Source organism: Spea bombifrons, chromosome 7, assembly GCF_027358695.1.
Source record: "Spea bombifrons isolate aSpeBom1 chromosome 7, aSpeBom1.2.pri, whole genome shotgun sequence".
Lineage (NCBI taxonomy): Eukaryota > Metazoa > Chordata > Amphibia > Anura > Pelobatidae > Spea > Spea bombifrons.
The window spans coordinates 42,010,103-42,259,576 of NC_071093.1; the positions used below are offsets into that span (position 1 = coordinate 42,010,103).

The 249,474-nt window shown below is 44.4% G+C and overlaps 20 protein-coding genes across 26 annotated transcripts; 10 read left to right on the forward strand and 10 right to left on the reverse strand.

Annotated features, from left to right (window-relative positions):
• Positions 1-2,496: 2,496 nt before the first annotated feature.
• On the reverse strand, positions 2,497-5,696 carry NME3 (NME/NM23 nucleoside diphosphate kinase 3). The gene is made up of 5 exons (XM_053470788.1): positions 5,584-5,696; positions 4,590-4,720; positions 3,211-3,312; positions 2,846-2,958; positions 2,497-2,683 (listed from the first exon to the last, which is right to left on the reverse strand). Exons 1-5 carry the CDS (start codon positions 5,627-5,629, stop codon positions 2,566-2,568), a joined length of 510 nt encoding a protein of 169 aa, XP_053326763.1. The 5' UTR covers positions 5,630-5,696; the 3' UTR covers positions 2,497-2,565.
• A 1,169-nt stretch (positions 5,697-6,865) lies between these two features.
• On the reverse strand, positions 6,866-9,182 carry MRPS34 (mitochondrial ribosomal protein S34). Its single transcript, XM_053470902.1, has 4 exons — positions 8,992-9,182; positions 8,032-8,235; positions 7,841-7,883; positions 6,866-7,536 (listed from the first exon to the last, which is right to left on the reverse strand). The coding sequence occupies exons 1-4, from the start codon at positions 9,103-9,105 to the stop codon at positions 7,250-7,252; spliced, it is 648 nt and encodes a 215-aa protein (XP_053326877.1). The 5' UTR covers positions 9,106-9,182; the 3' UTR covers positions 6,866-7,249.
• A 958-nt stretch (positions 9,183-10,140) lies between these two features.
• Positions 10,141-13,886, forward strand: EME2 (essential meiotic structure-specific endonuclease subunit 2). Its single transcript, XM_053471542.1, has 8 exons — positions 10,141-10,679; positions 11,068-11,204; positions 11,372-11,464; positions 11,733-11,857; positions 11,933-12,038; positions 12,476-12,591; positions 12,837-13,026; positions 13,264-13,886. The coding sequence occupies exons 1-8, from the start codon at positions 10,193-10,195 to the stop codon at positions 13,492-13,494; spliced, it is 1,485 nt and encodes a 494-aa protein (XP_053327517.1). The 5' UTR covers positions 10,141-10,192; the 3' UTR covers positions 13,495-13,886.
• Positions 13,887-16,174: 2,288 nt separating this feature from the next.
• On the reverse strand, positions 16,175-20,063 carry SPSB3 (splA/ryanodine receptor domain and SOCS box containing 3). 3 transcript variants are annotated; one of them, XM_053471389.1, is made up of 7 exons: positions 19,981-20,063; positions 19,210-19,356; positions 18,876-19,050; positions 18,612-18,799; positions 18,204-18,306; positions 17,397-17,522; positions 16,175-17,039 (listed from the first exon to the last, which is right to left on the reverse strand). In XM_053471389.1, exons 2-7 carry the CDS (start codon positions 19,336-19,338, stop codon positions 16,678-16,680), a joined length of 1,083 nt encoding a protein of 360 aa, XP_053327364.1. In that variant the 5' UTR covers positions 19,339-19,356; positions 19,981-20,063; the 3' UTR covers positions 16,175-16,677. The 3 variants fall into 3 exon arrangements, with proteins under 3 accessions (XP_053327364.1, XP_053327361.1, XP_053327362.1); XM_053471386.1 differs by having other exon boundaries at positions 18,876-19,080; XM_053471387.1 differs by lacking the exon at positions 19,981-20,063 and adding an exon at positions 19,823-19,960 and having other exon boundaries at positions 18,876-19,080.
• A 254-nt stretch (positions 20,064-20,317) lies between these two features.
• On the forward strand, positions 20,318-24,042 carry NUBP2 (NUBP iron-sulfur cluster assembly factor 2, cytosolic). Its single transcript, XM_053471390.1, has 7 exons — positions 20,318-20,406; positions 21,105-21,223; positions 21,422-21,620; positions 21,878-22,032; positions 22,274-22,384; positions 22,926-22,995; positions 23,150-24,042. The coding sequence occupies exons 1-7, from the start codon at positions 20,370-20,372 to the stop codon at positions 23,290-23,292; spliced, it is 834 nt and encodes a 277-aa protein (XP_053327365.1). The 5' UTR covers positions 20,318-20,369; the 3' UTR covers positions 23,293-24,042.
• A 439-nt stretch (positions 24,043-24,481) lies between these two features.
• Positions 24,482-28,345, reverse strand: BRD9 (bromodomain containing 9). Its single transcript, XM_053471066.1, has 2 exons — positions 28,253-28,345; positions 24,482-27,292 (listed from the first exon to the last, which is right to left on the reverse strand). The coding sequence occupies exon 2, from the start codon at positions 27,287-27,289 to the stop codon at positions 25,424-25,426; it is 1,866 nt and encodes a 621-aa protein (XP_053327041.1). The 5' UTR covers positions 27,290-27,292; positions 28,253-28,345; the 3' UTR covers positions 24,482-25,423.
• A 2,220-nt stretch (positions 28,346-30,565) lies between these two features.
• On the forward strand, positions 30,566-35,099 carry LOC128502256 (zinc finger protein 432-like). The gene is made up of 6 exons (XM_053472014.1): positions 30,566-30,585; positions 30,829-31,687; positions 32,309-32,435; positions 32,542-32,652; positions 32,865-32,975; positions 33,610-35,099. The coding sequence occupies exons 1-6, from the start codon at positions 30,566-30,568 to the stop codon at positions 35,097-35,099; spliced, it is 2,718 nt and encodes a 905-aa protein (XP_053327989.1).
• Positions 35,100-40,247: 5,148 nt separating this feature from the next.
• LOC128501770 (forkhead box protein J1.2-like) lies at positions 40,248-45,108 on the forward strand. Its single transcript, XM_053471376.1, has 3 exons — positions 40,248-40,341; positions 42,546-43,039; positions 43,786-45,108. The coding sequence occupies exons 2-3, from the start codon at positions 42,578-42,580 to the stop codon at positions 44,437-44,439; spliced, it is 1,116 nt and encodes a 371-aa protein (XP_053327351.1). The 5' UTR covers positions 40,248-40,341; positions 42,546-42,577; the 3' UTR covers positions 44,440-45,108.
• A 5,912-nt stretch (positions 45,109-51,020) lies between these two features.
• On the reverse strand, positions 51,021-56,754 carry NAA60 (N-alpha-acetyltransferase 60, NatF catalytic subunit). Its single transcript, XM_053471180.1, has 8 exons — positions 56,596-56,754; positions 55,628-55,711; positions 54,759-54,874; positions 54,482-54,611; positions 54,268-54,364; positions 52,156-52,390; positions 51,617-51,779; positions 51,021-51,307 (listed from the first exon to the last, which is right to left on the reverse strand). Exons 3-7 carry the CDS (start codon positions 54,866-54,868, stop codon positions 51,623-51,625), a joined length of 729 nt encoding a protein of 242 aa, XP_053327155.1. The 5' UTR covers positions 54,869-54,874; positions 55,628-55,711; positions 56,596-56,754; the 3' UTR covers positions 51,021-51,307; positions 51,617-51,622.
• Positions 56,755-57,838: 1,084 nt separating this feature from the next.
• On the reverse strand, positions 57,839-62,618 carry INTS15 (integrator complex subunit 15). 2 transcript variants are annotated; one of them, XM_053471112.1, is made up of 7 exons: positions 62,502-62,618; positions 62,020-62,218; positions 60,716-60,937; positions 60,053-60,218; positions 59,153-59,638; positions 58,898-58,937; positions 57,839-58,575 (listed from the first exon to the last, which is right to left on the reverse strand). In XM_053471112.1, exons 2-7 carry the CDS (start codon positions 62,209-62,211, stop codon positions 58,347-58,349), a joined length of 1,335 nt encoding a protein of 444 aa, XP_053327087.1. In that variant the 5' UTR covers positions 62,212-62,218; positions 62,502-62,618; the 3' UTR covers positions 57,839-58,346. The 2 variants fall into 2 exon arrangements, with proteins under 2 accessions (XP_053327087.1, XP_053327088.1); XM_053471113.1 differs by having other exon boundaries at positions 62,531-62,597.
• A 3,996-nt stretch (positions 62,619-66,614) lies between these two features.
• Positions 66,615-73,203, forward strand: DNASE1 (deoxyribonuclease 1). The gene is made up of 9 exons (XM_053471184.1): positions 66,615-66,702; positions 69,053-69,192; positions 69,951-70,039; positions 70,132-70,218; positions 70,901-71,016; positions 71,281-71,393; positions 71,716-71,870; positions 72,166-72,262; positions 72,594-73,203. Exons 2-9 carry the CDS (start codon positions 69,055-69,057, stop codon positions 72,642-72,644), a joined length of 846 nt encoding a protein of 281 aa, XP_053327159.1. The 5' UTR covers positions 66,615-66,702; positions 69,053-69,054; the 3' UTR covers positions 72,645-73,203.
• A 428-nt stretch (positions 73,204-73,631) lies between these two features.
• Positions 73,632-78,228, reverse strand: ECI1 (enoyl-CoA delta isomerase 1). Its single transcript, XM_053471185.1, has 7 exons — positions 78,090-78,228; positions 77,011-77,112; positions 76,314-76,441; positions 75,204-75,350; positions 74,928-75,049; positions 74,395-74,573; positions 73,632-74,116 (listed from the first exon to the last, which is right to left on the reverse strand). The coding sequence occupies exons 1-7, from the start codon at positions 78,139-78,141 to the stop codon at positions 73,950-73,952; spliced, it is 897 nt and encodes a 298-aa protein (XP_053327160.1). The 5' UTR covers positions 78,142-78,228; the 3' UTR covers positions 73,632-73,949.
• A 3,195-nt stretch (positions 78,229-81,423) lies between these two features.
• On the reverse strand, positions 81,424-88,604 carry DNAJA3 (DnaJ heat shock protein family (Hsp40) member A3). 2 transcript variants are annotated; one of them, XM_053471459.1, is made up of 12 exons: positions 88,411-88,604; positions 86,969-87,081; positions 86,084-86,167; positions 85,799-86,005; positions 85,342-85,494; positions 85,110-85,257; positions 84,786-84,850; positions 84,092-84,220; positions 83,741-83,856; positions 83,556-83,653; positions 82,991-83,111; positions 81,424-81,865 (listed from the first exon to the last, which is right to left on the reverse strand). In XM_053471459.1, the coding sequence occupies exons 1-11, from the start codon at positions 88,553-88,555 to the stop codon at positions 83,002-83,004; spliced, it is 1,368 nt and encodes a 455-aa protein (XP_053327434.1). In that variant the 5' UTR covers positions 88,556-88,604; the 3' UTR covers positions 81,424-81,865; positions 82,991-83,001. The 2 variants fall into 2 exon arrangements, with proteins under 2 accessions (XP_053327434.1, XP_053327436.1); XM_053471461.1 differs by lacking the exon at positions 82,991-83,111.
• Positions 88,605-90,973: 2,369 nt separating this feature from the next.
• On the forward strand, positions 90,974-139,051 carry CORO7 (coronin 7). Its single transcript, XM_053470656.1, has 28 exons — positions 90,974-91,178; positions 92,896-92,992; positions 93,512-93,586; positions 94,529-94,599; positions 95,109-95,286; positions 95,973-96,049; positions 97,425-97,475; positions 104,520-104,606; positions 104,807-104,889; positions 130,364-130,418; positions 130,723-130,780; positions 131,215-131,360; positions 131,746-131,841; positions 132,001-132,117; positions 132,419-132,515; positions 132,695-132,870; positions 133,147-133,252; positions 133,906-133,992; positions 134,095-134,237; positions 134,333-134,437; positions 134,520-134,605; positions 134,686-134,827; positions 135,226-135,315; positions 136,054-136,170; positions 136,426-136,561; positions 137,035-137,126; positions 137,449-137,535; positions 138,379-139,051. Exons 1-28 carry the CDS (start codon positions 91,119-91,121, stop codon positions 138,382-138,384), a joined length of 2,721 nt encoding a protein of 906 aa, XP_053326631.1. The 5' UTR covers positions 90,974-91,118; the 3' UTR covers positions 138,385-139,051.
• Positions 111,026-121,064, reverse strand: VASN (vasorin). Its single transcript, XM_053470657.1, has 2 exons — positions 120,840-121,064; positions 111,026-113,794 (listed from the first exon to the last, which is right to left on the reverse strand). The coding sequence occupies exon 2, from the start codon at positions 113,782-113,784 to the stop codon at positions 111,799-111,801; it is 1,986 nt and encodes a 661-aa protein (XP_053326632.1). The 5' UTR covers positions 113,785-113,794; positions 120,840-121,064; the 3' UTR covers positions 111,026-111,798.
• Positions 139,052-140,159: 1,108 nt separating the features above from the next.
• Positions 140,160-144,050, forward strand: PAM16 (presequence translocase associated motor 16). The gene is made up of 5 exons (XM_053470658.1): positions 140,160-140,286; positions 141,320-141,404; positions 142,126-142,265; positions 143,051-143,116; positions 143,651-144,050. The coding sequence occupies exons 1-5, from the start codon at positions 140,284-140,286 to the stop codon at positions 143,735-143,737; spliced, it is 381 nt and encodes a 126-aa protein (XP_053326633.1). The 5' UTR covers positions 140,160-140,283; the 3' UTR covers positions 143,738-144,050.
• Positions 144,051-146,122: 2,072 nt separating this feature from the next.
• GLIS2 (GLIS family zinc finger 2) lies at positions 146,123-162,334 on the reverse strand. The gene is made up of 7 exons (XM_053471456.1): positions 161,761-162,334; positions 150,836-151,049; positions 150,450-150,598; positions 149,717-149,890; positions 149,093-149,226; positions 148,786-148,904; positions 146,123-148,606 (listed from the first exon to the last, which is right to left on the reverse strand). The coding sequence occupies exons 2-7, from the start codon at positions 151,011-151,013 to the stop codon at positions 147,873-147,875; spliced, it is 1,488 nt and encodes a 495-aa protein (XP_053327431.1). The 5' UTR covers positions 151,014-151,049; positions 161,761-162,334; the 3' UTR covers positions 146,123-147,872.
• Positions 162,335-168,228: 5,894 nt separating this feature from the next.
• TFAP4 (transcription factor AP-4) lies at positions 168,229-176,539 on the forward strand. Of its 2 annotated transcripts, XM_053471428.1 has the most exons (7): positions 168,233-168,492; positions 172,813-172,978; positions 173,505-173,603; positions 173,691-173,861; positions 174,132-174,272; positions 174,692-174,853; positions 175,679-176,539. In XM_053471428.1, exons 1-7 carry the CDS (start codon positions 168,404-168,406, stop codon positions 175,850-175,852), a joined length of 1,002 nt encoding a protein of 333 aa, XP_053327403.1. In that variant the 5' UTR covers positions 168,233-168,403; the 3' UTR covers positions 175,853-176,539. The 2 variants fall into 2 exon arrangements, with proteins under 2 accessions (XP_053327404.1, XP_053327403.1); XM_053471429.1 differs by lacking the exon at positions 174,132-174,272 and having other exon boundaries at positions 168,229-168,492.
• A 6,308-nt stretch (positions 176,540-182,847) lies between these two features.
• Positions 182,848-204,133, forward strand: SRL (sarcalumenin). 2 transcript variants are annotated; one of them, XM_053470630.1, is made up of 8 exons: positions 182,848-182,915; positions 194,505-196,058; positions 196,776-196,874; positions 198,303-198,398; positions 199,654-199,689; positions 200,470-200,586; positions 201,027-201,260; positions 201,417-204,133. In XM_053470630.1, exons 1-8 carry the CDS (start codon positions 182,855-182,857, stop codon positions 202,226-202,228), a joined length of 3,009 nt encoding a protein of 1,002 aa, XP_053326605.1. In that variant the 5' UTR covers positions 182,848-182,854; the 3' UTR covers positions 202,229-204,133. The 2 variants fall into 2 exon arrangements, with proteins under 2 accessions (XP_053326605.1, XP_053326606.1); XM_053470631.1 differs by lacking the exon at positions 199,654-199,689.
• Positions 204,134-209,697: 5,564 nt separating this feature from the next.
• On the forward strand, positions 209,698-242,266 carry ADCY9 (adenylate cyclase 9). Its single transcript, XM_053471332.1, has 11 exons — positions 209,698-209,925; positions 210,093-212,244; positions 235,349-235,539; positions 236,942-237,043; positions 237,263-237,483; positions 237,922-238,024; positions 238,540-238,748; positions 239,052-239,211; positions 239,366-239,514; positions 239,601-239,642; positions 240,217-242,266. Exons 2-11 carry the CDS (start codon positions 210,561-210,563, stop codon positions 241,289-241,291), a joined length of 3,936 nt encoding a protein of 1,311 aa, XP_053327307.1. The 5' UTR covers positions 209,698-209,925; positions 210,093-210,560; the 3' UTR covers positions 241,292-242,266.
• Positions 242,267-249,474: the final 7,208 nt, after the last annotated feature.

The window sequence follows — 249,474 nt, forward strand, 5'->3', positions numbered from 1 at the left end:
GAAAATGTAAGCTTATACTATGCATTCGATAGGTCGTCATTAACTATTAAATAATTACTTATGATAAGAGGAGGGCTGGCTTTGCGCTTGCAGGTTGCTGTGTTTACCGGCTGTGGAGGGGTTAAACATTTAATACAGGAAACTTTTGTCCTATTTTTCATCGTTCGCCGCAAAATCAAAACGGATTTTTTTTTTTTAACGCATGAGCTTTGCAGTACAAAGGCTACTAAACCATAAAGAACCTTCGAAATCCTTACATTTATTCACGTGGTTCCTGCTAAAGAAAAGGCAGCAAAGGCTTTTAAATAACCTGCATTATAAGCTTGTTAAATGGGAAAGAACAGATTTAATCTAGAAATACTATTTTACCTAAAAAATAAAAAAAAATGCATGTTTAATCCTTAACTCCTGTTCTGCCGCAGCAGCCTTGGACCGACGCGTTTGCAGCCCCCCCGGGAGGTCAGGAGTTATAATAAAAGCACATTCTTACAGGCCAAAAACAATGGAAATAGCTTGGCTCTAATGGCTTATTCTTCCTATGGCAGTTAAGTATGTAAAGACTCCCTGTGTGTGTCACAAGGGCTTATTCCGTGGGCAGTATTTGGAAAGAACCCTTTTCTGGGGCAACGTTCTAAGCGTAGAACCCATCCGCGGGAACGTCCCATTGGTTACCATGGAGATTGCTCCACTTCGAGAACTTTGCCCCAAAGCGGACCTTCTTTACAAATACCGCCCAGCGTCTCTTCAAAGCTTGTAAACTCCGCGGTGTGTCGTACGTCTTTCTGGTTTTAACGGTGGCATTATGTAAAGACAGCTGTGTGAATAATACCCTCTCTGCTTTCTCTCTCCCCCCTTGTGACATGAACACTATGTAATTGTTATGTACGTAATAAATGTATTACAAGGAGCTGTGGGTTGTTCTTGGTTAAAGTACGGCATTGGATGTAAAGGAGTGAGCGGTCGGCGACACACGTGTACTCGCGTGACATACTATTAGGGTGTACAAGTTTTTTACGCATTTCTAGGGATGGTATTTAAACTAAATATCTTTCTTAAATTATATATATATATATTTACTCTACCGTTCAAAAGTTTGAATCAAAGTCACTAAGAAATTTCTTGTTTTTGAAAGAAAAGCAATTTTTGTCCATTAAAATGGAATGGCGCAGAAATCCAGCGCAGACGGGGTTAATGTTGCAAATGGCTATTGTAGATGGAAACGGCTGATTTTTAATGGAATCCCTCCATAGGCGTACAGAGGCCCTTTATCACTCCCATCACTCCTGTGTTCCAATGGCCCTTTATCACTCCCATCACTCCTGTGTTCCAATGGCCCTTTGTCACCCCCATCACTCCTGTGTTCCAATGGCCCTTTATCACCCCCATCACTCCTGTGTTCCAACGGCCCTTTCTCACTCCCGTGTTTGTGTGATGATGGTGATGAGGAGGAAAATAAATGAATTAATTAAGGTAGAATGCACGCAGCGCTGGTTTTAGGGACACTGGCATATTTTTTTCTCTACGTATAGCTGCAAAGCAGTGGCCGCGTCAGGGCCGCTTTGCTAAAGGTAGCTCTATTGGGACCCAAATCCCTTCCCCCACCTTATCTGCGTACCTGGGAACTTTGCCAGCGTGGGCTACCTGTGCTCTCCCTCTTCTGGGGGGGGTTGGATTTCATGAGGATGTGAGGCTACCTGTGAATGCAGGGCTGGCACCAGTCCCAAGCGGGCCAAACACCGCTCCCTTGCCCAAAAGCGGAGGAAAGTAACCCAGGAGAGCTCCCAGTCACAAATACACTCTACTTAACACAAGAATCTTGAAGCTAAAAGAAAGTCTCAGTGCGATCATTTGTTTTTATTAGAAAAATGCATAAGGCTCCAGAGAACAGCAATTTCCTAATTTCACCCCTTTAATTCCTTCATATCCAACTGTATTCCTACGAGTAAGAATCTAACAAAAAGGTGCATCCGCTGGGACTGATGCGTATTTCCGCGAGTATCGATGGACCCCACACGCTGCCAGGAACATCTCACACGCTTACTTGTTTTATCACTGATCATTATTCTAACCTGTACTGTACTTGCACTGAAAGGGTTAAAGCAGCACAAAAGACTAGAAAGAGAAAAAATATATATATTCTGCTTCCTAATCGGTTGGGTCCGGATTATCATTAACATTTTGGGACGGTTTTTTTTTTTTTTAAAGACTAATCTAGGGCAAGGTTTTAAATGTGGAGCAGTTGTCATGGAAACTAATAGAACGTTCCCATGGCTCCTCCAGATTAATAGCTTTCCACCAGAATTGCCTTTTTTATGTCGATCCCAGTGGGCTACGATCAGAATAAGCGGAAACGTTGTTTGCTTGGAATGAGTCGGATACGGGGTAAATTGGATCTGCCCCCTCCTGGACGGCGTAAGTGCTTTTACCCTTAACTGTGTATACATCTCATAGGTCCCCAATACCCCCCACACCATGTAAACTAAGTGCCTTAAGAGCTCTAATGGAGCGAATTTAATTCCTACAGTGACGTCCCAGCAGTCCCATTGCTTTACGGCGGCTCGTCCATCACTCGTAAATCCAGCTCTCTTCATTGTGCTGCCAGCAGACGAGCTCCTCCGGCCGGAACCATAGAGAGATTTCACGCTGGGCGCTGTCTGCAGAATCACTGCCGTGTATCACATTCCTGGACGGAAAAAAAAGCCTGGTTATGATAAAAGCTGCAGGGGTTAAATGGTAAAAGTCAAACGAATAGCAAGGCTCCGTGTACGACGAGTAGGAAATGTCCATTTTAAATAAAGCTTATCTACCTTTCGCGTCATTACGACGAGCAGTTTTAAAGCCTCACCTGCTGACGTCCACACAGAAATCCCCGCGGATGGTGCCCGGAAGGGAGTCCGCAGGGTTGGTCTCTCCCAACATGATGCGGGCCGTCTTTACCACGTCCAGTCCCTGCCAAACCTAAAAGCAAATTTTTTTATTGGTTACACAAGGCCTTTACAGGCGTGTTCATCCTCTCCAAAACGGCGGCCATAGTCCCATTAACATAATGGCAGATGGGAGATACATGGCTGACTTCCTCTGCGCTGCCGCCCCCTGGTGGCCATTTGTGGTAACAATCGTTTGAACGAAGCCCGGACTCCTCAAGCTTCAGTTCCAATCGTCTGCGTGAGACGTACGATATTAGGGGGGGTAAACAAAGGTCGCAATTACCATAGCAACTACAGGCCCAGATCCCATGTACTTGACAAGGCGGCTGTAGAAAGGTCTGTCCCGTAGTGCGATGTAATGTTCTTTCAGCAGTCCCTCCGAGGCCTGTGCACAGGGAATAAAAAAAACTTTATTAATAGAGAAGATACAGACAATGTGATGTAATATAAGTACCCTCTGGGGGTCTAAAACGGCTGTACAATGAATACATGCCCAACCCACATTGGCAAACAGTCCTTTAGCATAACCCCCCGCGCTGCATGCAGTAATATACACCACCTCCCCCCAGCGCTGTATACAGTAATATACACCACCTCCCCCCAGCGCTATATACAGTAATATACCCCCCAGTGCTGCATTCCGGGGTATACACGCCCCCCCCTCAGTGCTGTATACAGTAATGTAGGTTGGCATTAACAAAAACCCGGTTTTATATCATTTTGTTCCAATAAACTCCCTTTATCTGCAGACCTGGAGGCCGCCATTGTTGTCAGTCATGTGATATTTTGGGTGACTTTCCCTCCTCAAACACCACACTGAGCTGAGGCTTTATGGCAATGCTAATGAAGTCCCTTCCTCCATAGACTTCCTTTAGTCAGAGTGTCCAGCTGGGTGATTGATACAGAGCAATTCAATCGTTTACCTCAGGCAGTATGATAGATAAGGAGTCGGGGTGTTTGTCTAGTTTTATGGTCTTTTTACAGCAAGAGCAGTAAAAATATAGAATCCCCTCCTAAAGCACTAAAAGTATTGCAATACAATACAGAGACAGAGCGACTAAAACTACTACTAATAAAGCGGTGTTGGTAGATTGAGGGGCTTTTGTGTTATTTATTAACCCCCCGGTTACTATCTGCCCGGGCACATATTATTTCTGCAGCCATAACAATGAGATCCATGAACAAAGGCCTGTTACCTGATCGTAACCCTTCCAGCTGCAGCAGAGCCGGTTTAATCCGCCGCCGACTTAAAAAGGAGGATTTTAGGATTCGCTTCCTAACAAAACCACTAAAACCTTTTACGCGGGAAACAGCTTTTGTGTGAAATTACATTAAGCTCTCAGTCATTAGGCGGCTTTCAGCGGTGGGCGCTCCGTAAGCACCTGGTCCTTCCTCTTCCCCGCAGACCAGACCCATTCGGTCGTTGGTCCTGATTCAGGAGCCATATGCCTATCCCATGCATGTCTAAATCCCCTCACTGTGTTTGCCTCTACCACGTCTGCTGGGAGGCTGTTCCACATATCTACTACCCCTTACATGACATCTAAGCATCTGACGCCCTAGTTTAAGAGGACCACCTGCGTATAAATATTCTACGGAGCAACAGCTGGGACAAAACACAGCAGTCTGAGGATCGTTTGCCTTAAAGGGACGGTCACCGACCTGCATCATCTTCATGGCGACCAGGCGGAATCCCTTCCTCTCGAAGCGACGGATGATCTCGCCAACCAGAGGCCGCTGATACCCATCGGGCTTGATGGCCAGGAAGGTCCGCTCGTTAACGCCGGTCCAGGCTGGGGCAAGAATAAAGAGAGACACGTAAAGGACACGGCGACAAAGAGACATCCTCAAAACTCAGGGATGGGATGCCTGGCCGGTCACTGAAAGAGGTTATGGGGCCAAATGGTGAAAGTGAAGACGTCACCATAGCAACCAAAGGAACATTTGGTTACCAATGAACAGCAACAATTCCGAAACTCAGATGGTCCCTGCGATCCGCAAGCCAGCGGAGAACGAGAAGGGACGGGGACCCACAAACTATTTTACTGCATCAGCCTCTACCACTCCTGCTGGGATGCCGTGACATTGATCTACCACCCTCTCAGTAAAGTACAAAATATACTATACGAGCAAAGCATTTAATCTGCTGCTGTTTTTACATAAATTACTGCAACTTTTTAGGGCTGTAGAACCCTGAGATACCCCCATACCCGGCAAACATTCTGAGCTCCCCGAAAAGAGGGGCATCGGGGATGGGAAGAGGGGCATCAGGGGAGGAGAGAGAGGGGCATCAGGGATTTGAGGGCCCAAGGAGGGGTAGGTCCTCCTAAAACAGGCCACTCCGTTGGTATGGTGACCGATGATGAATGCGCGGGATATGGGTGAGGCATCTCGGTGCTCCCGGGAGGCGGTGGGGGGGATTATTCTATCCCAGTAAGTGTTCATAGGATGCCCCGTACTGCGGTGCCCCTGCCCGCGCTCTCTGTATTCACTATACTCCGGTATTAGGGGTCAGGGTACCCCAGCCTCCGCATTACCCCCCCCCGGGGTGTGTCTCTTTAAACGGCCGCTATAATCATCACGGATAGGGGACTCCCCCTCAGTGCGCCCTATCCGTATTGCGCCTATACTGGGGGTCCCCGCGGGGGGCTCTCACCTGTCGGAAAGATGTGGGCGAAGATGGTCAGCACCAGGCAGATCATGGCGAGGACAACGAGGGAGAGACGAGAACGCGCCCGCGGGCCAAGCCGGCAAGTGCGGGAGCGAGCACGCTGACAGCTGCCTCTTAAAGGAGCCGCGTTCTCTTTGTAACAGCCTGGCTACATTGTCACAATACTTAACCCCCTGACCAACACAACTCCCATCACCCTCAGAAAAAGACTGCAAACACTCCCATCACACTCAGCCAGCCATCGGATGATGAGGATTGTAGTGTTGATATTAACCAATTAATGGCCGTTTGGATATTGTCCTTTTAAACTTTTCTTATTAATAAGATTAAAAAAGCAGCTTTATAATAGATTTTTTTTCAGATTTTATTGGAATTTAACGGAAAAAATGTGTTTCTATAAATGAACAGTTACTATCATTTATTAATAGCACCAGCATATGCCACAGCGCTGTACAGTATTACAGACTATGCTGGTTGCAGGAATATTACTTCTTTTTTATTGATATACCTGTATTTTGCCGTTTATACAACACCGCCCATTTAATATCTGACGGCAGATAATAAAAATTCGGCCCGTCTAGTCTGCCTAATTTCTGAATACTTTCCATAGTCTCCGGCCTTATCATACATCTAGGATAGCCTTATGCCTATCCCATGCATGCTTAAACCACTAAACCGCTGCCACCTCTACTGGAAGGCTATTCCGTATTGGTTCTTATCTATTTTATATAGCGCCAACATATTCCACATCACTGTACAACTTAATAGAATTGCTAAGAGGACATACAGCACAAAAGCCGGGCTCTGATAGTGTGAGTTTATAGCCTGAATCGGGGTGACGGAAGGCGACCTCTCCCAGAACTTCCGCCCGCATGCTTTTGCCCCTCATACCCCGTGGTCGTGCCCCTCGTTAATGTGATATTTATTACAGATCGCGGGGTTTCCCTCTGAGTGTAAAGATAATAGCTGCCTGTCTGGGCTGTTATAATACCGAGGCTCTCTCTCCAGCAGATCCGGGGATTAGCCACATCCGCGCATGTTTAGTGGTATAAGCCATCTGGGGATTACGCTAATACAATTGGAGTAAAGCGTATGCGGGAGAGACGGTACATGTAGAAGGGGGGGAAAAAAAAAACCATTAGATTTAACATCGCATTTATAGAGAAACAGGTGAGTCCTTTACAGAAGCTTTCAAACACAGTATCGTTACCCAGAGCGGGATCAGGGAGGGCGCCAGTTCCCGAAATAAAAAAGTATAGCAAACCAATTATACAAAAATCCATAAATCGATTGAGCTTTAATACTGTACAAAACTAACAAACGTACAATAATCTGACCCAATGTTAACCAAAAAGAAAGCCCTGCTTTTACTGGTAAGACTCCCATCATGTCAGGCAGCGGATGAGGGTGATGGGGGTTGTAGTCAGGAATAAACCAGAGATGCCCACCCTAGTGCTGGGGAATCAGAGTGGGAGTATTATAATCGGGGAAAATAAACCATTTCAACCTTTTTGTGTAAAGATTAGGTTTCCATTATGTTATGAAGAATAAACATATAGCGCAACGCTCAGATTCTTCTGCCTGTTAACAGGATCCCAAAATATACGGAAATGTAATCTATAGGTCCGCGGGTCATCTGCCGCTCCATGCGTCACACTGCGGTCCCCTCGCTGGCTTGTCTCTCTTTTTCAAAGTGGTCTTTGCCAAAAAAGCGGTACTTCTGGAGGTCAATCACCAGCTCGGTCAAAGGTTTCCCTTCCTTCTGCCACTTCGCCAATATCATGGCCCTTAGGAGAGGCGGGTAGGGGACGTAACGCACGGGATCCGGCTCTGGCAGGGGGGTAAACGTCTTAAAGGCGCTCTCTTCGTGGCGTGGGACAAGGCGCCAGTCGTGATACATAACTTTGGGGATCTCCTGCACTTCGGTCTCGGGTTTACCTAGCAGAAAATACGATACTTAGATATATATATATAGGAGAATAAGCTCCATTATCATTTCATTGATGTAGAACATGTTATATATTATTATTACACATATTGAGCAACACCCAATTAAAGATATATGTATACCTCTGCTCAATAAGTGGTTAGGCCAGGATTCAGTGTGTTTCCAAATGTTTTATATTATGGGGGGGGTGCAGTATGGCTGTTCTTGAACAAATACTTTTTCTCACTTGTGATTTAGAAGCATAGAATCTGCCGGCGGATCAGATATATTATTATCAGTTATTGCCAGTCTTACCTCTAAACGTTAAGTAACCCCAAGCTTTTCCATGATCCATGTCCTGCAAGCCAAAAGAAGATGTTAGGTTTTGACTTTAATGCATGCAGCTCAGTGTTCTTGGTCCATTGTACAGCGCTGCAGCATACGACGGTGCTATAAACATCAATACACAATACATAGCCGGCCATTACGGCCTCCTCTCGTCTCACCTCGGCTGTGTAGTCCACCTTCACCTTGGTGATAGTCCAGTAGCAGGGCTCCGTGTACACCTCCAGCCAGGACTTCCTGGTCACCATTCGTCCAACGCCAAAGGACCTCATGCCAGCAAGCAACGTGAACAGACGCTTTTCATTCCTCACGTCGTCCCACGCAAGAACCGGCAGCCGCTTTCCGGTGAACGGACGGATCATGTTCTAGAGCAGAAGGGACCGTCAATGACCTGGACAGAATACCTATACAGTGCAAATGCTGATGCAAAGCCGTGAGTGAGTGAGTGAATGAGTGAGTGAGTGAGTGAGTGAGTGTGGCAATTAGCAGGAACATTGAACTGTTCCACATATGCCATTTGGACCAAAATTCCATACTATAGAAATATATATAGTGAGTACAAATCTGACCCCAATTCCGGAAGGATATTGATTTCCTAGATATACAAGGAAGATGGTAGTAGATAAACGGAGCAGTCTCCCAGCAGACATGGTGGAGGCTAATACAGAGGGACTTTTAACAGGCATGGGATAGACATAAAGCTATACTCGCTATAGGATCTGACCAAGGACTGATAGGGGTTTGAAACCCTTACATCAGGAACATTGGGCAGGCTAGATGGGCGAATGTTTCTTATCTGCTGTCAAGTTCTATGTCTCTGTGTAACTCCTGTTTAAATTCGCAGACTGTGTAAGCATCTACCACTTCTGCTGGGAGGCTGTTCCACTTTTGTACGATCCTGTCTTAGGGTCTGTAATATGTGTTAATAATGGGGGCTATACAATGACTTTACATGAGATGTGGTAAAGCATGTTTCTATTATACTTTAATGGTTTAGAGGCTACGTCCCTATTGCCTCTGCAGCCCCCATTAACAAGAGCCCCTCCATCCGTATGTATACAATCAGTCTACAAATGCGGACAGCCCTGCAGAGCACGGATATATAAGGGGGCGACCCAGACCTCATAGTCCAGAGCATAGCGCTGGGAATCCCGGGGCCGGTTCTTCAGTTCCCTGTAAGCCCGGATCTTCCTGGCCATCTCGGCGATCAGCCCCAGCTTCTTTTTCCTGGCCATGGTCCCCTGTAATCCCCCGAACACCGAGCCAAAGAGAACACGTGAGGGTGACCCCGAAATGACCACAGAGCGTCGCGCTCTGGTGACGTCAGGCGAGCTGTCAAGCGTGTCACGTGATCAGCATCCGTAGCAACCATGCAAACTTTATTTGCGCGGGACTATTTCGTATTCCCAAACTCTTTATTGTCTTTACTTTATGACATACATGTCTTACTTTTTTTTACATAACGTTATTGAGGCTTTTATTCTAGGACCAATGCTTCCCACACCAAATATGTCAGCTATGCCCCCTCCCAGCGCCCTACAGCATGCTGCTGCCAGTAGTGTGACGCAATCAAGTCGCGACGCGTTGGGAGAATGTAACCGGAAGAGACTTGTTTGAGTTGTGAAAATGCATGGATCCAGCTATTATTTGGGAGTTTTTACACATTTTTCCACAATGAAGGCCTGGCTGTTATCCAAGTGCTATATGGGGTAGCAATGAGCTGGTAGTTGGTATTTAAGGTGTCAGGTCACTGAGGTTCCTACATAGTCATGGTACTGATTGTTTAAATCAGATCACCAAGGGTTAATATGACTATGGCTTCTCTATGGGTTAAAAAAAGATTCAGAACTGAATGCTGCTTCCGTTATATATTGACGCTCTGCGTATTTATATACAGGGTTTGATGGTGTTTAATGGTTTTCGGTGATTTGCACTTTAAATTAATTATGAAATTTACAGAATAAAATATTAGGTCCAAGACAGAAAAAAATTGCCTTTTTCATAATTTTTCTCATTTAATTTTATCTTTTAAAACTGTTCAATACACTAGTGTAGTCGGAGGTATGTACTTGCCATTAAAACCTGTAGGATGCTATATTAATACGGTGCCTGAAGCATTAAGAGAGACGGTTTGTTCTGATGACGTTTGCAGAGATCATAGACAAGTATAATTTATATCTTAACTAGCATGATTAATTATAATTATTGGGTGAACTCTGGGTAAAGTAAAAAACTTGATGTGTTTGATAGATCACTCTATTTCCAGTAGTTTAATTTATATTTAAGTCGCCATCATGTCAGCTTCTTATAAATGGGTTTAGTATGGAAGGAGAACAGAAAAAGAGCATAGCCAGCAGTGGCGCTGGTTTATCCCCAAATAAACTTGCCAAAAGGGCCACTACTTGGGAAATATCTGATTCGGAAAATGAGGAGGAATCAGGAATCCCCCAACAAGAAGAAAAGAAGAGCCTTGTTATCGAGATCGAAACCACAGAGTTCCCAACTGATGTAAAAGAGAGCAGTCCCCGTGTTGTTGAAAATGCATCAGCCTTGGTTGTGCCAGAGCCAGGTGGTACAACACCCAGTCCTATAAAAAGGATGAGGAAGAAGAAGACCCCGGAAGAGCTGGTGGTGGAAAAAGTCCAAGCTGAGGAGAGGCAAAGAGAGCGAGAACTGAAAAAGCAAGAGAAGGAGAAAAGGAAGGCTCAGGAAAAGTTAGAAAAAGAGAGACGGAAAGAGGCTGCGTCCGCTCTGAAGATGCTGAGACCCGACCAGTGCGTGAAGTACATGACCGTGAGCATGGATGCGGGTGAGGAAGACGTCCTACCCAAATTATTTAATTAATGCTGAAAGCGTACCTTTCTCTCGAAAAACCACCTTGGGTTCCACCATTTAATTCCTGTAGTGTCTGTGGTCATAGATTGGCAATAAAGAAAATAGAAGAATATATATAATCATATTTACCCAAGAGATATCTTGGTTTTCAGAGGTATTGATGACCCGTTCTGGTTTAATTTAAAGGTCTTCTTAATTTTTTGTATTTCTCATTCTCATCTACTTCTGCAATTCTGTATTCATCCCAAAAATGTTACATTCAGTGAGTAGGCGGAACGGTATCTTTAACATTGCATACGGATGTTCTGGTGTTTAAAGTAAAGTAATTGAATGGTCTCTGTCTTCTTGTTATACTTGTTCAGGACTTCTCGAAGATGCTGGGTCAGAGGATGTACTGGAGGCCCTGAGATCTTCAGGGTATCAGTACTCGATTGAACCTCATTCTGTGCCAAAGAGTTTCACGTGGAGAAGAGATATGCCTGTGGACTGGACGTGTATCGTAAGTGGAAATCAAATCTGTAATCAGATAGAATTCTTCTTTTCTGATAATTCTAAACTTGAATGCCACGCTGTTTATACAACATCTAACGCTCAGTATTGTTACCAGTAGTTTTAAAGCACTTTATGTGGTCGCACCTTGTTGAACTTGTGCTTAATCTGTTGCAGGAGGGTCTGGAGTTGAGGCTTGGAGAAGAGGATGAAATGTTGGTTCTAGTCCAGTCCAAAGATTTCCTGGCCAGCGTCTCCTGCTTTGCTCAGGTATTACCTTATTGGCTGCGAACGACATTCATATGATGTGTAGAGCATGCGCGGTCTTTAATTTGGCAAAAAAAAGGTGTTTTAAGAGCTGTAAGAAGAACATTCAGGACTTGGATGGACTTGGGTTGATGGTGGAAGTTATTTAAAATAAAAAGTTGGAGGTCCAAGGATTCCAATATCTTTTAGAGATTATTCACTCTTTATCTAAAATCTAACCTTTCATGCTCTATTTTTATTTTTTTGTATTTCATTTCTATATGAAATTTAGGCTGTAAAGTACTCCAGCATCGGAGACCAGGATGAGGAAGCTCTTGGATCTCTTTTCGGAATCTCAAAGCGACACCAAGAAAAGAAAACCACCATGGTCGTTATCGGACTCCAAGAATACAGATGGTGGGCTTTAACAAAATGTATACTGTATGCTGATTCTCATAACCCGTGCCTGATGCCATTCCTGTGTATGCGCAGGTGCCAAAAGTTATCGAGGAGGATGGAAAGGCAGTCACTGGAGCAGAATGATAACATCTGTGAGAGCCAATCAGAGAGCAACGCAACCAAGAAACAAATACAGGAGGTAGAGGGGAAATTACAATTTTATATCATTAAATTCTTTTGGCCACAGAACCTCCAAGGTATCACTTATTTGATATATATATATAAAAGGACAAACATAATGGATGTGCAGTAAACATAATCATTTATAAAATTCTGCATCACGCCGTCGCTTCCATGAGCTGCCAGCCTTTTAAATACCAGTTAAAGGTCCGTGATTGGTCAGTTGACTTGCTTGCTCAGCTTTCTGATAGCAGATCCATCAATAATTGTATTTTTTGTTATTATAGTTATCGTTACGAGGTTCATTGCATAACCTGTTGCTTTAGAGTACGTTTTGGTCATTCTGAGCAGGAATGCTTTGGATTATTAGCTTGATGGAACCCGGTTTTCTCAATGGGACGCATTTGCTTGGGGTAGGTTTTCCCTCACCAGAGATGGTCGTTTTTGGGTCTCTAGGCCTTTGTGTTTCTGCAACTTTCATTTGAAATGGAGGTGTTGTGCCTGGACTCCTGGAAAGAACTGGGGAAGCACGTGTGCGCCGTGACAAAAAGTTTAGCTCAGCGACCTTTCCGGTGAGTGTAACGATGAAACTTGAATAATTGCTCGTCTTTGTCATTGAACCTTACTGTTTTTGACCCACCCATGTGATGCTTATTAAGGGCGCATAATGCTTAAATCCTTTTAAATGTCGTGGTATTGTAATAATTTACGAGGTTAAATATTGGAACACCCTTTCCAAGCCACTCTTTGTGATTTATGTGTTCAGAATTAACATGTGACGTCGTCTGTCTTCTCAACAATACTCTTTCCTCCGCAGGAAACACTGGGACGACCAGACCTTCTCATTCTGTACATCAGCAGGGAGCTGGAAGGGCTGGGGTCCCCGAGGGACCCTCACAGGGCTGCCTTTATCCTGGAGAAGACAAATCCAGCAGTTTAACAGAGTCAGCCCTGCAATGGCTGCTGCGGTGACAGAGGCCTATCCGTCTCCCCAGCTTCTAATGAAGGTCAGGTCATAAATGGGAAGTCAGGGATGGGATGGTAAAAGTCCATCAACTATTGGGACTTTGGAAGAAGTACTCTAGCTAGCCACAGATAATTTAATTAAACCCAGTCATACCCCAGAGTTTGTTCTCGCATACTTCTGCTGGCAGCATAACACCATCATCACTTGGTTAGATAACATTATAGATTATTTATTAATATAATTAATGTCTCATTGGCTTTGTTCTCATATGCCCTAGGCCTACGCCGAATGTGCCACAGAACGTGAGAAAATGGCCTTGCTCTCCAACCTGCACGTTCTACCAGAGCGTAATGCGGGGGACGCAGATGAGGCAGAAGGTTCAGATGCTCCTCACGGAGACCACCAGCCTCAAGGCAGAGAAAGACGCATCGGCCCTGACTTGTCCCGACGCATCTGGCTTTTCATGACATCACCAAATCCAGAGCAGGTGCTGGATTTGAACTCATAGTGTAGGATGATGTCATTCTGGACTTCCAAGGAGCTATGTTACAACCATGGACCCCCTGATTTCCCTCAAACACCTCTGGCTATGTTATTGCACAACAAACATTGTTCTGCCAGTAAGTCGCACTCCCGACATGCTGCTGTAAACCACTATGCATGTGTACGTTGGGTTAAAAAATTGGACTTAATATTCTCTTTGCGTTTGGGTGCAATAAAATACACAGGTACATTCATATATTAACATACCAAATAATTTATTGTTAATTGTGAACAACAAAACAATTGTACGGAAGGTAGCTGGTGTTTTTTATCTTTCTAGGTTCGGTTGCATGAAAATTCACTAATTGAAAATAGAGTTAACTGGAAAGCCTCAATTAAAGTGTGCGGTGAATCCAAGAGATTGTAGAATGATGAGAAAGTTAACGGATGAAGACTGAGTTGGATATGAATTTTGAGGACTATATTTGGGCAGTTACTGGTAATTTAACTATCCTATCATATAGGTCACTTTTAAGAAACCCTGCTATCCCCAAGAGTCAGGGTCCTAAACTGGTAGGGGGTAGTACAGTTGGTTAAGTACTATTTACACGGGATTGAGAACGAAGGAAACCTGTTTTTTTTGTTATTTGTGTGTTTTGGTCAAAATGGTGATTGCTAGGAGCAGACCAGCATTATAAGATGAACATACTAATGGGATATATATATATATCTTATCAGCCAGAATATCTCGATGGCGGCTGCTAGGGAAATGCACTATATGGCACAGTATAAAAGCTACTATGTCCGGATGTGATTAACCTCCGCAGCCTGCAGTTAACGGCAAATGCTAAAACCAGCTAATTTGGGGAATACAAATGAAACCAGACGTTTGTAAATACTGGATATATTTATATAGACTCACATTTTCTTTTATATATTCACATGGTTTTGCGCTGATTACATCATCCAGCAGAAAATTATTTTTTACAATATATAAAAAAAAAACAGCAGTGAATAGGTTAAAGACAATAGTACATGGATGGTAAGCGGTGGTTCCCTTCTACCTCGGTATAAAGAGGGGGGTTAGCTTGTGCGTGTCGGCTCGTAGCTGAAAGCCAGCTGAACAGCCAACGGTTTGCAGTGAAAATAATACGCTTGCTTAAAGAGCGGAGGCGCTATACTCACATAAAAAAAGACTATTTTACCCCTGGGAGGACAAGCAGCATCAAACAAACACTGTATGATTGAAAAAAAAGAATAAAATCAATGTTTATACAATGAGGATATATCCACAAAACGCCAGCTTGCTTTCCTTGCATTTAAAACTCCAATGTCCCAAATACCCAGGGACCACAAAGCCCATTTCGAGGTAATGAATTTAACCAAACCCCCATGTAATTTACTAAATTTGAGTTACATTTAGTGATCTCGTTCGGGGTCGAGCTTAGCTGCTATAGGTCAGTGCTGGTTAACCCTTTGCTTCATCATCGGAGCCATAGCTAAAAAAAAAACACAGCTAGTTCAACCTGGGCAGAGATCAGTATATAAACCCATGCAAGCCACAGTGACCTGGCCTTTTCACAGTAACCGTACACGATTCACACAAAAACGCTGGGGGGGAAATGCGCGTGAGGGAATTTATGTGAATAGATTTAAGCGAACATATATATATCCACAGAATGACAAGTGCATTTGTTGGTTCATCTAAAACCTACACTATACACAAACATACACAATGAGGTGTCGCTGTGCGGGTGGTGCATCATGGGGTGTGTAGTTCACCATTAAGCCGTAAGCCAAACTTTCTCCACCCCTAACACAACGCACTGATTAATGCGTGGCCCCTTTTAAATATAACTTTTTTTTTTTTTTTTTAAAGAAAGAATATACCCAATCAGTTTCTTTAGGTTATTACTGGAAGAAATGAGTTCCAGCAAAACATGAGTTCCAGCACAACAGTAAACATCAGATGCAGTGGATGTTGTTGCTGGAGCAAACCTACTTCCTTTTGTCTGTCTCTGGAGTTTGGTTTCATTCTATAACTTAACAATGAGTGCAAAACGGCGTAAGAATTTATTGCTATACAATTGCTGTTTAGCTCACCTCGCCCTAATGGGATTAAATCTATATAATAAATATGATTTGATTTAACCAAGAAGTGTCCATTCTGCAAACAATGTGAAAACCAGGGGGGGGGGGGGGCATTTTGATACTTCATTGAGTAGCTGGCCAAGAATTATGGGAGCTGTAGGCTTTATGCATTTGGATTAAATGTTTTCAAGCTGACCACAAAGCAGAGTTAAATAAATTGACACAGGTCTAGGAACTTTCTCTGTTTTCTGACCTCATCATTCATATAATGGACCTGCGCTCTGTCATGGAACATCCACCTAATTCCTCTGAATCCAAATGGATCGAGAGTGGGTACATTGTTATATTAATAGAAAGGTCCATCCAAACAGCACCAGTGAAAGGATGAGAACTCACACTTGGGTTGCTCATGCCACGGTATTCTGCAGTGTTAACCAACAGCCCCCTCTCACCAGTTCTGGAACTACAACCCCATAATGCCTCACTCTCCATGGACAACCAATGTGTTCTATGGTACTAGATAAGCATTAAGGAAGGGTGTAGTTCTGTATTAGCTGGAGCCACAGCTGTTGGCTTCATCTGTAACAAAGCATGCGTTTATACATTCACAGATGTACTCTTTCAACCTGGGGTAATCAGGGAGGGATAATCCCCCCCCCCAAACGCACACATTTTTAATAGTTAATAAGCCGTTAAAATATATTTCACATAATTGCACACCGCCCGAGGGGCGCGTTTTAGATTTTTGGAGATCCCTCTAGACAATATTTTTAATTGGAGTCAGTAAGTGTAATGATTTGAATGTCAGATGCTCAACCGTCTGTCCCTTCTAAGGCAATCGGGTCACTGTGACCCCAGTCAAAAACACACATCACGGTAAAGGACAAGTGCCTAATGTTTATAGCACCATGTTTCCCAGTTATAACATAACTACGTCATGAGATCCCGACTCCTGTGCTTCCTTTCTGCCCTTAACGTCTTGATTTTTCTTCTTGCTTGTGGGAAAGTAGAATATCCCTTCTTTTGTCCTTCCAAAAGTTCATTGTGGGATGCGATGGCCATGTGGAGAGAAAGAAGCATCAGGATCGGGTAGCCCTCAACTCCCAGAATAACCCACTTAAATCCTACGACAACGCTTGCGCTGACAATCCTCCATGCCTGGCAGGCAGCTGCTGTCCGAATCGCTGCTGCACGACGTGGCGGCCGGGGAGTCTTCGTTGCTCTGTTGAGCTGGATTTGTGCCCATCTGAAGCACCCATCCCAATTTGTTGCCCAGCAGTTGTTTAAGACCAGGAGGTAGCGGCAGGGCTTCCAAAGAGTCCACGCAGTCGGGAAGGAGTTGGCGCAGGCGCGCACAGCAAAGGTACTGCAGAGAGGTGCGGCAGCAACAAGACCGTATCACCTTCATGCTGCTTTTAGCCGCAGTGGAGCAAACCATCGGAAACAGCTTCTTGTTTCTTAGCTGTGTGGCGGCAACACCTAGAGAGGAAGAGTTAATAAGGATTATGCTTTCTATTCAGATATTTTATGGTGGATAAGATGAAAAGTTTTAGACTGTTTTAAAGTAAAGAACCAAATAGTTTTATAATGCTAGGCATTTGCAAGACAGTACTGGACAACAGGACCCAACCTAAACATGGATGTGTCTGGTTACAGAGCATTAACCTTGTGTTTTACAAATACCCTAAAGGGCAACAGGAATTACTTTGTGGCGCTAGAACTGATGCTGAACTCCCCTGATCGAGATGCCAACACAGGATGGGAGAAGCACAACTGATAAAGAGTCATGAAGTTCTTATGGAACGGCATAGCCTAGAAAAAAGAATCGCCCCTTACCAATGCACTTCCTGTTTTTGTAGAAGGTGAGCACTCCATGCCATGTATCTAGATGCACCCCAATGATCGATCCTTGGCCAAAGCGTGATGAAAAGCTGCTTTTGTCACCCTTATGCTGAAGTAAACCTGAAAAAAAAATAAAAAAAGATTCCTCTGAAATATCACGTGACTTAGACTCGTTAGATGGAATTCCAGCCTGCAGCTGCCCTAGGTAACAATACAGCCACAAACCCCTTACCGGGCCCATTTTAGGTATCGTCCAACCCTCCTTCGTAGGTAAGTTAACATAAATACAAAACCAGAGCTGAGGGTGTTTTTCCAGCATATACGAAACAAAGGTGCAGCACACAAAAGGACTTACTCTCCATTGTGTACTAAAGAGCAATAGTTCTGATGCACCTACAGCAGCGCCATTGTCTGCCCTATCATTCAGCTGGCCAGTTGGTGGGGGTGTAAGCTCTGCCACGATGTATTATTCTAGGTTCTAGATCAGTCTATATAGCATAGTTTTTTTTCTAGTAGCGTTTTCTTTATGACAAGAGAGGCCTGATAAAAGACTAAGGTTAGTTTGAAGATTTTTCCTCTTCATAATATGGTGAAAGTTTAGAAAGGTACAGTAAAGCATAAACAGGTAAACGAGATACACTAACATGTCATTGCTAGACAAAACAGTAAGGTAAAAAACTAGAGAGAGAGAGATAAACTATGTTGACTGACTAAACAATACATTTTTCTCAATTGGAAGAGACCAGTTAGTGTGGATAATTTAAATGCAAGTGATGTCGGCAAGAAAAATTGCCAGCTTACCTGTATAGGAGAGCCCCCAGCTTTCTCCATCTTTACCCAGAAGGCTGCAGAAAGTATGACGATATTTATCCAAGTTTACATCTGAAGTGCCAATGCCAACCATCTAAAGAAAAGCAGACATGTCAGAGACCAGCTAGCACCATAACCCGCGCATTATACAAACCAAGACTTTTTCCTCCCCTTCATTGGCACTCCATTCAATGCACCAGCTCACTGCATCTCTCTGCTGGAATACATATCCCATCTCTAATAGACACGGGACACAAATGTGTTCCAACATGGGGAGGCAACAAACTGTTACGCAAAAACGTTATAATCAACAAGGTGTCAGACACGATCTGAGGCTCTTGTCCTGTAAACCCCAGAACTAATCATGTAATTATTTCTCACTAGGAGGGGTTCCCATACCATATCTGTGCCATACACTGGGGATGTCATCTTGATCTCCCAAAAATGTTGACCCTCGGAGAGCACTTTGTTTCCTCGTATGGCAGCAGTGCCGCAGCTATACTCCACATGGAAGCTAACTTTACGGTCGTCGCAGCTCAAGACAGTAGCTGTAGATTTGCTGCAGTCGTCCCATACCCAGTCAAAGTCTACAGGGATAAAATAAGACAACTATGAGGGGGGGGCAGTTTCAAGAGCAAAGTATGTTTATATTAGAGTACTCACAATCATCCTCCTCGCCGCACTGACAGCTCTTGATCTGGTGGAAGGTGTGCAAACTCGAGCAGTAGGCATCATTCTGGCTGTCACAATCACAGTACGATTCGCCAGTTACAGGTACGGCGCTGGCTATAGAGGGCGGCAAGTGAAGCACCTCGCTGTCCGAATCGCTGTTACTGTGCTGCGGGGAGAGACATCTTTCAGAAGGAACCTTAACAAAAAACATTAAAGTGCCAGCCAACTAAATAAAGTGTATGTCAGTATAATATATATATATATATATATATATATAAATAAATTACCATTTAAAAGCTATAATTATTCTATTTCTACAACTCACCTGGCCATCTGAATCATAACCCCACGCATCTTCACCTGCTGGCAAGACCGGTGCCCGGCCCTCCTGGTCTCTGCGTACACCGCTTAACACGAAGCGCCAGGCACGGCTGTTGCGCGGGCGACGTGCCATGTTTTGCGACACAGGAAGCTAGGAAAAAAGTAAACATTTTAGCTCAATAAGCGCGAGACGCTCACAATCACATCTGGCCGTCTCCCCGGTTACACAGCCGCCGTTCAACGGGGCAGCCGGGTGTCCTGTACGGTCTCCCCGACAAAGAGCGCATTTTAAGGTAGTTTATTAGTTAAAAATCAACACAGGTGGAAAACAATTACAACAGAAGCTGGCGAGACAGAAGCCCCTCAAACGGTCACTGAAGGCAAGAAACAAAAGGCTTTCTTAGATTATTTTTTTGCAGTTAAGGGCCACTTTAGAGGCCAGCGGGGGTCTCAGCAATGTTCTATACCTTACACCACAGGTTACTTTAAGGTTACCCCAAAAACGGAAATATCACCCCAATACCGCCCCCCTCAGCATATTATGGAGTCCTGGGGGCCAAGCAGCAGTGACTCCCACTCCGTGTTTACATTCCACTCCTTAAAAACCCACGGCCTACCCCTCAGCTGTGCTCCTGGCCCCTCCCCTCCTCATGGGCCTATCATTTCAGGTCCAGTGGCCCCCAGGAGCCGATCTTTCGTCCAGCTGCCCGCTTTCACGTCCCTCAGGACTGATTCCCGTGACCCCTTACAGCCATTTCCTGCTGCCCCTACCTACCCTTTCCGGACCCGCAGACGTCAATACTAACCCGTAAACCAGTTCTGCCCTCCGCCAAGCAGCAACGCAAGCCCTACTGCGTAGTTGGCTAGAAGGAATAGTCAATCAGGAAACTATTCACTTCTATTCGACCACAACCATGTCCGTCAAATACTGAGGCGGGACTATTATGGAAACTCTGATTGGCTAGATTCGGCAATTTTTTTTTAGCTCAGGCTAATCCTGTCTTGTTTGCGACTCCTGGGTGGCAGAGACTTGACGTAGAGCCACAACACCTGATTGGTCCGTGTAGTTACGCGTACTAAGCTTTGTGACTATTGGTCTGATTGGTAAATACGTATCTTACATTATTGGCAATGATTGGATAACAGTGTTGTCATTCGCGGTGTATGCGGAAGTTGGTGGGCAGCATGGACACAGCGCAGGGTGAGTTATTTAACCAGGTGCAAGTGCTCTTTGCTGACTAGTGAATTTCTATACATAACACAGTACATTGTGCCTATACGGCTTGGGATATACGATAAAATAAAAGCTTGTTCAAAGGCCCTTAAAATGCAACAAACCTATCTTCCTTCACAAAACTGAATGGGTTAACCGGCCTCTTTATATTTAAATATTATTTTTGCATACGTATCTCTAATTTTATGTGCTTAAAAAACTATTAACACACATAATTTCTTTTAAATATATATATATATGTACACACACAAATACATAATACATTAGGGAAAGGGGACATGTCATGTCATATTTGTTATATATATATATATATACACTTTATTATTTTTAATTTTTTGTAACTTAGGTGCAGAACCCTCTTTCCTTAATGTATCGGTTTGTCTTCGTTCGTCAATTCTAGTTTTGTAGGACCCTTTGGATGTAGGGACTGTAAGAAGCGACGCAGGAATTGTAGGTGTCATATAGATACCTGGGAACGCTCCTGGCGCAAACTAGTCTAGCATATGTGTGTTTGTGTGTATGTATATGTGTGTGTATATATATATATATATATAATATATATATATATAATATATCTCAGAGGCCTAATTACAAAAACTTTCTGGAAAATACCTTTCTCCCCGTTTCCTGGGGGTTTTCATATTATTGTATTACTGTCGTTTTAGATGGTGAGAATCTTGCCAACGTCCGGCATATTATTTTGGTTCTGTCAGGCAAAGGGGGTGTTGGTAAGAGCACCGTATCTACCCAGATTGCCCTGGCCCTGCGCCATGCTGGGAAAAAGGTGGGTAAAACGCTAACCTCAAATAAGCACTTAATGGCCTAGGCCAAGGGTGACAGATTATTTGGATGTTTGTACAATATACTTCTTGTTTTAGATGTTTATTTCTAAAAAAAATATTTATCTTGGACTTCCAATTAAAATCCCAGCCTTCCAGTCCCATAGCTTCTGCTAAAGAGTAATCCCTTGTTGCCATTTCAGGTTGGTATTCTAGATGTGGACCTGTGCGGCCCCAGTATTCCCCGTATGCTGAACGCTCAGGGCCAAGATGTTCATCAGTGTGACAGTGGCTGGGTACCGGTATACGTGGACCAGGAGAAGACCATCTCGCTCATGTCGATCGGCTTCTTGCTGGAGCGGCCAGATGATGCAGTGGTTTGGAGAGGACCCAAGAAGAATGGTATGAGGCGGATTAGCCTGAGGTTGTATGGTGGGGATAACTAACATGGATTTGGACATGGGGCTCAAACTGAAAGTTGGCTTTCCACCTACATATGACTGGAAATGAGTGAGCAAGAAGAAGAGTCAAGAAGAAGTGTGTAATGAAGCTTTGCTTGGTGTAGATATGTCCGGCATCTTCTCGCATGTAGCAGGAAACTATATATCAGAATGATTGTAATAACGTAACGTGGTCATCTTTATCTGCTCATCCAACAGCTATGATAAAGCAGTTCATCAGCGACGTGGCGTGGGGCGAGTTGGATTTTCTTATTGTGGACACTCCGCCGGGGACGTCGGATGAGCACATCTCTACGGTGGAAGCACTACGCGCCTTCAAGCCCATGGGGGCCATTCTGGTCACCACTCCACAGGTGTCTCCCTTAATGCAGCCAGTACACTGCAATATATATATTTCATATATAACTTGACATAGCCATAGGCCCACAAAACAAAGATATACAGATTGGGCCGTAGAATAAGACAAGACCGTAATCAATTTATTTTAATTTATATTAATGCATTCATATATGTGGATGAAGGATCTTTTATAGGCAGCATGTTCTACGTGGTATTGTGTAGTTGGTGCTGATCAGATGGAATATGTCCTTGCAGGCTGTATCCGTGGGGGATGTGAGGAGAGAACTGACATTCTGTAAAAAGACGGGACTGGCTGTCATCGGGATTGTGGAAAACATGAGTGGCTTTGTGTGCCCGCACTGCACGGTAACCTCACTTCACTGCTTTATATGCCATTTGCTTCCTTTTTTACGCACGGTGTCACATTTTAGAGTATTTGTAGAGTTTATAAACCCTTTAGGGAAATAGCTTTTGGGGGGGGGCAACCAGTTCAATATCACTGGACTGGAGTGTAACTTCCTTGGTCGATGTTGTTGTAAATGTGATCCCCCGTAAGATAGGAGATAAGCGAAAAACAAAACAGGAGCATCGAATGGTAAAGTGTAATACTCACATAATGTTTTTGAGTGTTTCTCTTTACTAATTGATGCTTGAGAGCTCCTTTTTTGCACCTTTTTGGAGGAGATGTGAAGGTTTCTGAACGGCAATGCCCCACGGCATACAGGAGGTATGTGCTTCAGCACTGGGGAGGGCTCCGTTTGTCCTATTTCTCTGAAAATAGATCAGATCACAGCGGGATGATTAAGGCTTCCAATGTAAGGGGGTCTCTATGGTGTGATACGTCTGCCCCTTTTCTGCAAATTCCAGTATATTTTGAAGTAATGGTGCTATCGCTGTGTTACCCTAGGAATGCACAAACATATTTTCCAAAGGCGGCGGTGAGGAGCTGGCACGGCACGCTGGAGTCCCCTTTCTAGGTGATTAAAACTTTTTACTATGATGGAAAATTCCAAGTTTGCATCATTTACTTGAACGCTGTGCGTGTCTATGAGCCACCTGTTACAGTGTAAGCTTCTCGAACAAACGCTGTGTGGCAGCTCTTCTAATTATAAGGTCTTTTTAACTCTTTAGGATGTGTCCCACTCGATCCTCTTCTATGCCAGAGTTTGGAGCAGGGCAAGGACTTTCTGCAGGAGTTTCCCAAGAGTCCCGTGTACCCGGCTATCACCAGTATAGCCCAGCATATTCTGAGTAAGGCGTCCTTGAGCTGTTGACCAGATCCCTGGTGGAGCTGTCAAAGGACAACCTTAGATTTTGCTTCTGAAGACAGTCCATGAATGTTGAATATTAAAGACAAGACGCTTTTATACAGTAAGATACCTGCTAGAGTAGTGTTTGCCTCAGTAACTTTCCTCCGAGGACGTTCACTTTTAGATCAGACCATCGGAATCTACCACGAGTGCAGGTGCTTGTGATCTGCCCGTATCAACAACATTGCCTCCCCCTCCATCATTGCTACGGACGCTGTGAATTGACCTATATCAGTGTTTATTATTAAAGTTAATGGGACGCCCTAAAACAATCCCCACTGCCGCAATCCCAAGACCTTCCACGCGCGGTGCAGAGAAGTCCTGATCGCGCGTGACATTGTGCTTCTACGTTTTCCATGTGAAAAGGTGATAGGGGTGCGGCCGCGCTCTAGACCACTTTAGGAGATGAAAACTGCATCTCTTCCGACCGCAGGAGAAGTCAATACAAACCTGTTAGCAGGTTTCAGCTTTTGACTGTTGGAACCAGATTCAACTTCTGATACCGTCAAAGCCTTATTGCTTGATTAAATCTAACACAATACCAAAAACTGTGGGCTTTTCTTTCATAAATTCCAAGGGTTCTTTAAAACTAGAAATAATGTTTCCACGGGAATAGTCTGTGTGTTGGGGGGGGGTGTCGGCCGAGATGAATATTGCCATTTAGTGAATTGAGCTCCTGCTACTCAGAGTAAAACCATACCAACTCATGTTTTATTACTTTTGCAAGAAAAAAAAAAGTGTGTGTGATATGTATTTCTGCAGCAGTTTATTCTCACTCAGACAGAAGTAAATTATACTATAACTAAAGGCCGAGAAGCAGACGCAGCTCGTCCACATGCAGATAGTAATGTCCTTACTACCTCTTATTGTGGATGACAGCAGTATAATACCTAATGCTAATGCTGCGTCTTGTTTCTAGATGGTTAAATCGTTGGGTTACTTGTACAGTTTAAAAAAAAAAACAATTGATTTCAAAACTCAGTCGGCGGGTTAATGCCTCCTTACCTGGCCACCGCCAATGAATCTTGCTTGCCTTTTCTCCTTTTTTATTTTGCCAACACGAAAAAGCAGTAGAATCACAAAATCTAACTAGAGATCCCATCTCAAAACGGAGACATCCCCGCATGTTACTAACATTTCACGATATACAAGGTTTTCTTTCAAACTTTTTGTTTAATTCGTATGTCTACGATGTAGAAAACATGAAAAGGTACATGACATTCTGTTCCAAGCAGATCTACTAATCCACTCTGTCCGTTCCCCTTCCTACCCATGGATACTGACAAAAAGCGGACCCTCCAATAAAGTTCTAATAAAACACTGGAATCTGTCATTTAAAACAGGCGGTGTCAAAAATTATTACAGTGCCTCATCTGCCTTCTTACTTATTGTGTTGATCACAGTTGGCGATGTTCCTGGAACACGGCCACCTCTTCAGCTTCCTTGTCACTGTATCACAAAAAAAGGGTATCTTTCCATGGCATTCACCGACCTATCTACAGCTGGGGGAAATAGTTTATTTTCAACAACTTGTCCACTAGAGCTTACAATTGAACTAACAATGCCCCTATACAATATGTCCCCCTATAAGGCCATATTCCACGGATCTTGATAAATCTAAGAACTTCCCTTAAAAAAAAGTGCAAAAATCTGGATTCCTTGATATTCAGCGTGAAGGTATACCGGAATGCTTGCATTTCAGAAAGAAGATCCATACCATATGTTTAGGAAGGGTTTCAAAGATAATTATTGGCCGGATTAGCAGATCTGTCTGTCTGGTGTAATAATGATCCTGAGAATGTTAACTCAATAACCACACAATATTGTCCAAATGAATGTGACAAGCTTTTACTTAATAATGGCCATTGTTAATAAAGGAAAATTGGACTAATTACAACACTCCTAACCTATATAGGGATAATTATAAATATAGGTGTTTTAAAGATAATATATCTTTACAATGAATAAATGTCAGACTAGTAGAAAAATGCCTTAAATATTTTCTACTGCTCGGGACTACACAGAAATGGTATATTAATGAGATTTGGGGTAACAGACACAAAACAAGAACATCTTACAAAAATATTTACACAATTTAATTGGTGCTGTCAGGGTCTGGAGACTCAAGGAATTCGTACGGGTCAGGAATGTCTTGCTGTTCCCCAATGCCGAGGCGAGGGCTGCCGAGATGGTGATGGTGATCTCGGTCCGAGCTGTTAGACAAGGAGCTTATATTCGACGATAGCCGAGATCCGACCCTGTCAGCGTGGACGTCGTGGAAGTCGTGCAACAGTTTAGTGTGGTCATCTAAACCTAGATGACCATCATCATGGTCGAGTTCCTTCTTGACTTTACCCAAAGAATTCAGCATGGACATGTCAAGGGACACATCAGAGTATGACTTTATGGCTATAAAATCAAGAGCTGAGCTGTTACAGTCCCTCAGCGGCTCTCCCATCATCATGTGTTTAGAGGAAGGGTCTGGGCAATGAGGATGTAATCGGGGCTCCTCTTTGATCATTAACAGAGGCACTTTTAGATCTTCAGGGAGGTTCATCTGCATGTTCCTCCTCTGTTTAATCTGATAAATGGCTTTGGAATGATCTCCCCCAGTCATCTGATCAAGCATGTCGTTCACCATCTTTTTGGCATAACTGCTGCAGTCTTTTACAAACTCTTGTAGGCTCAGCGCGCACTGTATCCCCGTGTCGTCGCCATAACCGGCATACATCAGTTCCATCTCATCGGGTTTGAGATCCGTGAACAGGGTGTTATTCTGTAAGGACAGGGACGTGCTGGTGCTGTTCAGAAAGGTGACCTTGTGTCTGCGATCATCTTTGAACCCCAGCGTTGTAAAACTAGGTAACAGCTTGCTTGACAACGAGCCCAGGTCCACCGGATGAGTTTCCTCCTCTTCACCGTCCAGATCGGAGTTGACGACAGTGTAGAGTAACGAGCCGTCCGGATTCTTTTTTAGGTAGCCTATTCGGGAGTTTGGTAAGAGTCTGTTGATTTTGTCATGGGCTTCATCAGCCGCGTGTTCAACGAGAGCCAATACGTGTTCTTCCGCGGTGCTGTCCGTCAGACTGCAGGCGTTCCCTTCCGGCTCGAAAATACAGGGGATAATCTCCTTGGGAGGCTTTTTGTGTTTTTTTGTAGTCTCTATCGGAATAGGCACAATTATTTCCGGAGCAGGTTCGACGACCGGCGCCTCTTCCGCTCCCAAAATAGCGGCTTGCTTGCTCATCATCTTGAAGCCCGTGTGAAGCAGCTTCTTGGCCAACTTATAGTAGACCGTTTCCGGGCCGTTGTAGGTCATGGCGTTGTCGCACATCAGTTTAAAGTCGGCCTTGAACTCCGTGATCGATTTGTATTCGTTCATGTCAATCTTTTCTTTCATGGTGCTGAAATCCATCGGATGCTTTATGATCATGAAATAGCCGGGCGCAATCTGATCGGTAACAGGGAAGGCAAAGAATCCGTGCGGGTCCTTCTGCTGCAGCTGGCGGAGGAAATGTTCCAGAAGCTGCTGTATTGGGTTTTTTTCCGTCTCCGTTTGCTGCACCCTAGGCGCCGTCACCGGATGATGAACGGGTGAATCGGCTTCGACTTTTTTCACAGGTTCAAAATATTCTGTTTCGTCTTGGGAATCATAATGCTCCTTTTCCCGCTTCCGCTTCTTCTCTTCCTTCCGCCTCCTCCTTTCTTCGTCATCCAAGTACTTATCTTTCTCCTTTTCAGACTTTTTCTTCTTCTTTTTCTTCTTCTCTTTGTGGCGGTCGCGTTCGTGATCCGAACGATCGTCGTAGAAGCTGGAATCGTGCCCTGATCCTGACAGCTCGGTCACTTCACTGCCACCAACTTTAAGGACCAGCTTTAAGGGCTTTTCGAGCAGTGTGTCCGAATAGTCGGCATCGTAGGACCTCCATTCAGACTTATGCTTCTTGTGTTTCTTGCCCATGGCCTGGAAGAGCGTATGAATATCATTTTAATACCATTCTACAACATCTAGTTAGTTTTGCATTTTATATTTTTATTGAAATGTATCCAGCAAACATTCTAACGCACATGTTAGCCTTAAATATAACGCTACGCAATAATAGCGCACGCATAAAACAGTAAACAACAATCAGTAACGTATGTACCTTTGGTGCTTCTCAAAGGCAACACTCCCAGCCGCCCCCTCCGCATTAATGTAGTCTGCAGAGGTTATGCTGAGCTGGCACAGCCTCCATAGTGTAAGTGGGCAGGTTGGGGACCCCTGTAACCGGCCCGAAGAGCAGCAGCGTACCGGGGGGGCCTGATCACCCAAGAGGGCTATCTGATCACTTTAGGCCAGGATACGTCACTGATAATACCTAATCAATAGATTAATCTCCATGGAAACACTTTTGTGAGTTCCTGTGATCCGCACATAGCTTTACACACAAGAGTCAAAGCGTTTCCACTATATGCAACATAAACAGAGATCGTCATGATGTTACCATAGCGACTCGGGAGTTAAATCTCTTTATATCATTATTATTGATGTATCCAGGATACGGTATCCCGCCCTTATATAATAACTGCTGGTTATAAGATGGGGGTGTGTGTGTGTATATATATATATAACACAGTGTATGACAGATACACTGATGACAATAAACGGAAGAGGGGTTTTCAATAATAAAGTGTTGCTCAGTTTTCATCAGCACTTTCAACAAGTAATACCTGGTAACGCTGCATTTATTTATTTATTTTAGCATATATTATTTTAATTTGCAAATAATCGATTCTAATAATTTAAGCTATAACTTTAGACTGTGCGTGTAGATCAGTACCGAGTATTCCTGAAATTATACAGCCGGATAACAATACGCCGTCTACACACAATTACTAAAATATATTAAACATGGCTAAAGCAGCAATTAAGATAAAATCATACCTTATTATTGAAAGAAGCTGTTTGGAGTCAGGAAGGAGGATAGAGCGAGCGCTAACAAGAAGTGCGCTGATTGGATGAGCTAACGAAGGGGTTAGGGGAAAGGAATGCTGGGAGTTCTAGTTCTTTTCATGATCGGGTCTTTTGATTTTCAAAGTAATCGAACTACATTTCCCTACATGCCACAAAAAACGGACGCGTTCTGATGACGACATACAGGCCAGGCAACTGCGCAATAGGTCCCAATTAGCCCGCCCCTTGCCTTCTCCGGCCAATAGCTGCTGGGAGCGCTGCTTTGTTATTATAAAGGTTTAGTTACCTGTTTCAAAGCAGATATTTATGCGGGATGCCTTACTTTCCCTCCTATGAGGAGTCTTGTTATTAAAACAAATTATTTATAGGCGCTCACACAGTTGCACATGCCAACTGTCCTGGACTTATTGGGACAGTCCCCAAATATGCCCCCCCCCCATTTTCATGTTATGTTGATTATTATGTTAGAGAGGGTGATGCGGCTGTCTAGCAGCAAGTAAGGATCTCATGAGTTTCTTGTTTGGTGAGATTTGATATTATTTTATATACAACACCAGCAATTCCCGCAGCGCCTATTACAGTCCCTACATTCTAAGGGTCTGATCAGACTGCATTCCTCCCCTAATGCCACTTCTTTCATCCCCTGATACCCCTCTTTCCTACCCTGACCCCCCCTCTTTCCTCCCTTGATCCCCCTTTTCCCCTCCCCTGATACCCCTCTTTTCCAGGAGGTCAGAATGTTTGCTGGGTAGCCCTAAAAGCCCCGATAATGTGTATAGAGACAGCAGGAAATGGCTTTATAAATTAAACGGGGTAAATAAAATACATTCCTTCTTACACGTTCTTCTTAATGCCCCACCCAGTTACAGAAACAGCTGTCAATAGGTTACAGTCACGTTAAAACTTCTTAAAACCCCGCCCCTGAGCCACGCCTGTAGCCACACCCTTAGAACAAGGCATGGTTAAAGCAGCGGGAGGTGCGGGATCCGCTGATTACCGGGTGAAGATGTCCCTCCCGTATCTCTTGTATTATGACGCCAGTTATCACTTTCCTCTTCTAGGGGATTCTCCGTCTTCAACGTTAATAAATTTTATTATTATCCTCGATTTCTCAAAGACCCCGAAACATAAAAATGTGGGTGGGCTTCTTTTAAAATATCTACATGTTACATATGACTGTATTACAGCGTATATGTTATATATACCGCTAAACATTAACTTAACATAAATAACCCCTCTATTAATACAGCGACCCCCTCTTCTTTATTTCAGATTTCTTAAGTATTTACTCATTTACTTCTATCGGCGGCTCTTTGGCTCCGGGTAACCTTGATCTTTTAGACTTCGCCGGCAGATCGGCCCCATTCGTAATACATGATATGCGTATATGTTACAGATGATTCTTTAGGTGTGGGGAGGGAAATATTATTGATACAATGTAACAAAGCAGATCTGCTATAGATACAGCAGGGGATAAGGGGAGGGAAAGGATGCTTACAGAGCTCTGCTCTGATTGGCTACTGCATCACCCAGCAGATCCCTGGTACTTGTGGTTCATAAAGTTCTATAAAGATAGCAGTTATAGAGAAATAGAACCACATTTCCCAGAATCCCTCACATGCACAGTTATGATTGGAACCAGAAATCAGCCAATCGGGGTTGACTTTGCTTTCTGGACCTAGTGGTGGCTCCAAAAAAGGTATGGTCTGATCTCAGTTATTTTATATCACTTTAAATCCTCTGAAATTATGATTTTGGATGTTATATATTTCAAAGCACCCACATAAATATATATATATGTGTGTGTATGCCTTTAAATATTCAACATACACATCCCTGTACATACATGTTATTTGCATGTCTGGATTCACTCACCTGTAACAAAAGCATGCTTTAATCAATCATTCAATAAACCCTAATAGCCAGATGTGGAATCTGTGTTAATATAATGTATATCTATAGATCACTCTTATCCATATATATATATATATTTATATATATTTATTATATATTTATATAAATATATTTAAAAGGAAGGGAAACTTAAGAAAGAGGAACCCACCGAATTCCTGCCCCGTATATCCGGGGAAAAGAATACGAGATGATGTCTTCCTTTGTGTTTTTATATCACTAATATATTTAACTCCGTGAGGCGCTTGACATTCTTTGCACATCCTTCTTGATTTCAGAGAGAGACGCGCAGGGAGACTGTTAGCTCTATCAGTCACTTGGTTTTAAATGAAATAGAATTTTTTTTCATACTATTCTGTTGTTTTAAGCAAAATGACACATCACGATGACACGTACGTCTCTTTTTTGGTTGATAACCACAGAGCTGGAGAAATCCAAGCCATCGTGTAACCATGGCTTCTAAAAATGTATTGCTGGCATGCAAATTTTGACATCAGCTTATATTACCGGTAAATTATATATATATATATAAGGACAGTGGCACATGAAGGTACTCAGTCTGTATTAATAAATTTGGTGGAAGACATTGAGTTTTCAGTTAAACCCAAGATAATGTTGTACTTGTGTTGTTACAGGAGTAAGTCATGCAAGAACACCACCCGGCGGGCAATTAGTTCCAGAGGAGATATAATGCATGGCTTTCCTCAAAACCTCGACAACGTAAAGCCTTGGCTTCAGCAGATCGGACAGAATTTCGGAGACGTCGATTCGTTCGCTCAACAGGTTCCAGATGGAACGAGAACCGGCGGGTTCTTTCTTCTCCGCTCTGACCATTTTGACCCAGAAAGAGACGTCACTGATGATGGCAAATTAATTCTCGGAGCAGAAGCTTTGCCAACCGTATTCCCAAACATGGAGACCTCCGACGCCCAGGAAGATGATGCTCCTTTGGCGTCCGGCGGAGGTGAGGCAGAGATGTTTGAAGAATGTATCGGCTCAGACCAGGAAAGCGAACAGGACCGGTCCGACGGCAGTTACGTGGACGGTAGCCCGCTGATGCTTGTTACTGTAGAGGAGGAAGAATTTTGTCCAAACAATGATTATCACCCGAAAGACGCCAGCACCGAGAGGTCCATTCCCTACATTTCAACGAGACTACTCATGGTTGATGCTTCTACATCCATGGAGCCGGTTCCCGAGACCGAAGACAAATGCTGTCAGTGTCCTGAGTATGAACTGGATCCTGAAACCCATCCTTGGAATATTCACCACGACCAGCTCTACAGAACTCCTTATTTCACTCCATTGAAATATTCGGTTCCCCGCCAGGCGTCCACACAAAGACATTCTCTTCATGGCTGGCCCCTACAGAAAACCGACCCCATCATAGACTATGTGACCACGTACAGGAGATCCGTGTACAACGGTGCCGAGTACCCCCCCAATGACACAGACAAGAAGACCAAATTGGAACAAGAGCTTAAGTATGAGCTGGTATGAGTGATTTTTGCAAGGATTTATCATTTGCTAATTTTTTTGGGGGGTGGGGGGTGGCTGCAGGTTATTTAATATCATTCTCGTTGTGGAGGAGGGGTACTTTATTGATTGGTACTGGAAATACTGGCTTTAGTAATAATTAATACGTTTCTAACTAAATAGTAAATTCATAAATGCTATTGATATTTTATTTTTCATTTCCCAAAAAATGTACAAAATTGTAAAAGGAATCATATTATGCAGTAAATATTTGCTTTATTCTTAGGATTAATCCAGAATGAACCTGCCTTGTTCAGCACTGTGATTGAATGGTATTTATGAAGAGTGAAAAGTGATCTAATCACCCTAGCAACCAATGGATTGTTTCTGCTGATTGGACCATTCCGTTGGTTGCTATAGTGATAAGACCACTTACTGCTACTTTGTTGCAAAAAGTATCAATATTCCCTGTACCTACTACTGAAAATATTGTATTATTAATGTTCCAACCCCTTTTGCTCCTCTGATTAATTAAATTATAAAAGCAGAAGGAATGACGTGATATTTTTTTTATTAAAAAACAAGAATTGATCCTCAAAATAAAACGAGGAGCATTAACTGGAGAATCTGTTCTTTCAGAAACAATCCGAGTTTCATGAAGTCGCAGTTTACTTTTCCAAGGAGGAATGGGACGTCTTGAAGAAAGAACAGAAGGAGCTTTATAAAGATGTTATGATGGGGCATTACCAGATCCTCTGCTCTCTGGGTAAGGCCATTGCTTCCTAAGGAAAAAGAAATGGGGAAAAGACATCTGTTTGGAAATTGTATTTGAAATTCTTAATAATAGAAATCTTTAATATTTATATATACAGGTCTGGCTCTTATAAAACCTGAGGTTATATCCAAGATTGAACAAGGGCAAGATCCTTATGTATCTGATTGCTGGCACGACGAGGAGACGTCTCAAATAGTGAGCAATATGGGTGAGTAATAAGTACTTCATTTAGAATTCATAAAATAGAAAATCTCACCAGCCTTGCTCAATATATATATATAATTACACTACCGTTCAAAAGTTTGGGGTCACTTAGAAATGTACTTAAAATGTTTTTAAAAGAACAAAATAACGTGCATATTTAAATGCCTCCTGTATTTAACCTTTTACTGTTAAATTGTTCAATATGTAATTATACAGGACATGCTTATATGAAGCCCGCTGTTATTACAAAGGTTGAAAGCGGACAAGAGCCCTACACAACAAATCACTGGCAAATTGAGGACGGACCTCCTATAATTAACAGTATAAGTGAGTAATGGGTTAACAAGCGGTTTCTTTCTTCTCTTTCTACCTTAGTATGTTTCGCTAGGAACCTGAAAGGGGAGATGTGTGTATGTATGTATGTATATATATATATATATATATATATATATATATATATATATATAAATATATATATAAGTGAAAACACCACCCAGGTAGCATAAAACAACCAAGAGGAAGGATATTTCATTATGCATTGTCAGGGGCAAAGCCTTCATAATACAAACTGAAGACAGGGAGATGTGTATGGAAACATCACAAAATGTGTTTAGTAGAAGAATGATGCAGTGTATTTACACAATCTCACTTATAAAGACATAAATAGCTAATAATGGGTCATAAAGTCACATAAAAGTCTTTACAAAGTCCTGTCTCTAAATCAAAAGTGTCCCTCAGCAACTGTCTAAATGTAGAGAAGTGCGGAATATTTATTATACGAATGCAGCGGGAACAAGTTTGGACCTCACAGGTTCCCTGACAATCAGCAAATCAGCTTAGCCACAACATTTTAACCACAACAGCCTGTATGTGTGCGCTTTTCCTTTAATTTGTCTGAAATGAATACCACCGGGGCCTTTAGGCCTTTAGAAAGTTCAATCTTTTGTCCATCTTTCCCCAGATTGGATGACGTTACAAGGTTACGAGGGAAGCCTGTATGATTGCCCTAAGTTACAGCAAAGCTTGGCCTCTAACGCAAGCCTCATTCGTCATCACGCCGACCCCAGCATGGATGTCAGTCTGAGGTTTATCAAACGCGAAGACCAGTTCTCTCGCGAGCCCGACCTTTCCCAACAACCGAGGATTCGGCCCGCGAAGAGATCGTTTCCGTGCCCGGAATGCGGAAAGACCTTCTCCTCGGCCATTCAGAGTTTAAAGCACCAGAGGATGCATGAAGGCAGCGGACAGTTCGCTTGCTCGCAATGCGGCAAATGTTTCAAGTCAAAGTCTTACCTCACTATTCACGAAAGGACGCACACAGGTGAGAAGCCATTCCTGTGCTCGGAATGCGGGGAGGGATTCATCAGCATGTCGCATTTGGTTGTACACCACAGGACGCACGTAGGAGCGGCTCAGTTAGTCTGCCCGGAATGCGGGGAATCCTTCGCCCGGAAATCCGAGCTCGTCCGACACCGGAAGCTTCACACGGGAGGGAAACCGTATACGTGCCCTGAATGCGGCAAATGTTTCAAGCGGAAATCCGAGCTCATATCGCACGACAAGAGTCACGGTGGGGAGAAGCCATTCGCGTGTTCTCGGTGCCACAAAGTGTTCAGCAGAAGGTCGCACCTCATCGTCCATGAAAGGACACACACGGGAGAGAAGCCGTTCCTGTGTACGATCTGCGGGAAGGGTTTCATCAAGAATTCTGACGTGGTTCGACACTACAAAACCCACGCTGAGGATACACCTTATAAATGCCCGGAGTGTGGGATCGGATTTACTAAGAACGCGTGTCTATTAGAGCATCTCGATAAGCACCTGACCCCTGACAAAGAAGAGAAGTCATTCATATGTGCAGAATGCGGGGAAGGCTTCGCGAGTATGTCCGACCTATCGGCCCACGAGGCGGGCCACGCGGACAAATCCTACATTTGCTCGGAGTGCGGGAAATGCTTCAGTGACATCTCCAACTTGGTAACTCACCAAATGCACCATAAAGGGGAGAGAACCTTTGCGTGTTTGGAGTGCGGAAAATGTTTCACCAAAAACCTATACCTGGTGAGACATCAAAGGACTCACAGCGCCGACAAATCCTTCCTGTGCTCAGAATGCGGCAAATGTTTCACCAGCAAGTCTGATCTGGACATCCACGAGACCATCCACACCGTGGAAAAATCATTTGTGTGTTCCGAGTGCGGCAAGTGTTTCAGCCAAAAGGCTAACCTCGTCACGCATCAACGGAACCACAAGGGAAAGAAAGCGTTCGCCTGTTCGGAGTGCGGGAAATGTTTCACCAAAAGCCTGTATCTCTCGCGGCACCAGCGGATCCACACGGGGGACAAATCCTTCATATGCTCGGAATGCGGCAAATGCTTTACCAGTAAAGCCGACCTCGACATCCACGAGACCATTCACACAGCCGGTTTTCTCAGTCTGCACTCGGTTTGAAGATTCCCATCGTTCTAAAACTTGTTTATCAGAGAGGAAATATTTTAGAAGTCGCTCACGGAGGAGATCGGGGGCATCTGCAGATTCCCAAGTGAACAACAGTGCCGGGAAATGCTAGGAGTGATTGCAAAGCCCCCTCTTCTGCGTCCCTCTATAACGAAGCCATGGAATTCCCTCTCAGCACTTGTGACGTGTCATTGAGGGTCCCGAGGAGACCCTTTGTGACGGACGCACTTTGACCATTCATTGAAATGTCACGACCGGGGAACTTGCTGCCTGTTAATGCTTTGTATGATTTTAGCTAGGTTTTCATGGATACGTAAACTCGTTGAGCCCTCTTACCGGGGTTTGACCCAAAATTGGTGTCCAGAGAATTGAAACGTTTAGGACGTGATTTTTAGGACATCAGTTCCAACCAGCACAGATCTGACCTCTGTCTGTTCATATCTGCTACTTCACTTCTGTCTGGAAAACACTCGGAGGTTCAGCAATTGCCTGGATGCGCAGGTTTGTAAATACTATCTCCTGACGTGATTTTGTCTGCCACTGACCGACAGACCCATGTGCCTACTTACCAGGGAAGTCTCTGCTCATCATTCCATGTTCGGTGGTTGTGGAAGCAGTCCATGCTCCAAGGCATTGCTGTATTTACCTTCGGGGCCGCCCCAGTCACCTCCTCCTCCATGGTCAGCATCTCTAATCCAATAAAAGGCGCGGGATCTCCCACTGACATCAGGGGAACTCCCACCGACATCACGGGTCCGCCCCCTGACATCAGTGGACAGCCCTGGCCGCCTCCCACAAGGGAAGGCTCGGGTTGCCGGAGCCCAGAAGCCGCCAGGTATGGTGGGAAGGATTCTGGTCTATAATACAAACAGGTCTATGTGAAGCCCTCTGGATCCAGGCACAGTCAGGCCCAGGATTGTAGCTCCACTAGCGCATGGTGTATGGTTCTTTTTAAGGTGTTTTTTACTATAATATTGATAGGTTGCTATGTAAATAGTAACTGTATCAACTGTAAACTACTAGCCGTTTTCTTGGTTGAAAGGTGGAACCTAGAGAACAATATTTTGGTTATAACCATGCAAACCAAAATCACTAACTCATCCTAAACGTACACACACTCACACGAATACAAGGAGATGCCTATAGGTAACTAAGAAACCCCAATAACACAAGAACTGGTAACTATCGCCTCAGGCTAGGATTTCTAGGGCAACTATTAACCAGTCAACGGTAAAGCTCGTATATAGTAACTTTGTTGTTGTTGGGATCCCAGGACAACCATTGATCAGTAGGCCAATACTTCAGCCTTTATATCAGATCAGTTCTGCTGTCATTCTGCCGTCTATGGCGTAAATCACATTTTGGAAAATCATATTCATAACAAATAGTAATATTTCCCGTTCTGTATGACAAAAATCCTTATTGCTGGCTGACTCCTATAATAGGAAATAAGTAGCAAAATTCATATTTTTATTTTATTTTATTTTTTTTAAAGTATTTTAGGACTCTGTTTTTAAGATCGCAGAGTATTTTATTATACAGAAAAACTGCAGAACTTGGTCTTCCAAGTGTTTAGGTTATCCTGGTTTGCTAAACCTGCTTTAATTGTGAGCTGTATTAATAAAATATAAGCTTTATTCTTTTTATTATAATGAATCCAATATTCTCTTTATTTTATACTTTTTAATATGGATGATGTGCGATGTCATAATGTCTCTACACGTTCTGCCTAAACCAGTTCCGTTGGCAGCTATCCATAGATTAGAATCATCCCTAAATAAAAAACTTTGCATTGATCATGTGACTGTCTACATGTAATGTTAATGTGTTGTTAAAGGGCTTCGTTTTTCAAGGTAACATTAACATTACCCAGCATGGACTCGCCCTTCTCTCCTGATTTGACTCCTCAATTTAAATATCGTTTATGATTTATTTATGACAGAGGAGGCAAATTGAGTTTGGAATGCCCCTAGCAAGAGTCACCTTTAATGCCCCCCCCAACTCATATGCTGGAAGCTCATATCCTTTAGTTTGAATCGGATGTTATTGTCTTACCTCTCTTTTTTCCGTGCGGCTTCTTGCGTTATCACTGTGTTAAATATGTTCTGTTTTCTAGTAATAAGAATATTGATCCTCTGTTGGCACGTCTCCCATCAGAGAGTTCCCGGCAGCGTCACATCAACACCGATACATGGTATCCTCTTAGTCGCCGACCATGAATAAAAGTATATGATGACTTCCAACACAAGCATTACCAAACAATAACATTAAGACTGTTCATTATTCATTGCCCTTTTAAGAAATGGTTGCGGGTCACCACCCCAAAAACAAGACTATTTTACACATTAAAACGAGCCATTTTTAATTTCACTCTCGGACTGGACTTCCTCTGTCGTTTTCCATGAAGTGGAGTATTTTGAGCAGCGCTGGATTTCCAAGATCAACCATGGACATCAAAATAAGCACTTTGTTACTGTTGATCTAGAAGAACAAAAAAAACAAACGTATTTTTGATTGAAAAACAAAAACTGGATGGTGTCTTGGATGACTGATATCAGTTTTTTTAAATGTATATACTGTATATACTGTGTCTACTAACAAAACGTCTCAAGGCGGTGAATTTCTTATCTTTACTGCTCTTACTGAATAGAACCTTTTCCATTGATGAAGTCGAGTGAACTTTATTGACTTTGAAAGGATTTGTATATAGTTGTAATTTTTTTGGGTGCCTCGGATCTAGTAAGCACTAAACCCCCTGTTCTATCTAGACGATTAATTTGTTCTTTGACATATTTCAAGTATAATGTCTTTATTGTAACATAATAGGAAGTTATGATTTTTATACAATTAGCTAAAGACTAAATGAAAATTTCAAAAAAACTACTGTGTATAGTGTATTTTTTTATTTATGAAACAAAAATATCAAAATGTTGCGAATTTCTTCTAAAACATGCTTCCATCCTATCCTGCCAGAGCACAGGTGAAATTATTGTGTTAAGTAAAACCTCATGTGCTACATTGGAGTTTGAGCATGAATATAGATATCGTTAAAGAGTTGAAGAGTTTTGTGCGCCATCATAGTACTTCTACACTCGACCAATGTCACAAACCCAGTGATTATCCTACATGCTCCCAGTGAGATTTGTAATACTACAAAATGACCACAAGGTGTCACTGTGTCCCAGTAAATAACCAAGGGGTTTATAAGTTTCCAGTGTTCCTTCAAAGGGTTAAGTAGGGTTATTTACATATATTAGATTTTTTATATTTTTTTCATTGTTCAGAATTCCATAGAATAACGCAAAATGTGTAAGAGAATAGTCACAGGGTCTGTTATTTTAATTCTTGCCCATGTTATCTAAATAAATGTTGTAAATATAACCTGTGCTCCCCATGGGAATCCATAGTCTTTAGAATGGAAACAGAGGTTGTTTGCCTGACCCGTGACCCAACGCGTTTTCATTCACAGGGGTCACTAGTATAAAAAATGGTATGTGGCGATGTGAACGTGAGATCTGCTGTGATGTTACTACTACGTCTTTAAGTACAAATCTTCTGTAGTGACTCGCAAATGGTGGCCAAATAGCCAACATGAGTTGCCAGGAGATAAATATTCTGGATAAAGTCACCTGTACTTAAGCAGGGATTTCATCTATACCAAGTGAGTAAAGCACCAGTGCTCATCGGGGCTGAATGTGAAGGAGGCAGCCCCAGACATCAAGAATGGGGTAAAAACCACAAGACTCACAGTTCCCCGGAATCGTAATACCGTATTGCTAGAGTCACGGACGATCTTATATTTTTCCTTATTTTTAATGTGTTATTTATTGTACTCCCCCTGATGGCAGCCCTGTTAATATGGTCTTTGAGTCTCTCCCCACCAGCCCGCGTTCTAAATGGTATGGGATCCGTGCCATAAACCCCAAAGGTTGGTGAAAAAATGCATCGGCCCCTACATGAAACCTTCAGGAGAATTGCCCCGGTGTCAGAGCCCAAGCTTCAGCGATCATTTTACCATCTCAGGCTGTAGTATGGAGCCCTGGGCTGACCATCACTACTATCACTACCATCACTACTATCACTACCATCACTACTATCACTACTATCACTACCATCACTACTATCACTACCATCACTACTATCACTATAGAAATGAGAAATGTCTACAGAGACACCACGTAAATTTCTAGGAACTTCTCACCTATCATGTGCGTTAAAGTTTTTGGGGACATTCCCCAGATTAAGACGGATGTCTCCGGTTAAGGTGTTCTGAACAAGGGATGATTCCTGATTCATAACAGTTACATTTAAAAAAACAAGATCATTTTTCAAGTAGTATTTTTTGCTTGAAATAAATCCCATTAAAGACACTTAACCAGTTAATATCATTATACGGATGATTAGTTTGGATAGAAAAATATAAACGTTTAAGGGATTTAGCAAAGTACAGGGGGAAGTTTATTTGAGAAGAGAAATGTTAGAGCAAGAGGTCATAATCTATAACTAGAGGGTTAGGTGTAATGTAGGGAAGTTTGACTTTACTGAGAGGGTGATATATAAACTGAACAGCCTCCCAGCAGAAGTGGTAGAGGTTAATACAGCGAGGGTATTAAACATGCATGGGATAGACATGCGGTTCCTGAATCTAAGACGAGACCAACGACTGATTAAGGTTTGAGTCTTTAGAGCAGGGGAAACGGCTGCAAATTCTAATTTTGTATAATTTATCGGTGATGCTACAATATATGATTTTTTCATATATATTGCAGAAAAATACATAAAAATACATAGTTGTACATATAATGATTCGCAAGTTTGTGTTTGGTAAAGCTAACATTGTAACTGTATTTCAGATCTGCATCGATAGCCTGGGGTAGTTAACCCCCAATATACCCCCCCCCCCCGCCAGGAACCATCCAGAAACAGTCACATTCCACCTGCCCAGAAAGCATGTCTTCTCTGCTGCCCCAGGACAGGGGAGGAGTTTATTGACAATCCCTTAACAGTTGAGACTTGAGAATCTCTGCGTCCTCATTGGCTAAGGGTGAAAACGAACGCCAGGCAACCGGTAGCCAATCAGAGGCCAGAGATCTGTTTAAAGGGCTGAGGTCCCCAGAGAGGTAAGGTGACAGAGCTGATTCAGGAGGAACAGTGTTACAAAGTAATCCAGGGGCACAGATCACCGCCCCACACTGTATACTATATACCCTTCATCCGAGAGCCCCGTATAGCTCAGGTAAGATATATATATATGTATATAGATATGTATTTAATCCATACGTAATGTATCGCTGCGTCTTAGTCCGTCGGTTCTGGTTTTATCAGACCCTTTAAATGTATGGACTGTAAGAAACTCTGCGGAAATAGTTGGTGCTATAAAAAATAAAACATAATAATAAAATAAATAATAATAGTAATAATGTATGTAAAGTGGTATTATATATATATATAGGTATGTATATATGTATGAGTGATAAATACACAAATAATCAACAAAACCTAGTTGTGTGTCTTAAGTTCTATTTTTTATCTATTATAAGGAAGTTTTTACATTATATAACTTTTTTTCTGTAGTGAACGTATATGTGTTTTAGCTGCTACCATCATTGATACAAAACACGCATTATTTCAAATTATAGCAATGAAACGTCACTATTGTATATTTTGTATGGACAGTTATTTTTTTTATTGATTCTGAATGCATACATGATTCGGGTGCGTGTGGGAGATTAGATATGGTTACTCAGACATGTATGTAAACACACGTACATATATATATTTATAATCCATATATATATATATATATATATATATATATATATATATATATATATATATATATACCGTCTTATTTATGTATGCAGACACAGTGCAAACTCCCTTAAAGTGTGAGAATTCCAAACCGTATTGACATGGCAGCTGGTGTTGTGTATAGAGATTCTGGATACATATATAAATACATATATATATTCACATGAAGCGTTAAGGGTCACACAGATCTGATCAGGTGGATTCTGCCGTATAGAAACGGGCCAATGACTTTTTACTAGCCGTACACCTGTGTTGATTGCCCTGGTAGTCTGTGACATAGTAAGTGATCTCCTGGTAATGATCCCGGGGGATGTCGTCACATCAAGCCCTGCATAGGAACCGCTAGGAGATCATTCAGATAATGCATGTTATCGCCTGACAGCACAATATCAGGACAGGCTCGGCCAGTACTGATTTATATCTAATAGGGGATGTGACTGCACATTATCAGGACAGGCTCAGCCAGTACTGGTATAAATGTTATATAGGAGATCTGACTGCACAGTACCAGGAGAGGCTTAGGCAGCACTGGTTTGATATCTAGTGTAGGGGATGTGACTGCACATTATCAGGACAGGCTTAGACACTGCTGGGTTTGTGTCTAACGTAGGGATCTGACTGCACATTATCAGGACCGGCTCGACCAGTACTGATTTATATGTAATATAGGAGATCTAACTGCACATTATCAGGACCGGCTCGGCCAGTACTGATTTATATGTAATATAGGGGATGTGACTGCACATTATCATTACAGGCTTAGACGGTGCTGGTTTGTATTGCTTGTTATCAGGACAGGCTCATGTAGGTTAGTGATCTCTTCCAGGCAGTGAAAGGGTTACTCCGCGGATATAAGAACACTCCCAGGGTGACCCGATGGCAGGCGTTCTGGCAGCAGGAATATATGCTATTTGTTCTGAACACATTAGAACAAACAGTCTCCGGGGTGAGGTCCAGGGGGAGGTGACGGTGCCGTGACAAGCCCCGCTGGGGACAATAATCTTGCTATATTTACGGTCATTATGCAAGAAGCAGCTAAATGGGGAGCAAACGGCAAACAAGCGGCTGTAGAGCTGTGCAGAGCCTCGCGCTAATTGCAGGGCCTGGTAACCTCATAACGTTATAAATCATTTCATCCTCCAGCTACGGGCAGTTCATTCTTCTTATTAATTACATAATATCTATCAGAATAATGTTAACCCCTTAATGACAAAGCCCGTACATGTACAGGCTCAAAATGCATTGTTTTCAATGGGTTTAGGGACCGCCCATTGTCCTTAAGGGGTTAATATATGGTTTTCAGACAGCTAGATTTTAGTCATGTGCGTGTGTTCTCGCTCTGTTACCTTATCATACTGTCTTATGGTAAAAGATAGAATGGCTCAGTCTTAATCACTCACATGGACCATTTGACTCATGAAAGTCTATGGGGGAAAGGACTTCATTAAATAAACATGACTTTGTTAGCATTTCCATAAACTGAGTGTGATGTTTGAGCAGGGAAATGTCCCCCAAAATGTCACCTACAACAGTGACCTACAGATCCTCAAAAAAGGGAGTTTACTGGAATTAAATTAAGTAAAACCCATTGCCCTGAGATTATACTGACTTGCCCTTCTCTCCTCACAGGGCTAGTATCATCTTTCTACCAAGCCAGCACAATGCCAGTGCTCTCTGCTTCCCACCATCACCGAAATCCTGCGGAAGGACAATTTATTCGGGAAGATGACAGCCTCACCAACCTCCAGTGGCTAACAGACTTCTCCATTCTAAGTACAGACTTGTCCTCCATCGCCACAACCTACCCTCCTCCCCCGCGTACTTCCCATGGTCCATGCAGTCCTCCAGCTGGTGATACAGCCACATGCCAGTCTTCCCGTCCCGGCAAACAGAGGTCTGTCATTGGGTCCAGCTCTTGGCCCTCTTTGCCTTCTTCGTCACCAAGTCCTGCCCAGGAAGTGGACTATAGAACCAACCCAAATGTCAAGCCACCCTACTCCTACGCCAGCCTCATCTGCATGGCCATGGAAGCCAGCCAACAGCGAAAGCTCACCCTATCCGCCATATACAACTGGATTACACAAAACTTCTGTTATTACCGACATGCGGACCCCAGCTGGCAGGTAAGATAAACCCAACCAACCAAATACAGACCTTCATCTGTCTGCGAAACAGCAGGTCCTGATAACCTTCACCAACCTAAAGGGGCTAACAAAATATTATGGGACTCGTAGCCCGATAACCAGTGAATGTTGAAGATATCTAACAAAATAACAAAATCGGTTGAGGTGTAGACTTTGGTTAAGGGGGTTCTCATGAGTTGGAGATATGAGAGAAAATCTGGGTAGATATCTCCGTTTTTTTTGTATTCATACAGAATATCTCAGAGGGTTCCATTCCTACTTGTGGCCGCTTAAATATTTATTGGTAGCCTGTCTATAGTTTGACATATGCTCTCTACGGTGATCTCAAAGACAGCTGGATAATGGAGCACTTTGTCTGTACTGGAAATGGGATACCTGGGCCAGAGAAGATGGGGAGGGGGGGGAAGAGAAAGAAGAGAGAAGTCCTTATTCTATTCACTAACGAGCAGGTTACCCAGTGCTGGAAGTCTGTCTATGGACAGTATCCTGTAAGATATGATGTAATGCATTCTCCACTTAGTCCTGGAGTTGGAAATAAGTCTAGTGCTCACTTTGGTAGTCAGACTATGATTGAGATTTCATGTGATTGTTTTTGACTTGAGAAAGGGCCACATACAGGTTGGGGTCAGCTATGGATGGACTGGCTCTGGCACATATACCTAGTTATCTTTCCTTTACTGGTTTATTATCCGCATAACGCCATTGTTTATTATCCTTTGTTTCAGAATTCCATCCGCCATAACCTCTCCCTGAATAAATGCTTCATGAAGGTTCCTCGGGGAAAGGATGAACCTGGAAAGGGTGGATTCTGGCAGATGGATCCCCGTTACGCCGACATGTTTGTGAATGGGGTACTGAAGAAGCGACGGATGCCCACCTCTCACCATGATCCTCCAAGGAGCAGCAAAGTGGCATCCCACCACCCCTATCAGACAGTCAACTGCCCCAACAAGCACCACCTACAGCAGATCTCTTGTGGGTACAAACAGCCTCGCAGGCATGAGAAGCCAAGCCCCGTTTTACCAGCTCTAAGGGTCCAAGAACGACAAGGAGACACGCTCTTTGCATCTGAAGACCCTCTTTACGGCAGCAATTTTGACGACCTTGATCTTCAAACAGCCTTAATATCGATGTGGTGGGAGGGAGACAGCGCAGTTTCTGCTATGAACTCCTCTATGTCAGTCTCCCACGAGATGGAAGCAGCTCAGCAAGAGGCTCCAAGGATGGAAAGCTCTTGGTTTGTGCAGGCAGACAATCAGCCATCTTGGGAAGAAGTGAATGAAGAGCCAGTAGTAGAGCAATGGTACAGTGAAAGCGGCTACACTGAAGATGTACTCTACGAGTGCCCACCTTGGGAACGAGTCGATACTTTGCTATGACATGTAACTTACTAACAGCCTAGAGCTGTATGACATAAAACAAGATGGCTGACACAGGAGACAAAATGGCTGCAGACTTTTATTGACTATTACCCCTCACATGGGGAGATGTAGTATTTTGTGTGGGACTTTGCCATGGCACTTCACGTACAATGAACTCACATACGTGCAACATTAAACACCCATGGTGGTGGGCAAAATGGCGGGTGTTAGTTTGTTGCCATGGAGATGCGACATCACCGCCCTTCAGTTGCTTTGTGTTTTTTAACCATAGATCAACAAGCAAGGCTTTTTACTTATTTTAATGGATCTGATTATTTTCTTTGGGATGTTTTCTGTAATCACGGGCCTATATCCATGAACATTAAAGTTTAACGCTGCACTGAAAGCAATACTAAAGCTAATAATAATAATAATAAAAAAACACAAACGCCAACTTTAATATACCAAGGGAAACAAAAATGTTAAAAATATTTTTTTACAATTTATTTAAAACAGCAAAAAAAATATATAAATGACAATAATTAGTGAGGCACGGGGCCACGATGTGGAGGAGGGAGGGCGGCTTACACGATACGTCTTGGAGGACGTCGGAAAATGGTTTTGGACAATCTGCCTAAATTGTGGGTGATGTCTCTGGAGCAAAAAAATAAATAAATGAAACCAGACGGAAGTGTCTCCTAGTGTGATTTGAGGGCCAGAAAAGGTATATATTAATAAAAAAGATAAATAAATGGTATATATTAATAGCTAATAAAAAAGATAAATAAGTTCCATTTACCGGTACATAAAAAATAGGTTACTTTCTGATCTATCAACAGCTTAATTTGATTTATATGCTGTTTCTGTACACATTATTGGGGCTTTTAGGGCTGTAGAACCCTGCGATGCCCTCATACCCGGCAAACATTCTGCGCTCCTAGAAAAGAGGGGCATCAGGGGAGGAAATAGGGACTGTCACTCCTGAACAGAGACACGTTGGAGGTATGTAAATGCATCCTGCTGAGCAGTAATGATTTTGATGCAGCGTGGGTCTCCAGTTACAGGTGGGGGTCTGGTTACACTTTGTATACTCCTTGACTACAGGTGGGGTCCGTGTTGAGCGTGTCCTTTCTGCGCATGGACTGGCATTGTGGACTCAGGGCTGTTGGGTTATTGCGCGCTGCGAGTCTCCCAGTGTAATCCTAGAGACCTGCGTGATCATCACTTCTCTCAGCGGATGTCAGCTAATTATTTCCAGCAGGGTCTCAGTTACACCTGGGGTAATTAGACAGAGCCAGGCAACGATTTAATGCAGGAGGTAAAGAAATGGGGGGGGGGACCACGTGTGACCTCAGCGACCCCGGTTTAATTAAAATCCGAGGATGATCAGAGCTGTCATGCTTCGGACTGCGGGTTTTCTTTCTGCCACCCTGTAATCGGCGTGGGGGGTTATAATGCCTCGTCTGTCATCGTCTCCACGAAAGCCCCCCGCAGCCTCTGCACTCAGCTTGTGTATAAAGAGAACAAATGTGAGCAGGTTGCACCTGGATTTTGGCCGGCTGAGGGTGATGGGATTTTAAAAGCCCTTCCAAAAGCTGCATTGCGATTGCCCCCATTACGTCCATCTTCCATCTATCCATCGCTTCCTCCATTTTGTTCTTGATGTTGTGTTCTCTTCATTCTCATCATCATTTATCAAGACTTCCTTTGTACTCTTAGTTTTTTGGCTTCCTTAACCCTTTGAGAATCAGAGGGGTGACCGGCGCACGGGACGCCAGTGGGGTTCAGTCTCAGCTTAAGCAAAGTAGGCCTACCCCTCGTTCTCCACCAGTGATCCTTAAATCACGGGGGTAAAAGGACGCCCGGATCGGTGCTCGGCTACCTGTGCACATAGGGGGGGGGGTTGCCCCCAGAGCTTCTTTAGCCTGATCTCCCATCATCCTTTTCAGTTCCTCAGTGTTTTCCTCCTCTCTGATCTCCTATCCTACACTGATCATCTCCGTTTCCACTTCAAGCACGGAACCTTTTAGATTCTTCCTCCTCGTTACCGACACCGGCCTTTCAAGCCTTTACAAAACCCGCACCTCATAAAAAGACAATGCAGCGGGCGGTATAAATATTCCAAGACCAAATCTATTATTTACGTGAACAGTCACCTTCCGTGTCTGTCCCTATCAAGCATCTGTTTCTACCACGTCCCTCCTGTCTACCATTTAGGAGTCCGTTACCGCCCCCCCGTCCATTGACATCTTTTGTATGTAGAAGTCTGGCTCGTATTCTGTTCCATAAAGATGGCCGACGAATGGTCTATTCACCGAATTCCAGCTTCTCTCCGAGTTATGTCCACATCCGCCTCGACTAAAACACTAAAAGAGTCCTTCGGAATCCACCGGCCAGGTCCATGACACTGGTAGCCAAAAGCCACATAAGTGAACACTCCAGTTTATGCCAAAGAAAAATACATTGAAACAATCGGCAACTTGGAAATGAACCGCGTTCCACCAGGGGTTTGGTAAACTGACCTTCTAGAAGCTTTGGAAGGCCTTCAGGAAAGGGGCAAAGGCCACAGGTTGGGTCTCCAAAGGCTGTGGACGAGGTGGTGCGGTCGGCCATGACGTTGAAATAATTTTGTAATCCCTTCCTTGTGTTACATTTGATCGAACAAAGAAATGTAACCTTATCAGCCCGCTGTCCCGGTATCAGATATCTAGAGGTGTTAACTCCGCGCCTGCCAAGCCCACAATCAAGCTTTTTACATACTACATACATGCCTGCCCTGCATGTACCCCGGGATCTGATCATCTCCAAGAGGCGATCGTGATTGATCCTCCACCGCCTTCTACGGAGTGACCTCTAGGTTCACGGTGGGACAGTTTCGGTGGACGTTTGATTCGATGGCACAATGCAAGAGAATACCTTCTGACTCTATCATTATAACAAAGCAAATGTTTTTTTTTAAATCAGAGATCTGTTGCTTTCATTCCTCTGTTTCAATATCTGTAAATGGCTACCCCGTTTATTCCACCCCAAAGCTTTTAACGCTACAGATAATGTCATCTGTAAAGTCTATTATATAAACTTCATATGTATAGATCAGGTAAAAAAGTGGTGTCTCTACCCTTTTGTGTCATCACGGTGTGTTGCTTGCATCTGATGATGTCATAAATTGGGCCATTTTCGCACAGCCCTTTTTCTTGGTCTATACATTCTACTGCTACAACTATATTAAGTTCTACGTTAACACTGGTTCCCAATTTCCCTAACCAGTGTTACCTTTCACCAGATCAGCCTTTTAAACCGGACATCTATGATAAATTGCCGGAGTTAGAGAAGGGCAGCCCAGCCGTGGGCAGAATTCATACACCGGGGGGACCTAAACCCGTTCAGCGAACGGATTCGCCAAGATTTCCCCCTATTATGTAAGATTCAATGCGTCCCGTTACAGTTGGACAATCTGAAAAGCCTAATTATAGACTCAAAACAACGGGTCTTGCAGGTTTTTAACCCTTTTTTCATCGGCAAGAATTTTTTGACATGACCAGACCTGCCCGGCCCTGCCTAGTTGACCCGGCTTCCTCCATTTACTACCTCCCAGGGCAAAGTGACTGGCAGCGGCATAATGTGCTGCTGTCACCGGGGCATGTCCAGACACATCCCCGGTATCACTACCCGCATTCCATCACACACACTTAACCCCTTGCCCCCTGCGACTACACAGGGGGTGGCATTTTGCAGCCAGTTACAAGGAAAAAAAAAACATAAAAAAGCCACATTGCTTTCCTGGTAAAAGAAATCCTCAAAAACCACAAAACCTCCTATGCACGACAGGCTTAACATTAAACACCCCTTCTCAATAAATGCCAGGTCCATATGCTTGGTGGCATAGTTTTTTTTTCTGGTTTTTAGTCTAAAAACATACAACTGGTACTAAGACGATAGAAGATAAGGGACCGTTTGCCCCAAGTGTCCGGGGTATAGCAGGGCATCATCAGCTGCCCCTCATCTGGGACCGGTGCCAGATACCATACACCAAGGACTACCAACACCCATCTCTCCGTGCACCCAAAATAAATATACAGAATGTTGTGGGAGGGGTATAGCCTGGAAGTGGGTGGAGCATGCTACTGGTAAGCCCCTCCCACACTACCTCTAAAAAGCAGCATTACTCAGAATTGGCTACAGGGAACCCTATTTTTTTTTTAATCAGACATTGAGTCAGAAACATTAATATATATATATATAATAGTTTTTTATGCAAAATCAGACTCGTTTTACATCATTTCAGCATATCGCCCTTTCTTGGAGCCCGACATAAGCGTGAAAACCTGTATATTCTTACAGCACATCGTACGAAGCTAGAAGACTAAGGGAAACAAAAATCCACAGGGGATTAATGGTTACTCTGGCATAAATTTTATTATAATTTTACAACATATTTTTTTTTCATAAATAGAAAACACCCATATGATTTTACGACGACTCGTGTGATTATCTAAATGCAAAATTAAACGGTACTCAAGGACCGAAAAAAATAATAATAATCATCACAGGGTGTTACATATATGGTACACGCACGCACAAACACTCCATATATACTATCCATGAATACACGTATACATCGGGATTGTAGGACTCCAGCCTTCAAGGTAGTAGACACCCTAAGGGTTTAAAGGTAATTATTACTAGCTTGTTTAGTGCTACTTAATTAACATTAATTAAAACGACACAAGGAAAGTGGTCTTCGTGCACTGAGCCTGACCCCCTAAACACTCATGCTTATACATATTAATATGCATCATTATATACGTACGATTCAGTGCATGAATGAAAGTGGCCCTTTAACTAGGAGCCCCGCAGAACGCCTCGACGTTCTATATAACGCCCGGAGGCTTACAGGGAAGAGAAGGAAGCTTTGTATGACTTGTCAGCCATGTGAGCTGAAAAATATAAATCGGAATAACTTAAAAAATGGTAAAAATAATTACGCAAGCGATATATGGTATTCAACGCTATATTAAGGGTTTTTATTATTAATCTAGGACGTGACGCTCCCTCTGAACTTTTTTTTTTTTTAAATAAAAAGACTTGAGGGTAGGACTAGCCTTCTATTATACATATATATTATTATATATATTATATATGTTACAGTAAGAGGGCTCACTATGAAACAGGTGAAAATGTTACTATACGTATCACTCACGTGACATAGATACATATTCAATCACATACATGCGTATACCATATATCATCATATTCCATGTGGTCCCTTAAAAGGAACTATCGCCTAAAAAGAAACGACAACAAAAGCTTCATAAACACCGAAGTAATCATTAAAATAAAAAAAAGAAAAAGACATTTCTCAAGATTATTAAATGGGATCCAATGGAAAGTGCTAAATCTGGAACATTCTCCCCCATTTCTGATGAGCTGTTTTTCTTTTCTGAATTTACCATTTTACATCGGAATTCCTCCATTTTCTCTGATAGATCTGAGCCCATATTCTCTGTAATAATGTTACTTTTCTGATGAAAGCTTCAAACATCATCCTCGAGTGGATAAATCTCTAGTCTCCGAGAAACGATCAGCTTCCGGTTTAAGGATTTGTTCTTAAACTGCCCACATTTCTGATCACGGCCGCCTCCATGAAAGGCTTCAGCGCTATAATTCCAGACGATGATGTTTTATTGATGCTGGTTAGCAGTGGCCGAGTAGTTTAATGTGTTACTGTCCCTTTAACGCTACCTGACTGTACGCATATTTATATACAGCGGGGTCCCTCACCTATACATAAGCAGACAAAAGATACAACTTGCCACGTTTCTCTGACTTTCTACAAGAGACTCCATCACATGGCATGAAGTCCTCAGTTCCCAGACTTCTCTCCAACACGGCAGGCTTTCAGGACCTCCTTGCATAAGCAACGATCAATCAATCTACGAACATTGACTAAAACAGTTTTCCGATCCCAAAATCACAGGTTTTCTGAGGTGGAAGAGTCAGTGTTTCAGTCTTTCTTGAGGATCCATTTGCCTTCAAGCGAGGAGATCCGAATAATCTGCCACATTACGGAGAACTATTATGGGGAGAAAATGTCTCCGCCAGTCCTCAAGGGTCACAAATGCACAAGGCTGTATACCTATTCTGTATAACAACCAGCATACTGCCTAGAGATTCACAATGCATTGTATCACACAAAAAAAACGTATGTAATTCGTCCCTCTATTTATCCGCATAGTGGAATATATGGGAAGGAGATACCTCATCTAGCCCTCTACACTCACACATTTACAGAGTTATGGTTTTCACCCGATGTGACTTCGCTGCACGCCGATTCTACCCTCCAAGCTGTAAAAAGTCGCCTCACCGCCCCTCTGAAGGGGGGCCGAGGGCAAGTTATTAAGTCAGGCGCCAATAGGTGTCATGTTATTCTTCAACACAACCAGAAACTCTAAAGCACAAAAAACATACAGCCCTAGGGCTCCAAAATGAGGAAGAAATAGGTTGTGCTAATGGGAGAATATTATTAAATTAGATCCAAAGAGTGGGGGGGGGGCAGGCTACTGGAGAAAGTAGAAGTAAACAAGGGACATAACAATAGGTAGGAGGATACACCGTTTGACGTAGCAGGGTAACCCATGTAAAGTCATTGTTTTAAGTTCGGATGCACAGTGGACCCATAATGCGTCATGAACAGTAACCCCAACAGGCCTTAAAACAACTATACACATCCATGTCAGATCATAGAGGAGCCCCGTACGATGCGGGTCATAAGGCGGCACCGTCCTGCCGAGACATTGGCTCCGTGTCCTGTCTTGAGTTGGTGGAGAAGTAGATGGTGGAGGGCATCATTCATAGGTCAACTGCTGCTGTTTTGAGGCTCACGGATCTACAGAGAAAAAAACAGACAGTATTGACCTAAGACAGCCAGAAACGTAGAAAGCGCTCTGGACGGGCGTTTCAAGAGTTGTGATACAAACAATGACACCCCAAGGACTCGACAACTCAAAGAGTGTAAGTATATTGGCAGACAGAGATCAAGCTGCCCAAACAGGCTTTGAATAGGACTTTCCCCAGGGTTGAGCAGAAGCACATGTACAGAGATATCGCTAACTTCGGGAAGAGCATAAAGGACATCCCGGAATATATATCGCACTGGTTGGTGGAAACGTACGGCCAACTCCATTACTGCAGTTACCTGCGGTCACATCGTGCGGCTGTACTCAATCCCACTCTTGGCAGAGATGCCGGACCAGGGCAGCAGGCTGCGCAGGAGAGTGTGAGCTTGACGGTAGATCCTTTGCGGCAGAGAACAAGGACTGAGACCAGCCAGAGCAGAGCCCAAATGCTGCAGATAATCCGTGCGATAGAAGTTAAAGAAAAAATATATATATATATGGGCTGCTTGGAAGGAAGGAGAAAGATGGAAGAGAGAGAGATGCAGATATTTACAATCCGGTAGAGAAGGGAAGCCGCATGCATTATTATGGTAGAAAAATAATAATGGAAGTGTAAATTTGTTACAATACTAAATTGTTCTGAAACAATATTCTGAACAACTTTATATTATACGTTACCGATTGATATATGGACAAACTGTTTTAAACCATAGTATAAAGCAGATATAACTAGATGAAAAATATCATACAGAGAAGAATAAAGCGAGGAGGAAGATCTGAGAACATTTTGTTAGACAAACTGCAAGCGGCGCAGCGTATAACGTTCATTGAAGGATATAGGACTGTCCAAGGAGGGTGCCCTCCGTTGAGGTACAGCACGTAGGTGTAGGCGTCCTGCAGGACCCCGCGGATGGAGTAGTAGTAGGGCAGGTAGTGGTGCTGGTGGAAGTGGCGGTTCTCATAGAAGCGGATGGCGCTGCTGTTGGTGGTCAGGACATGCAGGTAGAGAGCCTTGCAATGATCCTGGGCTGTGCTGGAGATGTGGGTCTTCAAACTCTCCAACAGCAGAGAACCTGAACAGACACACAAAAGGGGAGTAAAAACCGACGCCAAGGACATATGAATATTAATAGTCTTTTTGCTGGTCACCACTGAAGAACTTAACCAAAAACACCTAACACGGTAATATGAATGTCTAAAAGTCAACTAAACCACGCTTATAAATAATTAAAACAAACCTTTAAAAAGGGTTTCAAATAAAAGAAACCTTGATTTGATAAGGGAATGATTATTTATACAGCAGTTCAGCCTCCAACCAAATCACAGCATATAATATTTAACGATGATTTACCACCAGTTACAAATACTCAAAGCGCTCATCCAGGCGTACCGTAACTTGGAGTACGCTATGGCCCTTGGTAGGGATCACTCATTAAGGAAAATAATCATTTGAAATGTACTTTGCTGGGACACAAACCAACGTTGCACATAATTAATGAAGCGATCAACATAGCTGGCAGATTTCATGTTCCTTTGTATATTTCCGATACACGCCGGGATTATTTTATACTATCTGGTCCCTGCAAAGCAGTAGGGCTTAGCGGCTGATCACTCAACCTGACTACAGAACCACATTTACAGACAGATCTGTAAATGAGCGTATCTTGGAATAGCTTCCATCAACCAAATGACGCCATAAACTTTCTCCTCCGCTTTGCACACAGCGATAAACGTTATTTCATTCTTGACCGTCTGCTCCGAGTAACGGTGAACTGATCGCACCAGCAGCAGCCTTCGATGAATCTAGTGACCGACGTGGTCCTGGCTCTCATCAGAATGATTTTTCATACTTTTTATTCTGCAACATTCATAATGTTGACTTGTTGATGTTTGAATTCCCTTTTCAATATAAAATTACTTAAAGGGGGAGTCCTTGAAAATAAAGCACGTGGGTTAACGTCGACAAAACCTGGTTTTACATAATTTTGCTCCAGTCAACTTTCTTCGTCCGCAGACCTGGAGGCCACCATTTTCTTTGCACAAACACTTCACTGAGCCTTTTCTTTACGGCTACGCTAACGAAGTCCATTCATCCATAGACTTTCATTAGTCAGAGTGCCCGGATATGTGATCAAGACTGAGCCATTCTACTGTTTCCCAACAGGCAGTGTGATAAGGAGTCAGGGTATTTGTCTAGTAGATTAGGGATCAGATAACAGAGCGAGAACTCATACAAATGGCTAATATGCAGCTTCCTGAAAACATTATATTATGGGGCAAAAACTAGAACAGCTTAAAAAAAGTGCATTATTTTTAAAAATATCTGATACTAGTAATAATTAAAAAAACTAATTTTAACTTATCAACTTAAAGTTTTTCGGTGTAATTATATCAGAGCTATTTGATTACAATTACAGCCAAGTCTATCAGCTCAGTGGGGTTCAATTGAACAACAAATTACCATTACCAACTCCCCCCTCCCCCCATGCATTTGTAATGCTGACTGAGCCAATAAGCAGCCACCTACGTGAATGAAGAATCATCCAAGTGTGGCTTTACTCAGGCATATCGATTTCAAAGGTTTGTCAGCTAGTTAAAGAAAAGTATCATGCCCATTTAAAAAGTGTTCCTTTGTCACGTGAGCAAAAATGCCATCAGCTGAAGAGGGGAAGGAGTGGAAACCACTGAAATCTGTCACCGCCATCGGTACCGGCAGCATCTGAGCCATTTCTTCAATCAATCGTATCAAGGTGTAGCCACGCGTGAAGTGGCTGCACAACATTTGGTTCCCGAAGTGCAACAAAAATAACAGAAGTCAGAAAGTCACTAATAAAATGCATCGTTTCAGCCCTTCATGGGCTTTTATTAGGATTTTTGGTCTATGCACTACATTTACACAACCCTAGTAAAAGGCTTCTGTAATCACGAGCAGCGACAAAGTTTTCCTCACCGATCCCTTGTTTGCGGAAGTCCTTCACTACTCCCAGGCTCAGGATGTATGCCACCTGCGTGTCCCCAGAGAAACCGGATGCCAAGATGTCCCCATCCTACCAAAAAGGAGGAAAAATAAAAAGGAGAGAGGGTAGAGAAGGCTTTCAGTCTTCAAATTACACAAAGATAAGCAATGCCACTAATTCATATCTCAGGCTATCATGCCTTCTGACCTCTTTGTGCACTTTGGTCCTGCTCTTTATTTCTGCCACAATCATGCCCACGATTTGCCCGTGGTAAGTGGCAGCCAGGGAAAAGAATTTCTTGTTGGATGTGATGTCCCTGTACCAGGAGTCCGGGTACCTGCAGGACACAAACACAGGGCTAATGATCAAATAATCGGAGGGTCCGTGTGTTCAGTATCTTCCAACAAGTCCATCAGCAGATGCTGGGATCCGTGTCCTCAAAGCGATGGCATCTCGGGAGACAGGTCACAAAAAAGATACTCACTCGATGGGAAACCAATCGGCACATAGCTCCTTCACTGTGTCTATGTCATCATGGCAGAGGAAACGTAGGACGGTTTCAGCGAGGGCAGTGGTGGTATCCTCCTCGCTCATTCACGCCTGCGAGGAACAGAAATACAGACTTTGAAACAACGTTATGACATGCAAAGGCAGGCAACCTCAGGCCAACAGGTACGTGTCCTGGGGTCGCAAGAAAACATCAGCAGATAATTTTACTCATCTCAACATCTCTGTTCCTCTCCTTTAGACCAGGGATTTTAAAATCCGCCCCTAACCTGATAAATGCACATAACACATGCGTGCCAATTAGCTATGTACTGGGCATTATCTGGTAAACGCAGTGTGTTTATGACCATAAATTACTGGGATCACTGCCTTGGGTGCAAAATATATGCTTTTCTTATATTGATCCCCCAGGCGCTTACAAATAAGTGGCAATTTATGCACAGCAGATCTAGATCAGACCTCTGCACCATTTATCAAGTCTCACATACTGCGCCTAGCGTCAATTAACACCCTCCGCTTTCCAGGTAGTACCGCTCGAGCTCAGCCTCCTGAATGTATGTACTGAAAGAGAAGATCAGCCTCCTGAATGTATTTACTGAAAGAGAAGATCAGCCTTGTGCATACTGACTCTCCGAAACATATTGTTGCAAAATGTAAACGCAGACGACTCTTCCTGTACCGAACGGTGCAAGACGAAAGCCACATCCTTTATCCTGTAGCCCAGAAAAGCTTCCTTACTGCTTTACATAAATACAAATTACGCTCCCTCGCACCCACAGATACCTCCATCCTTAATGTAGGTCCTACAGATACATATGAACCCGATAACACGTAACGCATCCTCACCTTGTATCCGGAGCAGGCTGGTCTCCGGTCAGCTTCTCCTGGCTGAACCCTGAGCTTCCACAACGGTTACAGACACTCCATAAGCTAAATGGATACAAAGAGTCAATTGCGTCCCCTCCAAAAAAAAACAAAAAAAACACATTATGGTAAATAACGTTAATCAATGATTTATAATCATATCCTTTTTTTTTTTTTCTTTTCAGAACGACCAGCATCACTTCCTAAAGAAGTGTGTCGCAGAACCACCATTATTTGGACAATGAGTCAAATAACGCCACTGTAACGCTAGAGCTTCTTTATATTATATTATAGAAGAAGTCCAAAGGCCCTTCGGGATAATACCCGCATATAACAAAGACAGGGTATACACGACACTAGCCTCTGGGTGGGCTTTTTTTCTGTCACCCCCGTGATCTAATGAGCTGACCACACGCAATGTCACGGCCACCACTGCCTAATGGGATACGGTTATGAAGATTACATACTCCTGGGCTGCATTACAATCACCGCATCCCAGAAAAAAAAGCACAAATAAACGGAACCTCCTGGTATCGTAGTTTGATGCGGACGCCGGACATTAAAAAATATTTCCACTGATAACAGGTTACGGGGTATAGGGCCACCATTATAAACTAGATTATGGGGTCCTAGGCCTGGCTATATCTCATACAATATTATAGGGTTAAAAGGTAGCAGTACAATCAGCAAAGATGCCTGCAATGGGGGGCTGTGACTGTGCCCCCGTTATACCGGATTTCTATGAACACTGGTCCTGAAGAACTGAGCTATGGGCCAGATACTAGCCAGGGTGGGTTCTGACCCTACTACAGAAAGCCCCTCGCTCTGGCCCAGCCTTACCGGGGGTCACTGTCTCCACAGACTGGGTGATTTTGCAAAGGTCACCGAACCAGCTCTATTCTGTAGGTTACGGACCCCCGGGCCCCTGTTGTGTTATATAAACCCGTTACCCTTTTACTGAAGCCTCGGCGTACGGAGCGGGGTCCCCGGCAGGGCTGTCCCAGCGTCACACTGCCCCCGTTACTTCCGCAGCTCCACTGCCCGTTGTTTTGCTGTCACCGCTACGGGAACTCGACAGGGTCAATCCCTGGCCGCGGGAGCGAGCGCCTTTTTTTTTTTCCATCATCGGGGCTCGGGCACGTTTGCGTCTCCATAACAACAGGAGGGAGCTGGGAGCGTCTACGCATGCGCTGCTGCGGCTGTGTGCGATCTGGTTGACATGATTTGGTTGGCAAATCTGTCGCCAGGGCTGGCATATGGTGTGGATGGCAACTAGGGGGCCATCAGTTGTGTCAGTATTAACTACCCGTCTTTTATTGAGGGTATTTTGTACCCCAAAACGTTTTTTTTTCATTTTTATATTAAGTTTCTTTAACTACGATTCTCTTTTTTGATTTTTCATGCATATTTGTTTTTTCAATGAGATAGAGCTTTCTTTTGATACCATTCCTAGATGTCGTGTATAGTCCAACATTTATTACGAATACATGAAACATTTCTTGTAATATTTACCTATGATAATTGTCCCTTAATAAAATTTTATACTTGGCCAAAATACCACAAAATATATTTTTGAATGGTTTGCCCGTTCCCTTTACCAAACTAAAAATGTTCAACTTTGATTTTGTGAGCCCTATGACCCATTTGGGACTGTTTAGCAGCAAAGGGGGGGCACAACATTTGTTTGTCACCTTTTTCTCCAACGCTTCTAAGTTTATTAGGAACGTTCGCACAGATTACACGCAACCGCAGAGAAACCGACCAAAACATGTATAGGTTTTTGCCTAATTTTTTAAATCTACGGGGCACGTTACATGACATGTTCACCCAGAACATAAAGAGTTAAACGATAATACACCATAAATGCAGTGTAGATTAAAAAAAGGGCATTTTTACAAGTATGCCAGCCTTTCACTTTTCCTTGTGTACCTGCTTTTCTGGGCCAACACTCCCATCACCCTTACCAGCCTGACTATGGCTTATGTGAGTTTTAATCATCGTTTTTATTATATTGTTTGTGATTTATTAATTTTATTTGCAGGTTGGGGGGGGTCACCTGTGGCATAATGTCTGATCCCCTGCATGATCAGTTTCCCGGTGTGCCAGCGTTCAGACCAGATATATATATTTTACCATTTACTTTTTTTTTTTTTTTTTTAAACAAAATAGCATAGCATTATTTCATGACGGCATGGAAAATCATGAAGGCTTTAACTGGTTAAAGAAAGACTCACATAAGAAAGAAAAAAAAAAAAAATTTATTTATCCAGTAATAGAGGGGTTGTGCTTTAATCTTAGCTCCAAATTGAGTTAACCCTTTGAATGACAGATTTTTTTTATTTTTTTTTCCTTGGATCACCACCAATAAGACCAGGAGAAGGGACTATCTTCCTCTGCATACAGCACATAACGGGACTCAGTAAAGGCAATGCTCATTCGTTAGGGAATCCGTTCCCTCCCCAGTACCGGCACTCAGATTCATAGAGGAGTGCAAACTGTTGTGTGAACGTGGGACTTCTAATGTCAACATGTACAGAATGGTGGGGTTATAGTTCATCACCACTTGAACTATATTGTGCCTGGCCTCCTTACTTATGTTGTCCCTACGCTATGGGTCTGTGGATCAGCACAGGGTAACAACACGGCTTCCCTCTGCTCCCCGCAATGCAAACGCGAGTCCAGCCTTAGAGCAGAGGATAACTCAACGCATCGGTCGAAAAGGGAAGGTCATTCCCGGCATGAAAGTCTGTACAGGGTGCCCTGGTAGGGCTGAATGGGCTGGTAGTGGGGCATGAGCTGGCAGTGGGGCATGAGCTGGCATGGCAGGGTAGCCCAGGGGCGGTGTGTGAATATGAGGGTAAAATCCTTGGGTCAAAGTGGGGTGAGCAGGAGGAGGCTGTACAGGACCGGAGATCACCAGTTGCAGGAGGCTGAAAAACAGACATACAGAGGAGTTAAGAGATTTCACTGATTTATAAACATATGGATGTGCTGAATTTACTAAAATTGCATACAAAAATGAAACATTCTGCAACATAAATGGCCAAACTAGCCTTATCAGACTAGAAAGGCACCTGTGGCTCCCTCATCACCAGACTGTGGCAATTCTCACTAAAAGTTTGGTGAGACCTCTGCATGTTGGACAATTCATGAAAACCAACAGCATACCAATTTCCAACAGCACACCGAAATAAGTGAGCGGTTATTGCCATTAGTTCCTTAGTTTAGGAAAGGACCCTCTGCACTACTCACTTGTTATGGGGAAGCCGGCCACAAAGCGTCCGCAGGTCATCTGCAAGGACAAGAAAAGTGTCTGTTACCGGGGGCCATGGCTACTGATAATGAATATACAGACTCACAGAGGATAGGAACGCACAGGAACAGCTAACATACTATAGCATCCTTTCATTCAGGACAGGAACAGGTTAAATATTTTGGAGAAAAACATGTTTAAATTGTTTAGTACTTCCCATTTGAATTAGTCAGCCTTCCTCATCGAGTACTCACCGCGTGCACAAAGCAAGGCCCCAGTAGCCATGGCCACTTGCAGGGCTTGCGCCAGCCGATCCAGGGCCAACTCCATTTCCTTCTCAGCGTTCAAAGGGTTAAGCTCTTCGCAAAGCTGTCCCAGCTCATCCACGAGAGGCACGAGCTGCTCAAATAAGAGAAGTCCCAGCCGCCCGTAAAGGCTCTTCTCGGTCAGGTGGGTCTGAAGAACCATGAGACCTTGTAGCACGCTCAGGTGGAGCTTGGAGTACAGGTTCTGAGTCTCAGTCATTGGTCCGCTTCCCGCCGCTTTCTGCTTGCGCCTGTAGGCCAGGGGGGCTATCACGCACCATCGTATAAGACCCATGAGAGGCGAGAAGTCCAGGAAGCCAAGAGGAAGGTTGGCAGTTATAGGGGTGTTAAGGAAAGTGATGAGGATAAGTCGAGGGTCCTCAAAAATCCAAGAGACGATCATTTCTAGGAGTTCGTGAGGGGGAAGCAGCTCCTCTATATGGAGAGAAGTATCATTTTAAGCATTTCATTTTGTTAGTTATGGCAGCTTCAAGCTATATTCAGTTTAATAGAACCTGTGGTGTTTTTCAGCAGTAAAGCCCTGAACAAAAAGCTTTACCACTGGTCAGCCTCATCATTACGAGAACAAACTGTAAATAACTGTACTAATAGCTAGGAAGTTCTGTATGTCCTGGGTGTGACACTACACCAGGAGAAATAAAAATGGATCTCCAGTTGTTGGACAACTTTTTTTTGTCTGCACCAAGTGCAGTGCGGAATCTAACAAAACAAATGAAAGTAAAGCAGAAATAACCTCTACTCAAGCCTCGGTGAAGGGACTTTTCAGCGGAGCAACATTATTCATTAACCCGCGGTGGAGAGGGTGAAACTGGAAGGTTGGTCACTCACCTGTGGACATATCATAAAGAGCTGCCACTGCGGTGATGAACTGGCAGCAGAAGCGAGGGCTGACATTGAAGATCTGTTTGAGTGTATGGATGGAGCCAGGGACCAGACCACAATAATCATCTACAAGTGTCTTGGCCAGACGTACACAGTACACTGCCGGGGTCCGCTGCCAGGGGTGAAACAGTTTACAAATTATACCATAGCTAATTAGAACTATTCCTAAGTAGCCATTACCTCTCGAAATTACACTGGTAGCCTTAATAATTCTTGACTTATTAGCACAGCGATAAACCGCATACATAGCGTGTAGGTGATGGCTTTTAATTGTGCTTTCCACAGCCCTCTGACATTGTGCTCTCAGAACGCTTATTATCATTAAACATTCTGATGGCTTTAAACATTCTTTGTCGTAACAGTTTGCAATGCTGAAGTTGTCTGGTTTCTAAAGGAGTCAAAACTCAAATCACTGAAGCTTATGTATAGAAAGCAGTTCTGATGCAAAGTTTTTAAAATAGTCTGATCACCATGGAAACCAGTGCAACAGCCCAAACTAGAGGCTCGTTCCATTAGCTGCTATGATAATGTTATGATATTTTAACCTAACAAAACCTTTATTGTGCCAAGGACTTTGCACCATAGTAGAAAATTAGAGGTGTTCTCTACCTGCAGCCAAGAGGCAGCACACTCCAGCACAGGCACCTTACACACAGCGACGGCCATGGACGTCAGCTTCCCCAGCAGTACCATCCGCTGGTCATCCGCTTTGTTGCCTTGCGGGCTGAAGAGTGAAGAGAAGATAACTTGCCGCACTGGCTCCTTGTTCTGGTCCTGAAAGTAGCTGCATAGTATCTCCAGCAGCTGGAGCTCCTGTATGGCACTAAGACGCTGTATAGAATAGAAGACAATGTTAGAAAAATGTTTATGTTATCGTAAATATTATTCCTGACAAAGACATAAGAAAGCAGAGAATGTCCAGTCTATGATATATGCACGAGTTCCCGCCAACACGTCTACTCTATGTTGTTCTATATATATATGTGCAAAGGGTCAAGTCTAGGCCATTCTTAATTATGCAGCTTAAAGAGGTGTAACTTGCTTGAAAAGTAACCAATCATAATAATGCATGCTATTAGAAGTAGATAAGATGCTATATAAACCATGTAATTCAAACATGTAATTAGACAACGCTTCGACTTTTGTGTGTTGTGTGCCTTGTCTCGATTATGCGCATGATCTAATTAAAGGAAACTCTTTCTGAGGAGAATTCGACCATTATTTCAACCAACAGACAACATTATTAGCCGGCTGATAATTAACTGAAAAAAATAGGGGGAGAACGCACAACGTCAAAATTAATTAAAATCATTCAAACCCGTATCAAAAAGGACTGAAAGAAAGGTAGAGAAGCTCTGTGTGATGTCTCTTTGCCCATCATTATTTCTCCCATGCATCTTAGTGCCTTACCCATCTTCTAGTTCCATTGAAAATCACCTGAATGGGGCTTATTAACTAAAGATAGAGTTTGCAGGAGAGTTGCAGTTTCATCTTACTCATGCTACATTTGGAAGAGCAAATCCCAGTGACCCTTGGCTTCTAGAAAATCTACCACACTTATTGAAACATGCATTATGCAGGGCCACCTCACAGATGTTTACCTGCCAGGAATGATCTTTTATAATGCATACCGAGTTAATTACGACCTCCACATTCCCCCATTTTACATGCAAGGTCCGGTGTCACTCATCACGTTTGTTACCCCGCTTTACCGCACAGAACTGCCGAACCTAGGGTCGGATGAGCCCTTTGTGCACCACAAACTGCATATTTAAAACGATTAAAACATTGATCACGTAGAAAGCAGCCATGATTTGCTAATATTGCTTCACATAAATAAAATCTGCTACAAACATTACAGGCTGTGAATCCCCGTGACAATCAGCACTGCAGATCTGTACCGTCAGCGTTACCTTGGGGTGAGAGCCGCGATCTTTCGGAACCTGAAACACAAATTCTTCTAGCAGCTCGATGGGCCCTTTCTCCACCAGCGGCACCGGGGCGTTCTGCAGCTGGCTGCTAAAGTAGATATCTAAGTGGTACAGGACTTCCTTGGCTGCACTGAGAGCGTCTCGGCGCAGGAGGGAATGGCGGATGTCACTCATCTCGTTCCTAAAATAAAAAATAAGTGTTGCTTATGACAGTCTTACAAATAACACATCCTGGTTTATTATTAATTATTATTATTGCTACACTTAAAGCACAATATGACACGTTATATTTACAATATACTTGTTAATATGAATTATTATTACTAAAAATATTAATAACGTGGCTATGAAGAGCCCATTGCCGTAAACCAGTATAAAGTAGAGGTTTCGGGAAATGTAGCACTTCGGAGTTACCCCAAAACCCCCACCCACCAAAAAAATAAAGCCCTGGCATCGCTTATCACCTCTTCCCCTCAGGGTCATCAGCTCTTACTTTAATAATAATAAAAAAACACAACCAGAACCGTGCACCGGCAAGGACGGCGGCCGCAAAGGCCCAATCCAGCCCTAAACGGCCACCATACTCACGGATGGGTGGTGCTAGAACCCACGCCTCGCTTCCGTACGGCCATTCTTTGACATGCCTTTTTTTTTACATTTATGATAAAACTTTATTGTCCTACACAACTTGACACAAGCGCTCACACGTAGCTGTTTGCTGCGGAGGGAGAGTGATGCTGTAAGGGATTTGGGGATTATTGCGAATACAAATTATTTAAATTACTAAGAAATTGAATAAAATTGGTTTTCAAAATTTAAAACTTTAACCCAAAATGTATTTACACCAAAAGGAATCCTGTATGATTGACACATGTATCAGGACCGTTTCTTGGGTGATGAATATTCGGTCACTGAAGGCATTTTTACCAAGGATTCCCGAAAAAAATAATATTTTGGCAACACAAAGTAACTGGGTGTTCTTATTAAATTGGCTAGTACGGTGCAGCAGAAAATACTGTCCCCCATCCTCTGCAATCTCTTCAGTGGCCCCTACCCCTGTATAAATCCTGTTGCATGGTACAGTATGGGGCCAAATACATTTGATTGTTGTAAATCTACGAGCCGTTGGTATGCCAGCAAGACCCCGTATGCTTAGTAAAAAAAAAAAATAATGTCATTAACGGGCTAGTAAGGACATCCTTAAAGTGCCCCCATCTGCACCAAGAACCTTAGGGGCCACTAAGACGCTCCTAATTGTATACTCATCCTCACTGTCAGCCCTAAAATCCTAACGTCACCCATCACTCTCAGAAACACCCAGCACTTTAGGAGGATGTGTAGCAGAGGTGTGACAAACCCATCAACGTGAGATTCCCTAGAACTGAAATACATATTTGCCCCAAGGTTCTAAAGCCAACGTAACAAGAAAACGCGTAACGATGATTCGGTGTTTTGATTTTGAGGCGATTATCTAATAAAATACACGTGACAAGTGACATCAGATAAATAGATAGCATGCCTTCGTGATGTTCGTAGGGCGCTATTTACTTATGATCATCTCCTTCCTCCTTCTGGGGGTTATATTACTGTATACAGCACTGGGGGAGGATATTACTGTATACAGCGCTGGGGATATATTACTGTATACAGCACTGGGGGTTATATTACTGTATACAGTGCTGGGGGGTTATATTACTGTATACAGCTCTGGGGGTTATATTACTGTATACAGTGCTGGGGTAATATTACTGTATACAGCGCTGGGGGTTATATTACTGTATACAGCACTGGGGTTATATTACTGTATTCAGCGCTGGGGGTTATATTACTGTATACAGCGCTGGGGGTTATATTACTGTATACAGCGCTGGGGATATATTACTGTATACAGCACTGGGGGTTATATTACTGTATACAGTGCTGGGGGGTTATATTACTGTATACAGCTCTGGGGGTTATATTACTGTATACAGTGCTGGGGTAATATTACTGTATACAGCGCTGGGGGTTATATTACTGTATACAGCACTGGGGGTATATTACTGTATACAGCGCTGGGGGTTATATTACTGTATACAGTGCTGGGGGTTATATTACTGTATACAGCGCTGGGGGTTATATTACTGTATAAAGCGCCGGGGGGTTATATTACTGTATACAGCGCTGGGGGGTTACATTACTGTATACAGCACTGGGGGTTATATTACTGTATACAGCACTGGGGGGTTATATTACTGTATACAGCGCTGGGGGGTTATATTACTGTATACAGCACTGGGGGTATATTACTGTATACAGCGCTGGGGGTTATATTACTGTATACAGCACTGGGGGTATATTACTGTATACAGCGCTGGGGGTTATATTACTGTATACAGCACTGGGGGTATATAACTGTATGTAATACTGTACTGTGTATTTTATTCCCTTTTGATCATGTGGTTATCGTGCTTAGTTAGCAGAAAACTATTTCCCTATCGACGTCTCAGTTTAGCACTAATTATAATACAAATTAAAATGACACCGGTTCCATGTTACAGGATATTTACCAAAGAATTCGAAAAACCTGAAAAGCCGGTTAAATGATTCCTTGAACGACAGACAGCATGGAAACATTATCAGAGCAGCGTCAAAGGGTGCGGAGCAATTTACTTCAGGAAACCAAAATCATTTAGAAAATCTTAGGGATTTTACAAAGTTCTTAAGGATTCTTTAAGGTCAACAATGTGATTATCAGGGCATGCTGTCTGTTTTCAGGCCAGGGGCACCTCCAACTATGGCCCTAAATTCCAGACACCCCTAAGGTACAAGAACCGTTGGCGTTCACTCGTTAAGGCTGTAAAGGGGGACCTTAGGCATGTCCCCATAAGGATTAACGCCCGTCCTCTCGCCTTGCCATAAGGTCCTCTTAAAACCATGGTGCTCTAAGACATGCCTAGTGGACCATTCTGCCTGGGGCCTGCATCTATGGTGCACCTCAAGGACTTTTCTCCAAACCTTGGTGCTGTCAAATATTGGGATCATAGGAATTGTAGTTTTTGGGGGGAAAAGAACATTTGGGATGCTACCAGTTGCTTACACTTAAGTTGAAGAATTCTGTACCTTGAGAACAGATCACACCATCCTATTTACAAAATGAAGCTTAAATTGTTTCAGTCCTTCCTGTATCCTTATTATTTTAATTGCGTGTTTTGCCATCGCTTCGTATGATGGGGAGATGGGCAGATTCTTGGTGATACAAAGTATCTCTGCCGAGTGCCATAAGGATGTGCAATGTATTTCTTAGCAATGTTTGGTTACATAGAATGGCTTGATCACATACAATAACAGTCTTAAGGGTTTAGTCACAAAGAAGCACATGCGGACATCTGCCCCAGGGCTCTTTAGGGCGTCATCATATACCTTTACAAGGCCCTATTACATCATTTTCTTTTCATTCACCGGTTTCTTTCCGCATGTCTAGCTGTCAGAAAAACAAGACAAAGGCATAATAACCATGTACTATAGAGCGATACAAAGAATGAATACGAGTGTCTGACTAGTTATTATACCTGCAGACTTGGAGCTCACCACTTGGTTAGTCCTGACTCGTTCTCCACAGATCCTAAGCTTTCTGGAGGTCGTTACTTTTTATTAAGACCATAACATAGAAACACAGAGTTTGTCGGAAGATAAGAACCATTCAGCCCTATCTAGTCTGCGGAGTAGAAGTCAAAAGCTTGTCCCCAAAGTTTACTTTTTTTGGACAATCACCGCTGTGCATCTTAAGGGTCCCCCGGTATCCCTGTTGACAGCTTTGTAAAGTCAGAAGACAGATCTGAACCCTCATATTACAATCCCACCTAAAAGAAGTCTACTTGTCTTATTACAATACCACGTCATAGAATGTTCCTTGTCTTATCGTGACACCATGTAATAGAATGTTCTTTCTGATTGATCCATTCCATTGGTTTCTATGGTGATAAGACCACTTTCTAAACGTGGCACCAGAATCACTTTTTTTTTATAATCTATGATCATATTCTACGTATGCTGCTATACACAACGAAGCAAGTCTGGCCATGAGGACGTCTGCCATCACAGCCGGCCAAAGGGGCAGAGGTGTCCTGGCCAAATCAGGTACTTAATAGCTACCGTAGCAAATACATGAATAAAAATCTTGTAGTGATTTGGGGGCTTTTGTGTATTTGGGGATGTTTTGTATTCCCCTGCGGGGAGACTACAAAGCCTATCATCCAAACCCAACCCCCTGGATGATGGAGTCTGCAGTGTAACAGCAGCAGTCATTGGCAGGTATTATATGTAATATTTGCTTACACTGGATTAGCGTATGGATTGTAGCCCTAATAAACCCTATTATAACCGGATCACGTCAATATCCCTGGAGTTTTCCTGCTCTTATCTTCGTGGACCTTGAGTTCTGTTTTTTTACAGAAAGACACCATTGTGCTTTGCCTTTATACTTTGACGAGGAACTGACTTTAGGACAAAGATAAAAAAAATTGGGAGGTGCAGAATTGGGTCACCTCTGGCTTCGTGGGAGGATCTGTCCTATATAACCCCGAGGATCTCAGGAAACAAGCCCAGAACCTGTTATTATCGGGTGGAACGGAGACGACTCACGGAACGAAGAGACAGCCTCACGGAACTCATCCAACACGGCAGGTAAGTGACGATGCCGGAGTAATTTACATCATCCCTGGCATCATACTTACTATAGAAAATATTTGTATTAAATATATTTGAACCAAACTACAATCTCCTACACCCTTATCTTCGGTTCTTGATTGAAGGTTGCGGAAGTATAAATGATGAGACTAACGGCAATGTATTCAGTCACGCGCCTGAACTGATTTTGATAGATCTTGGGGGTCCTATAACGAAGTCCTTTAACCCACAAACTACCATTGATTAGAAGGTCATTCTAGGTCATAAGGACAGACAGGCACCAAGAAGGCACCAAAAGCAGTATGATAAGGACGTTTGTCTAGTAGATTTAGCTAAGATGACAGAATAAACAAAAATATGTACGTTCAGCTTCTACGCAGCCGGCCTACACTTTGTAGTATATAGAAAATAATATTATTTTGAAACAGAAAAAAAAACATTCTGTTTTCATTTGATAATTGTAGCAAGAAGATCATCCTGTGAGTTCCCTGTAAAAGGACCATATTTTCATTTTAAATACATATTGGAGTCTGTTTTGCCGCACATGCTCAGTAGCACTTTCATTCTAGTAAATTTTCTGGTCATGTTTAGCCAACATACATGTATATGAGACTGGCTGCCCCTGCCCCATTGATTTAAGCGGGGAAGTTACAGAGCGTTGTACAGGAAGTATACTTAAGTATGCTTCCTCCTTAAACTTCCTGGTTTCAGTTAAGCAGCCCGGGCAGAAGTTAAATGTAACAGAAGTCTGATTGAATTAATTAAAGAATGCATGCAGCAATATACGCACACAATTGACTTAAAATATGCAATAAAATGTTAAAAACTTTATTTAAAAATGCATACACAATCTAACATGAGTCCAGGACACTTTCCAGTTAACGAGCGACGCAGCAGGCGGGGTATAAGTGGGAGGGGCATTCAATGGGCGGAGCCAACGGGACAGCAAAATGAGGTTTTGCCTAAGGTGGTAAAATCCTTGCACCAGCCCCGCATTGGAGCTTATTTACCAAAATGTAGATATGTAAAATGCTTAAATGTAAAGGAATCGTCAGGAACATTCCATTCATTTCCATGGTAACTGATCCACATTCAGGCCGGATATATAACACGGTATTCTATTTAACGGCGAGGATGTCAGAAACAATTAATTAAAGTGATTTAATTGGCTATAATTTGCTAATGAACATGTGCCGTAGTATGTATATGATGTTTACGTTACAGAGTATGGAATGTAGAGTGTTCATTTACCCAACAGCTCAATAACAACCGATAATTACAGGCCACGGCATATATGTAAATCCTTAAGAGACCGTGTCAGGTTGATGGAATGATTCATTCGCAATAATGTGTACAAATAACACACCCTCTTGTTTCGAGGGGATCTGGTTTTAGGCATCTGGTTATTCCCAGCTTGCATCATGCTTTGGAAATACAACACACCCATTCTTACAACCTAATAAACTTCCCTTCAGCTGGTAATAGATTCCCAACACATCCATTGTTATATGTAATTTGTATGTAATACGTCCAACATTCCGATACTTTGCTGTTTTTTGGTTGACTGTTGGGAATGTGTCGGCCAGGGCCAGGCTGGCAGTGACCAACGACAAGCCACCGCCTGATCGCCTAAGTGTGGCTGATGTCTGGATATGCGTGGCCGCACACTACATTTTATGCTCGGGTAGCATGTGGCCGGGCATTTCCAGCCGTTGGACACACTCTACAGCACCTCGATCTGCTGCCGGTGTAGTGCGTGGCGCTGTCCTCCAGGATCTGATCAAGCCCCTCCTGACAATTGAAACTTATGAGGTGGCTAAGGGTGCCCAGCATCAACATGACCTTTGAAGGTGGTCCTCTGTGTTGACAATAATGGCGGCCTCCAGGTCTGCAGATAAAGGGAGTCTCTTGAAGTTGAATTAGATAAAACCAGGTTTTTGTCAATGCAGACCAACATTACAGTATACAGAGCTGGGGGTTATTAATGTATACAGCACTTGGGGTAATATTACCGTATATAGCACTGGAGGTTATAATACTGTATACAGTGCTGGGGGTTATGCTCAATGAGAGAAATATTTTTTCCACGGGACGCCACCTTTCTATGAGTACCAAGGTGTTATGGAAAGGCCATGTCAGTCTGCCTCCTCACCCCTGGCTACAATGTAACCCTGTAACATGGGTAACTGTCCCATCCCAAACTAAGGGCAAACCATGCTTCCTCCAAAAACACATTTTTACATTGATATTTATTTAATAACTAATATAACAAAGCAATCAGAGATCATTGAGGCAAATAGGTTCTATCTGACCTGCCCCGGCGCCTGTGACGTGTGTCTCATTACAGGGATGTGGTGTTTTGCCATCGGGCTGACTCTGGCCCTGTCCCTGAGTGAGGTCTCGGGGCTGAAGATCGGAGCATTTAACATCCAAGCTTTCGGAGACTCGAAGATGAAAAATCCAGCGGTGGCTCCAGTTTTAATGAAGGTAAAATAATGGAATGTTGGATTATATTCCGAGAAGGAAGTGAAAAACCTTGTGACAACATTTTAACCACATCGCAGGACATACTACTACACATTATTACGCTATAAGTCTTTGGTTGGACAGTCCCCATATACCTCGGTCCCTTATTCTCCCCTTGATGCCCCTCTTTTTCTAGGAGCCCAGATGTTTGCTGGGTATGAGGGTATCACATGGTTCTACAGCCCTGAAATGGGTTTATAATTGGGGTCACAAAGGTATAGAAAGCATATTAGAAAACCCCCCAGTCCATAAGCGTCCCTCTTTGGCCATTTGAGATGGTTGGTTGAGCTGGGACCTCGGAGGCACATCCTAACCATACCTGGGAACTTTCTAAATGAGCCAACCCTGAGATCTTTTAAATATTAACCCTTTATTGCCCCATTTAGAAGAGTCCATGGAGTAACTCATCAAATGTGTCAAGCGACTCTAACAGCGGTCCTCATAGAAATCTTGACTTATCATTAATTTAGTCACCTGCATTCAAGCAGGGATATCAACTGTGATATACAGAGCAAAAACACTAATTAGGAGTCCTAGACATCATCGGATTATGAGTCAGCTACAGATTGTGTGACTCCGAGAGTTTGCCCCTTCACCCTGAGACAGATGCTAAACCCTGAGACTCAGCGCCAAACCCTGATAGTAACTGGTTGCAACTGTGTCTTTTGTTCATGAAATGCTTAGTAATAATGACACGTGACTCTACGCTTTACTTGCAGATATTGCCGCGTTATGATATTGTTTTAATTCAGGAAGTCAGAGACACGGATCTAAGTGCGGTTAAAATGCTGATGCAGAAGCTCAACAGGTCAGTTTGCCTGCGAAAAGGGCAGATGGACAGGGGTTGATAGGGGTGATTTACGAAGGTTCTGCTGATGCTTTGTCTTATTAATCCCTCAGCCTGGACTCAGGATCCGTGTTTTCCTACGTGATCAGCGACACGCTGGGGCGAGACAGTTACACGGAACAATACCTATTTATATACAGGTGAGCCACCATCATCAGGCTTCTCTTTTGTAGAAACACTAAAGATATGGACACCCATGGAATATTACCTGTGCATAATTGTGCATTACCATCCACGTGAAATTGTGCATGGCCATGCCAATTCCGCACAGACACATTGTTTCTAAAAATGGATCCGTGTTAACGATACGTTTTATTTACAATGTTAACATTACTTAAAACGGGGACATCTGGCCACTCTGGACTGGAACAAAGTTGCTGATAAAACTTTGTTATATGTGAAATAGCTCACTATTGTGCATAACGACACACCTGTGCATATATGGGCATATCGTATGTTCGTGCGCAATAGCGTATGTCAGTGAGTCTTTATATTCCTGCTGGGTCAGATACCCTATGGATTTATGGCCACCCATCTTCATGTTGGCAATTAACCCATAGGTTAATAATATAAACCTAATTTTATTGTTAAATACATGGACTTTTGGGTTTAAGGACTGTCCATTTTGTAACGGATTGAGATTTGAGGATGAATCGGATTTAGAATTAGAATCTACGGCAGAAATATTTAATTACAATATTTATATTAAAGTGCAGTGGGGGCTTCTTATTGTGTTGCCTCGCGTGCCTATTATCAATGTTACCGCTACTTACACGCTGGCCGATAACACTAAGTCATTTTACACCCGCTGTAACCTTATAGGAATGACAAAGTATCCGTGCGTGACTCCTATCACTACCATGATCACAACATGTACACAGATGAGGACACCTTCAGCCGGGAACCGTTCGTGGTCATGTTCCACGCTCCAGACACAGGTCAGATAGAATGAAATGAATACACTTTTTAAACGTGAAACCGTTTAGGGGCGGGAGAGTCTAAATGCGACTTATTACCTGCTCTTATCTTATACTTTACTGGGTGTTTTATCTGGATTTATGCTTTATGTTAAGGAAAGTCTGTGATGCAGATTTCAGTTAGCAGGACCGGGATTATAAAACAACCTTAATCGGTCTCTTTCATGTAGTCTAAATGCACAGCTTTTGCTGTCCGCTAACACGTTTCTGTCCCCCCCCCTCTAGCCATTGAAAACTTTGTGCTGGTCCCATTGCATTCTGCGCCAAAAGATGCCGTCCGTGAGATAGATGCGTTATACGACGTCTATGAAGATGTCTGGAACAAATGGGAGACAGACGTAGGTGGAACTTTAAGACCAAGGAGAACGCCTGGTGGAAATCGGTTCATAGCCGGGGAATAGTACAAGACGTTCACGGGATGGGCAAGCTAAGTGTGGAGGTTTGGTTGCCACCACTTGGCCTCTCCTGCCATGATTAATATATGATTTTTTTAAAGGGGGGTTAAAAGGTTTAGGAAATGAACAGCTGGAAATGTATTTATGTGCCGTTAATGTCTCAAATGTATAAAACTATCCAATAATTCTTAAACCTGGACATCTTTGGACCTTTTGTGCATCCTGAAAGCCCACAATGTGGTTTTTTTAATGTATTCCTTTGCAGAACATCATTTTCCTGGGAGATTTCAATGCTGCCTGCAACTACGTCACGTCCTCCGACTGGGAGCGTATCCGTCTCTGGACAGATGAGGCATTCTCCTGGCTAATTGAGGACTCCGTGGATACCACCGCGGGAGCCACTAACTGTGCATATGACAGGTCGGTACCGAGAAAGAGATAAATACGCCATATAAACGTTCAGTTTAAGTCTGGGATTTTATCCCTAAATTTGGCAAAGTGGTCTCCAAAAAATATGTAAAAATACCTTTTGTCCTCTCTACTTAATGTCATAGTCAGTCTATTCTAGTCTCATCATTCCCCTTGAACATATGTATCGGAAGAAGTGCTGCATAAATAAAAAATAATAATAAAGATAAAAGAAAATAATAATAATAATACTCACAGTTTGTGGACAATTTGAAGCCATACTGATTATTATTATTCTCTCCTACAGGATTGTCGTGAGTGGTTCGGAAATGCAGGAGGCCATAGTGCCGAACTCTGCCAAAGTATTCAACTTCCAGAAGAAGTACAAACTGACACAGGAGGAAGTGAGTATACTGGCGTAAAGATGGAAACATACGTGTAACAAGGGGTTAAAATGATCTAATATGACACAAGATGAGTTGTGGACATGAATAAAAATGCAACTTTTTATCGGGGTGACTTCTAAAACAGGTCAGGACTTTTATACATTATTTTTGGAAGGACGGCACTGTGGAAAGGGTTAATTTTTTTTAACCCATATCTGTAGTATTGGGCAGAATCTTCTGCTTCACAGCGTCTGGGGCCCGTTAGCTGCAGCCATGTTGTAGCCTCTAATTACCCAGGGGTAGCAGCCATGCCGTTTGACTAACACATGCAATCTCTCTCTGTCTCCAGGCTTTAGCCGTCAGTGATCATTACCCCGTGGAGGTGGAACTGAAGTCCTAGTCAGAGGGGGACGAGTAATTCGTCACACGCGAGAAGACAACATATAACCCGAAATAGAGATTCAGCTAAATTAACGCAGGAGCAGCTACCTTCACAGTATAAAGTGTATATAACGTTGTACGTCCATGCATTCTGCTACAGAATAACACTTGTACCTATGTATAATGTGCAAATAGGACTTTTATGATCATTTATGATCACTTTCTACTTTTCTTACCATATCATGAAACTCCATTTTAAAAAAAAATTAAGACAGAATCTCCAGCTGGGCTGGCTGTGACCCCAATTCATAAAACGATGAACATAAGATTTGAGGGTACGGAGGGATTATATTTCAGGTTCTGCCGTTTTAGGGCTAAAGCTTAACCCGTGCAGCACAGAAGCATTTATAAGATGAGTAAAAACAGCCAGAATACCATAGTCTGTCTCAATAAATACATTTCTATTTCTCGTCATGTGAAATAGGATTTTTACTCTGTGCTCCACCTATGTATATATCATGTAAGAGTATTTTTGTGTGTATATATTATATATAAATAAAACCTGGCAAGTGTGCATGTACTGTATATTCTGGCTAATGTCAGTAATTGTGCTATAGAGGAATTAGCCAGCTAACGCAGACCGTCTTAGATTCAGGAGCCGTATGTCTATCCCATGCATGTTTAAATTCCCTCACTGTATTAGCCTCTAACACTTCTGCTGGGAGGCTGTTCCATTTATCTGACATAAGGTGTGGTTTACTCTACAGAGAGGGTGGTAGTAATTTACTGAACGCGGGTTTGGTCTATCACACTTTTCCCTGGGATGTTCTGGCCAAATGGGGAAACCAGTTTGTCAAACTTTTAATAAAGAGATCAGCCACAGCACAGAATACCTGAACACTATTTAGAAAGCCTCATTTATAGGATGATGAGCAGAAAAACACCAAATAAACAATTTTGTTTTAAAAAAAAAGTAAACAATAGTTATCTGCACTGAAATCTCTGATTATTAGTGCTCAAGATTTTTTATTTCCACAAAATAATTTTCAGCTTATTCGTATAAAGAACCTATATTCAGGTATCTAAACAAAACCGCGTACCCAAAAATGACACATAGAAATACTGAGGATGAAGCTTTCCGCGGGTAACTTCCCTTAAGGCTTTAGGTTAATTTGTTTAATACAGTGACAAAATCAGAGAAGGTAATTTAAGCAATTTTCATAACTTTCACAGCGAGAGGTTTGCCTACTTTTGCTTCACTAAAGTTTATGGGTCTGCGAAGACCTACGGGCTTAATCCTCAACATCCGCATCCCCTTCGCGAATTACTGCTTCCTCTGTTTCAGTTTCTCCATGTAGATCTGCAAGGATTTTTGGATGGAGTCCTTAGTGACAAAACCAACAAAGTTTTTGATATCAGCTTCCCGTTGGCTTACAAGCTTGTCTATGGTCTGCTTGCGCATCATGGACTTGGTGATCTGACGGGCATGATCTGCGGGAATAAAAGGGAGAGGGAAATAACCATCTGAAATATTAGACTTATTGCAGTTTGTGACACTGCTGACCTTTAACCCCCTTGAGATCGAATGACTAACAATTGTGCTATAAATGTGGTCTAAAAGACTGTATCCGAGCATCAAACATTCCACTTTTTGCTGCAAATTAGATGTTCAGCACTGGTATAGGTTCTTAAGCCATAGAATACTAAGATCAGGCTATCCTCAACAGGACAATTAGATAATTACATCTTCAGGTACCTATAAATCTTACCTGGAACTGAGAGCCACTGAGTCATAACAGAAGACGCCGTGCTTAGTATTTTATCTTCTGGCACTAACTGATCTACAAGGCCAACCCTTAGAGCCTCAGGAGCCGGGTACATCTGTCCTAACTGGAGGGATTGCTCAGTCACTCGATGACCAACTAGGTTTGTCATGGTGTCTTTAAACCTGTAGAAGAAAAAAAAAATATTATATATCAGTAACCATACATTGATGGAATGGGTTATCATAATAACGTAACACATCATCAGAGGGTTTATCGGCAAGCTGGCTGCTGTAAAAAGTAGACCAAAGGCGTAAACGTTAACTGGTGTAAAAATTGAAATGCATCAAAAAGATGTAGAAATGTTTTTGATGCTAATAACATTAAAATAATTATGCAATAGTTCTATTGGTGTTGCAGAGCGGTGAATATAAATGAAATACATATGAAAGGCCTCTTGCTAGTACTAGGATTTAAGGATTGCGGTGCGTCCCAACAATGAAACATTGTCACAGCAGAAAAGCATTCACCCCCCCTACCAGAATGGGGCAACGATGCCCAGTTGGGTCTCATTGAGGCCGATGGCATATTTAGGATTGTCCACCATGATGCGGTAGTCACAACACATTGCCATAAGACATCCTCCGGCTGGACTCGACCCCTAAGAGAGACAGAATTACAAATATATCTAAAAACACAGCAAGGGACTTGGAGGAACGAGGTAAAATGAGGTGCCAAGTTGGTTAACGTTTTGATATGCTTTTCTCTATGCAACAAATTTACAAGGGGCAATGTTTAATACGGTGATCACTTGCATTGACAGCCGCGATTGTCACCATGTTGGATCCATACAGTTTCAACCACATCTCTTGCACTGCTCTCCAGAACGCCGCATAGTGTTCTGCGCTCTTTCCGCACATCTCGGTGATGTCCAGCCCCGCAGAGAAAATTTTAGGTACAGCCTGGAAGAACGAGAAAAGAATTGAAAATGTGTAACACCTGACGGTATTTCAAACGGCCACAGAGGGATGCTTTGCTTTACAGAGGGTTTTACTGTAACCTCGGGATGTATTGAGAGCTGTATGTAATTGGGTATTTAGAAAAATAAAAATGTATTTACACAATTTTATACCTACAGCTTTTATACACAAGTTTTTTTTTCTCTTCCAATAAAATGTTTGTGGGCAGAAGACTTTATCTCCCTAAATTAACTATGCATTATAAAGGGTCACCTGGGGAAAATATCTCTGAACGAAGTGCCGAGTTGGCCTCACGCAACTCAGTGAAGTAGAGTTCAAGAAATCTCAGTTAAATCTCAGCTATTGTGAAAACAGAAGCTCACTGCGGTCAGATCTTCATAACACAAAGTAAAGGTAGGGAGATGAAACTGCAACTCTCCAGACAGCTATCTCTTTAAGGAATAAAACCCATTATGGTGGCTTTTAGGGCTGTAGCACCCTGTTATGGACCCAGCAAACTTAGATAAAAGGAGAATCAGGGGAGGAAAGAAGGACACCAGGCCTTAAGTCCAAAAGAGGGACTGTCCCTCCTAGACTGGGGCATTTAAAAGGTATAAAGAAAAAAAATACATAACTTGGTATAGCTTTGTGCAAAAACAAACAAAAAAGCTGCGTAATGGAGAAGCTGTTCAACTGGCAAATTTCCCACACGCACACGAAAACTAACAAATTCTAACAGACATTTATGACTCTCCTCCTCAATTTTCATTGTGGAAAAGTGACCTAAAAGCTCCAGCTCAAAAATATGAACATCGGTAGGGTTTGGTAATATCTTTGCAACACATATATTTTAATAATCTATTATCAAACTGTTGTTCCACCCTACACAGCAATCTGATTATTATTTATCGATTTATATAGCAGTAAGATATCCCGCAGTGCGGTACAACAGGTGCATAGACATACAGAGGTCAGTATGACGCCCCGACAGCCACGGTCCATCTCCAGCTTCTCCAAGCCGATGGAGAATTCTGTCAGAAAGTCCAGGCTGAGACTGTTCACTGGAGGGTTTTTCATTTTCATGAGTGCCACTCCTGGGAAAAAAAACAAAGCTCTATTATAGGACACATATGACTTATCGGTATGAAAGGAGGTCAGCGGGTTGTGGTCTTTGATCACTAAAGCATGGCTTTTGTGAGCAACCCGATCCACGCTGAAGGGCCATAGTCCCCCATTCACTGCCGTCAAATGAATATAAGAGAAAAAGTTCTAATATATTGGACAAGGGCCGAGGATTCACATACTATCCTTGAGTTCTAAAACACATACCCTTTTATTCCACACCTGGGAAAAAAAAGTCTCATTAAACCATCCCTTTACAAAAGTAAAGCTGCAATTACATACATGCATTTTTTTTTAGTGCTTTTTATGATTTTTTTTTAATAAAATTGATTTCCAAGAAAAGAAAAAAAAAAATCATTATTAAATCACCTATTGGGACACTTCAATACAAGTATTACGCAATAATTACAGAAATCTTAAAAATCCCAAAAGATTTCACTATGGAAACAAATGGGATTCTTCATATATATGAATTGTGCTTCGTAACCACGTCCCACAGACTGAAATTCCCAGAAGGGCAGTTTTGTTTGCCCCCACTCACCCGTCGCTTCATCCAGTTCCACAAGAATCTTATCGTTACTGAAGTGCCGCCGGCTGCCAGAATCCTTCCATGATGCCCCCGTTAGGGCGCTGCGCACACACCCTGGGCACCAAAGAAACAGATACAGATCGTATTAACAGGAAGAACCGTTATCAATATTCATTAGGGCCACATTAGGTTACCGTCAGCTGAGAGATCAAGGTCAGACATGTATAAAGATACGGTTTTAGGGAAGAAGATCACGCATGGACACTCACATGGACCCCGTTTCGATTATCCTATTCCCCCGTAATCTGTATAATAATAACCGGAAGGTACTGCTAGAAAAACGTTTATATCCTACATAAAAGGATTAAAAACTTGTTTTTTGTACAATTTCTTCTTAATAGTAAGTTAGTCATTTATAATGTTGCAGTTTCCCGTTGTGTGTATTTATAAAACTCACAAATTAGTCCATCAAGTTAATTTCAGAATAATTGCAATAAAAAATCTAATTTACAAATATAGAATTTGGTGGCAGACTCGCCCCCGTCTAGTCTGCCTATTTTTTCTGATAAAGACCCAAACCTTAATCAGTTGTTGGTGTCGTCTTAGATTCAGGAGCCATATACCTATCCCATGCATGTTCAATACCCTCACTGTATTACCCTCTACCACTTATGCCTGGAGGCTGTTTCACTTATCTACTACCCCCTCAGTTAAGAAAAACTTCCTGACGTAACATCTACTCCTGTAATTTAACTTTTATTTATAACTAATGAACGCAAACATTTATAATACAAGCATAAGGACACAAGGAAAACATGACAAGCATTGTCTATGGCCGGTCCAAACAATAAGTCTTTATTGGGGGACTCTATGGTCGCACACTGGGACAGACAGTCTCCCCAGTCAGCCAGTGTGTGGGGCCTGTCGGAGGACACGTCTCTCTCCCCCCGCGGTTTGCCGGTCACTGAGTGGGAGGCGCGGGAAGACAGTCAAAGGAATAGGGGGAGGTGGGGGAAATTTGTCTCGCGCCGTTGGAGCGGGAAGGGAGCGCGCGGAGACTGGCGGTTCATTTTGGGCGGGAACCCACGCACCTGACAGGAGCCGGGCGGGAGCCGAACCCCTCAGCAAAGCCAGCGCCGCCATCTTGAGTGACCTTCACTTTTTTCTCCCCCTCACTCTGCGTCCAAAGCTCACAGGCTGGCTCCAAGCAGCAGGGAAGTCGCGTTTGTGATGTTTGAAGTGCGGCCCCTGGCGGGAGGAAAGAGGAACTGACTCGCAGCTGCCTCCCAATATCCCCGGCACGTCACGTGTTTGATTATCTTTCATTAAAAAAATCAGATAATAAAAACTTATCTGCAAAATATAGGTGAAGCGTAAACTACGAGCCAATTAGGACTTTAATGTATGTGAAATAGTATAGATTGCCAGAAATGCTCCTTCGCTTGCATCTGTATAAATACAGCGCAGTACACGGCCTGCGCATGGCAAAGTTAAGCCAAAGCTTGACAAAGTCCCCAGCGAAGGATAACACTCCAGTATTAAAGGAGAGCTCCCGCCATCATTTATTACTAGTGTCAGTTGATTGGCTCGGTCTTGCTCACCTAGTCGGACACTCTTGACTAATGAAAGTCTATGGAGGAAGGGACTTAATTAGCATTGCCCAAAAGCAAATGCTTGGTGTGGTGTTTGAGCCGGGAAACTCATCCAAAATATCACATGTCTGACAGCAATGGCAGCTGCCAGGTCTGCAGATACAACCAAAATGTGATAAAAACAGGTTTTTGGGGGTTATTGCTGTATACATCTCTGGAGCGATTATTACAGTATACGGCGCTGGAGGTATATCACTGTATACAGCACTGGGGGGGGGTATATTACTAGATACAGCGCTGGGGTATATTACTGTATACAGCACTTGAGGTTATTACTGTATACAGCGCTGGGGTTTATGCAAGCAGCCTCCACCTAATCAATTACAACATACCCCGCAGTTATCATATGTATTAAAGTGCGCGTGAAGGCTGGCGTATCCCTTTAATATGTGCGGAACGGGCGCCCCCTGGTGTTATTAATGTAGTAATTCTGAATGCAGTTGGAGGAAAGTGAATTGTGGGGCAGCAGTGCCATCTACTGGTAATCACAGTGAAAGGTTTTTCTAAAACACCTTCCATTCTGTTAAAGAATTCCAGCTCCTTGACTTCATTATTTATTATGACCACTCAACCCCAGTACGGTGCAACCCCAGTACGGTGCTTGGCTGGCCCTGTATAATGTATAGTTAAAGCAATGAGATTCCTTCGGTCCCCTTTTCTTGAGGTTTTACTAATTATTAATACAGTCCCGATATTGTTAGATCACTTTATGGTGTCTGACAAACACTACAGTATCTGTACTGTGAACCATGAGTCCAGTCATACCTTTAGTGACTAGACCCGCTGGCTTATCTCCAACAACAAGCTTGTTGTCACTGAACAGACTTCAAAGAAAATTCTGGAAATGTTTCATTCATGTCTATTCCAATTGATCTATTAGAACATTATTCTATTGGAGAAGAGCGGACAGATTGTAGTAAAAAGAGGGAAGATACTACCAGCAGGGCATGTAGCGGACGTACAGATCTGCTACAAATACCTTGGTATCCCACAGCCACATGGGAACCGTGATGAGGAGGCAAGGAAGGCATCAACATCCACGTTGAAAGGAAGAACAAGATCAGGGTCATCGCCACATACGCCATGCCAGTCATCAGATACCGTGCTGGCATAGTGAGCTGGCCAAACGAGAACATGGGGGCCGCCGACATGAAGATCCGTAAGCTCCTTACAATGTACAGAAGTTTCTACACCAAGTCTAACACCCAGAGACTATACACATCGACAAATAGCTGAGGTGGCTGGACTTAGACAGCACCGAGGCACTGATTATGGCACCAAGTTGGCGGAGTGATTCCAACAGATTCCAGGAACGACATCAGAACGCTCTGTCCAGAAGAGCCAAGAGTGCCGCGCTAGGAACAGCTAAGACACACAAACCTCAAACTCCCAGGCATCTTACGGATACACGCGTGTGAACATTGTGAAACACGGAGAGTAGGAATGTTTTATTAATTATTTCAAGGAATAAGTCATTTGACAAGGCTGTCCAAGCCCAAACTCTGAGAGCCAGGGACAAATTTTTCTTTTTTGCACTGCTTGGTGACACAAAATAAATTTTAAATAAATCTATAGCTTTGGCAGGATAACAGCCCTTGGCAGGTGGTTTGACAGACATAACAGCTAAATCCTCCAGGCTGCCTATTTTCATATTTTCTTCCCAGGTGGATTAACTGTGGCTTCAACCATCACTCTCAGCTAGACAGCAGTTGAGGGTAAGGAACACACCTTAACCTGTATGAAACATAACATCCACTCGTATAAAACACATTCTGCAGTCAGCGGACAATCGCTGCTTGTTGCATCTGTCAGAACCACAAAATGTCTAAAAGGGGATTGAACAAAGTTCAGTGTAATAAGAATTCTATTATGATTTTTATTGTATATTCTATTAAATAGAATTATATTCTAATTACATTTCACCATTATCATGAAAGTTTAGAATAAATAGTGTGTTAGTGAGAGGACAAGTGAACTGATACTAGAAGCTCTTAGATGGCTTAAACCAGAGGTTCTTAACCGTTTGGTGCCACACCTTCACATTTTAACAGCCCAAAGAGCGAGGCTTAGACAGGATGAGTTTGCGTAAAACAATTTATTTAGTTGAGTGGCTGCTCACACCTCCCCTGGAGTCGGGCCAAACATCCCTAGTGGAGACGTATCCCAAAGGTTAAGAACCCCAGGCTAACAAACAGAGGCAACTCTGAGACAACTACAACGGGAAATCACCTTTTCCGCTTTCAGAAATAAAACAAATAAAGCAGAGTAGCTGGGGGCTACTCAGAGCTCTTCAGCCATACACAAGTTGAGTATAATGACTGAACCTTCACCTATTCAGTAACGCTGTATGGTTAGGGGAGCTGCTGCCGACGGTGCACTGAACAGCGGAGCACTTTCTCTACTGCTTAGGCTTCATCCTCAAGAGGGCCGGTATATGACATTGAAACACTCTGGCTTAGTTCCATGGAAATCCTACGGAAGTCCGTTCAAATCTCTAAAGGATAAGTACCCCAACTACAGCTATAGGGTGATTAGCCACCCCAGTTCACCAAGTGAGTGAAGCAGAACAGGAACATCCCTACCCCCTGAATATGCCACGCTAGGCTTCTTAAGAAGAAAGAACATTATGTGATATATATATATATATATCCCTCCGTGTATAGATACTACTTCCATTGATGTCACTGCACTGGGATGTGTACAAAAGACAAATCAGGTGCAGCTAAACAGTTACAGAATTGTTTTCAATCCAGTAACATTTTCTTACAGGACAAACAATTATGCAGATATTTATTTGCCTGAATGCAAAAGCAGTAATTTGAGTATTACGATAAAATTGCTTTGTTCTCTGTTGCACCGTTCTTGGCTGCTCCTCATTAACACTTTTTGGAAATAAGTGAAGACTGAGACCGTTGTTTTTTCTTTTCTTTTTTAAGCTTGATAAAAAGAGACAATTGAAAAAAATTACAAGTGTCTGATTTGTCTCCATTCACATTGCAGTTAGAACAGGCGTTTCCTTCATGTGTAGTTGCAACTGGATCTGTTGGACGTGAAGATGTGGTGGCGTATTTAGTTATTTAGTTTGCTGGGGTCCATCAAGGCAAGTTCTAGTTTGGCTACATGGCTTCAGACTGGAGATGAGCATTGTCTCAAAGAAAGAGTCCAAAATATCTGCTCTGTGTATCCTCTAACCTAGTTGCTGGATGATCTCTTTCCTGAAAAGAAAAATAGCAGATACAGTGAAGTCGAAGCATCAGAAATAAAGTTGCGTTTATTTGGATTTGCCAAACAAGCTGAAAGGACAAGTAGCCCTGACAAGTCTCAACTATAGACCAAAGACTGTATAGAAGGTGTACTCAGACACAAGAGTATGCATGTGTAAAAAAAGTGTAAAGATTGTATTTAGATAAAACAGCACGACTTGGGAACCTCTCCATCCAAGCAAAGGAATTTTTCCAAAGAATTTGAACAAAAAAAAAACAAAACAAAAAAAAACACTTAATTCCAGACGGAGTTGGGCATCACCAGAACGTTAAGCCCTGGCCCAGATACAGGCAAGCTTCCGCTCCTCGAGGGGCCGTTTCTCTATGATGTTCACGGAATTCCCAAACACCCAGGCAATTGCTTTTCAGCAAATTAAGACATTTAGGCTTCTATACTAAGCAGTGCCTGACAAAAGCCCATATTATCTGAGCGTGTATGTAACACTGCAGCTGGGATCAAAGAGTCCCCGGACCTCAGGCAGGGAGACGTTACATCTCGTAACACACGTGTATACAAGTTTCCTGAAGCAGACCTCAAACGGAACACAATTTGATTCCCATCACTATATATGTCACGTTTAGTCCTTTTTTCACAACCAAAAAGTTGCTTTTGTGCAAAGAACCAACTAATAGTTTTTTTTCCGCTACGGAACTTGTTTGTTGTCACGGTTCTGGTCCTTCTGCTATCCCAACAGAGAATCTACCCGATTAAAGCTGCATAAACTGCATCATTAGCACATATCTAGTGTGCATTTTCCTTTGTAAGTACAATTTCTTTTATGTTTGCTGCCATTACTTACAAAGCCGCGTTAGCACTGATTATTTTGAGAGTAAAGTATCCATTTAAGGGGAATCCATCCCATTTTATCGTCTCTATGAGTACTATTTGATTGCTATTCTATTATTGTATGTATTTTACCTTCTAAACTGCTAGTTTTACACAAGCGCGTTAAATATCATTATCCCAACACACCGGCAATCTTTAGTTATCTGCTTGAGGTTTTGGGACCGGTTTTTAGCTTTGTCAAACCCGTACTTGTTCGAGGAGGGAAGCAGAGAAAAGCGGACTGTTCCTACCTCACCCGGGTTCAGGAACTAAACATTTTCTTTAGTCTGCTTAGGAATCCCTCCTTGTTCTGCCCTGCCTGTTCAGTATCAGGGTTCTCTTCCCCGGCTGCAGATGTGTGCTGGGCGCTGCCTAATGAGCACAAAACATACAGGCGTCAACAGCCGTTCAGCAACCAGCCTCCCACCGACAAAAAACATCATAACCTCAAAAAAAAAAAAAACCTGCTGAACGTACAGAAATCTCCATGAAGAATATCCACTGATAAAGGCATTCAGCTACAACACTCACAAGCTCTATCCTAGAGCCACAAATCTTTGCTACAATAGCCAAGGATATTCAGAAGTTCCGACGCACAGAAGCTGCCCCATTTGGCAGCAAGACATCGATTGTGAAATCAACCAATCAGGATGGAGAGATTAAAGAGCATTATTACAGAAATGGCACTAAAAGGACTACGTAAAACGTATTTTCTGAAGGTGTTTGCATATTAAATAGAAGTATAAAGTTACTTTTTCAGCTGGATTTATGTTGTTCCTATTCATTGGGCTGGATCAAACATCTGTGATTACCCACCTTTCGCTGTGTTTGTTATTCCATTCACTGTGCCTTCTACCTCCGTCTCATCCTCTGCAAAGCTCTGCATCAACGCACGCTGTCTGTCAGTTAAATGCCTGGGGGAAACGTGGTAAAGGAGGCATTGGGTCATTCCGCAAGAAGAACCATAGTTTCAGTGCTTCAGATTCAGGTGCGTTTCTTACCTGGGCACCTTGATCTTGATGTGGATATAGTGATCTCCAAACCCGTAGCTGTTCATTCGCGGGATGCCTTTGCCGCTGATTCGAATCCTCTGCTCCGGCTGGCTGCCGGCTGGAATCTGGAACCAACAGCGAGGGGAGAGAGTGAACCCTGAACAGTATTATATCAGCTATAGAACACTATGGAGCAGACGCTTCTGAATTAATCCGTTCTATTAAGTTATTAATCTACTCCTAACCAGCACAGCAAACGGCCATAGTTTTATTTATGGATTTTTGAGCTTGCATTTTAGTTTTGTGTTTTCCTTTTTTTACAGTGAAAAATTACATCTGATGGCTTAAATATGCACTTACAGAAATATTAATTGGTTCGTAAAGTCCTTGCGCACGGGCTGTGCCTCCCAACACAGCTTGCGCGATGGATATAAACAGGTCTGAGTGGATATCGGGCCCTTCCCTTCTAAATATGGGGCTTTTCTGCACCTGTAACAAAATGTGAAATTCATTTAGTTTATCATATCCAATATCCCCAAAACATCCCCTTACGAGCATCTATACGGCGATCGTACTGGTACCATTAAGATGGGGAGCTGGCGTGGGCTATAACGTCCGTGCCGATGTCCATACGGCTAAATCATACAATGAAGCAGGCAACTACGCTTTCTGTAAACCTTATGTGGTTACAGCCCAGCATACACTCCGTGCCACAAGGTACAATTCAAATATGTTTCTCTCATGCTGGCTTTGCTTAAAAAACTGAATTGCATTTTATAAACAGATCACCTTTTCCCGCATTAGGATACTTCGAGAGGAGCAGAACATTCGTGGAAATCTGATGCAAGATTCTGAAATCTACACGAGTCTACACGAGGTACAGTGTGCAGTTTGCCATTAACACACTGCCCTCTGCTGTACAGAACATGCCTGCGCAGCCACTTGGGAAAACCTTTCCCCGTCTTGTACAATATTATACAATATTATAAATAATCCTATGTGTAAGAAAGCACACATTAAAGATGAAAACTCACAAACAGGGTTCTCCACCTACCCGAAATGTTATGAATATTTCCTTCTTCCCCACTGGCATCCGCACTGTCTGCCCGTCTTCCACACCTGCCACAAAACAAAATCACATAACCAGCTCGTCCCACTGGATCTCATATTCCCGTCTCAAAAGCACCATAAGTATGTTTTGTCCCGGCTATTCCTATGCTCATCCCAAGCAATTTGAGCTTCTTTTCAGAGTTTTTGCATCTGCCACATTTTTCACTGCAGGACAGACACAGGGAAAGGTCACCGGAAAGCAAACAGAAGGGCGCAGAGGACAAGGTACATGTTGCACACGATGTTAGTTTCATTTAGAGGCACCAACCTGCAGGAACGGGCACGGTAACGGTTCTCTTCTGCTTGGTTTGACCAGTTCCTCGGCAAGAAAGGCAAGGATTGGTCATCAAGGATCCTCTCCCACCACAGCGACGGCAAGTTGAACGCATAACAAACGGGCCGGTGTTAATGGTCTCCTACAGAAACATAAATGAGAAGGATTAATAGATATAAAGCCAGAATTGCACATAGTGTACGCTCCGGACTGATCCCATTCTTACCATGCCAGTGCCGTTGCAGTAGTTGCAATGCTGCAGTTTGGTGCCTGGTTCATTGCCTTTACCGTCACACCTTTGACAGGTATCTGTGATATTTACAGAAATCTCCTTATTCACTCCCTTGGCTGCTTGAATGAAAGTCAAATCCATGATATACTGCATTAAAAGAAAAAAAAAAATGTGTAAATGGACAGTACACCAAGAAAAACAAAACTTTATGCTATAACGTGAAAGGTCTCTGTTTTCCTCAATAATCCATCAATTTCATTAAAACTCTTTCATCTGGCCAATGCCAGAAAGCAGTCTCCTGGGCAGAACCTCTGCTTGATCGTTGGGTAAGAGATCAACTAAATACTAAGCAGATAAATAAAACAAAGGGGTAACCTGCAATACACTTTAAACTACACAAGAACGGCATCAATACGTCCAGGCTTTATAAAATATGAGCTTAAGGTCCCACCTCCTGAGGCTGCTCAAACACAGAGTTGAAGTCGCCGAAAGGTGATCCGCCAGAAAACTCCCCAAAGATCCTGCGAAAGAGTTCTTCTGGATCGATGCTGGGTCCCCCTCTCCAGTACTGCTGTCCACCTCCGCCACCTCCCCCGGCACCAAAATCTGCCGTGCCGTACGTATCATACTGCTTGCGTTTCACCTCATCACTCAGGACCTGCGACAAACGCACACCCGATGATTAACAATAACTCAGACAAGTTGATCATTCCAGCAGCCAATAAGTTCTTCTTACCTCATATGCTTCTGCTAACTGGGAGAATTTCTCTTTGGCTTGAGGGTCATCTTTGTTGGTATCCGGATGATATTTCTTGGCCAGCTAGACAAGCAAATAGGAGAGGATTTAATACAAGACAAAAAAAAAAAAAAAAAATCGAAAAGTCTTTTACTATTAACATTCCAAACTACAACCTTTGTAGCTTACAGATATTTGTTAAACCATTTACTTGGCAGGTTTCACACTACAGACCCTTAAAAAAACATGAAACCTGATCACAATCCATTATAAACAAGCCACCCAAGATACAAATGTTAGTTTAATTAAAACTGCATCCAAATGCTTAAAGGTGACAATTCGGCCCCCGCATGCACTGCATCTCTTAGCGGAGTTTTAGCTAAATAAAGAACACATTGTGTGTTTAAATTCAGAGGGCTTCATCAGAATCCCCACTATGCATACCCTTTTACCAGCCCCTCCCCCCATCGCATTTTAACTGAATATGGCTAAACTATGGGTTTTTTTTTTTCTAAATAAAAGTCATAAATGTGTATTAAAGTACCTACTAAGCACTTCAATACACATCGATCTTTGCCGAGGCATTGCTGTCATGTAAAGCATGCAATGATTTTCTTGCAAAATAAAACCAATATGGAGTAGTGGAGAGCGTGTAAAATCATTGTGTCGTAATCACTCATTTCATTTGGTCACCTAGAAAAACCTACAAAGGACATTCCGGCTTTTACAGATAAAACAAAAAAATAAAACTGATGCAATAGGTCCCATGAGTAGGACAAGAGGTCGATTACCCCCCACAGGCAGTTACACGCGAGCACTTAGTTAGCGACCCTTTACAACAGATTTGATAAGAAACTTTAAGATGAAAAGTAACCGGAGGAATACCTGGTAATAGGCCTTTTTAATGTCCTTCTGGCTGGCGTTCCTTGGGACTCCGAGAACTTGGTAAAAATCTGTTTTGTTGTAAGATGATGAACTGGTGTGAAACTGGGATACGCCTGAGAAGAAAACACAGGAAGAAATAAGGGCAAGACTATCTATCAACATCTACCAAATATGCCACCCGATTCACTGACCGACCGACCGAAAGAAAATAAAGGCAAACTTTGTGGTGGCCACCTGAAGACGATGATATTACCAGAGACCGTCTGGCATTTCACCCCAATGACAAACCACACTTAGCTATCAGGTTCCTTCAGGTTTTCCCCGTGACATCTACACAGATGGAGACACTTCGCTATTTGCTGTCCAGTTGATGCTGCAAACCGTTTATAAACTTATAGCAGTGAGAAAGCTTGAGCGCTGCCTCTCACGTAATGACAGCGTGCACCCCAAACCATCACATCCCCGACAGCATGCGCGCCAGCTGGTCTTTCATTTATTTTTGCACAGAATCTGCCATTGTGGGCCAAAAGTTCCAGCTTTCAGTTGCTTGTCTGGGGAATATAGCCTGCTTGGCATTTAAATAAACTTTCCAGCCCTTCCTATGCTTTCTGGGGTTCGGATTGGATTTCTCACGGTCTGATCCATACACCCATTTGTTCTTTTAACAAAGTACAGCGCCACAGAATACGATGGCGCTATATATAAAAAATAATAATAAGGGCCAATAATGACAGCAAGCACTATAGCAGATATCAAAACAGCTTTCCCATCACACGAGTAGACTCGCTAACACTTAAAGAAAGGAGGGCAACTTCTCCTATATTCCAAGAGAACAGAAATCTATATAATGGAGAAAAACGCGTTGCCGATGATCCCAGCCGAGTACTTTTGTTACTCATTAAAGTTTGACTCGGGGAAGATGGTTTAGGTGTAACGTGAGGAAGTTTAATTTTACAATGGAATAGCCACCCAGCAGAGGGTAATACAGCGAGGGGATTTAAACATGCGCGGGATAGCCATACGGCTCCTGAATCTAAGACGAGACGAACGACTGGATCTGGGGGCAAATGCTATGTTTTAAGTTTAAGTCAGCACAGGGCAGCCTCATTAGAAGACAGACTGTAATGGATCCAACCGGCAATATAGTCAGATCCCACCTAAAAACCAGCAGCAGAAGGCGACAACCTTGCAATGTCTTCTCAAGAGCAATGTACCTACCCTCCTTCTCCCTCAGCATGCATTTTAATGTATTAGCCCGAGTTACCCTTAAAATGCCCCTGGCCACCAGCAGCAGGTGGCGAGTGTAAGAATATGTATGCAGAGAGGCAGAGGAGCCATGACTCCCTGCACGGGGTGCTGTATAAGCTGCACATGACTGGGATGACATTTCACAGGCTGCCCTCAGGTCAGGTACCGGGTGCAGACAGGCTCCACTCACTCACCCAGCGCAGGCCCTCGTCCTACCCCGCGCAGGGCCACTAGCAGAGCCCCCTCAGCACGTTGCCATCGTTTAACACCAGGGAGCAAGTGGCCCCGAGCCCCGGACACAGCGACCAAGAACCAGCGCGAGGAACAGCGAGCAGCCATCTTGCCTGATGTTAACCTGGACCTGCGCACGCGCCACTTCCCTGCCGGTGAGGAAAGTCATTGGGACACCGGAAGTACGCCACTACACTCTACCCAGCAGCCTCCGAGTTCCACACACCGAAACCCAATCGTCTTTCATCCTGTCAGTTGTATTACAGCGAAGTTCAAAACACTAGAGAACGCTGAGACTAGAGACTCACTAGAGCGTGATGCTTGGGATGCTCGATGGCCATTTTAACTAAGGGCAATGGTCTCTTCTGCCAGCAGTGTTTTAATTAAGGCATTTAGTAAAGCAGTGGGCACCAGTAATACTAAATGCTCGGATTAACGTGACAGTGTACTCAACATCATTTTTATTTTATTCCTCAGGAACATTATTCCTAATTATGTATAAAAATATTTTTTTACAATGTATTTGGTTAAATACAGAGATTCCTACTCATAGCTGTCAACTGTCCCAATATTTTAATAGGAACTTAACACATTTTGAAAACTTTAACACAGTGCCTGGTCAGGTATTCCACAGGCCTCCACAGCCATTGCCCTAGGTATGGGGCAGAAGAAGGCCCTAATCTCCTACTAATGATCTGATCATGTCTGTAGTGTTTGCATACAACTGGCTCATACTTTCAGTAAAATTGCATGTATATGCTTTATAATGGTTAGATCCATTTAAATGGAAACCAGGATACATACATGGGGCCCCTGCACACACCTTGCAGCGGGGCCCCTGAATCCTATATTACACGAAAGTGCGTGTGATATACAGAGGTCTGCGCTACTACATCTGCAGGTGCTTAGCGTGTAACCGTGTGGACGGATTAAGAGCTGGCATTCTGTCCCTTCGGAGACGAGCCCCGGGGCTCCGCAGATCTTCAGGAGAGCAGCAACCTCTGCCCCGGCAATGACAGCAGCAAAAGGCAAAAACGAAGGGACAGACAAACACCCCGGGCCCGGGAAAAGCAACAGGGCCGCTCCGCAATCTAAAACAAGAGGGTCAGACACTTTCATGTAATTTTAAGGATTTTTCTTTCTGGGAGAGTAGCAGATAAGTGGAACAGCCTCTCATCAGAAGTGGTAGAGGCTAATACAATGAGGGAATTTAAACGTCCTTGGGGTAGGCAAATGGCTCCTGAATCTAAGACGAGACCAACGGCTGATTAACGTCTAAGTCTTTACATCAAGACTTGATGGGGCCGAATGGTTCTTATCTTCTTTGGTACCCCCAAAAAAAGCCAAGAGCCGTTATGAACGGAGACTGGATGGACCCCCGAATCAGAAGCCGGACCATTCGCAATGCGAAATGTGCCTAGAAAGAAAAAAACATGTTTTGGGGGCCACTGGAATCATCTACAGAGAGGATAGAGGCAGAACTACTTAATGCCAGGAAAATAAATCTGGAAGGTGGCTTTGCTGTCGCCTGCGGCTACGCTGCTCTGAATGTGCCCGATCTTGTCTGACATTGGAAGCCGACCAGCATCAACCAATTAGTCTGACGTTAGTCGCTGAATGGGAGACCTCTGTTGCCGCAGGCACTTTTTTCCCTACTCCTGGAATGGTGGGGATGATGTTCCTTCATTAAAAATGGGTACATTTTATTGAGTCACCTGCATTCAAGCAGGGATATCACCAATAACATACGTGTGGCAAAAACACCAGTTGGGAGACTTTTATATGATCACAGCAGTGTAGAATAGGAAAGAGTCAGTTCTAGACTGTGTTACCCTGAGAATCTGCCCCTTCGCCAAGAGATTAGGGCAAAACCCCAAAGACTCAGGGGCAAACCCAGAGAGTTCCCAGCTACGATCATGGGTGAAGCGATTTTGGAGGCTTCATGTGTTCCTGTGATAGAACAGTTAGCGCTCCCTTACCCAAGTGTGTGGGACACAAGTCTTTGTTACCGTGATAGGTTTCTCCGCTTGCTCTTATGTCATCTGTCCTGTAGCAGTGATTGAAGACGTAAGATATGACATCATTCGCCAATCCTTCCAATGTAGCGGCATCTGTGGTGAATGGAACCGGCAATGGCTGCATGGATGCACTCGGCGATCCACCATTTCGCCAAATGATTCTTATCTGCCGGCAAATTCTACGCTTCTACGCGTAAGTTAGGCCCCATTGATTTTGACAAGAAGTATAAGCATAATTATATTTCTAAACTGAAACCTAAAAATATAATAATTTATATTATTGTTGTTTTTTTAAATGGTATTTTGTAATGAAATATGTATTCACTTAAAGCAAAATGTATGTTTATATATTATATAATAATTATAACAGTATCAAAATAATGAAAATTCTATCATTGCCAGCCATCCACAGCCGAGTGCAGAGCAATGGATAGTGCTGGGGAGGAACAGGCAAGAGCAATAGACGGCGGATGACATCGATGGGATGCTGTCTCAGGGGTAGGGAGGGGACTCTGGGGAAGGATAGAGTGAGAAAGGAAGCGAAAGGCAGGCGGCAAGATACAGATAGCTGGACAGATTGAAGGAGAAGCAGACAGACGGTCTCAGGGACAGACTAACAGCAGCTCAGGGACAGACAGAGTGCTGTCTGCATCATGAACCGCTTCAGGACATCCAAATTCAAGAACTGCATACCCAAGATCCCCAAAAAACAGGTAATGGAGGGCCAACAACTCCTTTAAGGTGGACTAGTTATGTGTGTGGCTTAACAAGGGTTAACATGTTCATGCACAGTGGCCTAGTGATGTACATAAAGGGTTAAGGTGTACATAAAGGGTTAAGGTGTGTTGTGGAAGGGGTTAACATGTTATGTCCAGGTGCAAGAGATGGGGAAACCTGATGTGCATGCACAGGAAAGAGTTCACTTGTGATGGTCAGGTACACTAGAGAGTTAACCGGGATTGCTAAGGAAATGAATTATCTGGAAAAGAAACTGGGCACCTAAGGGTTAATACGACCCATGTACATGTAAAGGATATGTTTAATAATTACAGGGAGGTGCGGAGAGGTACACCCAGGTCTTATGTTTCCACATGTACAGGGGGTGAACAGAGTCTGACATGTGAGTTAGGGAGGATCATGCTTCTTACATGTATGTGCAGGGGATGGGACACTAATAGGGACATGGCTAATGTATGGTTAATGCAGAGAGTTGATTTCTGTCCTAGAAAGCGTTAAAGTGATTGTTTCATTGGAGCTGTCATCTGTCAACCTTTGGACTAAATGCAGTATAAAGACCAGGCATTGGCGTGTTGGGAAGGAATGCTTTAGCTCTTTGATTGCCAGCGGCTGAGCAATGCAGCCATTTGGCAACTGAATAGTTAAAGAAAACCCTCTTTCCTCTCTGAAGATGGTGTATCTCTCATAATCCCTTTAATTGGGATAAAAACATGGTGGGCTTAACTCTTTCCGCCCCGGCTGTCAGATGCGCTTTGCTGGCAGGGGAAGCGGTGTTTGAAGAGCTTGCTGTGCTGATAGTTTCCGGTCTCTTGTTTGTTTGGAGATGTCACAAGATTCTTATTTCCTCCGTCTCTTCCTCTACCAGACACCACCTCGCAAGCCTTCGGGGCACAGATGCCGGGGATGCTATCCCCGAAAGAGGTCACGCGAGGCCTTTAATGATTAAAACCCAAATCACGTAGGACAGCCAGCCTCACTTCTCTTGTTGCACTACCACCCTTATCACTCTCAGCCAGCTTACACACACGTATGTCTTTACAGAATGCACACTCACTCTGGGCTTCAGCAGATCCCTTCAAATGAATTCCACGTTTATGCTTCATTTATTCTCCATGAGATTATTCCGTCTGTCCGGCCAGAAACCCCGTTCTTCTACCAGCTAAATGTAACTTTAGAAAATAATAATAATATATGATAATAAAATAATAATTAATATCTAATAATAAAATAATTAATATCTAATAATAATATAATAATAATAATAATATCAGTGATGGGGCGTAAACGCATCTTGGCCACTAAGCGTTTCTCTAAGCATCACAGAGGTGTAGATCGAGACTGAAACAAATAAACTACCTTGGCCCGTCTAATTGTTTATTTACATGATAATACATAACGTAGCAGCATGTATAGGGTTAATAGCCTTAATAACGCTTTGTTTAAAATCATCTGTAAAATACTCAAAAAGCTGGGAAGCCGCTTTTCCAGGAGCCGCGTGATGACCGGATGGCACACGTGATGACCGGATACACGCGTGACGCAGGTGTCCATTCTCAGGTCACAGAGAGAATGAAATGTGTTCAAAGTATCGTGACTCCTCTCCATCTTAAGTCAGAGACCCGCCTGATCCCCGACTTACGTCGGTTGCGTGTTTTTTTCTGTGCTTCTCTTACGGCGCCGTGTGTTTTTCAGGACTGGATCGGGGATATTGGCGCGGCCTCGTCTTCATCCAATGGGAACAATATCAAGTGCGGGCAGCGGCTGATCGCGTATAACACGGAGAGCGCAGGTCAGCAGCTTTGTTTCTTTCTAAAACTAAAAGTTAGTGTTTTTCTTGCAGCCTTCTTTAGAACTGCAATTTTTGAGAGTAACGGTGTAGTGGGTAAAGCTGCTGCTGACCGCTGGAATTCTGGTGCACGGCTTTAGTTACCTGTCTCGATCTCTGTGTGTGTGATTCTACCTTTCGTCTCTTGTGTCTCTCCCGCTCTGCCTCTACCCGAGAACCGTCCTTCTATCGCTTCCCAAAACAGATGGTGACAATTTGACATGTTGAGCACGTGTATCAGAATCTCAGTGGCAGTTTTCCAGCCTGATACTGTATTGTTAGACAAGCAGTACACAAATGTCTAAATTTACTGCCTCCGAAATAACACAGATGGTATGCCATACGGCGCGCTTGGTTTTAGGAAACACTCCAAGCTTGTGTCGGTGTGATTATGCCTTTCTTATTTTGGGTGGGGGTGGTATTTATTAACCCTTTTATCTCTGAATTGGGACTGATTGTGCCCACCCTGTATGTTTGTTTCAGGGGTCCTGGGAATCACCCCGCTGGAGGTCTGCAACGGAGAGAAGAGGTCATTTTCTCGGCTTCACTGTCACTCAGGTATCTTTTTGCTTCATGAGTACCCCATCCGGGGCTTATTCACAAACCCACTGGGCAACCGGGGCAGCTGGGGGCCATTTAGGACAGCCTATTTGGTACGTCCTCCATTTCTAGAGGTTTAAAATTCACCTGACATCAGTTTATTAAGTCCTTTGGGCTGCTGGCATGTTATCAACGGATACCCGAGCTGCCAAGAGCGACCCACCAGGGATCAGCGAACACAATGTGCCATTGGAACACAGGAGTGATGGGAGTGATAAAGGGCCACTGGAACACAGGAGTGATGGGAGTGATAAATGGCCACTGGAACACAGGAGTGATGGGAGTGATAAAGGGCCATTGGAACACAGGAGTGATGGGAGTGATAAAGGACCTCTGTACGCCTACGAAGATATTCCATAAAAATCAGCTGTTTTGCAGCTACGATAGTCAGTGACCCAAAATTTTAAACAGTAGTGTAAATACAATTACGGCGTCTGTACACCTGACCCCCCCAGCACATAAATACCTCTTCCCAGGGCAGATCATTATAATAATAATCATTATTGAACCCTGCGATTTCCATCCTTTGCATTCAATGTATAGATCCGTGTTTTGTGTCTTTGCCATGAAGTTTGTGTTTGTCGATCCGCTCGTGCCGGCTGTCAGTCTCACTTTAAGGGTCTTTATTCAAAGCTGTAAACGCTATCTGCTGACCGAACATTTACCTGTCTGTGTTCTTTTTTTATTGTCTTGTCACCTTCTTTCACACATTTTGCCTTTTAATCTTTATTTTATATTTTTCCATACCTTTTATTGATTTATTTTTTTAATCCCATCCTCCTTTTTCTTTGGGTCTCTTTAGAAAGCTGATGAGATTCCTTTAGGTCCTTCTTGCTCAGTCTCACTTTTAACCCCCCCCCCACCTCCCCTCATGCATTCTCCATCATTTCTCTCTCTCAGACTTGGTGTCCGATTTTGCTTTCTCTCCGTTTAACGACAACCTGCTGGTCACCGGATCCAACGATCAGACGGTGAGTATAACCCGCCCCGATTCTCCTCTGATCGCGAGGCTCACCCTGTGGATGATTACAATGTTACCAGGTCTCCTAATTAAAATTTTTTGTTTTTTCCAATAATTTCGTTGGTGTACACAAATAAATGAAAATGAATAAAATTCATGAAATACTGGCATAAAAAATATTGTTTTAATGATTGATGAGGAGTCTTACGTAGCCTTAGCAATATAGGTGAACGCAGCTTATATATTGCCGCTTAGCAACGGCTGATTATATATCCTGTTTTTGGACAAATTCAGCCATTTGAAGGGTTAATATTTGGAGCGCAGGGTCCACTCATTAAGAAAGTACGATATAAAGCTCCCAGATAAACCGCGTCCTCCCGGTCACCAAAGCTACCTTCCCGGAAGGCCTGCTGGTAAAGTGCCTTAATATAGGAATTGTAAATACGCTGGCGTGTAAAGAGTTAATATACCTCACGTGCGTATCCGCCGCGTTTTACCGGGTAACACTCTCTTCCGCAGGTGAAGCTGTGGGATGTCGCCAAGCCAGGGGACGAGGGTGGCCCCGCCGGTGTCCTGCCGGGGATCGGCGCACCAGTGCGGGCTCTGCAGTTCCACCCTGCGGCAGATGGCCTCCTTGTAACCGCGGCCGGGAAGACGGCGCAGATATGGGATATCTCCCGCGAGGCCAGCTTAGCAGGTAATACAGAGGATATTTTACCGTAAATAGCCAATATTAACACTGATAGCCAGGGTCGGGCAGACGGGCAGATTTTCCGAGGCCAGGCTCACCTTAGAGTGCCAGGAGTACCCCTAGGAAGCTTGCCCTGGGTCCCATTAAAAGGTGCTGCAGGTAATTAAAGGTGCTGTCCCACTTAGACAAAATAACGCTTTACTATGTAAAAAAAAATAACCCTTAGCAAATATGTCATTTTATCATTTACTTTGATGGTTTAACTGCATAAAAGAACATTTAAGAATGTTTTAAGTGCCTGCTTTTGTGTTACGTGCTAATTAAGTGATCCCAGCAAAGATTCTGAACGAGATAAATCTTTACGTGATTTAAAAAAATGATTTACGGGAAGGGTTCAGGAATTGAGCAGCATTAGGAATGATGTTTCTAAAGCTGCATTCAGTGACTAGAATTACGCTCAGCGGGGAAAGTAGAACAGCAGCCTTAAGAATGAGGTTTTCTGGCACTTTTATTTGCGAGCTGTAGTGACAGTCATGGCCACTGGGGGGAGCTGTTTGCAGGATAATGTGTGCCAAGGCTTCAGGCTGTGTTCTATCTATCTATCTATCTATCTATCTATCTATCTATCTATTATTATTAATAAACAGATGCTTTATATATATATATAACTCCAAACATGTTTCTGTTTCCAGCCCTGGATTTACATGGAGACCAGGTGCAGAGTGTTAGCTGGAGTCAGGATGGGTTCCTGTTGGGGACAACCTGTAAAGTGAGTAAATCTATATTCTTCCGCACACCCATTGGTCCACCTGGGATCATCTAAGGATCATGGAGATGTATGTGTCTGCAGACTCAAACCTTAATCAGTTGTTGGTCTCGTCTTAGATTCAGGCTCATATGCCTATCCCATGCATGTTTAAATTCCATCAATGTATTGTCCTCTACCACTTCTGCTGGGATGCTGTTCTACTTATCTACCACTCATTACTCATTACGCACAGAGGCTAAACAGACTCAAGTGGTTAGTTGGTTAGTAATTTAGGTTGAGAAAAGACCATCACGTTACCCCTTTTACCGATCCTTCCTGCTTTTGATTTAAACGGAGGCAAAAAAAAAAAACAAATTAAGCCATTTTTGAAAATGTTACCACTTAGGGGGGAAAATGCCTTCTAGGCTCCAAAAGAAAATCAGATTTCCCCTTGGATCAAGAAACTCTAAAATATTAATGTTTATTTGATCATTTATAGCCCTGTATGTTCTGCTTTTTTTTACCCTTTTTAGAAGGAATCCATTGTATTTAATAGAAATATATGCAGTGAATTCCGTACCTTTATTGCCCTGACTGTAAAGAATCCCTTCCTTTATTGTGTATGAAATCTCCGCTCTTCCCGTCTCTTGTTCTTTGAACGTTTCTGTTAATGGACAGGTCACCGGAGAGCTCTTTATATTTGGCCCTGTAAGTGCTGCTTGTTTCTCAGACGGGGGCCGTGACGCAAGAATAGGGGGTTAATTGACTCCTGTGCCAAAAATAGGGCATCGGATCGTGTATTCTTCCCAAGAACAGACAGTCTGCCTTCTAGAGTCAGACTTTAGCAAAATAATTCAGACATTGTCCAGCAGGTGGCGCAGTTTCCATACACAAATTTCCCATTTAACGCATGAGTCTATGTAGAGCAACCTTACTATATGACATCATCATCACATCATCATCATCATCATCACTTAGAGCTTCCAGTAGGTTACGTTACAATATGTATGTAAGCACTTATCCATTTTTCTTTTTATTGGTATATTTGGAACTTTCCTACTAATTCTTTACATTTTATGTATGAAAATACGTCAAATTCAGACCTTTGTGATATAATTTGTAAATTGCGAGGGTTTTCTTTGCAAAGAAAATGAAGCAAAAATAAGAATATGGGAGAGTCAGAGGTTTAGTTGTATCTTAAGGAAGTTTTACTTTACTGAGAGGGTGGTAGATGAGTGGAAAAGCCTCCCATCAGAAGTGGTAGAGGTTAGTACAGTGAGGGAATTTTAAGAATGCAAAAAAAACCCCAAAACAAATTAGGGGCTGATTTTTAGAGCTGGGAAATCTGTCTTCTTTTGTACTTCTTTTGTCTCATGATTACATTCCTGTGTTTCAGGACAAGAGGCTGAGGGTCTTTGATGTCCGGAAGAATACGGCAGCCTGCCAGGTAATGACTTGAAATGACATCCTGGGACAAGATGAGGCGTGCGAGGCCCTTATGGTGTGACATTAAAACCCCACCGGATACAGGGACAGGTTAGGACACGAGCACACGCAAGCATCCCGTGAACTTCCAGGACATGTTAGGAGACCAGGACCCTTAAAAAAAAAAAAAGGCAGGATCTTCAGATAATAATAGAGTTCAAAAGTTTGGGGTCACTTAGAAATGTCTTAGTTTTTTTTTTTTTTTAACAAATAACGTGGAATGGATCAGAAATCCAGCGCAGACGGGGTTAATGTTGAAAATGACTATTGTAGCTGGAAACAGCTGATTTTTAATGGAATCTCTTCTGTGTTCCAATGGCCCTTTATCACTCCCATCACTCCTGTGTTCCATTGGCCCTTTATCACTCCCATCACTCCTGTGTTCCATTGGCCCTTTATCACTCCCATCACTCCTGTGTTCCATTGGCCCTTTATCACTCCCGTAACTCCTGTGTTCCAATGGCCCTTTATCACTCCCATCACTCCAGTCTTCCATTGGCCCTTTATCACTCCCGTAACTCCTATGTTCCAATGGCACGTTGTGTTCGCTGATCCAAGTTTAAGTTTAAAAGGCTAATTGATGGTTGGAAACCCCTTTGCAATAATGTTACAGCCAGAAATGTCCTTGTTTTCCCCCAAACCTTTGAACAGTAGAATACATCATGGGAGGTTTTATGGGCGACTGAGATATTTATACAAAATTCTCTTTAATGGTTGAGATTTTTGTTTCGTAACAAGGTTCTTGCAGGGCATTTAATGATAACAAATCACAATGACTCACAGGGAAGGAAACACAACGTCTCCTATAAACATGCGGGAGGATAACGCAACCATAGAATGCCGCGCACGTTTAACCCTTGAGTCGTGGACCGTTGAGGAGCACTTTGGGCTGTACTCAGTAAAGGTTGAGATGGTCTTGGAATAAGCAAGGTATTTTTAAAGGGCCGAATGGATGTTTCTCGTGGAAGGCGTGTGTTTGGGGGATTCTACATTCAGATCTCCGGAGAGTTGGTATCCGTAGAGTAGCCGTCAGGTCATCTTCAGCTGTTGGTTCCCACATCCCAAAGGAAAGAAGGATGTGTTTAGCCTGGCCGAGCAAAATGGGAGTTGTAGTTTCTCAACAGCAGGACAGCTGACTATCTTTGGTGTAACTGGCAAGCTTGGCCGGCGCACTACATAACCCCGGCCACCAGGTGGCGCAGAGTGTTGGTGCTCGATGAATTCTTATAGTGTAAGGATAATTCCTCCCCTGGAGCTTTGTCCTTAAGGATTGCTCAGTTTTTACCTTTTACGTGGCGCTTTCAGGAAATACATTCGCTAAGAGGAATTCTATAGAGGTTATTCTATAGAGACTTTTCCCAGACGCTTTTATGAATCCTAGTATATATATTTCAGATGAAGAGCGAGGGGGAGAGAGGGCTTTCCTCTTAATCTGGAGTGGATCTGTCTGAGAGCTGAGAGCGTCGAATATTTCAGTAGTCAAATATTTTCTAGATTAGATCTATTGCTTCGGTAACAGAGATCCAGACCCTTGTGCGGTTCTAGGCTTGGAGGACCTCTAGAACTTTTTTTTATTGATCAAATTTTTTTTTTTTTAACTTTTATTCTTAAATGGTAATTAAAGGTGATTTATACTCAAAATACTAAAATTACAAACAGCCTAATATTTGACATCGAGTTATTTTAATTATAATAGCAACACAGCAGATCGGCCCCATTCGGCCCCCGTCTAGTCGCCCGTTTCTCCTGCTGTGAAGACTCAGTCGTTGGTCTCGTCTTAGATTCAGGAGCAATATGCCTATCCCATGCATGTTTAATTCCCTCACTGTATTACCCTCTACCACTTCTGCTGGGAGGCTGCTTCACATATTTTTATTACCTTTCTGAAGCAGAATTGCGCGAGGATACCGAGCGAACACACAGAGAGACTGGGTATAGATCTATATACAGACGCCTCACCCATCCGCTACCAGAGGACTGTACAACAAATCACTTTACGTTGCATTGAACAGTCCTTCGGTGCGTTAAAAAGTTAAGGCCCTCTTGTGCTGTTAGGAGATTTCTTGGAGGGCAGTGTGATTTAGGTGCAACATTTTAAAAAAGTGTTGTTATCACCATAGCAACCAGTGGAATGGTCCAGTCAGCAGGAACATTCCATAGGTTGCTATGGCAATAGGAACACTTTATTCGTCAACCCCATAGTCGGAGAAGGGATTGGTGGTTGGTTATCACTCATAGACCGTGCTCAGTATATATTAGCGCCTGTCCCATCGCTGCCCGTTGGGGGGTCTGTGGATGGGGGGGCAGTCTGGCAGGACCCTCGGGGGGCTGCTGTGCAGTACTGGAGCACCGCATGCTGCGGGAGGAGAAGCGGCAGCCTCCTTCTGGAGTGTGTGTGGGTGAGTTGGCCGCAGAAAACTCTTCCAGATGTTGCAGGGCGGTCCAGCATCCTTCAGCAGGGTGGATGGGGAGGGAGGAGAAGACATTCCTTCCTCGAGTATCATGCAATTCCTGCTCCCCCCAATCTCCTCGCTGTCCAAATACACTGAATTTCCTTTTTTTTCTTGCTGAAATGATCTGCAGACTTTAATACAGATTGGAGATCCTGGGGTGGGAGGCCTGGGGGTGATAATAGGAGCGCCAGCTGCCCTAGTAAAGGTTGCAGTGCTGATGGCTGCCCCCCCAGCAGGGACTCCGCTGCCCACCAGTAAGGGCTTGTGCAATCTGGAAAAAAATGGTTAACTGTTTCCGTTATAAAGCGCACGTGATCTGTATAATGTGGCCCAGATTATGTGATTTATTGGTTTGTAAATTTTATCCACTCCCTGCCCATCTTCTTGCTTTCTCTCCTTTTGCCCTCCACCATTGCCTTTTTACCCCTCGTCCATTCTACTCCCTGCTCTTCGTTATCATTCACAAGCCCCCCCCCGCTCTTATCATTCAGCTTATTGCCCCTGGACCATCTATTGCCGTCCCGCTCACCCGCTTCTCACCACGCTCTCCCTTACTATCACCCAAATTCCTCCTTGCCTCTCCCCCATTGGTCGGTTTTCTGTCCTCCATCACACCCCTTTCGCTCATCATGATCTGGAGTGGGCTTTACTGCATCCCTAAAAACAGGGTGCCCTAGGGGCATGCCTAGTCTCACTAGCGGGGAACCTGGCATAGTATGCGGCGTGGGAGCTGCTAGCAGGAGCGATGCTCTGCAGGTTAGAGTGTGCAGGGAGGCAGAGGGTGATATTCTGCCCCAGTGTGATGCTCTGCAGAGCAGTTTTGAAGGAAAGGATTTAATTGCAGGGAAATGCTGCTCCTTGGCATAAAGATGTAGCAGCACATGGCTTCCATTAGCCCTCAATCAAGCTTCTCATGAGAAAAGCCTCCCCCACCCCACATACACCCCCACACACGGCCACATCAGAAGCTCCAAACCGCCCCCCACACTAATATTTGGAATGGAATAGCCCACCCTCTCCTAATACAGATTCACCAGGACACGCATGAACCTTGTCCTAATACGCAGACACCGGGACACCTACCTCTCACCCCTCCTAATACACAGACACCAGGACACCTACCCCTCACCCCTCCTAATACACAGACACCGGGACACCTACCCCTCACCCCTCCTAATACACAGACACCGGGACACCTACCCCTCACCCCTCCTAATACACAGACACCGGGACACCCACCCCTCACCCCTCCTAATACACAGACACAAGGACACCTCCCCTCACCCCTCCTAATACAGAGACACCGGGACACCTACCCCTCACCCCTTCCTAATACACAGACACCAGGACACCCTCCCCTCACCCCCCTAATACACAGACACCAGGGAACCAACCCTTCACCCCTCCTAATACACAGACACCGGGGCACCTACCCCTCACCCCTCCCAATACAGGGACATCAGGACACCTACCCCTCACCCCTCCTAATACACAGACACCAGGACACCTACCCCTCACCCCTCCTAATACACAGCTACCAGGACACCCACCCCTCACCCCTCCTAATACACAGACACCAGGACACCCACCCCTCACCCCCCTAATACACAGACATCAGGGAACCTACCCCTCACCCCTCCTAATACACAGACACCGGGGAATCTACTTCTCCTTTAAATAAAACAATATCTCTGCACTATTGTGAGTGTATGAATGAGTTGTGTATCTGATATATATTTATATGACCCAGCGGTTTCATTTGGAATGATTCATCGCTCTTTTACTTTCCCGAAAAATAATTTCACAACTGCGCACCCGAGAAATGAAAACACGGTAACTCTGCCAGGGAGCCGACTAGTTACACACGAGAAACAAACGTCCGCCATTCTGAAAACAACACAAACATTGTGCAGGACACCGGCTGCGGCCAAGTACTGTATGTGTACTATACTATACTATATACTATACTATACAATGACAGCGCAACGTGCGACGGAACGCGGTATAAAGAACAGCACGATGCGACGGACACAGAATACAGCACAACACAGACCTACAACAGCACAGTGTGACGGAACACAAGTATGGAAAAGTACAGTGTTATAGAACACAGAACAACATGGTGTGACAGAATACAGGACAATGCAGTGTGACGGAACACTGAATAGATACAACACAGTGGGCAGAATATAGAACAATACACATTAACGCCTTCCCGTATTCCTTTAGCTCACCTTTCCTAGTCTCTCTCCTGCAATACTTTTATTAGTGTGGCTGCTCCATCCCTAACAGAAGCACTTTTACCTTTTACCTATTGTGTAATAAATCCCTCTAGATTGTAAGCTCTTTGATCAGGGCCCTCCTCACCTGTTGTCTCTGTAAGTCAATTTGTTATGTTACATACTACTTGTTGTGTCCTGTCCACCCATTGAACATCGCTATGGAATTTGATGGCGCTATATAAAACAATAAATAATAATAATAAGGAACCAACACAGGGCACTTGATAAAATCTTTTTTTTGTAAAGGGTTAACTTCCCGTAAAACTTGATGTAGCGGAATATGTATTCCAGGCCATCTAATTGCACCTACGTGTAATAAGGCACTCTGCTGACTCCTTATTAGTTTGTGGGGGGTGTATTTATTGAAGGGGGGGTCTGTGACAGTCACAGCTGTGACCCTGTTGGTGTTTCCCAAGGTTTTGATGTTGGCCCCCCGTGGAAAGGCTGGGATACGGTGTCTCTGTTACCATGACAGAGCTAACAATGGGGTCAGCTGCGGGAACGGAGACCGGGGTTACGTGCCATTTCTGGACTGTTCATATAGAAACCACCAACACCTCATTATCTGTAACTCCAAGCATCTGTGTGGATATAGTAATGTATGGAAAGCCAAGACCATCGGGACCTAAATGCCTGGGGGCCGCAATAAATGTTTAAAAAAAAAAAAGAAAGATGGGACGCAGGTCCTGTTTAGAAGTAGAATAATGATTTTTCCACACATTTTTTTCCTAAAACATAAGGGTTTATCAACTAAAACAAGTGATTTAAATAATCGAACCCGCTATGTGTTAGAAAGGACCAGGCCCGTCGGGTTTCTCCAAAAGGATGAGCTCCAGAGCTGGCCCTGCGTAATGTGCCGTTCAATCAGTGACGGGACTTCCAAAAATCATGATTTAACAATACAGGATACAGGGCCAGGCAGCGTTAGCTTACAGGGGCCAGCTTTTTATAACATATACCGAAATTTGGGAAAGAGTCCTGTAGCCCCTCCAGCCAACTCCTGCTTTAGGGAATAAACCCCAAAGTGTATTAAATGAACATATATATATATATATATATATATATAAAATATAAACTGTGTGTGTTTGTATAACATCCGCGTGAGCTGCTCAGACCACGTCCTCTGCATTTTACCTAATTGTCTAATGAGGGATACAGGTAGAAATGACATCCTTGGATAAGCTGCTGTGATGTCAGAAGTCACAAATCTAACGATCCATTATTCCAACCCAATATTTCAAAAGGGGCAAAGCCCGTGATCCCTCCTTTTGAAAGGAACCCTGATCCAGAAACGCCAGAAGATATGGGACATTCTAGTAATCTGTAATACGTGGGATCCCGATATCACTCATCCCATGCATTGTTTGGACCCAGGCAGCAGCGCGGACCCCGCATGTGTGCCGAGTTCTAATTATAGTCTGTGTGTTTTTTTTCTGTCCCCCTCTGGCTCCAGGAAATGTGTGGGATCGGAGGGTTTGGGGTTGTGGGAAGTTAAGATTGCTCTGAGATCCTGGCTAAATATAGAAACAGCGAGATCCCATTCCATTCAGCGCTCTGGGGAAGGGGTCATCATCCTGCGTACTCACACAGACTCCTAATATGATTTATATAGTATATATGGTATATAGAGGTATGGGGGAACATACGCAGGCAGCCAGGTTAGCCTTTATGTACTTTCAAAAGACCAACCCTGACAATGTGTAAATATATATGTGTGTGTGTGTATATATTATATTTATATATATATATATATATGTATATATATCTTTTAATATATCTTGTAATTATATATATATATGATATGTGTGTATGTGTTTATATATATAAATGTGTGTGTGTGTGTGTATATATATATATATATATATATATATATATATATATATATGGGTTGATCATCCTCTGACATATACGTACTCTGCCAAAAGCTGTTTATTTACATTTTAAATTAGCAATCACACACATGTATGAATGTATACACACACACTCATGTATCCGCCAATATTTATATGTTAACACGTACAGCTCACGCAAAGATGTAAATATTTTTACGCACACACGCCGCCCATGTGCAGATGTGTACAGATACACGCATGTAAAGCTTACTCAGCTGCTGAATATACTTCCAGACTTTAATCCATTAACAGGTTTGATCCCGCGGAGTCTGTTTATCTTTGCTGTTCATCCATTGCTTTGTGTGTCCAGAACCAGACCGTCCGAGAGCACAAGGAGCTGTCGCTTTTTTATTATTATTATTATTATTTTATTTTTCAGGACACACAAGGCCATGATAATAACAAGGACTCTCGGGTACAGTGGACGAGTTCCGGCAACCACCTGTTAACATCGGGATTTAACCAGGTATGTCCCCCGAGGGCCACGGCCTCACTTTGTTGATGGGTGAGATGTTAAAGGGACCACGCAGCTATCGTATGGATTTAAAACATATGACGGCCGGAGTGTCCCTTTAAGCTTATTTCTTCTATGTGCTATATTTTATGTTTTTTTTTTCCTCTCGCACGCTCATTTCTTCTCTGTTTTTACCCATTTTATTTTCTTAGGTCCGGGAGCGAGAGCTGCTGCTTTGGGATCTTCGGAACTTCAGCCGCCCATCGGCAACCTTCTCGCTGGATGCCTCCTCAGGGTAGGAAGCTGTTTTCTTTCCAAGATCCTTAGATATTTTTTTTGTAAATGTATTTCATGGCTTCGTATAGACATCCCGTGCACGAAAGCTTCAGGATAGCGTAATGCAGCCCCGCGTTACAGCAAACAGAAGCTTAAAGGTTATATGGGTTTTAAACCCAAAAGGCTTGCAGCATTTAAAAAAAACAAAATTCAAATAGCACCAGCCTCTTTGAGCATTTTTATTCCTAGACAACCAGTCAAACTATTTGTGTTATCACAGCCCTAAATCACTTGGAAAACATGATGGACTAAAGGGTTAATTCGGATAAAATGGGTAAACACTGGAGAGTAAACATTCAGTGCAACTCCAGGAGATAAGACTTCCAACTCCCATTACATGAAGAGGTTAATTTAACACTCTGACCCTCAAAGACATTAGGGGGTGGGGGAGAAGGGGCATGGGGTACTTGTATTCCTAAAACATAAATAATATCGGCTTTTATAGGTTTACTACACAGCAGTCCTGTCCCTTTAAACCATACACTCTATTAACCCTTTTAGTGCCAGACTGTTAATGCTATGCATAAATCTGAGACTTTTGCTACCTTGGCATTGATGGGAGTCATAGTCACTCTGTAAGACATTACAGTATAGTCTGCAAGTATCTTCACTAGTTTGTTAGGGCAGAGCATTGTGGGAGTTGTAGTTCACAGACAGTTCAGACACACGGTTAACCAATCTTTATGGCATGCTAAAATCTGGCAGAGAGAAGCCAGAGTCAAACCGCTATCCCTAACCGACCTTAACTAATATTTAAAGTATAAATACAGACTTAAATTACACGGCGGCATGAAAAGTACAACCTGCAAGCGCAGCAAAACCAGAATAATAAGTGCAAACGCAGCAAAACCAGACGGCGGAAAACCTGCGGATACATTTTACGACGGGCTGTGGGTTCTGTATCTTCAGAAACGTCGAATGCCGACCCGTGCTGGACCTGTAGAAACAGAAAAGTTACCGGGGAGCAATTCAAACGTTAAACTCTGCTAATGTTTTTAAGGTTAATTTAGTAGTTTTAGGGGTTTTTTTTTGTATTTTTATTAATGACACAGTGACTTGGCATTGAAAACATGTTAAAAAGTACTAAATAGGCTTTTTTTTCCCCCTGTTGTTTTTTATATACTGGGACCGCTATATATTGTTAGTTTGATCCATGCAAACCCAGGCTGTTCGGAGAGGTCGCGCAGGTAGAATGTTGGTACATTTTGTATCGCATTACTCTAGGCAAGAAGCCAAAGCAAAGATTAGAGCCGAAGGGAATGTGTTTCCCATTTTATTAATAGAGGAGGAGGTCAATTGGCCTGGGGTGCGTTTGATGGTCATTTAATATGAAATGTGTATTTTTGGGGGTCAAAGGTCAAATGGCCCCTGGCTACTCTTTCTTTGCAGCTTATTTAGGGTTTCTGTGGCCACACAGTGAGAAGTATTTACTGAAACACAGAACTTATTTACTCTGGTATTTGGGATAATAGTCATCTGTATGTAAGTAAACCACCAGGAATCTATGTTTATATGTGGGGTATGCCCTTTTGGTACAGCAGTTATAGGGCGAGGGGTCCTGTAATAGAGCAGTGATAGGTACGGGGCAGTTATAGGGCGAGGGGTCCTGTAATAGAGCAGTGATAGGTACGGGGCAGTTATAGGGCGAGGGGTCCTGTAATAGAGCAGTGATAGGTACGGGGCAGTTATAGGGCGAGGGGTCCTGTAATAGAGCAGTGATCGGTACGGGGCAGTTATAGGGCGAGGGGTCCTGTAATAGGGCAGTGATAGGTACGGGGCAGTTATAGGGCGAGGGGTCCTGTAATAGAGCAGTGATAGGTCCGGGGCAGTTATAGGGTGAGGGGTTCTGTAATAGAGCAGTGATCGGTACGGGGCAGTTATAGGGCGAGGGGTCCTGTAATAGGGCAGTTATAATGGGGTGGTACACATACACTCTCTCACACATTTTCTAATTTTTCACCCAATTCTTGATTCTGTTTCTCTCACCCTTTTCCCCCATTCTGTCTGCTTTACCTCTCTCTCTTGTTACCTTTTATCACATTACGCCTCTCACTCTTCTTTTCCCAATTCATTTTGTCTTTTGGACTTGGTTTATTTAATGGGGTTCGGATAGAGGGCCATCGCTATGGTAACGGTTAAATAAACAGACCTGTACGGAATTCTCATTTCCAGCGCCTTTTGGTGATATAATAACACCTTCAGCACCGTCAGGATGGCGCCCGCGGAGGGGTGAATCTTGAATTTCCACTGCGCTCTTAACCATTTCCATGCCAGGGGTCTGCACTGCAAACTGGTCACAGAACAAGTAAATGGTGCCAAAGGGTTCGGCAAGCCATTCGCCTTTGCGTATAGTACTCTTGCCCCTGAAGGGTTAAAACCTTGCCCTCGATGGCTGTCCCGGTGGGACCTGTCCAACCCTACAATTATACCAGAAATAAGTTTTCCTTTTCTCCGCTTACCTCACCCCCACTCCCTCCCTGTCTCTCCAAGCTCTGGCAGATTTTAATGTCAGCGCAGAAATGGCTCCCAGATGCTGAACTTGGTCTGCTTAGTGGATGAGATGGCGGAGAACCTGAAGCATTACCTCATGGGAGAAGGTTAACCCCTGTAATGCTGGAGGACATGTTTGAATTGGTTTTAATGCTACAATGGGTGGCAGAGGCACTTTTAAAAGTGATCACAGGCAGCAAAGCAGCTGCTAGAAGACGGGTTAATGGAGGCGCACTAAGCAGTACTGGCAGGCAAGAGGTTAATGAAGGAGTGCACTGCAGTACCTGGCAGGCGAGAAGTTAATGGAACAGTGCTCTGCGGTACCTGTTAGAAAATGGGTTACTGGTGTAATGCCCTACAGTACTGGCAGTCAAGGGGTTAATGGTGTTCTGGGGGTACCTGGCACACCAGTGGTTAATAGAAACGGTGTTCTGCAGTACCTGGCAGGTAAGGGGTTAATGGAGCCACGCTGTTCAGGTCCTCGGGTTGATGGAGTGGCACCGCTAGTCCTTGGCTGCGTCCCAGGCCGCAGAGAGTTAATAACAAGAAATAAGAGAGCTTTGTGCCGGGGCCGATATCCCAGCATGCCGTGCAGTCCAGAGTCTGGTTTTTAATTTGAGGCTAAAAGTTGGCGCAGGTTTGAGGGATTGGAAGAGAGACGCGTCCAGAGTGAAAATATTTACACAGCAGCAAATTCCAGCAGGAATCCAGGGGCCTGCGTCTGAGAGCCGAACAAAAGGCCTCATTCTGAGGGCTCACTCCACGGTGTGCCTCACTCACTCCCCTATAGTGTGCGCCACTCTCTGACTTCCCTATACAGCTTGCTCCACTCATTCACCTGTACTGTGTGCTTCACTCACTCGCTTCCCTATACAGTGTGCTTCACTCACTCGTTCCCCTATACAGTGTGCTTCACTCACTCATTCCCCTATACAGTGTGCTCCACTCCTTTCCCCCCCTATTCTCTGTGCTTTACCTCCACCCCATGGAAACCAGAACCTATAAGATATATAATTAATTTGTTTGTAATGAGGCTTGGAATAGAGGAATATTTTCCTTTTCCCAGCCAGTTATCACCAGCTACAGATATCACGTCAGCCGAGGTCCTTCACATCCTACAACCCCCAACATTTCTCTTCTCATTATACTCATTATACCTGTTATTTACTCATTAAACGTGTTATTTACTCATTATACCTGTTATTTACTGAAATGAAGCTGCCTGTTGACCACATTAGAAGCGCCCCAGATACCCCAGAGTGAGAAACTCCAGTGTTTTGCTGGCTCTAAGCCGGCTCACTTAGTTGTGCCGCTCTGTCAGTGTGAGTGTTGCTCAGATGGTGGAACCGTGGTAAGAGCTCCTTGAGTAATGTCCAAGACACGTGCCATATCCCAGGCATGCGTACATTTCTTCACTGTATTAACCTCTACTACTTCTCCTGGAAGGCTCTTCTCCATAATTCTTTATGACCTATGACCTCTCATCCTTGGATTCCTCCTCACCTTCAATATACCTCTCTTTCCTCTCTCACACACTCCCTCTCTCCTCTCTCACACACTCTCTCTCTCCTCTCTCACACACTCTCTCTCTCTCCTCTCTCACACACTCTCTCTCTAGCCATCACCCCCGAGACCCTGACCTAAAACCTTAGTAACGCCAGCAACTTCCCCATGTGATGCGCTCACTACAGTTATTTATTGTGTTTAGTGCCCGCATTTAATATCAGTTCAGGTTTACACTGAAAGGACACAAAACCTCCGTACGGTCCAGGTGTAGAACCGGCGGCAGTCTTTCTTTGCCCCCATTTTGCAGATCTCCTCTCTCGCTCTCTCGCTCTCTTTCTCTGCAGTCTGTTTTTTTCCCCTGTCTCATGCCTCTGTTTTTTCTGCCCCCCACCCCCTTGATATTCGGATAATATCTCTCTCTCCTTCACAGAGAGACCTTTCTTTCCTTGTAATATAAAACATCCCCTCAGGATGCACACACCTGCCTCCCCTCCCTGCAGCTCGCTCCCCGCACGCTCGCCATAGATTAGCCGACGACCTCCTGCCCGGTCGGGATAATCACTTCCAGATCCCCCCCCATCCCCCTGCTCTAGATTACCCCCACACACCAGAACTCTGCCTGTGTAGGTTCAGCTCATTCGTGCTGAAAGGACTTTCTGGCAGTAGTAGGTCAAGAGAAGCGGTAGTGTTGCACCCATCAAAAAAATTTAAAGAAAAACTCCGGTGAGAGACATCTGAAATGAATTTTAGCAAGCCTTCGCCCTCCCCTGTCTTAATATAAGTCAGTCCTCCAGAGCCACAAACGCTGCAGGAATTATATGAATCCCCCGAAAATAAATTCTTCATCAATTCTTAGTTGAGACGCCTTCGCTCAAGTCGGGATATCCAAGAAATTGTGGCCCTCGAGGGCTGGAGTTAGACGGTATGCAGCCTAGACCCTCTTGGGTCTTTAGTGTTACAGGGTTAGCTTAACCCTCAACCCTTGACCATTTTGAAGGGAATGTATTTATGCAGGCGGGGGGTCCATGCCTTTTGCCCTACCTAGTGCCTGTAAGGCTCATACAGTGGCTTTCATGAAAGGGTGATGCTCTCCAGGGCACTTGAGAAGGGTGGCTTTGCTTATGGGTTTTCTGGAGACCCCATGACTCCAAAAAGCACAGATACAGGTTCTGCATCAGGATACATGAAAACGATTTGGTCTGAGCGTCAACTGGAAACGTTGAGGCAGAATAGAAGTATGGTAACCCAATACCTTCTCTCTCTTTCTAGAAGAGTTAACCTTTGAGGGCCACAAGCATATTGCAGATTTTAATCCCCCCACCTCCACGCCTTTCCTGCTCTGAAAATGGGACTTTCCAGATTCCTCGGTTCTTCTATGAGGTCCCACGTACCGCCCCCCCCATCCCTTCCACCGGGGAGATTTTGGTCTGATTGCTCCAACAGATGAGCGGATACCTCGGTTTTCCCCTTACTTTATAAGTAGGAAAAAATGAAAGTGAGGTCTTGGCAGACGGGAGGACCCGTTAAGGGATACATACCATTTCATAGTGCGTGTATGCGTGTGTGCTGCCTAAGGGTTATTGTAGAACAGAACTGCCCAACCTGAGCCAAGATGTGGCCAACAAGTCTTCCAAACGGCTTCTAGACTGTCTGATGTCTCTAAAGAGCCTAAAATAATATTTTTTTGGGTGCCCAGCACCGGCAGAAGCTTACATATGGTAAACTTCTGTAGATGACCCCTATAGATGCTTTTTGGGACATCACCCTTAGCCACCTGGATGCAGTATACCCTGTGCGCATTAAGCAGACACGTCATGAGTTGTGTGGCTCCGTGTGTAGATCATGCATTGATATATATACACCATGTTGTGTAAAGAAGCTAGCTGACAAAAATAAATTTATTACTAAGTCTCTTACTCATTTATTTGGTAATTTGTTCTAAAACCTGCTGAGAAAAGAAGAGGAGAGTTGGAAACGAGGTTCATGGCAAGTTGAGTGTTCTATTTGTTAACATCTTTCTAATTGTTGTTACATGATACAGATTCCACGTGAGATTCCATTATTGAGCCTCATCGAGATAAAAACCACAAACACCAGGGTTATAAGAAAAATTCAATTTTTATTACATGGCGGCTGGTCCCATATCCTTGTGCAGATCGCTACAATATGGCGCCACCTTGTCCAGCAATCGGTGCCTTGTACAAAAACAACCCCAAATTAATATGACACTTTATGTTAGACCAGCCTAGATATTAACATCTTAGTTTTGTAAAGTATTGGTGGTGGGGGGGTACATTGTTCTGCCAAAATGTATAAGTTTGTACTAGGCAGCAAAGACCTCGAGCATCTTCTCTTCTACTCCTTTTTAGGGGCGTTCAAAGCACCCCGGTAGTTCTCAGTGCATGAGCCCCCTAAGCTTTAGTCAAAGGTTGGGCAAAGTGCATCCCTCTTGTTTTTGGCAAACTACGAATCCCATGATGCCACGGGGCTGCAGATTGGGCCCTTTATCACGCAATTGTTTGCCAGACAGCAATGATCTCATACGCCCTTAGTATGTTTAATTAAAGTTTGTAAACAGGTTCGTGTAGAACATACCAAGGTAAGGTCTATAATGCGAGAAGCTGGTTTCCTCGCCTCCAGTTGAGTTCTCTGTCAAGCTGTCATCAATAAGTTCCTGAACAGAGTACTTTGTTTTTGGAGGAGAACTGATTCCTCGTTTAAAGGTCCTTAGACAGCACAGCTGTTCCTGGGCATGCCACCCAGTAAGTTCAGACCTTATGGCGGAGGGAAAGTATTTCAGGTCTTTTCCCTCTGTTTGATACTGAATTTGGTCCAAGGAAGGTAGTTGGCACACAAAGTACCAGCATTCCTCTTAGAAATATGAGTGAGGTAGCCTACCTATAGTGTGGTCGTTGTTGTTCCCAAGCCTTGTAGGATCCATGAGTGGCTCCTCCGATTCCACGCCTTTCCTCTGTGGCCCAACTGGACTCTCAGACAGTTTTTTAAGTTCCCCCTTTCCATCTAGGCCTTTTTTTACTCCTTCCATCTCCAGAGGCCCCGCATCCTCTCCTGCGTGGCCCTTTCTGTTTCGTCTCTTTGCATAACAAATTGCACTTGCCACGGCAATGGACAAGAGGATGCCGGCAGCCACCGCGGGCACTAATACTAGAGTCAGGTTGCCATCTTGTGTGTGGTTTACATGGGCACTGGATTGTGGTGATTCTAATGCCGTCTGAGCTTCTGTGCACAGCTCATCATCAATACCCCCCTCGCCAAGAGTTCCTAGGCAAAGCTTGTAGGTGCTGTTAGGTGCGAGGGCCCTGACGGTGTATTCAGAGAGAGCCGGAGGTAGACTGTAGATAAGAGGTCGGCGGTCTGACCCAGAAAGGTTCCTAAGAGTGAGTTTGATTCCCCGTATATGTTTTTTGGTTCGACTGTAACTTTGAAGGTCCACTTGGATGGAACTGCCTGTTACGGCGAGAATTTGTAGCTGTAGGGAAGGCTGTATGGAAACCGGAGCCGTTGTCAGAGTGCCCATCTCACAATACACACCATAAAATCCATCAGGGCATTCGCAAACCACTTCTCCATTGTGATCAAGATGGCAAATGCCATCGTTTAAGCAGGTGTGGGGTGGGCACTGCTGGTCTTTGAAACTGAACTGATCTGTAGGAATTGGGTCTTCTTCAGTCGGGTGGTCGGATAGAGTGGTGGTGGTGAGGGATGTGGTGGGTTCATCTTTAGGCGACGGCATTGTTGTCGTTGGCAAAGGAGTGGTGGTGCTGGGTGTCATAGTGGTAGGCACAAGGACTGTTGTCGGAGCTGGGCATCCATACTCAAAGTCACGTAACTGACGCAAGATCTTGCCGGCATTCTTTGGGGGGAAGTGGCAACGAGTCTCGTCTGAACGTTGCAGATTGACCCCACTGACCCTGAGCCATTCAGCTAACCAGCCCAGTAAGCACACGCAGTTGAAAGGATTTTGCGCTAGGCTTAATGAACGTAGACGAGGGCAAGAGCTGAATAGCCCCTTTGGAAGAGTGTGTAGGCTTAGCCCACTTAAATCCAACTCCTGTAGTGCAGGGTGGCTTGAGAATTCATCTGTTTGTAGTTGAGAAATGCCAGTATTGCCAGCTAAATTGAGCTTAGTTAAATCACGCAGCCCAGAGGGCACCCTGTCGAGATTATTTTCGGAGAGGTCGAGTTCATGAAGATTTTTGAGGCCATTGAACAGTTCTTCTGGGACCTCATTCAACCCAAGACCAGCCAAGCGAAGGGTCTCGATGTTTGTTGCATGGAAGACGCCGGTTTGGATGGAAGTGATTGCATTGTAGCTTAGATCTAGTAGCAGAAGTTGAGGCAGGGAGAACGCTGGAGGCTCCATCAACAAATTACCCCTCAATTTAAGTTCTAACAAGTTCTCAAGGCCCTTAAAAGCATCTGGGTGGATGCTGCGAATGCGGTTTCCATTAAGGTAGAGTCTTTCCAGCCTTCCCAGCCCTTGAAACGTATCGTCGGAGATCTCACTCAGTTGGTTGGATGAGAGATCCAGGTTGCTGAGGTTTGCCAAGCTCTTGAAGACTCCACCAGGCAGACTAGACAATTGGTTGTGTGACAGATCTAAAAGTTGCAAGTCCCACAGGCCGTTGAAGCTACTCTCTTCCACGGAGCTGATGCCATTCTCAAAGAGGTAAAGGTTAATGGTGTTCTGGGGTACCCTGCTGGGGAAGTTGTGATTCTTGCGACTGAGGCAGAAGACGGTCCGCGGCTGGTTGCACTGGCAACCTCCGGGGCAACTCTGAACGAGTTTGCAGTGTACGGAGATCAGTATAACAACCCACACCTTCAGAGGCAACATGATTCGGTGTCTGGAACAAAAAAAAAAGAACCAATTATTGTCAGCAACATTCTTGTAACATTGAATTCAGTGCAAGTTTACAAGAGACTGTGTTCTTTGCAACGCTGTATGGGTTGATTTACCAAAAGCGATCAACGGTTTGAATGCAGATCTGCAGTATCGTTTTCCTTTTAGGATCCAGAATGAAATGGTTAATTTCTTGTTTTGTCCTTATCATTTTTGCCTTAATGACCTTTCACCTCCAGCTTAAGGAAGGCTTGTGCCTGTCAGACCATGCCCTCTATGAATAAACAGAGTCCCTCTGGTATGCAGACCCCTGCCCCTTCCTATCTGTCACTTTTCAGAAGGTGACAGAAACAAACAAAGAACTCATGGCCCAGGTAGGCCACCTATTGTGAAGTCCTAGGCTTTTAACTCCGTAAAAAAAACAAAAAAAAACAATCCCTTTTAACCTATAGAGTGCCAGAAAATCTGCTCAGGGCTTGTGCTAAGTACTGCGGCACTGCATGGGACAAAAGGGGACACTGATATCCCCCAGATATCTGTGCACGTGCCCGTACGTGTAGATATCTGTGTTCCTGTGCCAGTACACGCAGTGTTAACACGGGCTTCGCTAAGAAGCAGGTAATATTCTAAGGAATGTGCAGCTGGGGGGGACGGAGGTGAGAGCAGCGGAGGGGATACCAGAGGAGTCAGGCCAGAGATGTTGCAGATGGTGAATGGGGAGGAGGAGGGCTGCCTGGTAATTAGCATCTGGGGGGGGGGGCGCACATCTTGTGTGTCTGGAAATGAAGTTGTATGGGTGGGGGGGGGGGGGAGTCCTGTCTGGAGAGACAAAAATAAACCAGCCTAACTTTTTTTCTTTTTAGAAAATACTTTTTGAAACAATCAAGAATTATAGTTATTATTGTTATTTATTGACTTATATGTAGCGCCATCATATTCAGTAGCGCTGTACAATGGCTAAACAGGACATAACAATGGTAAAGAGGTCCCTGTTCAAACAATCTAGAAGAAAAAATTCTAGGAGCCGGCAGCATATATTTTTGATGAGGTATACAGGAGAGAATGTTTATTTTGGCCAAGGGGCTGCGGTATCTTGATTTAATCCGTACATTTTCCGTACTTCTCGAAAAAGTGTGATTTATACCCACCTTCCCTATGCGGCAGGACAGTGCCTGTCTGGACAGAAGGAATGTCCTAAAAAGGGTCCTATTAAGATAATGCATATGACTTTGCTGCCCTGGGGGGTCTTGGTACCATCTGCAGCCATTAAACCCTGCAGGTCGCTACATGCTGGACCTTCTGATCTGCAGAGCCAGACCCTCCCTCCGGAATATACGACCAGACATAACCCTTTGGGGACTGTAAAGACTCCCAGGAGGCTCAGCCAAAGATATGGCCAAGAGGTTGCCATTTTAGTGCTGGAGCAATTGGCTGAATGGGTTCAGTGCCAGCTATTTTATATACCATTTAGGACCAGACTATCCCTCCTCATCATTTATCTGCACCCCCAAATCCTTTAAAGGATCCCTCGTAGCCTTTTATTACATTCTCTATTTAATCGGGGGGGGGGGGGGGGAAACAACCAGCGGAAAAATCCAAAAACTCCATTCTATGATAACTTACGCTCGTGCAATAAATGAGCAGCAGGGCCCCCATATATTCCCCCATCAGTTCCCCTATGTCAACATTTGAACAGTTGGAGTGACCTTGAACAGTTGGAGTCACCGGGAGGTGAAGGGGTTAACACCACAAAAGCCTAGGGTCATTGAGCCCAGCTCTGTTCCTAGATAAGGAGAATAAACTTTTGGCCGGTGACACAGAGACACATCACCCGCATTCCCCTTCTGACAGTTTTCTGGAGAACATTGCTCATTAACAGCCTATCCCGACGTCTGTACATCATCACACATATACCGCTAATTATCTGATAGGTAGCAGAGCATCGCACCCTTACCCCTAATTATCTCATTGGATGTAGAACTTTCTGCAGAAAGTTTCGTATTAGCATATTAGCATGTCCTGCCCCACTAGTCCTAAAAATCCCCTTTCGAGCAGCAGTGAGTGAAGTGCGAGGTAAATATAGTGCGTCAACCCTTCGTTAGCCAAGAGATTTGTGCATTAACACTGTGCAATCCAATAATCCATCGTGTATTGTACAAAAACATTCACCAAGAGGGTGGTAGATAAATGGGACAGCCTCCCATCAGAAGTGGTAGAGGGTAGAAGATAGTGAGGGTATTAAACATGCATGGGATAGACATACGGCTCCTGAATCTAAGACGAGACCAACGACTGATTAAGGTTTGAGTCTTTACGTACGGACTAACGGGCAGACTACATGGGCCAAATTCTAAGTTCCTATGTTTCGTGTACGTCGGTACCCTTTAAAGATCTGTATATAAGCCCTCTGCATTCTTCTCTCATTCCCATATGGCTAAAAAGTACATCTGACGAGGTAAATGTTACCTGACCTTTGTTCCATGTGATTGGATGGGGAAGAACCTTCCCTTTACAGCATTTTACTCTCTGGTCAACCGGTCCAAGGAAACAAAGTAACCCCCCTCCATAGCTTTTATATCATAAATACAGTTACAGATCACCTACGGAGACGGGGAAACGTATACACGTATGTGCACATTGGCTTCTAACACAAAGCTCCCTTTCATAGGCGAGAAAAGTTTGTTTTACTTTCTAATTTCCTGGTAGTCTCCACCAAACCATTTGCCCCGATATCGCCGCTGGCTAAAGACGGCATGAACCCGTCTGATTTCCAGATTGCAAAACAAGGCTTATTATTAGAAATAAAGGACGTCTATGTCTCTGATGCAATCGCTGGTTGTCACGTTCCGTTTGCAGACGTCCGGACAGGTAGAGCAGCCTTTCGGGAACGTCAGTAGCTGTGTGTTTTGGCAGTAAAGTGACAGCAGCGTTAGATGTTTCTTTATATTAGCGAGATGCGTGGAAGAGGAGGAGGAGGATCACATAAGATCCTTTGTTATAAAGCCTGGTAGTTAACGCACATTATTTATTTTACAGCATTAAAAACAGTCCCCCTCCCGCTAATTAAATCTGGCCTTGTCTCCTAAACTGCGTTTCCACCGCTGAGAATAAGTGATTTGCATATAGGACCGGGCTATGATGTCACACAGCGACTGGGCAACAAATGCATTCCGAAGAATGTTTCTAGCTTGAGTATTCCGGCACCTGATGGGGTCTTTTGTGAATAGACCCCCTAAAAGATATCCGCCTTCCTGCCCCACTAAGAAGGAGTTAGTGAACTCACAAACTTCTGGATGACATCACTAGCTAAGAAGTCTGGGAAGACATTAGAATTCTGGATAGGTTTTTTTTTGTTTTGTTTTTAATAAAAGGAAAGAGTTTTCATTTTCTTTTTAGAATTTGCTTTTTTTTTTTTAGCGGATGGACAATAAAAAAGGGACTGAAATATAATAAAAAGAAGAGAAGGATGGGTTAAACTGTAGGAGGAAAGACCCGACCCCCAGTAAAGTAGGTAAGGCAGATATGATGCATAAGAAACAGGAATTCATAAGGAGGAGGAAGATTTCTAAATTTTGACATTTGCCAAATGTGCTTCTTGAAAGAGTCCAGATGTTTGGGTTTTGTATGATTTGCTGATCTGAAATCCCCCTGCTGGTGACATCATTTAGCGGGTGATGGACTGTTGACATAACCTATTTGCATCACAGCAGCTCGCACCCAGTACACCCATGCACTGCTGAGTTTTTTTTTGGGGGGGGGGTGTATCCGGAGCATTTGTCTTGACAATTAAACATGTGGGGTTGTAATTTGGGTGGCTTGCTTTGGTCGTTGCCATGTGATGACATCATAGGACATGGGGCAGTATGGATGTAGAAGTAGTCAACCTTGGCCCCTTTAGCCACTGTTGAGGACAACTCCCTTTGTGCATCGCTGACTGAATTTGACAGCAGATCGGCCCCATTCGGCCCCCGTCTAGTCGCCCGTTTCTCCTGCTGTAACGACTCAAACCTTAATCAGTCGTTGGTCTCATCTTTGATTCAGGAGCCGTATGCCTATCCCATGCATGTTTAATACCCTCACTGTATTACCCTCTACCACTTCTGCTGGGAAGCTGTTCCAACTATCTACCACCCTCTCAGTAAAGACAGTTTAGAGAGTTGTGATCTACAGCAGACCAGAAGCCATCTGACACTAGTTATGGGAAGAGAGATTGTAACAGGAGGTAACATTAGCGTTTCTGTGAGGTAATTGTATATGTCATATTAATAAGCACGACCCGTTAAACACCGCTCGGTGAGTGATGGATTCCCCTTTGTGGATCGCCGGTATCCGCCATCATTTTTTTTTATAGTGGTAGAAACCTGGTTATTTCTTCTTCCCTACGTTCTCACTTTCTACAATGTCCACAAGCATGATAGGAGTTGTAGTTTTCAACAATCAGTGGTGCTATATTTATACCTCCTCTTCTGCTTCCTAAAACCACTTACCCCTATTTACTGCTACAAGAGCTACTACTCCCTCTTTTCACCCCCTCCTTTTGTTTCAATTACCCATTCTACTCCTTTAGATTGTAAGCTCACGAGCCAAGCCCTGCATTCCTGCCAGGAACGTTGTGTAACAGTATCAAGCGGGTATATATCCGTACACACGAAGCTCACCCAGGAGAGATTCCGGGCATCACATCACAGGCCACCCTCCACACCCAGTTTGTAATTGCGAGCTCTCCCCGCGGTTCAGCCGCAGAGGCTGGAATGAGTTCTGGATTTGGCCGCGCTCTTATATCACCCGCCCCTCACCAAAATAAACATGGGGCTCTCGGGGGACAGAGCGCTGCCAATGTCTGACCCCCCCCCGGCTCTGGTGGCTGACCGGAACCTGCGCGGCCCCCGACCCCCGGATCTGCTACTGACAGTGAGCATGATATGATCAGGCAATGCAGCCATGTGCCTAAGGGGGTCACAAATTAGGGGGTATCTGGGTACCCTTTGGGTTTGGATTGTAGAACCGGTGGGTTCTGGTTATTCGTAGTATGACCCCCTGCCCCAATCGATCCCACCAGGGTATTTAAACATTTCCATCAGGTCAGAGATTAACCATTAACCAGAAGCTTTCACCTGACACCACTCCGCTCGAGATGCTGGCCCTTTGAGTGGGCTCTGGGTGAGTGCCCACCATCCCCTTTGGATCACCAGGCTCTTTGCTGCCAATGCGTTTTGCATAGGGGTGCAAAACTATGAACACTGTAGTCCTGCCTGAACTATAAATGCCCCCTGTGTCTACCACCCTAATCATCGGTGTTGCCCCTGCATGACCCTCGGCACATCCCCCCTCCTTGGATCCTCTGCATACTGTCTGCATGACTTAAGAATAATCACTGTACCGTAGTTTGCCTCAAACCTGGCTTTTTCTACCCGTTTTCTCTGGCATTAAAAGGAATCTGCTTATTAGACCAGTGAAGGGTTAATGGTTAACCCTTATTTGGCCCAGAGGAGCCAGTAAAGTATTGTTGGCCGGGAAGAGATTTAGCAGTAGAATCTCCTGCTCGGTTTGGCTGAGAGTGCTATGTGTTGTAGTTCACAGAACCCTTGCAACAAAACAGTCTTTGGCTGACTGAGCGTGATAGGAGTTGTAGTCTACGGTAGCTAAGCTGCCCAAAGTCTACACTGCAAATCTATAACCCCCCGGGCAATCGGGTAATAATTCCAATTAAAACCCCCAATCGATGGAAGTTTAAAGGTCGCTGAGGGGGACGTTGGCTGGAAGAGCGTGCTAGGAGTTGCACTCCACTGTGTCTGGAAGCTGGCACAGGCATAGCTTAAGATCTAAGATGCTGGAAAAGGATTAAAAGACACGGCGAATAAAAGATGGGAGTGGGGGCCGAGCCGGAGAGGCCAAAGAGGGGTTAGGCTTCAGAGAGGCACCTGGAGGAGAAGCAGCGAGTGGGAGTGGGAGTGCGGGTCGCTGCCGACCCTGGGCTCCCATAGATATTTCCTGTGCAGGAACTTTCAAACAAAGCCCAGGGACTAGAAATCTCAGCGGCGGCGGGCGCCCCCAGGCCCTGCAGGCACAGGAGCTCGCGGGGAGCCTTGTACCGCTTCCAAGCAGCTTCCTCCGCTGCTCGCTGTGTGTGGGAAGCAGACGGCCGTCTGTGTGCGCTCCGCGCCTGCGTATTGTCTGCAGGCAGCGCTTCCCGGCTTGTGTACAAAGTGTGTAATGATATTTGTGTAGCTCTGTTTGTACACTCGTGTCATTGCCTACACGTCTTTCTTGCTTCTGTCCGTCATTGATCGTGAACGTCCGTCAGTCTCTCCTTTGTGTGGCCATTGATAGGGCCGAGCAAATGTTTGCGTGTCTGGAAACCTATTTGTATCTCTGTCTGTCGTTGTGTCTAATGACTAACAAAATGCAACATTGTAGCTGCCCGCACACACACACACACACACATACACTTTAACTCCCAGTGTCCATTTATATTTGGCATTTAGGGGGTTAAGACGGCAGATTCTGCATGAGAATCTGGAGTTATATAGAGATTGGGGACCCAGATAGAGACACTGCCAACAGATCGGCCCCATTCGGCCCCCCGTCTAGTCGCTGTAGAGACTCAAACCTAAATCAGTCATTGGTCTCATCTTAGATTCAGGAGCGATATGTCTATCCCATGCATGTTTAACTCCCCTCACTGTATTACCCTCTACCACTTCTGATGGGAGGCTGATCCACTTATCTACCACCTTCTCAGTAAAGTAAAACTTCCTTGCATTGCATGCAGTAATAACATCAGATGCCATTGGGCGTATTTAATTACATCAAAGTAAAAATAAAATCCCTTTAACAAGCCGACAAGCTGAAGTCGTGGGGATGTTACTAGGTAATACACACAGCATAAGAGCTGGACGTCGCACCTTAGTACATCTCACTCTTTGTCTGAGAGTTCAACTCCCTGTTCAGGTCTGGCTGAGATTGCTGGGAGCTGCAACCAAAACAACTGGCAAAGTATTTAAAACTGCACAAGGAATGTGAGGTTTTTGATCAGGCAGAGCTCTTACCGCGATCGGGAGATGTCCAGACGGTGAGGAATATGTCAGATCCGCGCTCCTCTCATCCCAAATTGTCCCGTCCTGTGGCTTTTCCTCTGTGCTGCCGACTATCTTTCTACTCCCGGCTTTCTTCCTTCACTCCTTCTTTCCTCCAATCACCCCAGTTGTTGAACTCTACCTCTCGCTCCCTCTCTCTCTGTGGCCGGGGAAGTGATCATTTCAACTATTCCTGTGCTATTTGCCTGGGGCTAGTGGAGGCGTCACCGGGGGCGGGGCTAAGCCTTTCTCCTGCGCTTGCCGTGAAGCTATTGGCCTGAATTAACCCCCCCTTAGCCCCCCCCCTTTACCTTACACAGACTGACCACATACCTACACAGATGTTTGATCAGCTCCAGCAATGCAGAGCAGAACTCCCACTAAACAACCAAACAGCGAGGCGTGCGGCGAAGTGTTAGCTCAAATATACCCAGGGATTTCACAAAAGAATACGAGAGCGGAAAAAAGAGCAAGGGGGACGTTATCTGAATCTGAAGGGTGGGGAATTTGGGCATTACAAACTCTCCTTTTGCAGAAAAGGGTGGTGGGTGCATGGAACAGCCTTTCAGCCGAAGCTAATACAGTAGCAGGGAAAAGTATGTAGGCTTGGGGCTGGTGGAAGAATCACGAGTTGGGTTCAACATTAAGAAAAAAAAAACGATAAAGGTTTTTAAGTAGGAAATAGGATAGGGGGCAGGTTATTGGCTCTCATCATATGATCCATCATTTTATGTACCCACTAGAAACATACATGACTGTTTGGAGGCATTTTCGATTGGATCAGTTTGATGCGGCTCCGTGCACAGGTCTAAAAATGTGATTCTAGCACAAAGTTTTAAAGAATGTGGTCTTATCACCATGGCAACCACTGCAGTGGTCCAAAGCAAGAACATTGCTTTGGTCGCCATGGCGATAAGACTGCTTTGGTTACTTTGTACCTGATTCACTTTTGATATGGAATCCCATTGTGTTCTCAATAGTTGGGGATGCCCTTTAAACGGGCCGTCAAGGTCGGAGAAGTAGATGTGCAGTCGTATAATCTTTCAAGACGTCCGCGTTCCCTTAAGGACGCTATAACGTGTTTATTCGCAAACGTTAAATACGTTTAACGGAAAGCAAACCTTCTGGATAAAAGCAAAAAAAAATAGGGAGGTTATACATATGGACCAGACGAGAGGATGGGCTGAGTTTCTGACTTTCAGGGTACCTATGAGCTCCAATAATATTGGTAAACAGGGGCTTATTAACTAAACTGTGAGTTTGCAGGCGCACACAATGGCACATTTTAATTCTGTCTTAAGCAAGTCAGCCCAGTGTTACTTGGACCAGGCAAGGGTTGGCCCTTCATAAAGCATAGTGAAGTTGATATATTTCACCTCCTGGCTTAGTGAAGAGACCCCATGGTGCCCGTCTGCGTGCATGTCCTTTGGGCAATACATTAATCGGGCATTCAAACAGTTAAAGACGGTTAAAGTTAAACACCCCCCCCCATTTCTGTTCTGGATAATAATAATAATTACGTTCCCTCCCTGACTAAAGCAGCGTTGGTGGTTTATAGCAGGTGATAATAGCTGATCTCACCGTCCGACCTGTGAATGTTCTGGATAAGTACAGCCAGTCCCCAGACGTATTGCGCAACCGCGACTGTTATTCCGCCGGCGCTTCTAGAAGAGAACGCGGGGCTTCCCTGCCACCACTAGATGCGGACCTTCTGGAAATGAATGCCAAAGCCCATTGTCACAGCTCATAGTTACATAGTTACATAGGCTGAAAAAAGACCTGCGTCCATCAAGTTCAGCCTTTCCTATATCTGTTAATTTGTTGCTGTTGATCCAAAAGAAGGCAAAAAACCCCAGTTTGGCTCGATTATTATTTTTATTATTTATGGATACATATAAATTGCCATCATATTCCATAGCTCTGGATCCTTTCCAGGCTCCTCTAAAGCTGAGCGAAGGGATATCTTAAAGGTCCGATTGGAGCGTATGGAGGCTTCTGCCCTGGTTTTGAGGGCATCGTGAGGATTAGATGGAAGTGTAGTAGAACTGGGTGGGGTGGCTTTCTGACACGTTAAGCATTGGGTGGAGACGCTTGCATTGTTTGTGCTTTACCATGCTTCGTACATCTGCTTTTCCTTGTGTAGACGATGCAGTTTTATGGTTTAAGCCAATAAAAAAGGGTGAGCCAAAAGGGAGGGGTCCCGACGCTTACCGTGGCCAGTAAAACCACGGAGGATGCTAGGTCCCTGGTGGACAGCGTGATGGCATTCGGTGGACCATACCATTATTGTGACTTCATGCTGTGCTGCCTTAATGGGCAGCCCCACCATTCTGATTGTTGCCGACGGTGCCCAAGGCTCACTACAGGGTCACCGTTCAGCAGGGTCACCATTCAGCAGGGTCACCATTCAGCAGGGTCACCATTCAGCAGGGTACCTGCGAGGGCGTCCGTCTTCACTGCCAGGAGAAGACATTTTATAGCGACACCGCTGGATTGTCAGCAGGAAGGTTAGCAGCTCTCCCCGCAGCCTCCCAGGTGCGTGCTGCATCTTGCCAAGTTTCTGCGTGACATTTTTGGGACCGGCTGGACCTGTTCTGTGCGCCGGGGACAGCAGGTGCAGCACGCGTGTGTCACAGTACTGACACATCAACAGGTGTGTTCAAGGGGGGGGGGATCGCTGCGATTGCTCATCACAAACATAGCTCTGTCTGCCTTCAATAGATTCGGCTATTAAATATGTCATGCCTCGGCAAAGAAGAAAGACCGGATGACAGCCGAGTGATATAACCGCGTAGCGCTCGAGACGCGCACCCTTTCCCGTCTCCTCAACCCATCACAACTAAGATAACTTATTAACACTCCCTATATCAGGGTGTTTAGTGTAGCTGTGTGGCAAAAAGTGGCAAAACTAGAATATTAATTTATGGTCTTGATATTTTCTCCCCTTCACCTACAAAAGGCTGCCTGAACCAAATAAAGAGTCATAGTGATATAATAATGGGGAGACATCAATATATATATATATATATATATATAAAGAAAGAAAATATAACTTTTTTTTATTTACTGTTTAAATTAAGGTTTATGCATTCATGTTTTTTATAAGCATTCCATAAAAAGTAAGGTTATTTAACTTTTGTTCTGTGCCATTCAACGACAGTACCGGTGCTGGCAGGGTCCATATAATGTGGAGTTTAAGATCTGACATCATGTTTTGGACATTCTGGTTACCGGCACCGTCGGCGAACGGATCGGCCCATCTGGACAGAGAGAGAAGACAGGCAGCTGGAAGTAACTTTGCTTTTAGTATTGAATACCTGGAATCGCCATATCCGGTGCGGGGATATGCGGTGCGAGGGTTAAAGAGAACGCCCGGGACGGGCATGAATGCCGCAGTTCAAACATTTTCACCATTTCAGTGAGTTTAAGAAAAACACAGATGGAGAGTTTTGATGCTGGCCGCGAGGAGCCAACGCTGAGCCTTAACAATGGTGTCTTTATGTTATCAGTGGATTTAACAAAGTACAAGACGTTGGCATTTTACTCGGAACAAGAGGTCAAACTGCGAAGATGGGTGCAGGGGAGCGGGCGAGAAGTGAGGAAAACCCAAAAGGCGGAATCCGTGCCCAATGAACGTGTCGGACCCTCACAGATGCCCCCGCTTACAAGTACCCATCCGGATACAAAGATAATTATAAATAGAGGGAACACAGCAATGAGGAGAGCGTAATTGTGATGTCTCTGTTTTCTTTTTTTGAAAGGAATGGTTGCGGAAGCATGGACTAGAACAGCCGTCCAGCAGAGGTGGCAATGTAACATATTGATAGAAAAGCTTGTGCTTTTTCAATAGGGTTGGACAGGCTGAATGGACCATTGGCTGCTTTTAAAACCCCTTTTCTTTTTTTTTTGGGTTAGAAGGCTTAACCACCTTCATATTAATGGGGTCTCTTTATAGGGGACTTCAGCCGTCGCTGCTGGAGCTGAACCTACCGGGTGGAACCGCGCGGCCTGCCACCGACTAAATGGCATGGCTGGCATTGATCCCGGGGCCCAGGCTCTATATTCTGCTTGGGTTTTCTGCCGGTAACTGGAAAGTAGTTACACGGCTGACGGTTCATCCGCCGGTGCCCCGGGAGGGCCACAATTTGCTTTGTGTTTCAGTCTTCTTGCTGTGAAACCTTTTGAACGGGTCCAGCTGAAAACTGACTTACGAGGCTTTTCTCCATGCCAGAAAGTACATTAAATGGCCGTGAGCTGGTGATGGTTCAGTGATTGGTCACTGCAAATATTAAAGGGACAGGCAAATATTTTTTATAAATTGTATTAATCATATATATTTTGGATTTTACTTTCATAGTTGCCAGCAGTCCCGAGGCAGTCCTGATGCTCGCCTGCAGCCTTCCGTGTCATAGAATGAGCAGCTTTTTTTTTTCAGCGAAACCCTACTTTATCTGCAAGAAAATAGCTATAAGTAAAGCAAACATACTTTTGCTAAGCTGATCCCTTAAAATAAATGAATTAAAATGTATGGAGGTATGTATGTGTCGATACAGCGAATGAATGATTACTCACCTGTCAAGCAGGGTGAGGTTCTGCAAGCTTCTTTCCTTTCATCCAGAGATGCAGAACTGGGTAACAGGTGAAAAGTTATTATTTCCAAGTAAAAAAAAAAAAAAAAAAAGTCAAACATTTACAATGTTACCATGATTTAAGTCACCGGCGCGTCAACATTCCCTGCTCGTGGGTTTTAACTAGTCATATATGATCAAAGTAGGCCGGTGCTTTATTGGTGAATGATTATCTTTGAAGTAGAGATCTGATCTGTCATATGGAGCAGGATAGAGCGGTCACTTATAGAACGAGGCAAGTCCTATGTCACGGAGATATGTCACGTATAGAAGAAAATTTAGCTGCCAGTCACCTATAGAATGTGTTTTATATATATATATATATATATATATATATATATATATATATATATATATAATTTCTATCCATACAAGAGACGGCAGGACAAGCTCTCCTCCTGGTTTATAGGCGACCGCTCGGTGTATTTGTACTTTGTAGCAGATCAGTCTCTTTTTTCTCAGTTGTGTCTCCGTATAGGTGTGATGGCGTGTTAGGGATGATGCATTGGGGTAGTTGCTGTCGGGGTAGGTGACAGGTGGCTGCACTTCCTCACGTTAGCAGGGCAGATAGCTCTGTGTCCCACGGCAGTTCCCTTTTCTCATCCGCCTTCCATCTGTATCTAACCGAATAACCCTCATATAAATGTCTGCTCACATCTATCTGTCTTGGGTATTTATATGTATGGTGGGTGGGGGCTGGGATTTTACTTGAGCGTGTAAGCTTTGAGTTACCCATCGCTTTCTTTCACCATTACAAAGAAAAGGGGAAATAATATCTGATATATATATATATATATAAAACTGATGTCCCAGAGCTTGCACTCTACACGGATCGGGGACAGAGCTGTATGTAAAACAACGGGACAGAAAGCTCTACAATCTCAATAATGAGAAGAGACAGAGCTTCATGCCTTCGTGCTCTCTATAATGAGTGGGGACCGAGCTCCGTGCTCTCTATAATGAGTGGGGACAGAGCGCCGTGCTCTCTATAATGAGTGGGGACAGAGCGCCGTGCTCTCTATAATGAGTGGGGACAGAGCTCCGGGCTCTCTATAATGAGTGGGGACCGAGCTCCTGGCTCTCTATAGTGAGTGGGGACAGAGCTCCGTGCCCTCTATAATGAGTGGGGACCGAGCTCCGTGCTCTCTATAGTGAGTGGGGACACAGAAAACTCTTTCCTCCATAATAAAGGGAGGGACAGAACTCCACACTCTCTGAGGAGGAGCGGTGCTCTATCCCTTTTGTAATAATTATGGACAGAGCTCTACGCTGCTCGCGGATGGACAGAGCTATACGTCCATAACTCCAGCATGTGACCAAGCTCCCTGTCATCCTCCGAAGAATGATCGTTTTCCTCCTATTATCGCCAAATTCTCCCACAGACTAAAATAGTTTTTTTTTGTTTTTTTTTGCTAAGATCAGCAAGCAAGAAGCAAGGCCTCCGGCTCATAAAGCAGAGAAATGGGGTGTTATTTTGGCATCTCTAGGACATGACAGCGAGCTGTCCGGCCCGTTATACCACGAGACAGCGCCGCGGAACACGGGAGATCTGTAGATGTTCTAATAAAAAGGCACCAGTTATATACACAGTCATGAGATGTCTCTCCTACAGAGCGAGAAGGAGCTTTGTGACCTACGGATCAGTTTCTCTCTTTCTCTGCCACTCTCTTCCATCCTTTTCTTTTTCTCTCTCACGCTTTCTCCCCTGCCTCTCGCACACACATTCATACTCTCTTCCTGTCCTCCTCTCTCTCTCACGCTCTACCTCCCCTCCTCCTCTCTTTCACTATACTTGAGATATTTACAGAGATAAATCTCTCTGTGAATGTTTGACAGGAGAGAAAGCGAGAAGTGTGAGAGAGTTCCTATCCCAACCAACCGGGGGTCATAGAAAGATGGCCGCCCGCCTTCCCAAGCTCTGCGGTCTAGGACGCAAGACCAATTAACCTCGGCTGTTTCATGTATACATTCCCATCTTTATTTTCCAAACAAGCTAAACATATAAATGTTGCATTAGAGGGCTTAATCCTGAAACCACAAGTCACAGTTGCGTTGCCACGGTAACACAAACGGCATGGCAACCATGTTTTTAATTAGGCATATTTGTTTAATTACTTCAACATTCCAATTACTTGTTTGTCAAATATTTCAAAGCATAGCTTTTGGTGAAATTTAATGACCGTTGGGTCGTTTCAGATCATCACCCTCTTTTATGTAAAATCTGAAGTGGTCTGTTGTTTATGTGTTGGAGAATATTATGTTCTTCAACTGAGGCAGTCCATATCACTTCCGCTGAAAGACCATTCCTTGTATCCACCACTCGTTCTGCACAGAAACGTCTTTGTAAACATGGAACTTCCTTCCACAACGTCTTCTAAGAAAAAGAAATGGATTTATTTTGGACCCATTGGAGAGTCCATGGCATCTAAAGTGATTCTTGGGTGGATAGTTAAATAGTCATTTGAAGTTCTACTATTGACTAAGGATTTATTTTCTTCTCAACCTTCACTCGAGTCAAGACCCCCATCCTGATATGATGCAGATTTCCTCCTATTTTGTGAAGCTGTCACTCGAGTTGGCTTTGACCCCGGCAAGGTCTTAGGTGGTGAGCAAGACGGACAAATCTTCTGGACCTGGCCCCATTTTTATTTATTTTATTTGAGCGTAGGGGTCAAACTCCAGACCTCAAGGGCCATAACCACGCCTGATTTTCTGGATATCCCATCATGAGCACTAGCTGCTCAATCCAATTGGTTGGAACTCATTAAATCACTTGTGTCCGAAGCAAGGACTTCCCCAAATCCTGGTCTGTTTTTGGCCCTCGAGGCTTGAACTTTGACATCCCTGCTTCAGAATTGTGCAGAATATGGTCACTTAGGCTAAGTAGGACAGAGAGCCTGGCTCCAGAAGACCAGTCCTGAATGGTACCACATGGTTTCAAAATGGGACAGCCATGCAGAAGTCAGAACAATTCGGCTTGTTCCTCCCAAACGTCACCATGGAGATTTTCGGTTTGAGGAGATACATTGGTTGGTCTCTTAGAAGAGTTCTGGAACGTCGAATACAATAAAAAAACAAACGTGCCACAGCTGCTGTACGGTTTGAAACCAAAATAAATGCGTGTTCCCTTTTTTTCCTTTTGCGTTGCGTGTTCCGTATGAATACTTTGCTGACCTACATAGTTCGTCCGGTGACAAGGACCTTCTCATCTGCTTTGAGGGGCATCCCGATGAAGACGTCTTTATTATTATTATTATTTTTTATAGCCCCTGTGTGTGCGTATATGTAACGTGGGTGAGTGGTAGCTTTGTAGACTTCCCACGGGCCTGTTATTCCGGGGAAAGGTTTCCCAGCCCTGGGGGGGCTGATGAGAGGAGGAGGGAGGTGGTGAGCAGAGCAGAGGTAAGAGCTGAGGATCTGGGAGAACGGGCAAGTGTGAGAGAGGTCTGCAAAGGGTGACGTAACATTTGGGGATAGAGGCCCAGCAGGAAGTAGTCTGGGATGGGACAGGCGTCCTCGCAGGGATACACATGGGATCCCCATTGGCTGACGCTCTTGTGGAACCTCTAGAAGAACATCCTGTCCATCTAACCGGTGGGGTAATCCCGATCCTAGTGTGGCGTCTACTAATTCCATATATGGCATAATGCAAATAAACCTTATATTCATCCATATGTTGTGGAGATTGGCTGGCTGGTGGTACTGGGATTGGTTGTAGCTGTTTGGCAACAGATAAAAGCTGGTCCGTCATGTCAGTGGAGATTATTTTATTTTTGGCTAGCTCAAGCCATTATTCCCAGCTCTTCTGACCTTGGTTAGTTTAATGGGGCCAGTGACCATGCTAACCTAATGGGGCAATTGTGGACAGTTGAATGTGTGACTTAGTCACCTGCCCTATTTTCACCTATGGTTCTGACAACCCTGGAGAGCATTTGGTTATCCTGGCCTGGGGAGAGCGCGTGGAAGATGATGAGGAGGCTTTTATCTCATACACAGGGGTATCTGTTGATACCTGCCAGCGCTTGCCTCTATGAACTGTATACAGCCTTCTAGGACCACCTTGACTAAAAGAGCAGATACAGCTAAAACTGTGCTGATTTCCAGTTATCTTTCTGCAGTTGCCCATTTGCCCTGGTGCTGTGACTGCAGGTCCATTACTCATATATGTGTGATTCTCACCCTGACGTGTTATCATCATCCCAGGACGCCCCTATATATAAGAGCCCTACGCAGTCTGATTTGTGTGCTGCCTGGGGCAGAATTCCATGCATCATTAGGCCCAATGGAACAATAACTATTCACGATCTATGTATGTGACCTTGAGAATAGGACACGGCGCTAGCAGAAGGGGGTCTGCGGATTTTAAACACCTGTATGCGGGTCGGATGCAGCACGCCTGCCCCCTAGTGTCTCCTTATGGAAAGTGCACAGAGCTACCGGCCCCTACTATAAAAGGGGCAACAGGGGTGCTTTTATAGGTGATTACATGTGTTTGTTCCAGAACATGCTATTTGGGTTAATTAACTAGCTGTACCCCCAAATAAAATAGTCAAAATGTTTAACATAAATGCCGATATTCAGATCAGTAAAAAATGTTATGTACTTTAATATAATTTATAAATCACAACTAAACAAATAATTGTATAAATATGTATTATTTTACTTTATTTTACGTCCACTTATTTGTTAAGTTTAAGTCTGGTATATATTATTTTCCTTGTAAGCTGTCATTATTACGTTCATTTATGTATCGCCAGCCGATTCTGTAGCGCTGTTATTATAGGGAATAGGCTGGCCCAGTAACAGTGCCCCGATTTTATTCATTGTCTATTTGTTTTGTAATTAACCAGTTACCTCTTCTCTCCGCAGGCTTCTCATCCCTCTGTATGACGCCGACACGGGATTGCTGATTCTCGGGGCTCAGGTAAGCCCCCCTCCGTTGTGTTACCCAGAATCCTCTACTACAGATTAGCCATCCATAGCCTTCCAAACTTTCCTCTTACAGGGAGCCCTGAAAACTGGAATGCCTGGCACTATCTATCCTACGTATTTTATCATGATATCTGAGATTAAAAAGTCATTTAAAGCAATCAAAAGAACAAAATAAAAATACTTGCCACATATTTTCAGGATGCCTGTGAGGGTCATATATATAGATATGTTCACAAAGGGGGTGTCTTTGCTGCAATGTGCTGTCTGTGTGTAACATGTATGTCTCTGTCTATCAGGGTGAAGGGACTGTGTACTGTATGGAGGTCAGCACCGAGCCCCCCGCGTTAATGCAGAGTAAGCACCAATGCTTTTTACCATCATGTTTTCTCTCTTTCTTTTCTGACGATTTCTTTTGTTGCCGTCTCGGAATAGAGAGAATAAATGTAGATTTAGCAAAGTACAAGACGGGCAAATTTTGCGCAGAAAGAGTGGCAACAAAAAAGAGAACCTATCTGAAATGAAAAGGATGGGGGGTTAAAAGGTAGGGATTTTGGAACGGTAAATGTTGCAGATTAGCCCTCTAGATGAAGCAATGTGGCCAATATAGCGGATCCGACAGATTTCCCGGATACAATAAAGAAAATAAAAAGTGGAAATCGGTGAAATGGGGTAAAACAGTGAGTCAATGCTGCCGTGTGTTGGTGGCCAACTGAGAAGTAAGTAAGAGGCAGGTCCCGGAGGTCGGTGTTGAGGGATAATGTAGTGTGATGTCTCTCTGTTCCCCGCAGTCTCGCAGTGTGTCACGGAGGAGCAGTCGCGTGGCCTGGCCTTGGTTCCCAAGCTGTGTCTCGATGTGATGAGCTGTGAGGTTCTGCGCCTTCTCCAGCTGACTGACAGGTTCATTATTCCCATCAGTTACAGCATCCAGCGCAAGGTACCACCGGGCTGCCACCATGCCAAGCACAGTGTGGATTTCTGACGCTTCCTTGTTTGTACCAACAAACTGTTTGCCATGTACACAACGCCATGCCTTCACACGCCACGCACACAATCTGATTACACTAACAGACCACGCAACACGTGCCGTACATACGCTACCTGCTATAGCCACCTGCTCACAATATGCACCCCGCCATTGTATTAAACTGTCATCGTTATTCACCCCGGTCTTTCTGTATGTATGGACGCTTGGCCTGTCTGTGCTGTACACCTGGCCAGTGCCTCCCGTACGTCTTTACCTGTCTATGTTGAACCCCCCCCCCATCCTGGTTCAATGTTATTGACCGATCCCCATCTCGCCGCTCTCTCCTTTCTCACAGTCTGTAAAGGAGTTCCAGGCTGATCTGTTCCCGGACACAGCTGGCTTTACCTCTGCCCTCTCAGCTCAGAGCTGGTGGGAAGGAGACAACAAGCAAGTAAGTGTCCTCCGCAAACCATCATCACCCATCTATACACGCACTCCCCGTTCCTGCGCAGCGTGCGGCAAGCTGTACATGGCTCTGTACGTGGAGTACACCTGCATTGCACAATGCGCCACGCGTCCTCCTAGATGTTAATGAGATTATTACCTTCAGGTGCAGAAAGTCTCCCTGGACCCGTCCCGCAAGCCGTCCACCGCTTGCCAGTTAAACCTCAAAAAACAGGCCAGTCCGAAGCAGCAGGACGTTGTGTCACCCAGTGCCGACCCGAGTGTAAGTGTATACGATCACAATACATTCTGGGAACCGTACACAGACAGCAAGAACTTGGTTAGTGTACGCTGTATAAAGAATAAAGGACTTTGTATACTCACAGACTGCGGCGAGGATTACTCAATAAGCGATGGAGTCTCTGTCATGCTTGTCTACCATTAGCGGCACAGCGTTGGGATTTGAAATGCTCTGCAGATTCAGACTATCCCAATTATATATTATAATGTGACTTTGTTGGATGTATGAATGGTTATGCGAGGGGGTCCGTTTTTTTTTTATAACGATTATTTTATTTTATTAGGTTGGTAGCGGTCTCTCCTCTCCCTCCAGCTCCGTCACCAGCCCCTCTAGTGGAATCGTTTCCAGCGCCAGCCAGCGCTCATTGCAGAACATTTTGGGTAAGACCCAGTCCACCAGCTGCGACACCGCTGGAGATACACACTGCTTTGGGCTTCTGTGTTGTCTTCCTGCGCTACAATCAGTACACAGAGCGATGTACACTGCCAGTTCTGGATAGTCTTGTACCAAAAGATGTGTTCACTAATGCGACTTTTTCTCGTCGCTTTAATACCTACAGGTCCCAGCTCACGTTTCCGTCACATTCAGGGAACCGTCCTGCATCGTGACAACCATATCAGCAACCTGCGTGGGGTGAGCCAGAGCACGCCAGGGGAGAGTGATGGGTTCTGCCTAAACTACCAGCGCTTGGCGCTCCCGTTGGCTGGTCCTGGGGGTCAAGTAGCCGTGTTGGAGGTAAGAGGAGGGTCAGTGGAAACGGCCTCTGCTCTAAAGACAACTATATTCAAATGAATAATGTTAAACCACGTGAGCCATTCTGTAAGCCCCGCTGCTCTGTCCTTTTGGGGGTTTGGATCTTCATAATTAGCCACTAGACATAATGTTAGCTCTCAGCCCAAAAGCTCCTTGAGTGAACAAAAGAGTATCCTTTTATTTTAGTTCCCATAACTTGGCTCATAAACCCATAAACACAAAGTCATCGTTTCCATAGACTGTTTATCTTCTCTGTAGCTGTCGCAAACCGGACGTCTCCCGGACACACTGCCCACTGTCCAGAACACGGTGCCGGTGACGGATCTCGCCTGGGACCCTTTCAACCCTCACAGACTGGTAACCGGTAAGTCTTCCCTACCCGCACCGCCATGCCCCGGTGCATCGGGAAACATGGGGCAGATAGAAAGTGAGGCGCAGAATAAGGATTATTTAACCTGCAAACGTTCTCTGCCGAGCAAACATTATGAGCAGTCCTGGTGAAAAGTCCATGAAGATTCCATTCCACATTTATAACTAAAAATTGCTCGTTATGAATGTTGGACAAAGAGGTCAACAACAGCCAAGCCGCAGTGTGTCCATGCTCTATGCTCATTCCTAATATCAGAAACCAGGACTTCATTTTCCTCCACGTGGACCCTTTTTGGTTTGGGTTATTGAAAGTGAAGGAATGCGTAGAAATGGACTTTTTGAAGATTTGTTGAAAAATGATCGCTCTTGAGTAGATGAGTAATCTGTGTGCCAGGGTTGTTTAACTTATGACGGCATCCAATATATACTTCCTATTTATTCTTCCGATACATTTATGGTTCTATATTTTTTCTTATATATTATTTTATAGGGAAATGTGGAGAATGGAAATATTATAGGTGAATTTGAATGCATCCACATACGGTTAGGTTTACACCGTAGTTTGTTATAGACCGAGGGATGAACCCTGGAGGATTTGGCTCTCTTTCGTCCCAGCGATGTACACTTTTTGTCTCCGCTTTCGCGCAGGGTGTGAAGATGGACGCATACGTGTTTGGCAGATTCCAGAGAACGGTCTGACGGAGACCCTTACGGAACCGCAGACTGTGCTCACTGGTGAGAAAACACTATTCTTCTACAGCCAATTCTGCCGTGCATATGACAAACCTGAATGCTGGCGAGCGCTGCTAATCCAAATCTCCCCCGCTCGCTTCACAGGCCACAACGAGCGGATTTACACCGTGCGATTTCATCCTTGCGCCTCTGACATCCTTGCGTCATCTTCTTATGACCTGACCGTGCGAGTCTGGGACCTTCAGACCGGAAAAGAAGTCCTGAAGCTGCAAGGACACGAGGATCAGGTGAGCAGTATAGGGGAGCTTTGTTTGCGGGGGGGGGGTGTTGAGAGCCTAAGAAATATTTAGCGTGCGTGTCATGAGGGATCTTCTCCTCGCAGATCTTCTCTCTGGCCTGGAGTCCAGACGGTAGATTCCTGGCCACTTGCAGCAAAGACCAGCGCGTCCGGATATATGAGCCGCGGATCTCCGATCAGCCGCGTCAGGTGAGAATGAGGTGTGACGCTCTCTGTAGCATGTTATCACGACACGGCTGTGTAATAACTCCATGCTTGGCTCAAACCGCAGGACGGAGCTGGACCTGAAGGAGCGCGGGGTGCTCGAGTTCTTTGGGTGTGTGATGGGAAGTACCTGCTGGTCTCTGGATTTGACTGGTGAGATGCGCCACCAAAATAGAGCACATCTAGACTGACAGCTCCTGGATACTTAATGTCCCTCGTATCTTTTATCACAGCCGAAGCGAGCGCCTGTTGTCCCTGTACAGCACGGAGGACTTGAAACGGGGTCCGATTATCTCTCTGAGCCTCGATGTATCCCCATCCACACTCATCCCCCACTACGATCCGGACACCAGCCTCCTGCTGCTTACTGGGAAGGTATGCGTTTTGGTGAAAGCTTCTGGGTACGATGAGACTTTCCAGTTTGCAGTGCAATATACAAAAGCGTTCCAGTAGAATATATATGCATATGGCGGGATCACTTTATTTCTTAGAACTTTGGATGTCCATCTTCACAGGTCCTTCTTGCTTTCCAACAGTATTCTTATTCTCATCTATATCTGATTACTGCCACCACACGACACCATTCCCTCTAATAAGCCTCTAGATTCCGTTGCCAACTCGTTCGGGAGGTAGGGTGTGATATTTTCAACATCGATTTCGTGAGGAACAGTGGGCAGAAGAACTTTGCAAAAGAACGCTGTATAGTGATGTGTTATATGTCTTGAGCTTGACCTTGTCTTCACCGGCCTTCTCTTTTATTTATGCCGTGACAGGGTGACACCAGGGTCTTTCTGTATGAGGTTCTACCAGAGTCTCCTTACTTTCTGGAATGTAATAGCTTCAGCTCCAGCGATCCACATAAGGTACATCCGCAAATAACAAACAGAGCAGCTACATGGACGTTAAAATCAAAGCAGTCAAATCCTGGCTTGTGGCTCAACTTGAAAAGCAGATACTTAGAGTTTAAAACGTTCATGGTTCATCCTGAGATGTCTCCTATACTCTATAGGGCTTAACGTACCGATAACTCTACATGTACCTAAAGTTCCCCAGAATAAATTAGTAAGTGCAGTTAAACGTTGGCAGACAGATGGGTTCCAGATCACATGGTTAGCGATTGTTATTTTAGCGTCTTTGCACGTTGATGCTATGTTGCTTTTATGTATATTTAACATGTATATTGTTTGGCCATTTGTATATAGTATATGGACCTCTACCTCCTCTACTCAGTGACTTGCTTCTAGACACGTCTTTGGTGTCACAGTCTCTTGATTTGATCCCAATGCTGCTTTTGTGTAATTGATATGTATCACAGTTGAGGTCTCCCTGACCCCACCTGGCTCCTATGGTATGTTATCACAGCCTTATTATCCTTGTATATGTATGTTTAGCTCTCTAATACATTTTAAGTTACAAACACGCGCCTGTGTTTTGGGAAATATTTATTGTCCTAGTACAGGATTGGCTTACAAAGAGGGCCGGCTAGTTTGCGGACCAGCAGGTAGACGTTATTTACTTTTCTGCCCGTATATCCATTTTTGAAGCCATGGAAGCTGTAGAGAAGTACGGGCTGCTCTGTTCATACTGATTTTACATCGCAGGGTCTGCAGTTCCTGAGGAAGGTGGATTGTTCCGTGGGTGATGTAGAGGTTTTGCGATCTGTGCGGCTCAGTCCCAGTTCCCTGGAGCCTGTGGCCTTCCGAGTACCACGTGTCAAGGTGAGTGCTGCATGTCCTCCATTGCTTTGGGAAGATGCCGTTTCCTTTATATGGGTCACCGTAGATGGGCCTAACGATTAATAATTTGACAGCACAGAGCATGTATCTAACACTAGAGGTATGACGAAGTATTACAGGAGAACACTAATGCCTTTGAAGGATGGAGCAGTGGATTGTGGGAGGGTATCCATATTTTGTTGAACAGACAAATGAATATAGCTTTACGCCGTATTCCTGTCCGATGTTCCCATATAGAAAGAGTTCTTCCAAGATGATGTTTTCCCACCATCACGGGTCAGCTGGGAACCAGCTTTGTCTGCAGATAAATGGCTGAGTGGGAAAGACCAGCAACAGCGCAGTATTAACCTGTGTCCTGAAGGCATGATACCAGGTAAACATCTCTTCCCAACTCTGTTATGCTGTGCAGCTCCTCTGCTGATTTAAAGGACCCTGAAACCTAGTAGGGTTCTCACTATTGTGTGGGCACAGTATCAGATAACCCCACCCCTGCTGAGTACAACATGAGATAACCCCACCCCTGCTGAGTACAACATGAGATAACCCCACCCCTGCTGAGTACAACATGAGATAACCCCACCCCTGCTGAGTACAACATCTGATAACCCCACCCCTGCTGAGTACAACATGAGATAACCACACATCTGCTGAGCCAAGTAACTCTCCTCATGTATCTCCAACCCCGTTTTAGCCGCCCTTCCCGTATTCTTGACCATCCATTTATTTGCATGTCCCATAGTTTCTGTTCACAAAGTCTCCTCACATTCTGCTTAGAGTTACATGAGATTTTGTTCTTTATGGTTTTTCTCTGCTGTGATTGTGACGACACTTTACCTCTCCACGCAGTGAGCAAGGCTCCTAAAGAAGCCCCCATCAGAAAGATTCTTCCATCGTCTGTCTACCTGCAGGAGAAGAGCGACGAGCAAAAGAAAGAGGAGGTAAGGGAATAAGCAAGTGCATGCATATCTCAGATACACCCAGCAGGCGTCAGTAATAATACTCCAAATGATTACCTGAACACAAAGAGGGAGCCCAGACTGTGAAACCTTAACTAACTAGTAGTAATAGCGTAAAGAAGAGAGTAGAAATACTCTGCTGTATCATGTGTATATAAAACAAGGGGGTACAGTAAAAGCGAATTATAATACATCATGGAAGCAGAACAAGCTTGTAGTGAAGTGGCTTCTGGGGTGTTCTATCAGAACTGGTAAGTAAACTGATACTTATTAACATTTTGGGTCTTCTCCTCTTGTCTTTCAGCTTCTGAATGCTATGGTAGCGAAGCTGGGAAATCGAGATGACCCCCTACCCCAAGACGCCTTTGAAGGGGTGGATGAGGATGAATGGGTAAGCAAATTTAAATATAAATATATATGTTATTTTTAATTCTTTGTAAACTTAAAACAAGCTTTATTTATAATGGTCAGTTTCAATAAAGCAACCGACAATATCTCACAACAAGGGAGTGTTTTGTTGATAAAAATAAAATGAATCAAAACCCAAAAGTAATAAATGTGTTTGTCAACCTCCACTGTCATCTCAGCGAGCATTCTCGCTGCCTATTTTGTGAGGATTATATTATATAAATATATACGTTTATATTATATAATTCATACTTCCCTTTCTTGTGTTTAATAACACAAGAATTCATTAATATCATCAAAATGAGTCACTAATAAGTAATACAAAATTTACTGAAAGATTAGATGGGAAATGAAGACTTGAAAAATGTGAACTGTCACATTTGTGATGTAAAGCCAATCTCGAATGTATTTTTTGAAACCTATACCAGGATATAGGTGTAAGACAGTTCTCCTCTTCACTAACACGTCAGCTCAATCCCATCCTTAAGAAGAACTCGTTTTATAGCGATATCGGCTCCAACTTAAATATTTGTTCAGTTGCTCGTTCACCTACACCCTATGCCGACGCTTTAAATGGGGTATTGATCCTGGGGAAGTGGTTTCGGAGGATACAAGCTCATTTATGGGGGTAAAGTTTAAATAACAAGGTTAAAGTGCACTTTGAGAATAAGGTGCAGAATTCACTGGATACCTTTGCTCATAATTGCACATCTGTAAGTTTGTGAGCATACTGCCACCTTTATACGCGGGGTATGTATACACCAAGATAGGGCCGCGCACAAACGCTCTCTGTTCTCCTGACAAGCCTCTGTTGTGTCTTTTACAGGATTAGACGTGACCTCCCGTGCCCCCCAGCTGCCTCCTCGCCCCCAGCCCTCTCCCGTCTAACTGGAAATCCTTTGGAAGGCAGCTGAGCTTCTGATACATTCCAAGGCCGGGGTAAAATAAACTCAGGACAAGATGTTTACGCACACCCTGCATTCCTAACCAGTCAGAAACGAGACTTCCCTCCGCCCCGGGCCATGTCTTCGAACGCACAGACTGTTAATTGGCAGCATTATTCCCCCCGCCGTGCCACATGATGAGGGCACCTCGCTGTAGTGTCAATTAGCGGGAGCTGAGGACCTTTGGTGCCGCAAGCATTTTTGCAGCTTTATCCACCCAACATTGGACAATCAGTTCAAAATACATCCCAGCTTACTGGAACGGCCCTTCCCAGCTGGAGGTTCCATTAAAGACATCATCAGGATCACCGACTTACCATGTCAAAGGAGAGTCCATGGATGGGCCCAGAGACTGTAGAACATGTCCAGCACATTCCCAGATACTGTTCTTATAGAAAGAATTACAATACAGTCGTATCGGGGTCTCCAGCAGCCTCCTAACCTCATGTTTACCTGCCGTGTAGAAGCCATATATGTTACTAACACACGGGTTGCCAAATCTGCCCCTCCGAGCAGGGCAAGCTCCGCAACTTCTAATAAAATCCATACAAAGCATCTGTGACTCCTCTGGGTTGTTTGTCCGATGCCGCTGCACAAAGCATGCTAATGTTTTCAAAGAAATACACCTATTTTTAAATCATTCCACGAAATCAGGAGAAGCTGCAGTTCCAAAGCTGCAGCAGAACGTCTCCTCTGATCCAGTGTTTCATACCACTTATTGGCTACTTCAAGCAGCCAATCAGTGGCAGGAAAATGCTCCTATTGCTATCAATTAATTGTTTTCTGTGTACTGAGCCAGTCCTAGAGCTGACTGGTGGTAAATATTTATCATCTTTTGCAAAGCAAACGGGTGAGGAAAGGGGCAAATGCTTATGGGGGATTGCACTATATGCATTAAAGTGCACACGGTGGCTAGATTGTCCCTTTAACCCATAATGAATTTACTTTGCTTATAATATTTGCATGGGGCAGGGCACGAGTGGCCCATTGGGCTCACGTGGGAATATATTTGTCCACCAGTGTTACCTGTGCATGTTCAGAACATGTATTCCCAGAGAGCCCTATGGCTCTTCGATGCTCTTATTCTACATCACCGAAACGTCTCAGGAAGGATTACGACTTCGCTGATAACTGCTGGGATTTCCGGACTTGAACCCCAGCTGGTGAAAAGGAAGATGAAAAATCTTTATTAATAAATAATGGTTAAGTAATTCCACCCCAGGATACCTTTTCCAATTAGTTCAAAGATAATGATCTCATTGGCTTGCTAATGAATGGTTTGAAGTCTGGAAACTTGGTCTAAGAGTAGTTGTGTCCGGACAGACACCCCAGCAGAGGCATTGCTCAGGGTGATTTTGCATACCACTATTAATATATAAAAAACGACATTTTTTGTATATATTCATCTTTTAAACGAGTTCAACCTCTTTCTCGTAATTATTAATCACTACATGAAATAATTACACGTCCCTGTAAACCTCCCTACGATTAAATAGAAAATGTCCTTATAAGTGATCTGTATGACGCAAGTCAGTAAAACTCCTTTGGACTCATATTGCGTAACCTTCCGGGTGTACAAAGATGGCTGCGCAGGATATCCGGTTTCTATGGTAACAGCAGAGCTGCGATAGAGGCGGTCAGCCTAGAGGCCGCTGTCAGGTACTGTATGCTGCGCCCTGCGTATGGGTGTACCAAGATGGCCGCGCACAGCGCTCTGCTTCCGGTTACCCTCTTCCCTCTGACACTGCCGCTAACCTTGAGTTCTCCGAACTGGTTGCCGGGGAAAGATGGTAAGTGGAACGCTTGGCCCCCGAGGGCCCCGGTAAATCGTCCTACGAGGTATAATAGGAGGTTCAGACAGGTTACGTGATGCTAAAGGTTCATGCAATATTAAGCGGTTGAGCAGAGAAGACATTCGCCATGTCCCATGCGTACTGCTCCCACAGGAGGCTTTTTATCAGGAGATCATGTATTCCATTATAAGGAGATTATATATAATATATATATCTCTCTCTCTATATATATATATATATATTAATACCCGTCAGCCATTTAATGGGAAATTTAGAAACCCAGGGCTTGGTGTAGGTAATGACAGGTCATAGCTGCATCCATTCTTTAATAATGTCTTTTACTCTGACGTCACACTGATTTATTAATTGGTGTGTAAGTTGTTATCTGTGTGTCATGTAACACGTGTTTTAGATGCCACATTTTTTCAGCTAGGACATCCATCAGGTAGACAGCCGAGCAGCTCTTATTAAACTTCATTTCCCATGTTGCTCTGCCAGGCATGGGCAGGCTCATTTGGTTTGGGGGTCCAGGCTGAGCATTGTGGGAACTGTAGTCATAAAAAAAAAAATACTGGGTCCGTAGCAGGCTGCTTGACTCCTCCACCGGATAATGACCCCGTGTCACAGATAATCTCGTACCGATACATCTATTATCGGACATGTCAGGCTTTATATTTTATCGCAGTTACGCATTTTAGATGCCCGGTCATTTGTGTAACGTATTTTTTTACCTGGCTGCTATAAAACTGCTCTGTAACTACAATTCTCATTATTCATCTCTGTGCTAGCATCGCTGGAGTTGTAGTTCCCAAACAGCTGGGGAGATGCCCGTTGGCTACCCCTGTCCGCTATAAATATATATAAATATGGATTTATTAAAATAAGTTGGTTTCTTTAAAATACAATAAAGTCCAGCATTCACATAGCTAATAGTTTAGCTAGGTTAGTGTGATTTTTATTTTTTTTGTTTGTTTTTTTACGACTTTTTATTTTTTTATTTTACGTTGTCTCTCTTTGCCCTTCTCCACAGGCCAAATACTTGGCACAGATTGTGGTGATGGGGGCGCAGGTGGTGGGGAGAGCTTTTGCACGCGCCCTGCGTCAGGAATTTGCGGGTAAGTAGGACCAGCGTATTGTAGAACGATTTGTTGGTGGTGGTGGTGGTGCGGTGTCTCAATGACGTCCCCCAGCTGTAGGTTTTTACGTTCTCCTTGGATATGTACAGGAGGCTCTGGCGTAGATCCTTTATGGAAAGCATTGCTTGGCGAGATATTTCAGCCTCTCTGACAGCAAAGGGCATAATGGGTTGCTCTGCGGAAATGATCTCTTGTCCATGGGAACGTGGGCACCGATAATATGAGACCACCCTGTCCAAATGGAGTGGGGGGTGCTGCTCGTAGCGTGTGGCGCAGGGTGACGGCTTCAAGGCTGGAACATTCGCAGAATCTGCTCCGTCTTTAAAGCAAATCACCTCCAAGCAGCCTTTTATCTCATGTTCGATACCAGCTTTGATTACTTTGACTCGCTCACGACCCTGAAATTGGCAAGATTTTACTTATTTTTATTACCGTGTGTATGGGAGCCGCGTGTTTTTGACAACATGCTTTTTTCTTCACCAGAGCCAATACGTGGCATTTCAGAACCCTCCAAACTCAATGTGTGTACTAAAGTTGGCACCATAAACCCCACCTGTTCTTTTGGTACCAGGGCTGACTATCACGTTATTTATGTGTTTGTTTTTTTTCTTCACAGTTTTCTACCCATCTGCTTCTTTTTTTCACTTTTTATTTTTTATTTACACTTTTTATTTATTATCCTGTTGTTTTTTTTTCTTAGCAAGCAGGGCAGCTGCTGAAGCTAGAGGCGGTCGAGCCGGGAAGGAATCTGCAGCCGCCAGCAGCTTGTCTGGCATAAGCATCCAGGAAGCCCAGCAGATACTGAACATCTCCAAGATGACGCCTGAAGAGATCCAAAAGGTGAAATACCCCGCATGCGACTACCTCCTTCACTAACGTGGCTTTAAATGGCCAATGATACACAACAGTACTAGACCTGTCCTCGTCACTGACTCTCTTCATACATAGATTCAATTCTATATACATTATACTCATTCATGTAAATCTCATGAACACGTGTGGACACCAGCAGACATCTGGGTGTCTGGGCTGTCTCTGTGGCTGCGTTATGTGAGTGCAGTGACCCAGTACCCCAAACGTAAAAGGTTTTATCTCCTGAACAGATTGGTCTTCTAAAAAGATCAACGGAGCCCTTTTTAAATTTTCACTTGAGACTTGACGTACCAGGTCGGACATGTTGAAAAAAAGCTAATCACTCTACGTTTTAAGGGAATGTAGTTTACATATAATTGCTTTTTGTATCCCAGTTTGATACTTGTACTTTTTATAAGCATGTGTGGAATATCTTTGTTTTTTTCAGCGTTATGAAAAATAATTCGTAATTTATTTCTCCTCCAGAATTGACCTGCTGTGGTCTGGTGTTTTTGGGTTGTGTAATAGTCTTTTTTTTTTTTTTTTTTTTATTGTGTGTATTTAACTTTTGAGACCGTTCACCCTTTTCACGAACATCAGTTCTTATGTTTAGCTGTCCAGCATTTGAAGTTCCCTGTCTTTTTGTGCATTAACCCCTCTGACCATCCCTTTATTTATTTAACGCTCCCTTATCCGCGACCTGCGCGTATCTGGCCAATTTGTTTGTGTAAATATATGATAAAATAAGTGTTCTCCTTTCAATTTTTCTACAGAACTACGATCACCTTTTCAAAGTAAACGACAAATCCGTCGGTGGATCCTTCTACCTGCAGTCAAAGGTGAGAGGAAGCTGGTCTCAAGTTTTTCACATTTGCCAACTGCGATGAGTTAGGTTTGGGTACAAAGGGGTTAATCCATTCTTGGGATTGGTCCGAGACCCTGGTGTTTATCCACACTCGAACCTGTTCCCGAGATGGCGGTGCACAGACTGCTGGGAGTTGGCTTCTTTGCAATACGCTGCTGTGTCTTGGTCCCTGCTTCCCACCCTTTACATGGACACAAGAGGGAATTATCAGTAAATATAGTTCTTCCAAGGGATCTGGTGACCCGGTAGTAACCAATTGGAATCTGTAATTCTGCAGAACTAATTCAAAGTCTTGCTTTTCAAACTGCGGTCTAAGAGCCATCGGTGATCCTCAGGAGGGCACATTGCAGATATCAGATACAAAGACGATAGCGATAGAATGTTTCCAGCTTCTAAATGTCCTACAAGTTACGTAGCTTTCTTTGACAACTACATTTCATGTAGAGGGGGATAGATCGTCTTTGGAACGCACTTTGTATAAAAGAGGAATATTCTTCTGTTCCTTTAGGTGGTTCGAGCCAAGGAGCGACTGGACCAAGAGATACTTATTCAGACAAAAGCACAACAATCGAAAGAGCAATCTAAAGAGACGTGACCCTGATTTCATCGTTGTCTTGCACCGTTAAATCTTATACTTCTGGCGAAAGCAACCTGCATCTCTCCGGTCTAATAAGCTACAGCTGCCATGATGCTCTTACAGACACTTGTTAGCGGTGGGTCATGGGAGTTGTAGTTTATCCTCGGCTGGATAGTTGCAGGATTTTTTTTTTTGTCTTGAAGGCCAACAACCCGTCACAGAACATCGTCACAGCCCATCGGGAGTATGAAATAGGCCAGTCTGGCAGCAAACTAGATGCACATTGTAATTTATAGCTGCAACAATAAAGATTCATTATTGTTTTGTTTAAGAGGCCTATCTTGGTATATTTTGTGATAAGTTCTGAGTGGTATCGCTACGGTTCACTTTAAAAGGCAGTTCTGCTGATGTGTCCTTTGCTCAAAGTCCATGCAGAGAAGGTCTGTCTGTAAATTGTTTGTTTTAGGGACGTAAAAGTGAAAAAAAGCGAAGGTGCTCTGGATACCGGCTTTAGCGCGGATCGTATGCTGCTGGTATGCTGTAAATCCCAGATCCTCCAGCACTTCCCGTGTTATCAACAAAAGATACATTGTGGCTTCCCAGGTGTCTGTGTCTAGAGCATCCTTCACTCACTAAAGGAGATGCTCCAACAGAGAACCTACTGTAGAAGAAGCCATTAAAGGCGCATGTTCTTGGGTGAGCTGGTCTACATGTTTGACTCAGCTAAAAGGGCCTGTCCCACGGAAAGCCTGGTTTTATCCCATTTTGTTCCAATAAACTCCCTTTCTCTGCATACCTGGGCGCCGCCGTTGCTGTCAATCATATTTTTGATGACTTTCCCGGCTCAAACACCACACTGAGCTGATGCTTTATGGCCATGCTAATGAAGTCCTTTGCTCTGTAGACTTTCATTAGTTAGACCAGGGTCCCGGCTGGTTGATTAAGGCTGAGTCTTTGTGTTAAGGCAGCATGATAAGATCAGATTTTGTCCTTTTCTGCCACAAGCTCTCCACCATATTAGCAAAATAACGAGAGACAAATAGCATTTTTAAAACCAATGTCTTTTTTTATTAAGGTTTGTCAGTCAAATAAACGCTCTCGCCTTGGATAAGCGTCTCGTTGGCAGCTAGGCCCCTCGGGCACACAGGACAGTCTCCGCACGCGAGGGGCGGTCTCGTCATGAAACAGTCACACAACTTTCTCTCCATCTCATGCGCATTCAGTCTGAAGCAAGAGAAGTTAGACACGTTGGGGTAGGGGGGCAAAGGGAGATTCGTTATGATACAGAAGGCACTTCACATGCTTGCCTGCAGATCATCTCTCTGGTAACATGGGGTCACGCAGAGCATTGCTCCCTTAAACCAACAATCCCCTCTTAATTTTCCCAAATTGCAGTGTTCTATTGGGCTGAGCCCACCGACCCAGGTTTCTTAACGCTTTTCCTGACTATATGTGGCCTGCGTCACATTAACGGTGCCCTACAGACCACACCGGGAGGCAAAGAGTTAAGAAATAATATGCCACTGTAAGCCATAACCTGTTCTGCTTTAAGCCCGCGGGCTACGGCCTCTGCCTTCCCCTTTAAGAAACCCTTCGATGTGGGGTACATTCATTAACCCATCAGACACACAAAGCACTCGCACGGTCTATAACATAGCTTGTTTGGCTCCTTCAAGGTCGGAGCCGGCGGAGATACTCCTCCTTGCATACATTGTAAATTAGTGATATATATGGGATTTGATTGGTTCAAAAGCAAAAAAAATATTCTGCTCGCTCTCTGGATGAAGCGTTGGATAGCGGCATTCACTGCGCCTGAATGCTTTGTCACGGTGACTCCAGAGAACTGGAGGCAGGGAGCTGGCCGGCTGTGCGTTGGGGTGAACTCATCAATCTGCGTTCCACGAAAGGACCAAGATCGGTTAAAGCGGCCCAGAGCACTGGGGTAAAAGATACATTTGTATATCAGCTGAACACACAGTATCTGATGGGCTTGGGTGATGTGGTCCATAGCTGCAGGTCCACCATTAATATGGATCCTTTCAGTCTCTTAGCATTACATGTTACTAAGCGTCAGTGGATGTCCTTTAAGAGGTTTTAATTAGTTATAAAAATAAAATATCTCCGTAAACTAAAGTCAGCCATTAGGCTCTTGAAGACCACTGTAACTCCTTAGCCACGGCTCACTGTGATCAGGTAAGCCAAGGGCAATTACCAATAATGTTGCCATGGCGCCCGCCTCTTACTGGTACTCCAGCTACAGAATCGGCCAGGCTGACGGTGAGATAAGAGATGCCTTATTTGACAAGTACTAACAAAAACTGGAAATCTCCAGGAATCCCAAAATCAAGCTGTTATATTGCAAAGGTCTGCAAACAAAGCTCACGTAATTTTAGCATCTTTAATGAGTATCCCCTAATATGCAGATTATACGGAGCGGCCCCTGTAAACCATCTTGGTCCTTTTAGGGATGCTGATTGACGCGACAATGTTAGAGAACCTCATGAACAAATTAGAAACACAGAACAGATAATCTCTCGCCAACAAAAGGCTTTCAGGATCTCCTCCCGATTTCGTGGTTATTGATATCTTTCAAGTCACTGACAGATTCACGGGGATTGTGCGAGTTCCTGAAAGCCTGCATTGTTGGGGGGCTGAATACCGCCTTTGTGTACTAAACCTGTAACGAAAAAAAAGATGGGGGATCAAGAAAAACCAAAGTGCTACGACTGAAAGTTTAAAGAGCCTAAAAATGAGTGAAATAAAGAAAATATCTTCCAAGGGATTAACACTATCATTTTTGATAATAAGGGCTTTTTTGGTGCTACTTCTGCCTCTTATTCAGCATTCTCAAGATACCAAGCCAAAAATGTTATCTCTTAACGTGAGACCTCTGAGCCGTAGGGGTCGGCTAAATACCCTACAGGCGGCACACGGTCCCATGACTCCATCCCAGCCTGCTGATTGGTGCCTCAGCTGAAGCAACCAATCGAGAACAGGTAGCCCGGTATCTCTTGAATGCTGCGAATACCAGAGATGGTGATATTTTGTAAATTATATATTCGTATATCTTGTAAAAGTAACCATTAAACAAAAGAAAATGAGTAACAATTGTATATATAACAACATTCTTAACTTGATAACGTGACACATTTGGAATTACACTGCTGCAGGATGCGGGGGACCTTTACACCGACCAGGTGCACAGGAAGTTCTCTTAAGAGCATGTGCCCAGAGAAATGTCTTCCCCCGGGTCTGCTAGAAACAAGAACGCAATTCACGGTTTTGATGCGATATGGAAACTATATGATCATACAGTGATATTCCTTTAACGACAGGGATGTGACCTGCATAAACCGGGATGTATGTATGTGCAATGTGGACATGGAATGTGACATGGATGCAGAAATATTGGCGCTTAAAGGAAAGAGGCTACCTCGACATGCAGAGAGGAACAGAGGACAGAAAGCGTGGCAGAGAATTAAAGCAAGTGGATGACACAGAACCATAGTCTCCAGAACATCCCCGCTCCACTCCCTATTGTCATATTGTTTTTCAGCTCTATTGGAGCATTTCCTGATTTATTGCTTTTCTCAGAAGGCGTTAAAAAACCTTCTCTCGTAATTTTTGTTACAAACAAAGAAGGACTGCAGATCTCACAGTATCAACGTCGGGGATCTGCGGCAGAAACGTTCTTTCCTTCTCCTGTTACAAAACCTCTCTCCTTTTGTGCGACCTGTTTGCACAATTGCCCTGTGGACCTTTTTGTCTTTTTTTTTTCTTTTCTATAAATGTTTCTTACAGAGAATTTGGCATTCAATGTCTGCCGGGTCTTTTTGGTCCCACTTCAAAAGGGGGGGGGGGTAAATCTGATGTATTGGCAAAAAAAAAAAACTAAAAATCCAGTAATCCCACCATGGAAAAAAAAAGCGAGTTGTATGTTTGAAGGCAGAAACCGGCACGTCCGCTCCATGACTGTCCTGCGTGACGTTCGTAGAAAGAACACGATGGAATCACGGGGCTGGGAATGTACCTGGAAAGTTTTGAAGCTGTGAAGATAACGAACCCGCCCAGCCAAAAAAGTCTGGTTTTTTGCCATAAAATGCTGGGTGGCTGTGTCGGTTCACCGGAGTACAACTGAAAAGCTACGGTCTTCTCAGTTGACCACAGCTGGTTTCAGTAATACAGACCCTGGTGGGATGACCACCCATCCTGGCAGAAGAGACTCCGAGCCCACACCAGGGGAAAGATCTAACACCCCACTAGGCAGAAGAGGCAGCCCTTCAGCTGAGCTAGGCCTTAGTTTTGATCCTTCAGTCCTGCCGTTGTTATCCAACTTTCGGCCCTTAGGACACTTTTCGCTCTCCACTTTGCTCGCTGCTACCAAGGATACTAAAGGAAGGCCGAGGCCTGCAGCGGAGTAGGCTTGGGATAGAAGGGAACCCTTAGCCAAGTTCAGGGGTGAGCCAGCCAGTGTCAGCATAGGATTGGGGAGCCCCGCCAGGGCTGATGCTACCCCACTGCAGGCCAGTGAACTTAGGTCCAGGGGTCCTGGTGCCAGGGGAAGGGGCAGGGACTGACTGCCGAAGATGGCAGCCGGGTTGGGAATAATCAACTGGGCACCATTGGGGTAACCGCTGTCTCCAGACGTCTGCAGCTTGGGGGCCTGGTGTATTTTTAGCAGCTGTCGCTGCTGGTGTGAGATGAAGTGCCCATGAGCCTTAATATGTTTCCTCAGGGAACTGGGGTCCGTGTAGCGCTTCTGACATCCAGGCATCTTGCAGTAATAGGGCTTGTCCACGTAGTGGGTTCGCGTATGCTTGAATCGGTCACTCGAGTTGGAGTAACGCTTGTTGCAGCCCTCGTACGGGCACATGTAAGGCTTTTCCCCTGTGGAAATAATTAAAATTGCCATGTCAGAAATGGGAGCAACGCCTATAGAAGTATGATGGCGTGGTGGCTCTACGGAATGGCTGTCTATGAAATAGAATAAGAAGGTTATGGACATGTATGAAGGTGTTATGTCATCGTGGCAGGATAATGGACATGCAATGATGGCAGCTACTGACCTGTATGGGACCGGTTGTGGATTTTCAGGTTTTCAAGGCGAGAGAAACTCTTGTGACAGGTCGGGCAGCAGTGCGGCCTCTCGTTGGTGTGCGTTCGGATATGGATCAACATTTTATATCTGCAGAGTTAACAGGATGATATCTCAGACACCGACTGAATAAGGAGTACCCCGAGACCTTGCCATATATTATTTATTACCACCCCTGAATAAACCGTGGAGAGGCTTCATGCTGTTAAGCATGCAGAGACCCAGAATCTTCTCCATCTTCTTCCTAAAGAGAATACTTGGAATGTTCTGCATCCTACCTGGCATTGAAGCCTCTGCCCCGGCGGGCGCAGCCCTCCCAGTGACAGCAATACCCAGCATCCTTCTCCGGCTTGACGTGGAAATCATTGACATGGTCCACCAGTTCCTGCAGGAGCTCAAAGAGCCGGTTGCACTGCAAGATCAATTGTCGCAGGGTGATTCTGAGGAAGGTGACAAGCTCTTATAGGGAGGGCAATAATGTTGAGAATTGGGGAGAGGCGCAGGGGAGGAAGCATAGACAGACTTAAGAAAGAGTATGGAAGGAGAGGGTCAGAGAGATCAGCGAGAGCCCAATGGAAGGAATAATAGAGAGAGGAGCATGGAGAAAGATGGACAGAGTGGAAAAGAGAGAGAGCAGGGGTAGCAGAGCTAGACGGTGAGGAACCAGGGGTAACAGATGGAGAAATTAAGGGAATATGGTACCCGAGGGAGAAACAGGGGTAAAAGAGGTAGAAGCAGAGGTAGAAAGAGCGGAAGGAGGGAATCCAAAGGGAGAAATAGAAGGAGCCCGGGCAGAAATAATGATAGCGGGTAACAAGGAGAAACAGAGGCACCAGCGGTAACGGAGGGATGATTCACAAGAGCAGTAGGGGTCTTCAGGACCCGCAGGAAGCCGACATTACCTTTGCCCACTGACACACCAGCTGTTTCTGCTCGGTGTACTCCAGAGAAAGTCGCTTCTCCTTGGGAGGTGACAAAAACATAGAGGGAGGCAGCTGGAGTCCAGAACTGAGGGGCAGGTAGAACTGGAAGGGGCTGGGAGCCGCGTCACCCCCACAACGTAGCGACTTAGTGTCCTAGGGGCAACAAACGGGATCAGAGGTTAGATCGTTCCAAAACAAGCGGGTCCCGGTGGCCCAAAATGCTTTGGGAAGGTGTCCCCTGCGCCTTCACGTTCTCATAGGTTCTGATGTATGACATCATCCGTTTAACAGGATCCCACCCCACTCCCAGGCTATTATGAAGTTATTTTTCCCAACCTAAACATTTGCCTGTACCAGAATGTATCGACAATGTTCTACAAAGTATCTAGAAGATCTATAGCCCATGCTGCTTCATACAGGGGCGCTTAACGCGTTTCTCAACAATCCAGGTTTTGGGAACCCCTTGGATCAGCAGAGGCGGAATAAATCAGGGGCTGGCCTTCTGACCTGCGCCAAGATGCTCTCCAGCACTGGGGTGGCGGAGGGTCAAAGTTCTCAAGGACTTGTGCAAGATTTATTCGACGTATTCAGGTGTGAAATAAGTAATAGCAATTCTCAGTATTCCTTCCTACGTATGAAAAGACTTATTTCCAAGCACTTGCTGGGCCCTATAGCAATCTAGATCTATATATCACAGTTGAGGGACACTCACCACAGGAGTGTCTACTCCGCCACCTCTCTCTGGGGACAAGGATGCGCGGCTTGGGGAGTCCATCTCCGAAGGGGGAGAAAGACTCAGATCCACAATTGGAGGAGAGGAGAACGGGGGGCTGTCCTCTTCCCGAAACCGAGGCAGGAACCCTATTCAGAATAAAAGGGTGCATATGAAATAAAGTATAATAATGAGGGAGGGGTTCTACATGGAGACATCAAAAGGAAAGTCCGACACAGCTATGGGTGTTATGCAGCCGCCAAACTGGCCATACAAGTTGACCCTTGGCCATACAGGAGTCAGATGGCTAAGCCTCATGGGAGCCGTAGGCTACAGAACCTAGAAGGTTAAAGGTCAGATCGGCGGAAGGCGTGCTGCGCAGGTACCTGGTGGGGGTGAGGAGCAGACAGGTGTGATAACGGTAGTCCCATCATCCCGGATCATGAGCTCGTGGTGCACGGAGCGCTTTCTCCCGCTCCCTCCGCTGCGCTCGCGTTTCTCCCGCGCCGCCCGCAGCTTCGAGATACTCAGCTTTAGATCCAGTGGTTCATCCAAGGAGTGCATGGCCAACTCCGACACCAGGAGCCCCCCACGGTACTTCTGGGAAGAGAAGAGTGAATAATGTATTTTTACATCGTTTTAACCCTCGTGCGAAAACATTAACCCAATTCTTGCCAAAGATCTACGGGCCCTTTATGGTCAAACAAGGGGTTAAACAAGTAGGCTGAGTATCCCTGGTATAGAAAGGGTGCTGTGCGCTGCCACGTGTGGTTTCCTGAAAGGGGGGGGCGAGTACCCCCTCGGGATGTTAGAACCCCCCCTTTGAGACTCTGGGAGAGGGAGGATCACCCAGTTAGTGCCATGTGGGGATAAAGGCGTACCCCCCCCAACCCTACGCCACCCCCTCTCCGGGCAAATAGCCAACCAAGTCCAGACACTGAGGAATGTCAGGGAGAGAGAATGTGGCCGGGGGAAGATAGGGAGAAGGTATACAGGGGAGGATGAGAGGGGACGCAGGGGAGGAGAAATGGAGAGGGGGGAGAGCCTGGAGGGGAAAAGAGATTGATTACAAGACTGATTGGATCAGGAGGAAAATTAGAGGGATTAATGATGTTTGGAGGAAAAGAGAGAAGCTGAGAGAGGAGAGAAAAACAGCGGAAAAACACAGACAAAAAATAAAATAGGGAGGATCCGGAGTGTGTAAAGCAGGCAGGAAGAGAGCTAAACACGTATACAACACACACACATCAAACGTGTATACAACACAAACATCACACGTGTACGCAACACACTTACACAATACACAACACCAGACCCACATCAAACGTGTACGCAACACACAATATATACATCACACATACACAACACCAGACTCACATCAAACGTGTAGGCAACACACACATACACAACATACAATACACATACACAACACCAGACCCACATCAAACGTGTATGCAACACACAATATACACACATACAACAATTTACACTTTATACACATATACATTAAATTATACACACACACAAATATACATACGCTGACACGCAGAACACACATGCAGTGTACACTTACACATAACATCAGCCCACAGAGAGCTGTCCACGTTGTCGTACATGCACAGCACCATGCGAAATTTACACAGACCGACAGAGAAATGCGTACAGACCGCCCTCCCCACCCCCCATGCTGCAGGCTGACTCCGGGTCATTGCCAGACAGACAGACAGACAGGGTGACAGCGTCCGTCCAGAGGGAGGAGAGACGGGAAACACAGAGATACCAGCCCTATTTATTGTGTTATATAGCGCCATTATTATTTATTGTGTTATATAGCGCCATTATTATTTATTGTGTTACATAGCGCCATTATTATTAATTGTGTTATATAGCGCCATTATTATTTATTGTGTTATATAGCGCCATTATCATTTATTGTGTTACATAGCGCCAACAGATTCCGCAGCGCTGTACAAGACAGGACATTACGATTAGTATATAACAAGATGACGTACAGGTGAGGAGGGCGCTGCTCAAATGAGCTCACAATCTAGAGCCATCATATTCCGCAGCGCTGTACAATGGGTACTTTATTCACTAAAGGGGGAGTTGGCCGGAGGGTTGTGTTTCATCCCCCTGCCTTCAATTTAAATCTGACGCCAGCGAGCTTCTGCTCCAAGGACGGCATGGATGGCCCTGCATAAGGCATATTTAAATAACTGCCTGTCCTGGAAGGCCCCTCACTGATTGAACTATACATTATGCAACGCTGAGCCAGAGATGGTCCTTTATAACGCATAGCCAATTTAGGGAGCCTCCGGCCAACTCCCGCTTTAGTGAATAAACCCCAAGCCTGATTTGACAACAAGGATGGCTAGCCAGGTACTCCAGGCCAGCGGCTAGCATGGTATCATGGGAACTGTAGGAACTGTAGAGGTTAGCCATCATGGCCCTGGAACGTCTGGGTGGCGGAGTCTGCCCAGTCTGCCCAGTTCCTTCCTGTTCTCTCTCCTTCACGCACAGCACCGGATTCCCGTCTGTATTACATCATTGCTTAATCCAATATATCCCACCAACCTCTTAATCAAAAAGATCCCCACCCCACATACAGATAAAGGTGGACCTCTTAGCTACAGATCAACAATCCTTAAATGTCAAAGAACAGACGGGGATCGGGATAGATCAGCCGCGGTCATCGGCAGAACACGGATCATCCACCCGGCAGTCATATCCTATTAACTGCATCTATACCCATCTGTTAGGCTGCCGGAGACCCCCCACCTTCCAGCTTCCCTTTATTTATTATATATATATATATATATATATATATATATATTTATTTTTTTGCCAGGTTTTTTTTTTGGCTTTTACAGAAATTAAGAGGTTAAAATAAACCCTGCAAAACGAGGGACGTTCTTGGCCGTGAATTGGTTAGAATCGCATCCCCACCGTGAGCCAATATTAGTGCAGGTTGGAAAGTAAATCCTGGCGAGTTCCAACATGTCCGCCGCCTTTTCCCTCCTCCTTCCGCCCAATCATTCTATGCTCTCTTTTGCCTCTTGGACACTTCAAATACCCCAAATCAGCACGTACCCGAATCCATGCACAGGCTCCACTAAATCACCAGAACCCACTTGCCAGAAAAAAAGCAGAACCTGCTGGCAGATCGGCCCCATTCGGCCCCCGTCTAGTCTGCCTGGTATTCCTGCTGTAAAGATTCAGACCTTAATCAGTCGTTGGTCTCGTCTTAGATTCAGAAGCCGTATGCCTATAATATCCGATATATATACTGGACCCATACTGTCCTGACACGCCCCTCTCCCCGCCCATTTCCCCTTTAAATGGGGGTGTGTCCCACGACATCAGCCGGAACACCCACTGAATGGCCACTAACATCTGCGGGATCACCTGCAACATTGCGGGTAGTCCTGGCCGCAACCCGCAAGGGGGGCTCTGGGTAGCGGTGGGGCATTGGCAGCACTTTTGTGCCTTTGGAATCGACTGATTATTATTATTACCCCAAATTCATTTATGGAGCCATTCCCTGTTGTTTCTATACACATTATCGGGGCTTTTAGGGCTGTAGAACCCTGTGATACCCTCATACCCAGCAAACATTCTATTCTAGAAAATAGAGGCAGCAGGGGAGGAAAGAGGGGCGTCAGGGATTTTGGCACCAGGTGGAATGGACCTCCTAAGCTGGGACAGCTGGGAGGTATGCAGTATATATATATATATATATATATATATATACTAGACCCTTTGCTGCCAAGATCCAGTACACGACAGACCCTATGCAGAGCTCCACTTATCCCGGCTTCGCTTCCACATCACTTCTCTTCTGCAATCAATAGTTTTTATGCAAATAGGAGCACATAAAGGGTGTTTTCAGACAAAACAGCCAAAAACCCAAGACCACAGCAGTAAATGTTTGGACTTTACAGATTCTGGGATTTATCCAGCGCCCACATTATAAAAATACATATCCTGGCACGGTGCCCAGACCGGCCCCGAAAACGATGAGCAAGAATCAATGGAACCAGCCCAGATGCGAGGGACACAGCTGTAAAAACCTCAGGGGTTAAATATAGATGTACACATTTACCCCACACCTCTGTCTCCCCAGACCCAGATATTCTCCTAGTTAATGTCCCTAACCGGGGCCGGTCCTGGACAGGATAGTGTTCCAAAGAGCCCTATTGTTACCTCTCAGCAGCGCACATCATGTCTTTTTAGACTGTTACAATGGCGACGTAGACATAAGTCACTGAGGAGGATTCTATTGCACCCGTGTTAAGTTCCACCCCGGCCTCTACATCTGGGGTAATGAGGTAATAACAATACGGTAACGTGTTATCCTCTCTTAGGGTTTGTGGATATCGATACTAGAGCCCAAAGACAGATTTGGATTATGAATATTTTAATAACAAAAAGACAAAGATTACACAGTGCCACAACAACAACAAAAAAGACGTACAAAATAAAAATAAAACAGTTCCTAAAAACAACGGGACAAACACAGGACCCTCACTCACGAGTTTCTCCAATAAGCCGGCCTGTGGGAGCTCCTTAAGTCCAGATGGTTTCTTTCGATGTTGATTTAGGTCGCTGCATTGCCCCTAAATCAGACTCTTTTGCCAGAAAACACCCCTCTGGTCACATGACCAATAATATGACACCTTCCCAAGAACTGGTTCCGGTCTTTGATCTGCCGATAAGTTATGGTGGGGTGAAGGTGATGGAAACCCCTCCACTTAAGCTAGGAATGGAATTCCTATAACTCAGGGTCCTTATCAGTTGGGCCATGAATCACCCCAGGGGTCCTCTGGGAAGATGACAAGTCTATCCAGAGCAGATACAGAGGGCATGCACAAAGGAACATTTAAGTAAACATCAGATTAAATGCTTATACAAAGAAATGAACCACCTCTGCTGGATTACCCTTCCATGCGTCCACTACATCATAAGAGTTAATCATGACATCCAGGTCCAGATATTCCGGGGTAACTACCCTTTTCACACACACACAAGGTCCCGCACACCATACTCAAGCAGACACTGGGCCTAGCGGCTCACACCATGAGCCTATGGGCTCCTAAACTCACATCTGAAAGACATGGGTCCAAATGCCCAGAAATCCGGCAGGTGCAGATCCCATATGCCAGGCATAGAACATGCAGGAGATACTCGGTTACCCATATATTCCGGCCCATTAGGCACAAATGTATGCATATGGCCCCCTGACAGGCAAAGCTGCCCTATATAGAAGATGGATCTACGCCCTGGTGATGAGGGTTTAGAAACTATGGGCCAAATCTCATTAAAAAAAAATATATATTTTATAGATATGCAGCTGTCACCATGGAAACCAAAGGCATTCTTGCCGCTTCTTCATTCAGAACATTCTAAAATACGTCCCTCTGGTTCCCGGCCCCCCTTTCCTTACCTGGTGTTGGAAACCATTGTACAGAAGTTACCCCCTGCCGGGGATTCCTCACCCATATTTTCCCAAGACAATAGCCCAGGCATGAAATTGCCTACAATGGGGTAATTATTTAGAAGAGCGCGTTATCTCCGTTGGCCATTCTTACTCATGTGCAAAAAAAAAAAAAAAAGTTCATTCAACTAAGAGGTTCTTCATGGATTTCCACACGAGACCCCCTGCGGAGAATGGATGAAATAATACCGCATTGTCTTATCTGCAGATAAAGTCCTCGCCGGTCTCCTATTACATGAATGCAGTCCTCTTTATGCCTCTTTGTTGCACGGTAATCAGTATTCATGAAGAGTCCTCTCTCTGGCGGAGGGGCAGTTGTATATTCTGGCCAGGAGGGGGCAGATCCAGGGGCAGGAGCCTCTCTGTCGCTAAACAGGTAATCTTTTGCCCTCCTGGGCTCCCTGTAGCCCCACTACTTAGCGGGCCAGTTAAAAGGGGGGGGGATCAGCCACCCAGTAACACTATGGAGACCTGTGCCGGCTCCATATTTTACTTCCGCCCAGACCTGGGCGATTATGACGTCATATACGCGCGCACAGCTGTAAGGAAGGTGGCAAGGAGGGGCGGCTGGTGGCGCTGTCCTGGGTTAGGCCTAGGGCAAAACTAAAGATAGATACACCACTGGAGGCGCCAAGAAGCCATAACTACCAGCTGATTGGTCAACATAATTATTTAAAGGGGAACAGACACCTTTATAGCTTCAGTTAAGCTAGCTACAGGGAGAACGTTTTATTTTGCTATTAACTGAATTATTTTGGTGTTTTTTAGCTTAAAAGAAAGGGACCACCGGTTAGCTATCATTAAAGGGGCCAGCTAAGGTGAATGGGGAGGAATAATCATACAGATCCCCAGAACGTGGAGTTCTGTATAGATCAGCCAAACGCACGGTCCCTTCACGGCTTGAACCAGTAGCCATCCAGTATTTCCCAGTCCTCAAGCCCCACCCAATCAGATCACAAGATGAAATAGTAGACGCAGCGCCTGAAAAGCCAGAAGCAGAGGGCCCAGAAGTCCCCATAATACGGGTATAGCGTTCTGCCATGTTCACCATGAAAAGCAAATTTGGTACTTTTATTGGCTAACTGAATTGTGTTACATTTTGAAACAATCTCTTCTTAAGGCATTTAATATGTATGTATGTTTTTATTTATTAATCACTACCAGATACACTTAGCGCTGTATAGTTTACAGGAAATGTACACTTACTTCTGTCTACTCAAAGGTTTGGGGTCACTTAGAAATATTCTTTGATCTTTTTAAAGAAAAGCAAATTTTGTGCATTAAAATAACATGAAATGGATCAGAAATCCAGCGCAGGCGGGGTTAATGTTGTAAATGACTATTGTAGCTGGAAACAGCTGATTTTTAATGGAATCTCTTCATAGGCGTACAGAGGCCCTTTATCACTCCCATCACTCCTGGGTTCCAATGGCCCTTTATCACTCCCATCACTCCTGTGTTCCAATGGCCCTTTATCACTCCCATCACTCCTGTGTCCCAATGGCCCTTTATCACTCTCATCACTCCTGTGTTCCAATGGCCCTTTATCACTCCCATCACTCCTGGGTTCCAATGGCCCTTTATCACTCCCATCACTCCTGTGTTCCAACGGCCCTTTATCACTCCCATCACTCCTGGGTTCCAATGGCCCTTTATCACTCCCATCACTCCTGTGTTCCAATAGCCCTTTATCACTCCCATCACTCCTGTGTTCCAATAGCCCTTTATCACTCCCATCACTCCTGGGTTCCAATGGCCCTTTATCACTCCCATCACTCCTGTGTTCCAATGGCACGCTGTGATCGCTGATGCAATTATGTCACAGCCAGATATGTCCTTGTTTTCCATGGAAACAGCTGAGTGACCCCAAACTACCATTTACTATACCTGAAGAAGAGACCTAACCTTATAAGATTACAACTTAATTCAAATCACTAAACCAAAACTTACCAAATTTCCATTTTTCTCCCCATAATACAGCGAGACTTGGGGCAGACGATTTGGCACATAAGACAAAACCAAGAACCAAATAAAACTTTAGGTTTTACCTAAAATTAGAAGAGTGGGTTGACTATGTGGGCTACCGTCAAATTCTTTATTTCCACACAGCGTGTACAGGGGCACATACACATATATGTGACGGGCACATGCATGAGACAGGGACAAGGCCCTCCCCAGGACATTATACTACACTTTACACGGGGCCTTCCGCCCGTCCGTAACACAGACCCGTTCAGTCATTTCTAGAATCGGTAGAATCCCCGGTTGTTGAACTTTGATCTAGGCGAGTCCAGAACACAATACCCCGAATAAAAGTTATAAACATGGCAGTTTTATTAAATTAATGGAACAAAAATATTTGGAATATGTGACTAATTAAACATTGACACCTGTAGATCAAGTGAGGTATTTAACCCCATCATGCAGCAAGCCAGACACAGCCCATCACGGCCCTGCACCCCCAGGCTGATAGAGAGCCCTGCACCCCCAGACTGATAGAGAGACCCGCACCCCCAGGCTGATAGACGGCCCCGCACCCCCAGGCTGATAGACGGCCCCGCACCCCCAGGCTGATAGACGGCCCCACACTCCCAGACTGATAGACGGCCCCGCACCCCCAGACTGATAGACGGCCCCGCACCCCCAGACTGATAGACGGCCCCGCACCCCCAGACTGATCGACGGCCCCGCACCCCCAGACTGATCGACGGCCCCGCACCCCCAGGCTGATAGACGGCCCCGCACCCCCAGACTGATAGACGGCCCCGCACCCCCAGACTGATCGACGGCCCCGCACCCCCAGGCTGATAGACGGCCCCGCACCCCCAGACTGATAGACGGCCCCGCACCCCCAGACTGATCGACGGCCCCGCACCCCCAGACTGATCGACGGCCCCGCACCCCCAGGCTGATAGACGGCCCCGCACCCCCAGACTGGTAGACGGCCCCGCACCCCCAGGCTGATAGACGGCCCCGCACCCCCAGACTGATAGACGGCCCCGCACCCCCAGGCTGATAGACGGCCCCGCACCCCCAGACTGATAGACGGCCCCGCACCCCCAGCCTGATAGACGGCCCCACACACACAGACTCACATAGGCATACATACCCAAAACCATAGAGCCAAGCACACCCAGATTCACCAAGCCCCGCACACCCAGCCTGATAGAGAGCCTCGCACACCCAGACTCATACAGCCTTTCACACCGAGACTCACATTCACGTTCACATTCACATTCACACAGACGTACAAACCCAGACCCACAGAGCCAAGCACACCCAGATTCAAAAAGAGTGATAGAGCCCCGGGCACCTGGACCACGTGCACTAAATGTAGATACCTAGACTCTAATTCACCAATCAGAGAATGCATTAGACACGGGACGCCTCAACCTCATATCTCACTGTTTACAAAGCGAGACGAGAATTATGCAGAATATGTAGAAAGCTATATATATATATATATATACCCATGTGTAGCACAAAAGCCCATATCCATCTATACATGTATGCTCACAGATCCAGAATGCAGATCCTTAAATCAGATACAGAACCCCAGGCACTATTATAAGTCTGTATGTACAAATACACGCCTGAGGATCCACATCATACATCAGCCAGTCTGGTTGTGTTTGGCTCTGTGGGTCTGGGTTTCTAGACTCCAACCAGTATATCCCCACGGACTCCCCGCTGCAGCAACGACAGCGGATTTCATTTAACACTATGGGGTCCAACCAGCCCAATGTCCTGTGCGGGGTTCAAACTCATGGGTATCCGTTATTCGCCAAGATAATCCAGGCCTAGCTAGGGTGACATTGTCAGCTGATTTACGAGGGACCTCTGAGCCCCGGGAAAGTCCACTAAGAGCACCGTGTGCCCCAGATTAATCTGTTGGCTTCCCATCCAGGTCTACTGGAGAAGCCAGCGAGTGATGGGGAAAACTGGGGAGCCACCAGCCACTGCTGCCTGAGGGCCGATCCAGAACCATCCGGGTTGTGTCTGTCTGTCTGTCTGTATCCATATAGAAACAGAAAATATGCAGAAATTGGACGCACACCTCATATTACTTGCTGAAACATAAACACCTCTAATATACAGGACACCTCATTTTTACCCCTCCTAATACACAGACACCATGACACCTACCCCTCACCCCCCTAATACACAGACACCAGGACACCTACCCCTCACCCCTCCTAATACACAGACACCAGGACACCTACCCCTCACCCCTCCTAATACACAGACACCAGGACACCTACCCCCTCACCCCTCCTAATACACAGACACCAGGACACCCACCCCTCACCCCTAATACACAGACACCAGGACACCTACCCCTCACCCCTCCTAATACACAGACACCAGGACACCTACCCCTCACCCCTCCTAATACACAGACACCGGGACACCTACCCCTCACCCCTCCTAATACACAGATACCAGGACACCTACCCCTCCTAATACACAGACACCGGGACACCTACCCCTCACCCCTCCTAATACACAGACACCAGGACACCATCCCCTCACCCCTCCTAATACACAGACACCAGGACACCCACCTCTCACCCCACCACACACACATATTGACAGACACCAAGAACACCCAAAAACTCTTAATTATTTGCAGTAAACAGGAATAATAATAGATATATTGTATAACCTCCTCATAAATAGTGTTGCTTTCTCTGTGTATACACACATCAAATATGCAGATCACCCCCTATACCCACACATCAGACCCCACCAACACTCACATACGTGATGCTATATGTCACCTTATCTCACCCAGAACCAGAGACGGGTATTTCCCATTTAATATCCTCCCATATACAACAACATGGAACTTCCAAACACAGATCTGTTACAATGGCTCCCTCCGGTACAGTAACACGATGATACACTATTACACTATTACACTGTTACACTATTACACTGTTACACTATTACACTGTTACACTGTTACACTGTTACACTATTACACTATTACACTGTTACACTGTTACACTGTTACACTGTTACACTATTACACTATTACACTGTTACACTGTTACACTGTTACACTGTTACACTGTTACACTATTACACTATTACACTGTTACACTGATACACTGTTACACTGTTACACTATTACACTGTTACACTGATACACTGTTACACTGTTACACTATTACACTGTTACACATACATGTCCTAAAAGTATTTCATCTATATTCAATGTCACATGTTTCAAGACCACCCATAGATAAATCAATGGTATCAATCCCCCTAACACTGATATATATATATATTCATATCCCCCAACAAAAGATATTATTCCCTGCCCCCCAGCATAATATTCGTGTTTTTGTGAATGGGTTCCCCTCCATTGCTCGCAACAAGGAATCCTCAGATAAATGATGTCACGATCTCATGAAAGGGGTACAAAAGGTGTCCAAAAAATTGCACCCCCTTTCCCTTTCCACTATATTAATTGCACAGGAACCCCTTCGCTACAGCACATCATTTAACACTTTACGTGCCTAGCAAAACATTGACCACCCCCTTGCTGGCGCCCAAAGGGTTAATTGCCAGAAGGGCAGAGGGGGGGGGTTGCAGACATCCCAGCACTTAGAGGGTTAATGGTGTGACAGGTTTCTCTTTAACATACATACATGTACATGCAAAGCAGAGAGTCAGCTCACAGCAGTGGCAATGTTTCTAAATAAAATTGCATGTATTTGTAAACATCTGATATTATTAAACATTTGGGGTAATAAACAGCCTTTTTTGTCCCTTAAATATAAAAAAGCCCCATTTTTGTTCCACTCTCACCTTCTGCAGGTTGCTGTATGATGAGTCTTTTCTTCTTTTGTGGTTCAAATAAAATCGGATTTTTCCAACAGAATCTTCCTTCCACCCCTTAGAATTTAGAATCTTCTTTTGTTTATTTTTTTATATAAATATTAGATTTCTGGAAGGCAATATCTTCACCCACACATTAAAAATAAAAAATAAATCAGTGTGGATTCTTGTCCAGATTTGGGTCTTTGAGGGTCTCTTCTTCCTTTAGATCCAGTTTTGGAGGGTTTACCCCTTTTTGGATAAATCCTGTAGTCCTAAATGCAGAATTGGGGAATTAGCAGGAAGGTGGGATACATAAAAGGGGGTTTCTTTCTATTCTGTGGGATACCACAGACTCCAAAATCCTCAGAGATAAAGGGGGTCTTTACTGTCAGATATAAGCAGGGTAAGAGGGTGCATTTCCCCTCCCTAATTTTATATGGTGAGAATAAGGGATAAGGGGGGGTCTGGGTTGGGGAAGCAGGGAGAGAAGAGGTTGCAAAGTGAGAGGTGGCAAGCTGATGGGAGGAAGGAAGGAAGGAGAGAGAGAAAGAGAGAGAGGGAGGGAGGGAGAGAGAGAGGGAGGGAGGGAGACAGACAGAGGGGAGGGAGGGGTGGGAATGTGCAGGGTGATTTATTGCAGCCCTGCAGAACTGTCTGAGAATGACCCTCCAATATCAGTCCCACTCCAGGGCTGGAGTATGTGCGCATGCGCAGGGCCAGCCAGACAGGGGCTGCAGGGGAGAGGAGGGGGGGCATAGCCACCCCCTCCCAGACTCAGCCCATAGGAGGGGGGGCTGCTCCTGCTGCAGATCCCTCTCTCTCCCCTTCTCCACCAGTACACAGGGGAAAGGAGTGGCCTTAAACAATATAAAATCTCACCCCTATGCACATACCACACAACTCCACCCCTGCACACACTACATGTATATTATTACACACAGAGGGTGCACTACATGTGCAAACACCCCAGCACAGCATGCAAACACACACAAAGCATACAGAGAATGCACAATGCATACAACACACAACCCCCCCCCCTGCTCAGTGTACAACACACCACCTCCTACACACAGTGACATTCCTTACTCAAACGTAACACACAGCCCACTGCATGTACAGAGGCACAGGGCAACATCTCCGCCCGACGGGCAACATCTCCCCCCGACGGGCAACATCTCCGCCCAGCGGGCCACCATTTATGAAAAGAGAATCCGTGGACGGCTTGCCACTGGGCGGATGCATCGCACAAAACACGCTAGGAATTGCAAGTGAAAACACCAGGGATAACATGTTTTATTAACCACGTCACGGAAAGGACAAAAAAATGTTTTAAAAAAAAACCAACATAAAATGATAAGAAAGTTAAGTTTCGAGAGGTAAAACACGGGACTATATCTGAAAACTGGGGGTTGAACTGTGACACTTATCTTAAGGAGCTCAGAAAGGATCCAGTCATGCTGGGGATACCATGCAGAATGGTTGCTGATGCTCTCACGTGGATGTATGTTTAAATCCAAGGAAAATTGTGCTTACTTTACTCTTTAGCAGCCCCTCTTCTCGTTTTCCCGGGGTAGATTGTAAAGTCTGAGAATACAGTAAATTTGCGAGGGGGGCTCGTGGCAGATTTGGGCTCGATTGCCCTTTAAGCGCCGAGATCTCACTTGCTTTAGTATCGCAGAGTCCTCAATAGGTTAACAATTAAACAGCTCTGGCATTTGAAGTATTTTAGTGCTGCACATTAGTGCTGCGCTGCCGGACCCCCCGGATGCGGCTGAATATATTATGTACCCCTGCCTCTGGTTCCCATGGAGTGATTTGGAGATGGCCAGGAAAAGGGGCTCACATCTGGTGTTTACTGGAAGGGGGCAGGTGACCTGCACCTGGAGATGTCGTTCCCTTTGCTACCTGTAGATCTGCTCACAGAAGGCATTGGGATATGACATCATTTTGTAATGAATGACATCAGCTACAGAAGTGTGAGGCCTACAGACACCGGACCCCCTCCTGCCAGACGCAGGGACACAGCGGGTGCAGAATTCCCTAATGTATCGGTTCTAGTTTTGTCAGATCCTTTTGTATGTAGGGACTGGAAGAAGCGCACCGGGAATTCTCGGCGCTATATAAATAAAGGATAATAATAATAATCAAGCTGGTATATTTCAGTATCACGTGTAAAATGACCCTGTTGAAGGGAACCTTTTTTTGGTGGGGGTGGTTTTTTTTAAGGCAGAGGAGAGATCCATCACGTTATGGGCCCTGCCTTTCGGAGAATGTTGTTTGGGGGGCTTTACGGCCCCTTTAAGGAATGTTCCTAAAACCCAGTTCCGTTCCATAACCCTCTTCCTTGCAGGAGGCCTCCAGAAGACATGGCCTGTAATCTGTGGGTGTAGGCCGGAGTCATGAATGGCTCACGATATTCAGGCACTTGTGGAATGGGAGCCGGCCGCGACTGCCCGGAGAGCTTTACTCAGCTGCAACAGCGCCACCACAAAGGCCGCCAGTGGAACTGCACCCGCAGTGCTCCCTTACTCTCAGCCGCACCAATAACGCATCTTTATAGACGAATATCTCTTATGTAGATCCTGGTGCGCCCCGTACCCCTCCTCTGTTATTATATATCTCATCTGTCGAGGTTGCCCCTTGCAGAACGTACTTCTCCTCGTAGAGCGAAACAGATATCGTGCGACCCGGAAGTCCATGTGTACTGCTCAGCAGGCAGCGGGGAGACTTGTCCGATATTTTATTGTAATAAGTTGATTATTTCATTATTTCAGGGTCTATATATAAAGACTCGTCTTGGTGAACAGGCGCTCAGGAATGTCTCTCGACCCTCAGGTGCATCATTTTTGGTATTGGGTTTATTTCACTATTGAGCCAAACTTGTTGCCACCGCCCGGCCCGGGTATTGTTTGACTTTGTGTTTCAGACACAATTGGCATCACTTGGTCAGAGGTAGAGGCAAGGAACTGAACTCTTGGGTGGGACACCAACCATATTTTTGGTAGCCTTTCTAAAAACATCTGCGATGACCAACGCTCATAAGGAGAAGCCGACAATAACCATTCAAAGTCACGAGGGAGTCCCCAAAATGTCTAAGAGCTTCCTCCCCATCAAGACTCCTGCCATTCTTAGCGCTTTGATCGGCTTCCAAGGGTTGACCAAAAATATGGAAATGTTGACATGTTTTCTTGTACGCAGCACGGCGCAGAATACAAGAAACAGGGCTGTTTCCACAGGAGTGTTCCGGTTCCTTCGTTTCCTCTTACATCATTTTTTCCGATACCCTTACAAAAAGAGAGCGGAGAGGGCAGAAAAAGAGGAGCGAAGAGGTTGGCCGGTGGATAAGAACTCGACAGCTTCTCCTCTTCAGGCCAAACTCCCCATACAAATATCGTAGAGGATTCCTTCTTAATTCCGCGGGTTGCTGGATTTAGGATACCCGGAGCCCCGGATCTTCGGGATGCTTTTTGGGGGGTCCGTCAAGATCAATAGGCGGGCTCGCAGCCAGGAGTGGGCGGGGGTTGCTTCTGTTTTGTGGGTGAGGCTAGCCACATGCATATTAATATTGGGAGGGGGAATGGGCGGGGAGTGGGCGTGCCTAAACCCTGCTCCCTCAACATGACCGGGAGAAGCGGCGCAGAGTCTCCGGGTCGAAACCGGAGAATTCCAAAGTATGATGATGAGGATACACCACTGCTTTTTTAATTATCTTTATTTTTATACATAAATTATATTTGACTGTAAAAAAATGATAATTCCGCACTAAACTATTTCCTCGGTGTAGAAAACAGAAATCTCGCATATGATCCCTTTCCACTGTTCGGGATCCGGCTCTCTGCTGGAGGGAATAGACACGCCATATGGTGAAACCATAACACGATACCGTCACTCGAAAACCGATACTCTCCAGAACCGGCTACAACTTCATCCGGAAACATCCGTGCTGCATTCGAAGGAACTCGACATTATATTAATGGGGCCGCTTCATCAGGGCCGAATTATTTGATCGTACACTGACGGGGTCGTGCTGGCGAGGCGGCTCTGGCACTTTAAGGCCAGCAGCCGACAGATGGAAGAGAGGCCGACGGCTGGATACGTGAAGCTGCACGCTATATTTAAACTTTAAACAATTTATCTAAAACCGGAACCTTGCTAAATATTAGTTGTTTTTGAAACTTTGTCTCATTTTTTCATATTTAGTTTAAGGTTTAATATCTTTCGAAGAGGGCACGTTGCGTTTAAGCATGTTCCAGAGCTCCGGTGCCAGAACACGGACACAACCCTCTGGTGTCTCTGAGGATAGGAGCTTGCCTCGTTATCCCAATGATAGCCTCCATACTCTTGTTGGAGGACTCTTGAGTGGACCAACTGGTGGTAGAGGGGCTCGGACTGGCAAATCAGGCCAAGTCAGGGCTACTTGCGTTTAATATCGCTCACACAGGAGCTCGTACACATACGGCCACCTGCTATCATGTAGAAGCCGCTGGCCTTAAAGTGCCAGGGACACTTTTCTTCCTCCACCAGCCCTGGTGATAGAGTTACAACAGCACCAAGTTATACACAGCGACGTACGATGGGATGGTAGATCAATGAGATTCTGAACCAGATCCGCAAAGACGCTGATACCGCTATTGTGCAAAAACCCGATAATACGGCACGGAGTTCACCAAATGCTCGTTTTTAATAACGGCCTCGGTAATACCAGTAACGGCCAAAAATTAGAGTCTTATTGGCAACCGGCCCCTCGGAGCAGGAAGCCTTGTAGAGTTTCCAGTATATGGGAAGGCTTTGTAGAGGCAACTAAGGGCATTCCTTCGGCCCTCACCGGACAGCTACATCACTAAGTGATAAAACAGTCAAAGAATGGAACGGCAATGGAATGACATTTGATTTATTACAGTGTAATACTGTTGTTATGGCAACCCGGATACAACCAACATGTTACATACACTACTACAGGGTATCTAGTATGAATTAAGAAAAGTTATTCTGGAGCCGTATGCCTATCCCACGCATGTTTAACTTCTACCACTCCTGATGGGAGGCTGTTCCACTTATCTACCACTATCAATTCTACAAAATTCCGTTTTGTACCCACAATAATAGACAGCGGTCTCGGGAATTGATAAATGCTGGATAGCATCGGTAGCTGAAGGGCCGTCCGTCAAATATTAAACTAGATCCCCAGCCAGCCCCCGGGAAATTATCCACGACACAACCCCAGAGAGATACCTCTAGATTGTAAGCTCCTTTGATCAGGGCCCTCCTCACCTGTTGTTTCTACTTGTTACGTCCTGTTTGCCCATTGTACAGCGCTGCGGATTATGATGGTGCTATATAAAAGAATAATAAGGATACCCCGTACGGTCACAGGAACACCTGAAGCATTCACAGCCTCCAGTGATGTCATAAAGGTGATTAATACATTTCATAAGATTAATAAAACAGATGGGATTTAAACTTTTTTTTTTATATTGGTCACGAACCGGACCGCCAGCGTCCGCCTTCATACTACTATACTACATACTATTATCTTTCTTTAATATAGCGCCATCATATGCCACGGCGCTGTACAGCGGAGCTCATTGAATATGCCAGCTAGTTTATATATATATAATACTATTATTGTTTTATATAGCGCCATCATATTCTACTGCGCTGTACAAAGGGTATGTTTTATAGCGGAGCTGAATGGATATGCCAGCTTGTTTATATATATAGATAGATATACATACACACACATCATATATTATATCCATACAGTATATAGCATGGAGACGTGTTAAGTAAGCGTGTCTGATGGCGTGAGCTCACGTATGACTGTACGGTACGTGTAATCCTTGCACTCATGTTATCGCCCCCGTTACGTGGGGCCGCAGGCACCGCTATATAAACACATGTGCAGGTGTCACCCGCTGGCAGCGCAGGGGTTACCCGTGATGCGGGCTATGACCATGTGCGGAGAGGTCTCTTTCTTCCCTGGGCTGTCTCCTCCTTCCTCCTGCTGTCCTCTCTCTGCCAAGCTGTCAGCTGATGGGACTGATCACCCAAGCGTGGCGCATGCAGCCATCCCCGACCCCTCCATTCACAGCCTCTGCAGCAGGACCCCCGGCCCACTCCACCCCCCCTCCTCCAGTCACCAACCCATGCCCAAAATACCCAGGGGTGGCCACATACCCCACGCATGTGTCAGATCTGCCCCAGCACGCCCTCTCCCTGCTGCAGCAGAGCATGCGAGGCTTTGCAAATAGTCCTTTGTTTACATGCAATACCTTACTCTGCGGAAGGAGGGCCGGGATCTGCTCGGGGTGGAGGGGGGAGGAGAGGGGGGGTACAGGAGAGGGGGAGGGGTGCTGTTTCTGATCTCTCACCAGCTGTTTCCCGCCTTGAAACAGACATCAGCTGCAAACACACAGTCACAGAGAGAGGCTGAGCACAAGGAGACAGACAGACACCTCCCCCTGATCATCTGGGACATCCTACACACTACACCATTGATCCGCACACTGGCCCCCTAAATCTATAGGGGTGATCGGGGGGTCCCACTTACCAGGAAGAGGGGGAGACACTGCGGGAGAGGAGGGGTGCACGTTATTTGGGGGGGTGGAGGTTGATCCTCCCGCTGATTGCTATGGAGTATTTCATGATGCCCGCGCAGAAAGTATCTTCCCTGCAACACTTCAGGAAGACGGAGAAAGAAGTGATCGGGGGGCTGTGCAGGTAGGTGCCTTCTTGCCCCTCGGTGGGGGGCGGTGTTGCATCCTTTTGCATGCGGCATGTTCTCCTTAGATCACCTTGCAGGGCGATGTATAGGCAGACGCTGGGAGGGAGGAGGAAGCTGGGGGGGGGGATCAGCTGTGAATGTTTGGGGATCGGGCTCCGCGGGGCCGGTGGGGTCCCTGTGCGTGTTTTGGGGTAGTACGGGGTATGTGATGGGGGGTAGGTGGCGGGTGGGGGTGAGATAGGGGCAGTTTTAAAGGGCGCAGTAGCTGGTTTGTCACTTGCAAACAGACCCACGTGGTGCTCCGGCCATGCTGCGGAGACCTGAGCGAGGAGCATGCAAACACTGGCAGGCAGAGGGAGGAACAGGGGGTTAAATCTAATGCTATACGCCCCCCTGCTGTCTCTCTAACTACCCCCTGGGGGGGAAGTAGCAAGGGTTGTTCATGATTTGGCAACCACCCCCCCTCTAACGTATCGCCTTTTCGATCAGCTGATTTCACACCATTTAAATGGCAATGGGGGTATTAGGGCAGATAGGGAACACCTGAGAGCGGCTAATTACCCCTTCCTCGCGGCTAATTAGTGCTGGGTGCAGGAAAGAAGGTGTGTGATAGCCGGGGGTGCTTGTTGTGAATACAAGGTCATGTTGTGTTTATGGACTGGGGCAGATCTATCGGGGGATTCCCTGCATTACATGTTACCGGGCAGAATGCTGACTCCCCCATTGTTACAGCTGCACCGTTAGGGAGCTTCGCATTCTAATTTACCCCGCTCATGGTGGATATGGGGAGAGTTTTATTATCGGGACGCATGGGGTGAATGTTTGCTCCCCCGCAGTATCTCTGGAGGTGTGTGTTAGGAACGCGTGTCACGCACACGATCCCGGGATGGGGGGCATTGTTGTGCTGGATGCGGGGATCCCCTGCTCACACGTTGCAGGCTGGTGTGTAACACGCCCCCCTCCGTCTTGCTGCCCCAGCTCGTGTTGTTGTTGTCACTGAGAAGGGTCATAGAAGCCTCGGGTGGCCGGGCCAGGGAATCGGATCACATGTCCAACAGAACACCGTAGAGGAGACTAGCCGCCTCTCTCCGTGCCCGAGACTCCACGGGCTCCCCACTCGTGACCTTGCAGCGTGTCTCTCGGTAGAGGGGGGTGTGTGAGGGAGAGCAGCGCAGACAGGCCTGGCCGTGACTCTGCAGCCCGCCTGGAGTAGGAGTGTCGGAGGCCAAGGCAGGACGGGAAATGTAGTGCGGCGGCGCAGGGGATGCTGGGAGACGTAGTCCGCTCCTGGCCATGCGTTCCTCTAGCACAAAGCATGGCACGGGAGGAGGTCATGTGACCTGAGCTCTGCGCTCCATGCGTGAAAAAGGCAAACATGCATTGGCTGGGCTGTTGGCCGTTATATGGCGCTCCACATGTAATATGTACAGTGATACAATGTGACAGCACGGCCCCAATATAGCAAATTGGCCATATAATAACTCTATTTCCTCAGACAGGAGAGTGCCAGTTCCTCCAGGGGAGTTTTTTTTACTATATATAATATATATATATTATTGTATATTACACACCCATCTGTAGGACAATATATTTGTGTAGATGTAACATGCAAGTTAATTTGTTGGTTCTGTTACACTTATTGGCACAATAGCAAAATAAATGACCCCCCCCCTTTATACAGTGCTGTGGAATATGATGGCGCTATATAAATCAATAATCTGTAATGTGATGGAAGCCAGGTGGTGATGTAAGAGAGGCTGATGATGTCACGAGCGAGCTCTGCCTCTAAGCAGGATAAGATGCTGTATTCCTCAGCTGGCCCTGGGGTAGACATCTTCCAAGAGCACCCGTGGTACATGCTTCAGGTTTGGGTGGATCGCTATATCTCGTATCCACTGTAGATTGTAAGCCTGCGAGCCATGCTTCGTTACCTAATGTGACGCTTTTGGTTTTGTCCGACGCTTTGAATGTAGGGACTGTAAGAAGAGCTGGGGGGAATTGTTGGTTCTGTTTAAACACAAAATAATGATATATTCTGGAACTACGGGTTGTGAAAGCGTGGCTTTATCTCCCGGAGAATGTGGTAAAGCAGACATTAGAATGCAAGTAACCTCGCTGGGTTACTGTGGGATGTTTGGTCATGTGACCGGCAGATATGCCCATGTGGCTAATATATTTTGGGTTATTTTTTCCCCCTGCTTCTAAACACATAGAATATATATGTGCAGTTCTATAAATCGAGTCATGAATAAAGAGATTGGTTATTTTGATTCGCTGAAATGCTGCTCAATCGCTTTGTGCCAGGAGACCTCAAGTCTCTGCGCATGCACAGCGGTGGCAGGTGAGTATTTGCCCGCTCCTGAAGCATAATCCCCCGGTGGTCGTTGGGACGGGTTTGTGCCGTTGGCGTGCTGCTAGCCTGAGTGACGGCCTAATGTGCCAAATTATCCAAAGAATAGCATCCTGGCACTTATCAACCCGGTCGTGTCAACAAGTGATGTAATAGACGCGTTTTCATCATCTCTCGGGGTATTCCTGGCTTAATTGAGTCCATAGGTGGCTTTCTGCCACGCGGAGATCAATAGAGCCGAGCGTTCTTCACGTGGAGGGTAATCGGTCTATCAAAGGCAGTCATTGTTCAGCTGACTGTAATAAGCATGATAAAGGTCTGTATAGCATGAACGGAACCGCCCACAACACGTATGTTCCCAGAATATCACTCTGCAATGTTTTGCTAATTGGCACCGATATAATAGCCCCTTAAAATAGTGCGACGTGCAAGGAAACCATCTTATTTTACACGCTAGGAAGCAGGGCTCGGCAATTCCCAGTGAATGCTGGACTATAATTCCCATGATGCCCTGCCAGGGCAGTCCTGTGGATTGGTGCCGATTTGGGCATTAAATGATACGCTACGAGTTAATGACGTATTTAACATACAGCGTTGGGGGCGTCGGTGGCGGGTTGCCGACGTGGCTAGTGTCTGTGGTACTTTGTTTAAGTCCAAGGGAGTGTGGCCGAAGTTGGTTCGTGCGCACGGCGGGATCTGCTGGAATCATGTTGTTCGGATGACTCTGATCCTTCACGTTTTAGGAGGATCATAGATTTATCCATGCATTGTCAAGGGCCGGTTCAGCTGGTCTTTGCAGAAGACCTTTGCCTTGTTGGCCCTTCGTAGTGAGGTCAGGGAGCCAACACTCAACTTCTCATGTATTGAATACCCCCCCCATAGACTTGCCGAACCCTACAGAAGCCCACCTCGATATACGTCCAGGCCCGGCGGCCAATGGTGCTGCACGCTTGCCTTTGCTGCCACTCCAGCAGCTGATTGGGTCCTTCGGCGTGCAGCCATTGATCTGGATACATGCGGCCCCTGGGCCACGGCCCCCTTTTTCTCCCCCCAGTCCAGGCGTGAAGTTCTCTGTGGAATTTCAGCTGAACCCGGCGAAACGTCCAGTTTAGTGAAGTGTATCTTATTAGAGTCCTTTTTTATTTTTGGGGGAAATAACAGAATTTTTATGTTTGCGGAATAAGCTTTTTAAGTGAAAAAGTTTAGTGTATTTTTGGCTCTCAGGTGTCTCCTTGCCCCGCGCTGCTCTCTAGTTAATCATGTCCTGTGACTAATCTTAAATATCAGGAGGGGGGAAATATTTTGGAGGGGGGCAGGAAGCAGGAGTTCCCTTCTCGGACCCCCGAGGGGGTCAGCTGCCTTCCTTCTCCCCCTGTATTGTCATCTGGAAGTGATTACAAAGCCCTCAAGGCAGGCAAAAAGAGGAGGGGGGGGTAAGAAGGGGTCCTCGGATCCGGCGGCTTCCAACCCTTTCCGAAAAGGGGCCCACACACAGAGGTGCGTGAATGGGTCACACTGTGCGGCCGAAAAAATTCACCGCCCGCCTTAACCCCCTCGGCGCCAGGGCCAAACAAAAGGGCTCTTAAGATTTCCACGGACTTATTCAAACAGAACAGAAATGATGTCATAGTAAAAATATACAAATCTCGTGTCTTTGGTTTCTTTTGCGACCAGCGCGCCGGATGTTTGAAGACCAGCTAAGAATCTTGGGAGCAAAGGGTTAAACCTGTGAATTCTGTTATTAACTCTTTGTATATAATTGCCCTTCCAGCGTCGCTCTCCCGGTTACCTCTTCATACTTAACTCCTAGAACTCCGATTGAGGAAAAACTTTTTTTTTTGTTTCTTTCCTTCTATAAAAATAAAATCCTTTAATTTTTTTTAAAAGATTTTATTATTTTAAAACGTGATTCTCTGTAGGACTCTAAGTGTTTTTTTATTATTAATTTTATTTTAACTATTTGCAGCCTGGCCAACATCCCCTTAACCCCAGAGACGCAGCGGGATCAGGAGCGCCGGATCCGCCGGGAAATCGCAAACAGCAACGAGCGACGCCGGATGCAGAGTATCAACGCCGGCTTCCAGTCTCTGAAAACCCTTATACCTCACACCGATGGGGAGAAATTAAGCAAGGTGAGTACTGCTTGGCATCAGGTGTGCTTCCGTAAAGGTTGCCCCTATAGCTGTGATACTAGAGATATGTTTGGGGTGCAGCCGTTATTAAAGTTTGAAAATGAGACTTTTGTGTCCTTTAACTCCTCCCCCTTGCTGCCTTTACTAAAACCAGGAAGCGTTAGTATGTACTCCTTGCACGCGCTCAGTCGCTCCTCTTATTTCAGTGGATGTAGCTTCGGCCAATCACTTGCATGCTTTCTGAACACTGATGTTTTGGTAGCTTACATATGATTGGTTGCCGATACTCCTGGTGATTTCAACGGCGGTTCTACTGAGCATGTGCAAGAAGTTTACATACAAACTCTTCCTGGTTTCAGTGGAGGCTGCCAGGGGAGGAGGAAAAAAAGAGAGAAGTCCATAAAATTCACTCTTAATGAGCCGTGTGAGGAATGCAGTCATTGACGGGGTATTTATTTAAAAAAAAATATATTTAAATCACAATTTTTAAAAACAGTATTCACAAACACTTGTGTTTTATTTGCAGGCGGCGATACTACAGCAGACAGCAGAGTATATATTCTCCTTGGAGCAGGAGAAGACCAGATTATTGCAACAGAACACTCAGCTGAAAAGGTTTATCCAGGTAAGAGCTGACCGTGACGCGTTTCCCCCCCCCGCCCGCCATCGCTATATTAATATCGCTAAAGCCGCCGCGTTCTCTTGTTTGAAGGATTACAACGGCTCTTCCCCCAAACGGCGGCGGGCAGAGGACAAGGATGAAGGCATCGGCTCGCCGGATATCTGGGAGGAAGAAAAGGCGGAGGATCTGCGGAGAGAGATGATCGAACTGCGGCAGCAGCTGGACAAGGAGCGATCTGTGAGGATGATGCTGGAGGAGCAGGTGGGTAGTAGATAAGTGGAACAGCCTCCCAGCAGAAGTGGTAGAGGGTAATACAGTGAGGGTATTAAACATGCATGGGATAGACATACGGCTCCTGAATCTAAGGCGAGCACAGTGACTGATTAAGGAGGAGGGAATAAGATACTAATTGCCCCCAGACTTTACACTACACGAAAGCGAGGGCAGTTCTAGCAAACAAACGTAGCCCGCGCCGAAAGCTTTAACGTAACGGACCCCGGCTCGCGAGTGATTGAGTGATTGGTACGGCAGGTCCGGGCGCTGGAGGCTCACTTGTACCCCGAGAAGCTGAAGGCGATAGCGCAGCAAATTCAGCAGGAGGATGAGAGCGGGCCGACCCCGACGGAGCAGCACGAGGCGCAGGAGAGCGGGGAGCAGCGCCTTCACTCCCAGGTGGGATCCGACTCCTGTCTGGCGGATTTAACCCCTTCCCGCCCTGTAAAGCTGGAATCGGCTCTCCTGACTGTTTCTGAAACGTCGTCCGCGCCATCGTGTAGACCTCGTTTCCTTCATTTTCAGAACATGCGCGGACCCCCTCTCCTTCCATCTCCAACCCATTTTATTTATTTTTTCTATTACTGCCATGACAGAACTAAAAACGTTCCCTTTATATCTAGCTTTGCATTTACACATAAAACGAAACTTTTTCTACATAACAAACCATGTAAGAAAATACTTTTTATATATATATGTATATAATTTTTATTTCTTTTGCATGTAAGGTTTTGCGTCGTCTTAGTTTGTTACAACACACCTTTTTATCTTTTAATTGTTTTTTTGTAAATTTTTATTTATTTTTCCTATCCCTGCAGCTCCTGCCACCGCATCTGCCCCTGGCACCCACTCACCACCCTACCGTCATTGTTCCTGCCCCACCGCCCTCTTCTCATCACGTCAATGTTGTGACTTTGGGGCATTCGTCTGTAATCAGCTCGGTGTCCACATCTCGGCAAAACCTAGACACCATTGTTCAGGTTAGTAGGTCAACGCGGATTTTAGTATCTGTGCCCCTTTTCTACTGGCATACGAGGGGTGCACCGTGCAGGACATTTATATATAAAACCTCTATGATACGAATGCTTTAGAAATCACTGCGCTGGGTTTGTATTAAATTAAACAAAGCAAAGGGTGTAAACTTGTGATGTTTCTGTAGTTTGATATTTTATAGATCCATTCTTTCAATTTATTATATATATAATCTATATATATTATATAATCTAATACCGTCCAACAAAGGCTTCAGATTTCTGAAGATAAAAGGTGAAAAATTGTTACTTGTATTCAACAACTTATTTTTAATGCAAACCTCGGTATCAATCATTGATTTAATTCAGCGTTTCGCACTAAATTCAATTGTCAAAATTGTAGAATTTTCCCTTAAAGCTGACAACTGCATACTATATATATAATATATATTACTTCAACATGTAGTATTCTTTCCCATTTAAAACTCACAGTTGATATATATATATATATATATATATATATATATATATATATATATATATATATAATCCTTTTCATTATGCAATACCAGCTGTGAGCTTTAGATGTTAAAGTAAAAAAAAAATATATATAGATCTCTATCTATCAACTGTGAGTTTTAAATGGGAAAGAATACTACATGTTGAAGTAAAATATATATATATATATATATATATATATATATATATATATATATATATATATATATATATATATATATATAATTTCATTATATGTAAACACCTGATTCTCATTAAAAGCAAAGAGGTAGCATTTCCCCTAATTTTCCATTTTTCTGCTTCCGTCCATCACAGGCCATACAACACATTGAGGGCACGAGAGAGAAGCAGCTGCAGGAAGAGGAGCAGCGGAGGGCCGTTATCGTGAACGCACCGCGTCCCTGCGGAGACTCCGACACCGCGTCAGACACAGAATGCGACGACAGCGACGCGGAGCAAAGCAAGGACGACGCGATGGGGGAACCCTGACACCCGACGCCCTACCCGTACTGGGGGGGTGGGTGCAAGAAAGACACTGGGGGAACTGGAGGCGGGGAGGGTTCCAGAGGTATATCGTGGGTCTGCCTCCCGTCTTCAGCCTCCTTCCCATATCCGTAGGGTGTTTAACAAGGGCAGTTTTATGCTGACTTCAAAGATACTGTAACACATAGAGGATGAAAGGGTTAAAAGCACTAAGCAAATGTCTGGTCCATTAAGACAGAACCTGCAAGGGATTCTGGGAGGAGTGTCTGTTTTCAGGTGCTTGAGAATCGCCTTCTAAAGAGATTACAGCAGCAGTCCCTCTTCAGCCGTCTTGTTTGGGGGGGATGGGGGGTCGGATAAAAATTTTTTTTTTTCTCTTCTCAACAAAAATCGGATTAGGGCCTGCACTTGTCTTAAAAGTTTTGTTATAAAAAGTATAATATTTCAATGCTTTTTGTCTGGTAGAGACTATATATGTATGTATATATATAAAACGATGCGTTCCATTTATACACACTTTGTATTTCTATATTTTTATAGAGTTGGCGTGTGTATGAATTTTATTAAAAAAAAAAAAAAAAGGGCCAAATCCTATATTGGCTAATTATTGGAATGTCTGGCCTTTTTTTTTTGCTAGAAATGGCTGGATCCCTCTGATCAAAGCTGTTTAAAAATAAATAAAAAATATGAATTAAGAAAAATATATATCTTTAAAACCAAAGATTGTTCCAAATCTGGTCTCCTGCATATTTTTTTTTTTTTTTAATAAATTAAGGGGGGGCTGTAACTCTCAGCATTTGGCTTCCATCACGGCGAAGCCACAAAGTCCCCTTTTAATAGTAAATATTTTACGGAAGGCAAGCAGCTCGAAGTACCGTAATTAAGGTTATATTTACTGCACTGCTGAGAATTCTTGCTATTGACCTGAAGCACTGACTAGTATTACAAATCAGTTGCCATTATGGCTAATTAAATCTTTAACCCCCACCCCCCTTCATTTGCATGGTTTTTCATGCTACAATTTAGCAGATAAAGCCTCTTCTGCGCTTCTAATTCCCGCATCACGGAGGGCCGGAGGACTTGCTCTCTATGGTGGGCAGAGCTCACCCCGTAATGATCATAGAGAGGCGTCAGCGCTGTTGAGACGGGTAATCCGTGGCGCACATCAAGGCCTCCGGCTCTCCTTGAGACGTGGAAAGACGGCACGCGGATATTTCTCGCGGTGGCAGAAGAGCCGGCGTGCCGTAAAATAATCATTTATTGAAGGAGATATAAAGACTGTTCGTTAATAGACAGTTTATTTTTTTTCTGGTGGTTTATACACATTCTTGGTACTTAGTAGATGTTACGCTTATACAATACAAAATTAGCTGTCTCTTAAAGGGCCAGTAACCGTATAAAACAGGTATTTTGTTTAATGAAGCCTAAATTACTTTTTTTGTTAAAACTGCTTATTATTCTGGAGTATAGATTGTAGTAGGGTTCCTGTTTACGTGGTTCTCTTCTTGTACACACGCACGTAGCTATGGGTTAATTTAGGATGAGAAAAACTAATTTTAAGTAGGTTTTTTTTTTTTTTTTTTTTCTTTCTTTCATTGATGAAATCTCTCTGCTTCTGGTATCCCAAGAGCCTGTGGACCCGCAGATCAACAAACGATCCGTTGGATGCATAGGGGCTATAGAACGGCATAGAACCCCAAGAATGTTAGATTACGGGGGGCTTATCGCTCTTTAGTACGTGGGAGGGACTGCTGCTTCGTAGTCTGGTATTCTAGTTTGTGACGGATACTTTGGAGAGTTTTTATTTGTTTTTTCACTGTTGGAAGGAATTTCTTTTCTTGCTATGAGATGATACGAAGCCCTTTTTATAACAATGGGGTTAAGTCGTGCAGTATGACCATGAATGTCTCTTCATACGTCTTAACTTACTTTTTTTTTTTTCTTCTTATACCTATCATGTTATATATCAAAAACCAGGAAAAAAAGTGGAAATCCTAACCCCATTGTTTCAAATTTAACCAATTGTCACCATTTCAAGTAATATAGTGGATTAAATTTTATCCCCCCCCCTGCTGTTTTCCAAAATCTGAGATTCATAAGCACTTATTTTATTTTTTTTTTAATGGTTTTTCTACTGGTTTGGGAGTATCCAACCAGTTGTAAAGATTAATGTCTTAACAGGCTGATGCCGCTTCGACCGGGAAGTAAATAGGTTTTTATTTTTTTACATTTGTTTTTTCTTCTTTCTACATTCCCCATTAAAAAAAAAAACCACAAAAATAATAAAATAAACAATTTTTCAGCCCAGTGTCTTGTAGAATGCTGGCCAGCGTTTGTTGCAAACATTTGCCGCTAACATTTTCTTTTCTCTCCCGATTAACCTTTATACATAAAATACAGACTCTCATATTATCCCCCCCCACCACCACCATGTATAGAGACATGGTACATGTGAAGGCAATAATATACATTGTATACATCTGTGCAGGGTTTTCCTTTGGGGGGCTTTATCAGCTGTTGGGGGTTTAACCTGTTTGATGCTTACATTGGGTGGTTTCCAGCTGTTGTTGAGACCCCTTACATGGGTTTTAGGGGGCTACACGACCTGGTACTCTGGATAGGTTAAATAGCTGATCAATTTTACACATTGTTGGACAATATAACTTTGTAATCTGTCACCCACAAGTGTTTGGGTTATTTTTAAAACTTGTATTATTACTACTACTCAAATTCTGTTATTGGGGAGCCCCCCTGGCTACTGCGCCAGCGCTGTGTTATAGCGGCGGACATGCTGCGTTGTATAGCACCGGCGTGCCGCCATATTGAATGCCGTGAGCGGTACTGCGTTATGCGAGGCTGTGCAAATTGTAAACTCAGCATTTCTATAGTTCTTGAGTTCTCCTCCGTGTTGGATCCTTTCCAGTCTTGATCCTTCACTTGGCACTCCTCCCTTTTTTCCTCGTCCTTTTCCTAATTTTGTGGGTCTGGATTTAGCTTCATACATTTTTTTTTTTTTTTATATAATTTGTACCCATTTCAGCTCTTGTGTTCATTAAGAAAAAAAGCTATTTTATATTTTGTTAAGAAAGTGACCTAAAAAAAACCCTGCAAGGCAATAGCCTTTGTAAAGAAACAAAATAAAAATGTTTGTACCTTGTTTTTTTTAGAAATCACGTGTTTGTCTCATTTATTTCACTATTTCTGAGGTTTTTCTAGAAGAAATAATATAAAGGATAAGAGATTGGAAGATAGCCCTGCAGTGTGATAGGTGTGTTTTATATTAATCCAGCGTCCCATGCGACTTTTGTTGAAAAATGCATATTAAAGTACCGGTACTTAACTTTAAGGGAAGCTGAAGCTCTAAAGCTGCAGTGCAATGTCCCCTCCATGGTCTCATTTTCAGATCACTGATTGGCTGGTTTAAGCAACCAATTAGTGACAGGAAAGCGCCAGCAGATTCTATGTATGACACATATGACCGCTTTAATTACTTGTATGTAGTTCGTATTTACAAGTCGTTTTTTGGTCGTATTACCTAATTGTTTATCCCCGCACGGCCAGCAGAGGGCAGCCTTCCCAGCTTTTTCTCTTTGTCTGAAGGCTTATACCCCTTTGTATTTTGCAATTTGACATCCCTTGTTTATTACATACATCATACATACATATGTAATAATAGGACATGTTAAGTGTGCGTGTGATAGGCTGTCAAATGGCAAAACGCATTGGGGATCTACAGGGGGTAGAAGAATGGGTCATTTTGGACAACCGTTACTAATCATTTGTTTCCATGGTGACCGCAGAATGCTGGTTCTGAAATGACTATATGCTAGATATCTCCAGGGAATACAGCATAGTTAAGGCTTTTGACACAATCTGGCAAAATACCTTTTCCGATGCTGCTTTTAACAAACATCTGAGTGAACCCGAACCTTCTGCGGTAACGAGAGCTGACCCCTTTTTGACAGGTTAGCGAGAATTGGCCGCCAACAGCGACAGGACAGAGGATTGTTATCTTGTTGACCGGCGGTGCCTACCAATGTCTCAAGACCAAAGTTTGAACCAATGGAACCGCTCCGTGATATGTTTGAGGGTCTGCCTTCCCTTGACCTACCTTCCAGTGAGGTCTTCTCTAGAAGTTCTCCCCTGAGCTTGAGGTCCTCTTTGGGCAGAGAATGTGGGTACATTCAGGAACTCTACCTCAGAGGAGGGTGTAGCAGGTTGGAAATTTACGACAGGATGCCCCCCACAAACTTTCAGGTCCCCGCTTGGGACACCTGTGTTGGGACGTGTGGCCGTCCACCTTACCTGAAGAGCCACCGCGTGAAGCTCGGCTCCAGAGGGTGGTGAGGTGGATGTCTATGCTGCTATACAGCTCACTGGGCTGGACAGGGTTTATCCTCTGATCGGGACGCCTGCGGTCAATGTTACAGAAGACTGTCGGCTAAAGCATAGGCTTCCGCAGTCTAAGAGGGCCGGTTACAATGGCGAGATCTCTGATCCACCTGGCCTATTAAGCCACGGCACGGTGGCTTTCATCCCCCAAACCTGCCTCCATAGGCTTAGTTCAACTCCATTTCCATTAATACCGGTATTAGGCGTTTGTCCAGTGCGGGGGGGGACTAATGGAGAATGAGAAGCTACTGCCAACTTGCGCTAAAACCCCCCAACTTTTTGTAGGGCTGGAACGTTGGCAAAATGTACGGTTTCGTAATAATATGGAGCCTTTACCGTTTTGTTTTGTAAGCTTACAGTCGCCGTTGTTGCCTTTTTCTTCTGTCCGCATTGTTACCATAGAACCTTCTAGAACTCTCATTGCGGGAAATATGTATATTCCCTGAATCGACGTCGTCGTCCAAACTGACGCCTCACCCGGCATTTCAGGGGTTAATTTTGTCAGGCAGCTTTGTGATGGAATTGGCTACAGTAGCAGCCATAGGAATTAATCCCCCCCCAAATTCCCTCTCTAGGGGTAATAGCATTCCACGTATCCAGAAAGAGAGCGGGGACAGCTGGGCCGAGAGTAAGGGGCCGAGGATATATACAGTAACATTGTGTCAGCACGGACAGGCTAACACGGTTATTTATACATGTCACACGCCTGCCCGATTCACTGATGCAGAAGGAAAGGTGGTAAAGCCAAGAATGACCTACTGTATGCGAAGGGGATTCCCAAATCGCACCGGAGGCCGGGAGAGTCCAGCCTAGTGGCCCAACGGTTAAGTATGGCAGACATCGAGCCCAGCATGCACTATTCTTCCAGTCATGTCCAAGATACGTTTACACGAAAGGCAAAGAAAGGATCCAGTTATCATGTAATGCTGTCTTAACGCCCTTGTTGTATGGGGGGATCCGGCACAATCCCCCCATCTGCACTTTCCCTTCCCCCGCCCAATGCTTTTCATCTCCTGACACATGGTATACTCACTGCCAGTCCGCTCCAGCTCTGGGTTGGCAAACATCATGGGGGGGGGGTTAATGAGACCCCCCATTCACAAGCAGCCAATCAGTTGCAAAAATTGTTGAACCATGGAGGAGAATACTTTAATATGCATTATTCTTTGGAAGAATGGACTGATATATTCAGTGCAGCCCTGGTGACATTTCACCCCTACCCCCCCACACACTGCCAGTCCTTCCCAGATCTCCGACCACATCCCCCCCCAATTACAAGGAACTAACTGGACATCCAATGGTCAATATATATATTCTACCCCTCCCCCCATTAATGATGGCTCTTTTATTCAAATATGTCAGCCCCCAACCCAAAAACATCATGAAAATGTTTTTTTTTTATTAGGTGCGATTCATGCAAATTCCCTTCCATTTCCCATGATGCACTGAGTTCTACTGCCAGCCCGAGCAGGAAGTTGCACCTCACTTCCTGGACTCTAGCGCATGAGCGTTGGTTTTAGGGGGTGTGGTTAGAGGCGTGGCTATGAGGTGCTGCCGAGCTTAGATACAATAATGTTCTTTTTTGCAATATTCTAGCCTTTTAGAAATAGCTTTTTTTTTCATGCACCTTTTATCAGTTCGGACCAAACTAAGTCTGTCTGTGCGCGGATTATTTTATTGTGAATGTAGTTATTGTTATACATTAACCTTTATATGTTCTGTTGGTAGTGTACTTGGTGCCAGGCCCGGACTGGCCAACTGGCCACCGGCACCCCGTACTCAGGTATACCCAACACTCAGTGCTGCAGTGTGTGTCCGGTTGCCAGATATGCCTGTCCGCGTGGGCAAAAAAGTGCCAGAGCCGCTTCGTCAGTTTATGCTCAGTGCTGTACATTGCGGTATATCCAATGTTGGCAACCTATGCTGTCATGTTGCTTCATTGTACGGCGCAGTATGTGCACATGTAAGATAGACAGTATATTAAGGGCAATGTATATGTTTATGGTGTTTATTCATTATACATTATGAAGGCCCAACCCTGATGAGCTTCTGCTACAGGAAGAGCTGGGTGGCCCTGTGTAATGTATGGTTTAAACAGTGAGATTTTTCCAAAGTCTTCTAACTCATTGAATCATACATTATACAGGGTCGGCTATTCCCTCACCAAAGCCTCACCAAAAAAGATTGCATACTAAGGTACACACATTCTATGCAGAAAATAGCTGGGGGGGGGCAAATCCACCATAGTGGGGGGATCTAGCAGAACCCCTCCATGCATTTGCAAAAAGTGACAACAGGAAAATGTAAACATTAAAGTGCACATGATGGCTGGCGTGTCCTTTGCCAGCTCTCTCTTTAGTGAATAAGCCACTGTCTTCCAGGGAGAGTCATAAAAATAACCCCCAAAAATGTGTTACTTTGTGACTTTGCACCTGGTGGGTGCCCTGAGGTTAGAGAAGATCAGATGTGTGCGTGTGTGTGTGTGTGTGTGTCCATGGGCCGCGAGCACCTGTGTGACAGCCCGTGACGCGTGTGACAGCGTGTGTGTCAGCCCTGTGTGTCGGCTGCTGGGTATAAATAGAGGAGACCACCGTGCCATGTTTCCTGGCTGACACCATGAGAGGACCGAGCTTACTGTGCTGCTGCCTAGCTGCCCTTCTCCTGCTCGGGGGTGCAGGTAGGGATCCTTAATGTTTCTTTCGGTTATGGAGGGGGCAGATATGGGGGTTATTGGCATTTTATTACCTTGGCGTCCAAAATCATACCGCTCTCCATGAGGGTTTATATTTACATTTTTTTATGAGGGTCTGCGGGTAAAAGGGGACCCAAGTATATAAAAAATAAAGAAATAAAATGTTTTTCTTTTTTTCCTCAAAAAATCCTAGGCTGTGTTATTTCCCAAAACATTAAAAAAAATGAAGACATATTAATAACGGTTTGAAAGAAAGCTGCTTTTGCCAATGATCAGATAATAGATGATTGCTTCCCAAAAAAAACTCTAAATAAATATATTTTTTGATTTCTGTCTACCGTAAGTACTTTTACAGACTTCATATAAAGCCCTGCCATTATATCTATATATATTCTATAATCTCTGCAGCAGATATAGCGTTCTGTGATTATAAGGATATAAGATGGTGTTAAATAACAGAGCGCTTTCCCTCATCCAATAGGATACCAATATCAAAGGGGTCATCGCAGACCCTTCTTTTTGATGAGATAGACATTTGGTGACGGCAAAATATATAGGCCTTTGGACTGAAAGTTTTATTAAAATATGTTTTTTTTAATGTTTTTTAATTGTATTTAAATTCTGTATGTATAATATGTAATATATATATATTTTAGCTATTTCTACCCTTCTAAAATGCAATTAATCAATGCTTGCTTTCTGGCTTTTGGTAAAGTGGTTTAAATTGTTGTATTCAGTAACATATACTCATGTAAAGTTTGCTAGCCCCACCATACTCGATGATATCAGATCTTATTTGACACTAAGGATTGGGTTTTATGGTAAAAAAAAAATATATATATACATAAATTAAAAATAATAATATTATATATATTAGGAGTCCATTCTGCATGAAATTCATCTTAAGGCCAACTGTTCCGATGCTAAATATTCACATTTTTCTATATTTATATGGGTTTAAAATGCAGATTAAAAAAACAAAAAACATGCTTCTAGCAAATGTAGGATTTTTTAGGACGGCCTCAAAGAAACATTGAAAAGCACTTTTCTTTTGTACTGTTCAGAAAGACGCAGATCAAGGGTACAACAGCTGACAGCGACTGTAACACGAGGCGTCCCCGGGGTGTACAGTGACAGATGGTGCAGGGATGGTGGGGGGCGGCTAAGTGGGGGCTAAAAGGGTGTTAAAGGACCCCTGGCACTGAAGGGTTAAATAAAAGTGGGATAAAAAGTTTTTGCCTTTTAAGCTTATTCAGGCTTCATTGTTGTATTTTTTTTATAAAGCTATTTTTAAACTAGAAACTATTTTTTAAGGCTTTGACTGGGTAGGAATTGTACTTTAAGCACCCAGATCTCTTCCAGTTACCCCTATCTCAGGGTGATGGGGCAGATTCTCATGCTTATACAGACTGGAGCTGAGACTTCACTATTCTTGGCTACTTCTGAGCATCTTATTAGATGAGAATGTATTACAATTGAAATCCCTACTTGAATGCAGGTGACTCAGTCCCAAAGTATGATTGTTTTCGGTAGATACGTTTTGGAGTTAGTTTATGTGTTTTTGGGTAGCCCTAGTCTTGCTAATCAGGATATTTTTTCATAGGTGTAAAAAAGTCTGTGTGATTTGCTATGGGTGAGATTCATATTGACCGATCCAAACTTTGCGTGATGAATGCCCCTGATGTAAAGTATATTTTTCTCCCAGAAATTCATCGTTATTAATTTAGAGAAGCTTTGTTAATATGAGAGAGCAGCAAGTATCCTTTAAGGGAATCAATGTCTCGGATGATTAAGTGTAACTTTTTTTGGGGGGTAATTTTTGGAATTCATGTTCTCTTTTCTCTAAGACGGAGTAAAGTTCTCCACTTGGGGTCGGATCCGGAGCTATTTTCGTATTCTGAGTTGCGTGGATCGGTTTCCTTGAGACTGTCTCTCTTTTAAAGATTTCAAGCAAATAATAATACTTTCCGACGTGGGTCGGTATTTCGGATGCAGGACCCATCACATTGATTTGCGGTCTCGTCCCAGATATAGGTCGGCCTGTGAAGTGTCGTTGAGTTATAGACCAGTCTTGCGTTACAGTGAACTTCTGGCTCCCAGACTTTTATCAGCTCCTGGAGCCCGACCTCTCTCCTACAAGGGCCCGACTTCTATTTCTAGAGCTTGTGGCTCGCGAGTGACGTTTGCCTAATCCATCATGCCACTAAGTGCGCCCCGTGGCACCTGACGCAATCACACACGCTGGCATTAACAGTTGTTAAGTAGCTGTACACACCTACTCTTGAACGTGATAAATGAGAAACAATGTATTTAAAGAAATAACCGTCTCCAGATACATTTCGTAGAGCTTACTTTAGACCCGCGGCTTAGGCAAACGCCTTCGTTTTTGGGTTAAAATAAGTATCGATTTACTTGCGGTTGTAAGATCCATACTGATCATTTTTTACTGATCTTTAAACTCTTTTATTCAGTTATGAATTCATTCTTAATGAAACATCGGTTTCATATAAACTAGGGATAAAATGTTTATAAAACGGGGTCATTCTACAGATCTGTGTTATAATACGATGTGCCCTGCATGATGCGTTATTAAATAAATCTCAGGGTTAAAGAATAATGGACAATCTGTACTGTGGAATGGCGTGGTCTTTAATAAATTCCCCTTATGGGTCAACCTAGGGAATTCTCTTTGATCTAAAGCTCCCATATCTCCAAGCCAGTCTAGTGCCTGCCAATTTAATGACCACACTCATTGAGATCACACTAGGCTATTGCGGCAAAGAAAGGCACATCAGCCAATCAGTGTTGCTCCAGGTTCAATTTCCCTATGAGCTCATATACCATGTGACACAGAGGAAAGGAGACAGGTGAGACAGAAGTCCTAATAATCCTCGTTTTGGATACATGGTGTCCTGAGGATGGAAGAGTAGGCCAGTCACTGGAAGATGTTTAGTAATTGGAATTTTGTCTTCTAGTTTAGAACCCTGAACATGAATACTATCAACCATCTAAAACAAGTTATCGGTATATTTGGCCCAAGTATTTCAACTGGACATTTATTTTCTAAAGCAGAGTTTCTCATCATGATCACCTAACCTCAAAAGTTTAGATCTTAAGGAATGCTCTACATGAGAAGCGGTGTTCCTCGTGTAAACACAAGTGGATCAGTATCATTGGAGGGACCGGTTAATCTAACCGTCCTCGTGTAACGAGATCCAGAAAATGTTGTTGGGTAAATACTTGAGAGCCAGTTAATGGGTCACCACGTCAGCGCTGGATAGTTAGAACACTTAGATGTAGCAAGATATCATCATATTCTGATGCTGTTTGATCACTCCTTGGTACAACTTTTGTAGACCTATTGATGTTCCCTAAATTCACCATATTCTGGATGATGAAAATCGCTAGTTAGCTGTAAAATCCATGCCAGGAACTTGGCTAGCAGACATTTATGGGAGTTGTAGCTGACTACCCGCTGGAAGTCCATATCTCAGGGGGCCTGCTGCAGCGAGGGTCATCAGTTTGATCAATAAATAACGGTCGCCATTGAATTATACTCGCTGCAGGCCAGCCTGTCTTGAGTAGGATGTACAATTTGTCCTTTAGCAGAACTCTATGGACTTTGCTTGCCAGTAATTATAAGGTGAATATAACCGCGATGAGATACACGGGGCCTTCAAGGCGTGAAGATACGGAGACTGGGGTCGCATCAGTTCAGATTTTCTTATAATTCGGCTGCCGTACCCAGCCCCTGGCGGCGTCCATTCATTCTCACCCTTCCCATAAATAAATATATCCAGCGGGTAGCAATTTTCCTCAATGAGGGAATACGGAGCTGAAAGTGCTTCCTTCCTCCTAATGTGCTTCCTGAAGATGTTGGTGTTACTTTGTATGCTGACTTATCTTGTGTTTTTACAAATGACTTCCTCAGTTACGATTTAGTAGATACAAGCCAAGATGTGATGTGGAAACTGGTTTGTAATCGTTATTGCACGTACAATATGCCCGGAGTCTGGCTATTTTACAGCCTGTTAGACCCCCTGGAAATGTTGCGCAAACCAGCGCTAGAGGTGAATATATCGCACTTGCGCAGGAGACACATTCAGTACAACGCATCTCCTGCAAGCCAGGGTTCCCCTAATCATACCCTAAAATGCAGGCCTATCACATCGCTTATTGCAGTGCTCTGGGTAATAAAGTTGTGTCTGTCAGTATACCGGCACTTCTTGCCTTGGGATTTTATTTATCGGTGGGTACGTCCCCCATGGACACCAATGGGACCACAGCTTATCACCTGAACCCCGCAGATCTCTCTATACTTAATAGTGGACTCAGAGGAGGACTTTATTTTCTGGTTCCCACCAGTGGCTACAGGAGCTCACAATACTTCATAGCCAACAATTATCATCTTATTACACTTGGAGGACTTGAGGTTTAGTGGATAGACGGCACTAGTAGCCGTGTTATTCGAGGCACTGAAAGTGTTAATAAAGTGTGAATTTGTGTGCGTAAAACATGTGAGAATTAGATACCTGTCCTCACCTCTAGGGTCGGCTAGCACGGTGTTTATGGTTGAAACAAGCTATTAAGTACCTGATTACTTGCCTGTATTTCGAGTTGAGCGAGGTTAAAGCCGCGGTGCCCCGTTGGAGTTTGCTGTGGAATGGGAAATGGAGACTCGTTAAAGTTAATTTACTAGACAGCGTCTGTCCGCAAATCAATCACTGACGCTGTGGCATTTTAATGGGCCTTACAGAGAATCTAAAATAAGAGGGTCTCTCCCGTTAACCAGAAGGGAGCTGCGTTGTCAGGTGGTCCTGCTCTTTAAAGACTCAGTAAGGGAAACAGAGACAGCCATATTGGCCCGAGAGGCGATAGAGTCTTTAGTAAAAGTTAATACCGTTTATTCGTCTTTGGATGGAAAATGGAATTAATCTGGCGAGACCAGTTGGCCCAATAAAAGGTATCGCCCTTGAACAAAGACACCAGCAAAAGGTTAGTAGATGTCTCCTAAGACTGGAACGTCTAATATTTTAGAGCCGATTCCTTTATCTCTTTATCAACAAGGCCTTAACCTTCTCACATTACAAAGTTACTATATCTGCACCCCTCCTTATTTTTTTTTTTGCTACCCCAAACCTTACAGTTACAGTCTCCTTGTAGACAAAGGTGAGGGAAAGCCCACTCCCCACCCCACCACCTCCCTTTTGGATCTGGCTTGGCTATACCCTTGCTCGTCCTTGGGTAAATTTAGGATGTTCCCCTCCCCCCCCCCCGAGCCGAGGATGAATTGCTAATGATTCTAGTCAGCTTGCTAAGTATGGAAACTACTGTAACGAGATACCAAATTGCTATGAACTAGCATATCCCTATGACCCCCCTCCTCAGTCACTCTATGGCTCTCTGTCCCTGCATGGTCAGCTTCATTTTGCCCCCCCCCACTGTCACTCTTGCCCACAGCTGCTGTCTTCTCGCACTGTCACACAGCACAGTTGTGGGCGCTCGCTGTATCCTTTTAAGGTTCTATTTCATTCTGTGCAGCAGGATCCAGCCCTTGGATTATTCTGGGGATGCTGGACCTTTGTGTGGTCCCTAACATCTCCGTCCACACATCACCAAAGAGACTTGTAGACAATGGAACTCCTCGCGATCCGCCATCCCAGTGGCTTTTAGATATTTCACTTGGCCAACTCGCAAAATGAAGGCATCCGATCCAGTGGAATATTTCCCGAGGATTGCTCCATGCTTGGCACTGTCCACTGTAACTGGTCATTGAAGTTTGACTTGTCCTGACTTCTGCCCATTCCCCACGCATTAACTATCTGAGTATATTTACTAAACCGTGAGTTTATAACCCAGTTCACAAGGACAACCCCAGCGAGCTTCTCCTGCCAGAAGAGGTTGATCCATGCCTGTTACTAGCTAAGTGAATAGCCCTTCATATCGAATAGTGTAGATGATGGGTCGAAATGTCTGGTTAAGTGAATACAATTCTGTTTGCACACGGCTTGAGTAACACATCCCATAACCATTTGGAACTCTCGCTCAGAATGTTTATAGACAGGATGTTCCTCCCGTGCTTAAGACCCAAATCCAATACATGGAGCTACCAGTTGTTGGCATTTTAATGAGTAAAGCCCATGGCATATAAGTGACACCTGAGCCAAGGGGCAAGGTTTTTCTTTCCGTTTTGCAAGCTTGTAACACGTTAAGATGGCCATTTCAGGACCGCATTCCTACGGTAAACACCTGCTTCTGTTTTGACAAGTGTCTGACTGTCTTTTTAAAGACTTTACGAAAAAGGGACCCTTGGGCACCATTGGCGGAAATTCTCTAAACACAATGAGCCAGACTTTCCATGGCTAAATTGAGCTACAAATTTGGGGTTGGACAAAAAGCCCCATAATCCTTTTCGAGTTGGGAGTTTGACTCGTGGTAAGGAGTCCCACAGGTTGTAGACTAACACGCAAGTGTATCTTCATGTGGCGGATTGACATACAGGAAATTAAAAACACATTTATGAGCGTCCCGGAGCTGAATGACATGACTTCATGTCTTCTCAGCACAGCATCTGCAATCCGACCAGAGACCTTGGAGTTATAAGATGCCCTTGTCACATGCCGGCTTTTTTTGGCAAAGCAGCGGCGAGGCGAGATTTCGTCATACTGATGACATGCGGGCTCTAAGATCCAGGTTCACAAGCCTCGGACCATGAATACTGTTTGGAAACTGACGGACTTGAAGATCATGACACATGAATGTTCTCACCTTACAAGCCTGCTTTGGTGTCACATGACAATTAAGTGTTTCCAGACAAAATTGTGAATGTGTATAGCATAATGTAGGTTAATAAAGCTGTTAGGTCTTTGGTGTTGTATTGTTATAAAATAGATACTTTTGTGTTATTTTCATGTTTGTTTTTTAAGAAGGGAGTATTTGTGTTCTGGAAGCTGGCTGGGCTTCTTGTTGGTTCCTCGATGGTGCTTTCGGTCAGGGACTAAAAATCAGCAAGACCTCCAGCTGAAGAAGCATATTACAGGATTTATCTGCTAAACTATAGCATCAACTGTCCGATAATGTAAGAACACATACAATAACAACCATTATACTCTCTAGAAGGTCATCCAGAAATGGTCCAGTATGGTCCTCCATCAGAAAGACTCAGGACAATTATAATTTCCAATCCACTCCGCAGTTAAAAAGTTCAGAGATAGAACTTCTAGAGGGGTATTCTGGATTCCAGTCCAGAGAGATTCCCGGTGTCGGTACATCATACAGTATGATATTACCTTTGGGCGGTGGGGGGGGGAGAAGAAATCTAAATATGAGCGTGTGTTTTAATAACAGTAATTATGTAATGTGATATGCCGCATATCCTCCAGAAGTGGCAAGGGATCCCCACAGCTTGGCACTTCTTATACAAACAGGTATCCCTGGGTGGCACGAGGCATCTCACGTGTTTCTTGATGATGAAATAAAAACAAGTCCCCTATATATTTAGCCTACATAACTTTTTTTCATGGCAGGCTAGAACCAGTTGGCCCATTTATTCTTTCTTGTTGCCTATTGAAAAGCCCACTTTTTCTGTTTTTCTTTGGTCAGACCCTTCAGAGTCCATCTACTGTATCTGTCACCTCCCCTTCTGCTGGAAGGCTATTCCATGCAAACACAACTCTTTTCTCTAATTCCATGACGTTCTTATTTAAGACATCATCTGTCTACTGGAATGTCATGATCTTGCATATTGTAGAACACACACACGCTAACAGACGTTTCAGAGAGGTCAGATTATCTCGGAGCAGGATGGAGAGGTATTTTAAGATGAAGGAACATTTCTCGGACGGTAAAGGTCATCTCTTAGTATAGTTTCATTCACCTGTACAGTCTCAGGAATCCTGTAAACCAGACGGACTCCATATGGCCCAACAAGTAATACGAAGAGCTTCATTACACAAAATACCCGGCTCTACACGCAAGCTAGAATTTCTGAACGCTGCTTTATGAGCCCCTAATTACCAGCGAAGTGCGCAGAGAAAGTGTGCAAAACTACAGGGGTTCTCTAAGTATTTGGCTGCCAGGAGCCTATAAAATATACTCAATTTACAGCATTCTTTTATGTTCTTTGACCTAACTAGACAGGCAGAACCATTGCATTGCATTGATTTGCATAATGGTGCTGCTTTGTGATGTCACAAACACTGCGGACCACTCAAACTTAATCATCTTCAAACTTTCCCATGCAATTTTTTTTTGATCGTCTTAAAGTCGGATCTTTCACTCAAGAGGACTAATTAACGTCTTATCCCGACGAGGCTTTCACTTTGTTCTCTGGGTCATTTGAAAAAAAAGGCAGGAAATTCACATTTCAGAAGGACTGAATCTTGGGTGACAATCAGGATTTCCTCCAGGCTTAGACTTTGTAGCCGTCGATTTTCCTTATCTTATTGTACGGTTCTGCTGAGTATGATGGCGCTATATACATCGATAAATAATAATACCATCCTAGTATGTTGTGGATGTTACCACTTTATGGCATTGTGAGCGCATGTCTTCTCCTAGGACCAGGTAAGATGGACCTCAGAGAGGTCTAGTCATGTGAGCGGCAACTAGACTTTAACTGTCCCATTTCATTTGACGTTGGGATGTCCTACAAGGAAGGAGAATGGGTCGCGCAAGGCTGGGAATAGCCAGCTCTGTGCGATACGTAACTTGTGCTGCATCAGCGCTGACCTCAGAGACATGTCTTACCCAACGTTCCTCTGGGCTATGCCACTGAATGTCACAGTGACACAATACTTTGTGTCTCATGCGTATCGTCTTTCCGAGACCGGTTATAAAAAGCAGTCCCATAATGAGACCGCTTGACCCGTCAGCAGTATGGATCAGAGCGCGCTGCTTTAAATATGTTTCAGTATTTGTCGTTTCATAATAATATATATATTTTTTTCTATAACGCCATCCTATTCCACAGCGCTGTACAACGGTATATTTTCTTGTATTTGGTATACCCAAATTTCGTCAGGACGATGTCACGTGCTATACGTTACCGAAATAGTAAAAAAGTTGGATCCAAATCTGAAAAGTGGCCTTATCACCATAGCAACCAATATATCAATGAAATCAGCAAGAAACATTGCATTGCTTGATACTGTGATTATTCTGATTTTCAACAAGAATAACTGCTTATATTTAACCCCTTATGCAGCCCCTTTTAATTAGTTCTTGGAATTGCCAGATTGCATCTTAGGGCAGTCTATGCATGCGCTGAATGTTTTTGGAGTAATTTTTCTTTAAATAATTGTATTAACCCCTTGGCAGCTGTTGGCAGCACATGGCACGGCGAGTCTGTCCACACGTCTCGGATCAGGCTATTTTCTTGTCCGTGTGACAAACACCTGCTGTGGATTGTCACTTTATTGGGGGGGGTGGCAGCTTTTGGAGCTGAAGACACGTTAACCTCCTTACAACAAAAGCCGTATAGCACACAATGCACCTCTTTGTATTCCTCTCAGTACCTGCGCCACAAGGTGCATGCTGGCGCTCATTCATTCACGAACGTCCGCCTGTTTCCGTCTATATCCGTGCGGGTTATTTTTAAATCCCTTTGCCCTACACCGCAACTGGTGCATTTGGTGAGGACCCATTTGTAACAACTAAATTTCTCAGTTTACAGAGAAGGGGCTTTTCCAGCAGAATTAAAGTTGTCTTCTGCTGCCGTGGGCAGGGAGATTTGCTTTTGAGTCTTCTGGATCTAATTTGTCCAACAGCGAGTGATTTACAATAACTGTATCTGACGAAATAGCCTTATCACAGGCGTGTAATGCGGCTTTTTTTACATCATGTAAAGCTAGTTGCCATTGAACAGCACTGCATAATACGACAGACTACAATTCCCATCATGGGCTTTTAACTGAACGAAGGTATCTCTTCTATGGGTTTTAAAAAAAAACAATCTAATGAATTATCTGCGACCAGAGAGCAGCCGCATAATTCCAAATTATTAACCAGGACGGGGATGCTAGGTCGGGATCACGGCTAAAATAGCTCCGCAGATTACTGCCCTCCCCGGGGGATATTCCTGAAGTCTCCAGACGCTGCATGCGTGTCACACGTTGCATCCGGGACATGCCAAAGACAAGTTAGCATGTTTGAGGTGTATTTTTACATTTCTAAAGGGCAGATACTTCACCGTAAGACATACAGTGCACCGGTTTGCCTCCAAAGTGACAGCTTTATGCATGAAATGTTTATCGCCCTCCATTCTACTGCCTAATGAGTCGTAGAAGCCAAGCCTGTGGTTAATAAGAACAGCGTGATAAGGAGCGCGCATGATAAAGTTCATGACCGGGATGGAAAGAGATAAATACCAAGGGAGAATATATAGACCCCCTTTAATCGATTATATAAAAGCTAGCATAGTAAGGGGGGGGTTTGTCATATCGGATCTCTTTGGTTATTCACTAACATGCTGGCATTCATTTGGGCTTCAAAATCACTAACTGCTGTTTCTCGTAATACCTTCTAATGTCACCGCCGATCTGATTTATAGTGAGTACTGGCAATGAAACTGTTAAACCGCGGCATTCAGCAGAACTTGTGAAGGCTTTGGGAGCCCCTCTTGTCACTTTGTTACCCGACACTACTGGTATATAATGGGAAGCATTTAATAACCTCTGGGGGGGGGCAGAATAAACCCTTAGCCTAACCGGTCATTATTTTTTATTTTTTTGTGATACGTTTTGGTACCGTATAAAGACGCGTACAGGGCCAAACTGAGACTACAAAGCGGAAATATGAATATTATTTCATAATTTCAGCGGGCAATTACTTTCAAGGGATCCATGTATAAAGTGGATATAGAGGCAAAAGGTGATAATTGTTGACCTTATTTGCATGCACCTACCCAGAATCCCTTGTGGTTGTGGCACCATGAGATTTCTGAGGGAAAAACAGGCCTTCTGGCTTGTCTGGTGTCTGTAGATGAGTGTTTAATAATACTTCTACTATCCCCTTTAATTTGTCCAGGCATTGTCAAATGGAATGACCATTTAAAAAAAAAGCCACCTTTGAAACACCAAAAGTCTATCAAACATAGAAAAGATTACTTGGTTCTAGTAATTTTATACAGTTTTTTTCCTGAATGAAAATTTAAAGGGATATATATATATATATATAGAATCAGCTAGAATCAGGTATATATATATATATACACCCCCAATAACATTTTGTCTGTAGCATGTCTTTGAACATATTATAGAAATATATATCCATTCTTGTTTTTTTTTTTCACTTAAAAAGGTAGTATTGAATATTTTTCAGTTTTATTTATGAAAAAACTTGGTTTGGATATGAGTGGTTGGAATTGTTTTAGTTGGGTGAGTGTAACTTTAATTAGGATCCATCCACCAGTGTCTCTCGATAAGCCCGGAACTGAACAAACATAAGACACCAAAGCATGATATAGATACTAAAAAGGAGGCTGGACTAACAGACAATGTCACGTTGTGTTTTTGGCTCTTCTCTCCTGAGCTCAGAGCTTGGATTACACTGACTGATCGTCTTCTAACTGTTTAGAACTTCAAGTCGCTTCCCCGGATGGCACTGAAGATGCGGGAAGCTTTTCCGACGGGCAGTCAGCTGCCGTGGATCCTGTCTTGGACGAGAAGTCAATGTATGCAGAGCAAATCCCGATACAAAATAGTCTGCTGTTGCCCTACAAAGAGGGCCTCGACGTAGAGACACAAGACTTCCAACCACAAGGCTGCATTTCCGAGGCCAGGGAAGAGGAAAAAATCGAAGGTGTCAACCCATTGAATGAAAGGGAAGACAAGCACAATACCACGAGGGCCGTACCTCCTTGCGAACACGCGACAAACGTTAGTCCTGAAACAGATGAGGTTGCGAAAGATGAAAGTAAAGAAGATGAAGAAAAATCAGGCCAAGATCCCCCAACGGAGGATCTGGACATTACAAAGGAAGATGTCGAAGATTCTGGCGAAACTGTGAAAGATGGAGAAGACATTACTGATAAAGCCCTTGACGTGGAGGTAGACCATGACCAAAATGAAGACCAGATTCATGGGGAAGAGGAGAGCAACTCTGGACCAGAGACAACTAAAAAGGCCATAGAAGGAACTGTTTTGGAAGAGGAACAAAACATTTTTGGAAATGAATCAGAGTTGGATGCACCAAAAGAGGATAAGGCAGATGAAATGGCGGAGAAGTCCGACATTGAAACAGATGATAAGAGCTCAAGTTATGCGGGCGATAACATTTCTGATCTTCCACTGGAAGAAAGCAATACTGATGTGTTAGAAAAAGAGACAGCCAACATCGACTCTGGTAAAGACAGGTCAGAAATGGTTGAGGAAGGTGAAGATATTCAGGGGACGATACTTGAGTTGGTCCCATATGCTGATGAAACCAGTGAACTCCATGAACCTGTTGATAACTCAGGGGAACTTGAATCTGATCCAGAGAACGTTAGCCAAGATGATTCGATGGAGTCTGAAGATTCTGATGAAGAAACTCTAGCAACAGTAGGCCAGTCAAGCGAAATGCATGATGAACAAGATGAATCAGAAGAAGACGCAGTAGAGGAAAACAAGGAGGGTGAAGAAGAAGAAACAGAAGGCGAAACCGAAGGGGAAACCATTTCAAACGATGAGGCAGACGAAACTGAAGTAGAATCCACAAAAGATGAACTTATAGAAGAAATTCCATTATCAGCTGCCGTAGAAGAATCGTTAGATGATGGTACAGGTGGAGACGTTGAGCAGCATACTTCTCCATCTTCAGCTGAAGTGACAAATATGCTGGATTCAGTAAGGCAGGAAACAGATGACAAGGAGGAAGCGTCTCAAGATAACGTTGGAAACGAAAACATTTTAGAAGAAGAGATAGATGAACCTGGAGTGAAATCTACAGAAGAACAAAAGGACACAGGGGAAATTCCTCCAACAGCTGCAGAAGATAATTTGAAAGCGGAAGAATCTTCCGAAGGAAAGGGAGCCGTCGTTACAAAAGTCCAGAGCTCTGTAGAACAGGAGAGAAATGGGGACCCATTAGCAGTCGTACCTTTAAAACCAGCACAGAGGAAAACAGTTAAACGACGACAACAGCTAAAAGGTATAAAGTCAACATAAATCCGTCTCCGGATATAATGGTGAATAAGGATGAATTAGAGTGTCAAAGAGAGAGATAATGTGGCCTCATAACATAGTCTGTCATTCTGGGGGTTACAATGGGATGTGCACCATAATGTCATAGATTCAGAGTGTCTGCATGTCTCAAAAGAGACTGTGAGACCACGGCTCAAGGTACTGGGAGTCCCGACACCCTAGGAACCGTCACACGGTGGAATATCTTCTACCTCTGAGTACCAATGGTGTGAGAAAAGGTTTGCAGTGGATGTGTGAAAGTTTCCCCAAAATAGTATTTTATATATATTGGTATTCATAATTCGCCATTTCTAAATGCATATCTTGTTATGGTGTTGTCCTAAAAAATGCATTCCTTTTACCAATTAAGAGCTCAAGTATTTGTTTCCGTTGTCCAATATGTAATTTGCGAGAATACATGTTGTGATGTAACACGATACAATGGCTTGAAAGATAACCCCTATCTCATATCACCATCAGAAGACCAGAGACTTTAGCCGCTAATGGTCTGCCTGCTCGTTTATTAAGGATTATCAACAACTAATGAGTTGAATGCAATAAGGCAGACGTTCTTCCCAATAAGTAGCGGGGAGATAAGATTTACAGAGCTGGGATTTCATGGGTTTGGGGTGGCAGGCAGGATACATCGAAGGCTTTAATTATGTTTTGTCTTCCACTTTTACAGAAGATGTTGACGAGTTAGAGGAGATCGCAAAGAGGGATCGGAACCACATAGACAACACTCTGAAACTTACAGATGAGAAGCCAAAGGATGATTACTCAGGTAATACAATGTAACAAAGGCACCTTGCACTGTAGCTCACTGATCCACCCCAAATTATTGGATTTACACAAGTAATTCCCGGGCAGCGTTCTAATGTGAAGCAATCACATGGAAAATTATGGAAGGTCCGTGTTGATTGCTTCAGATATGGGACTTTGCACCAGAAAGGCTTCTTATACACAAAACCCTAATGTTACTCATTCAATGAAGAGTTTAAAGTGTTTAATTTCTGTCACGTATTTTCTGTGTCAATATAAAATGTTAAACCAACTGTATTAAAATAATAATAACACACACACACATATATATATATATATATATATATATATATATATATAAAAATAAAAATAATTAATAATAATAATATAATAATAATAATAAAATATATATATATAAAATAATAATAAAAAAATAAAAAATGTATATAAAAAAAATAATAATAATAAAAAAATAATAATAATAAATAAATAAATAAATAAATAAATAAATAAATAAATAAATAAATATATATATATATACATACATACTTTGCAAAACTGGGTAAAGGTCACAATACTTTATTTCACACCATAACACAGTTTCCTATTTAAATAACAGGGCTGAAAAAAAACCAAATGTCCTTTGAGTTAATTTTTTTCGTGATATCCATAATTGCATTCATCAATATGAAAACAACCATAAAAACTTCTTCATGACCCCACGGGCTGTGAGAATAACACAGCCATAAACCCCTTTTAAATTAAAATGTGTATATTCTTTCTCGCCTTTATTCACTATTCTGAGCTTCCGTATATCTAAGGGCCGCCATCTCCAAAGGCAGTGCATTCCGGAGTGTAATGTAACGCACGTGAACTCTGCTGAATGATGCAATGTTTGGCTGAAACTATCAGGGCCACTTTAATTTTCCGTGCAGCGAGCAAGAAATACAGGAACCCAATTCAGAGAACCACACAAAGCATCTACAAGAAGTGCGTCATGTTATTTACGAACATTCCGCTAGCTCTCCGAATGATCTTCACGAAATAAAATATTCCTTGTGCTGCTTCACCCCGCATCATGGAGGTCTTTCTATAATCAAGCTCTAGGAAATAGAGATTTAGGGCAATTCCACAATAACGCTAATACTAAATATATAGAGAATGTATTCATTCGTAATGACCACAAACACAGCAGATTGTGTGCAGGTTGATAATTTGACCAAATATCATATTTATGAAAAGAATTAAGTAATTATTATATAATGTGTTATATTTTAGGAACTCATCATAAGAAGTATGGGTTTAGGACCATCAAAGTGTCCCACCAACAATATATAAAACACAGATACAATATACAATCAGTTACACCAGCTGGGATAATCATATAGAACTAGAACTTTAATCAAAAATACTCAAGTTTTGTTTTTTCTTTTTTTCACATCTCTTATAGCGGTCTTGCAAAGGCTAAGGAAGATTTATCATTCATCCATCAAACCCCTGGAACTGTCCTACAAGTACAATGAGCTGAGGCAGCATGAAATCACAGGTAAGCAGGTCAAGATGACTTTTATGTATTGGCGAGGCCCTGTCGCGTTTTGCAGCTTTTTATAACACTATAACAAAGCAGGAGTTTAGGAACCCAAGACATTCTGAATGTGGCGTTCGCCGTCCTAACCTTCATTTCAGAACATATGCAACATTTGCCATCGGCTACCCTGCAATCTGGGGCATATCGATCACCATTATTTTCCCCAAAGGAAAATAACCACGGGTTAACGCATGGAACCCAGATGAACCTGAGCTTCCTGACCATAGGGAAGTAGTATTGTTCAGCTAGAGACCCGATGAAGTTTTACCCTATAACCCTCAGCATGTATGAAACATGCATGGAGTCTGTTATAACACATCGTTGGATTAACAGGCTCTGGTCCTTTAACCCTTGAATGATTTGGGTCTTATAACTTTAGATAATGGGTTGGATTTAACCCATTGAGACCCAATATGGTGAGTTAGCAAAAGCCCCCCTCTGATATATGTCTTAGGTATACATCTTCAGGGTACACCATGACCTCCTGTCTCTCAAAATACTGTTAGATTCAACGACCCAGCTGTTCGAGACCCTGGGGGGAGACCATTACATAAATAAATGTAGAGAATTACCTTTACTACACAGACTTCCTTCAAATTGTGTTAATCTAGGTATTTAAGGCAAAATATGTGATGACTTTCAATGGAGCAAAAAAGTACCACTACTTTTTCCCCTAAATATTCCATATTATTACCTAAAGAGACAATGGGGAATGGGGAATTCTGGTCCAAAGGGTCCATATCAAATAACTGAAGGTACCACTTTCACCACTTTGCACCAGATTTGCCGTATCCGTCTAAATAAGTCCCAAACATACTGACGACACTTGATTATTTAACAGAACCTAGTTTGGCAGGAGGACAGCATCAGTCCATAAAGCCTTGGAACCTAAAGTATTATTAACATTTATAACGCATTCCACAGCGCTGTATGGGGTGATTAACATACAAATGAAGTAATATAAATGGTTAAAGCCATTATATAGTATAGGTAGCATGGATATTTAGATAATACTGGATCTTTACCCTCCTGCTGGCTTGGCGGTCTTACTCCCTCTGCTAGAAGGTCCATTATATTTCGCCATTGATTAATCTGATTTTAGACCACCGTTAGCTCAAGAAGTGCAAGCTTAGCAGCCTTTGCCATAAGGGGTTATTCCCCATATTCTTCTGATGATATGTTGACGTGTAATTTCCCTCCCGTTCGCTAACAGCTTACCAAGGACGTACCCTTGCTGACTCGGCCACAGGTGGGTAGAATCGCCTACGATGCCCGTACCCTGCCTGGCCTTCTCAGCTTGTGTGTCTGGCCTAGCAGCCCTCACCCTTCTGCCCCTGGCATGGCTTCTTGGTGGCCGTTCCCAGCTGACTTACCTTCCCTGCTCAGCTTTGCAGTGACGGGTTCTTTTGACATAAAGCTGGCATAAGATGCACTTCTTTATAGGAAGTAGGGACCCTGCCATGTCCTACCCGCTTTAGGACACGTACTCCCGATTCTGAGCATGCTGGGCCCTCTTACAGCATATGCCCCTTCTACAATCCCTTTTATTCTGTTATATAAATTTGGGTTTAGAAGATTATCTTTGGGCAACGGACATGTAAATGCGGCCAAGATAATTTGTATACTATCAATCATTTTTATAGCAGAATACATGCTTTTAAGACAGAGTGTGTGTTGGTTGGGGGGGGCAAAAAATAGCCACATAACTTTTTTTAACCCGAAATAACACGTATTGCTTATAACATGCCAAAAAGGCTCAATTTTCTTAAGATTTTGTGAATGTTTTGCTGCTTTTGTCCTGTCCTTAAAAGTCTGCAATAGGACACGGCCATTATCACTTTCCAAAGTCAAGGGCCTTATTTAAAAATGGAGACTTAAAAAAGTAGTGGTACTTTAGTGAAATGCTGATGGGCAGAATACTTCAAAAATGCTTTCAGAACAGGACTCACTATTGTTGGATTCTCAATGTAAAAAATAACAGGAAACAATTCACATCAACACATTTCTCTTCTCACGTTCTCATTGCTAGACGGTGAAATCACATCTAAGCCAATGGTGCTGTTCTTGGGACCGTGGAGTGTCGGCAAGTCCACCATGATCAACTACCTCTTGGGGCTGGATGAGACCCCCTATCAGCTGTACACTGGTAAGAAAGCCATGTTACCGATTAATAATGGTGCTCCCATGGTAGGTGTCCTGTAGGATGAACAGATGAGCTGCTGCATGATTAGGGATGGTTTCCAAGACTGAATACTGACAAGCAAATGCCCGGTGGGACCGTAGCTAATAGGTCCACATACTTACCCATATCGCCGTTCCAGCGGCAGACCATGCGTGGCCTCACACGGCAAGAGTATGACAATGTAAGTGCGACATGTATCCAGCTGGCAGCTACACGTACACCGATTGACGGCCACTGGCCTTGAAGTGCCAGGGAGAGTCACCACCAATTGAGCCATGCTGGGATGTGACGTAGTCTTGTGTGACGTCATGGCTAATCCTAATGCTAATTTTGACATCGCCAAAAACCTGTCTTATATATGAGTGTCTGACTACTACTAACAGGTCCTGTCATCTTTCTGGCAGGTGCTGAGCCCACCACGTCTGAATTCACAGTCCTGATGCATGGTTCGAAGCTGAAGACCATTGAGGGCATTGTGATGGCTGCTGATAGTGGCCGCTCCTTCTCTCCATTGGAGAAATTTGGACAGAACTTCCTTGAAAAGTTAATTGGTATTGAAATCCCCCATAAACTGCTGGAGAGAGTTTCCTTTGTGGACACCCCTGGAATCATTGAAAACCGCAAACAGCAGGAGAGAGGTAAGGGCCCTGCCAATAATAATGTGTTAATCAACGTCTATAACAAGCCCACCAGCTACCAGAATCTATGTTTTGGCTAAAGTTTGGGTTTGTGAATCAAAGCATACAATTATTTACAAAAACTGTCTCTATATTTCAATCTTTTTTTTATTACAGGGTATCCATTTAACGATGTCTGCCAGTGGTTCATTGACAGAGCCGACCTGATCTTTGTGGTGTTCGACCCAACCAAGCTGGATGTGGGCCTGGAGCTGGAGATGCTTTTCCGGCAGCTGAAGGGAAGAGAGTCCCAAATCCGTATCATTCTGAATAAGGCTGATAGTTTGGCCACCCAAGAACTGATGAGGGTTTATGGAGCCCTCTTCTGGAGCTTAGCTCCTTTGATCAATGTGACCGAGCCCCCAAGGGTCTACGTCAGCTCCTTCTGGCCAGACGACTACCATCCTGAAACACATCGGGATCTCTTCCTGAAAGAGGAGATCTCTCTTCTGGAGGATCTTAACCAGGTCATCGAGAACCGTCTGGAGAACAAGATTGCCTTTATCCGTCAGCATGCTATCAGGGTGCGAATCCATGCCCTTCTGGTGGACCGGTACCTTCAGACTTACAAGGAAAAAATTACTTTCTTCAGTGATGGAGAGCTGGTGTTTAAGGACATTGTAGATGACCCTGACAAATTCTTCATCTTCAAGTCTATCTTAGCTAAGACCAACGTCAGCAAGTTTGATCTCCCCAACAGAGAGGCATACAAGGATTTCTTTGGCGTAAACTCAATCACAAGCTTCAAGCTTCTGTCCCAACAGTGCTCCTACATGGGTGGCTGCCTTCTTGAAAAGATCGAGAGAGCCATCACCCATGAGCTTCCCGACCTTCTCAGCAGCATCGGCCTAGGCAGAAAGTCTGGAGCTCTCAACTGTGATGTGACCGGTTGCGGGGAGACACCGAAAAATCGCTATAAGAAACATTAACTTATCTCCCTCTTCTTCCCTCTCATATTTCCAGAATATCAAAAAATAAAAATAAAGATAACGACAGAGTTTCAAATCCATAAAAAGATCATTTGGTCTTTGGTGACTGTTTTTACCTGCTCTGGAGAACCTTGCAGACTGCACCCTTTCAAAGTGTCCTTGAAGTCCCAAAGCTAATACCATAGAAATCCAAGTCCTTCCGTGCTGGAGAGTCCAGTTGCTCTGACACCGAAGGACATATGGCGAATGTTAGAAGTACCTTCAGGAAGCTCGATGTAATTGGTGAGGCTTTCAGAGAGACTACAGTAATCCTATTGGGTTCCAAGTATCTCACACCACCATGGGTGAACCATGGCTTACGATTGGCCTACAAGCGGTAGGAGACAACAAGTAAGGAACCTCGATTCATTGCAGGCTCTCTGACTTCTCCAGTGTCACAAAAATCTGTCTAACCCGGAGGAGAGAACACCAGCCAAAACCGTAACACACCTATCATGGTAGCTCCATGCGCGTATCCATATCAGTCCTACGGCTCAGCCCTTTCTTGTGGAATCCCAGAATGTGCCTATAGAAATACACAGATTTTCCTTTTTTTTTTTTTTTTCGAAACATTATTTTGCTTCATTTACCAATTCAGGAACAATTTTTATAATATAGATGTGTAATATCTGAAAGGGAAACGTTAAATGCTTTACAAGTGTGCCTTTCCTAATGTATTTATCCTTCCGTGAAAACACTGCCTGTTACAAACTATGAATAAGCTTTTTTGTTTGAACACACACAATGTTCTCTGCGGTCTTGCTTGTAACCTCTAGGCTAAAAGTGTTCGCCGGAGTTAACCGTGATTTTTTGGCATACCCGTCCCCGCCGATCACTTCATAAAGCCATGTCTACATAAGAGAGGTGGCAATCAAGAGCTCCAAATATCCACGATCTAGGGTCTAGAAGGACACCGCCAGACAAAAAATGCATGGATCCAACTCTGCAAAAGTTGTCACCCTATAAAAAAATTTTTATTTAAGTTAATTGACAGCGTTAAATACCTGTTTATTGAATCTAGCACCGTGAACGTGGAGATTCCCAGATAAATGCAGGGCTGGGGTCGTTGAATGGTTAATTTATTATTTCTTTGAAGGACAGAAGGAAGTGAGTATGGGGCATGCTCTTAAAATAATGCGATCCGGTGGTCAGAAAAACGGCACGTTAAAAATATGTATTTTAGAACTTTTTGATAAGGATCGAGCGCAGCGATCAGATGAATGGGTTTTCCACGGCGCCTAAAGGCTGAAACGAAGTCCTAAAAGTGAAGTCCTTTTTTTTTTTTACTACGGGTAAACCATTTGAAATCTGGGCATTAGACACAATAAAGAATTCTTGGAGATTTGGCACGCGGAGCCGGATACAAGGAGGGTGCAGAGGGAGCGAAGGTTTCGAAGGAAGAGGGTGGAAATCTAACTAATAGAATTTAGTGTGATAATGTAGGTTTATGTGAACCCCTAAAGTAGCGTGGCCAGGCGTCCTCTTCATAAAGGGATCCCCGGTCACTTTACCTTATAGTAGGAGTGGCCAACAGCAGCTCCGCTCAGCATGCTGGGAGTTGTAGTCCAACCTCTGTTGTTGCACAGCCCTGTCTTAAAGGGACCTGCAAGACATTAAACATACCACTTTCACTCATCAACAACGTATTGGAGGTCCCGTTAGCTCCTAAGGGGTTATAAGGTAGACTGGTTTTAGAACAACTGGTCACCGAAGCAATTTTCACTTCCTCGGTCCAATAATTAATTGCTGTTGTTGTTGGTTTTTTTTTTTTTTACCATAAACCATCTTTCACTTTGTTATTATGATCCTCTGAGCTAATTATTCTCGTGAAATACAATAAAAGTTTGAGCTTGTTAACAAACAGCATTATGATATGAACGTCTCATTTCTTGTTATTATATGATTTCTCCCAATTTTCGCATAATTTTGCATCAAAATCATCGTTTTTGTTACAGGGTTACCCAAGTTGTGTTGTTACGCCCTTATCTACACGTGTGACCGATGTGTAATGTATGTATGTAGTATGTAATAGGCTTAGTGCTGCAAGGTGGCTCTTCCAGTAGAGTGGGAGATTGGGGGGATTTGGTATGCGTTCCAATTTGAACCCGTTTTAGGAGTGACAGTCCCTATGTCTAGGACCCTAATCCTTGTGTCCCTTATCCCTCCCCTGATGTCTTCTTTTCAAGGAGCTTAGAACGTTAGCCGGGTGTGTGCGCCATAACGCTCTATATCCATAAACACCACAATACTGCTCATAGAAACATCACAAAATGGGTTTATAAATTAAAAATGTTAATTATATAAATAGCTATCAATAGGTCACATCCAAAGTCTCGTTAAAGCTCTTTCAGACAGACCCCCTAAAACAGGGGTGTCCAACCTGCGGCCCTCCAGCTGCTGCAGGACTACATCTCCCACACTCCTCAGCCAGCCCCTTAGCTGAAAGAGCATTATGGGAGATGTAGTCCTGCAGCAGCTGGAGGGCCGCAGGTTGGACACCCCTGCCCTAAAACAAGTGTCACTCTTTGGCCATTTGAAAGAGAGAGAATCAACCGGCATCAAATACTCCATATTTATTGTAAGAAGAAATTTCCATATTATTGTTACTATTACTAATATTGTAACATGATAAGAAACCCACTGGGGAGAAAAGGTTAAGAATCTTTGTAGATCAGCCTAAGTAGCCGCGTGATAGCAAAAAGACCACTTACGCCATTAACCTTTTTTAAGTGTGATAAGATGATGGAGCGGAAGAAGGTTCTTTAACGTGAAGAAGAACAGATCTTCTTGGACTCTGACCATCTTGGACTAGCAAGGCAAGAAGATGGAGAAAAAAGGAGTTATCCCAAATAAGCAAACTACTTTCCAGGAACAGGGGCTACAACTAGATAGATTCCGGGGCATATTCACCGTTCACAGGGCAGCTTTTTATGATAGCTACTGCTTTGTTGGTTGACTTCCGTAGAGCAATGCCTTAAATCGAAATGCTTTTGTACCTCCCTGGCAAACATAGCATTACACAAAGCCTTTATTGAGGACGCAAGTGATACGGCAATAAATGATGGTTTTATGGTGGAATTATTATCAAGGTAAATATTGAAAAGAGGACAAGAGCAGCTACTGTGGTCGCAATGACTTTATGGCACTATTAATACAGAAACAATGTTGGTGACCAATTTGGACCTTCATATGATCCTCAGTAGAGCAGCAGAAGGATCAATACAATTTATATTGGTGAGAAACACATTTTACATATTTTCCAGAAAATCTATTTACAATTACCCATTATTTCTATACACAAAAAAAAAAGATGTTCGGTGGGGATACTATATCTGGAGTTTATTGGGTGGAATATTGGGTGCTTCGTGATGTGAACACCATGACGTATGTGATGCAAATGGTCTTAACCCCTTAATGACAAAGCCCGTACATATACGGGTTCAAAATGCATTGTTTTCAATGGGTTTAGGGACCGCACATTGTCCTTAAGGGGTTAAGAGTATCTGGAAGGCAACACTTTTTCTACCTCTATGGGTGAAAGTTTTCATCCACTTTTATAATGGGGAGGTTGATCCCCTCTGGGGTAAATACTGATGGTGTTTAATGTCAATTCCATCCTTATCCTGGAACAAAAGTTACCTGGAGCTAGACAGAGACCGCCTATGCGCCAGGTGAGTGAGCTGCCTAAGCAAGCCATGGCTTGGCCTGCCGTTTCTCATGTGTCCCTCGTCTAATCCTGACCTCAGGACCCCTTGACAACTACATTTGTTGTTAGTCGAGTGGGCAGCGAATCTGCTGGTCTGGGGATCACTTTGCGAATTACGGACAAAACAAAGTAACATTGTTTCTAAGAATGCAATCGGACAGAATTTGTGACTATGCTCTACTATTTGAGATCTAGTAAATGAAAAGATGATTACGTTTTATGGTCAAACAATCAAGCTTGTTACCAGCAAAAGAACCCCAGGGTTATAATAATAATAATAATAATATATTATACTGATGACACATACAGAGACCAATAAGTAAATAAACTAACACATCCGCTAAAGCATTTAACTCACCTCATTGTAGATTACAAATTAAAAAAGCTCAGACGTAAATAAGCAAGACTCTGGTTCTCGAGAGTGCCATTTTGGGAGGAAAAATTGCACGTTTACTATAGATCAAGTTGGAAAATTCCATCTCCACGCATTAATTATGCAGTATCGCATCAGGTAAGAAAGCCGCATTCTCAGACTTAGCTCGTTCCATTAAGCACCTCCACGATTTGCTTTCCTCCTGAGAAACTTCTTCTCCAAGAAAAAGAAAGCTGCTTTTCAAGTACTTAATGTTGCGAAATTCATTTTTTCATCTTTGGAGCCTAGTAAATTAGCCCTGTTCTGCTTCCAAAAAAATATGTGATGTCATAAGTTCAGATCATTCCAGGTGTCCACCAGGGGGCAGCATCTATCCTTCTAAAGTCATAGCGCAAACAATGATGCAAGAGAGCTTGGTGCACATGAGGCCAGTGAAATAAAGTAACACATGGAATGGAAGCGGCCCTGGGCAGAAACGCAGAAGTTCTGATGGGTTTTAAGAATTTCTTCTATAGAGTAGTCGAAGGTGCGGTTCCACTTAGACAAAACAATAACTCCATTCTCTAGTAAGTTAATCAAATAAACCTTAACCGAACAGTGATTCTATTCTTCCTTCTGAAGGTTTAATTATATTAGAACATAGAAATGTATCTGTTTCTATAGCAGCAGCCTATCAGTGCCGGTGTCCGTGTCACATGATAATGATGCGTTCCCGCAAATTAAATCTAGTGCTGCAGTTAAAGGACACGTATTTCATTAATATCACTGAAATACGGTGAAGTTAATTTAAAGCATATTACAACAGTAACTTCGCTTCACTTGGGGTGTCCCGGAGTCGCCAGGTATGCTGGACAGGCTCACATGCTGCGTGTTCTGGGCCAGAGAAACAGCATAAGTATAAACATGACTGAACAGGACAGGCTCACTGCCAACAGCAACCTAATGGATCCATGCAGACTCACAATGCTGGTACCTATCTAATGGATCAAAACAGACTCACAGTACTGGTACCTATCTAATGGATCAAAACAGACTCACAGTACTGGTACCTATCTAATGGATCAAACAGGCTTACAGTGCTGGTACCTATCTAATGGATCAAACAGACTTACAGTGCTGGTACCTATATAATGGATCCATGCAGACTCACAGTACCGGTACCTATCTAATGGATCAAACAGACTTACAGTGCTGGTACCTATATAATGGATCCATGCAGACTCACAGCACCTGTACCTAGCTAATGGATCGAAACAGACTCAATCCTGGTAACCATCTAGTTGTAAGCTCTTTTGACCAGGGTTCTCCTCACCTCTTGTTTCTGTAAGTCAGATTGTTATGTTACACACTACTTGTCATGTCCTGTCTACCCATTGTACAGCGCTACAGAATATGATAGCGCTATATATAACAATAATAATTATAATAATAATGGATCCATAAAGACTCACAGTGCTGGTACCAATCTAATTGATCAGGACAGGCTCATGGTGCTGCTACCTATCTAACGGATCAGGGCATGTTAATACAGTGTAGTTGTGTTTCTAATGTGCCGGGAGAGGCTCGCAGAGCAGAGGTACGGCTCTTAAATCTCAGGACATGCCTATTTAGAGTAAATCCCATTTAAAGCATCTCAACAGCCTTCAAAGGAAGTGTAACTAATGGATCAGAGCACGCTGCTGCTGAGCAGGTACCTATCTGATGGATCAGGAGAGTGGCTGCGTGTGTCCAGGATCGGGGTCCGGACAGGTAGAATGCAGATCCCGAAAACGCCTCCTGTCTCTCCTGATAACCCCGTGTGGCGGGGGATCTAGACGTTAGCCTGCGTTGCCTTGGGGACAATACTTAGCTATGATTGGCGTTGCCGGTAGTGGCAGTAACAGGAATTGCTGCATTTTAGGAAATAATGGATGACCTGACCCATTGACCTCCCTTCATCTCCCAGTTATATTTATAAAACGGTGCTAAAAATGGGCTCCCACGAGGCCAACTGTGTTTGGGGAGAATTGGTGGAAAAATATGAGATTTTAATTTATTAGATATCCAATGATCCTAGCGAGGATCTACTGGGAAGTTGCCTTTGGTGCCAGTCGAGGGGAGGCCGCTCTTACATTCCTGACCAGGGTCCAACAGTTGTCATCATGACTTTCTGAGACTGAAATCCCAGGAAAACGGTCCTTTGGAGTAATTTTATAGATAAGCTCATAAGAACTGGGATGAACATCGTTACCCACAAGGCGAAACTTGTTATTGAACTCAGCTCTTCTGCTGTGTACAACATAACTCCCCATAAACATACCAGAAGCGAATTAACAGGAGCCATTGAAGGGTTAATACACCATGCCTGATTCTGGATATTAAGTCCCGAGTCCATTTTGTCGTAGGGTTCCAGATACGTGCGAGACTACGTGAAAACGACATTAAACGGAATTTACAGGAAATACATGTTAACCTTTTTTCCATTTATAGCACATAGATTCAGCTCCAGTGCTCAAGCACCGCTCTCAGACCTGGCTGTATGGGACCTGCCTGCACAATGGTGATCCAATCATAAGGAAGATCCTTTTAACCCTTCCAGTCCCAGGGGATTGCACCAGCCATTGGATTTCAAACAGTTAACTCTAGTGATCTTATAAATGTTAAAAGGAGGCGCTGGACCGGGAACTTACTATATTCATGATTGACTCTCATCACCCTTAGCCAGTCTGATGAGCATTAATGATATTCTGCTTTGATCATCCCAGCTGATGCATTTCTCTCTGGTAGATCACAGTTAAAATACCTGCTTGAATGTAGGTGGCAATACAGAATATCTTTAGCTTTAGCATAGGCTGTTATTAGAACAGTTTGGTTACCGCCATGACTGGCTACAATGGAATCTTTGTGGTGGGCTATTAAAGGGTTAATCTTTAAAGATCCTCAGGGACCGATCGGGTGATAGGGAAGGGCAGTCGGAAATGCGGGGGCAAATAAAACCCTTATAAATTCTAAGGGTGATGGGAGTGGCAGTTCAGCTAGGGTTGCCCAACCATGTTATGAATCATCTTCCCCGACAAAAAAAATGTGGATTTTATAAAAGAAACTAGGGGGCTGCAAAATGACCCCCCCTCCCCACTTCAAAGAGGGGCCTGGTTTTACATCATGTGCATTTAATAGGATCTACGCTTCATCTGCCCCTTTTTCTTTAATGCCTCGGAAATCACATAACTGTGTCTCTTTTTTCCTTCTCTCCTCTCCTCTACCCCCTTCTCCCATCTCTCTCCCCACCCTCTCCTGTGTGCCTGCCCCCCCTCCAAACACTCCTCCTACCCCTCCCTCCCTGCTCAGCCCAGCATAGGAAAATCAGCCAGGAAAGAGAGAGAGGGAGAGAAGAGAGAGAGAGAAAGAGAGGGTGAGAGAGAGGGAGGCCTGTCTGACTGCTGGAGAGAGAACCTGATGGCTTGGGAGGGAAAGGAAGAACCGTGTACCCCCCCTCTGTGTACCCCTAACTACAGAGAGGGGGCATCGTGACATCTTGGATTAAAAAAAGAGAATACAGCACAGACATCTGGTTACAGAATCCCCCAAAAGAACCAAAAGGTAAGAAATACAAGGAGATCCAAGAAAAAAGCATTGCTTTTCAATGACAGCTTTGCCAGGCACCCCCCAAAAAAACAATTAGCTAGGAGGCATCTAATATGATATAGGGACTGGGGGGCTGTTGTGGTCATCTGCTTTTCTGCATTGACTTTACCCTGTTCTTTCAGGAATGTTGGATCGTTTCCCCCAGGGAAGATGGAGACCCCAGGCTTGATGGTGGAAAATACGGCCAAATTGTTATTCCTGTAGAATTTATGGTACGGAACATCGCAGGATGAAAGGACAGGGCAGATGATCGGCTGTGGATGCCACAGGCGCTCCGTATACATTCGATCAACTTTATATAGATCTGCATATGAATGCACGTATCCAGCATTTCCTCACTCTGGAATGATCCGCGTGAGACGTCCGACAGCCGCACTCTCTCCGATAAACTGTCACAGCTCACAAACGCTAGAGACTACTTCGCATGGAGGTACAAATGACTGTTGCCTCCAGCAGGCTTGAAGCTGTCAAAACCCTTCTGTTTGTCTGGTTCAGCAGCGGGAGGGAGCAGTAGTGTTGGTAGAAGTGAAGGAGGGGGGGTCGTTAGAAGAGAGGAATAAAAAGTCTCCGGCAAACTCCATATCGACAACATGGCTTCCCCTGTGAACCAGCAGCTGCTGCATCATACGGAGGTGAGGTGCGATGGTAGCGGTGACTGCAGTAGCGTAACTGTTAGAATTAACAGACAGCACCACCAAGGCCCGTCCAGACGTTGCAAATACAGCATATCGTCCAGTTGCAGCTCGGGAGAGTCGGGGGTTAAGAAGAGCGGGGGTTCTGGTGGGGTTCGAAGGCAGAAGAAGCTCCCTCAGCTTTTCGAGAGGTCCACATCTAACTGGTGGAACCCAAAATTTGACTCCAATAATTTAGAGGAGGCCTGTGTGGAGCGATGCTTCCCACAGACCCAGCGGAGGTTCCGTTACGCTCTTCTGTACCTCTCGGTGTCAGGACTGCTGTGGAGCATCTACTTTGGTGTCCACATGAAATCCAGGCTCGTTGGCCACCTAGTTCCTACCCTGTGCTTCCTTATGGTGTGCCTAGGATTCTTTGTATTTACCTTCACCAAACCCTATGCCCGTCACTGCACGGCAGTCTCTTTGCTTGTCACCCTGCTGGTCTTTGCTTTGACTTTGGCCTCCCAGTTTCAGGTGCTTACCCCCGGAATTGATATTGACGAAGACTCCAACATCACCAACATCACCTCTCTCCCGGTACCCAGATCCTCGCTGTGTCTGTCCCAGGTGGGCAGTTTCTCTATCTGTGTGGAAGTTCTTCTTTTGCTCTACACGGTCATGCACTTACCCCTGTACCTCAGTGCCTGCCTTGGGGTGACGTACTCTATACTCTTTGAGACATTTGGATATCACTTTAGGGATGAGGGGTGCTTTGCCCCATTGGTGGACAGGAAAGCTCACTGGGAGCTGTTGAGTAAAGCTCTACTTCACGTCTGTATCCATGCTATTGGTGTCCACCTCTTCATAATGTCCGAAGTCCGTTCACGAAGCACTTTCTTGAAAGTTGGTCAGTCCATTATGCATGGAAAGGACCTGGAAGTAGAGAAAGCCCTCAAAGAGAGGATGATCCACTCTGTCATGCCAAGGATCATTGCGGATGATTTAATGAAACAGGGAGACGATGACAGCGAGAACTCTGTGAAGCGCCATGCCACTTCTAGTCCAAAAAGCCGCAAAAAGAAGTCTTCCATCCAGAAAACGCCCATAATCTTCAGGCCCTTCAAGATGCAGAGAATTGAGCAGGTGAGCATCCTCTTTGCTGACATTGTGGGGTTCACCAAAATGAGCGCCAACAAATCTGCTCACGCCTTGGTAGGGCTCCTCAACGACCTTTTTGGCCGCTTTGATCGACTATGCGAGGAGACAAGGTGTGAAAAAATTAGTACGCTGGGGGATTGCTACTACTGCGTGGCAGGTTGCCCAGAGCCACGGGCAGATCATGCCTACTGCTGCATTGAGATGGGCCTTGGCATGATTGAGGCGATTGAACAGTTCTGCCAGGAAAAAAAAGAAATGGTCAACATGCGGGTTGGAGTTCACACCGGCACGGTTCTCTGTGGGATCCTGGGCATGAGGAGGTTTAAATTCGATGTGTGGTCCAACGATGTCAACCTCGCCAACTTAATGGAACAGCTAGGGGTCGCCGGAAAAGTGCACATTTCCGAAAAAACTGCCAAGTACCTGGATGATCGTTACTTGATGGAAGACAGTTTGGTGGTGGAACGCGTTGGGCAAATTGTAGCCGCCGATCAACTGAAAGGTAAGGACAACTGGGTTGTTTATTGACAAGTGGGTCCTAAAGAAAGGCCACCCGGCCACGTGGGTATAGAATATTTGGACCTTGTTCTTGATGAGATTGAAAGCCTAGCTAGTGGTGGTTTGCCATGATCTCATGTTCTAACCACGTCTTAATATCCGTAGGCCTAACTATGTTAGTTGCACAGGTCTGGATTGTTTAGGGTTAAATTAACATGTTGTGCAGGAGGATTTGGGTCCTAGAGACATATGCAATGAATGGCCCAGACGGTCTGGAACATGAATACGTGTTTTGTGTTTGTGTACGTGGGGGGGTTCTTTTATGCCACTTACATTCCAGAGTGTCATCTTGCGTTGAGTCTGCTTGGGTTGGACCAACCGCCAAACCGTAATTAAGAAACTTAAATTTAATAACAACAGATGTCTAGCAATTAACAATTCTGTTTCAGTATTTCGACACCTTTTTATAATTGCGACATTAAATAAATAATTTAGAACCATATTTTTTTCTTTTTTTTTTTTTTTTTTGGAACTCCACAAACTTGGCCGGATTATGTGCAGTCGGTCCCCGTTACATTCAATCCGAACCCAATGCCGTCTGAGCCAGTCCTGATAATGTACGGTCAGATAACCCAAACGAGATACAAACCCAGCGATGTCTTAACCGGTCCCTTCATTTCTTAAGAAAGGGAAAATAACGGCAAATCATACGAGCCTTAAGAAAAACCAGACTGACGTCAAAATGATGTCAATTTCTTAAAATTGTAGGCTGTCTTATTTCGGGGAATTTAAAATGATTGCTGCTACAAAATTAAATGGAATGCAACAATTTCAGATGATTTCTCTCTTCTCCGCTGTTAAAAAAAAAAATGACAACTTCAGTGCCAGGGAGCAGAAACCTTTCAGCCATAGAGGGGATCAAACAGCCTGGGATTGCAAGAGTTAAGCTTTACCCTTTATGTGCTGTACAGCAACTACATGTTAAACTCATCTGTCACTCAAACTATTAAAACCCAGACTGCCAGGTTTAATCGGTCAAATTATTTATTTTTAAAGGTTTTTTATTATTATTATTATTATTATTTTTTATTTTAAAGATTTTTTTATTATTATTATTATTATTATTATTTTTTTTAGTATTTATTTTTAAACTTTTTTTTAATTTTGTTGGCTGAGAGTCATGACTGTTCTACTCAGGGGCAAAATGTGACATTGTTTATGGCATCACTTCTGGTTCGTGGGTAGCAGGGGTATCCGCCAGGTTCTTTTCGTGCCATTTTGGGAGATACCACCCCCATTATGCTCAACAAACAATGGGTGTCCCTGTAACTGGGCCAAACGGGAGTTCTGATGAATTATTTTGTACATTCCGATACAATAAAAGTTAATTATACGGCAGCGCTCAGCCGTGATGTGCATTAGCGGGCTGGAATGTACCTTTCGAAAAGGTCTGTTTTGGGTTTTTTTGTTTCCAAAAGAGGATTATCTGTTGGGGTTTTAACAAAAATTTGTAGGGCGTGGGGATCTTCGGCAACTCAGGTCTTTGTGTGTGTGTTGAACCGTATGATGTAATCTGAGCAAATAAATCATCAACAATTAATAAGAGTGATAGCCACTGTCCTTGGGATCTCAAATACAGAGAGGTCACCGAAGCTTCTGAAAGAAGAAAGATCTATTATCTTTTGGAGAATGCAGATGATTCAGCTGACCCTTTTCCCTAAAGTTACTGTCGTATGGTGCAATGCCCAACAGAAAGAGCGGTTGTGCTTGGCTTGGTAGGACCCACGTTTCCACCAGTTGGACCTCATCAGAGTGGGACGCTGGACCACCTGGTGAAGATGATCCTGAAATGAGTGTAGTGGAGACTCAAGTGTCATATATTGTGAGATTTAGTTTTTTAGCACCTCGAGTCAGTCCCTCCGGAAGTTACACTTCCACCGAGTAGCTGGCTTTCTGAAAGTTAACGTTCTAGGGTGACCACTGACCACGTTCTAGTGTGACCACGTCTCCACAATCGCTCGGAACGTTCCTTTCAGGAAGATCCATAACAAGGATCGGACTTTGGCCCAAAGAGCGCTTCTTCCTACAGGGGTAAAATGGAACATTCCAGACAATTGTGGTCACCCTAGAATGTTAACCTTCAGATGAAGTCTCTTGGTGACTTCATTTCTTTGGATTTATTTCCTTCTCCACAGTTCTCTTGGAGGCCACCAGCTGACCTCCACTTCAGGGCGTTGTTTCTCTGTATCACTTCTTACCGTCGTGCTGGACAACTCGTGTCTCCAGTTATAGATGGTCTGCAGCTTTCATTGTGAATGTTCTTGGCATGAGGGCACATGATGCCACGGCTGTTATTTAAGGTGGGATCAGCATTTCTGCTAAATATGGATGGCAGCACGTTGTGTTTATAAAGAGAAGAGTTTGGGGATAAATATGGATTTTTTTAGGCTGGTAATCAGAAAGCTTTTCCTGCACATTCTGTGCCCATCGTTTATATAGAGATCTATGCACGCTTTGGGGTGGCATGAGATGGTATATTCTCTCTTTGTTAAAAGGGAAACGTGCAATTTAATTTTGTTTTTATGAAAAAGCGATTTTTCTTCTGGTTGCCAAGAGTTCCAGGGAGCTGCGGCCTTCTGTAGCAGACGTCGCATCATGCAGGTTTCTGTCTCTTTTTCGGCTTTTCTCTACCTTGTTTACCGTGTTACTCGTTTAGTCCATTAGTCCGACCCCCCCCATGAGGTACCCCCACGAGGACTACATTACCCATGAGCCTCAGCTCGCCGTCTCTCCGTTTAATAGAGATGTATGAGGATTGTTCTCTAGTAACATCTGTAGCTCCAGCTTCATTATATGAAGGGTGCGTTCCTACCTTTTCCGTGACCAAAAGAGGGGCATTTTTATTTATTTTAGGGGGTGCAGCTAGCGATGAGGCGCTGATGAGCGGTTTTAATGTGATTTTGTGACCTACTAGAATGGATGACACGGCACTCCTGGGTGTATTATCAGTACAGATCTGAGTATCTGGCCTTGTGTGTTTTTACACCTAACTTCGCCTAAGGCTATGAACCTTGCAACACCCAAAGGCCCAAAGGTCACCCCTCTTCCCCCCACCTTATACCCTAATCTCACTGCGATAACCAGCACTTACCAGACAGACGACGTACAGACTGGTTGTTTGTTATAACGCACGTGCCGTGTTTTAAGGACACGTCTGCTGAATATGACCTATGGCCTATTTGCTCTGGTTTACCGCTGACGTTAAAGGGTTAATTTAGACGTACACTAGTAAGTTAAAGGTGCTGTTCCGCCTGCTCTCCTGAATTTTAGCACCTTTTTTGAACGTCCCAAACCTCTCCCGGAAAGGGTTATTTAATGAGGTCAAAATTTGTCTAATTTCTTAATTTTGCCGTCTATGATTTCTGTACCATTTTGTTAAAACTGTTTTTTAAACCCGATTTCTAGCCTTTTTTTTTTGTTTAAATGTTCAACCTTTTGTATAACCAAGTGGTAAGAAAAATGCGTATAGCCGTATTAGCCCAAGAGCTAATTAGCCCTAAGCCTTTGAGACCTCAGAGGTCTCTTCTTCAGATGAAAACATCATTCAATTTGAAGAAGAGACCTCTGAGGTAATAAAAGCTTATGTAACGTTCATTTTTTTCTCTCTATGGTTGCCACATAAACACTTACACCACCGATACCTTTTATCACAAAGCTCCCCATGCAAATATTTATAACAAGCCCTGTGTCTTGTTTTGTAAATATCTCCCAGCTATTGACCTGCAGCGGGGCTGTTTACATTTAAACAATGCTTATTTATTCCAATTCATCTGCAGCCGCTGCCGGGGTTCGCTGGAAGAAAAGATACAGGGGCAGTTATAGGGCGAGGGGTCCTGTAACAGAGCAGTGATAGGTACGGGGCAGTTATAGGGCGAGGGGTCCTGTAATAGAGCAGTGATAGGTACGGGGCAGTTATAGGGCGAGGGGTCCTGTAATAGAGCAGTGATAGGTACGGGGCAGTTACAGGGCGAGGGGGTCCGGTAATAGAGCAGTGATAGGTACGGGGCAGTTATAGGGCGAGGGGTCCTGTAATAGAGCAGTGATAGGTACGGGGCAGTTATAGGGCGAGGGGGTCCTGTAATAGAGCAGTGATCGGTACGGGGCAGTTATAGGGCGAGGGGGTCCTGTAATAGAGCAGTGATAGGTAAGGGGCAGTTATAGGACGAGGGGGTCCTGTAATAGAGCAGTGATCGGTACGGGGCAGTTATAGGGCGAGGGGGTCCTGTAATAGAGCAGTGATCGGTACGGGGCAGTTATAGGGCGAGGGGGTCCTGTAATAAAGCAGTGTTAGGTACGGGGCAGTTATAGGGGGAGGGGTCCTGTAATAGAGCAGTGATGGGTACGGGGCAGTTATAGGGCGAGGGGGTCCTGTAATAGAGCAGTGATCGGTACGGGGCAGTTATAGGGCGAGGGGGTCCTGTAATAAAGCAGTGATAGGTACGGGGCAGTTATAGGACGAGGGGGTCCGGTAATAGAGCAGTGATAGGTAAGGGGCAGTTATAGGGCGAGGGGGTCCGGTAATAGCTCAGTGATAGGTACGGGGCAGTTATTGGGGGCGAGGGGTCCTGTAATAGAGCAGTGATCGGTACGGGGCAGTTATAGGGCGAGGGGGTCCGGTAATAGGGCAGTGATAGGTACGGGGCAGTTATAGGGCGAGGGGTCCTGTGATAGGGCAGTGATCGGTAAGGGGCAGTTATAGGGCGAGGGGGTCCGGTAATAGCTCAGTGATAGTTAAAGGGCAGTTATAGGGCGAGGGGGTCCGGTAATAGGGCAGTGATAGGTACGGGGCAGTTATAGGGCGAGGGGTCCTGTGATAGGGCAGTGATAGGTACGGGGCAGTTGAGATGGCTCTCAATGCTGTGTTTCGGACAGTGAGGGGTTAATGTGGCGCGCTGTGTGCTCACCGGGGGCCGTTATTGAGGAACGCTCTCAGACAGCTGCTCCTGTCCGTCCCGCTCTCACGCACTCTCCACAACTGGCCTGGGTCAGTCTGGTGCTGTACAGACAAACAGCCGGCTCAGAGAGACATATACCCACAGCCCCGAAACCCTGCGCAGCAGTCCTGTTAGTGGCTGACCCTGGGACTCTTTAAATATTAACCCTTTAATAGCTCCTCACATTCTGTCGCAGTGACTCACTAATGGTGATAATGACGGAACAGCACATGAAAAAGGCTTAGCTCCATTCACCCTGAAATTGATGTAATATTTTGGATCTGAAACTCTCATCATCCTTAGCTTGCTATACGGGTACACGTTCCCGGCAGCGATTGCCAGCTCTGCGGCACAGTGTGGTTGTTCTGATATGGCTCACGGGGGGGGGGTGTGAGAAGGCTCTGTAGGCCATCTGAGTTAACGGCTCGGAGCTGTGTAACTGGACCCGCATACGTGCGCCCTTATCACGCTCTTACTCCTCTGTCCTTGTACACCAAGGTCCGAAGACTCCCATCTGCAGACGCCCGGAAACGAGAGAGATGGGTTTAAGGACAGAAAGAAAGCGGGTGGAGGAGCCGGGGGACGGATGATGAGGATTGTAGCAAGGGATTGGGAAAATGATGGAAATACGCTTTATAGCAAATTAAATTATTACATTTACAATTACAATATGCAGTAATATGATTTACCCCCCCCATAATAAATATAATATGTATATGTGATAAAGGGTCTTTGGAACCCAGGAGTGATGGGAGTGATAAAGGGCCATTGGAACACAGGAGTGATGGGAGTGATAAAGGGCCATTGGAATACAGGAGTGATGGGAGTGATAAAGGGTCATTGGAACCCAGGAGTGATGGGAGTGATAAAGAGCCATTGGAACACAGGAGTGATGGGAGTGATAAAGGGCCATTGGAATACAGGAGTGATGGGAGTGATAAAGGGCCATTGGAACACAGGAGTGATGGGAGTGATAAAGAGCCATTGGAACACAGGAGTGATGGGAGTGATAAAGGGCCTCTGTACGCCTATGAAGAGATTTCATTAAAAATCATTCGTTTCCAGCTATAAATAGTTATTTACAACATTAACCCCGTCTGCGCTGGATTTCTGATCCATTTCGTATAATTAAATGGACAGAATGTAATTTTCTTTCAAAAACAGACCCCAAACTTTTGAGCGGTTGTGTAATCATATAGATTTTTTTTCCCCGTTGGGATCATCATGACATGATGATGATGATTATAGTATACATGGCCCAGACAGATAACGTGGGTTGCGGACTTTAATTCGACAAACTTGATTCAGCCAATGGCAGATGGAATCACTGACCTCCCGAACTCCCATTGGCTGCCCAGTTTTTTAAATTCAGAACTCTAAAATAACACTAAAAACGCAGAGACAAACTCTTTCAGTTTTTTTTCTCTCCAAAATCTACATGGTACGGTTCGGGACTGTAATGGGTTTTATATTAAGCTATGAAATACGCAGAATTTGTTAGAAACCCACTTTATTTGTTTACCGCGGAAGCAGCGTTTGTAATGGAGGCGGGGGAGGGGACGAAGAGAGAGATTATTTCAGGACAGGAAATGATTACGTAATTCTACTTTTAAATTGGTGATTTTGTTCTGAATTCCCTACTTCTTTTATTATCTGCCCCTATATGGTGGTAAAACGAAATGCTTTGGCTGTGGACTTCAGGGTCATACAGGGCAGTATATAAAGCAGTATATAAAATGCGAGTGACACCAGTAATTAGAGAAATTAATATGCAGATCTCACCATCTAGATTACTACAGAATCAGAATGAACTGGGTAAGAGCTGGCACCTCAGGGGTGGGGTTTATACTAATTGACTTGAGTTACACTGAATAAAGAGGTGGAGCTTATGTGCACGGGTGGGGTCACTTTACTCTTCCTGTTTGGAACATTGAGACAGGAAGACTTCAAGCTATTTAGTTATTCTATTAGGTGGGAAGGCAGCGCTTCCCCTATAGGTCAAATACACGGTTACGGCAAAATGTGACATGATTGAAGAATAGTTTCTGGGGGAGTTGGGGTATTCACCAATATCAGGAATGATGTTTGGCGCGTGTAGTTTCGAGAGTGATGAAATGCTGTATAATTAAACCATAGTTATTATTGGATGATAACGTTATATAAATGATTTTATTTGTCACCCCGGGGTAACCGGCAGCCTTCTGAGGCTTTATTAGCAGTTCCCGTCTTGTCTCCCAGCCTCAAGAGCTGGAGATAATTTCCCGCATTCGGCAGCCAGCTGTTTTGATGCTCTTTTCCCGTAAAACACACCCAAATCCCTCTACATATCGCAATCGGCTCATTAATTTATGCAGCCACATACTTCCCATGTATCCCTATTTAGGAAGGCCAGTCCCTGTTTCCTCACACGATATCGCTCTCTTTTTTTTTTTTTTAGTTCAGAATAATTGGTGGGCAAAACACACAAAATAATTTGTTTAAATAAATTTACATTTTTTAATGTAAAAATAGGGAGCCGATGAAGATTTGGGGACTACGGATCCCATCACACTTAATTCCGAATGACGATGATGGTAGTTTTAGCCCTCAAGGGTGGGTGCCCTAGATGTGCGAAAGTTTGGGTACATCGGGGCCGGACCTGTGATGACCACGCTGACCAAAAAAAACAAAAAACGAAGCAAACATAAGCTACGGACAGTTTTTAATGCATTTTATTCTGTTAAAAGCTTTGACGGCAACAGTTTTCCCTCTCAATAAACCGGTTGTGATAAGCCGAGCACGTTCGGAATGTTCTGATTGGTCGCGTGGCGGGAAGGGGTTAATCGGCCTGTGAACACTTGTGTGTTTGATCGGAGTATAAGTGTATTTGTGTTGTGGTGAGTTCAGGCGGTTCAGACCAGATTTCTGTTATTTCTGTACACACGTGAGGTCAGAGACGGAGGAAACCTCCGTGGAAAGGTACAAGTTGTGTGTCAGTGTGCGCCGCGCAGAGTTTGTGTTCATGTGTATGTTGTGTGTACCCGTCCTGTGTATAAAACGTAATAATAAAAAAAAAAACAACCACGTCGTAAAGATTTGCCCGGAATTGGCAATTGTGGATTCCGCGACGCGTCATTAGTTGAGAAATGCAAAGCGCTGAGGTATCTCCCAGGGCGAGGTGAGAGAATCAGCGATCTTGGCTTGAGGATGCCCAAGGTGCTTGTAATACCCCCATAGTCTTGCCTCCGTCTGTGGGTGGCACTCCGCATGCACAGTACCCAAACACCCATGACTTTTTACACACTCGTTCCACGTCTCCTGCCCAGGCCTTTTGGCCGGTAGGGCGAGACATTTTTTATGATGCCGATATGAGGGTTGTGGCCGTAAAAGCTACTATTTTTTCTGTTTATTTTATGGGGGTTTTTTTCACCATTGTTGACTATTGACTATTGACACCGTGTCGTGTTTTGTACGACGATTACCCAGAGACAAAAATTGTTATGGTGGGAGTGGTGGGCTTTGAACTTCTGGGCCTGTCCAACCTGAAGGAGGACCATGAAAAGCCTTTGGGGGTTCCAAAGCATTGTGGCCTCCAAAGAAGATCCAGTCCAACTAAGTCCAGTAAAGCCAGAACTCTGCCTGGGGAAGAGAGGACATTTTTTTGTAGCTTTCTGACCATCACCAGCGATGGGAGCTCAAAGCTATAAATCTGCTAGAAGAGACATTTAGGGCTAAGATTGGCAGAAAACCACCATAATTGTGCAAATCTCGTTAGCCAGCTGAGAGCATTCTGCGTCATTCCAAAAAAATGTTAATTATCTCCGAAATGATCAGTTATTTCAAAAATGCTAAACGGAATCCGCGTAAACCGGAACGTGGGCTTAAATATCATTTTATTCCTGATTAGTCCGTTGGAATTCCGGCACACATTTTGGCAATCCGACAGCTCGTTTTTTGGAGAGGACATCGTTTCAGTCAATAAGACTCAAGAGTATAGACGTGTGGAGTACCATCAGCCTTGGGTACTCGTTATGGGGCGTTATCAGGAGCGGCTGATAACCTCTCACACTTGTAGTAGTGGCACACAGTCGCCGTGTGTGTTTAAGATAAATGGTATTGTGCGTTGGTTTGTATTACGGATTCCAAGACATAAGACTTGCGAACCTCGAGTCAAGTAATTGAGCATCTAGCATGGGCCTCTTACTTTACACCCTAGATTTTCTTTTAGTGTCTTACAGCCCTTCAGGGTATGTGGTCAAGAATATCTGACTCTCTCACACACCTGTGTTCAATCAGTGATTCGATTTAGAATTCTAGAGGCAGACTTTTTGTTCTAAGGAACTGGTATGGTTAAGCATGGAACGCTGCCGGTTGGTGCATGATGAAAGGCTCATCGCCGGCGTGCCTGAAACCTAAATCTTAAGTCAGTGTAATTCTTTCTCTGGAGTCTTGTCCTAGAACGCACGCGGAGCCTTGCGCTGTCATGTTGTCCATGCGTAGTAACATGCCTTCAAGCAGGGCCTGCGGTGTTCTCTTGGAGAAGCTTGTGGTCCCACCTCACAACCACGTTTTGGTACAGAGCCCCAACTGGTGGGGTCGTCATCTTGATCCGTGACATTATTTAGGGTCTCCTCAGTGCCCGAAGCTGCCCCTCGTTGCCGTTTGAACCCCCTCATTGCTCAACTAGTCTGTGGGTCATCCTTTTCGTCCATGAAGTCCAGTCCATGAAGTCCAGCTTTGTTGATGGTCTGGAGACATACTGTCCATTTTCTGTAAAAGGAGTGATAATCACTCAACTCCGAGAAGATCTTTTCCATGAAGGCGGCGATCTTACTTTGTTGTAAGGTGGAATGTTTAGTTGTTTGCAGAAGGTTGTGCGTTGGCCACCCGCACACGATCGTACCTGTAAGGGTGGTGCCTGCTCGCGGCATCTCTTTGCTTGGAATATTTTCATTGCTGAAGGGCTGCCAGTTAAATAGCTATTAACACAAGTGTTTCCGGGACACACTCCCGACGCTAGCATCTAAGCGAGAGAGCGGAGCTTTGCCAACGCCATCTTATCTGGAGACGCGTATCAACCTCCCTGCCTTGAACTGCTTCGGCTTCTAAAGAATGTTCGACCGAACTTAACAGGAACGTACAAAAACCGGGAACCTGCATAGAAAAGAAGTGGTGACCGAGGTCGGCCAAACGGGACAGTACTAGGTCAACTGGGAAACAATTAGAAATGTTCGGACAAGAGGGTCAGAGGCTTAGATGTACTGTAACAAGGTTTTAGTTTACTGAGAGGTACTTACGTGGAGCAGACTCCCAGCAGAGGTGGTAGAGGGTAATACAGTGAGGGGATTGAGACATGCGTGGGATAGACATACGGCTCCTGAATCTAAGAGGAGACCAACGACTGATTAAGGTTTGAGTCTTTACAGCAGGAGAAACGGGCAGACTAGACGGGGGCCGAATGGGTCTTAACCTTGAGTGGTACTTTCGTGTTATCTGAAAATAGATTCGGTCTCGTAGGACCTATAACGAGCCAGACGCTGATATTTTTAAAAGTATTATTCAGCTCGAAGTCTGTGTGTCTTCAAAAGGAAACGGCAAAGGCGGCACGATGTTACCTTAGGGCATATTAAAGGTTAAAAAAAAAAAATCTTCAGGAGAAGCTGCAGTTCTAGAGCTGCAGTGCACCCCCCTCCCCCAACATTCCTTTAGCTGCTTGAAGCCAATCAGTGTCAAGAAAGTGTTTTCTGTGCATGTGTGCTGGGGGGGTCTCACCGGACCCCTGGAGCTGGCTGGTATATAATTGGCCGAAAACATCTCCTACAAACCAAGGAGCTGGGGGGGGGGCAGGGGGAGAAGAACGCATGGGGCGGATTCTGCAGATAATTATTTAAAGGGGGGGCGGTAGACTAAATCCCGCGACTTCGGCAGACGTTCTCCTGTGGGAAGCGACGGTGAATACGTTACTTAAAAAGTTTCAGGAAATAAATCAAGAGAAGCCAAAGAAAACTACAGATCGGGGGGTTTTCTGCAGCCAAAAAAAACTTGCCTTGGCTCCACCAACTCGGTCACCTCTGCGTAGGAGCTCGGTTATTCACAGCACCCCGCTGCCGCCATTTACCGCAGATTCTGTCCAAGGGACATAAAGTGGCATAAAATGATTGGAATAAACGGCCCCATTCGGCCCCCGTCTAGTCTGCCCGATTTTCCTGCTGTAAAGACTCAAGCCTTTATCAGTTGTTGGTCTCGTCTTAGATTCAGGAGCTGTATGTCTATCCCATTCTTGTTTAAGTTCCCCTCGACACTTCTGCTGGGAGGCTGTTCCACTTATCTACCACCCTTTCAGTAAAGTAAAACCTCCTTACAATACACCCAAGTTGGCCTCTGACCCTCTTGGATTATGACCTGCCTCGGAAATAAGAATAAGACAGCCATCTTGGAAATGCTAAGGTAGTGAGCAGATCGCATGCGAGTGTGTAGTGCGAGGCGTGTACCCTAACTTAAAATATTTAAAAGAAGAAAGGCAGAATAAACACACAATTATATTCAAAGATTAGAGTTGTTTAGCGTTCACGCGTTGGGTCAATAAGCGCTTTGGCGTTCGTTAAATAAAATCTCACTTCATAAAAGACATAAAAGAGAGTCTGGTAACTACAGCCCAGTAAGTCTGACCACAAGGAACGCGTAGTCCAAAGATCTGTTGGCACGGAGGATAATATAAAGAGTATATTTACAGCCCGGGGATTGTGTTAAATTTAGTCGATTGTTGTGTCTGAGTATCTAAGGATACAGATCCGGGTGGAGCTCTACAAGCAGCGTGTCTAAACTTATGCAAAAAACACGAAAAAAAAAAAAAAAAAAAATCATTGTTCCAAAAAACAGAAGCTGTTGCGTGTAAGGAAATTCAGCGGATTTGGACTAACTGATACATTAAGGGTTAAAATGCACGCCAAAGGGAGTTTCCGTATAATATAAATATATATAAAAATTTACAATAGTTTTTAATATTACTTTTTAATATCGTTTTTAATATTTATTTTAAAAAAATAGTTATTTTTTTATAAATAGTTAAGCAATTTTTTAATTTTTATGATTAAAAATTTTGATACATCAGCATTTTTAATATTTGCTCCGAAAACTTGTTAATTTATTATTATTTTTTTAGTGTTATTTTTTTTAACGTCTTCAGTGGTTTTCAAGTTTGTTTAACGAAAAGAAACTCTTCGTTTATGTCATGTCTGCATTTTTTTTTATCTTTTTTACAAAAACCTGGTTTTATTTTTATTTTCTTTGGCGTTATCTTTTTTTTTTAAATGGTTCACATGTTTTCAAGACAAAAACGATCTTTATGTCAATATTTTTTTTATACCTGTTTATATATTCAGAGATTAATTTGGTTTAATTTCATGGTCACGGCTCAGGAATCTGTGCTGTGAGATGACCATTTTCTATTTATTTTTTAACAAAATCTGGAGACTTTGCTATATAATTTACTTAAACTAATTGGAATTATTGATAACTGCTTATTTTTTTTTAAAACTCTTTAATATTATATTATTTAAAGGTGATATTCAATAAAATAAATTATTAAAATAACATTAACCGAGGCAAATGTATTTTAAACCGTTTATCACAAAATTCCATTTTATATTTTAAATATATTTTACCTTTAAGTTAAGATGAAGGGAAATTTCCAGAAACAAGTAATATCTGAGGAAAAATTTTGAGGACCGTCCCCTGAAAACAAGGACATGGCTGTCAGAAATACCCTGAATAGACAAAAAAAGGGGTATTGGCGTCCATTTGTAAAATGACAGCAGATTGTGCAGGGAAAGCTTTTTCGTTACCGAGCAGCCATTTTGAAAATACCCAGCAGACCGTGTATGAGGAGCCATCTTGTAAACAAGCAAAGCTCATATAGGGGCATTACTTTCTAAAAAATATACAAAACCCCAGTATCCCTTGGCTTAGCAGAACACTGGAACGACGAAGGCATTTACCTTATCTTTAGTTATATGTATAGTGCCGTCATATTCCCCAGCGTTGTACAATAGGCATACCTATCGGGGGGGTTCTTGCTCCAGTCTCAGGGGCACACAGTCTGGCGCTGACTTCGTTCTTATTCTACCCCCGCTGGGATCGTATATAAGACTCCCAGTCGGTGCTTTTGCCACCAGTGTGTTATGGTTGATATTCCTGCTTGAATGAAGGTGACTCGATCAAATGTATCTTTAAATAATGACAAGTCAAGGATTCCATGATGACCGGTATTAGGGACGTTTTCATCACATCTGATGAGCCGCTGCATAGAACGTGCGTGACGGGACATTAAAGGGTTACTGTTTAAAGAGTCTCTGGGTCAGTTCGGTTAGAAAGTTCCCAGGTATTGAAACATGTAATAGGATGCACCAAAGCCACTTTATTTGTAAATCCCCGTTAAATATAATAATAGTGATTTCTGTGTCCTTCTTCTGTCCCTTTTTCCCCATTTTTTCCGGCTCAGCCGCCCCCCTTCTGCCATCGTTACTGTCTCAGTGAATCTCCCCCGTCTTTCCTCTTATTCCTCATGTCTGAAGCATCCCCTCCTCCAATGTCTTATTCCCGTTTTTAGCTTTTCCACGCGCTCTCATGCATATCTCCGTCTCCTCTTTGTCTTCTCCGTTGGGTCTCAGTAGCCCAAAAACACCCGTTGGGGGGGGTTAATATCTCTGGATTCTACCGTAGGATAATGGGTAATAATCGACGTTTCTATCTCCATGACCTTCTTCTTCTTTCCTTCTCTTCTTCAACAGGCCCACCCTATACCCGCTGCTCGTCTGTTTCTATCCCCACATGTGATGTTCAGCTACAGCACACGGCCTCGCTATACAAACCTGAAACAGAATTAAAAGCCCAGATTCCTAAAACGTACATTCTTGGCCCTAGAGGGAAGGTGTTAATTGATACAGGAGACGTGCGTACTCGGTTGTGGAATGCGGTCAAGATACAGGAATATGATGTCGTCTTTTGGTGCGGAAGCAGATATTACAAGCGTTTGGGGGGATAAGGGGTCTCGGGGGGGAAGGGAGAAGGGCATTTGGTTGCCCAAATTCTGGTGGAATAATTAAATGTAGCTTTCCATCCGTTAAAAGTATTGATTTTAAGATCTGACTACGGAATGCTGTTGTGGATCAGGGTTCTTGGACCTCTGCTCATGTCCCATCTTGGTGTAGGCTTCTTAGAGCTCTTGGGGTTCTTCAGAACTTTTATAATATTTAAATGGAAGCTGCCAGTTGCCATATCACCAAAATGACTTGCAGGGATGATGGGACTTGTTGTCTCTTAAGAGACTCGGGTATGCATATAGGGGAACAGACAAACAAATACACGGTGCAGCACTCTATTGTATGTGTTTGTCTTCTTCCCCATATGTACTCCTGAGTCTCATCAAGTCCCATCATCCCTCCAAGTCATTTTGGTGATATTCTCCGTGTTTTCTACATGTTTCTATTGGGAGTGGAGGAGTTCCTGCGGAGTATAAGGAAACTATTGTCTCTCGTTATTTTTTATCTGTTTTGTATATCTTTTTACTATTGGAAAAGCCCAGAATGCTATTAGGGATACTTTGTATATAAAACCCACTCATAGTGGTAGTTTTTTTTAAAAGGGTCAGGAAATAACGCTGCAGATATAGAAGGTTTTTTTTTTTTTTTTTGGTAATCTAGGTGGAAAGGCTCACGTTCCTCTTGGTTCAGCGGATGATATCATAGGGGTCTCACGGCCAATAGGACCTCCTGGGTCACTTTTTGGAACAATGAGCTATTCAAAGTAATTCTATTACTGCTTCTCGTAGAGGGAAGTGGGCAGCATATTGTATTTTTTTAATTATTTGTAGTTTAAAAATACTATTCATTTTAGAATAATGGAAGAAAAAAAAAACCCAAATATGTCCGCACTCAAGTGTTGACCAAATCCTTCAGTATCTACTATTATTTTCTTTTCATGGCCCCCCTCTAGAAAGGCGTGTTTTGCTTAGGACTTGATTAGATGGAGTTGGTTAGAGGCAGCGGGAAGCTGTTTGGGTAAGTGCTGCGATGAGTCAATAGCGGAACGCAGCGAGCCCCCACCGTGCTCAGCGAGCCCCCACCATGCTCGCTCTGCTTTTACTGTGGGCTGGAATGTGAAGCAGGGGGTATATTTAGAAAATTTCAGCTGCTCCCCCCGTGGGAGACAAGACCCTTACAGATTGGAACCCATCCTGGAGAGCCTGGGAGAGGCTCATCTGAGACGGAGCATTCCCACGAGAATCCTTAACCCTTTAACTGCTGTGGGGGCTTCAAGACGCTAACAGTAATCACTTGTTATGTGCAGAGGAGGCTGAGTGTCTTCCCAATATGACGGCAACGCAACCATATGCATAATATACCCTACATCTGTTCGTTTCCACCAGAATGGAGCATCCGAGTTGGTTTTGAACTAATGGATGTTTTTTGTTCGTGATTAGGTGGGGTTGGTACCTGGGATGGTCTTCAGGGGCTTTTTGTACTGTAGCTCAGTACATTTGGTGGTTTGGCACAACCAACCGGACCTGCGTGCCAACCAGTATCATGCTAGGTGAGGTCCAAGACTCTGGGTGGAGGTTCTAGTGGCCAAGTAAAGGCCAAAGAAGGTGGAACACATTTTGCAAACGGCCTGGTGATTAGTGATCTCGATCGTAATTAGAATTAGGCTGAGATTAGGTCCCTAGTGAGGTCTGGTCCAAAGGGTTGTAAGTATATAGAGGCAACTATGTTTCAATTTAATTGAATTATGGATGACACAAGTCACGGTTTAAAATGGAGCGGCTTTCAGGATTTCATCCATATGGTCTAATTTGGTGGCCACCGATACGTTAAGTTCTCCTCTGGTCTGCTAGCATTCTAGCGACGTGTTGTAGCCCCCCTACCTTAAAATAAAAACCAACGGAATATACATTAAATAAGGTAGGTGGGAGTTCCAAGTGCAGAGTCAGACGGGAGTAGGGACTAGGCAAGGCTCTGGAGAAGTTTTGAGCGTTAGGACTTTGAGCAGATGTCTTGGACAGTAGTTAGACAGTAATTTATGTTAGAAGGTACTTTAGGTCAAGAGTGGGTTTCTGTATGGAAGGAAGCTTCAAGTGCCATTTTGAACAGAGATCATATCATGAAGAATGACAGCGAGAGGTTATGTCGCGGTGTCCGGGGGTTAACGTTATCGAGTGGGTGAACATCTTCTGAAGGAACGGGTTTCTAGAGGTCAAGATTGAGAACAGAAACCTTATCCCCTGTTGCAGAGAGTCCATAAAAGTCCCACTGAGCCGAATCATTAATCTACCCTACCTTACGTCTCATAAATTCACGTTAAGGAATGTTTCTCGGGAGCTGTGAGTTCTCCGCCGCTCTGTTTATGCTGGGATTTCGGTATGTAGACCCCGCAGGCCGGTGGCTGCCTTTCCTTAACTGTACAGCACTGCGGAGAACGCGCGGCGGGTATCGCTCCCCCAGGACTTTAGTGGTGGGGGGAAGAAAGTACTGCTTCGGTTTTTGGAGGGCAGATGGGCTTGGAGTTTTATATATTGACAAGAGCCGGTCCTGGGTGAAGGGGTTTTATTTAGACTACAGGCACCCCTGGTTTTTTTGGCCCAGAGCCCGTCACGGGTATAGGGCTTTATTTAGTACCACCCCTGGGTGTAGGGTTAAACTAGCAGTGGCTTTAAATGCTTCTTTCCAGAAGCCCAACAACTCTTTTTCGGGGGGCCACTGAGTGGCCGCGTTCCCCTGAGGTCCTGCACCTGTATATTCGTATATATATATATAAGCACACATGCCAGCAATTCCTCTGTAAAACTACGGAGATTCCCTGCCCCCTCCTCAGAGTCCGGCACGCACCCTCCCCGGAGTGCACTCGTTTCTCCGCATTCTGCAGACCGGAATCATCTTGGTTCTGAAGCCAAGTTGGCCCCGTCTGGCCGTGCGAAGGAGGGCGACATCGACCTGGCGAGGATTTGGGGTCTGACGGTCCATTACATACAGCCTGTGTATTGAGTGCATATACTGGGCTTCTATATCTGTATGCTGTATATATATATATATATATAATCCACCCCCCCATACTGTATAGGTGGACTTATTCTATATACTGTATTGACCGGTATATAGTAAAGTTCTGATTCCAGGTTCTTCATCGTTTTTGCAGTTGATACGTTTGGACTTCTGTTGAAGCCCGTATGGCGTTACCGTATGGCGTTACCGTATGGCGGTATATGGACTGCCCGCTCCCAGTATAGGAATGGGGTCGGGATTAGGGTCAGCAGTAGGTTTTATTTTCCGAGGTTTACAGCCCGGCCTCTGAAGCTCGGATTCGGACACGGGGGCCGCTGGTGTTTACTCGGAAATCCAGCACACGGGAATTCTTCCTGGAAAGCGCTTAACCTTCCCGATATAGCCCAGTTCCCTCGGCTCGCCCCGTGTGACGGCAGGGGGCCGCAGAGCACCGAGTTCCTTCTCCGCAGAGCGCGGCGCTGCGTCCTCTCTCCGCAGAGCATCGGGCCGATGACCCCGCGCGCTGCCGATTGATTCCGTTTCTGCAGAGCCTTAAGCTAATGACTCCGTGAGGACTGAGCTAATTCTCCTACATCTGCTGTGCATCACCCCGATGACATAGCGTCTCCAGAACATCTCGCTAATGGTGCCTGGCTCTGCAGAGCATCTCCGAAATATCTTCCGCCCCCCTGCTTCTGCAGAGCATTTCTCCACTAGCCGCGCTGCAGCGTCTTGCGTAACTTTGTTGGAAACCCGCAGAGCGATCCCCGGAGAGGCGCGGGTGCCGTTCAGACATTACACAGACAGGAATCGCTGGGTGATTAATAAAACGTGCCAGACCCCGGCCCCCGGCCCCCCGGCCCATTTCCTTATTTTCACCTTGACATCTTGGGCCATAAAAGGCAGAAAGGATCCCTTTTCTTTGCAGATGGTGAGCAGCCGCTCCCCGGCTTTTGGCTCTGCTTGGCAGAGAAAATATTAACCCCTTCCAGAACTCGATGGGGCCGGTACAGAGTGGCTTCGCTGCCGTGTCCTTGCCAATCTAGACGTTATTGCGGAATAATCAGGGGGGGGATACGGTGATAGAAGACGTTGATGAAAGGCAGAGCCGCGTATCAGTACTGCAGAGCTGTGCAGCGCCGTGTATCAGTACTGCAGAGCTGTGCAGCGCCGTGTATCAGTACTGCAGAGCTGTGCAGAGCCATGTATCAGTACTGCAGAGCCATGGATCAGTACTGCAGAGCCGTGTATCAGTGCTGTAGAGCTGTGCAGAGCCGTGTATCAGTGCTGTAGAGCTGTGCAGCTCCGTGTATCAGTACTGCAGAGCTGTGCAGCGCCGTGTATCAGTACTGCAGAGCTGTGCAGTGACGTGCATCAGTACTGCAGAGCCATGTATCAGTACTGCAGAGCCGTGTATCAGTGCTGTAGAGCTGTGCAGAGCCGTGTATCAGTGTGGCAGAGACGTAAAGTCTATTAGTACTGCAGAGCAGTATATCAGTATTGTGAATCAGCACTGCGGAGTTGTGCAGAGCATTGTATCAGTATTGTAGCACTGTGCAAAGCGGTGTATCAGTAATGTAGAGCTGTGCAGTGTACCCGTGTCGCAGAGCGGTGTACCCATGTCGCAGGGCAGTGTACACGTGTCGCAGAGCGGTGTATGTCTGCCCAGAGCGGTGTACTCGTGTCGCAGAGCGGCGTACCCGTGTCGCAGAGCGGTGTACCCGTGTCGCAGAGCGGTGTACCTGTGTCGCAGAGCGGTGTACGCGTGTCGCAGAGCGGTGTATCCGTGTCGCAGAGCAGTGTACCCGTGTCGCAGAGCAGTGTACCCGTGTCGCAGGGCAGTGTACCCGTGTCTCAGAGCGGTGTACCCGTGTCGCAGAGCGGTGTACCCGTGTCGCAGAGCAGTGTACCCGTGTCGCAGAGCGATGTATGTCTGCCTGCGTGGTCTGAATGTTGGTTGCATTTGGTTGGATTTCTGATCTGTGCTGAAAGTCTAGTTTTGGGGCGCAGAAGTTGCGGTGAGGGTTATAATGAGACCCGTGTGGCATACGTGTTACACAACTGCACGACACGCTTCCTCGCAGCTCCGCACAGATTAACATGCATTAATTATGACACCTGCTTTCCCAGGGAACGTGACACGCGTGATTATCACGATGCAGACACGCCGCTGCGCACGCGGCTCCTGGGACGGTGTATGTGGGGAATTGGTTAATCGGCCCCCGACCCCTGAAGGTTTAAAGCCCAATGGGACGGATTTATAAAGGGCAATTTTTTTAAAGAAGTTGTTTTATTACCTTGGTAACTAAAGGAATGTTTCTGTTTTCTTATTGGTTGCTATGGCGATATGATCCCCATTTTGCACCAAAACTGTCTTTTTGTTATAAATAACACCCGGTATAATCTGATGTTTTGTGCCGCGCTGAGATGCGGAATGATTTCAGAAATAGGGCAGATGTCTGCGGCACAGGAGTGGTTAAGAACAGGAGGAGGGTACATGGGGAGGAGGTAGCATGGCCAAGTGCTTTCGTGTCACCGGGCTGTCAGCTCTTTGACGAGAGGAGGGTGGGAAGAGCGTGTCTGCCCCACACCGGAACAATAACGCGGTGAGCCGAGGGTAATTACACGCTCCGCTTTATCTGTGCCCCGCTCCTGCCCCAAGAGAGGAGGGCCACTTAACCCCTGCCCTGCCGCACTGCATCTCCACTGCCAAGGCCTGCTTAACCCTTACCATGCCACTTGGTGTTTTACTAAGCCAGTAGCCCATAGCCAGCTCGGCGAAGGCCCCCGTCATTCTGCATGCCGGTAGTAGGTAGTACGGTCAGAGTCTATTGCCCCATGATGGCGGTACTTTGCCTGTTTCGTCGTCTCTCCCCTTCAGACACCCCGCTATCCTCCATTCCCCTTTTTGTGTCCCTTTAACCCTTTTATTCCTGCCGCCCCCTTTCCCCCTGCTGTCTGTCTGTCTGTCTCTCCTCCTCCACTCTGGGAAAATCCATCCATCATCGTTAAACGAGAGAAACTCTCCCAAGTGTTCTGGGACGCTCCTGGCTCCTGTCCTGTCCCCCAGCCAAGTTAAGCAGTCACCTCTCTGCATGCGCAGCTTCCCCTGGGCCATTATTAATGAAAGGGTTCGAGGCGCCGCGTGCATCTGGATCAAACTGTTTCAGGGTCAGTGAAGGGTAGAGGATTTTGTCCGTTTTTGATGCTCTCTGACCTTCTATCTTGGTCCGGTTTGGGCCTGTGCTGTGTGCGCTGGACGTAGCAGCCCTATGTGAACTACTGCAAAAGTGCTGCACACAGCAGTGTATCAGTAGGCTGTGTAGTGTGTGTGCGCAGTGCTGTGCAGAGGGGCGCCTCAGTGCTGTGCGCCTCAGTACTTCCTTTCTGGCGCAGAGCGGTGTGTGTCTGTGTTGCAGTCCGGTGCGGAGCGTTGTGCTATATAGAGCAGTGTATACGTTGCTTTACATCTGGAAGGGCAGTTTATCAGAATGTTGCGCTGTGAAACTTGTTGCATTGCAGCACAAAGCGTCAATATGGCAGCGGCAGGCAGAGCAGTGAAGCTGTACCGCAGCGACGGGCAGAGCAGTGAAGCTGTACCGCAGCGACGGGCAGAGCAGTGAAGCTGTACCGCAGCGGCGGGCAGAGCAGTGAAGCTGTACCGCAGCGGCGGGCAGAGCAGTGAAGCTGTACCGCAGCGGCGGGCAGAGCAGTGAAGCTGTACCGCAGCGACGGGCAGAGCAGTGAAGCTGTACCGCAGCGGCGGGCAGAGCAGTGAAGCTGTACTGCAACGGCGGGCAGAGCCGTGTATTTATGTGTAATGAAGCTGTGCGGAGCAGTGCATTTGTATAGCGCAGCTGTGCGGAGCAGTCACACAGCAGAGCAGGGCACCGTTCCACCCGTCTATCCTGATGTGCTCCGTGCCTCCCCCGCTGCTGCACTGTGTGATTTGGCTCTGGGCCTGATGCAGGCAGATGGGCCGCTTATGAATGAAAGATCCACCGGGAATTAAGGCCGAGCCAGGGCCAGTGAAGACCATTGTGCTGCACGCTGCCCCACAGAGCTTACAATCTAGTAACAATAAAGAAGCCAGTCCCTCTCCTCACTGCTGTGCCTTTCACAATTCTCTGTATTTCCTCCCAGTATCTCTTATGTCATTTTTTTGTCTCTATCCTTCACCCGTCTCTGCTTGTCCCCTCCTTGCATTTGTTTTTATCCTCCTTTCTCCTTCCGTCTCTTCCTTTTCTCCCTTTCTCTTCCTCTCTCTTTTCTCCCTTTCTCTTCCTCTCTCCTTTTTCCCTGTCTCTCCTTTCTCTTCTCTCCCTCTATTCTTCTCCCTCCATCTCTCTTTATTCCTTCCGTCTCATCTGTCGGTTGTACCTCTCTCCTTTTTCCCTCCATCTCTCCCTCTCTCTCCTCTGTCATCCTTCCTCTCACCTCCTTTCTATCTGGCTCCCCGCCATGCCCTCCCTCCTCTCTCACTCCCGTATCTGCTGAACGCTTAGGCTTTGTGAAATATACATGAAGACACAAGTGTCCCTTTCACAGCGACAAGCCTTCTTGATACTGAGCCCTGGCCTCCAGACAGCTGTCACCTATCAGTCCTTCTAGAGGACCTAACAGGCGGCTTGCGGCGCACATAGATACGGAAACGCATACAGCGCCATACCTAGACATTCTATAGCACTCTACGCTGTGCCACCTCTATATGTCAACACGTTGCAATACCAGGGTTACGTACGGACCCGGTGCTGTGTATACTGCCCTATATATATATATAGATATATATATATATATATATATATATATATAGATATAGATATCTATATATATATATATATATATATAGATATCACTCTCTCTCTCTATATATATAGATATCTCTCTCTCTCTCTCTCTATATATATATATCTATATATATATATATATATATATATAGATAGATATACATTAGATGTAGATATATATATAACATGAGCCCTATTTATACCACGGTTAAGGAGTGTCAGATTTTCGCTACCACATGCATTACATTAATTTTTTTAAAATTAACCCCTAAAACAAAAGTACATTTTGGTGAAGGTTTAGAAGGTGAAGAAGAATGCCATATGACAAATTAATGTATTTGTATGTTTTTTTTGTTTTTTTTCTAAATGTAACTAATTGTAAAAAAAAAATCTAAATTATAAATTAAAAAAAAATATTATTAAAAATATTTTAATAATAATATTGATATATTAATCATTTTGACTTACCTCCTTAGTAAAAAAGGAGCTATCATTTTTTTACAGAAATTTTCTTTCAAAAATTATTATTAATTATATTATTAATTAATATGTTTTAGCACTCGTAAATCTTTACACAGCTCCTTGTTGGGACTTTGTAAATCTTTGTTTCGGCTCCTTGTTGGGACTTTGTAAATCTGATCTAGCATTAGTCCGTCCATGACGTTAATAGGTACTTGGCTAAGGAGCAGAACTTATGAAACCACATAGGGCCCAGGTTAGCGTAACGTTTTCCTTAATACGATTCAAGTGTCTCTCGGTGTATTTTGCATTGACGTCAGCAGGGTCCCAGGAACACATACCTGTATAAACTCACCTGTGTACCTTCTGTACTAAAATCACAGCCCTGCCATATGTTATAATTTAGGAAGAGTTTTGTGTAGTTTTTTTTTTAGAAGAAAATCCCAATTTTTTGACATTGTAGTGCAGTAACTGCGCTAATTAACCATTAATACCAATAAATAATCATTAATATCAGTTTATTATAGGGACTAATTAAGCAGTATGTATGTGTGCTGATGGCGCCACCTGGTGGCTGCAGTGTGCATTACACTGTGTTTTATTGCTTTATTGCAGGGGGACAAGTAAAACAACATAAAGGATTGTGATTTGCTACATTGAATTTGTTAAAGTCCCTGCAACACAATAGGCATATTATAATTACAAATCAAATACAGAAATAAAAGTCCGTTTCTTTTCTGGTCCTGCTGTTAGGAAAACCTATGAGGCCGAGATTACGTTTATTATTTGGTCGCGGGACTTGCCAGTCGTTGCTGTATTATACAATGTGTCGTGTCTTCTTCAACTCCTTGCAGGTTTAAAGACCTTCCTAATCTCTGGGCGCAAACCCCGTGTTCCGAGCTGCAGCTGTTCTCAGACTCTTCTTCCTGCCCAGGAGGGGGCAGATTCCAGCAGCCCATCGCCGGCGGGCGCCTGCCAAGGGATCCTCTCTGCGGACAGTGCCAGCGAATCCCTCGTGCACTGTGCTCATCCAGAGATACTCAAGGTAAGCCGCTTTCTTTGACCGCCTGGATGGATCCTAGAACGTCTTCATTCTTACATAAAGTTAGAACTATGCCAGGGAAGGGGTTATTTGGAAGGTAAAGGGTAATTACAAATCTGTGGCAGCCGAGGGTTTAAAGCGGGCTTAACAAAAACATACACTTTGATAAAGCATTAAAACTGTCTTGTTTTAGTGTGTCTTATAATAATACATATACGGTTACCTTTCGCTATTGCTTAGATGATACCACGCAGGGCCGGACTGGGGATTAAAGGGCGGCGCTGGCACTTTAAGGCCGGGTGCTGCCCAGTGACGTAAGCCCGGCCGTCAGCTGGATATGACGGGCCGCACACACCACGTACATGTGTAATAGCGCGCCGCCGGCATATCCAGCCAGAGCCGCGTTCTGCTGGAGCGACAGATCCAGTGCGTATGGAAGAATGTCGGCAGCGGCCCACCAGGCATTTGCCCGGTGTGCCAGATGGCCAGGCCTGAAACCACACGCCATCTCTGACATTGACTTCCGTGGCCTGAAATTTATTCATGGAAACGTTTAAAAAAAAAAAAACTTTCACGCCTCCGTAATCTGTTAAGAGCTTTTGGGTCCCAGAGGGTCATTTATGGAAGCCCACCAGCAAGGCCCGTGTCTTTAAAGGGTTAATACGGCATCACTGCATTCATTCGGTAACCTTTACCAGAGCTTTAGCGACCAAACTCTACGGGGTCCTCAGAGATTGTCCCCTGGAAGGATCCCCTGCCACCCGTTGTCCTCATTAGAGGCAATTAATTAGAGCACCCTCGGGCCCTTCTCTCGGTGGGAACGTGGGTAGGAAGCTAGCTTAATGAGGCTCACGTGGAAGCCTAATCTATTAATGGCTGTAGGCCTGCTGCAGACTATCGCCCCTTCGCGTTCCAGCACGGGCTGTCTATATATCGCCTTGGATAAATTATAAGCCTCCAGCATTCTCCATAGTCCAACGCGTACCCAAGGTTTTTACGGGGTTATCTTTTGTTTGTTTGCATTTTCCTGTGATTGTCGTGATATATTAAGGCGGGGGTGTCCAACCTGCGGCCCTCCAGCTGCTGCAGGACTACATCTCCCATACTCCTCAGCCAGCCCCTTAGCTGAAAGAGCATTTTGGGAGATGTAGTCCTGCAGCAGCTGGAGGGCCGCAGGTTGGACACCCCTCTATTAAGGTATTGGTATAATCTATGATACGGTGTTAGTATAGTCGATGTTAAAGCTGGGACATGATAAGGGTACAAAAAATTGTTTGGGAATAAGTGCCATCATTGCTCGTACCGGAGTAGCAAAGGACGCTAAGGGCCACACTTTTTTATTCTTGTTCAGACATGTAATGAAGATAATTGGTGGTTTTCATGCGTGTTCTTGTGTACGTTACAGAGCTGCCCTTCTTGTGGAGACACCGGGAGCCGCGAGGGAGCGGAGGAAGCGGCCCCCGCGGCAAATGGAGGCCAAGATGAGTGGAAGGGAGGAACCAGCCGGGTAGGAAAAATGTTTTATGTGGTGAGGGTACGATGAGGGGTTGGAAACGGTGCCGCTGAGATGGACGATACAAGGAGGTGAGGTCCTTGGCCAGAGGATTAAAAGACTAACATGGAGGAAGAGGTTAAGAAGGATGTGGAGGGTTAATCAGCTTTGTCAGTATGGCTCTGTTTTCTCATTATCATGCGTTGTTTTGTCTAATTTGTTGCTCTACTTTAGCCCTCAGCCATTGGACGCCACTTGAAAAGCCAAAATGGCCTCCTGAGCCCACCCCAGGAAGATACGTTGACCAACAGCCAGGCTTCTTTGTATGAGATGCTGCAGGAGAAGGGCCGGTGGTGCGGGGTCAGCATGGATCAGTCGGCCCTGCTCCCTCTCCGCTTCAAAAACATCCGCGAGAAGACCGATGCCCACTTTGTAGAGGTCATCAAAGAGGACAGGTGAGTGAGTGTGCGATGGATAATGGTGGCATGCTTCCAGGTAATGGGAGCATGGAGGAAACACATGGAGTAGACTCTGGAAAGTGGTCAGGGAGTGGGCATCGTGGGGGCAAGAAGATAGCCCTGGGGTCGGGTATTAAGCATTGCGGGTGAGGGGCAAGGATTTTGAGCGTTGTGGATGAGGGATCGGAGTCCCTATTGAAGGTGGCCGTCCAGAGTGATCGCTGTGATTGGGATGAGCGTAAAGTGCGCTCTGTTCAGAAGGAAAAAAACGTAAATATTGGGAAAGACCCCGAGACGTCTGCCATCACCACTTTTCTTATTCAGGAAAAGAAGTGAATGCAAGAGCTCTGAGAAAGCCCTGCTTTAGGTGGAATTACAGAAACCTGGTGACAAGTCTGGATGAAAGTGATATTTTCTTATCTTTGTCCACTTTAGCCTTATGAAAGATTACTTCTTCAAGCCGCCCATTAACCGTTTCAGTCTGAACTTCCTCGACAAGGAGCTGGAGACCTCATACAGAGCCAGCTACCAGGAGGAGGTACTTTATGGGGTTACGGGGGGGGGGATTTAATATAAACCATGTTTGTTCACAAATTCCGTGTCGCTGGATATCTGTAATATAAATTCATCTCTTAACGTCGGATAAACTGTAACCATGAAATTATACAAATATGAGAGTTATGATTATTTAAGACCATCTCATATGTTTGCTTAGGATATCCATGCTAAAAAAAAAAATAAGTTTTTTTTTATTTTGTTTTAAGAAAAAAAGGTTTTCAATGTATTTCAGCAATTGTATCTGAGGTTTATGTACACAATTATGAGTGGCGGGTGAGTTAATGTGGTATGGAACACTTAAATCATCTCCATGCATTATAAAGAATCGTCACGTTGAGTTTCTCCGGATCATCAGCGAGACGTATTGAAGTATTGAAGAAATATAACTGTATGGTGATCAGAAGTGTTTCATCTTTCCTTAATTCCCCTAAACCTCATGGTTGAATGAATAAGCCCTTGTGGATGTATTCTCACATCAGCCTCCCTTTTTGTCAGGTGAAGCGCATGGCTCCGGTGAAGACGTTTGCCAGTGCCACCTTCAGCTCTCTTCTGGACGTCCTTCTAAGTTTTGTTATCTTCCTGCTCCTGTCCATCACCTGCTTCCTAAAGCCAGGCACAGACCCCGTTTTGCCTCCTCCGTCGGTGCTTATAGTCCTGGCAGTCTGCGGTCTTCTCGGCTTGCTTTCCCTGCTCGTGTCTGTCAGGTGAGGAGCAAAGATTAGGCGAGGAGCAAAGATTAGGCGAGCCACCCCCTTACACACCTACCTACCTCAGCTTAAACTAGGGCTACCTTTATGTTTTTATACATATAGCGGGGTGGAGGGATTTGGGGGCACCGACCGGTAGGCATCACTATTTCTGGGCACTTTAATGCCTACCTACCTGCTTCCTTCTGCAAGACCTCTGGGAATATAGACAAATTTTTCATTTTTAAATTGTTAAAGTCCGATGCCCCTCTCCCCATCGCTCTTATCCTAAGGTTTTCTTTCCTTTTCCCCTCTCCATAGGATGGCGTTTTACCTGGAAGACATGATGCTGTGTACCCGGCACTTTTTGGAAATGATCTCAGGGTGGTTGCCCCGTCACTTCATTGGGACCGTCCTTGTGTGCCTCCCTGCGACCGTGGTCTTCTCTTACTTCACAAGTGACTTCTACACAGATATACATGTATGTATTAGCCGGGCTGCTTGGTAGAGGGTACTGTGCGTGATCCTAATTTAATGAAAAATGTGTGGGGTCTGGAGGTCTGCACATGGCGGCCTCTGGTAATAAGGTGTGATGAGTGCCGGGCTGACGGTCACTGTGTGTTTCCTCTCCGCAGTATACCATGTTTCTGTGCTCTGCTCTTCTCATCCCCATGGTTCAGTACTGTAACTTCTGCCAGCTCAGTTCCTGGCTACGCTCCAGCCTTGCCACCGTTGCTGGTGCCAGTATGCTGATACTGCTCTATAAGCCCATCTGCCAGGAAAGGTAAGTATGGCGGGGTTTGGAGAGGTGGAATAGAGAGCCACCCAAGGAGTTAGTGACCAAAGGATTTTTTTTTCTCCTCCCCCCAGACTCTCAGTGACCGATGAGCCCGACATGGAGGCAAACTACACGTAAGTATCAGATGAAGGCCTGGTTGAAAAGACAAGTCCATTTTTCAGCGCCCAAGGGGTGGGATGGCGGAGGTGGCGCCTCCAGGGCTGCTCCAGGCTGTAAATGTGGGCATTTTAGAAACTTTTTTCTAAAACTAAAAAAAAAATAAAAAAATTCCAGTACTCCAAATGGCCACATGGGGCAGTCTAGAGTAAACACGCCAATTACAATGAATCCATAGCGAGCCATTTGTAAGGTTCTTTGAAAAACCAGTTACACGGAGGTGGGGGGAAGGGCTCATGGATGGGATTTGGGAAGCTCTGCCTTCCAGGTTACTTTATTCATTATTTAGAGCGCTATACCCTTTGGCTTTAATATTTTGGAAAACAAGGACTGAAACCTGATAAAACAGTTATTTTATTTATATGGCGCCCAGGGTTTACACAGCGCTTCTTGCAGCCGGTACAGTCAAAGGGTCTGGCAACTGACAAAATAAGATAGACAGATATATTAGGTCAAGAGGCCTCGGCTCACAAGCTTACAATCATTCTGATAGCTGCATGGAACATTCACTCGTTGTGTTTTTCTTTTCAGCTTCCCGTTGCTGCTCCAGAACAACCTGAACTCCAGCGGTTCTGGGAGTCCTCTCTCGCGCCTTGGTCAGGAGTTAGCCGTGTCCTATTTTCTCCTTCTCCTGTTGGTGTGGTTCCTAAACCGTGAGTTTGAGGTCAGCTATCGGCTGCATTACCATGGGGATGTAGAGGCCGACCTTCACCGCACCAAGATACAGAGCATGCGCGACCAGGCGGACTGGCTTCTCCGTAACATCATCCCTTACCACGTGGCCGAGCAGCTGAAAGTCTCGCAGAGTTACTCCAAGAACCACGATGATGCCGGGGTCATCTTTGCCAGCATCGTCAACTTCAGCGAATTCTACGAGGAGAATTACGAAGGGGGTAAGGAGTGCTACCGTGTACTCAATGAGCTGATCGGGGACTTTGACGAGCTGCTCAGAAAGCCACACTATTCTTGCATCGAGAAGATCAAGACCATTGGGGCGACGTACATGGCTGCTTCTGGGCTTAATCCATCCCAGTGCCAGGACAGCAGCCAGCCTCACCGCCATCTGCAGACGTTGTTCGAATTCGCGAAGGAAATGATGAGCGTGGTGGACGACTTCAACAACAACATGCTTTGGTTCAATTTCAAGCTTCGCATAGGCTTTAACCACGGGCCCCTGACAGCCGGTGTGATCGGGACCACCAAATTGCTTTATGATATATGGGGAGACACGGTGAACATTGCCAGCAGAATGGACACGACGGGCGTTGAGTGCCGCATCCAGGCGAGCGAGGAAAGTTATAGGGTCCTGGTGAAAATGGGGTATGACTTCGATTACAGAGGGACGGTCAACGTCAAGGGGAAAGGGCAGATGAAAACGTACCTGTATCCGAAGTGTACGGACAACGGGGGTTTAGTGCCCCATCATCAGCTGTCCATCTCACCCGACATCCGGGTCCAGGTTGATGGGAGCATAGGGCGCTCGCCCACAGATGAAATCAGCAGCCTGGTGACTGGTGGAAAGGGGTCAGCGGATGTTGGAGGTGGGGAAGCAGGACGGAGGAGGGAAAAGCCAGAGGAACGTGGCCGGGATGGAGGAGCTCGGTGAGGGACGTGTAAAGGAGACGGACCAGACAGTTCGGGGGCCGCCCAGTGATGCAAGAAGACTGGCGTCCTGGAGCCTTCACGCTCTTCACGTTGCCAGCTCATAGACATTTTCACTATTTACCGAGGGCCGCTGCATCGTGCCGCAACTCAATGTCTTATGGTGATGTTGACTCGCAATGGCTGTCTATGTGGCTGGCTCTTTTCATTCTTCCTGGCTGTGTACCGGCAGCTGTCTGCCTCCTTTGTGCTCCTCATGAACCGCCATCTAAAGAGAGTCGGGGCAGCTGAATAAGTCATTACTCTGTGGACGGGATCATCCACACCGCGTTACTTAGTCGAGGCTGGCCGTAGAGCTGCTTTAGTTTGGCGTTAGTGAATACCTGCCCGCTCTGCTTAATGGGTGGAAGCTCTTCATTCGACTGTTGCGAGAGCACTTACCGCTTTGTGTTGATTCTGACCGAAGGTCCATGCAGAGACTAGGCAAGCAGATAAACTTAAAGATCTTCCTCGTTTCACCCTGCCCTACCCCACCTCATGACTCTTCTTTTACCACCTACTGTCAGCCATACTGAGGATTGATCCAAGTGCCTTCTGCTCTCTGGGGATCACTACTTACCCCCAGGCGAGGGGACAGTGACACATTGCCGCAATTCTTGCTAAACTTGCCAAAAGCATGCGCCTCTCTGGACTGCTACCCACCCTAGAGGGAAAAAGTATGTGTTTAGGGACAGAGTGGAAAAGTAACTTTTTTTTTATTATTATTATTATTATTAATCCTTTGAGTGTCAGACTGATGCCTCACCATTTGGTTCTAGAAGGGTTAATGGGGAAGGGGTTGGAACTTTTTCAGTACTTTCCTAAGACCATAAGATTGTAATGTGTTTTTGTTAACACTTTAGCTGCCTACCTGGATCCATTAGCCGTCCCCCCCGCCAACCAATTTTTACGATGTAAGCAAAAAAAAAAAGTATATATATATATATATATAAAAAAATATATAAAGTTCTAATATACTCTTGATCACCCAGATGATCATTAAAACCTTAAGTTATGTATTTAAACTCCGCTTTGTTGCCATAGCAGAACAACGTAATCCGGAAACCTCTCCAGTTTTCATCGAGGTCGTTAAACCTAAATCCTTGCGGGCCGCAGACGCGCCGGGATTTCCGACTAACCACAGCACAGCGGCTCAACGCGAGGGGATGTTAACGGGTTGTTTACATGTTAATTAGAGAAATCCTAAAACTCTGGCAGGATTGTGGCCCTCTGGGGCCGGGGGCCGGGTTTTTTAATGTTACGGAGGCCTTCCTCTGCTTTCATATGGATAAAAGTCACCGCACAATTGTGTTAGGAGAGTGTGTTTGGAACGCGGCTTTAATAAGATGTCTATAGGGTTATAACGAGTTCTTGATTTTAGCTCTTGATTTTAGAATCACGTGTATATGTATATATATATGTATGTATATAATATATATATATATATATACATACACAGTGATGTACATGTCTTCAGTAATAAAAATTATAATAAACATACACTACAAAGTGTGTTTTCTAGATATGTGTGTATGTGTATTATATGCACAGTGACGGTGTGTATATGTACACCTACACATATATCTTCACATGTACATACAGGCTTAGGTATAAGTAATCATACAAACGCACACAGACACATAAATGTACCGATATACATGTATTCATACATGTGTGTATAGGTGAATGTACATGGGAAGGCAGCATTTACAGGGTTGGTGGGGGTACAATGTAACGTTTGGATGCTGGGATGTTTTCCACGGGACCCCCGACCCCTTTCCTACCTCCCTTAGCCCCAGATCTCTGTGAAGATCCCTTCCTGCTGCGCGATATATTCTGTTCTGCAGAGCCTCCTGCAAAGCCAAAATAAAGAAGTTCAGTACGCAGATCTGCCTGTTTATTTAAAAATACACCTTTTTATTTATTTTTTTGTAGCGTTCCTAAATGTTTTTCTGATTGCATCCAATTACAGGGATACCAGGACATGCACATCTCGCTTACCCCAAACTATATCATTGTCTCCCTTCCTGATGTCTGCGTCGGGGTGCAGTTACACTCATCAGCCACTAGTAGTCGCTCTCGTATTAACTTTGAAATGCAATCGCGAACCAACGGAATTATCTACGCCAAGTCTTCATTTTATGCAAAGATAAAATGGAAGAGTTTCTCCGGGGGTCTTAGAACGCTGTTTTTTTTTATTATTAATCCTTGCACAAAGTTTATCAGATCAGTGTTTTCAATACATACGGATTCTATAACATCACACGCTATTAATACGGGTCTGATTAACTCTTCATTAACTCGTCATTCTGCGTAATTTACAATGGGGCCTGGAATTCCTAATATCTCATAAGATTTTATGACTTCTGGAATGGCTTACTTTTTCCAACCTGATAGCCATTTATTTTGCGCTCATTTCTTGCCTATCGTCGGGCGTTAATGGTTGTGATACTTTTTGGGTGCTGGGCAGGCTACCGAATTAGGATCCACCCTTCGCCCCCTAACTTTTAACAGCATAGGACAGAAGAGGCAAACAAAGTGGGTATAGAGGCCACATTGATTGTTTTAAAGGGCAAACCCTTTCTTTCAAGGTCATTTTCTGGGACTGACCCTTCATGGTGCATAATTATTATGATGCAATAAGTCAACTGCAGACGCAACGTGTGTGTAGTGGAGGAAAGCGTTAGAATGTAGGAGAATTTTTGGCATGTCCAATGTCCACAGCGCACACTCGATTCTGGAGGTTCTGCTACTGGGTTTTTTGCCTTTGGAGTAATATACCGTGGATATAAAAAGTCTACACCCCCCCCTGTTAAAATGCCAGGTTCTTGTGATGTTAAAGAATGGGACAAAGATAAATCATTTCAGAACTTTTTCCACCTTTAATGTGACCGATAATGTGAACAATTCAATTGCAAAACAAACTGAAATCTTTGGGGGTGGGGGCAAACTCACAATAACCTGTTTGCATAAGTGTGCACACCCTTATACTAATACTTTGTTGAAGCACCAAAAAAACTTTGGTACCGTTAATTAGGGCCGCAAGTCAGGCAGCTACCTGGGAGGGCTTGGACCGCGAGGGGCGTTAGCAGTCACCCCCAAAACTGCCCTCACTGCTAAGTCTGGTACCTGGGAACATGGGGTACAACAGAATCCTCGGCAATGGATGTGGGGGGGATGTACAAGAGATCTATTGACTGATCTATTGGCATTCTAAAAGTCGTGTACTAGTGAGGGGTCGACAACCGGGCTTCTTGTCTGGGGTGCCCTTTGGTTTAGAAGCAGCCCCGTCATCAATCACTACTTCAAGAGGCAGTTTGTTCCTGAGTTTTACGGCCCTTGCTGTAAAGAACGGTCTTTTTCCTTACATTGTAACCATGGCTAATCCCAACAGATGACCTCTTGTTGTCTGCTCTGTCCAGTTGTCTACCTTGGAGGCTTCCAAGACCTGAAATGATTGTGATGAGGCTACCCTTAAAGTGCTTCTGTTCTGGAGTAAAAAGTTTGGCTAAAAGCTTTCCATGGTGTAAATCCTCAGCCCTCCATATTAAGCTTGTGGAGGAAGATTGTGCTTTGCCCAGGAGCGTACCTTCTAAATAAAAGGTATCTGGAATGAAATCAACCAGGTGGGCCCACCTGAGAACCCTCCAGCGCTGCTTCTCCGGGTCATTATGGGGGAACTCTTTTTGCAACACGCCCCACGGTATACAGCGCTGGGGGTAATACTGTATACAGCGCTGGGGTTATTACTGTATACAGCACTGGGGTTATTACTGTATACAGCGCTGGGGGTTATATTACTGTATACAGCACTGGGGGTCATACTGTATACAGCGCTGGGGGTTATATTACTGTATACAGTGCTGGGGATTATATTACTGTATACAGCGCTGGGGGGTTATATTACTGTATACAGCGCTGGGGGTTATATTACTGTATACAGCACTGGGGGTTATACTGTATACAGCGCTGGGGGGTTATATTACTGTATACAGCACTGGGGGTTATTACTGTATACAGCGTTGGGGGGTTATATTACTGTATACAGCGCTGGGGTTTATTACTGTATACAGCGCTGGGGGGTTATATTACTGTATACAGCGCTGGGGGTTATATTACTTTATACAGCGCTGGGGTTTATTACTGTATACAGCGCTGGGGTTTATTACTGTATACAGCGCTGGGGGGTTATATTACTGTAAACAGCGCTGGGGGTTATATTACTGTATACAGTGCTGGGGGTTATATTACTGTATACAGCGCTGGGGGTTATATTACTGTATACAGCGCTGGGGGTTATATTACTGTATACAGCGCTGGGGGTTATTACTGTATACAGCGCTGGGGGGTTATATTACTGTATACAGCGCTGGGGTTTATTACTGTATACAGCGCTGGGGGGTTATATTACTGTATACAGCGCTGGGGGTTATATTACTTTATACAGCGCTGGGGTTTATTACTATATACAGCGCTGGGGGGTTATTACTGTATACAGCGCTGGGGGTTATATTACTGTATACAGCACTGGGGGGTTATTACTGTATACAGCGCTGGGGGGTTATATTACTGTATACAGCGCTGGGGGTTATATTACTGTATACAGTGCTGGGGGTTATATTACTGTATACAGCGCTGGGGGTTATATTACTGTATACAGCGCTGGGGGTTATATTACTGTATACAGCGCTGGGGGTTATTACTGTATACAGCGCTGTGGGTTATATTACTGTATACAGCGCTGGGGGTTATATTACTGTATACAGCGCTGGGGGGTTATATTACTGTATACAGCGCTGGGGGGTTATATTACTGTATACAGCGCTGGGGGTTATATTACTGTATACAGCGCTGGGGGGGTTATATTACTGTATACAGCGCTGGGGGGTTATATTACTGTATACAGCGCTGGGGGTTATATTACTGTATACAGCGCTGGGGGTTATATTACTGTATACAGCGCTGGGGGTTATTACTGTATACAGCGCTGGGGGTTATATTACTGTATACAGCGCTGGGGGTTATATTACTGTATACAGCGCTGGGGGTTATATTACTGTATACAGCGCTGGGGGGTTATATTACTGTATACAGTGCTGGGGGTTATATTACTGTACACAGTGCTGGGGGTTATATTACTGTATACAGCGCTGGGGGGTTATATTACTGTATACAGCGCTGGGGGGTTATATTACTGTATACAGCGCTGGGGGTTATATTACTGTATACAGCGCTGGGGGTTATTACTGTATACAGCGCAGAGGCTTATACAGCATATACACAGTACGGGGAGTACTTCTCTTGGACGAAGACAAACCCAAAACCATGAGAAAATCCTAAACTTTAACCATAAACATTACATTTAACTCAAACCATAATTACTAACCCTAAATCCCATCCGAAAAGCCAGACGTTTTATTAAATACATCTAACCCTGGTTATCAGCGCCAGTATTAATTGGACCCTTAGAAAAACCCAGACCCCAAAAGAAACCTAATCACCTTATTTCAATCACGTTAAATCATAGAGAGAAGGTGGGTTTACGGTGCCAGAGCAGGATGTGACAAGCTTCCACCTGACAAAGAGACCTCTGAGGTCTTAAAATCCTATGTCGCTTTTTCTATTTTGCTCCCAATAAATCAGCTTTGATTTGGCACCATTTCTCATTCAGCGGAAAGTCCTCTGTCTGCTGGGGGGGGGCTTGGGGACCCCATTAGTCCTCCTGGGGTCTAGAAAAAATACCACTTGAAAGATTTACACTTCTGAGACTAAGCCGTGTGCAACCATATCACACTCACACAAGTGTCATAACCATTATGGTTAGTAGTGTATTGTGGCCTAGGCTCACACCTAGGGGAGCAGTTTCTGGGGAGATGGAGGTCCCTCTGGTTGCTTGGGCTCCCTGGCGGTCCGGCCTCCTGGTGGGCTACACGGGTCAATTGTGAAGATCTCCTTCATACCCACCCCATATACACTATGAAGGCCCTCATCAATGGATCCTCCATAGCAACGTCGGCTACCCTTCCTTTCAATGAATCTATAACAGAATATCCTGACATTCAACACAGAGAACGGATTTATGGAATGGCTTAGAATCGAGGTTCCATTGCCTTGGAGCTCTCGTGAAACACATTCCCACAAGTTAATAAGGCTCGAGTACTCCACCAAGTGAGTTGTATCTCCACCAAGTGAGTTGTATCTCCACCAAGTGAGTTGTATCTCCACCAAGTGAGTTGTATCTCCACCAAGTGAGTTGTATCTCCACCAAGTGAGTTGAATCTCCACCAAGTGAGTTGTATCTCCACCAAGTGAGTTGTATCTCCACCGGGGAAGAGAGTCTACAAGATAAAGCTGATAACTTTGTCTGCTCAACCACCTGGGTTCCAATAGTGGACAATTCTGCTGTGATTAGAGATTATTCACTACAATTCCTAGACCATTGTTGGGTCTGTAGGAACGCCACACGTGATTGCATACAAACAGCCGAACAAGGATCTAAAAGAGTACCTTTCAGAAGTATTACTTGAAAAAAGGTGAAATTAAACATAGGTTTCCATTCTTGTGTCTATTTTTGTGATTGCGATAATGTAACAGTGACGGCACAACGCGCGTTTCTTGTAGCCGGATGATTTATCCCGTGCTCGGCCTTTATCAAGGATGGAGCCTTGTCTGGGCCAAACAGGAAAATCCAGGAGAAGAAAGCAGAAGGCCAGAGAATCCTTAAAATTGACCGATATGGCTGTGTTTGTTCTCGATATGGAGTTGACCCGCATGACAGACACACTGGGCTAAAGAAAACCCTAATTCATAAACAGAATGCGCAAAATCTCCATAAATCAGAATGTACGTATCTCAGAATTCTATTTCCGAGCGCATCTCAATTTAAATATGCTACCTACAGCCATAGACGGCCCGACGGGCCGACGTCTTGGAACGCATATTAAAGAGATACTTAATGAGTTGTTTTTGTCTATTTTTGGGGGACATCATATTCTTTAAAAATAGATACGTGAATCGTGAGTGTCTCCTCCTAACATGTTACGTGCACCTTGTTTAGTTTGGCTACCATCACACCTGTGAGGTTTCATGAGCCGATACATTTTGTATTGTTTCAGGGGAAAACCTTGTTTTGGCACTGATCTTTTCTTTTTGGGCAAACACTATGTATGGTTTGAAATTCTTCAGGTCTGTCCATGCAGATTTGGTGATTGGACCACCTTTGAGGTATGAACATTGGCCATGATCTAGAATTTGTTGAATATTCAGGGTCATTATCAGTGAGTTTAACATGGAAAATGTATTTATTGAGAAAAATATACATTTTTTTGTATTTATTGAGAAAAATATATATTTTTTTCCTTGAGCATAACCCCTGTATACAGTAATGTCGGTCGGTGACAAAAACCTGGTTTTATCTCATTTTTGCCCCAATAAACTCCCTTTATCTGCAGACCTGGCAGCCGCCATTGCTGTCAGTCATGTGATATTTTGGGTGACTTTCCCGGCTCAAACACCACACTGAGCTGATGCTTTATGGCGATGCTAATGAAGTCCGACCCTCCATAGACTTTCATTAGTCAGTCTGTCTGGCTGGGTGATTAAGACTGTGCCATTCTATTGTTTAAGGAGTTAGGCTGTTTGTGTGGTGGATTTGGCTACTATATGAGAGTAAGAATGCATACAAATGGCTAATATGTCTGAAAACATTAGGAACTGTTTAAAAAAAAAACAGCGCAACACACTTACTTTAATCAGATACAAGTAATAAAAACAAATTTGGTGGGAGAGTCAGGCTGAGTGATTAACACCGAGCCTTTCTATTATTTATCAAAGGCAGTCTTATAATGAGTCGGGGTGTTTGTCTGGTAGATTGGGGCTCAGATAACAGAGCGAGATACAAATGGCTGATATTCAGCTGCCTCAATTAGGGGCAAAAAAGTACAACTTTTAAGAAATATTTGTAAAAAAAAACATATTTTTAATCTGATACAAATAATGAAAAAAATGGTGGGAGATCCCATTCAAACACCAAGAGACAGTATGCTGTATATTTCGCAGAGTAATACCATCCTTCACTGCCTTAAGAAAGTTTGTGTTGTTTTGTAGCGTTGTTTCATACGATTACCTGTTACTTGTTTAAAAAGCTAC

Coding starts and splice junctions, on each gene's coding strand:
- PAM16 (XM_053470658.1), top strand. Junction 141,405..142,125: donor CCTGCGTCAGGAATTTGCGG/GTAAGTAGGACC, acceptor TTTTTTTCTTAG/CAAGCAGGGCAGCTGCTGAA. Junction 143,117..143,650: donor CCTTCTACCTGCAGTCAAAG/GTGAGAGGAAGC, acceptor CTGTTCCTTTAG/GTGGTTCGAGCCAAGGAGCG.
- VASN (XM_053470657.1), bottom strand. CDS start 113,784: ATGTTGCCTCTGAAGGTGTGGGTTGTTATACTGATCTCCGTACACTGC.
- EME2 (XM_053471542.1), top strand. CDS start 10,193: ATGGAAGGAGAACAGAAAAAGAGCATAGCCAGCAGTGGCGCTGGTTTA. Junction 12,039..12,475: donor CCAAGAAACAAATACAGGAG/GTAGAGGGGAAA, acceptor TTGGGTCTCTAG/GCCTTTGTGTTTCTGCAACT. Junction 13,027..13,263: donor CTCCCCAGCTTCTAATGAAG/GTCAGGTCATAA, acceptor CATATGCCCTAG/GCCTACGCCGAATGTGCCAC.
- INTS15 (XM_053471112.1), bottom strand. CDS start 62,211: ATGAGTGACATCCGCCATTCCCTCCTGCGCCGAGACGCTCTCAGTGCA. Junction 59,639..60,052: donor TCTTTATGATATGTCCACAG/GTGAGTGACCAA, acceptor CTCTCCATATAG/AGGAGCTGCTTCCCCCTCAC. Junction 58,576..58,897: donor GGCCGGCTTCCCCATAACAA/GTGAGTAGTGCA, acceptor TCTGTTTTTCAG/CCTCCTGCAACTGGTGATCT.
- LOC128501770 (XM_053471376.1), top strand. CDS start 42,578: ATGCCAGTGCTCTCTGCTTCCCACCATCACCGAAATCCTGCGGAAGGA. Junction 43,040..43,785: donor ATGCGGACCCCAGCTGGCAG/GTAAGATAAACC, acceptor CCTTTGTTTCAG/AATTCCATCCGCCATAACCT.
- BRD9 (XM_053471066.1), bottom strand. CDS start 27,289: ATGGGCAAGAAACACAAGAAGCATAAGTCTGAATGGAGGTCCTACGAT.
- TFAP4 (XM_053471428.1), top strand. CDS start 168,404: ATGGAGTATTTCATGATGCCCGCGCAGAAAGTATCTTCCCTGCAACAC. Junction 173,604..173,690: donor AGCTGAAAAGGTTTATCCAG/GTAAGAGCTGAC, acceptor TCTTGTTTGAAG/GATTACAACGGCTCTTCCCC. Junction 174,854..175,678: donor ACCTAGACACCATTGTTCAG/GTTAGTAGGTCA, acceptor CGTCCATCACAG/GCCATACAACACATTGAGGG.
- ADCY9 (XM_053471332.1), top strand. CDS start 210,561: ATGGCTTCCCCTGTGAACCAGCAGCTGCTGCATCATACGGAGGTGAGG. Junction 235,540..236,941: donor CTCATCCAGAGATACTCAAG/GTAAGCCGCTTT, acceptor TGTACGTTACAG/AGCTGCCCTTCTTGTGGAGA. Junction 239,212..239,365: donor ACTTCTACACAGATATACAT/GTATGTATTAGC, acceptor TCCTCTCCGCAG/TATACCATGTTTCTGTGCTC.
- DNAJA3 (XM_053471459.1), bottom strand. CDS start 88,555: ATGGCTGCTCGCTGTTCCTCGCGCTGGTTCTTGGTCGCTGTGTCCGGG. Junction 86,006..86,083: donor AGTTAGCAGAAGCATATGAG/GTAAGAAGAACT, acceptor CGTTTGTCGCAG/GTCCTGAGTGATGAGGTGAA. Junction 84,851..85,109: donor TACCGTGCCCGTTCCTGCAG/GTTGGTGCCTCT, acceptor GTTTTGTGGCAG/GTGTGGAAGACGGGCAGACA.
- NME3 (XM_053470788.1), bottom strand. CDS start 5,629: ATGATCTGCCTGGTGCTGACCATCTTCGCCCACATCTTTCCGACAG. Junction 3,313..4,589: donor TCGCCATGAAGATGATGCAG/GTCGGTGACCGT, acceptor CCCTGTGCACAG/GCCTCGGAGGGACTGCTGAA. Junction 2,684..2,845: donor TTCTGTGTGGACGTCAGCAG/GTGAGGCTTTAA, acceptor TTTTCCGTCCAG/GAATGTGATACACGGCAGTG.
- LOC128502256 (XM_053472014.1), top strand. CDS start 30,566: ATGACACATCACGATGACAC. Junction 30,586..30,828: donor ATGACACATCACGATGACAC/GTACGTCTCTTT, acceptor GTGTTGTTACAG/GAGTAAGTCATGCAAGAACA. Junction 32,653..32,864: donor TCAAATAGTGAGCAATATGG/GTGAGTAATAAG, acceptor GTAATTATACAG/GACATGCTTATATGAAGCCC.
- NUBP2 (XM_053471390.1), top strand. CDS start 20,370: ATGCGGAAGTTGGTGGGCAGCATGGACACAGCGCAGG. Junction 20,407..21,104: donor CAGCATGGACACAGCGCAGG/GTGAGTTATTTA, acceptor CTGTCGTTTTAG/ATGGTGAGAATCTTGCCAAC. Junction 22,033..22,273: donor TTCTGGTCACCACTCCACAG/GTGTCTCCCTTA, acceptor ATGTCCTTGCAG/GCTGTATCCGTGGGGGATGT.
- DNASE1 (XM_053471184.1), top strand. CDS start 69,055: ATGTGGTGTTTTGCCATCGGGCTGACTCTGGCCCTGTCCCTGAGTGAG. Junction 70,040..70,131: donor CTGATGCAGAAGCTCAACAG/GTCAGTTTGCCT, acceptor TTAATCCCTCAG/CCTGGACTCAGGATCCGTGT. Junction 70,219..70,900: donor CAATACCTATTTATATACAG/GTGAGCCACCAT, acceptor GTAACCTTATAG/GAATGACAAAGTATCCGTGC.
- MRPS34 (XM_053470902.1), bottom strand. CDS start 9,105: ATGGCCAGGAAAAAGAAGCTGGGGCTGATCGCCGAGATGGCCAGGAAG. Junction 8,236..8,991: donor GCTATGCTCTGGACTATGAG/GTCTGGGTCGCC, acceptor CTTCTGCTCTAG/AACATGATCCGTCCGTTCAC. Junction 7,537..7,840: donor GGGTTACTTAACGTTTAGAG/GTAAGACTGGCA, acceptor ATTTTCTGCTAG/GTAAACCCGAGACCGAAGTG.
- CORO7 (XM_053470656.1), top strand. CDS start 91,119: ATGAACCGCTTCAGGACATCCAAATTCAAGAACTGCATACCCAAGATC. Junction 94,600..95,108: donor CCGGATCCAACGATCAGACG/GTGAGTATAACC, acceptor TCTCTTCCGCAG/GTGAAGCTGTGGGATGTCGC. Junction 130,419..130,722: donor TGCTGATTCTCGGGGCTCAG/GTAAGCCCCCCT, acceptor TCTGTCTATCAG/GGTGAAGGGACTGTGTACTG.
- GLIS2 (XM_053471456.1), bottom strand. CDS start 151,013: ATGCACTCCTTGGATGAACCACTGGATCTAAAGCTGAGTATCTCGAAG. Junction 149,227..149,716: donor TGGTGTGTCAGTGGGCAAAG/GTAATGTCGGCT, acceptor TTGATCTTGCAG/TGCAACCGGCTCTTTGAGCT. Junction 148,607..148,785: donor CCACAACCGGTCCCATACAG/GTCAGTAGCTGC, acceptor TTATTTCCACAG/GGGAAAAGCCTTACATGTGC.
- NAA60 (XM_053471180.1), bottom strand. CDS start 54,868: ATGAGCGAGGAGGATACCACCACTGCCCTCGCTGAAACCGTCCTACGT. Junction 54,365..54,481: donor GGACCAAAGTGCACAAAGAG/GTCAGAAGGCAT, acceptor CCTTTTTGGTAG/GATGGGGACATCTTGGCATC. Junction 51,780..52,155: donor CACCCTCCTTGGACAGTCCT/ATATCCTTCAAT, acceptor CTTCTATCGCAC/GGATTATCTGCAGCATTTGG.
- SRL (XM_053470630.1), top strand. CDS start 182,855: ATGAGAGGACCGAGCTTACTGTGCTGCTGCCTAGCTGCCCTTCTCCTG. Junction 198,399..199,653: donor GAGGCAGCATGAAATCACAG/GTAAGCAGGTCA, acceptor GTTCGCTAACAG/CTTACCAAGGACGTACCCTT. Junction 201,261..201,416: donor CCGCAAACAGCAGGAGAGAG/GTAAGGGCCCTG, acceptor TTTTTATTACAG/GGTATCCATTTAACGATGTC.
- ECI1 (XM_053471185.1), bottom strand. CDS start 78,141: ATGGCGGCGCTGGCTTTGCTGAGGGGTTCGGCTCCCGCCCGGCTCCTG. Junction 77,113..78,089: donor TCCCGCCCGGCTCCTGTCAG/GTGCGTGGGTTC, acceptor TTTGGTGCCCAG/GGTGTGTGCGCAGCGCCCTA. Junction 74,117..74,394: donor TCAGTGGCTCTCAGTTCCAG/GTAAGATTTATA, acceptor TTATTCCCGCAG/ATCATGCCCGTCAGATCACC.
- SPSB3 (XM_053471386.1), bottom strand. CDS start 19,338: ATGGCACGTCGCCCGCGCAACAGCCGTGCCTGGCGCTTCGTGTTAAGC. Junction 18,800..18,875: donor GTGCGGCGAGGAGGATGATT/GTGAGTACTCTA, acceptor TTATCCCTGTAG/ACTTTGACTGGGTATGGGAC. Junction 17,523..18,203: donor CTGGGGGCTCTCCTATACAG/GTAAGCTGGCAA, acceptor TTTTTTTTTCAG/GTTTACTTCAGCATAAGGGT.